Source organism: Eubalaena glacialis, chromosome 2, assembly GCF_028564815.1.
Source record: "Eubalaena glacialis isolate mEubGla1 chromosome 2, mEubGla1.1.hap2.+ XY, whole genome shotgun sequence".
NCBI classification, from domain to species: domain Eukaryota; kingdom Metazoa; phylum Chordata; class Mammalia; order Artiodactyla; family Balaenidae; genus Eubalaena; species Eubalaena glacialis.
Window position 1 is genome coordinate 59,237,591 of NC_083717.1, and position 258,876 is coordinate 59,496,466.

The following is a 258,876-nucleotide window of genomic DNA, read 5'->3' on the forward strand; positions in this document are numbered from 1 at the left end:
GGATGCTGGCAACAAGATAATACCAGCCTGGGTATCTAGAGGGCACTGGCCAGGGTGAGGCTCAAGGGAGCAGGCAGGACAGGGGACGTGGAAGCCCACCAGAGTCCAGCCTAGCCTTGGGCCAGGCCCAGAAATCAGTCCTGTTAAGCAAAGCATTGCACAACCATCTCATTAACTACATCAATTGAGAAGGTCAGCTAACTCATTCCAGCTCTGTGAGGCTCTGGTCAGAGGGGGTGGGAGAGGGCAGGCTCCTGAGTTCCAGGGCAGTGTGTCCACGTTGGTTTAATTAGCTCCATGATTTCTGCTTCCTTTGGGCAGAGCCTCGCATGCCAGGCCCCTGGCAGCTGCCTGGCATCCTTAAAGGAGCCAGGAAAAGAGGGGGATACCCTAGAGCAGTGGGCGGCGTGCAGACGGGAGTGGATTGCTTGCCCAGGGTAGCCAGGGCAGGAAGTCTGGGGTGGCAGAGCAGTAATACAAAGACCAAGGCTGGAGGTGCTGTTGGTAGAGCTCAGGTCAAAAGGACCAAGAGAGGGCTTCCCTGGTGGCACAGTGGTTAAGAATCCGCCTGCCAACGCAGGGGACACGGGTTTGAGCCCTGGTCTGGGAAGATCCCCCGTGCCACAGAGCAACCAAGCCCGTGCGCCACAACTACTGAGCCTGCGCTCTAGTGCCCACGTGCCACAGCTACTGAGCCCACGAGCCACAACTACTAAAGCCTCCATGTCTAGACCCCGTGCTCCGCAACGAGAAGCCACGGCAATGAGAAGCCCGCTCACCGCAGAGAAGAGTAGCCCCCGCTCACCCCAACCAGAGAAAAGCCCACGTGCAACAACGAAGACCCAACGCAGCCAAAAATAAAATAAATAAAATAAATAAATTTTTTTTAAAAAAAGAAAATGCTTAACTTTAAAAAAAAAAAAAGGGCCAGGAGAGGTTGTCAGTGGGAAAATGAGACCAGCAAGCTTGCCTTGTAAGGCAAGTCAAGGCAACCAGTTCAAGACAGAGTCATACGAATGCAAGGGTGTCATTGGCCAAGTTTGGGGCATTGCCAGCTATGCATATGACAGACTAAAGGCCCTCAGCAGCACTGAATTTTCACAAGCAATTAGGACTGCAGACCTCTAGGAAAAGTCACAGAACTCAGGATACTAATAAAGGTAATGAAAAAATTGGGAAACTAGAACAGTGGTTCTCAAAGTGCAGTCCTGAATCTGTAGCATTAGGGTCACCTGAGAACTTCTTAGAAATGCAAATTATCAGGTCCCACCCTAGGTCTACAGAATCAGAAAATCTGGGAGTGGGGCCCAGCAACATGTGTTTTACACCAACCTACAGGTGATTCAGATGCACGTTAAAGTTTGAGAACCACTTGGCTACTCAAAGTGCGGTCCACGGACCAACATCATCAGATCACCTGTAAGCTTGTTAGAAATGCAGACTCTCAGGCCTGGCCCCAGACCTACTGAATCAGACTCCACAGTTTAACAAGATCCCTAGGGGGTTCACATGTACCATACAGTTTGACACCTGAGCTCCAGCCCTGGGATTCTTTGGTCTGAGTATGGATGGGTCTGTAGGACAAATAGATGCAGTGGACAAGTGGGCCACATAGATCCTGTCATAAGCAAGGACTGCCCTCGTCTCTTCATGAATCCACGCTACTCCCAGAAAATGTCGCCGCGAAGAATAATGGCTTCACTAAGCCTGCAAACATGCCCCACCTAGACATTGTGCCGAAAGCAGATTGCAAAGGCGAAATTACAAACAGCCTGATGGGAATATTGATATTCCACAGGAGACAGCTGGGGCCCCCGAGATGCAGGCAGGCTCCCGGTCCTCTGTGATGTGGAGATGATTTAAGGAGAAGCAGCTGAGGGTGGCTGCAAGCAAGTGAAAGACCCGCAGAGACACTCCTGGGAAGACAAAGCTGCTGACACAGGAGGCTGGACCCATGACCTGTCATCCTGTCTGCCCACGGTGACCCGGGTTCTCATTCTTTCCAGGGAAACCAGCAGGGCAGCAGTGGTGATGAATTATAGGAGAGGAGCTTGCCTCTGATGGCTCTAAGCCAGAATATGAATGGCTTTATCCTCATGACACCAGAAATAATCCCTTTCTCTCCCATCTCCCTGCTGGCTTCCTGGTGCCTGATTCTATCAGACTAGCCTTTCCATACCTGTTAATAATAGCTGCTAATTATTATTTAGTGAGAGTTTACTCTGTGCCAGGCTCTGGGTTAAGTACTATGTACCTACTTTTTTCACTTAATCCTTTTAACAATTCCATTAAGTAGATAGCACTATTTTGGGTTTTCACTAATAATTAGGCATTTACTAAATACTATTAGGATTTACCACTCTACCGATGGGGAAATTGAGACTAGGAGAAGTTAAGTAGCTTTCCAAAAGTCAGCTGGATGGAAAGGTGGCCAGACATCCTGACTCCAGCTTCTCCACCAAACCACTGTCTCTGTTACTCAGAGTGTGGTCCTAGGGCCAGCAGCTTCAGCATCCATTTGGAAGCTCATTATGCAGGACCCAGACTGGTACAAACTCAGACTCTGCATTTTAACAAGATCCCCCAGGATTGATATGCACGTTACAGTTTGAGAAACATGCCTGGTTATAAATGCCTCCCTCCCTTGTAATGATGCAAATCCCACTCGCGTGAGGGACACAGCTGATATAAGTCAGAGACACTTCAACAGGGATGTTTCAGATTGTCTTTGGGGAGCAGGATGTTAGGAACCCAGAGGGAGCACCGGGTTCTAGAGGGACACAAGGGAGGGGGAGGGAGAGAGAGAGAGAGAGAGGGAGGGAGGGAGGAAGAGAGAGAGGGAGAGGAGAGAAGTGCATGCCTTCTTTAGAAACATATTGTCCTAGAAATCCGCCTTCCCAGGGTGAAGTTCTGCCTGCTTTTGTTTTCTGCATGTTGCAGTCTGGAGAATTGATGGCTCCTGCAGACACCAGTGAGAAAGAGATGCAAGAAAGCATTTCTGAGTTTCACTTTCCTTGGGCCTCAGCAACCTTATCTGGTGAGGATCATAATCCTGCCCACCTCCCTCGCAGGTGTGATTTAAGGCCTGCCAGTGTGGGAAACGGTTCACAGGGTTCAGAGTAGAACACAAGTCTAGGGCACAATCCTTATTATTAGGTTGACCAGGTGTCTGATCCCTCTGCCCTGCAAAGCCGCATCATAAAATTATTTGCTGAAAGGCCAGATCTGGATCCCTCTCAGTGCTACTCCCGCTCTTCTCTGCTCCTCGCGCTAACTCAGGGGCATTCCTGGACCAGCTTCGTTTCTTCTGATACTAGCACAAAAACAGCCTCTGCCTGTTTATGATTCTGCTCTTTCTCATGGAATGTGGTCCTTTCAAGACCTTTGATGACCGTGCCTTATGTCCTTCATGGTCACTGCATCACAGATCCGATTCCAAAGGTCAGTGTTACCTGTGTTTAAGAGTTCAGGATCAGGGGACTTCCCTGGCGGTCCAGTGGTTAAGACTTCACCATCTAATACAGGGGGTGCAGGTTCGATCCCTGGTCGGGGAGCTAAGATCCCACATGCCTTGTGGCCAAAAAAATCAAAACATAAGACAGAAGCAATATTGTAACAAATTCAATAAAGACTTTAAAAATGGTCCACTTCAAAAAAAAAAAATCTTAAAAAAAAAAAGAGTTCAGGATCATCAGAGCGTAAGTCCAAGCTCTGCTATTTATTAGGTATATGATCCTGAGTGAGTTTCTTAATCTCTCTGTGACTCGGTTTTCTCATTTGCAAAGTGGGAATAATAATAGTCCCTAATTTACAGGATTACTGGGAATATTAAATAAAATACTACATGTAAAATCTTAGTGAGTGCCAGCATTTAGCTGATACCCAGTAGCTATTATTTATTAAACTGTATTTCAAAATCTCTTAAGATACATCAATTGTGAGACATCCATAATTTCAGAGATGTTAAAATATTTTTATTCATTCAACAGGAAAAGTGTTCCACAGCCAAAGATGTTTGGGAAACATCAAGCTTCTTTCCTGCCAGATATCTCTGAACCTTTAAACACTGCTTTCCAATGTGATTTCCAGTGTAGTTATGGCATTCAGTATTTCTCAGACTTAGTAGACAGGAACCTCTTTTCCATGGAGCATGTAGAGCATTCTGTGGAATACAGTTTTGGAAGTGCTGACCTAGCCCAATGCTCTAATTTCATAGATGGGGAAACTGAGGCCAGAACTGAGAACAGAAGAGGTTTCCTGAAGTTAGCTGGTTAAGTGGTGGAGCCCAGGTCACTGAACAGCCCAGCTGGAGCCTCCTCTGCTAAACCACTTCTCCCCCACACTTAACCTGTCACGTGTGTCACTCCTCACGCTAACCCTGAGAGGTCCCAGGGAAAGGGATCCTCTCCATTGTACAGACACAGTCCCCTGGACACAGGGTGATGGGCAGAAGTGGAAACCAGATCCGATTCCTTGGCTTCCTGCTGTATTTTCTTAATACCCCAAAAACTGTGACTCTGGAGGGAATGAGGTACGGGACTGGGAGGGAGCAGGTGAGCAAGGAAGGTCTGAAAGGCCTGGGGCAGGAGGTGGTCTCAGTACAGACAGGCTCCAAACCAGGCTGACCTCACTTCCTGAAGCAGTATTTCTGGGCCAATCCTGTCCTCTCCCCTGGTGGGCTGAGATGCAGGCCATCATCCATCTGCGCCACCAATCTTGGTCAAACAGTGGGGGGTGGGATGAGGGAGGAGGTACCAGAGGTACTGCCCCTCATTTCACATCTGCCCATGTGCAGAGCCCTGTGGAATGGAGGGCGGACCTCCAGGTTCAATGTTATTCCATCGCCAAAGAACAGCCACAGGGACTCACTGGGTAGATCAAACCACATATATGAAGTCCACTGGGAAGTTCTTTCAGCACAGCAGTTAATTTGATGACTGCTTTGTTTTAAGAGCAGTTTGTGTTTCACTGGCTAAGGTGAATTACTCTGAGGAGTTGTTAAGCAATTCTTCAACTTTTAAACCTCAGTATGATGTTTGTGGTCAAACATGATTATTTTCACAGACTGAGTGACTCACAACCTTTTCCCCTTTGAGATGCACATGATGGATGATGTTTATCCACATGCTTGACCCACCCCCAATGGGAATAGACTCCCTCGGATCAGCAAAAATTGTATAGAATGGCCGCCCCAAGTGTTGGTGGGAAAGGTTAACTTTTATACATTGCTAGTGAGAGTATAAATTGATATAGACCCAATAGAGAACAACTTGGCTGCACCTGATGAAACAAAACATGTAATTTCGACTGTTTTCCCTATAAGCCTGCAATTCCATCTTTAAGGATGTTCCAGAGAGGAGTTCAGCATGTACACAGGAAACACCTCCAAGGATAGTCACTACAGGATGTTGGTATTCATGGAAAACTGAAAACAACTCAAATGTCCATCAATAGGAGAGAGACTAAGCAAAATATGGTATAGTCACATAATGGAATATTTCACAGCAGTTGAAAGGAATGAATTAAATCTATACGTATCATTTGGGATAGATCCCAAAAATATATTGTTACATGAAAACAGAAAATTACTGTTTGATACAAAATTTAAATTCTGTTTATATAAATTCTCAAATAGAAAAATCAGTACTACATATTTATCATAGATGTATACAAATTTATAAATGTAAAAGAGAAAAAAACAGCCTGAAAGGAACATACCACATACATGATAGTGGTTGTCCCTTAAAAGGGGGAAAGGAGTGGGATGGTCTGAAGGACAAAGGGAACTTCACTTTCTCTGTAAAGCTATCATGTCAGTTGCATCTGATGAATCTCAGATTCTCTTGACTTCCTCTGTCTCCTGAACCCTTGACCACTTGCTCTGCCTCTGGCACTCCACAGCAACTGACGCTCCGCAGGCCCACCTGGTTCCACCTGAGGCTGACTGGCCGCATGCCCAGAATCTTGGGTTCTCCCATCATTTCTGGGCTTGAATGAAACAGAACCTGGGATCTGCAGCAGGGCCTGGGGTCTGGCTTCCTCAATGGCCGCCCAAAGGGGCCAGGCATAATGCAGTGGTTCTCAGCTGGGGTGATTTCCCCCCGCAGGGGATATTTGGCAATGTCTAGAGACATTTTTGGTCATTAGGCCTGGGTGTGTGGGGGAGTACTACTGGTATCCAGAGGGAAGAGGCCAGGGATGCTGCTAAACAGCCTACAAGGCACAGGATAGCCCCCCTACAATAAAGATTCATCTGGTCCAATGCCCATGGTGTCGGAGTGAAGAAACCCTGGTGTAGCATTAAGAACAGCCGTTAAGAACAAAGTCTCTAGAAAGACTAGCTGTGTGACCTCAGACGAGTTACTTCACCTCTCTGTGCTTCAGTTTCCTCATCTGTAAAAAGAGCATAATACTTGTATCTACTTCATATGGTTGTTGTGAGAATTAAATGTATTAATAATTAAATACATTAATAATTTAAAAAATAAATTTATTTATTTATTTAAGTTTTGTCTGTGTTGGGTCTTCGTTGCTGCGTGTGGGCTTTCTCTAGTTGCGGCAAGCAGGGGCTACTCTTCATTGTGGTGTGCGGGCTTCTCATTGTGGTGGCTTCTCTTGTTGTAGAGCACAGGCTTCTAGCCACGCAGGCTTCACTAGTTGTGGCTTGTGGGCTCTAGAACGCAGGCTCAGTAGTTGTGGTGCATGGGCTTAGTTGCTCCGTGGCATGTGGGATCTCCCCAGACCAGGGCTCGAACCCGTGTCCCCTGCATTGGCAGGTGGATTCTTAACCACTGCCCCACCAGGGAAGTCCCTTAAATACATTAATAATTTATGTCAGTGAATGTCACTTCGAGAATGTAATAGTAATAATAGTAGTAGTAACTCTGCCATGCAGAATAGTAACATTGCACATGGTAATATTTTTCAAGGAAGCCACTCACAAACTTCAACCTTCAATAGTTACAAATATTTCACAATATACTTCACAAGTTATGAATTCTTAAATGCACACGTTCCCCACACTTTGACCTCTCTGTACTCAGGGTGTATCATACAATCATGGTTGGCAGGTGGCCATCACACAGAGCTGTCACTGTCTGCACACGTGCATAAAACTTGGAAGGAAATTCTGGAGACAGCAGAGAAGACCCCCTTTTAAGAAATGGTGCATCGGGCTTCCCTGGTGGCACAGTGGTTAGGAATCTGCCTGCTAGTGCAGGGGGACTCAGGTTCGAGCACTGGTCCGGGAAGATCCCACATGCTGTGGATCAACTAAGCCCGTGCGCCACAACTACTGAGCCTGCTGTCTAGAGCCCGCGAGCCACAACTACTGAGCCCACATGCCACAACTACTGAACCCCGCACGCCTAGAGCCCGTGCTCAGCAACATGAGAAGCCACCGCAATGAGAAGCCGGCGCACCACAAAGAAGAGCAGCCCCTGCTCGCCGCAACTAGAGAAAGCCCGCACATAGCAACGAAGACCCAACGCAGCCCAAAATAAATAAATAAATAAATTTTTTAAAAAAAGAAAGAAATGGTGCATCACTCACTGTTGATGGCTCAGAGGACAATATTATGTGAAAATATGGTCATTAGTGATGCTGAATCAAAAAGTGACCCAAGATTTGCACTCTTCTGAAGGGAATTCATTTTGCTTACATATTTCTTCCTATGTATGTACAAAAGTGATATATTATCAAACACCCATGTCTAAATAAATGAGAGATTTTTTAATAAGGACATGTTTAAAAATTCTACATGAGAAAACCTTGTGCCATAGTTTACTAGGGAATGTTCTTTTTCTAGTGGTACATAAAATAATGGTGCATCTTACAATTTATGACATCATAGATTTGATGAAATGTGTAATAATCATACTGTCATTTACTGAGTCCTTATAATGTGCTAATCAGACTGTATATATTACCTCATTTAATCCTCTTAACAGCCCTATAATGTATGCACTATTATTGTTCATATTTTGCTAGTGAATAAACTGAGACTCAGAAGTGAAATAACTTGCCCAAGGTCAACAGCTGATAAGCAGAGCTAGGACTCCAAAGCCTTGGGGCTCAACCTTTGAATCCTGGTTCAGAATTACAGTCAGAGCCTGTGTCTTATTTTCCAGGTATTAGCAACCTAACGCATGGATAGTAAAAACAGAAGGTGGCTGAGCCAATGCTCAGCAACATGTGGGCTGGTCTTCCCGCTGCTATTTGTCCTTCCCTACCCCCGTTTCTTAGCACCACCAGACCTTCCCCAGCATAGCTCCCCTGCCCAGTCCAATGGTAGAATACAACCAGAACTGTGGTCAACATGGAGCACCACATTTCAGAGACTGCTGGTCTCCAGGCTTCCCTAAGGAAGAAAAGTTCATGTGCTGCACAGCTGAGAGGGGCTTAAAAGGATGGAGATGTTTTACAAGCTTTGGATAAAAATCGTGTGGTCCTAGGCTGAACCACATCTTTGGAATTTTTCATTTATTTTCTCCCTTATAGTAAACTTCTGTCTCTGCAGATTCCAGCAAATTGTGGAGCAAAACACAGAGTCATTGTAACGAAACATCCAAAGGTAATTATACAACGGCATTACCAATGTGCAAATAATAAAAGCCCAATTGTGAAGCCTAGCAGATGTATCCTATTAGCATCACCAAGACTTAATTCCAAGCTGTGTCTCCTCTCCAGCAGTACAGGGCTTCCCAAGTCTCCCTGTGTGTTGGTGGAAGAGAAGATCGGCTGTTTGCAGGGGGTGTGGGGAGATGGTAAGCATTGCACCGGGAATCGAGAAACCCGTGTTCTTAAAGCTTGTGTGACCTTGAGCAAGACACTTGACTGTCTATGCCTCATTCTCCCCTCCTTTAAAATGTGTGCCTTCCCCCCGCTACCCCAGTTTCTAAAACTAAATGGCAGCTCTAGTTTACTCTCTCCCATAACCCTGTGGAATCTGGTTTTCATTCTCATCATCTTTCAGGGCCTCTGAGCAAGTTCCTGTGCCCTGTTTCTCTCAACAAGGATAACTACTTCCACCTGCCTTTGTAATTGGTTCCTGGGACAAGAAAAGCCTCTTGACAAGGCTGGGCTGCCTCGCGTGTGTTGGTTAAATGCTTGAAGTATGGACTTTCTCCCCCCTCACCCACCCATCCCCAGGGTTCAGAGCTGAATGCATCAAGAAGTGCTGCTGTTGGCATTGCAGGAGCAGAAGTTTTGCTTTTCCTCTGCTTTGTGACTCACTCACTCTGATAAGCAATGAAAAGATTGGGGTCTAGACAGTCTTGGATTATTTCCTGCCCCATTCTCCCACTCAGGTCATGGAAGTTGGCAACTTCAACCACTCTTTGCATAGAGGCCTAGAGAGGGGATGAGATTTTCTCAGTGTCTCACAGCAACTTATGGCTGAACTGGGATGTCAGTCCTGGTGGTCTGACTCCAAGTCCAATTATCAGAGTGAGAGAGTCAGAAGAGTCTGGGCTATGGATTCAAACTGACCTGAATTTAAACCCAGCATTGCCACTGGCTCACTGTGTCTCCTCCGCTTCCTCATCCCTGAAATGGAAATAATAACCACCTCACAGAACTGTGAGCATCAGACAGGATAATGTACATGGCACTCATGCCGTCTTGGGCTTAAAACTAGAGAAGACCCAAGTGACAACTGTTGGCACTTTAATGGGGATAGAGAGGAAGTGTTATTGCCCCACAAAAACGGGGAATTTGGGTTAAGGTAAGATACCTAGCAGGACAGGACTCTTTTTACTTGAGGGACCTTAAAACACTCCACATCACTTAAGCATATGAAGAGACAGGAGTCTCACGTGTTAAAGGGAGAAGTGTGAATCAAAACTACCCTGAGTATCATACGTAAATCATACCTCAATAAAGCTAATTAAAAAAAAACTACCCTGAAATTGGTAAAGATCAAAATTCCTGGTAACAGACGGGTATCAAAGGGTGTGGGGAAGTGGGGGCATCCAGTGCAAAGTCCGAGGAGGGCAACTTGGCAAGAGTCATCAAAAGCAGTAATGTCCACGCTGTTGGGTGCAGCAATTGCACTAGTGGTAGCTGGTTGCAGACGGCCCCTCCGCCAGTGCGGTAACGACCTCCGCTCCTTTGGTATAAAACAGGCCACCCGCACTCGAGGGCGGAGTGGGCAGAGGCAGCTTCACTTAGAACTGGTTGGGGTGTGGGTGAGGTGATGGGCGTTGTTAGTACCTTGGGGGGAAACAGTTTTGTGCCACTAGAGTCGCAGAGGGGGCTGAGGCTGGGGAGCAGCTCCTGGCCACGAGGGGACCACTCTGGGAGGGCTTGGAATCTGGCAGACCTGCCCATTCATCCCTGCTCTGCTACCTACTAGCTGTATGGTCTAACACAAGTCACTTTGAGTTGCTTTTCTCCATCTGCTCACTGAAGATGGTACCACCTTCCATGAAGAGTTGACGTGAGGATTAAATGAAATCCACAGGAGGACCTGGCTCAGTGTCTAGTGTCTGGCCAGCAAGCAGTGAAGGTTTTTCTCTTCTCCAGTTTATCCGTGTATTCCTCTTCCTATCTTTTTCTCTTCACCTCTCTGTTGCCTTTTTTGTAGTTGTGGCCAACACTCCCCTGCATCACACGCCAGCAGCTTGGAAGAGCATATTTCAGACAGTGATGGACCCAAGAGGCAACGGCTCACGTCTTAGCCTGAAGCTCCAACCTGTTCTGCCCTCCCTCCCTCCCCCTGGTCCTGAATGCCTGGTACACTGAGTTGGCTTGAGCCTTGCCTTAGGCGCCTGGATTTCCTCCACTCCCTGACAGGGCCCCCAGCCAGCTCCCCAGTGTGGTTTCGGTTTGGCTTACACCTCTGGTGCCGGCTTCTTCCTTTGTCTGACTGTGGAACCTCCCCCAACCACACACCTTAGCAGAGGAGGTGGGAATTCAGACCCTGTCTCCACTAGTCATATCGAAAACAATGTGCTTTAGAAACAAACAAACAGCCCTTTTATTTTAAAATAATTATAATCTTGCAGAAAGTTGCAAAAATAATACAGAGGTCCTATGTACCCTCCACCCAGCTTCCTCCTATGGTGACATTTTACATGTCAGCATTACACTTCTAAAATATGTGTTTGGGCTTCCCTGGTGGCACAGTGGTTGAGATTCCGCCTGCCAATGCAGGGAACACGGGTTTGAGCCCTGGTCCGGGAAGATGCCACATGCAGTGGAGCATCTAAGCCCGTGAGCCACAACTACTGAAGCCAGCGTGGTGCCACAAGTACTGAAACCTGCGCGCCTAGAGCCCGTGCTCCACAACAAGAGAAGCCACTGCAATGAGAAGCCCGCGCACCACAACGAATAGTAGCCCCTGCTCGCCACAACTAGAGAAAGCCCCTGCACAACAACGAACACCCAACGCAGCCAAAAATAAATTAATTAATTAATTAAATAAAATAAATAAATAAAATATGTGTTTGGTACTTGTACCATCTGGGCAAGGATCTAGTATAGAAAGAAGATTTAGTGGTTCAAACCTTGTCATTGCAAATCTTCTGTTCCATCCCTCGCTGAAAGGCCTGGTCTTTCCTTTCTCCAGGACATTGTTCACTCACTGCTTCTGCCCAGAAAGTATTCTTTATCAGCCAGAGACTCAGGTGAGCTTAAGTCAAAATGGAATTTACTGGAAAGCTATTGAACTGCACCAGAATCCGTGGGAAGACCGGGAGGCAGAGCAGCAGCCAGGAGAAGGACCAGGGCGTCCAGAACTCCTTGGTCACTTCCTCAGAATGCTCCCAGGGCAAGGAGTAAATGTCCACTGCTTTGTTTTGTGCTGTTTTTCCTGTCCTTTGCCATCTCTTTGTGAAGCGTTTCCACATCACCCCAGGCAGAAGTGGCTCACACATACAGCCCTTCCCAGCTGGACTGTGTTTCTTCGGGGTCAAGTTCTCGGTCTCTATATAATCCATAATATTTATTCAACATAGGCAACCAAGAAGTATTACGAATAAATACATTTGGCACCAGAGGCAGTTAATTTATTTTACCAAATTCTTTGGCCTTCATACATCACCAAAATCAGGGAAAAACTGGCTCTTTTCTCTTCATTTTTGACTCAGTGAGAGTGCCAAAGCAGTCAGTGAGTGAATTGGGCTTTTAAAATCATTAACAAAGCTTTTAAGGAGCCCATGAACTTGTAAATAACAGCTAATAAAGGTTTTAATTGGCATGATGTGAAAAAAAGTCACTTGACCTCTAGGTGCCCTTCTTTAAAAAGTGGGATAATGAGAGTGGCCACCTGCCTAGCTCACGGAGGCACTAGTTCATTAATGAGACCAGTGGTAGCAAGATGCTTGGAGCACTTTGGATGAAAGAAGGAGGAAAAAGCTCTCCGGATACTAACTGTTATAATGATGGTTTTAGCCAAAAGTGCTATTATATCTAGACTCCCTCTGGTGACCAATTCAGCATACTGTATATAATACATTCTGAATTAATTAGTTTCTACTACCTCTCGGTAGACTGGGAGTTGCCAAATGACGGTGGTTATGCCTTTGCTGAGCCACCATGGATATATTCTCTTGGTGGTTAGCCCTGCCATCTTTTTCATGCCGGGCCATCTCTCTGCCTTTGCTTTGGTGCTTTGCTCTCCTCGACAGTCTTCCATTTGAAAGCCAGGCTTTTCAGTGCTGCTATGCAGTATGGGGAACATCATCGTCACCATCCTTAGATCTCTGGACATGGACACAGGAGTTGATTCATTCTGTTTGGTGCCAGAAAGCAAAACTGGCACAGGTGAGACAGAGGAGCACAGGTTTCAGCCCAACATAGAAAATGTCTTCACAGCCACACTTGCATATTCAATGGGCATCTCGTAGTCAGTGCCCTGTCCCCAGAGACAGAGCCTGTTTGACAAGGGTTCTTGGTTTGTAGACATCCAAATGTGCTCCAGTGAGTTTTAACAGAAAAGAGTTTATACAGGTAGACTGTGCTTAACGTCGACTCCCTCCGCCTTCATGTGTGCCTTCCTCTAATGGCAAGGCTGGAAAGCTAGTCTGTGTTTCCCAGGCTGGCAGATGGGCTGGCACAGAAGGTAGAGGTGAGGAGGAAGCCACAATTCTGCTGGGTCTACTGATTTTTTCAGTGGCCCTTGCAGAAATTCCAGTGTCCAATCACTAGCTTTATGAGTACTGGGAAGCAGAGCACAAGGCATTCACTGGTGTAGACGAACAGGCACAGTGTGACTCTGTGGTGGAGCTGCAGCGCTGGTTGTGGTTTCTGATCATGGTGGTGTCCTGATTGTGACAGTTTGATAACCATAGAGGCTTCTGGACTGTGGCAGCATCCGTGTGGTGCTGGAACCAGTGGCGTCCTGATCACAGACGAGGTAGCAGCTCTCTTGGCCCCTCTGAGAGTCATTCACGCGACTTCAGCCTAGAGTCGTGTCTACAGCTCTGCCATCAACTCTAAGCCCTTTCATACCCCCTAGTGAATCATTTTCTGCTTAAATGAACTAGAATGGACTCTGTCCTCTGTTATAGAGCCCTAGCCGATACAAAAAGATACCTAGAGCCTAACAAATCACTGGGACTCTGTCTAGGGTGAGTTTACGGGAACAATTCACAAAACTACCCTGCAGATATGAGCTACCAAGGGAGCTGTTATTATGTGACAATCAGGACTCTGTCCTCACCTGCTCACCCCAGAATCATGCCAAATCTACCCCGTCCTGTGCCAGCAAAACAGATGTCCATGCTCCACCTCCTTCTCCACATAATTCAGTTCTGAAACAGAGTCTCACACGGATGCATTTGACCAGCAGAATATAAATCACAACCAGATGCTGACCTGCAGAGGAGCCTTGGAAATGTAGTCATTAGTGGTTTAGCCTCTACAGTTCAGAAAGGAATCATGTGAGCCAGTCCACAGTATGTACTACAGAATCACTGACTTCTAGGGCTGGGAGAGATTTTAGAGAGGAGGATAGTTCAGCCTTCAGAGACAGATGAACTTGGGTTGTCCAAGTTAGAGTCAAAATTACAGCTGGTTAGAGACAAAATCCATGAGTACGAACATCTGACCCTGTCTACCTGCTCCACTTTCTCCCTCTGAAACTCTGATGGGTTCCGGAAGGAATCCCTGCATTTGTTGGGAGTCTAGACCATATATACCCAGTGTCCAGGGATCCATATCATTTTTCCAAAAGGAAACACTATGGGATTTGGAAAACTTCTTTCCTGTGAGTTAGGCTAAACTGGTTTCAAATCCTGACCGCTACACGTCATCGGTGTGGCCTTAGACAAGTCACTTACCCTCTCCGAGCTTCAGTTTCCTCTTGAGCAAAGTGGGCGATTGTAATGTCTGTTTTAATGGGTTTTTGCAAAGAGTGAAATGTCAAAAGCACCTGACATATAGTAAGTGCTCAATAAATATTAGTCCTGTGATTCCCAACTCTTTGGTATTCAGTCAACATGTAGTTATATTTTTATGCAACATGAAGATATTTCCTAAAAGAGCAACAGAATTTAGAATTCTCAGAATTTGCCATGGAAACTTAACCCTTCAGTTACTGCATAAGCCTGCAAACATCTCCAGGCCCATTCTTATGTTGGCAATTTTTCAGGCGAATGCCCCAGTGTAAGCTAGATCTAAGATGCGAGTTACTGGGAAAGTTTAGTGCCTTCCATAAATTTGGTGTTTATTCATTATGAAGCAGAAGGGAGGCCCATTAGGACCTGTTGCAGGAGCACACACTGACTGAGAACTGTTCCTAAGATGTATGACTTGGGGCTGAACCAAAGGAAGCCTTCAACTTAGGGCAGTTTGATGTTTCCCACGGGAAACACAGGCTCTCCCAATTCTGACTTCTTTCTTATTCTTTCCAGCGACAACTGGTGAGGCCCAGAGGAAAGAGTTGTGCCCCAGGAATCACTGGAAAGCTAGATCTCACCTCCCCTTTTCTCACTCTCTGGGCCTCAGTTGCTTCATCTAACAAAAAGGGCTAGGGCTAGAGGGACTTCCTTGGTGGTCCGGTGGATAAGAGTCTGCGCTTCCACTGCAGGGGGCACGGGTTCGATCCCTGGTCAGGAACTAAGGTCCTGCATGCCACTCCCCCGCAAAAAAAAAAAAAAAAAGAGGGCTAGAAGACTGTTATATCCTCGTGCCAGCCCCCACCTCCCTCCCAGTGCTCAGATCTGTGATTCCAAGGCTTAATGGTGGGCTCACCCCCTAGAGGGGAAGCATCCTGGGACTCAGGAGGTAGTATACAAAGGCAAAGGTCTCTACCTATGCAGAGCAGCTATTTGTTCAAACAGAGTCTTAATTCCTAATGAGCTCACGAACTATACATATTGGACTCATAGCTCATACAGGGCTAGGTCTTAAAGGCAGGACTTAAAGTAAAAATCCTCTTTAGTCAAAATTACCCTTGAAAATCCCCAAGGTTGTATCTGCATTGCATGACAATATCATCTTTCAATAAGATCAATACAGCCAGTTTTTCCTCTAGTTTGGGATATTTGACCACCAAATATAGTAGTGGGCTTGTGTCTGGGGGCTGTGTTGTATGAAAATAGAAAATGTTCAATGCTATAGACACATCCAGTGCTGGGAGATAGATGCTCACATTATGAAAGGTTGAGTTCCACTGAGGGGAGAGATGCAGGGGCTGGGCAGGCAAAGGGAAGTCCAGAGGAAGGACAGGAATGGTCCTTGACACCAGGAGCAGGGGGAGTGTGTAGGGTGGGACTCCAAAAGGTCAAAGGCCAGCATGTTGGGGGACGGGCTCCAGAGATCAGGCCAAAGTGACGCAGTGTTGCTGAAGGGGTCCTCAGCAACCCTGCCAAGCGCCCTCCAACCCAACCACCCTTCTGCTCAGCACTGCTTGGTCTTAAAGGGCTCTTCCCCTAGGTCTGCAAAGAGATCTTCAGAAAAGGCTCAGATAATTATGTCATCTACGTTGAGAGAGAAGTGATCCTACTGAGATGTGGAAGTTTGGGAAGACTTCGGGGAGAACAAGGGTGCTGGGTGGGTCTGCATAGCCGGGAAGGATGGGGGCAGCATTCTGGCATGGGAGACAAGTGGGAGGCGGGGCAAAAAGAGCAAAAGCAGAAATGCTGAGGTGGGGAGGCTCAGGACCTGTTAGATGGCCAGGTGAGCCGGGAAGGTGAGACATTACCTTCCTGGAAACAGGTGTCCTGAGCCAGGTACCAGAGGGCTCAAATATCAGGCTAGAGACTTTGGACTTTGGCCTTTGTGTAGAGACTAGGGGTTATGAGCAGGAAAATTACTGTAATCAAAGTTGATTCTCCTGGAAACCCAGCTGGTCAGTGGGGTGCAGGTGGATGCCAGTTAGGAGGTCAGACAGGAACCCAGGCTAGAGATAATCCAGGTCCCAGATGGGGTAGTGGTGAGAGCATGGAAAGGGAGAAGGTAGGAGAAGGATGCAGCATGCTCCGAGCTCAGGTACCTGGGAGCCAAACTTCAATTCCTTCCATGTAACACTATGTTGATCCCCTACAGTTCTTTCTGAATGTCAGGACCAAGTCACCCCATTTCCAGAGAGAAAGCTTCTTGCTTTAGAAACACACAAAAGTATTCTGGGTCCTAAAACTAAGAGAGAGTGTGAGCTTTTGTGACCTCTGGCCCAGGACTGAGACGTCTTCCCTAGAGCTATGGGGCTCTCTGCTGCATGGATTTGAGGAGTCTCAGCTTGTCTGGCTTCTGCTTTTAAACAATTTCCCACCATCACTGCTGCTGACACCATAGACATACTCTCAACTGGGAAAAACCTTTCCAATTTGAAACTTTAAGCACTCAGCTAACTAAGGTCACAGAGACGGATCTGACCAGGGATCAGTAGAAGTCCCTGCCTCTGATGTTCTCCACTCTGTGTTCAGAAAAACGAATTAAGTACTCTCTGAGCTTGCACATGGGGTGAATTGATTCATGTATCCACTCAACAAATATGAAATGAACACCTACCATGTGCCAATTCTAGGCACTGGGGATACAAGAGTGAATGAAACAATCAAGTCCCTGTCCCCATGGAGTCCACATTCTAGTAGGGGATAGACAACAAACAGTGAGTTAAATGTACAGCACGTGAGATCATGATAAGTGCTACAGAGAGGAACAAAGCAGAATAATGAGCATAAGCAATGCTGGGATTTGCCATTTGTGTTGGGTGGTCAGGATGGGCCTCAATGAGCAGGTCAAATTGGAGCGGGGACCCAGAGAAAGTGAAGGGCAAGTCATATGGGTGTCTGGGAGGAGTGTTCCAGGCAGAGAGACCTGCAAGTGCAGAGGCCTGGAGAATGGATTGTGCTGGGTGCTCAAGGAATAGCAAAGAGGCCAGTGAGGCTAATGTGGAGTCAGGGGGGAAGAGGGGTAGGAGGTGAGGTCAAGAAGGAGGGGGCAGATCGCGGAGGGCCTTGGAGGCCACGGTAAGGACTTTGGCTTTTTCTCCAAGTGAGATGCGAGCCGGTGTGGACTTCTGAGCAGAGGATGACAAGAGCTGGTTCCCATCTGGACAGACTCCCTCTGGCTGTTTTGAGACCAGTCAGGAGGCCACTACCATAATCTGGTGGTAGTTCAGATCAGGGAGATCTTATCAGTGGGGGAAGAGCAGATGTTTGTAGGAGTAAGGCCCAGGGCACCTGAGATTTGGGGAGGAAAGGTCAGATTTTAACATTATGAGCTTTAGATGAACAGCCCCCGAACAGCTGCTCGCCCTCAAGCCTGACCCTTCTAGTCCAGCCCTGGGCTCTGAGGGCTGTTCTGAGAGAAGAGCTGCTGCAGTGTTCTGAGTGGGGACAAACTTTTTCTCTTTTTTAATTAATTTATTTATTTTTTGCTGCATTGGGTCTTCGTTGCAGTGCATGGGCTCTAGGCGCACGGGCTTCAGTAATTATGGCACATGGGCTTAGTAGTTGTGGCTTGCAGGCTGTAGAGCGCAGGCTCAGTAGTTGTGGCGCACGGGCTTAGTTGCTCTGCGGCATGTGGGATCTTCCCGGACCAGGGCTCGAACCCGTGTCCCCTGCATTGGCAGGCGGAATCTCAACCACTGCACCACCAGGGAAGCCCAGGGACAAACTCTTTTAGAATAGATATCAAGGCTAGCAGGATGGCTGCTTTGAAAGGGCCTTCTGGGTGTCCTAAGTGTAAAAAAGAAAATCAGTTTTCATTGCCACGTTAGAGGACACAACTGGGAACTTCATTCCCTGATTGCTCCCTCAGTGTTTCATTCACCACTGGGGCCAAGGTCATTCAGTCCTTAATGTTGCTGTCATTCGAAGGGACAATGCCTCATGCTGCTGCCCCCCAGAGGCTACTAGCCTAATTGCAGCCCAGGCTGTACCTCCCGAACTTCACCGTGTTTTCTGAGCACAAACCATGGGCTCCACGTGCAGAGCAGCATGGCAGAGCCCTCAGAGAACTGAGCCCAGAGGGGTGACTCTAAGATGCCCAACCCCGGGGCATCTGGCCTGCATTCCCGTAAGGGATGTGGGACTGGGGTCCCAGAATCTGGTTTCCCATTCCTGCTTGGCTCTCATCTCACTGGATAACTCACCGTGGAACTCAACCAAGACCCATGCTCAAATAGCAAGCCCTTAAACTGGACAGTTTCTCATTTTCCCTTCCTGCTCTGACATTTTACAAGTGCTTATGGACTCTATACATTAAATGGAGTATGGTCTCCATATCATCCCCAATTCCTTTGAGATTCTTGCACCCTTCATCTCTCTCTCCCCAAACAATCCTCCTGGCACCCAAGGAAACCTGGGAAACCACACTGCAAGGCTCCTTCTGGGCCTGCCTTTCCTGCCTGTACCCCAAGATTTTCGGAGCTTTTTTTCTTCTTTTGCTCATCGAAACTGACCACTCCTTAATTCCATCAACTAACTAATGAGTGCTAATGAGGGATATTTTTCCACATCTCTGGAACCTCGGTTTTTAAATCTGTACAACACAGCTAATAATATTTATCTTCAGGGTTATTATGAGGATTACAAATTCTTTATGCAAACTGTCTGGCAGAGTGTCTGAGGTTTTCGATAAATGGCAGACATTAGTCTAGAATGGACTCAGCTTAGACATCATCTTCTGTAAGAAGTCTTCTTTGATTCCCACCAAGTGCGGTTAAATGTTTGTCATCTGTGCTTTAAAGACTATGGAAGTAATTCATTGAGTACTGGATATATGTCCACAACAGGCTAGACACCTATGGTCAGCAGAATAATCCCCTCTACCCCCGACTCCCAAGATGTCCACATCCTAATCCCTGGAATCTGTGGGTATGTTACCTTACATGGCAAGAGGGAATTAAGGCTGCAGGTGGAATTAAGTTTGTTAATCAGCTGACTTTAAGATGGAGAGATTATCCTGGATTATCCAGTTGGCCCAATATAATCACAAATCTCCTTAAAAAGTAAAAGAGGGAGGCAGGATAGTCAGAGGAAGAGATGTGATGACAGAAGCAGAGGTCTGAGTGAGACCATTGCTGGCATTGAAGATGAAAGGGAGCCCGGAGCCAAGGAATGAGAGCAGCCTCTAGAAACCAGAAAAGGTAAGAAAATGGATTCTCCCCTAGAGCTTCCAGCAGGAATGCAGCCCTGCTGACTCCTTGATTTTAACCCAGTGAGACCCATTTCAGACTTCTGGTCTCCAGAACTATAAGATAATAAAACTGTGTTGTTTTAAGCCACGAAATTTGTGGTAATTTGTTACAGCCACTGTTAGGAACTAATACAACCCTTCACATACATCTAATTCATACAATTATCCCAGTCATCATTGTTATTGTTCCCACTTTACAATTGAAAAACCTGCAGCTCAGAGAAGTAATTTGTCGAAAACTGCACAGCTAATAAATAGCTATCAGATCTTTCAATGCAAGTTACAAAAAACAAACAAACAAAACACGAATTGGCTCAACCTATCGGGGGGGTGGGTATTGGCTCAACCTGTCGGGGGGTGGGTATTGGCTCATATAACTGAAAAAAAATTCCAGAGGAGGTACTTGTGGAGACCAGGCAAGGCTTGATCCACAACCTAAAAGGATGACACCAAAAGTCCAGTATTTCTCTATCTCTTGTGTCTGTTTTCCAGAATCTTGGCCTCATTCTCAGGTTCCACACAGTGGACCCCATGGCTCCAGGCTCACCACTGTGGTGGCAAAAATGGCTACAGCAATTCCAGATGTCACAACCTCACTCCCCACAACTTCTAGAGGAAAAAAGAAAGCTTCCCTTTTTCAGACGGCCCAGCAAAACTCTTGTAGTAATTTTTTGCTTCTAATTATGTTAAACCCCAATTCCTGGGCTAAATACTGAGCCCCATGGTGGACCTGTGAATGAGGGGTGGGGAAGGGTTGAATTGCCTGAAAGGAGATCAGAGTCCTTTGGGCAGAAGAAACGGGAAATTGATATCAAATGTCCACAGTGCTGGCTAGGAAAGGTCCACCACAAAGTTTCTGAGTTCAAACACTACTGCTTCCCAGAAAAGTCATTTTCTGACTCTTTGGACACATGGTCATTGTCTGTTTATCTTTCAGTGAGATTAAGGGACAAGCCTGGAGCCATCCTAATCTCCTCTGTGTTCCCAGCCCCTACCCCATGGCCTAGCTGAGATCGATCATCAGAGAAATGTTTGTTGGTCACTGCGGCTGCTTTCTCCAGGGAAGTGAGCCATTCAGGAAGTGCTACCTTTCTCTGATTCTGTGTGAAGCTGTGATGGTGCTTAAGCAAGCTAAATGTTTCTGAGAAAACGTAAGTACTCCAATGGATATAAGCAGTGGCCTGGATTTAAGCCAGTTTGAGTTGGATGTTTCTTTTACTTGCAGCTAAAAACATCCTAACAGTTACAAATGCCTTATGGGGTGGGTGTTGTGAGGATTTAAATGAGATAATGCATGTAAAGTACTTAAACACGTTTAACAGGTGTTAGCTATTATTATTTTTATTACCACTTATAATGACATTATTTATGAGTTCCTCAAGGGCAGGTTGAATCCTGCCCATTCTGGAATGTAGTAAATAATATTTAAGTAATGGTTGAAACAAATTGAAGTATCCAGGGCACCACTTTACAAGGGTTAAGTTTCCATCAATCGAATTTTTAAATGCGAGTTATATTTTCAAATTCACTAAGATAACTTGCTATTTACAGAATTTTCCTGTAGAAAATTATTTTTCAAAGATAAGTCATTTCATAATTCAAATCATTTATGTTTAATTTGCCTGTTGTACAAATTTGGAAATTCTTATATGCATGATCAGGTTTCTTTCATTCATTCAGTAGTTCACTCATCCATTCATTTACTCAGCAACTTTTTGGAGCAACTGTCATATGCCAAGCCCTGTGCTAGGACATAGGGAGATAGAGTTAAAACTTGGCCCTTGTGTTCAGGCAGTTCACAGTCTAATGAATGAACAGACAATAAACCAAGAATTACAGCAAGGTGGCTAGGAGGGCAAGAAAGAGGAAGCCCAGGGCAGAGGTGGTGGGAAGTGGGTGAAAGCAGTGAAGGCTTCATAAAGAGGAGCCTCTACTGTTCCTGAAGGACAACTAGAAGTTAGCTGGTGAATGTGCAAAGGCTTGAGGTAACATAAAGCTTATTTTCAGGGAAATCCAAGTATTGACAGCATTGGTTCTGTATGGGTACAGCTTATGTAAGAATGGCGCTTGTGTCAAGAGGTAAGACGGAGAACAGGCGAGGATGAGGTCCAAAGGGCCTCAAATGCTGTGCGGGAAAGTTCAGATTTTATCTTGAAGACAATGGGGAGAACTTTGAGGGATTTTAAGCAAACATGATCAGATTCGTGTTTCAGAAAGACTATCTTGGTGGTGATAAAAAGGGTGATTGGAGCTGTGGCAAGAGGGTAGAGGAGGCAAGCCTGAAGCAGTTAGGGGGAGACCAGTTAGGAAATGACTGTTAGGTGGAACCATGTAAAATCATGATTTTTTTTTTTAGAAAATGGTCAAATGTCATCAATTCCATACGGTTCAACCTAATACATGGTCCAGGTAAGAAATGATCAGAGCCCCAGTGAAGGCAGAGGCAGAGGAGATGAAACCAAGAGACATTTAGGAAGTCTAATTTGATAGGATACCATGATTTCTTTGGTGAGAGGGACAAAGGAAAGGGCATATGTCCTAAACTGGAAATATACAATCACAGACTATATAAAATAATTCTTGAACCTAGAAGAACACTTACTTCAATTAGTTTTACAGCTGAGGCCTGATAAATTCATTCATTTGGATACAGCAACACAGTGTGTTTGGGGCTGAGTTGGGATTGAAACCCAGGTCTCCTGACTATTCTACTATTCTAGCTTCACTGCACCTTGGATATTCCAAGAAGATATTTGTGTTAGTTTCCTGGGGCTACCATAACAAAATACAACTAACTGGATGGCTTAAACAACAGAAATTTATTGTCTCACAGTTTTGGAGGCTGGAAACCTGAAAACAAGGTGTTGATAGTGTTGGTTCCTTCAGAGGGCTGTGGGGGAGATTCTGTTCCAGGCCTTTCTCCTTAGTTTGTAGGCACATCACCCTGATCTCTGCCTTCATGTTCACATGGCATTCTCCCTGAGTGTGTGTGTGTGTGTGTGTGTGCCCGTCTCTTCACATGGCTGCCTCCACTTTGTATATCCATGTCCCTGTTTTCTCTTATAAGGACACCAGTCCTAAGTGTCCCCACAGGAGACACAGTCATAAGGACACAGTCATAAGACCCACCCCACTCCAGTATGACATCATCTTAACTAATTACATCTTCAACGACCCTATTTCCAAATAAGGTCACATTCTGAGGTACTGGGGGTTAGGGCTTCAACATATGAATTTGGAGGGGGGCACAGTTCAACTCATAACACTACTTCTGAAAGTCCTATGTCATGTTACTGGTGGTAATTCTGTCTTTTCCCTTGGAAAAGGAAATACGGATCTGAGGAATAAGAGTCTTTTCTCTTTCCTTTATATCTTATCACAATGCCAAGGATAGCGTTCTACCCTGCAAGTCTGCCTTGACATACCTGCTGGCAAGAGACAGGGATTTCAGTGAGCTTCTAAAAATTTTACTGTGTGGTCTACTCTTATTGGCGGAAAGAAAAAACTCTTAACTGCATTCCATTTGACTAGATGGGCAGAACATGTGGTTACCTGCTTTGGGTGTACAATGGTTCCCTTTGATTTCATATGCCAAGGGCAGGCAGCCAACTGCTCTTACTTTACCTGTGATCAGGCTCAGTAGTGGCTTCCAAGGGGAGCTGAGGAATGGCAGGTGTTCGTATTCATCATGATGTTGGTTTTTTAAGACATGGCCTTTATTTTGGAACTATCAATAATCAAATAGGCTTTCTCTGGGTAGAATTAAAATGTAGGTTAGAAGGACACTCAGGGCTTAGCTATTGAGAGGCCTTACTGAGAAGATTTAGAAAAGTGTTGGAGTCTCCACCCCACCACTCACAGTAACTGAGACCATGTTTAACCACAAAGCTGTGGATGGGTAAAAACATGGGCTCTAGAGTCCCACAGACTTGGGCTTGAAACTCTGCCCTGATTTTACATTAAGAGTTAGCTTAGTTACCAAAAAGGGAACTAAGTAAAATCAGGTGCCTCCTGATATGATGCACTGAAAAGGACACAACATTGCTTATATAGTGCCCCTGCCAAAAGCACATAATCTAAATTTAATCATAGAGAAACAATTGGGCAAGCCCAAATTAAAGGACATGCTGCAAAACAATAGGTATTCTTCAAAAATGTCAATGTCATAAAAGAAAATGAAAGGCAGGAACTTCCCTGGTGGTCCAGTGGGTAAGACTCCGCACTCCCAATGCAGGGGGCCCAGGTTTGATCCCTGTTCAGGGAACTAGATCCTGAATACTGCAACTAAGACCCAGTGCAGCCAAATAAATAAATAAATATTTAAAAAAGAAAAGAAAATGAAAGGTAGAGGAACTGTTCCAGATTATAGGAGACTAAAGAGACATAACATCTAATGCAATACTTGATCCCGAATTAGATTCTGGATTGGGGGGGAAAGTTTCTTGAAAGAGCAATATTGGGAAAATTGGCAAAATTTGAATATGGATTATAAATTAGATAATAGTATTGTAGCAATGTTAAGTTTCCTGAATTTGATCATCGTACTGTGGTTATGTAAGAGATTTTCCTTGTTTTGGGGAGATACATGATGTATTTAGGGTTGAAGGGTTGTAATTTCTGTAATTTACTCTTAAGTGGTTCAGGAAGAAAACTAGAATAAAAAATAATGAGGATTGGTAATTATACTTAAAAATACTGCACTGATATTTGAAAGTCACTAAGAGAGTAAATCTTAAAAGTTCTCACTACCAGAGAAAAAGGTAACTATGTGAGGTGATGGATGTGTTAACTAACTTTATCGTAGTAATCATTTTACAACATATATGTATTATCAAATCATCACGTTGTGCACCTTAAACTTACACAGTGTTGTATGTGAATTGTACATCAATTAAGCTGAAAAATAAATAAATAACCCCCCAAAAATAATGAGGATCTTATTTATGTAATATGTAAATAGAGAGAGAGAGAGAGAAAGCAAATGTGGCAAAGGGTTAACATTAAATAAATCTAGGTGAAGTATATTAGAAAATTTATTATAATTTTCTCACAATTTTTCTCTATCCTTGAATTTTTCCAAAATAAAAAGTTTAATTAAAAAAGAAGAGATGAACCAGACTGGATATTGTCCGAGACACTGAGCTAAAAAGGTGCAAAAGTATTACTGGAGTGTTAAAAATCTAACTAGAAATGTAACTTGAAAAAAACGTATTGTGGAAACTTCTCTTTGGAGAATACGAATGTGATTGGGAAAAAATGCTTATACAACTCACTTGTGGTCGAGAGATGAAGTTCCTAAGGGCAAAGCGAAGGATCCGTGGACAGTTACTGTCATTTTTGGCTTTTTAGGGAAGGTCCTCCTTCTCTACCATTCCCCTGTGAAGTTCTCAGTCTCTCTTCTAAATAAAAATGAATTACATATTTTTTTTAATGTTTAAAAGAGAACCAAATTACCAGCCTCTCTTTTTAATCTGGTTCTGCCAGTTGTACAACCTTGAACAAGTCACTTCATCCATTCAACAAGCATTTATTTAGTACCCACTCTGTGCCAGGTACTGTTTAGATGTTGGAGACTTGGCAAGGAATAACATAGATATGGCACCTGCCCTCATGGAGTTTACAGAGCAGTGATATGTGACAGATACTAGGGGTTGCCAACATTACAGGAATTTCCTTTTCTTCCTTGCTAATAAAACTCCAATTTTGCAGAAAGCAATGTGTGAGGGGGAAAGCCATGTGTGCTACAGATTGGGAGAAAATACTTGCAAACCACATATCTGATGAAGGACTAGTATCTAGAATATATAAGGAACTCTCAAAAGTAATGAAAGGAAGAAAGAAAAGAACGAAAGAAAGGAAGGAAGGAAGGAAGGAAGAAAGAAAGAAAGAAAGAAAGAAAGAAAGAAAGAAAGAAAGAAAGAAAGAAAGAAAGAAAGGAAGGAAGGAAGAAAGGAAGGGAGAAAGAAAGAAAGGAAGGGAGAAAGAAAGAAAGAAATCACTCCAATTAGAAAATGGGCAAAAACATAACACACATTTTACCAAAGTGGATATAGAGATGGCAAATAACCACACGAAAAGGTGTTCAATCGCATTAGTCATTAGCAAACTGGAAATTAAAACCACAATGAGATATCACTTCATCCTTATCAGAATGGCTAACATAAAAATAGTGACATCACCAAATGCTGGTAAGGATGTGGAAAAACTGGATCAATGGACCACTCATATCTTGCTAGTGGGAATGTAAAATGGCACAGTCACTTTGGAACAGTTTGGTAGGTTCTTTAAGCACTAAATAGGCAACTACCATACAACTCAACAACTGCACTCTTGGGCATTTATTACAGAGAAGTAAACATTTATGTTTACGCAAAAACTTGTACATGAATGTTCAAAGCAGCTTTATTCATAATAGCCCCAAACTTAAGTCAACCCAAATGTTTTTCAGTGATGGTTGAACAAACTGTGGTACAACCACATCATGGAATACATCCAGCAAGAAAAATGAACCACCTAGTGATACAACAACCTGGATAGATCCCCAGGGAATGATGCTGTGTGGAAAAAAGCCAATCCCAAAACGTTATATACAGTGTGATTCCATTTGTATAACATTCTTGAAATGACAAATTATAGAAATGGAGAACAGATTGGTGGTTACCATGGGTTAGGGGATGATGGAGTATAGCCTAGAAGAAATGTGGATGTGGTTATAAAAGGGCAACATGTGGGATCTTTGGAAATGTTCTGTATCTTCACTGTGGTGGTGGTCACACAAATCTACACATGTGATAAAATCACATAGAATTAAATACACACATGTTCCCAACAAAAGAGTGCTTGTAAAACTGCTGAAATCTGTTTAAGAACTGGGGAAGACTGGGTGAAGTGTTGTATGGAATCTCCATTACTCCTTTTTTTTTAATTTATTTTTATTTTATTTATTTTTGGCTGCATTGGGTTTTGGTTGCTGCGCGCGGGCTTTCTCTAGTTGTGGCGAGCGGGGGCTACTCTTGGTTGCTGTGCGCAGGCTTCTCATTGTGGTGGCTTCTCTTGTTGCAGAGCACAGGCTCTAGAGTGCAGGCTCAGTAGTTGTGGCACATGGGCTCAGTAGTTGTGGCGCACGGGCTTAGTTGCTCCGCGGCAGGTGGGATCTTCCAGGACCAGGGCTCGAACCCGAGTCCCCTGCACTGGCAGGCGGATTCTAAACCACTGCGCCACCAGGGAAGCCCTCCATTACTTCTTATAACTGTGTGTAAATCTACAATTATCACAAAATAAAAAGTGTTTTGAATGGGTGACTTAAATCTCAGTAAAGCTGTTAAAAAACACACACACACACAACAGAAAATGGGAGGGTGTTTTTGATTGTCACCATGGGAGGGAAGCACTTTTAGAATTTAATGGATGTGAGATTCCATATTCTATAGGACAGAATTTTACAACAAAGAATCAACCTCCCCCATGGAACATGCTGCCAGATATTCAGGTAGATAACACACACACAAACAGAAGAACAGTAACAACATACATGTTTATACTTATCTGAACCTAGAACTTAATCCCATTTACAAATAAATGTAAAAGTAATCTGTGTATTATTTTAATACACTCTGAATTTTCCAGGAATGCTAATATCGTGTAAAAAGAGGAAAAGTTGTTATTTTGTTTTGCTTGGAACTTTGCCAAGAATTGTTCCTCATTCCAGAAAATCAACAATGACAATGCTTCCAATAATATTTGAGTCACCAATACATTTCATTAGCCTCCATTTAAGCTGGTCATTCACGATATATATACACATATATAATTTATTATATAAATGCCTTTATTATATACATGCATTCATTATATATATGTATATAAATATATATAAATATATATATATATATATATTTTTTGCCACATGGCATGCAGGATCTTAGTTCCCTGACCAGAGATCAAACCCGTGCCCCCTGCAGTGGAAGTGCAGAGTCGTAACCACTGAACCACCAGGGTAGTCCCATGATATATATTTTTGAATGATATATGTATTTAGTCCTTATTTTGAAATGTCAAATATAAAGTGTTGACTATATTCGGTTAAACATTATCTTATGTTCTGTAAAATCATTATAAGTAGATGCAAGCATCTGATTGCAACATGTTGTGTAATGTAGATGTGCCTGTGTACCTCCATATTGTAATACATATTATTTTCTAATAAATTACTTTTAATACTTTTAAAATATTATTTAATACTTTCTAATAAATTTCTAAAAATTACTTTTATTTCTCCTTTATATTACAGTTAGGGCATTATATAGATTATTTGTAATATGTGTAATATTACACATTACATTACACATATTTGTAATATATGTAAGTTACATTATCTATGAGTTTCATGCCAGGATGAGTAAAGGAGACATTACAAAATACGTGTCTTGAAAAGAGGGTGTTGAGTTTGATAGAGTGGAGAACTACTAGTCTAATTTCTGGTCAATGAGAGGTCTGTGGAGGATCTTCAGGAAAATATTTTCTTCTCTGATTAAAAAAAAGAGAGGGGCTCTGCACCACTTTCCCTCCCTCTTTTGGAAGTTCTAGGACAACATAATGCTCCTGTATGATGCAGTCATCTTGCAACCAGGAGGCAACAAGTCTGAGAAACAAAAATTAAAATGCTGAGAAGTGCGGGGCCAAAATATGGAACGAGCCTGGGTATTTGATGGTGTCACTGATCTGTTGCACTAATCCTAGAACTGCCGACTGTGGATAATTATAGGTCTGCATTGTTTAACCCACTGTTAGTCGGGTATTCTCTTGCACGCAGCTAAAAGTATCTAACCAAGATATGGAGAACACAGTAAATGTGCAATTACAATCAAGTATAATAAAGTGCTCTAATTGAAATACAGGAAGATAGGGAAGCATTTCTTCACATTCCCAACCCAAACTGGGGGTTGGGGGGTTGTCAGTGAGTATTTCCTGTAGGAAATACCTGGTCTAAGGCCTGAAGAATGAGTAGGGGGTTAGCAGGACAGGGCACAGGAGAGTGTTCCATATAGAGAGAACAGCAAGTGAAATACTACAGAGTGACAGAGCAATGATTCTGCCAGAAAGGAGGTTTCCTGAAAAAGGTATAAACAATAGGTATGAGATACCAGATCAAATCCTGACTCAGTCACTTGGTAACTATAAGTTACTTAGCCTCTCTGACTTTCAGTTTCATCATCATGAAAATGACAGTTATGGTAGTTCTCATGTCCTAGGGTCTTTTTGAGGAGAAGATTGTCACAATCATCTAGACAGGAAATGTTCAAATCTAGACCTGGGTGGTTATAAAGGTGCATAAATAGAGGAAACATACTGGGGTTTGCTTCGACAAGGCTTGTTGAGTCAGTGCTTAAAGGGAGAGGGTACAGGATCAAGGATGATGTGTCGGTTTCTGGCATGGGTAACTGAGTGGTTGATGTGCCATTCACTGTTACAGGCAATACAAAAGGAGTAGTGGATTTTAAGGGGGAAATTACGGGGTTCCGTTTTGCAGATTTTGAGTCTGGGGTGCCTGTGGGATGTGGAGGCATCCAGTACGTACTAGAATATACACCTCTGAGCTTAGGAGATGTGTTTGGGTTGCGGGTAGACAGGGAAGCAACAGCATATAACTAATAACTGAAACCAAAGGAGAAGGTGGGATGTGCCAGGACAAATGGTGAGAGGTGGTGTAAGGCCAGAGCCCTGAGGTATATGTAATACCCAGGACATTTAATGGCTGGGCAGAGGAAGAGGGGCCTGCAGAGGAAACTGAGACGGAGCACCCTTAAGGATAGGAAGAAAAAACAAGAAATAGCGTCTGAGATCACGAAAGCTGATAGAAGAATATTTCTCAACAAGGGGAGAGATCAAGGAGAGTAAGGGTTGAGAAACGTGAGATTAACAAGTGGAGTTATGGCTGACCTTGACCAGAGGCGTTTCTAGGGGGTGGAAGGCAGATTGGAGAGTGATAAGGAGTGGGAGGGGAAGGACGAACACAAGCAGCTCTTTCTGCAAAGTTGGCTGCCAACGGGAGATAAGACGGTAGAGAAGAACGTAGGGACTTGAGGAGCGGAGGTGGAGGAGGGATGGAGGCTTAAGCATGATTAACTGCCACTGGGAAGGAGCCAGTAGAAAGGGAGAGACGGAAGCTACAGGAATGTAAGGAAAATTCATTCAACAATTAGTTGAGCGCCTTCCTACGTGCCAGATCAGTTCTCCCATCCTCTCCAGAGAACACGCGTGTAGGCTACACATATGACAGGTTTAACCTAAGGCTTTATCTTCAGGGGAAAGAGGTTCTCAAGCTGTTTTTCGTAGGAGTTCCAATTCTGCCCCTCTGCCCCTCCCCCCACCCCACCCCCCACATCACCGGATACCCCGAAGGAGCCCCAACACCGCTGGATCTCACAACCTCAACTGGACACTTGAAGCCACAACTAACGGATCTCTAAGAGGGCCAAACTAGTGACGCCAACACCACAGCTTCCCCAGCGTTTCGCCCCAGCTCGCGAGAACAGAGCGATTACGCAAGGAATCGCCTTCTGGCTGGCTCCGCCCCTTCCCTTTCTTTGTTTCCAAGCCCGAGGATCTCGCGAGAGTTGGGCGGCAAATCCCGCGAGCTGAGACCTGGGGCCGGTTCTGCGGCTCTCGCGGTGTTTGCACGAGACTGCTCCTTTCCTGCTTCCCTTGCCGGTCCGGCTGCTTTCCTCCCCCTCTTCCCCGCCCGACCTCCCCCTCCTTCCCCCGCGGGCCCCCTCCCCGCAGGGATAATATGGTCTCCGGCGATGGACGCCCCAAGTGCAGGTTAGTTTCAGTTCACCGACTGGATCTGGCAGCTGGAGACGCGCGCTGCCCCGGCTCCGAGTTCTTTGCTTCTCTCTCCTGGAGTTGCTCGGCCGGCGCCGGGGCCCTCCGGGCTCAGGTTGTGCTCCCTTGGGGCCTGCCTGCTGGGCCGCACTCTCTGCGCCCAGGCCTCGAGGGCCCGGCCTCGCCGCCCTCGCCCCTCAGCGTGACCCCACCAAGGGCCGTCCGCTCCGCCGCTGGCCTTGACCCGTGCCGGCCTCGGCCCGTTGGCCACTGCTGGCTGCCAGCGGCTTCTCGGTACTCCTCAGTAGCACTAGGGTCGAGGAAAGGCCCACCATCTTCTCCCTGCCCCCCATTTGTAAGAGATGAGGGTGGGGGCTAGTGTCTCCTTGGTGGCATCTCACGTAGCTAGTTGTTTATTCCGCTGTCCAGCCTCGAGCCCCTCCCTCTCTCTTTGCCTCGAGAAGCAGAGTGGGGGGTGGTCAAGGCCGAACACTGGTCAGCCAATTCTCGGACCATTTATTGCAGCGCTGGGTCTCCTCCCCCCATCCACCTCCCTCGCTTAACCCTCAATAAAAAAGGAAAAACATTATATATTCTCGAAAAGTGAACAGTGCTTATCGCTTCTCATTTCGGACCAAGGTCCTAGCAATGTTGGGGGTCCTGCCCACCTACTGCAGTGAATCTGCACAAAAGATCTGAAGGTTCTTTAACCTCCAGGCTGCCTCCCCGCCACTTCCCCCAAGAACCTTAGGAGCTGGGGCACATTCAAATAAGTCCCCTGGGTCTTTGACTTTGTAGTTAAGCTTCAATTCGTACAAAACCAGAAAGAGGTGCCTTTTAGGGAGAATCTGCTAATTTACCCAGATATTTTGTTGTTCACCTTTACCTTTAGTCTTAAGGCCTGTGAAGGTCTTACCTGATAAGTTGTTTGTTTTGGTTTGGTTTTGATTTTATTCCTGTTGTTGAATGCTGTGTAAAAGTCCATCTTTTGGTTATTTTTTTAAAAATCAGTTCTTCTAACATAATTGTGGCGTTGTCCTGTCTGTATTTATGCAATTTTCAGGACATGTCTTCACAAAACATGCCTATTCATCCTTTAAATCATTCTTATTGTCCCTTTCTAGGTATTCTTTATTATCACATTTTCAGGAGTTAATTATTTTACCAGTTTTTATTTGACAAGGGTCATGGCTTAGAGTTTTCGGACACCAGCCACATGTGACTATTTAAATTTAAATTAATTAAATAAAATTTAAAACTCTGTTCCTCAGTCGCTGTAACCACATTTCAAGTGCTCAATGGCCACGGCTACCTATAGAAAATATAGGTAATATAGCGCAAATATAGAAAATTTGCGGCATTACAGGAAATTCTTTTGGACAAAGCTGGTTTCTAGGTATTTTCACTTTGAATAAGGTAATTTGTAGCAGTGTTTAATGAAAGTATAATTTTTTTTTCAGTTTTTATTTGACAAGAGTTATGGCTTAGAGTTTTACTGTCCAATACAGTGGACACTAGCCACATGTGACTATTTAAATTTAAATTAATTAAATAAAATTAAAAACTCTGTTCCTCAGTCGCTGTAACCACATTTCAAGTGCTCAATGGCCACGGCTACCTATAGAAAATATAGGTAATATAGCGCAAATATAGAAAATTTGAGCCATTACAGAAAATTCTTTTGGACAAAGCTGGTTTCTAGGTCTTTTCACTTTGAATAAGGTAATTTGTAGCAGTGTTTAATGAAAGTATAATTTTTTTTTTTCAGGATATGCCTTTGAGTACCTTATTGAAACATTAAATGACAGTTCACATAAGAAGTTCTTCAATGTACCTAGACTTGGAGCCACCAAGTATGGTAATGTTGCTTAAATTTTCTTGGATTTGTTTAGTTTCTAATAATAAAAATGCATTTGTTGAGCTGAGTTGAAGGAATTTTAAATTTATTCCCAACATGTCGTAGCAGGTACACCTACACATATGTCTAACATTTTAAAAGCTTCTTGGGTTAGCCTTTGTTTGAGGAGGATGTAAGCCCATACCATAGCTTCTCATTTTAAAATCTAAGTTAGTTTAGTAATGATTTTTACCCCCAAGAAATTACTAGTATAATTTTAAAAACAATAGAAACCTGCTGGATGATATTCTAGAGCTATTAAATGTATATTTTAATTTTCCAAGTGAACAGTGCCACTATCCTTTGAATAGGAATCATCAGCAGGGCCCACTGATTTGAGTTGTTGACCAGGGCATGGTTTGCCCTGGCTTGTGCCCTGACACTCTTGGCAGACCTTTGCAGGCGCCTGACCAGGATCAAACCTTTCACTGAGGTTTCAGAAGAGTGAACTTGGCGGAACCTCAGAGTATTGGATGGAAGTCTTTACTTTATTGACCACTGAGTAATTTTCTCAACCAGGCCGGTGAAGGGAAGACCTGTTTGGAAGAGTGATTTAGATTATTCTTTTCTGACTTTTCAGTGAAAAGAAAAATTAAATGCCAAATCTGTTGCAGTTTTGGAGGGAGCTTTTCCTTAACCTTGGTTTTGTTTTTGTTTTTGTTTTTTCCTTCTTCTTGTGTTACTTAAGAAGATTGCTTTTGTGATTTTTCTGTAGATTTTAGTGGGTTTAAATGTTCTAGACTAGCAGTATTTTCTTGTACATTCTGAGAAGATTTGGATATTTTAGAGTATATTTTGGAGAAGATCCCTATCCTAGAATTAGGTTGCCATTTAAAAATAAATAGTTCACCAAAATCCTTTACCTTGCATGTTTAGTTGCTGTGATTTGTATTGAGAGGTTGGTCTTTTCTTAGTGCCATGTGTCTTTCATTCACATTTATTTTATTTCTTCACTGAAGATGAGTTTGTATTAATTTTGAAAAGGGAACAGCTAAGTTGATTATATACAAGAAGGATCTTTTATTTCCCTTCTCTCAAATATCTAGTGATTCTGGCCTGGAAGTTTCTTAACCTACATTTTATAGCTTAGTAAAGTAAAAGAACATATATGAGGATGTTTTTTAATTTGAGTATAAGTTCTTTCTATGGATAATTTGTGGAAATGTGCCTACTTGAAGATAGCCTGTATTTCCCAAATGCAGGAAATCAGTGGGAAACTATCAAAACAACTGTAAAATGCATTGAAAGAGTGATTAATAAAGTAAGAGCTATATTATCTCTGGAAAATAAGCTGTCACAGGCATCTGTACATAACTGAGTTCCAGAGTACCAGGGTTTTTATAACCATGATAAATATAATAAGAGAATGCCTGTAAATACAAATGCCTTTAAAACAGAAATTTGGTTTTTATTTCTGTGGGGTTAAAACATTGTTTTTAATAGAATGGTTTTGTGAGAGGTTTATTAAGTAATTACCTAAATAATTTCTTAGTAATTACTTAGTAGGGAATAAAATTTGAAAGAAGAATTGACTTTGAAAGAAAGGAGCAACTTGAGTAGAAAAACAAAAAATCCTTGCTGCATTTTTGGGGGACCAGATTGAATGGCCTCCCAGACATGTGCTTAGGAGACATTGCTTTGGTAATCACCAGGGTTCTGGACCACTGCCCTCTCTGCTTCCCACATTCGGATGCCTGCCAGGCTGAGAATCACAGTTGTAGTGAGTAACTTAATGAAGGGCAAGTGTTCTAGCTCTCTTATATGTTGGTGAGGAAAGATAGTTGAGAACACTCTTCTAAGCTCCCTGCTAACTGTATCAGGAATGCCTGCAGCTGCAAGGAACCGAAAACCTACTGTACAGTGACTCTAACAAATAGGGGTTTATTTTTCTCACTTAACAAGAAGTCTGGATGTGGACATACTGGAACTGTATAGCACCAACATCAGCAAGGACCTAGGCTTCTCACTTTTTTCTGTTTTGCTTTCATTTTTTGGGTTGCAAATAGTTGATGTACCTGCATTAGGTCCATGTTCTAGGCAGCTGGAAGAGCAAAACAGAAAGAAAAGCCCACCCCAGGAGCTTTTGCCTGTATCTCCTTGGCCAAAATGTCATCTCCACTCTCGGCTTTAAAGGCTGAAAGATGGTGTATTTAGCTTTCTGGATTTTGCAGTAGAGAAAGACAAGGGAGAAGTGGTTGAAGTGGTTGGGAGTGGGTAGTGAGTGAACTAGCCTAGACTATCTGCCTCACTAACAGTACCTTCCCTTATTAAGTCTGTCTTTAGATAGAATACAACACAAATTACTTGATTTCTCCTTTTTTATTGCCATTTTATCATTTTGCTTCCCAAGTTTATACTCAAGGTATCTTTTTTTTTTTTTAATTAGTTAATACCAGCTGTTTCCTTAGTCAGTAGTTCTCAAACTTCAGTGTGCATCAGGATCAGCTGGAGGCTTGCTGGGCCCCATCTCCGGAGTTCTGATCTGGGGTAGAGACTGAAAATTTGGATTTCTAACAAGTTGCCAGGTGATACTGATGCTGCTGGCCTGGGGCCATATTTTGAGAGCCACTTAGTCTTTTTTTTGGCTGCATTGGGTCTTCGTTGCTGCGCAGGGGCTACTCTTTGTTGTGGTGCGTGGGCTTCTCATTGCAGTGGCTTCTCTTAATGCAGAACACGGGCTCTAGGCGCTCGGGCTTCAGTAGTTGTGGTACGTGGGCTCAGTAGTTGTGGCTTGCGGGCTCAGTAGTTGTGGCTTGCGGGCTCTAGAACGCAGGCTCAGTAGTTGTGGCGCACGGGCTTAGTTGCTCCGTGACATGTGGGATCTTCCCAGACCAGGGCTCAAACCCATGTCCCCTGCATTGGCAGGTGGATTCTTAACCACTGCGCCACCAGGGAAGTCCTATACTCAAAGTATCTTTATGGAAGTGGGCATATTGTACACGTTGACCACATTTTAAACTTTCATAGTTTCACTAGTGGCAAAATGCCTTTTTAATGATCTGGAGCTGCCTGTCTGGCACTCTAGTGCATTGACTACAACCTTAGAGATTTTGAGTGACTCTCTTAAGTAGATCTCTGAATTTGAAAATATACCTGGTTCCAAGGAAGAGAGAAATCACTGTTGCCTGGAATGGTCAGAGACTGCTTTCTGAAGGAAGGAGGACTTGAATTGATGTTAAACAGAGGGATCACAGAGGCCAGTCAACACTTGGGGAATTAGAATGACCAGCAAGCATAATGGAAAATGAGTAAGGGGGAAGACAGTGAAGAGACGGGCCTGGCTCTAGTGAAACATTTTAGAGAGTAGCTGTTATTGGGCAAGAGGGCCTTCAGCCTGGTGTAAAGCCTCAGGCCCCCTTCTTTATCTCAGGTTATCTCATTCATCTTTCTTTTTTCCTTCCTAACTGCTTGCTTTTTAACCATGGTACTGCTTAGTCCTGTAGTAGAGCCAGGACTTGGTTTTCCAAATCCTACCTTGTAATCTCTGAAAGAAAATCTGTATTTAATTTTTTAGGAGAGTTTTTATTGATGATAAGAAATTAGGTTGGGATTGGTAATCAAAGACAAAAACATTATAGGCAGTGTAGAAACAGTTTCATTTTTACGTGCATATACAAATATATGTAAATGTGCTACTTAACAAAAAATACAGTATATATTGTTTTGTAACCTTTTATTATTTAGTATATCATGAACATCTTTCCATGTCGTTGAATACAAGTATCCCTTGCTGTTTGAATCTGTTCGGTTTCTGAGTCAGGGATTATGAGTTTGAGTAGAAGGGGATACCTGTACTTTTCTACAGCTTCTACTGTACTGGCTGCACGGTATTACCTATATGAATGCATCATGGTTTAGTTAGCAGATCTTTGAATATTGAGGTTACCAACTTTTCCCTATTTATAAATAAACCCGCTGTGTGTGTGTAGTAGTTAAATTTTCATGCAACCTTATTATATAGTTACCGGATTGAAAGTATTGTTTCCTCCACCCGCATCACTTTTCTTTTTCACTTTTACTGTATATGTATTGTCTTTTCCAGTCTTTGTCCTTGAATATAAGGAACAGAAACTCACTTAACTCAGCACTCAAGAAAGAAGATGCTGTTACAGTTTCCAAACATCCAAAGGCAAAGGAAGAAAGCACAGTCAGGCCTCATGGGAACTAGAATTTCTAAGCCAGAGGCTGTTCTTTCTGTCACCTGTTTCTTTTTGAAGATCTACTCTCCAGTCTTCTGTCTCCACAGCCCACTTTACTTATTGGTATTGTGTAATACCCAGTATAGCCACTACCAGCCATTCTTTGTGTGTTATGATTAGCTTACCAGCCAGTTAAGACTGTATCTCTAGATGACTTTTTCTCCTATTGTTTTAACCTATAGTTAACCTGTGGTTTGGCTGGGCAAGTCAGGCGTCTATTGCTGGTCAGTTATCTTGCTGGTAGGAACACAAGTCCATATTTTCTAATCTTGTCTCTTCCATGGACTCTGGAAAGGGCTGTAAGTTCGGTAAGCAATGAAATAGTTTGCTTGTAATGTTTACACACAATACATAACTTTCTAAGGATTACCCTTACCTAATGTGATTCTATTCCATCTACAATCATGCACTCACCAACCCTCCACATTTTGTCCAACGGTCTGTTGGTTTTAACTGTGCTTTTGTAGACAATTTCTATTCTAGATTAGGTCCTTTTGGTAGCAGAGAACAGACACCCACTAGCTCAAGTGAAGAAAGATTTATTGTAATGATACAGAGCTCCCGGGCAAATGAAAGGTGGCTGTATCTCAAGAAAATGGGCAATGAGCCAGAAGTGAGGGAACTCTTTATTTTTTCTTTCAGGCTTCAGATTCCTGGCCCTCCTCCACTCTTATGCTCCCTCTACTTCAGTGCAGACAAGCTGCCTCTGCCTACTAACTTTTTACATGGCCACAAATGGCAACCTCTGTCTCTAGCTTAGCTCTTAACAACTTTCTGGTTCAACCTGTGTCCTGATTGCAAATTCCTGTGAGAGGAATCTATATTTTTTCCACCAGGCTGTTGGTCATTCACCTGCCAAGGGGTTGACTCTTGCTTCAGCACTGTAGCCAGGGAGGTAATGGGGCACTGAGCACTGTCCATTCCATGGATGGCGGTTTGGACAGGCACCATGAAGTATGCCTGTTATGTCAGCAGGTAGTGCTAGATGACATGCTTACCAGGAGCAAATGAGAAGAGTGAGTGTGTCTGTACCTTTATCAATAATAGATATTATTTTTCTGGTTTTCTTTACCTTTGTCAGTGAGTGAAAAAAAAAATCTTAAAGAAGCAGGAATCTGTTTTCTCTTTCTGCCTTCTTGGACTCTGCATGGCGATATTAAAAAACAAAACAAAACAAAAAAACAAAGGTCAGAGTTCTTTATTGGAAATCAGCTCCATTCCAGCCTGGTATCGGTTAGAGATATAAACAGTACCTTGACTAGTGAGACATGGGTGTGAGTTAATCCTGTTGCAAAGTCTGGGGTTACAGGGCCTTCTAGAACAGTTTCTTAATCTTTTCTCCAGGCTCCTGGCCTTGAACAGGGTTTTTAGGTTTACCCTAAAGCTACTCTACCATTCCCCTTGCTCTCTTAGCCTAGACTCCAAAGATAGCCTCCTTGAGGCTTTAGGCAGGCCTAGAGTGTTTGAGTGTTTCCCCTTTCCATCAGTCTTCAGCGTATTTCTCTTTCATATTTAGTTTATCTAAAGCCTGTTGTTAATATTGATATTTCCTATGGGTAATTTCTCCATCTACTGTTTAAACCTGGAATTAATCACTTTTGAGAAATAACAAAACTCTTTTACATTATCTGTCTTCACTACATTGCTTTATGTTAGGCAGGGAGGATAGTTTTATGCACATGAAGAAAATGAGGCTAAAAATCTCAGTAATATGCCTAAGGTCACATATCTTCTAAGTGAGGAGATCTGGTCTTAGACTCATATCTTCTGACTTCAGACCAACACTTTTCCCCCCTTAATACCATTCTGTTTCCCAGCTTAATAAGGGCAGTAATAAAGTGCTAGTGTTTATTGATTATTTACTATACCCATTCTATAAGTTCTGTTATTACCCACTTGGCCAGGGTCCCGCTACTAAGTACCATTACCTAATAAATGATAGAGGAGAAACTTGATCAAAAATCTGAGATTCCAAAGTCTATGCTTGTAAAACTGCTACACTGGGGGTTGTATGCTCATGCTTATAAGGACCACAGAGGCACCATAAACAAGTGAAATGGCCCTGGCTGGAATTGTGGCAAGCAGGAGAGCAAATGCCCTATATAAAAGAGTAGGTGCTACTCAGTTCCAGCAGAAATGTGAGGTTGGTGTTGTAAAACTTTCTATTTATCTTAAGCCAGAAATTTGGATTTTCATGTAAAAAAATCTCTGGTTTTTCAGTGTTGGCAATTAAACTTTAAAATGTTAAAACTGTGTAGAACAAACGAAACACATCTGCAGGCCAACAGTTTGCGACCTCTGCACTGAGAGATAAATTATATTGCCTAATCATAGTAGCAGCCACTTAGCCTTGAGTAGTAAGATCTACAGTCCTGGAAACCTGGATATGCCTTTCATCAGCTGCCTCCCATGTAAAATAGCAGACCTAGGCATCTTTTTTTAAAGCCTGAACCACCTCTTGGATCTTACACTGAGTAATTGATCGAAAGGATATCTGTTGTTAGCAGTTCATTTCAGAAGTATGATAACACACATTTTCATACTTTTTCAGTTTAAGTCACAGGCTTGTTCTGGTTCCCCCGCATGTCTTTTTGATTACCTATCTTTAGAGGATTAGCTTTCCAGATTCATAGGATTCTGGAAATTCCTGGTTAGAAGAGGTGGTATTAATCCAGCCCAGTTTTCTATTGATACTTGGTGCATGCATCTCTCAACAATGCTGTTTAATTCATTCAGCTAAGATTGAGTACTCACATGTTTCTGGCGAGTGAAAGATGGCTAAGATAGCATCTTTGTGCTAAAGAAAGCACACAGTTTAGTAATGGAAAATGTAAGTACAGTGCCTTAGTATGTTGTAGCAGTCTCAGTCCAATCAGGACATAGAATAGGGGAACTTTAATGTAAATAATTATTAACTGTGATACAAGAGTAATTGTAAGATGTAAGGAAATTCTTTATGGTACCTGTAGGGCTGACAGAGAATACCCAAGGAAGGAAAAATTGGAAGGGGGTCAGATACCATTGGAAAAGGTGTGGTTCAGCTCATTAGATCGCGGAGAAGTTTGCTGGTTTGGTCAGACTGGAGCTGGTCTGGAGTTGCTGGGCAGGCAGTAGGCCATCATCTTGAGTACATGCAGGGGAGTAGGCAACCAGCAACTGGTACTGTGAACGTGTATTGAGAGAACAGATGCTGGCAGGGGCAAGAACCCTTCATGATGCATGGGACACATGGGGGCTTGCAGAAGCAGCAGCAGCTCGTTGTGTGACCCTCCAGGCAGTTTGCAAGGGAAGTCCAGGCAGTGGCAGGGTAAAGGGTCTTCTGCGTGGAGCGTCTTGGTCCAGGTTCTGGCACAGGCAGGAGGAGTCTTTCAGAGTGCACAGCTTCATGGGAGCTCTGGTTCCCGTGTTGAAAGGGCTGCGGTGATAATAACAAATGTGCATGTCTGTATTTTTTATATATTGTATAATAAAATGTGTCCGCATTTGGAAGATCTGCGTAACTCTGAACCTTTATTTCTCAAAGATCTTCAGTGAACACAGTGAGCAGAGAGTGGTGGGACTAGATAATGAGCAGACAGGCTTATTACTTCATTCATTTTTGAGAAAATGTCTGCCAGATATCCATATTTGAATAATCATAGTTGGTCATTTGTTCTTTCAAGTGAAAATGGTGTTCTTTGGAAAAAGTGGCTAATTTAGCTTGTAATTCAATCATACAAGTGTTTTTCCCTTGAGCAACGATTGTACTTTGGTTTTGAGCAGAAATGCTATATACACTTCATTGTTGTCACACAGAATATTGAGACTTGACCTCAGTGGTTGAGATTTAATAAAATTAGCACTTTTTCTGCTTTGTCAAGGACATTCTTTTTTTTTTTTTTTTTTAGTCGGTCATCAATTTTGTACACATCACTGTATACATGTCAATCCCAATCGCCCAATTCAGCACACCACCATCCCCACCCCACCTCAGTTTCCCCCCCTTGGTGTCCATACGTTTGTTCTCTACACCTGTGTCTCAATTTCTGCCCTGCAAACCGGTTCATCTGTACCATTTTTCTAGGTTCCACATACATGCGTTAATGTACGATATTTGTTTTTCTCTTTCTGACTTACTTCACTCTGTATGACAGTCTCTAGATCCATCCACGTCTCAACAAATGACTCAATTTCGTTCCTTTTTATGGCTGAGTAATATTCCATTGTATATATGTACCACATCTTCTTTATCCATTCATCTGTCGATGGGCATTTAGGTTGCTTCCATGACCTGGCTATTGTAAATAGTGCTGCAATGAACATTGGGGTGCATGTGTCTTTTTGAATTATGGTTTTCTCTGGGTATATGCCCAGTAGTGGGATTGCTGGGTCATATGGTAATTCTATTTTTAGTTTTTTAAGGAACCTCCATATTGTTCTCCATAGTGGCTATATCAATTTACATTCCCACCAACAGTGCAAGAGGGTTCCCTTTTCTCCACACCCTCTCCAGCATTTGTTGTTTGTAGATTTTCTGATGATGCCCATTCTAACTGGTGTGAGGTGATACCTCATTGTAGTTTTGATTTGCATTTCTCTAATAATTAGTGATGTTGAGCATCTTTTCATGTGCTTCTTGGCCATCTGTATGTCTTCTTTGGAGAAATGTCTATTTAGGTCTTCTGCCCATTTTTGGATTGGGGTGTTTGTTTCTTTAATATTGAGCTGAATGAGCTGTTTATATATTTTGGAGATTAATCCTTCGTCCGTTGATACGTTTGCAAATATTTTCTCCCATTCTGAGGGTTGTCTTTTCGTTTTGTTTATGGTTTCCTTTGCTGTGCAAAAGCTTTGAAGTTTCATTAGGTCCCGTTTGTTTATTTTTGTTTTTATTTCCATTACTCTAGGAGGTGAATCAAAAAAGATCTTGCTGTGATTTATGTCAAAGAGTGTTCTTCCTGTGTTTTCCTCTAAGAGTTTTATAGTGTCCGGTCTTACAGTTAGGTCTCGAATCCATTTTGAGTTTATTTTTGTGTATGGTGTTAGGGAGTGTTCTAATTTCATTCTTTTACATGTAGCTGTCCAGTTTTCCCAGCACCACTTATTGAAGAGATTGTCTTTTCTCCATTGTATATCTTTGCCTCCTTTGTCATAGATTAGTTGACCATAGGTGTGTGGGTTTATCTCTGGGCTTTCTATCTTGTTGCATTGATCTGTGTTTCTGTTTTTGTGCCAGTACCATATTGTCTTGATTACTGTAGCTTTGTAGTATAGTCTGAAGTCAGGGAGTCTGATTCCTCCAGCTCCGTTTTTTTCCCTCAAGACTGCTTTGGCTATTCGGGGTCTTTTGCGTCTCCATACAAATTTTAAGATGATTTGTTCTAGTTCCGTAAAAAATGCCATTGGTAATTTGATAGGGATTGCATTGAATCTGTAGATTGCTTTGGGTAGTATGGTGATTTTCACAATATTGATTCTTCCAATCCAAGAACATGGTATATCTCTCCATCTGTTGGTATCATCTTTAATTTCTTTCATCAGTGTCTTATAGTTTTCTGCATACAGGTCTTTCGTCTCCCTAGGTAGGTTTATTCCTAGGTATTTTATTCTTTTTGTTGCAATGGTAAATGGGAGTGTTTCCATAATTTCTCTTTCAGATTTTTCATTATTAGTGTATAGGAATGCAAGAGATTTCTGTGCATTAATTTTGTATCCTGCAACTTTACCAAATTCATTGATTAGCTCTAGTAGTTTTCTGGTGGCATTTTTAGGATTCTCTATGTATAGTATCATGTCATCTGCAAACAGTGACAGTTTTACTTCTTCTTTTCCAATTTGTATTCCTTTTATTTCTTTTTCTTCTCTGATTGCTAGGACTTCCAAAACTATGTTGAATAATAGTGGTGAGAGTGGACATCCTTGTCTCGTTCCTGATCTTAGAGGAAATGCTTTCAGTTTTTCACCACTGAGAATGGTGTTTGCTGTGGGTTTGTCGTATATGGCCTTTATTATGTTGAGGTAGGTTCCCTCTATGCGCACTTTCTGGAGAGTTTTTATCATAAATGGGTGTTGAATTTTGTCAAAAGCTTTTTCTGCATCTACTGAGATGATCATATGGTTTTTATTCTTCAATTTGTTTTTTTTAAATATTGGCTATATTCCCCATGTGGTACAATATATCCTTATAGCTTTTTTTTTTAAATTAATTTATTTATGGCTATGTTGGGTCTTCGTTTCTGTGCGAGGGCTTTCTCTAGTTGCGGCAGGTGGGGGTCACTCTTCATCGCGGTGCGCGGGCCTCTCACTATCGCGGCCTCTCTTGTTGCGGAGCACAGGCTCCAGACGCGCAGGCTCAGCAATTGTGGCTCACGGGCCTAGTCGCTCCACGGCATGTGGGATCCTCCCAGGCCAGGTCTCGAACCCGTGTCCCCTGCATTGGCAGGCGGACTCCCAACCACTGCGCCACCAGGGAAGCCCTTCACTTCATTAATATGGTGTATCACATTGATTGATTTCCGTATATTGAAGAATCCTTGCATCCCTGGGATAAATCCCACTTGATCGTGGTGTATGATCCTTTTAATGTGTTGTTGGATTCTGTTTGCTAGTATTTTGTTGAGGATTTTTGCATCTATATTCATCAGTGATATTGGTCTATAATTTTCTTTTTTTGTAGTATCTTTGTCTGGTTTTGGTATCAGGGTGATGGTGGCCTCATAGAATGAGTTTGGGAGTGTTCCTTCCTCTGCAATTTTTTGGAAGAGTTTGAGAAGGATGGGTGTTAGCTCTTCTCTAAATGTTTGATAGAATTCACCTGTGAAGCCATCTGGTCCTGGACTTTTGTTTGTTGGAAGATTTTTAATCCCAGTTTCAATTTCATTACTTGTGATTGGTCTGTTCATATTTTCTGTTTCTTCCTGGTTCAGTCTTGGAAGGTTATACCTTTCTAAGGATTTGTCCATTTCTTCCAGGTTGTCCATTTCATTGGCATAGAGTTGCTTGTAGTAGTCTCTTAGGATGCTTTGTATTTCTGCGGTGTCTGTTGTAACTTCTCCTTTTTCATTTCTAATTTTATTGATTTGAGTCCTCTCCCTCTTTTTCTTGATGAGTCTGGCTAATGGCTTATCAATTTTGTTTATCTTCTCAAAGAACCAGCTTTTAGTTTTATTGATCTTTGCTATTGTTTTCTTTGTTTCTATTTCATTTGTCTCCGCTCTGATCTTTATTATTTCTTTCCTTCTGCTAACTTTGGGTTTTGTTTATTCTTCTTTCTCTAGTTCCTTTAGGTGTAAGGTTAGATTGTTTACTTGACATGTTTCTTGTTTCTTTAGGTAGGCTTGTATAGCTATAAACTTCCCTCTTAGAACTGCTTTTGCTGCATCCCATAGGTTTTGGATCGTCGTGTTTTCATTGTCATTTGTCTCTAGGTATTTTTTGATTTCCTCTTTGATTTCTTCAGTGATCTCTTGGTTATTTAGTAACGTATTGTTTAGCCTCCATGTGTTTGTGTTTTTTATGTTTTTTTCCCTGTAATTTATTTCTAATCTCATAGTGTTGTGGTCAGAAAAGATGCTTGATATGATTTCAGTTTTCTTAAATTTACTGAGGCTTGATTTGTGACCCAAGATGTGATCTATCCTGGAGAATGTTCCGTGCGCACTTGAGAAGAAAGTGTAATCTGCTGTTTTTGGATGGAATGTCCTATAAATATCGATTAAATCTATCTGGTCTATTGTGTCATTTAAAGCTTCTGTTTCCTTATTTATTTTCATTTTGGATGATCTGTCCATTGGTGTAAGTGAGGTGTTAAAGTCCCCCACTATTATTGTGTTACTGTCGATTTCCTCTTTTAGAGCTGTTAGCAGTTGCCTTATGTATTGAGGTGCTCCTGTGTTGGGTGCATATATATTTATAATTGTTATATCTTCTTCTTGGCTTGATCCCTTGATCATTATGTAGTGTCCTTCCTTGTCTCTTGTAACATTCTTTATTTTAAAGTCTATTTTTTCTGATATGAGTATTGCTACTCCAGCTTTCTTTTGATTTCCATTTGCATGGAATATCTTTTTCCATCCCCTCACTTTCAGTCTGTATGTGTCCCTAGGTCTGAAGTGGGTCTCTTGTAGACAGCATATATATGGGTCTTGTTTTTGTATCCATTCAGCAAGCCTGTGTCTTTTGGTTGGAGTATTTAATCCATTCACGTTTAAGGTAATTATCGATATGTATGTTCCTATGACCATTTTCTTAATTGTTTTGGGTTTGTTTTTGTAGGTCCTTTTCTTGTCTTGTGTTTCCCACTTAGAGAAGTTCCTTTAGCATTTGTTGTAGAGCTGGTTTGGTGGTGCTGAATTCTCTTAGCTTTTGCTTGTCTGTAAAGCTTTTGATTTCTCCATCAAATCTAAATGAGATTCTTGCCAGGTAGAGTAATCTTGGTTGTAGGTTCTTCCCTTTCATCACTTTAAGTATATCATGCCACTCCTTTCTGGCCTGTAGAGTTTCTGCTGAGAAATCAGCTGTTAACCTTATGGGAGTTCCTTTGTATGTTATTTGTCATTTTTCCCTTGCTGCTTTCAATAATTTTTCTTTGTCTTTAGTTTTTGCCAGTTTGATTACTATGTGTCTTCGGCGTGTTTCTCCTTGGGTTTATCCTATGTGGGACTCTCTGTGCTTCCTGGACTTGGGTGGCTATTTCCTTTCCCATGTTAGGGACGTTTTCGACTATAATCTCTTCAAATATTTTCTCGGGTCCTTTCTCTCTCTCTTCTCCTTCTGGGACCCCTATAATGCGAATGTTGTTGCATTTAATGTTGTCCCAGAGGTCTCTTAGGCTGTCTTCATTTCTTTTCATTCTTTTTCTTTAGTCTGTTCCGCAGCAGTGAATTCCACCATTCTGTCTTCCAGGTCACTTATCCGTTCTTCTGCTTCAGTTATTCTGCTATTGATTTGTTCTAGTGTAGTTTTCATTTCAGTTATTGTATTGTTCATCTCTTTTTGTTTGTTCTTTAATTCTTTTAGGTCTTTGTTAAACATTTCTTGCATCTTCTCGATCTTTGCCTCTATTCTTATTCCAAGGTCCTGGATCATCTTCACTATCATTATTCTGAATTCTTTTTCTGCAAGGTTGCCTATCTCCACTTCATTTAGTTGTTTTTCTGGGGTTTTATCTTGTTCCTTCATCTGGTATATAGCCCTCTGCCTTTTCATCTTGTCTATCTTTGTGTGAATGTGGTTTTTGTTCCACAGGCTGCAGGACTGTAGTTTTTCCTTGCTTCTGCTGTCTGCCCTCTGGTGGTTGAGGCTATCTAAGAGGCTTGACGGGAGGCTCTGGTGGTGGGTAGAGCTGACTGTTGCTGTGGTGGTCAGAGCTCAGTAAAACTTTAATCCACTTGACTGTTGATGGGTGGGGCTGGGTTCCCTCCCTGTTGGTTGTTTTGCCTGAGGCAACCCAACACTGGAGCCTACCTGGGCTCTTTGGTGGGACTAATGACAGACTCTGGGAGGGCTCACCCCAAGGAGTACTTCCCAGAACTTCTGCTGCCAGTGTCGTTGTCCCCACGGTGAAACAGAGATACACCCCGCCTCTGCAGGAGACCTTCCAACACTAGCAGATAGGTCTGGTTCAGTCTCCCCTGGGGTCACTGCTCCTTCCCCTGGGTCCCGATTCACACACTATTTTGTGTGCGCCCTCCAAGAGTGGGGTCTCTGTTTCCCCCAGTCCTGTCGAAGTCCTGCAATCAATTCCCACTAGGCTTCAAAGTCTGATTCTCTATGAATTCCTCCTCCCGTTGCTGGACCCCCACGTTGGGAAGCCTGACGTGGGGCTCAGAACGTTCACTCCAGTGGGTGGACTTCTGTGGTATAAGTGTTCGCCAGTCTGTGAGTCACCCACCCACCAGTTATGGGATTTGATTTTACTCTGATTGCGCCCCTCCTACCGTCTCATTGTGGCTTCTCCTTTGTCTTTGGATGTGGGGTATCTTTTTTGGTGAGTTCCAGCGTCTTCCTGTCGATGATTGTCCAGCAGCTAGTTGTGATTCTGGTGTTCTCGCAAGGGGGGTGAGAGCACGTCCTTCTACTCCGCCATCTTGGTTCCTCCCCCAAGGACATTCTTAAGTGAAACTGGTATTTTGCCTGAAAATGAACGATACAGTGAGTACAAGTACAATTTGGTGCCACTGCTTTGAGTCCTGCTAAGGCATCAGCAGTTTTATCCACTATTGTTTTTGAACCTTCAGCACGTATGTCAAAATGGTGGAAGAAGCAAATAATGTCTTAGTTGACCTTGCAGATTCCCTGAAAGAGTTTCAGGGCCCCCCAGGAGTCCAGGGACCACACTTTGAAAACCACTGGTATGGGGCATGTATGGAGATAGAAAGATGAACTAAAGAATCTGGGTGAGAGATGACATAGTGGTGGCTTGTACTAGTTTTAGTGGTGGTGGTGATAGAAGTAGACAAATTCAAAAGATATATGAAAGAGGTGTCAAGGATGTTGCCTAGATGCTTTGGCATAAGCATCTGGGTGGAAGGTGGTGCTGTTTACTGAGCTAGGGAACACAGAGGTGGTAGTGATACGGGACAGGGGCAGAGGGGAAATCAGAGTTCAATTTAGGTACTAGTGAATTTGGGAACGTATCAGTATTCAAGTAGAGATGTTTGTGAGGCAATTAGCTGCATGGTTCTGGAGCTCAGAAGACAGATCTGGACTGCAGAAAAATCTTTTGGAGTTATTGGTGTAGAGATAGTCCGTTGAAGCCGTAGGATCAGTTAGAACTCCTGAGAGGAGACGATATGGAGTGAGAAAAGAAGTAAGCCTAGATATGAACTCTGAGGTACTCCTACATTTAAAGATCAGGTAAAGGAGTAGAGGTCAGCCAGGAAACCAAAACAGGACTGCCAGAAAGTGTTGAGAACTGTAAAAGTGCCAAAATTTCACTCTCCTTGTAAGTTAAACTGACAGTTTCATAGATGCTGGCAGAAGACACAAAACTCTTGGATCAGAGACAATGGACAGTTTATTACCCATAGCAAAGCAGTGTGCTTGGTACCAACATTTGTTGAAGAGGGCCAGGTAATACCTGCACACAGAGATTGTGTTACAGAAAAGGAAGTCTGACTTAGGGAACCCAAATCTTTTATAATGGACAGTAAGCATGCCTGCCCTTTGCTCCAGAAAGAGACACTATCTTTATCTTCCAAGGCTAGTCACTATATTAACATCTTTTTCAAGATAGTCTGGAACAAAGGCAGTCATTGCTTCTGCTTGCACGTAAGGCAGAAATGTGAGATTGGAGACATGGAGAATGGTATTGTGAAAGCCAGTAGAAAGAGTGTTTCAGGAAGGAGGAAATTGTTAGCTCCATTTAATACTGTTGAGAGAATATTGAAACTCTAGTTAGAGCTGTTTCATTGATATTTTAAGAAATCAGATTGGGCTGGGCTGAAGAGTGAATGGAAGTGTAGAAGTATAAAATGAAATGTGTAGAAAAGTGGACATTGGGAATATAGGTGACTCTTTCAAAAAACTTGGTTGAGAGTTTGAAGAAAATAGTACTTGGAAGCTGTGTGTGTGTGTGTGTGTGTGTGTGTGTGTGTGTGTGTGTGTGTGAAACTGGGGCTAGAGACTTCAAATGCTGATGGGAAGAATCCAGTTGAGGGATAGATTACAGAAAAAGGAGAGAGAATTGATGACTCATGGGTCCTAAAATGTATCACTGGGAATTGGATGCGGAGCTCCTATAAAAGTTGGCATTTAGTAGGAGGAGGTCCACAGGTGCCTTCTTAACTGGGAAAAGGATAAATCGAGAGGTATCTAGGCTTGTGTGTAAAGTAGGAGGAAGTGAAGATAGGAACTATTAGTTTTTATTTATCTAGGAGGTAGGAAGTGGGGCTAGATCCTGTAGGAGGCAGATAGAGATTTGATTTTAAGGAGAGTAGTTGAAGGTATGAATGAATTATTGTGGAGTGTGGGAAAACAAGCAGATCAGAGAAACAAAGTAGAATTTCTGAGTGAATGGTGAGGACCCAACTGAGGTTGTAATCGTGTATTTATATTGGTACCAGTTTCTCTGGTTGATGTTTTAAGGATTTGTTTTTTTCCTTCCTCCCCCTTTACACATCACCACCAATAAAACCACAGTGAACTACTTCGCAACCACTAGAATGGGTATTATATAAAAAACAGACAATAACATGTTGGGAAGGATATGGAGAAATGAAGTCACTTCATACACTGCTGGTGGGAATGTAAAGTGGTGTGGCCACTTTGGAAAATAGTTTGACAGTTTCTTAAAACTTTAAACATAAATTTAACATATGACCCGGCAATTCCATTCTTAGGAATCTACCCAAGAGAAATAGAAACGTTCTCCACGCCAAGATTGGCAAATGAATCATCTCAGCAGCATTATTCATAATAGCTGAAAATTGGAAACAACCTAGATGTCCTTCACTGGGTGAATGGATAGACAAAATTTGGTATAGCCATACAATGGAATACTCTTAAGCATTAAAAAGAAATTAACTATAGATACATGCTACAACATGGACAGACCTCAAAAGCATGCTCAGTGAAATAAGCCAGCCACAGGAGACCTTATTGGATGATTCCATTTGTATGAAATATCCAGAAAAGACAAAGCTATAGAGACAGAGTAGATCAGTAGTTTCCAGGTGTGGGCAAGGAGAGGACAGGGATTAACAGCAAATAGGCATGAGGAATCTAATTAAGTGATGAAATATTCTAAAACTGATTTATGGTGCTGATTGTACAACTTGGTATATTTGCTAAAAAAAATCATTGAATTGTATCCTTGGAAAGGGTGAATTATGTGTAAAATATGCCTCAATGAAGTTCTTTTTAAAAAGAAAGAACAGTTCTTCATAAGTGGGAAGGTGATGTGGGGTTCACCAACTGAAAGGACAAAACAGGTTGGTGTTTTGGTGTTTTGATGGACAGATAGGATAAAACAACAAAGGGGAAAAAGTGTACAGTTTGGGGAAACGAGGTTTGACCACATAGAACCTAAACTGCTTATGTGAGGGGAGGTACAGACAAGCAGGTGCTGATGGATAAGGGAGAAAGTAAGTCCTCATGGTGTTGAAGAACAGGTGTGAGAATGGGGATCAGAGAGGTTTGGAGAAGGAACTTTTACGATGGTATAATTGGAGCATGAGATAGTATGTGGTGGGGGGCCATAGGGAGAATAGGGAAGAAGAAAGAGATTAAGGGCCTTGGTGAACTGTGCCTGATCCAGAGTGGGGATATGGAATTAATATTGCTAAAAACAAACTAGAGCACCTGTGTCCATTTTTCCACACCTGCTAGCTTATTCTCTACTGTTAGGGCTCTGGAGTATCTACCTATAGATTTACTTTAAGGATTAAATGAGATAATTTAGGTAAGACACATTGATATTTTCTCCTTAGTAGATCCTAAGTAAATAACTGTAGATGTTACTGTTTAAAAAGTTGAGGAAGAGAATTGTATTAGTTTTCCCTCACTACGTAATACATTAAACCAAAAGCTTTGTGGTTAAAGCATTAGTAAACATTTATTATCTCACAGTTTCTGTGGGTCAGGAATTCGAAAATGGCTTAGTTGAATAGTTCTGGCTCAGGATCTCTCATGAGGTTACAACAGGGGTTAGTTGGGGCTGCAGTCATCCGAAGGCCTGACTGGAGCTAGAGGATCTGCTTCTAATGCGGCCCATTCACACATGGCTGGCAAGTCAGTGCTTGCTGTTGGCACAGAGGCCTCAGTTTTGCTCCACATGAGCCTCTCATCAGTGCTGCTTGATTGTCCTTGTAACGGGCTGCCAGCTTCTCCCAGAGTGAGCAGTCTGAGAGAGGAAGGCTAATGCTAGAATACTTTTATAACCTAGCCTTAGAAGTCACATACTGTCATGGACCTAGAGATTATCATACTAAGTGAAGTAAGACAGAGAAAGACAAATACAGTATGTTATCACTTATATGTGGAATCTAAAAGAATGAGACAAATGAACTTTTTTACAAAACAAATAGACTCACAAACATAGAAAACAAACTTATGGTTACCATTGGGGAAAGGGCAGGGGAGAGGGATAAATTAGGAGTTTGGGATTAGCAGATATGTACTACTATATATAAAATAGATAAACAACAAGCACCTACTGTGTAGCACAGGGAGCTAGATTCAATATCTTGTAATAAACCATAATGAGAAATACATCTATATATCTATATCTGAGGCACTTTGCTGTATACCGGAAACTCACACAACAGTGTAAATCAGCTATACTTCAATGAAAGAAAGAGAGAGAGAGAGGAAGAAAGTCCCCCACTGTCATCTCTGCCATACTCTTGGTCATACAAACAACTGATCTTCAGTGTAGGTTATGTGAGAGCATGAATGCCAGGAGGTGAAGATTACTGGTATCATCTTGGAGGCTGGCTACCGCAGAGAGAAATAAGAAATAAATTGTTTTTGTTTGGGGGAGAGGGTGTTTATTTGCATCTTCCCTTGCTGTAGGCCTCTAGTAGTTATTATGAAATTAGACAAATCTGCAAGTTAGTGCTCCTTAGTGACAAAATGTCCAGTTAACATTTGTGATTCTTTTTTTCTTAGCACACTCTTATCTGATATTGCTTTTTAATTTAATATTAATTTTCAAATGATAGAGTTAAAAAACAGTAAGACCACTGAAATTATAACCAAAAGAGTAACCCTGACCCAAATTTCTACTCTGCAGAGAATAGTTATTTTTAATTCTTTTGGCTATTTGTTTTGGTAATGTCCTCCATATTATTAAATAGCCTTGCTTATACAGCTGTTTCTTGATTTTTCAATTTTAGACTTTACTTTTTACTATGGAAAATGAGAATTTGGTGCTTTTCTTCTCCCCTACATATATCCCATGTACCTCTTCCTAGTATAGTTATAATTTTTGGTTAAATCAATGTTCAGTGCTTATATTATGACTGTAAATATTCTCAGCCAATCCATGTAGTAAATGATGATTGCATCTCGTTTCTCTTGCAAGTTTGTATTTTTTTTCTGGAATTAATGACTGTCTTTTTTTGTTTGCTTAGTTTTCTATGTCTTTATCAATACTTCATCTCCAAACTCTCCAAAAGAACTAAACTCTTTCTGGTATAATCAGGTAATCTATCAGTTAATTTTTTTCCCTTCTCTTAGCAGCATACCATCTCGACTCCATCTTCTATTGCACTGTGGCTTACACGGTGTTGCCCTAGAAGAGTCTCTGCGCTTTCCTGTGTCAGAGACTATTTCCTAGATTTCATGATTTTTTATTTTGCACTTACTTCCTTGTTTTATAGAACATATCCCAGTAGCTTCCTAAGAAAGGGTGCCTGAGAAGTAAATTTTTGAGACGTTGCCTGATTAATTGATAGTTTACCTGTTTACAGATTTCTAGGTTGGAAATTATTTTCTCTTGGAATTTTGAAGGCATTGTTACATTGCCTTCTAGTTTCTTACACTCCTCTTAAGAAATTGCAGGCTATCCTGATTCCTAGTCTTTGTTTCTGATTGCCTTTCCCCTATGTAGACATTTAGTTTCAGCTTTCTCTCTTCTGCTCAGTCCATTACCAGTCAACCAAGGACTATTTTCCAAAATTTTGTTAGTTTTGCTTCTCTCTGTTTCTTTTTGTTCTTGTGAGTTTATAATTTTTTTATTTCTTTACTGTTATCTTAGTGGGTTGCAGGAGAGAGTGGAGATAATTACTGGTGTTTATTTTACCATATTTTACTAGAAATCTGACAAAATGCTTTTTATGAAGATATTTAAAACAAAAAATATTCCTGAGATTGTTTTTCCAGAATAATTAACCAAAGTTAATTTTGTGTTTGCTTCTGGGATAATATTTTACTTCTCATCATTTCCAAATGTTCTGTTAAAAATGTCCCCCCTGTCATTCCTCTTGGTTTTAGGGGCTTCATTATGTTTCTCATTGAGGTAAGAATGGAAACTAATATTTGTTAAGTACCTACTGTTTGTCATAATATGTTTGTTTGAGGGTTTTACATGTACCAGATAGATGCTGAGGTAAGATATTCTTCACATATGTTAGGTAGCTGGCATTCCCATTTTAAATGAGAAAATGCATCAACTTGAGTTGCTTTCCAAAGGTCATACCTATTGTAAATTGCAAATACTGGCTTTGAATCTAGTAGTTCTGATTATGTAGTCCTTTATCCTCTTTACTTACAACTTCATTAACCTTTTTTTTTGTTTTTTTAAGTATTTATTTATTTATTTATGGCTGTGTCGGGTCTTCGTTTCTGTGCGAGGGCTTTCTCTAGTTGCGGCAAGCGGGGGCCACTCTTCATCGCGGTGCGCGGGCCTCTCACTGTCGCGGCCTCTCTTGTTGCGGAGCACAGGCTCCAGACGCGCAGGCTCAGTAATTGTGGCTCACGGGCTCAGCTGCTCCGCGGCACATGGGATCTTCCCAGACCAGGGCTCGAGCCCGTGTCCCCTGCATTGGCAGGCAGACTCTCAACCACTGCGCCACCAGGGAAGCCCACAACTTCATTAATCTTCAATGTGTGTGTGTGAAAATTTTCAAGCATAAAAGTAGGGAGAGAATAGTATAATAACCCACCATGTATTTGTCAGCTAGTTATCAACATTTTGTCAATCTTTTGTTTCAAATATTCCACCATTTTTAAAATCTGTAATGTACTCCAGTATACATCTCTGATGTACGAAAGGACTTCTTATAACTAACAAAATTAACAGTAATTCCTTATATGATCTAAAACCCAGTCCAAGTTCAGATTTCTCTGGTTGTCTCAAAAATACATTTATTCAGTTGGTTTGTTCACACGGTATCCAAATAGGATCCACATGTAGCATTTGGTCTTTTTGTCTCTTAAATCTCTTTTAATCTATAATATTCATCCTCTCTCCTTTTTCCATGCCATTTTTATGTTGAAGAAATCAGGTTCTTTGTTCTGTAGAATGTACTACATTCTGGATTTGATTGCTTCTTCATGGTTTTATTTTATTGTTGTACTATCCCCCATATTTCTTGTTAACTAGAAGTTAGAGCTGGATGTTTGATTAGATTCAGGTTTATTTATGTATGTATTTATTTTTGCGAAGAACATCTCCTAGCTTATATTTCCTATTTCATCAGGAGGCAAATAATATCTATAATGTCCTACTTTTGGTGATGCTGAGTTGGGTATAGTTGTTCTCAGCTTGATCCATCCATCCATTATAAGTTCCCCATTCATATTATCACCTCAGGGTTTTAGCATCCACTTATGATCATTGTACAGATTCATTATTTCATTAGGTGCTGCACATTGGTGATTTTTCTAATTATATCACTGCCCTTCTACATTTATTAGCTGTAATTCTGCTATTACGAGGAACTTTCTCCTTACTGTTTTGTCAGTTGAAATCAGGAAAGACAAGATTAATGATTGATTTTCCCCCCTTTATTTGTCAGTTTTCAGAGTAACGAGTTTCTGTAGCAAAAGAGTCATTATGAACTAAGGGCTATTTATATATATGATATATTTTAGTGTATTACAGTCATTATTCATTTTGTTGCTCAGATTGATCCATTAGTGTCCCCATTAGTCTTTGATAACTTCTTTGGTTTCTGACACAGGATGTTCCAGGCTCATTTTGTGCATATCCTTCCCCAAATACGGAACTAACCATTTCTCCAAGGAACTCTATTTTTTTTAAAAATGGGAAATAGTATTTAGAAACAGCAACCTGAGTTGCTAGTGGTTCAGTACTATTAGATTGTCATCATTTTAGGCATTTTCACTGATCAGAGATAGGAAATACGTACATATTTTTTAGAAAGAGAAAAATCATGAGTTTGTACTGATGATACCTATTGAAATGTAAGGTTTTTTTTAAACTTAGCTACTCTGATTTTATACTTGTACGTCATTACTCTTAAATCTTGGTTCCCAACCATAGTAACAAAAGTACTTTTTGCTTTCTTCTCATTGTATATATGACAATTTCAAAACTACAATATCAGTGCTAATGACTGAACATAATTTGTTTTCTTTGTGGATCTTTTTGCCCTTAGTATATATCCTGCTAGGGAGATACAACCAAAATACTGTATGGCATATATACTAAGTTTTTTATTTTATCCTTTCATTGTTCTTTCTTGGGGGGGAGTATATATTATTATATATTTAATATATAGTATTTTAAATTATATATTTAATGTATTTAAAATTATAGTTTTTAATTTTATATTTAATATATAATAATACGTATTTTTTTTTACTCCCTTTCTTACTGTAAAGGTATATACTATAAACATTGTTTTGCATTGCTTTTTCTCTTAATGGTACAGTCTGGCGATCACTTGTTTTTTATTTTATTTATTTATTTATTTTTTTGGCTGCATTGGGTCTTCGTTGCTGGGCGCGGGCTTTCTCTAGTTGCAGCGAGCAGGGGCTACTCTTGGTTGCAGTGCGCGGGCTTCTCTTGTTGCCGAGCACGGGCTCTAGATGCGCGGGCCTCAGCAGTTGTGGCACATGGGCTTAGTTGCTCCGCGGCATGTGGGATCTTCCCGGACCAGGGCTCGAACCCATGTTCCCTGTGTTGGCAGGCAGGTTCCTAACCACTGCGCCACCAGGGAAGCCCTGGAGATCACTTCTTATCAGCATGCAGAGATCATCATTCCTTTAAACAGCTGCATAATAATCTATTTTGTGGGTTACCATGACTTAGCTAATTTCATACTGATTTAGTCTTCCATTTAAGTCCTAAGGAAATACTTCTTCGTGGCAAAATCCAGTGTGAGAATTTAATAGGATCAAAAAATTTTTAAATATTGAAATCTGTTTCTCTCCTTAAACTGGTAATCAAGAGTTAATGACAATTTTCATGAAATGAATTTTATTCACCTAAGCACCCTGGTTTATTTTTAAACCTTAACTATTTTTGATGGAAATCCTTTAAATTTATTACAAACTTTTACACAATTTAAACATTTTTTGCCATAATTGGGATGTTTTCATTATTGTATTTAATTCTAATTATCTGTGCTTTTCAGTTTTCCTGTTTTCCCGTGTTCTCCCTGAATGTTAAGTACTTGTCAGTCTCATATGCCCAAGTCAGTACAGCTGTTGTGTGAGGTTTTTTTAAAATTAATTAGTTAATTAATTTTTCATTCTATTAAAGTTTAGGTGAAGGTTTTATCTCTGCTTTTTCAGGGCCTCAGCTTACATACAGGAAAGTCAAATTTATAGAAAGCCTGGTATTAACAAGAATGGTGTTTCACTCCCTGTTTACTAGACTAAAAATTTTTTTTATATTAAAATATAGTTAATTTACAATATTTTGTTTCAGGTGTATACAAAGTGATTCAGTTATATATATTTTTTTCAGATTATATTCCATTATAGGTTATTACAAGATATTGAATATAATTCCCTGTGCTATACAGCAAATCCTTGCTGCTTATTGACTAGACTAAAATTTTTTTAATTGAGAAAACAAAGCATCTGTGTCTTTATCATTTTGCTATTGTAATTTTTACAATATGTAGTTATGATTATTCCCTTATTAATAGTAATATTTTCTCTTGAATCAGATGTTCTGCCTTACTCAATACGGGTCCTGTTGGAAGCTGCTGTGCGAAATTGTGATGGCTTTTTAATGAAAAGGGAAGATGTTATGAACATTTTAGACTGGAAAACCAAACAAAGCAATGTTGAAGTGCCCTTTTTCCCTGCCCGTGTTCTTCTTCAAGATTTTACGTGAGTGATAGGTTTATTTTTCATGATGAATTTTCAGAGTGTTCGCTTTTTAAAATTCAGACTCCCTGATGGCTTTCTTGTTTTTTAATTGTGAATATTAGTTTATAAATTTAAGAAGTTGCTTTTTCTAAACTGAAGCCATTTGTTAAAAATGAGGCACTTTTTTTTTTATCTAACTGCCTACTTGTCATCTCCACGTAGCCAATAGGCTTCTCAGTCTTAACATATCCAAAACTTCATTGCTCAGCCCCCCTCATGTATTCCTTTCCAAGTTTTTTCTGTCATTTTGAATGGCGCTATAGTCTCCTGTTTGTTTAGAGCAAAAATCTAGGAGTTAACCCTGGTTCCTCTCCTTCGTACATAATCCAGTCTATCGGCAGGTTCTGTCACCTCTACCTTTGAAATATACATATCCTGAATCCAAAAACTTCTTACCATCTCCACCACAGTCATCTTGATTGTAGCCCCATTCTCACTTACCTGGAATGTAACTATAGTACTCTGTTAGCTGGTATCCCTGCTTCCATACGTGGAATGTACAGTCTTGTCTTTTCACAGTAGGTGAAGTGACTTGGTGAAAAGATGTTAATCAAGGTCATATCATTCCCCTGTTCTCCAATTGGCTTCCATTACACTTAGAATAAAGTCTTTACCATAGCTTGAAAGATTCTGCCTAATCTGTGTGTCCAGGGATTACTTATTGGAAGAATTAACCTTTAGCTGAGTTTTGAAGGAGGTGTAGGAGTTAGCTAGACAAATAAGAACATCCCCTTCACCCACCCACCTAAATCTGGTTTGTAAGCTACTGCTCTATGTACCCTGTATATGCTGCTACTGTAGTACTTATGATACTATTCTATAATTGCTACTTTATCTTCCCTACAAATTCCTTGAGAACAGTTACTCTCCCTTATTTGGCCTTATACCATTGGTATCTAGCACATTGAAGGCATTTGGTAAATGCTTCTTATATAGTTGGCTGGAGATATATATGTAGATATAGATATATAGAAATAGATCCATCTATATATATCCATATATTTAGTGGCTAACTTTGGAGACAAGAAGGCACTGGGAGTGAAGGGGCTGGAGCTGGGAAAAAGGGAGGGGTATCTTAAAATTTAAGGCAAGAGAAAGAATTCCATAGGCATTTCCCTTGAAGTTCTCTTATGCCTCTAAAAATCATCTGTTGTATTTTTGGCACATCTACCTTTGAGCCCTCAAATTCTCAGATAATATTTAATATTAATTCTCATTAAACCAGGATACATCTAACTTTGGATAACCTGTACATTATCAAACATGAATGCAAATTAAAAAGGGATACTTTTTAAATTTAAAAATGCATATTGATCATTTGAGCATATGTAAAAGAAGAATTAGAAGTTGATCATTCTTTATTTTTTAGTGGAATACCGGCAATGGTGGATTTTGCTGCTATGAGGGAGGCAGTGAAAACTCTTGGAGGTGACCCTAAGAAAGTCCATCCTGCCTGTCCGACAGATCTCACGGTTGATCATTCTTTACAAATTGACTTCAACAAATGGTACTTTAATACACATATTTATAAAGACAGCCACGTACTGTATAAAGGCAGCCAGTCCACTGGGAGTGTGTGGTATAGAAGAAAGGGAATAGAGATAATTTGTGCCAGAGTAAAGTTTGCTACAGTTAGTATTGACTAATATACAAAAAGAAAAACTGGTGAAAACTTTTATGTATTGGTGAATTTTCTTTTTAACTCAGTCTAAATTTAAAGTGATTTTCATGTTTGTATATTTCTGCTGCCATTTTTTATAGATATGTGTGAGCCTAGAACCTGCTTTTTGGAGTGAATATCTGAATTAAGGCTTCATTTCCTTTTTGTTTTTTAACTTCCAGAGAGAATTTAAAGATGTGAGCCTTTAATGTCTAAATTGGTGATTGAAAACACTGAGCTTATTACTACAGCTGTATTTTCCTTCCACTGAAATAAATTTCTTATATTTAAAAGGTCCTTTTGACCAAAGTCAAACTAGAGAAGACATGATTCTGTTTTCATGTACCAGCTTTCTTTTTACATTCCCTGGAGTAATGGAATAAGGCTACAATTTATTAAAACCTGTGAGAGCCTTTGCCCTCTAGATTAAACGATGGCTCTGAACTTCTTTTAAGTTGTTAGATGGGAAAAAAAATCGATTTTGCTACTTGCCAAAAGTTACTATATGAAAATGATTTTAGTGGCACTTACAATTTTTTTTTTAATCTCCATAAATTTAAATAAATCAACTTTTTTTTTTTTTTTGGTAATCTGAGATTTGCTTTTGAAACCTGAAATAAATGATATATTAACCTTTGAATAACATTCAGTTGTTACTTCCAGATAGCATTGCTGTTGTGTGCTTTTTGAAGAGCTAAATTTCTGTAACTTTTAAATGGTTTTATTTTGTTTCCTTTTTTGGAACGATAGTGCAATACAGAATGCTCCAAATCCTGGCGGTGGTGACCTACAGAAAGCAGGAAAGCTTTCTCCACTTAGAGTGCAGCCTAAGAAGCTTCCCTGCAGAGGCCAGACTACCTGCCGAGGATCGTGTGATTCTGGAGAACCAGGCCGAAACTCAGGAAGATTTTCTTCGCAGATCGAAAATACACCCATTCTATGTCCTTTTCATTTGCAACCAGTGCCTGAGTATGAGATGTTTTTAAAAATATTTATTAGTACCAGATTATTTTTCAGTTAAGGGAATCACGTTTATTCTCCTTCCCCTCCTGATTCCTATTACATTGCCTTCATATTTAACTGTGCTTCCTATTGTACTGAAAGAAGCAAAGTTAATTAAAATGGTAGTCTCTAAATACCATGATTTATTTCTGTTCCTTCGAAGAAAACTTTTCTTAAGAATTTTCTATAAATATATTTACTTTTTGTAACTAATGTAGACAGAAAATTATCTTGAACTGTAAATTTTTTATTTTAGTGAATTTATACCATTCACATGCTCATTATTCATTCAGATTTCTTTTATGAAATCTCTATTTATATTTTTAGCTTTATTTTCCTATTAGGAGATTTCTTATTCTTTCTTATTGCACTGAGACCTCTATGTTAAGAATATTATCATTATCATATGTTATAAACTTAATAAGCCCTTTTAGATAAGCAGTTTCCTATATGGTACCGTGGAAAGTAGTAAACCTGCCTGGAAAAGAATCCCGTTCTTAAGAGTTGGTTAAATTTCCTAATAGGTAATTTTTCAAAATAAAAAAAAGAGTTCTATAATTTGAATTTTTATATGCTATAAAGTTTCCAAAGTCGTAGTCTTATTTTAAGAGTTATGTTGTTTATCCCATTGTTTACTAGATTGTCAAGTTTTTTAAAGATGAGTTAAAAATGACTTACACTTTTTCAAATTGAAAAAAATTTAACACATTTAAGATTTAGGCTAGCTAAGAATAATATCAACACATGTTTCATCGTAAGTACCAAATAATATATTAGTTCATTTGTCCCTAAATTGGATCTTTCAGATTCTGGGTAGTTCTAAATTTTGTGCTCAATGTAGCTGTAAAGCCTCAGGTTATAAGTGAACTCAGGTGCTCTTGCTTTCTAAGAATTCAATATAATCTGTGGGTCCTTTGCCATCAAATCATGACAGTTTTACATTTATGTAAGTACTCCTTATTCCCTACCTGGCTGTCCTGATTGTTAGGGACATGTTGAATTTTGAGATTAATTTCTCTTCTTATTTAGAAATTAATTTCCTGAAAAGGAAGATTTATTGATTCAAAAAATCACTGATTTTCTTGGGTATCTTTTTATAACTGGTATGAAGTGCTAAGATGGTAAGTTTTTATTTCTAAAAATCCAATCTGGTGTAACATTTCCCCTCAATTTTGACTCTAAATTACAAAGTATTAAGATCAGATATGTTATAGTCCCTGGTTGTATGAAAATAGTAACTCTTTCATGTGCTTTAATGCATCAGTGAAGTATTAATTATAGACTCAAACAAGAAATTGAGGGATAGAGAGTTGAGAGCATACATTTGGCACTTGAAATCACTGCCTGATTTGAAGTCAGGTTATGAGCTAATAAATGTTTGTGTGGTACTTTGTAGCTATATATACTATGAAAAGGTAAGATAATTGGAGTGGCTCTAGAAAGCTATGTTCCCTGAGGTCCTAAGAAAAATCTCATTAAGATGTGCTATGGCTTCAGATGATCACTCAGCAATGAATTATTAATCTTTGTTTTTTTTTAAAAAGTTGACAACTGTAATTATCTGGACCCTGGAGGACATGTATAATTTAAGTTATATTGATATTCTAGTCAACACTTAAATCACCAGCTGGCAAGTGAAATAAACAACTTAAAGCTGTTAGAAATAATTTTTTTTAAAATATCCATTAGATAAAAATAGCTTCCTAAAAATGGCACTTTGTTTAGTGCTTGGCAGTGAATTGTTTTTATCTCTTAGTTTACATAATTCATGTAAAATATATTTATAATCCATATAAAGTAAAATACTACTTTATATAAAATAGAACCTTCCATTTTGGGTGAGATGAATATAAAATTTTTACCAAAAGCTCTTTTTAAACTATAAAGTGACGTTGAGTTGTTTGTCATTGCTACATTGTGATAATCAACAAGCATCTCCTAGTTTAACTGGTACAAGAGTTAAGTGGGTGGAGATGTACATGCTTATTTTTCATTAAGCTACAACCCTTCTTTTTCCTTGCAGTGGAAAATCCAACAAAGGTTACCATGCTACTTTTAATATTTTAGCCAAATCTCACAGTGATACATGTTAAGTACAGTTTGGGACACTGGTGTGGACCATGGCTTAAATAATAAGTCCTTGCAGTAGCTTTCTAGTGTTACTTAAAGCAGAGCTTCCTTGTTGAAAAGAAAATAACTGATTCTGAGAAGTCTAGTAAACTGCTATTCCCAGAATTTTTTAAATATGTAGACTTAGAAACAAGGCAAGTCTTTTCTGTAATACATATATTTAATGCCAGTTCTTCTTCTTTTTAGACCTGAAACAGTATTAAAAAATCAAGAAGTAGAATTTGGCAGAAATCGAGAGAGGCTTCAATTTTTCAAGGTATAAATGATTTGGGGGAAATTTTTTAATAGGACTTTATATGAAATATTGAAAGGTTTGATTTTTATATCTTTAGAAGTTTTTAAACACTAGCAGTAGAACCCTTTTTTACTTTTTTTCCTTCAAATAAAATCTTAATCAGAAACCCTAGTGTATAACAAAATATTAAAAACAGTGGCTCTAATTCAAGTGAGCTTGGAGAGTCTTCTACTTGGGCCTACCCCTTTTCCCATCCCTGAGAATCCTTGGAATGTAGTTGAAAGCTACTGTTTATCTGGACTATTAGAACATTTTTCTTTGACTTAATTTTGTTTTAATAATTTGCAAAATGAATATATTTAGGTTTAGTGTCTGTGTATTTGTTTTTATATACTGTAAACTTTGACCATGATGAACATTGGTAAAATATTTTTAGTGTCAGTATTTATTTACATGTTGATTATGAGGCAAATTCAGATATATGCTAACAGTTGGATTTCTTAAATTTAAATAAAATATAGTGGAGTTCAAGAGTTTTTAAGAATGTGGCTGTAATCCCTCCTGGAACTGGAATGGCTCATCAAGTAAACTTAGAGTATTTGTCGAGAGTGGTTTTTGAAGAAAAGGACCTCCTCTTTCCGGACAGTGTCGTTGGCACAGATTCTCATATAACCATGGTGAATGGTTTGGGGATTCTGGGGTGGGGTAAGTAAATGACTAAATATATTTAATTCTTTTGGGGAGAGGATGTCAGGAAATTTATAAAAGAACATAAATAGCAGGGTCTTTATAGCCTCTTTGAGGCTGTTTTTTCACCTATAACAGCAGCAACAAAAGTAAATCTTAATTCAAGTGTTTGTGGACAGTGTGGTATAAGAGAGAATTTATGAAAAGAAATGTGAACCGTGCCCAGCACAGCACTACCATTTGTGGAGTGGTTAGTGATGATGATGATGTCTATGAAGGTGATGTGCTTACTCCCTTATTTAAAGTCCTTCAGTGGCTTCTCCTAGCATTCTTTGTAAATGCAAATTTCTTCATGTTTTTTATAGGGCCCTTCACTACCTGTTGCCTCTTTAGCCATTTACCCAAATACATCTTTTATTTCCCTGAGTGGGCTGTGCTATTACACGTCATGGCTTTGCATCAGCTATTCCCTCTGGCAGAGTGCATGTACTCTTTTACAGAGTGCTATAATTGTTGGCTTTTTGTCTTTATCATTAGACTGAGCTTCTTGAGGTTGACAGGGGCTGGGTTCTATTCATACTGTATCTTGAGCATAGCATAGTACCTAGCATAATAGATACTAAATGTTTTCTGAATTTAAAATAAAGGTAAAAATCAGTTTTTTTCAACCATGTGAGTGGAGCCATTCTTTTGAGAAGACTTGAGTTCCATATCTACAGTAATAGCATTATAGCAATTCTGTGCAAGGTACTGTGTAAGACAAGCTCGTGAAACACCTAGAGATTTAGATGTTACAAAGATAAATTATCTTTAAATGCGCTATACTCATATACCTGTCTTTATTACATTAGGGGTTGGAGGTATTGAAACAGAAGCAGTTATGCTTGGTCTGCCAGCTTCTCTTACTTTACCAGAGGTGGTTGGATGTGAATTAACTGGCTCATCGAATCCTTTTGTTACATCCATAGATGTTGTTCTTGGCATTACAAAGGTAAGTTAAAATTTTGCTAGCTGTATAACTTACTGGACATGATTTTTTTTGTAAGTATGTAAGCCCCATAAGAGCAGGGATTTGGGTTCATCACCTCATCCTCAGCACGCTGATGTTATTAGCTATGTCATCACAGTTATCATCATAGTAATAATAGCAAAATTTAACCCTTTATACTAGTAAGTACAAAACAGTTTGTTGTGTCGTTGTTCGCTTGACATGTTAACTCATTTATTCCTCATTACAAGCCTATGAGATTGTTACTATTACCATCCTTATTTTAATTCTGTGAAAACTGAGACACAGTAAGGTTTAATGACTTAACCAGAGGGTCATAGGGCTGAATGGTCAGTGTAGAACAAGGTTTCCCACCCAGGCAGTCAGGTTCTTAAGTCCATGCTCTTAACCATTATGCCTTTTTGCCTCAGTGAATGTTTGTTGCCTTCGTGAATTGAAAAAAAAAAAAAATCGTATTTAGGAAATGTCTAATTGCATCTCCTTTAACACTTATTTGAATCATTTGTCCCCTGAAAACTATTACTGTATTAGATAGTACTTTAAAAATTATAGGCTGTAAAAATGTGGTAGTGTCAAATTTTTCTATTGGCTATTTTAACATTTAAAAAACAAATGTCACTCTGCTGTACACCTGAAACTAACACAACATTGTAAATCCACTATACTTCAATTAAAAATAAAAAGAAATGATAAAAGTATTATATAGAAATTTTTTCTCTGAATTTTTAAAATATTGGCTGCATATGTTTAATATATGTACTGTAGGTTTTCCTAAAGACAATAATTTGTAACTCTCCATCCTAAATTTCTAGTTTTCACTAACTTTATTGTAATGATTAAGTCCCATTTCGTTAAATGAATGAACCTGGGAAATGTCCCACAAATAATTCCAGTTTGGATCCCAGCGTCTCAGCATTTTTGGTTAGATTACTGGTCTGAAGGCTTTCAGAATACTCCGCAGGGAAAGTAAATGGTATTGCCTCCCTCTCACCATTTAGTATTGATCCCTCTTCCCTAATTAGAAAAAAAATTGACGTCTTGCAGAAGTGATTGATTCAGTGTGTGGTACCAAAAGATCAAAAAGTTAAATAGAGAATTGAAGGATTATTCCTAAAGGAAAAGGAATATCCCATTATAATTTTAGAAAAACCAATTCTTTTCCTTCACACATCCTGAAAATTAATGGTGCTTTTTAGATTCCTCCAGCTATATTTTTTCTTAACAATGTTCTACATATACTTTTGACATTTTGGCTTATTGATGCAAAAATTAAATCTATTATGTAGGTGTACCTTTTTGATTATTTTGTCCCATATTTGAGGTCCTGTTTTATTCATGATCTTTGTAGGATTAATCATATATTGTTTTTCAAAATGTATATTGTGGTACCTCATTAATTTGGGGAAAGCAGCATTTGGCTTGCTGTATCTAATCTATATTGCTCTTATCCTCAAAAATAAAACAGTGAAAATTAGGAAACATCTTTCTTTTAGGGTTGAGTTTCTGCATCTATAAAACGTTTGGATTAAGTGATCCTTAGCACTTATAAAATGTTAGAGCTTAACATTATTCATAGGTTGAATGTTGTTTCATACTTCATCACTGTGCTGAGCAGTCTCTCTATACCATTCTGACACCATTTTACAATTGAGAGAAGGTGGGTAGCTGTTTTGGTTACTTAAAAATGAGTAATAAGAAAAATGATTTTAGAAGGAATTAAGTTTGAGGCCACGTGTTAAATCCTATCAAAATGAAATTTACCTAGGGGGACTTCCCTGGTGGTCCAGTGGTTAAGACTTCGCCCTCCAGTGCAGGGGGTGCGGGTTCGATCCCTGGTCAGGGAGCTAAGATCCCACATGCATCGTGGCCAAAAAAACCAAAAACATAAAACAGAAGTAATATTGTAACAAATTCAATAAAGAATTTAAAAATGGTCCCCATCAAAAACAAAAAATCTTTAAAAAAAAATTTACCTATAATTAATGATGCTGTAAATATTTGGATCAGTAGTTGGAATTCAAAGAATTTTTATAGCAGTATATAATTTTTTGAATTTAAATACACAGTTTCATCAGTATACTAGTATTTCACTAAATCTAAGATGCCATCATTGGTTAGAAGCACCGCTGTTTTATGTGCTGCTAAGAAAGAAAGAAGACTGCCAGCTAATAGACACACCATAGAGTCTAAGGTATACGCTGATTTCAGAGACATTAAAATGGGAATCTTAGCCATTTTGAACTTTCAAGCCCTTTTCTACCCTAATAGTAACATTTGACCACTCTTCTAATGACTGTTTACCTTAAAATACCTGGAAAACCAGAATGAGTTGATGTTTCATAAAAATAACAGAGGACCTCTTTCACTGTCAGTAGTAATGGATTAAAAATTAGATTTTATAGTTTTCAGAAAATCCATGCTAATTTTATGTGTGTTTCTATGTATCTCTTTATATAGCACCTCAGGCAAGTAGGAGTGGCTGGAAAGTTTGTTGAGTTTTTTGGAAGTGGAGTTTCACAGTTATCTATAGTAGATCGAACTACAATAGCAAACATGTGTCCAGAATATGGTGCTATCCTCAGCTTTTTCCCTGTTGACAATGTGACATTAAAACATTTAGAACATACAGGTAAGAAGATATAAGATCACTAGGATAAATGTGTTACATTTCCAATGTGTCTATCTGAAATATTGTATAATAAATTACTACCTTGTACATGTTATTTAATGTTCATGAAATTATCTTATTTTAAAACAGCAGCTTTGAAATAAACTGCATCAGATGTGTTTAAAGAGTATTGTGTCCTCAAACCCTAGTCCACTGCGACCCATTTACAGCAGTTTAGAGGAGTTATTCAAACTGCTGATCTTTGCCTCACTTTTTCCCAATAATTAATAATGGATACCTCCACCCTGTTAGTGATCAGAGGTTGCAATTTAATGGAAGTCAGGCTTGCGCACATTCACAGCTGTTCTCTTCTACATCCAGGAAGAGAGGAGCCACGAGACAGAGTTTGGGAACCAGTGCTCTATCTAAAGAATAAGCACATAATTTTGTGAAAAGCAGCATAGGGTTACAGCTTCCAAATTCTTATTGTAGCCTGATTAACTAGGAACTTTGACCACTCTTCTGTTGACTAATATAGAAAATACTTGCAAAACCAGAATGTGTTGGTTTTATAAGGCCCCTATTCTTTAAAAAGCAGGGTCTCTTTATTTGATCCACTTCTTCTTTTAAGAGATCATTACTGAACTACTAATCTCATCGTAAGTATATTGGGGAGATATATTCTAGTATTCTTCAGTTTGGGGGCAGATTATAAGTCAGATGGCAAAATGGATGACTGGTCCTTTGGAACCTTGGAAGGAATGGTCCTCATAGAATACAGAGTTTTCTCTAAACTGGATTTTGGGTGGTAGAATGTTCAAGAGAGAAATGCCTTATTCCTTACATATTGGTATGAGTTAATGTCATAATGATCTGTCACTGTGTAATAAATTGTCCTTAAACTTAGTGGCTTAAAACAGCAATAATCATTTATTGCTGCATAGTTTCAGTGGGTCAGTAATTCAGACAGGTACAGATTGTCTCTGCTTCATGATGTCTGGAGCCTCAACTGCAAGACTTAAAAGCTAGGGCCAGGAATCCTGAACGTTTTTTCACTTGAATGTCTGGCAGTGAATGCTGGCCGTCAGCTGGGAACTCAGCTGGGACTGTCAGCCAGAACACCTATTTGTGGTTTCTGAATATATAATCTGGGCTTTCTCACATGGTGGCTTTTCAAGGGTTAGTAACGTGAGAGAGCAGGGGTGTGGGGGGTTGGGGAGAGAGAAGGTACATGCCAGTTAGCCAGCTAGCTGGCTAGAAATTACATTGCTCAGGTTTAAGGGGAATGAACGAATATTCTACCTCTTGATAGATGAATGTCAGTGTCACATTGTAAGAGAACATATAACTTGGGATAGATATTGTTGTGGCAATCATTGGCAAATATAATCTGCCACAGTTACTTACTTCTCATCAAGCTTACAGATAACTACCAAAATGTTTAATTGGAAACTTTATTGTTAACATCTAAGTTCTTTTAATTTCTGGAAGATCTTGTTAAATCTCTGTCCTTCTCTGTAAAACTATTCTTAACTTTCATTTACTTTATTCTTTCATTTTGACTATTATATTAATGTTGCTTATTGTTTAGGGAAAGTAATGAATTTCCTCTTTCATGGTGGCTAGTAATTTATTATGTTAAATTTTGTTACTGGTTTTTCTCTTGCAAACAATATTTTTGTGAGTTTTATATAACTGGCTCAGTATTTCTGATCTTGTCTGTGATTGAGTAACTTTTAAAAGGGGGGGTTCTGGTATGTATTTTATAAAGAGTTTTCATGAAGGGTAAAATTTTTACTATTGGGAATAATATCAATTTGTAAAGAAATCTTTTCTGAGTGCTTAGTAATAAGTAATATTTGTTTCTTGCTCATCACTGAAATTCGGCATCGTTACCCCCAAAGATTTAAAAATTTCTGAAAGGATTTTTATTGTTGTTAATCATCTTTTTAGGTTTTGACAAAGCCAAACTCAAGTCAATGGAAACATACCTTAAAGCTGTGAAATTGTTTCGAAATGACCAGGATAATTCAGGAGAACCTGAGTATTCCCAGGTATATACACAATAACCCTCCTAATAGTAGTTAAGACTGTAAATTCTGGAGCCTGACCACCTGGATTTGAATCCCAGCTCTAAGACTTACCAGCTATACAACCTGGGTACTTTTTTAACCTTTTTGCCTCAGTTTCCTCATCTCTGAAATATGAAGATAATATCTACCTCATAGGATTCTTAAGAGGTTAAGTACAAATTCATTATGACAGTTTCAAGCACATAGTAAGTCCTCAATAAATGATGCTGTTATTATTTAGCAAGTTAATGTTATTTGTGACCCAACTCTGATTTTATTCATTAATTTTACATAGATTTATATTACAGTAAATTTTGTGACATTTTATCAAGTCTCGATTTTTAGTACTTAAAATATAAAATTGACTCAATTTATCAGTCTAATTTTTTTCTGTTTTAGGATAAGAATACTATAATCTACTCCCCAAATATCAATTTTGATGATGTCTGCACCTGGTTAATGTCTATACTTTGTAAAAAATCCACCGTTACGAAGGGGATATACAGTTATTTGATCTTAAATGTTAAAGATATTTTTACAGTCTAAGCAAATATTTCTTATCTTTTGGAAATTTATATTGAAGTAGGTAGAATTCACTTCCAGGAAAGTTGTAATAAAATTCACTTTCTAGAAGTGTGTCAGGGATCTAAATCAACTTGATGTTATCATTGGTCTGGTTAACTGTTAAGCTCTTTTTTCTTGGGAAATCCATTTTCTCACCCAGCTTTATTTTTCTTCATAGCTTGTATCCCTGCCTGATACCTATCAATTTGTATAATTATTTGCCTGTCTTTCCCTCACTAGAATGAATACAAGTAGGCTCCATGAGGACAGGAACTTCACCTGCTTTGTTTGGCACTCTATCCCCAGCTCCTAGAAGAGTGCGTGGCACATAGTGGATGTTCAGTAACATGTTAGGTGAATAAGTGAATACATATAGTATATTGAGTGCCATATAGAACCCATAGGAATTGAATTTGTGTGACGTTCTGGGCAAATCTTTTAACTTCTCTGATTATTTTCTGGTCCCTTTCAGTTCCATTTATCAGATCTAGTGCTCTGTCCACATTTTTTTAAAAAGGGAAAGAATAAGAACAATTAAATGGAAACATTTTGGTGGTATAATGAAATGGAATAAATGTGCCTATTAAAAACCTGACCAGATAGATGATAAGAAATAAAACTAAAATTCATCAGGATGTTGATTTCAAGAGAAACTCATACATACTTAGACACAGACTAGGATCACCTGGATCCGTGAAATAAAAGTGTAAGAAAAGCAGGTGTTTCAGTTGTGCTCAACCAGAATAACAGGGCTGTTAAATAATGATGAAAGCCATAGTGAAGAAAAACTTGTTTGAATTGATTATACACAAACAAAATGTACATAGGGAAATGGTAGAAATACCAGAAGAAATTAATAGAAACCTAGCTGGGAGGTGGAATTTTTATAAAATATGTTTTTTTTTTTAAACCAAGGGATAAAAGCATGGTCTGCAGGGGCCTGGCTAGCTAAACTAGAACCAGGAGTAGAAAAACCCTTTTCTGCTGCGTCCCCCAAGCACCCTCTATTGACCAGACTTAACATCGTACAAGCTGAGAAAGGAGAAGTGTTTACTAAGCCCACCTCTGTTATCACAGAGCAGGCAAAGAAGGATGACTTTGGAGCTCAGAACCAATAAACTTAGCTGGCACAGGCATCTACTTTATCATCAGGCATGTGTGAAGACAGTGTTATCTCTGTGGGAAAAAACCATTTGGGGGGAAAAAAATTTTATACAGACTGTATGGTTGTTGTGCTAGTTTACATACTGGTCTGCTAGTCTTTTAGCAAATTTTTATATATTATGTTTCATAAATTAAATGGAGTTGTTTTAAAATATTTCTTGGGAGTGTATATCACCATTAAAACAAATTGCATTAAAACAAATGTGAGTATATTCATTCTGCATCAGAAAGTAGTACTCAAGTTGGAATCTGTACTTACGAATTCTAATTACTTTTCTCCCTCTTTTCTCTCATTTCCTAGGTGATCCAGATTAATCTGAATTCAATAGTTCCATCTGTCAGTGGTCCAAAAAGACCTCAGGATAGAGTTGCTTTGACAGATATGAAAAGTGATTTCCAGGCTTGCTTAAATGAAAAGGTAGATTACCTTATTTGTCAATACACTTTGTGCTAAGTAAGTAGTGAAGAACTAGCAGGATGACCCATGAACTCAGTCAACTGCTGTATTTTTATATGTTATTGGCACACACCAGCAGCCCCCTCCTTTGCCTCTGTCCAAAGTGCAAGTCAGACATTTTATGAGCTTGTTCCCAGATCCACTGTGAGGACCAGAGGTTGATTGGGTATATTTAAATAAAAATTTAAAGTTAAAAATTGAGTTTCTTAGTCATGATAGCCTCATTTCAAGTTGAATAGGTACATGTGGCTATGGCTCTTGTATTGGACAGCATAACTATTGAATATTTACATCATCACAGAAAATTCTGTTGGGCAGCACTTCTCTGGACTTCTGTGATTTCCCAGACTAGGACAAAACCACTACACTGTTGTGATTACTCTCTTAAAGTCTGGTAAATTAACTAAATACCAAGTGACCTCTTTGACTTTCAGGGTTTGTACTTCCCGTCTTGAGAATCATGGCTTCAATCTTGTCACTTTTTCTATTCTGAGAACTAGTAGCTGGCTTTCTTTTCAGAGCCTTTCTTTTTATAATTTCTTTTTTCTTTTTTTTTGAGGAAAATGTCAAACTTGTACAGGAATAAAATAGTGTAATGAATTCCTGTGTCCCTCACTTCAACAATTACCAACTCATAACCCATCTTGCTTCATCTGTTCTACATACATACAGACACACAGGATCATTTTTTTTTTTTTTTAAACATCTTTATTGAAGTATAATTGCTTTACAATGGTGTGTTAGCTTCTGCTTTATAACAAAGTGAATCAGTTATACATATACATATGTTCCCATATCTCTTCCCTCTTGCATCTCCCTCCCTCCCACCCTCCCTATCCCACCCCTCTAGGTGGTCACAAAGCACCGAGCTGATCTCCCTGTGCTATGCGGCTGCTTCCCACTAGCTATCTATTTTACATTTGGTAGTGTATATATGTCCATGACACTCTCTCACCCTGTCACATCTCACCCCTCCCCCTCCCCATATCCTCAAGTCCATTCTCTAGTAGGTCTGTGTCTTTATTCCCATCTTGCCACTAGGTTCTTCATGACCTTTTTTTTTCCCTTAGATTCCATATTATATGTGTTAGCATACTGTATTTGTTTTTCTCTTTCTGACTTACTTCACTCTGTATGACAGACTCTAACTCCACACAGGATCATTTTGAAGCAAATCTTCAAGGCCATTTTTAACAGAAAAAGTTTGTACCATCTCTTGAGAATTACTGTTAAGTAGGAATGAATAAAGAACAGCAAAGCCAAATAAGATCTGGATCCTGAGTAGTTGGCTGGACTCAGTAGGTAAAAGCTTAGGAACACCACCAGACTTCTGTCATGATTATTCAAATTCATGCTTCAGCTGAATTATAACTACTGAATGTCATGGACCTTCAGCATCACTCACAAATAGTCAGAACTTATCAAATGTCAAGGATCTGCCATATTTTCTACCATTCTTTTTTTCTATACATATCCAGAATATTTAGTTTATATTTATGTGCAAATTTGTATAGGTTGGATTTAAAGGCTTCCAAATTGCAGCTGAAAAGCAAAATGATATCGTCTCTATTCATTATGAAGGAAGTGAATATAAGCTGTCTCATGGATCTGTGGTCATTGCTGCCGTTATCAGTTGTACCAATAATTGCAATCCATCTGTCATGCTCGCTGCAGGTAGGTTGTGGTTTATAGCCATACATTTTCTGTTATGTTCACATTCTGTTTCTTAGATTATGCATGAGTATTGATGCCTGTGTTTGATATTGAGAACCTGAGTTTTTAATTAGGTTTTAAGGAGCCTAAGTTTGATTTATGTTATTAATTTTGTTTTATTACAAAGAAGGTGAATTTTTAAAATTATAACATGTATCTATGAGTTTTAGGTTGTATCTGTTATTTCTGTCTATTTAGAAGTATAGTTAATTAGCAGATCTCTTGATCTACTAGACGTTTACCATAGCAGTGTACTAGATTCAGTTGAGACACAAAGGAAGTAAAAGGTTATTGACAAGGAATATAAATGAAATCAATTGTATGTATGTGGAACAATTCATTAATTGTATAAAATCAAGTATAATAAATGTTAAATTGCTATTAGTTCATTACGATTATAGCATTTAAAATGGTTCATTTAATGATATGTATTATATGTGTACATGATGTTGTTATATATCCTTTTCCATTTGTGTGCATGATGCCATGATATCAGATTGTATCTTAATAATTTATAACGTAAAAGCTAGTATATCTACCACAATTTTTTATTTGTTTTAAATGAAACAAATCAGTAGAATAATGTGAACAAAATAATGACAGTAAATGTGTGAATTTTAGACTTTTACCCTAACCTGTTTTGGAGGTGACCTGTAAAATAAACCATAAACCCTTTCTTATTTCCTACTTTAATATGAGGGAAAGAGGGAGAGAAACATTGCCATAATAAATTATTGTTTATTTGCTATTGCAGGTCTTTTGGCTAAAAAAGCTGTTGAAGCTGGTCTGCATGTTAAACCTTATATAAGAACAAGTTTATCTCCAGGCAGTGGGATGGTTACACATTACCTCAGTTCAAGTGGAGTATTACCATATCTTAGTAAGCTCGGGTAAGTGATGGTTACCACTCTTTATATTGACATTGGTATTCAGCAGTGATTGAAACTACTTGTTAGGACCTTTCATATACAAAAAGAAGATAGAAAAAAACACTTTAGTTCTACTTGTTGCCTTGCCATTACCACAAAATCTTTGAGGCCGTATCACTCAGCAGACATTTACTAGGCATATTCAGTGAGCAGCAAGGCATTGTGTTGGCTACAAAGAAGTAGGAGATGTGATCTCTAATTTAAAGATGGAAACACAAGACAAACAAGTAAAACCAAGTAACAGTGATAGACAGGTAAGGGATGGTACCAAGTACTGCATAATTTGCATGAGTCATGTAGATCATCAGTTTTCAGAACAGAGTGAGATCTTATAGGTTGCATTATTAACTGAGTAAATTGTCTTAATTGAGGTTTTGTGAGATTATTGTATCCATTAAGCATAGGTTAAGTTGTCCCTGAACTTTGGAGAAAATAACTTATATTTCTTATGTACTCAAACAAATAATTGATGCTAGCTGTGTTTTCACTGTGTATTTTGGAACATAGTGTCTTATGTAAATTGATTCTTTTGCAAAACTGCCAAGTCTTAGGTTTTTTTCCTTTGTTTAGAAGAGCAGCTGAAAGTAATTTTGAGGATTATACCTGTAATTTTTAAGTTATATCATCTTGGAGTTTTTGTCAGGAGATTTTCTTGGGTTTAGTTGGTTGAGAATTAAAAGATTACTCCTATCAGAGTACCCAATTACAGTGCCTCTTTGGGGGCCTTTGGTCGGATTGTTGCAGCCAGGTCCTCTTGATATTTGACAGTTTAAACCCCTTTGGAGGAAAGTATAATATCGATTTTTTGAATGGTCATGTTATATATTCCTAGCGAGTAGTATCTGAAGAATTTTCTTGCGTAGTGTGATAAGTTTTGTGTCAGATTTAGTTAACCAAATTTAACTAGGGAGTGTCCTAAGTATCGGGACTCTTCAGAGGTTTGCATTCAGTACAGATAGTGTGCCTGAGGGTCAGACTTGATTGCTCAAAAGCTGTGAAATGAACATGTTGATGAAGGTTCGTGTGTTGTGAATATTCTCTTCAGCAATCTTACTACAGTGATGGAAATGAAAGATAAGACTTGTCCTTTCTTTACAAATGTTGTGATTTTCTGTCCAATCACATTTATTTTTTGAAATGCAGATTTGAAATAGTTGGCTATGGATGTTCAACATGTGTGGGAAATACAGCACCCTTATCAGAAGCAGTTTTAAATGCAGTAAAACAGGTAAACTGTGTGGATCAGTAAGACATCCAAATGGTTTTTCTTAACTGTATTTCACTATTATCAAAAATATATATTAATGTATTTATATTTCTATAGTCCTTGCATCTCTTGGGAAGAGTAACCTATCAATCATAAAATGATTCTTTGAAGTCATTTTTAGAACCTTGAACTAATTCCTTAATAGTGTAAGGAATTATTTTAGTTTATTTACAGTATTGATAGTTCTGTACCTAATAATTGGAAATAATGCTTTTGGTTATCATGCCCTCAGAAGTGTAATATTTGAGATTTCTTATATGTGATTATCCAGATTTGTATCATCTCTTGAATTGAATATATTCATTTGTGTTTTTTGTTTTTTTGTTTTTTTTTTTCAGGGTGATTTGGTTACTTGTGGAGTTTTATCTGGAAATAAAAATTTTGAAGGTCGTCTTTGTGATTGTGTTCGTGCCAATTATCTTGCCTCTCCACCCTTAGTGGTAGCTTATGCCATAGCAGGCACAGTGAATATAGATTTCCAGACAGAGCCTTTAGGTATCTTTTCCTTTATATGTATACATATACACCTGGCGCACACTTTTTTCCCCAAAAGTTGTACTTTTGAAATGTTTCCTAGACTGTTCATTTTTTGAATTATTTCAGAAAATCTTATCACGACGCATTATTAATTTTTGACTCATATGAAGAATATATAATGTGCAAGTAATTAGTTCTTTCAGCTGCTTACACCTGAAGTACTCTTGTTGAATAATATACTTGGTTTCTATGATGTGTCTTTGAAAAGATGTGAACATTTTGAGGGAGTTACTTTTTATACTAAATTTCATATGAAAAATTTTTAACCAGGTACTGACCCTACTGGCAGGAATATTTACCTACATGATATTTGGCCTAGTCGAGAAGAAGTTCATCAGATAGAGGAAGAACATGTTGTGTTATCCATGTTTAAAGCGTTAAAAGAGAAGACAGAGGTAAGACTCTCATTTGTTTCTTAAAAGGTTTAATAAAGTGGCAGTGTTTCTTTATTTCACGTATCTTTCTGAATAGAATCAAAATTAAAATTACACTATTTTGAATACACAGTTTTTAATGAGTGACATTTTGTATCTGGAATCTCTAGTATCTAAGAGTATCAGAATTTATTTATTTACTCATTAGAAATGTATAGCAAACATTTGTATTTGGCATCCTGAACATGGACACACTTCATAGAAACTGCCCTTGTTTGTTGTTCCCATTCAAATGGTTCAAAATTCAAAAGAAATAAGAGCAGACATTGAAATCTCCCTCCCACCCATTCCTTAGCCATCTACTTTATCTCCTCAAAGGCAACCAGTTATGTCAGTTTCTTAAGCATCGTTCCGGAGATGTTTTGTGTATCTAGAAGCTAATACATACATTCACACTTTTTAAAAAGAACTTAGAATATAAATATGAGAGCAAAAATGATAGTTATTCACTTAAATATTTATTGAGCCCCTAGTATGTGCCAGGCACTCTTCCAGCTGTTTGGAATGTATCAGTGAAGAAAACACAAAGTTCTCAAGGGGAGAGGCAGATAGTAAACTGTAGACAGAATAATTAGGTAAATTATACAATATGTTAAAAAGTAATGAGTGCTGTAGAAAATTACAGAACAGGGTAAAGAGAACCAATTGTGTAAAATTTGGGGAGTAGATTGCAGTTTTATATAGGATAGTTGAAAACATGGTATTTGAGCAAAGTTTTGAAGGAGGTGAACAAGTTAGTCATATATCTGAACAAAGAACAGGGCTTACCAGGTAGAGGGACCAGTGTAAAGGCCTTAAGGAGGGAACCATAATGAAGGCAGTGTGACTAGAACATAGGAAGTAAGAAGGATGGTGGTAGGAAATGATGTCCAGATTACATAGGGAATTTTAGGCCATTATTAAAATTTAATCTTGTACTCTGAAGTGAGATGGGGAGCCATTGGAAGGTGTGGAACAGGAGTGTCATAATCAAAAAGATTGCACTGTCTTTGAATGGAAACTATATTGGGGCAAGAGGGTTGGGTAATAAGAAGGATAGAGTCAGGAGGACCTATTGTATGTAGTAGTCCAAAGTAAAAAATGGTAATAGCATGGAACATGTGGGGTAGCAGTGGAGGTGGTGAGTAATGGTGAGATTTTGAATATAGTTTGAAGGCAGGACTAATAATACAGTGATGTAGGACAAATATGTTGGGAAAAAAAAAGGTTTTCTGCATGATAATATTCTTAAATATTAAAAGTATACCCCAAAACACACTTAATGTTTTGTTTAAGTTAAGCAACATGTTTAGATCTTTCTAACTTCTTTAGCTTTTTTGGGGCTCTGTAAAGTCTTTCACATTCAGTTTGTATTGAAACTTAACTCTTAGGGCATTCCTGAAAATCTGGTGTGCTGGAATTCGATGAGCAAATTTTATCAGTTCAGTCCAAAAATGTCATAATTTTATAGAATGCAGTATCTTAGCTTTCTTTCCAAATGGATGAGGCCTATTTTCTTTTTTTAATTCTAAGCTAAGTACTATGTTAATTTCCTCATTTTCATAAACCTCTTTTTCTGACTGCATTTTATCTTTCTTTTGGTTTATCAACCAAAACCATATTCACAGATGGGAAATAAACGGTGGAATTCTTTAGAAGTACCAGATTCAGTTTTGTTTCCATGGGATTTAAAGTCTACTTATATCAGATGTCCTTCATTTTTTGATAAGCTTGTAAGTACTTTTTTACTATTTGATATTTAAAAAATTGTTTGAAGTTTAAAAAAACCTCATGAAGAGTTAAATGCTTTCAACATTTTTTACCTTTTAGACCAAAGAGCCAGTTGCACTCCAGCCTATTGAAAATGCCCATGTCTTACTATATCTGGGAGACTCTGTCACGACAGATCACATATCACCTGCTGGAAGCATTGCTAGGAGTAGTCCTGCTGCTAAGTATTTGACAAACAGAGGGTATGTGTACATGGTTATAGGCTGTTTTTGTTTTATCTTTCTCATTAATTAAGAGGCTTTTACTGGTCATGTTCCTTTATCCAGTAAATTACATGCTATCATGGGTGTCTGATTGTCTATGTATTTGACCTAAGCAATAACTGGGATACCTGTTGTACCTGCTTTTGCTTGTAACTTTAGAAATTGAAATTGCTATTTTAAATTGAGCCCTTGTCCATTAAATAAACAACTAATTGGAAACAGGAGTCTTCTTTTTCAGTGCTACTTTGTTGAAAAGTCAGATTGGTTTGACCTACCAAATAAAGCCTGATGGTTCTAACCATCTTCCAGTGTTGGACTGCACAATTTAAATGTGTGTATTTTGGGCTATAAAATGTACATGCGTGAGGCTAGGCTTGATCTGTATCAAATCAAAAGACAATGAATTTCTGCTTCTTGAGTGTAAAATTTCACCAGAATAGTAAATGTGAATGTAAAGGAGATCATTTACATAAGATATATAAATCCAAAACTAGAAAGATTTTGTTTCATTTCTGTGTGATTAATAACGTAGAGTTGCTCTGTTATCAAAGAACTGTTTTGACACCAGAGACAAAATTTTGCTAAAGGTAGAATTTGTGGTGTTGCTGCCTGATTAGCGTTTTGATGCTTGAGCTATGCAAATGATAAGACTTTTCATTGAAATATCTTATAAAAATCAGTGCTACATAGCTTGGTTTGACATGTAATACTGCATAGCTCTTACTATAATCTCATTAGTGCTATTGTGAAATCTGTGTTTGAATTTATTTTCTAGTTAATTGTAGTTTGGTGGGAGTTAAAACACTTTTTGGTAGAAATTGCTAATAGCAACTCCATTTGGTGTAATTTGATGAAGATAAATCAGTTTGTTTTACACACGGCTTTTGTTCATAGTGGTGAGAAATAAAATAAGTTTTATTTCTCCCAAATATTTTTTAAAAGGTGATTTCCATCTTGGTCGTAATTGTGACAAAGATTCCAACCCCCCCCCAAAGAAAAAGCCACCACTTCTCTCAAATACACAATTTTTATATTTATTGTAATTGCTGATGTGGATTTCTTAGCACAGTTAATACCGTAGTTTTCGTCAGTTAAAAATTTTATTTTTAAAGACACTCAAACCCCTCACCATCTGCATCCTGAAGTACAATGTTTAAATGTACATCCTGAGATAGGATGTTTAAATTAGAAGAATATTTGTTGTCTTTACATAAAAGACCAAATTAGAGACTGATGGAAGTTGGTTGTTGATTGTTGAGATGCTTATGCTCAGTTTTCTCTTGTCCCTAAAAGGTCATTTATATAGTAACCAATCCTGTAGCAATGAATACCCATAGCACACAGATAATGGTGTCTAAATACCAATTCTTAGGACAAGCAACCAATTCGTCTTAGAGAAATGGTTGATTCCAGGTTTGGCCCTGGAAAATATAGAAGATGATTCTAGATGTCTTATACCAAAAGCAAAAGAGCTATAGAGACTACCAAAGAGTGTTTTAATTCCTACCAAACTACAATTAACTACCAGGCTTTCTGTCAAAAGGTCTCAGGAGCCAACTTGAATCTGTCGCTGCTCAAAGATGGGACATGTTGAGCATCAATAAAGAATAATAACTGGAATGGGTTGAAACATAATGAATATGTTTAAATCCATGAGTTCATAATAATGCTAAAAGAGAAAAACTAAAAACTCCAAGTTACCTTTGGAAGATGATGGGAAACCATCTCATTATTTAACAATAAAGTCTTTCCTGTATGGAATGTATTTCATTATAACCAAATCATTGATGAAGGAAAGTTTGTCTTCATAGAAGTTTTCCAGCTAAAAAATGAAGAAGGAATAAGAGAAATAGAGTATCATTTTGCAGTCCCTAATGCTGTCTAGACAATGATGATCAATCACTGGTAGCATTCCAGAAAGAGAAAACCGGGTATCATGTGCTCCTGATGGAAGTAGGACCTATGCAGGATTGTTGCAAAAATTAAAAACCCAAATCTTGTCAAGTCACTAGATTTGACATCTGGTTAACAAGAAATACAGGAGGGAGAACAACATATGAAATGATACTGTGGAGATGCAGTCAGCACGGTCTGCATATAGGAAACTACACTACAAATGACCTAATTTCTTTAGATAAAGTATAAGAGGAGACAAAAAAGGAGAGGGAACATATAGATTAAAAAAGACTTGAGAGGGGCTTCCCTGGTGGCGCAGTGGTTGAGAATCTGCCTGCCAATGCAGGGGACACGGGCTCGAGCCCTGGTCTGGGAAGATCCCACATGCCGCGGAGCAACTGGGCCCGTGAGCCACAGTTACTGAGCCTGCGTGTCTGGAGCCTGTGCTCCGCAACAAGAGAGGCCGCAATAGTGAGAGGCCCGCGCACCGCGATGAAGAGTGGCCCCCGCTTGCCACAACTAGAGAAAGCCCTCGCACAGAAATGAAGACCCAACACAGCCATATATTTATAAATAAATAAATAAATAAATAAAAACACACATTTAAAAAAAAAAGACTTGAGATCAACTGGATGAATTTATAAACCATATTTGGATCTGATTGGAGCAAACCAACAACTAAAAAAGTAGTAGGAAAACCAGGGACATTTGAATATTGACTGGCTATCTGGTATTAAGAAGTTCGGAGGGTTTTGTTTGTAACAAGGTAGTATTTTTAAGTCCGTATCTTTTAGAGAAACATACTGAAATGTATACAGTTAAAATATGATATCTGAGTTTTCTTCAAAACAGTCTAATGGAGGATGATTATAGAAGAAACAAAGATTCCATGAATTGATTATTGTAGAGTAGTGATAGGCTCCTGGGCATTCACTGTTCTGTTTTCTCTACTTTTGTGCATGCTTGAAATTTTCCATAATAAAAAAGTGTTTATGAGTAAGTTTTACAATTTAATAATGTGATTATTTTCCATCTAAAATAAAAACTAACTTTCATAACTTTGTTGCAGCCTTACCCCTCGTGAATTCAACTCTTATGGAGCCCGAAGAGGTAATGATGCTGTGATGACAAGAGGCACTTTTGCAAATATCAAACTTTTTAATAAGTTCATTGGAAAACCAGCTCCCAAAACAGTTCATTTTCCATCAGGACAGACGGTAAGGATGTATACAGAGTATTTAGGCAGTTGCTAACTAGATCAAAATTTGTATTAAAATTTCTTATGTTTGTTTTAATCTACAGCTAGATGTATTTGAGGCTGCAGAGCTGTACCAGAAGGAAGGTATCCCACTGATTATTTTAGCAGGGAAGAAATATGGTTCAGGAAATTCAAGAGATTGGGCTGCCAAAGGACCATACTTGCTGGTATTGATTCTTAAATTTTGTCTTAAACTTCAAAGATTTTTAAATATTCCCTTTTGTCAGTAACATCCTGTGAAAGTTCATTTTGTTCATTTAGACTTTTTATGCCTACTTGGATCTCATCTGTGGGTGTTTTTAAGTGACCTTATATTTACGTTGTACTAATCTAGTTGCATTTTAATACTCTGAATTTAATTAAACCTACATCAGTCTTATTTGTGAAAATAAATGTGGTAGAGGGAAAGGATATTCTGTCTTAAATTATTGCTTTATAATAATAATTATTTATACCCATTGGTAGTTTTACTTGCCCCCTTTTCATTTAATTTTCTCTGATTTGCTCCATCAAAGGTTAATGACTCAGAGATAGTGGGCCACGTTTTACTTTTATCTTTTTCCAAATAGGTGATATTGGTCCCTGGCTGTCTGCTAGGAAGACATTTCTGTTGAGACTGTTTCCTTGTTGAAGAGTGAATAGGGGATCTGTTGGAGAGAATAGTCCTGTGACGTGTGCTCTCTGCCATTTCATACTCATACTGTGCTTCTCTTTACAATTGTAGTTGTTGAAGAGGCTGGTCAAAATACAGCCCTCATAGCTATCATAATCATACAAACGTCATTTGTTTTGAATCTTTAATTCCCCTCCCCCTTAAAATGTAAATACTCTAAGAAGTTGTGGGAATAAGTCTAATTCTTCCGTCTTTGTAAGATAATAATTTTAAGTACCAACATACTTCAGAGATACTCCAGTCTCAGTTCTTCACCACTGCAAGAAAGTGATTATCACAATAAAGCGAGCTGCACAAGTTTTTTGGTTTCCCAGTGCATATAAAAAGTTACGTTTACACTGTACTGTAGTCTATTAAGTGTGCAACAGCATATCTAAAAAAAAATTGTACAGGGCTTCCCTGGTGGCGCAGTGGTTGAGAGTCTGCCTGCCAATGCAGGGGACACGGGTTCGAGCCCTGGTCTGGGAAGATCCCACGTGCCGCGGAGCAACTAGGCCCATGAGCCACAATTACTGAGCCCGCGCATCTGGAGCCTGTGCTCCGCAACAAGAGAGGCCACGATAGTGAGAAGCCCGCGCACCGCGATGAAGAGTGGCCCCCACTTGCTGCAACTAGAGAAAGCCCTCGCACAGCAACTAAGACCCAACACAGCCAAAAATAAATAAATTAATTAATTAATTATTTTTAAAAATTGTACATACTTTAATTAAAAAATACTTTATTGCTGAAAAATGCTAACCATCATTTGAGCCTTCAGCAAGTCGTATAGTAACATCAAAGATCACTTGTCACAAATCACCATAACAAATAAAATAATAATGAAAACATTTGAAATATTACAAGAATTACTAAAATGTGACACACACATGAAGTGAGCAAATGCTGTTGGAAAAATGGAGCCTGTAGACTTCCTTGACACAGAGTTGCCAAAAAACTTCAATTTGTTAAAAAACATAGTATCTGCAAAGCTCAATAAAAACAAGGTATGTCTATATCATGAATATTAATTATAGGTATAGGTTCCCTTTTTTTTCCTGAAGTTTTTTTAGCTTTTTTGTTGTTGCGGGCTTTCCTCATATAGCTGTTGATCCTTGGCTGTCCATTCAGTTGGACATTAAAAAACTGATTACAAGCTGTAGTTGTGAGCTGCGTTTTGTTAGTGGGCCTTACTAATGATAAACTACCTTTTTCATTGAGATAGCCCTATATGTTAGTATCTGTAAATATTTTCTTTGGGCCATTCAGTTTCTTCATGGAAGGAGACCCATTGAAGAAACAGACTTACTCCCCCCATTTCTGATAGTATTCTCACCCAGCCTTCCCGTGAGCCTAGTGTTCCTCCTCAGTCTAGAGCATCCATCCTCTGCAGGGTGCTGGCACTCCCAAGGGGTGGAACAAAATCTTACTCTTTTTATGTATGAAGTATAGATATACATATACATACATAAACAGATACACAGTATATTTGTGACATTAAATTTTGGTGGGGGGGCAATGAGGAGGAAGGTGTGATTAGAAGGGAAATGTCTAAACTCCTTAGGAAGATAATAATGAAAAAAAGTAGAGAAACATGGGTCTTTAGCTGATTTTGTCCGGAGAATAGCCTCCCCTCTTGAGTGGGAACTGAGCTGGAGATCTTACTGCTTTTTATAGACTTCTAACTAGTATCCCAGTGTTCTGAGAACCTCATGCCTCTGAGTCTCAAGCCTTTTCTAGGTTCTTTGTTGCAAATTGACTCAAATCTTACTGGTATCACCCTAGTTTCAGTTTATCAGTTTGTAGTTTCAACATTGTCTGCTAAGTCAGTTACCTGTCTCTGTTTTCTGAATATTTATAGAATTTGCACATCCTGTTCCCTTTGTTGCTATGGGTTTACACTTCTTTATTCTTTTATTTTAGTGGCAATTTAAAAGGGAGTGTTGATGAACACATACGTTAGATCTACCATAATTAAACAGAAATCCTCCTGAGCCCTTTTTGAGTTTAAAGCAGCCGCCCCCAGCTATAGAGAGCGCTTACTATATGGTAGGCACTGGCAGTACTTAACCCTGGAGTGGCCGAGGGGCAGTTAGAAGGAGTTAAGGAGCTACTTAGAGAAAAATAACCTTTAAAAGATTTCTTTAAATACTTTGATGTAACACTGACCTTTAGTATGGGGTATTGGGTTTAAAGTTTTTACAGAAAAGCCAAAAGTAGAATTTTTTTCCCTTTAAAATGCTCAGTAAAGCAACTTTCAGAGATGAATGGAGGAAATAAAATGCATGTTTGTTACAGGGTGTGAAAGCTGTTTTGGCTGAAAGTTATGAAAAAATTCACAAAGATCATTTGATTGGAATTGGCATAGCTCCACTTCAGTTCCTTCCAGGAGAAAATGCAGATTCTTTGGGCCTCTCTGGCAGAGAAACATTTTCTTTAACATTTCCTGAAGAACTGTCTCCTGGAGTTACATTAAATATAAAGGTATATCTAAAATTCTCAAATATATGATTGTGTACTATATATTTAAATAGATGGTTGTAAATTGAGTAAAAAACAATTACTGTAAATTGCATACTAATGTCAGTTAGTGAACAAATTGTAGTTTAAGAAGGCTCTGTTTTCTCTGTACTTAAACCGATGTTAATATAGTTGATGTTCTCCGAGGAAAAGTAGAAAACACTGTATACTTAGTCCAGAAAGAAGACATGGACTTCGTTACACGCGTTAACTTCCTTTTCCTCGTTATCAGCTCTCTCTGTCCTGATCTAATTTTATCCCAGGCACCTACACCACTTTAGGAGAAGCCAAAATTGAGTGTTCAGGGTTAGAGTAACACAGACTTTACAACCAAGAAAAAAGGAAAAAGAGTAGCAATATTACATGCAATGAATATTTAATTTAACATAAAATGAACATGAGTAACAACTTCCCTAATTAGTAAGTCAAAATCTAAATCATTTGATTTAATGTTTTAGGTGATATAATACTTGTTATTTAGAATTAGGGACAAAAATAACATGTTTTTCTACTTAGCTGTGAAGTCTGTGGTTTGGTATATTAGGTGTTTTCAAGCAGGAGAAATGTTTCTCAGACAGAATATGAGTATAGTCACTGAATATGAAGACAGACGGTCTTAACCACTAAGTAAAACTTTGTAGATTTACCACTCATGTGAGATGTTTTTGTTTGTTTAAAGACAAGCACTGGAAAAGTATTCAGCGTGATTGCTTCCTTTGAAAATGATGTGGAAATAACATTGTTCAAACATGGAGGATTATTAAACTTTGTGGCACGAAAATTCTCATAGTATCTACTCACCATGGATACCTTTCATAACTGGTAACTGCAAACAAAGCCTTTTGTGCTGGACCCAGGAATCCTTACCATGGAGCTGCAGATAGTCCCAGTATGCTCACTTATCTCATCCATGGATGTAAATGATTATGAATCAACGTAGTGACTGAAATGAAATCTTCTTGATTTTAAATAATATACGAATGGTGCTATTAACATTGCTAAAATCAGCGTGTGAAGTGTGTTGTGGAAGAGGCCTGTAAGTATGGGGGGATATTTTATCAGACCATTTTGTAAATAAAGGCAGAATTTGAACTTGTGTTAAAGATTCTTATATGAGTAACCTTCCTGAAGTCTTTCGTTTAGTTTTGCACCTATAAAACTGTATACTACTGTTTGTTGGTTTAAGAGTAGCAGATTGAAATATAACAAGCCAGATAACTTTAAAATTGTGGAAGGTGAAATCTGATTTATACGTGGATTTTCAGATATATTCGTTCCTTTTCAGAATTGAGTTGCACATAGTTGTCATTCTTAGTTTGTAATACAAGCCAGGGTTATCCTAAGTCTCAGTCTAACTGCAAGGGATAGAACCTGCCCCAGACACAATCATTCTGTCCAATCCAGCCAAGGTTTCCTCCACATCAGAAGGTGGACTGTTACAGAATACAGTTGATTGCGTAGCACCATGTATTGGCAGTGAAAATATGTATCACATATGCAGCCCTTAATTTTTCAGTAATTTGCTACTGTGACCCTGGCAAGCCTCAGATGGCATTATATCAATTGGATTATTTTGCTCACTCTGTGTGATACTGTAACTTCCTATAACCTAATATTTTAGGTATTATTAACTAAAATTCCACACTCATTTGTGGTTGCTAAAGAGAACTTTATTTAATCATTAAACGCTAACATGATTTCCTCTAGATTTTTAAATTATCCACCCTAAATTATATGGTTGCTCAACCCTAAACATTTTTTAAATGTTGGTTACTTCTTAATTATTTAAATCGATTTCCTGTCATTTTGAATCATTTTACCTGGGATGCATGATACTATTAATTATGTATGCTTTTGCTAACCGTCAGGATAAAACACTTAAGTTATTGCTGTCTGAATACTGTATTTTCCCTATTTGCATGTCTGTTTATCACATCAAATGTTATGTCAACAAGAAGTTTGTCAACTTTTAAGAAAAAGGTTGGATAATTAATTCCAAAAAGTCCTATACCTTTTTTTTTTTAAATTAAGAAATTAAACTTAGCAGGCAGAAGGTTAATTGTAGTGATTTTTTTTTCCCACATGGAGATCATCATATGACCTAGTTAAGTTACTGCAATTCAGAATTAGCTCACATTGCACAGAATAAAGAATTGTTTTAAGCTAAAATGCTGAAATTACCAAACCAGTGGGTAAAGACCACTGAGAACTTTGCACATAATCAAATCATACAATCTTTCGAAAATATTCTGCAAATATGTGTTTAGACAATTAGATGGACTAGAGTTTGGCAAAATGATTTCACTTTTATTTAAATTTTTTATAAATATTTTCTTTGATACTTTCAAATCACATTGTGTTCTTGATATTTTATAATGCTGTGTATTTGTCAGTGCATATGTTTTTAATTTACATGAAAACATGAATTAGGGATGGAGAATTTACAAGTTGAACATTAAAATATCTGTTACAGACTTTGAAGAAATGATAATCCAGATTGTTATGTGTGGGGAAAACATCTGTTTTATTTTTAAGCCATACTGTAATATAATATGTAACCTACGGGCAGAGGCCTGGGCATCATCATAAACAGCACATCTAGGAGATGAAGAGGTGATAAAGCTAGCCAGCTATGAATTAAGCATTTATATTTCCAGTCTACCTAGTCCAGTAATAAATAATACAAGCAGATCTTGTATTTCAGGAACAAAATCAAGGTTCTCTTAATCTCTTGCTTATATACAATGAACCAAAAAGCTTAGTAAGCAATGGCTATCAATTTTTGAGGAGAGTCATGGATGTATGTCCCAGAGCATACCTGTATTTCTGCCTCCAGCCAAATTCTGTGTTTGCAAAAATGTGGCCCCTGTTGGTTTTTATTGTTTTACTTATCTCCTTTGTTGAATATATCTGGATAATTTTGTGTTCTAAAAAAAATACACAAATATTGTGGCAGGAAGTATAATAGGCCCCTTAGAGAAGCAAATTAGTGTTGTGAATTTAAAAGTACAATTTCAAAGGTCATTATCAACAGCAGCATTTTTGTTATATTTTAAGAAACATTATGCTACATTACCATTGCCATATTTCATGCCTTTGGGTTGCTAATCGCTGAAAATGTCATCCAGTCACTGAATTGCCACTGAAGTTGTTACTTCCTGTTTTATCTCCAAGCTGACATTTGAATGAGAGGTATTAGACTTCCTTTAGCTAAATTGCTCAGTTTTTCACTGGGAATCAAACTTCAGTGGTACTAAAGGACAAAAAGTACAGCTAAGACCTAAATCAGAATTCTAGTTGTTTGCATATATGGTAACAGTGTTGTGTGCATTCGCCTTCTCAGTGTTGAGTGAAAGGATGAGGAGAAATTATTTGACTGACATTTTTCTGTGGTTGAATTAAAAGACACCTTTCTTTTGCCTTTAGGTTTAGGAGAAAATGCTAAGATACTGGATGTTGACCCTATCTTAGTTTGATTTGGAGTTATAAAAGAGGGGGAAGGAGGTGGACTTAGTCTTCTTTAGTGACTTTTCCCCTTAAGTGTGATAGTGCTGATGTTTCTATCAATTTTACACATAGTATGTAATTATGAAACCATATATCTCACTTAAATATAAATCATTGTCTATTATTTAAAGCCAACAAAACAGTATAACAGTTTTAAGTTCAGTAATTTTAAGTATTGTATAGAAATATATTGGAGGCAAAGTTCAGTTGATGACAATTGTGTATATGTTACTGATGCTGTAAATTATTTTTAATAAAGAAAATTGTATTATCACATATTTGACTCTTGTTATAAAATATTTTGTGGTAATTGAAAAATAAAATATGATAACTTAAAAAGAAATAGGATACCATCCAGAAATTTCTCTTCAAACATGTTACTTAAATGTTCAGACATTAGTTATTCCCAATATAACTGCCAAAATGAGAATGAAAACCAAGATAAAGTTTGCAGTAGGAATAGCCTCGAGGAAACAATAAGTAAAGTTGAACTTGATTCAAGGGTTGTTCCAACAGGTACTTAGATTCATGGAATAACATTTTTAGAGTTGAAAAGACTAATCTCTCACCCAAAGCAGGATCCCTTGTCTAAATAACATCTAACTGGGCAACCTTTTCTTGAACATTCAAGAGATGGGAGACTGTGCTAGGCAACCCATTCTGATGAATAAGTTGGACCCTCCACAAGTTGCCCTGAACATAACCTCCATACTCTAGATCTTTTTTTATGGAGGTAATTTATGTTAAAGTGAACATTTAGGACTGAATTCATCTCATGCTACAAAGTTGTGTATTACAGGAGGAAGGGGCCTTTTCTTGATGGATGCAAGATGGAGGTGCTATGTTTTCATGAGCCTCTATGCTTTAGGACCAGCTGGTGGTGTCACTTCCTCCTTCCACTGGCTATTCATCAGCACTCTCTTGAAGCAAGTCATCTGGAGCTGGGCGCCAGGGCCATGAGCCTCTAAAGTAATGTTTTGTAAGTATGGTCAGCTGCCCACTGATCTAAAAATATCTGCCCTTTCTCCCACTCTTAATAGCAACCTAAATGAGTAATTGAAATCTACTGAAATTTGGTATTCATAAACTAAAATTAGTACATTATTAGTTTTCTAAGGATTCCAATTCAGTATCCTAAGATTTATTTGCTTTACAATATCAACACAGACACATGGTGATAGTTTGAATATTTGAATATCCAGAGTTTTCGAGGAAGCCTAGTGCAACACCAGTGTTGTGTTTTCTTAGTTTATGGTTTTCACTTGATGCCACTTTTGCTTTTTAATTATAAATTAGTTTAGCTTCAGCTTGTTTTAATTTGATGTGAGTTGTTTGGCTGATAAGTTTTCCAAAATATCAGATTATAAAGCTTGTGTTTAGTATACAAAAACGGAACATTTATTGCAGAAGCAGATGTATATGTAATCCCCACAATTTGCTTGTGTAATGACAATTGTGTTGTCTCTGAATTTTGTGTTTACATGATGATGGCACTGAATTTTTAGCATTTTAAACAACCTGCAATATATAGTTGTATCATAAAACTAGTGGGCTATTATGTTTTATAGGATGTTTAAAATCATATCTATAATCTCACTCTGCAGATTGTTCATTTTGTTTCACTCCAATTTTTGATCACTAAACTCTTTGAGAGCCAATACCTAAGTGTCCTAGTGGCCAGGTGGAGAAGGAAAAAACTTAATACAACAGTGACATGACATTTCTTGTCTATCAGATTGGTGGAACTTTTTTCGTTATCATGGTATGCAATATTGGCATTATTGAGGAAAAACATGATTTGGTAGCATGTATTAAGAGCCTTAGAAATGTTCATTCTCTTAGACCCAGTAATATGACTGAGCAGTGTATCTTAAAGACATTAACCAGATCAATAGAGGTGGAATAGTGAGAGGGTGGAGAGAATTCAGGACCTGCCTGAGGGAAGAGAATGCAGAGGGGCCTAACAAGGCCATTGGGAGTCAGATTCTGGTTACAGATAATCCAAATCAAAGTTTGTCTTTGACACCCTAAAGGAATGAGACATCAAGAATGCCGCCCTGGGGCTGTAAAAAAGCCCTGCTACTTGGAAATTAGAAGTGAAGCAGATAAGAACCATATCTAAAGGGAGAAAAGAGGCGATCTCTCCATAGGTGGTTGATAGCGGTTTGGGAAACCACCAAGTCAATCAATCAAGGTCACTCTAACCAGAGTGTGCTGTATCCTGGGCGGGGGCACAGGGGGGGAAGGAGATGTGCATGGACAAAAACAGACCAAGTTGCAGACATGAGTTATGTCTAGAACTCTCCTCCAGTAGAGAGAGTGCTCTGTACTATCAGGTTCTGCTTGGTTGCAGACGTATATCAAACTGGCTATCAGAGCCAGGTGCCCTTGACAATTAAGGTCACCCAACCAGCCTGGCTGTTATGCCATGATTCCCAAGGCAGCCTCCTGATAATCATGTGGTTCTGCACTTCCCTGCAGAGGGAGAATCCACTGATTGAACTACCTAAATAAGGATTCTGATCCAATTACCAGTTCTACTTCTCAGTGTAAATGAATCACTTATCACACCAGACCTGAACTGTGGTCACCTCAGCCCCCGGGGTGACCTGTTAGGGCGGCCTTCACGCTTCCTTTACATCTTGAGAATAGAAAACTCGGCACTGTGCAAGAGCTTAAACTAGAAGTTGGGTGACCAGGTCTGGTTGAGGCTCTGTGCCCTCTAGACTTCAGTTTCCCCATCAATACAAGGAACGTGTGGACATAACTGATTAATTAGACAGTTTCACGTTCTAACATTCCAGTATCCCGGGAGAGCTAGGTCCTATGCAGAACGCTGCCAGGCCAAACTCCCGGGTCCTCTGAGCGGAACTCTTGCTGTTTTGGGGGACAGGATGGGTTTGAGGCCACCTCGGCCACGCTTGCGAAGCCTCTGGGATATGTGTTTCCAGCAGGAAGGAAGGGAGGGCGAGGAAAGAAAAACGAGGACGCGAATTCTACCCAGACAACTAGAATCCTGAGATAAGGCCAAGAAGCCTCCACAGCTACGTGGACTGGGAGGAACTGCAAGGTGCCACTCAAGAGCTGAAAGCCTGCTAAATGGCTACTCACCAAAGAGAGGGGCGGGGCGGAATCTGGAAGAGCCAATCATAAACAAGAAATCCAGTTTTGTAGTGAGGTAGCCGAGTTCTGACTGGGGTGACCACCGAGAGAAGGCGGGGCAGGATTGCAGAAAGACCATCCGAAGCCCGATCTCGGAATTTCTGTTCGCAGCCTCTTAGGCAGGCCGGGGACGGGGCTGGAATAGCCCAGGTCGGCCTGGACGGGCCTCGCCTTCCAAGAGTCTGCGCTGATTGGCGGCGGTGGGATCTCGAGGAGCCAATCAGAAGTCAGGACTCTCGGTCCCGGACGAGGGGCGGACCCAGGAGCTGTGAGTCAGGCGAGACCTCCGATGTAGAGCGCAGGACTGCGGCTAGAGTCCCTGGCTGCTGGAGAGCGGGAGTCACCTCAGGACCTCGGGTCGTTGCGGGTGAGCTGGGTGGGGAAAGCAGAGACGAACCCCAGAACCCTCTGGGAGGCTGGCCCAGAGAGCAGGGAGGGTTGCTGCAAGTCGGGCCAGGAGTCATGAGCCTCGGGCTTCTCCCGTCCTTGATCCACGTCAGACTCGCTGCGTAGGTGATGCGCAAGTCACCTTCCTCCCTGGATCGCACCTGTAACCCAGAAGGGCTGGGTTGAGATCCCAGAATTGGGGCGAGGGACCCGAGAAGCCATCTGGTCCAACCCTGCCAGACCTGTGTGGAGACCCTGACAGAGGGGAGGTACGGCGCCTGGCACTCACGGCCAGGTGTCTGGTGGGAACAATTTCTAGGGCTCGACTGGACCTCACTAACGTAATAACGCTCTGAACTTGTGTGTCCTCCTCCTCCCTTATTTTCCTGACTCTTCTGCAGCCCGCTCGCCCACCACTCTTTCCCTCTCACCCAGAAGGAAGACACTCACAGCACCCGTTGTCGTTGTCTGAAAAACTACAGATTCTAGTTTCCCTGCCTTTCTGTTTCCTGATCCCCTTTGAGGGTAAACGGCCCCATAAGCCTATTGAGTAAAGGCAACCCTCCTTTCGTTAGTTCCTCTGATATTTAATAAGACTCTGGGCTAGAGTCTGGGCTGGGGATACAGAGATTTACTGGGTATAATCCTTGCTCTCCAACCTTGGAAGGACATAGAAAGAATTGCAGGTCAAGAAGGGCAATTTGGAAGACATGCTAAGGTAGAATTTACTAGACTTGGTAACACTTTGAGAGTGAGGGAGGGGAATCAAGAATGACTCCTGTTTCTTTTCTGGTATACTTTACACAAAGTGCAGAGTTTAAGGTCCAGCTCCCCTGGTTGTAGGACAAAGGTTTTGAGATTCTGGCATAAGCACTGGAGTTGGAAAACATTTGCTTCCTGAGTGCTTTCTCAGAAGCCAAGTGAAACACTGTTGGCAGGAAATACAGATCAACTACCTACAGGATTTGAGTTCCCTTCTTTGCCCCCTCCACCCATACAAAAGACATTTGGTTAAGACAGACATCTCTTAACATATTTCTCTGTATTTACTTACTTACAGCAGCTGACTTGATCTGTGTCATTAGTTCCATAATTTGGAGTCTTTGTAGGCAAAGAAAAAAAGGCAAATTTAAGCTCAAAAAGAAAGAACTTTAGAAAGAGAATGTTAGCACTAGAAGGGATTTTTAGGGATGATCTAGTCCAACTCCCTTTTAGAGGAGATGTGAATAGTCCAAAATTTCAGAGGCTAGGTATAAAATATGTTTTATTTCTCCCAGCAGAGAAACTCTTTTCTTCATTTAAAAAAAAATTGTGGTAAAATACACTTAACCAGCACAACTTTTTGTTACACCAGGCTGTCTTTTGATGGCTAGAGCTGCCAACATTGCTTTACATTGCTTTAGAAAACAAGGGCGCTTCATGTAGAGGCTTAACAAACCCCATTCAAGAATGTTATAGAAACATTTTCTAGACTGGAAGGCAGATTGGCCTTCACTAACTGCCTCTAAGGGTCCTTCCAACTTTAAGTATTTATAATTCATATCAAATTCAGAATTATCCTGACATCTTTAATGCTTTAGGATTTGAAAAATTACTCCAGGATTTCATCTTGAATTTAAAGCTATAGTTCATATTACGTTCTGAATATGGGCCTTACACCTGTTTATAAATCTCCAGAAGGAATATTAAAATCCCATGTGAAGTCTTAAGCCCATATACAATGTGACGGGATATATTTGTTCCCAGAAGTTTCAGGTGCAAAGATGGTTTCAAACCCCATTTAGGCTTTGTCACATGTCTTTAGTAAACAAAATCTGAACGACTTAATTTGCTTCTGAAAGCAAATGCACTGGTCAGAAAGCAGACATGAGAAGCAATTGGCAAGAATGCAATAACTATAACAGGTGGTGGAAACCTACAGCGGCGCAAGGGGCTATGCAAGTTTAGAGGCAGGAGGAATCACTTAGGTTAGGAGGATCAGGCAAGGAGGGATGGGGAGGGGACTGGCATTTGGGGTTTATACTCTTATCACTTGAGTCATCAGGCTATAGTCTTGGGGCTGAGTCAGGGAGGGGGTCATATAGGAGAGCCCTAGTGTACCTCCCTGAATTTTATCTCTTTCCCTTCACTGGAATAAGTTGGACTTTGGCTGTCATAGATCTGAAGTGATTAGACGTTAACAGGCATATGCTCTGATTTGAGGAGTTCTGAGAAAGTCCTAAGACCCACCCCACCACCTGTCCTAGCCAGTCTCTCACAAAGCCTTTTTTTTTTTTTAAGGTAAAATTTATATACAGTGAGATTCACAGATCTTACTCTGACCTAAGTTTTAAGCTAAGTTTTGACAAATGTTTACACCCATGTAACCAAAGCCTAGTCAAGATACAGAACATTTCCCTCCCAGAAAGTTGTTCCCTCATGCCACCTTCTTGCCAGAAGCAACAGCTGTTCTGATTTCTATCAACAAGAGCTGTTTATGAGATTCTTTTTATATAACATTACATCCTTTGAACAGCAATCTAAATTGCACCCTAAAATGCAACCCATCCCCAAGATATTATTAATTATTTACAATTTACTATGAAGGAAGGATTGGAATAAAACTATTTTGGGAAAAGGGGGAAGCGAGATTGCAAGGATCTTAAATATTTGGGTCCTAAAGGATATTCAGAAGCCTTACATTGCCTTCTATATATATATATATATATGTACATATATATATATATATATACACATATATATATATATGCTCAGGAAATATGCCAAGTATGTGCAGCAGAGGGTGGCATTATCAAGGGGAAGAAAACAGTCTCCCCCATCCTATATATCCAACTCATATTTACTAACTCAATTCAAATCCATCTTCTCAAGAATATCCTTAGGCTGTAGTAATTTCTGTCTCCCCTGAATTTCTACCACAGTTTTTGTAGATATTAATTTCATAGGTCATAAACTCAGAAGCACCTTTACTTTTTGTAAGCGACCTTAATTTTTATTTTAAGCCCCTATTCTGCTTAACAGTAGAAATTTTATTCTTTACAATTTAAGGTAAACTCAGTCACTTCAGTGATAATTCAGTCATTTCAGGTTTATACTCAATTCAGTGTTTTCTTTGGCATTCTATCAGTTTATCACTTACTGCCTTATAACTTGTTTTGAACAGCTTTTATGTTTTTTTATTATTTGGGATATCTGTGACTATGAGTTAACTTTTCAGAGCCCTCTAAGTGCATTTCCTGTCTCCCACAGTGCTTCACGTGATGCTTTGCACATCAGTCCACCCTTCAAAGTATGTGCAATAAGCTAGATGATGACCTTTATAATTTAACACAGAAAAGTAAGATCACTGTATTTGAATTTATATTTTAAACCAAAACTGATGGTAATATAGTCCAAAGTACATAATTATGGATTAGGAGTCTAGAGTGCTGAGTTCTCACTGTAACTTTATATATAACTTTGGGCAAGACACTTAACCTCTCAGGACCTAACTTCCCCCTTTAAATAAAGTTCATGGTACTGGGAGGGGTGGAGGAATTGGTGATACCAAGGTGCTTTCCTGGTCTTCATTCTGTCCCTGGAAACATACCTTTTGCTTGCGAGGTGAGTTTAGAAATCATTTATAGTACAAGGATCTTTATTCACTGCTTTTTTATCTCATACACTCATTTGATTTTTTTAACTTTATGAGTGAAAATTCATAATCAAGAGAAGTACAGAATCAGTACTGGGAAACACTATTGGTCTGTCTTAAGAAAAATATTTTAAATAAGTATATTCATTATATGTCCCCTTTCTAGTTTATTTGTTTGGGTTTTTTTTTTTTTTCCTTAGAAATAATGTCAAGTGGAGATGGTCAGCAATCACAGGCTCTTACCAAACCCACTTTCAGTGAGGTACAAGCCTCTGCATTAGTGGAATCGGTATTTGGATTAAAAGTTTCCAAGATCCAGCCACTTCCTAGCTACGATGACCAAAACTTTCATGTATGCATTTCAAGAACCAAAGACACTACAGATGGCCCAAATGAGTATGTCCTCAAAATAAGCAACAGCGAGTCAAGCAAAACTCCAGACCTGATTGAAGTGCAGAGTCACATCATCATATTTCTGAGAGCGGCTGGATTTCCAACAGCCTCCGTGTGTCGTACTAAAGGAGACAACATAACCTCTCTCATGTCAGTAGGTACGAGACTACCACTGGTCGTCACCTGTCCATGTGCATTACTGCATTTTGGCTACAAGTAGAAATATCAAGAACAGGTACGTCATTCCAAGCGTAGACAGGGTTATTTTTTCAGCAGTTGGGAGAAGCCACAGCATCACCCAAGTAGAGACTGGGGCTATGCTTCAGAAGTGGTTAGAGCCTGGGTCTGGTGTAACTCTTCTGCCTGGGAAGGATCTGATGGATGAACAGCTAAGGGGACATGTGGAAACTAAGGGAACTTTTATTTTTAATTAGGAAAATAATTAAATATTTTTATTCATCAGTGCTGTGATCTTGTAGAAAGAACACAGAATCAGGAATTTTAGATCCCAGCTCTGTAATTACTGTACATGTGACCTTGGGTACACAACTTAAATTCTTAAGGAACCCTCATCTGTGAAACTGGGTTCCTCTCAATTCTAAATGCTAAGATGTATCTTTTTTTTTTTTTTAAGATGTATCTAATAGAGTTCTCCAAGCAGCAGTTTGTCCCTAAAGAAGCCTGTGATTCTGAAACACTCATTTCTTTATCATACCTTCCTCGATTTTAAATTTATAAAAAATGTTTTTTAGGCCTTCACTTACCAGAGCAGGTGATTTATGTTTAGAGCTAAGGCCAGCAGACTTGGGGCCACAGTTATGTTAGTATGTAAATGGCTGGTCCCAATGTTCTAATGTCTGTCTGTTGTACCTGCTTGCTTGATCCATTCGGCCCTGCTTCACAGAATCCTGCTGACTTGTCCTAGGTTAGCATGTTTTTTCTCTTGTTCTGTATTATTCTTTGCAATAGTAATTGGAAAGGCAGAATAGCTTCTACTCTTTTTTTTTTTTCCAAGAATAATTGACAGGATATATACTTCCATCCATCTAGATAGCGGCTCTGAAATCAAAAGCTACTTGGTGAGGCTGCTGACTTATCTCCCAGGAAGACCTATAGCTGAGATTCCCATCAGCCCCCAGCTATTATATGAAATTGGAAGGGTAGCTGCCAAATTGGATAAAACACTGGAGGTAAGATTTGAGGTTTTATTTTGCTTATAAGAATTTTTTATTTGTTGGTTTTGATTTATTTTATTTTAAATACACCTAGGGTCAGACTCTCTTTTTATATGGCACCTCTTAACATGTGTTAGGAAGGAAATAGGTTAGTAGATGCATACATTTTATGACAGTAAAAGATTTCTTTCTGCCCAGGTCTGTACTTTACTAGTGTATTAGCAAGATTACCTACATCTTTAGAAATCCATGGTATTCTTTATGCTGCTCACTGAAAACAGTCTGCATTCACAAATTAAATCCTGAAGTTTTCATCCAGATAAGACGTAGCCAGACCTCTATATGAAGCAATAGCTGTGTTACAAATGGATTGAAATGACTTGTGTTAAGGATGTTGTGGTCCTATAGAAATGGTACCTTGTTTGACAAATATTTTTCCAGACCTACCGAAACACCTTCATTTAATCAACAAATGTTCACTAAGTACCTTTTCTATGGCAGGCACTGGGGGAAAGGTAAAGACTCCCCTGTCCTAGAGGAGTGTGCTCCAGGGGGACAGATAGACACTTTCTTGAAAAAGCAAACCACAGTTTGTATGAGTAAAACACTTCCAATTACTCACTAAATCCTAGCCAGTCTACCTCTCAAATGTCTCTACAGTCCATCTTCTTCTTTCCATTCCTGCCTTGACTATCCCTCCCTGCATTCAGGTGTTTTTCTCCTTCAATGTATTCTTTATACCAGTTCAGAGTTACTTTTTAAAATTACAGATCTGACTATGTCAGTTCTATAGTTAAAACCTTTCGGTGGCCTCTCACTGACTTCAAAGTAAAGGCTAAGGTCCTCCGTGTTCCTTTCAGACGAGGCACTGTGTGGCCTCATCCCTGCCTCTCCCCTGCTCAGTCTCATTGTCCGTGTCTCCCCTTTCATGCTTCTCTTACCACCAGAATAGAACTTCCCGTCATTCCCTGAATGTGCCTTTCTGTTTCATGCATCTGCGCCTTTGCATATGCCATCTTCTCAACCAGTAATACCTTTTCCCCTGCTCTGCAAAATTCCTACTTATCCTTCAACACACAGCTCAGGCACCACCTCCTCTGTGAAATCTTCCCTGGACCCTTCTTTCTCTTCCCAGGCTGTACGAAGAGGATCACTTCCTTCTCTTTGCTTCATCGGAACTTGTACATCTTGTCAACCCATATGATTCTGTGGGTTGACTGGCCTCTCTGCTCTTCTTGGTGTTAATTGGGGTCACTCATGCAGCTGTATTCAGCTGGGAGTTCAGCTGCGGTGCTTCAGATCCTCTCCACGTGTCCTCTTCTCTTCACCTGGTGTCTCATCCTCCAGGATGGCCTTGAGCATCCTTACAACACAGCTGCTGGCTTCCAAGAGAGAGTGCCAAGAGGAGAAGCCCCAGTGTACAAATGCTTATCAAGACTCTGCTTGAATCATGCTAGCTCATATTCCATTGGCCAAAGCAAGTGACATGTCTAATCCCAAAGTCAACCGGGAGAAGCTGCACAAGGGCATGCACACCAGGAGGCATGGTTCATAGGGAGCCATGAGGGTAACAGTCTATCATGTATGGTGTTGTAATTTTGTTGCTTGTGCTTCCTGTTACATATGCTACATAAGAAGAAATGACCTTCTTAAGAAATTGGTCTACATCTTAATTACTCGTCTTTTATCCTTCATGTCTAGCAGTGTCAAACACATAGTAGGTATTCAAGGAGGGCTTCATAAAAAAAAATTTTTAACTAAAAAAAAAACTTTTGAACTAGTTCTTAAAAGTTTCAAATCCATCAGTCAGTCAGAGAAAAGGAGGAAGGGTGCTCAGTGAAAGGAGAGAGCGTGAAAAAATCATGGCAGTACAATGACTATGTTCTAGAAGCTCTGAATAATTCACTGTGGCTGGAGTATAGGGGTTAAACCTGAGAGAGACAGGGGATAAAGTTGGAAACATAAGGTGGAGTCAGATTATAAAATATGTTATCACATATGACACTAAGGAGTTTGGATTTTGTCTTATTTGCTTGCTCAGTAGGGAGACTTGGAAGGTTTTTAAACAGGAAAAAAAAATTCTAATTTATAGCCCTCTGAGGGCCAATATGATAGGTAGATTGGCAGAAAGCCAGAATGGAGGCAGGGAATGCATCTAGGAAGCTAATGCAGTAATCAGGAAAAAGCTGTTTGAGGGCTTGAAACAAGAAAAGGTTCAAGATATATTTAAGAGACAGAGCCAACCAAATTTGGTGACTGATTTAATGTTAAGGGTGTGAGAGAGGAGAGGACTGAACAGGACATGGACTGTAGCCTGGGTCTGCTGGGACACAACTCCATTCTAAAGTAGGCAGGGCTCTCCTCTGGTAGCAATCAAGTGGTTGCCTCCACAGCCTGGAACAAAGGACCAGAGGGAGGGGAAGGGGGAAAATATCAGAGATGGGGTCTAGAAAGTGTTGAGATCTGTGGAAGCTAAGGCTTCCTGCCGTACAGGAAAGCAAATCAGCCTCTGTGCATTTCACATGTGCTCCATTAGCACCCGGTGGGATCAGCCTGCCTGCTCCCACTCCCTGATTCTGTCCACAGTTTTTTTCCTATCTGGTTGGTGCTTTAGAGAAAAGAGTAAGGTAGAGCCTTAAGGAGAGTTAAGTGAGAGATGAGACAGGGCTGAGAACACTTTAACAATAAGCTTTAGGAGATTTTTAAAATTCTCTCTACCTTTAGAGACTTGATATTTATAGTCTTCTGGGAACGAGGGAAAAATTCTTTGCTACTTTATGGTAGAAATGTATTTCTTGTAGGCAGCATATACATGAGTCTTGCTTTTTTATCCAATCTGATAATCTGTGACCTCCAGTTGGGATGTTTAGACCATTTACATTTAATATGATTTTTCGTATGGTTAGGTTTAAGCCTATCATCTTGATATTTGTTTTCTATTTGTCACATCTATTCTTTATTCTTGAATTTGCTTTTTTTTCTGCCTTCTTTTGGTTCGTGTATTTTTTGTGATTTCATTTAATCTCCTTTGTTGGCTTATAGCTGTAACTCTGTTTATTTTAGTGGTTACTTTAGGGTTTATAGAATACATCTTTAACATCACAGTCTATCTTCAAGTTATATCACTTCATGTATGGTATATGCACCTGACATAGTATACTTCTGTTTCTTCCTTCCTGTCCTTATTCTATTGTTGTCATACCTTTTACTTATACATTGTTATTATTTTTGTTTAAACTTTCAATTATCTTCTAGAGATTTAATTAGGAAAAAATGATATATTTGCCTATATGGTGACCTTTTCCAGTGCTCTTCATACTTTTTGTAGATCCATATTATTTCCTTCTACCTAAAGGACTTCCTTTAACATTTCTTGCAGTGTGGGGCTGCTGGTAATGAATTTTTTCAGCTTTCTTATGTCTTTGTTTCACCTTCATGTTTGAAAGATATTTTCATTGGACATAAACTTCTAGGTTGACTGTCTTTTCCAACGTGCTTTAAACACATTGCACTACTTTCTTCTCTTGCATTGTTTCTGATAAGAAATCTGCTGTCAGATGGTTCCTCTAAACGTAATATGTCCTCTGTGTGTGTGTGTGTGTGTGTGTGTGTGTGCGTGTGTCCTTAAGATTTTCACTATCTCTACTTTTGAGCAATTTGATCATGATGTGTCTTGGTATAGTTTTGGTCATGTTTCTTGTGCTTGGTGTTCATTGAGCTTCCTTGAGTGGATGCAGTTGAAGCAGTTTGGTGCTTTTGTGTCTTGCTTTCAATACTTGCTGGGTGGGACCAGGGCTGGGTTTAGTCTAGGGACAATTATTTCCCGCTATTAATGCAAGACCCTTCTGAGTTCTCTACCCAATGTCCCATGAACTATGAGTATGATTGGTGGGAACAGGCGCTATTCCTGACCCTGTGTATCCAAGTACTATTCCCTCTAATCCTTTCAGGTGGTTCTTTCCCCAGCATTGAGTAGCTTCCTCATACTCATACACTGATCTGCCATATTCTCAAAGGGAACATTCTGCAGCTCTCTAGAGTGCTCTCTCTCTCTCTGTAGCAACCTGTTTTCTGGTCATCTATCCTGCAAACTCTAGCAGCTTTGGTCTTCCTAGATGCTCTGCCTCCTCAACTCAGAGAGTTCCCTGGGCTCTGCCTGGGTCTCCCCTCCCTGCACTTCCACCTCTATCAAGGCCAAAATCCGAAACAAACTCACCTTGTTTGTTCTCAATCTCTCAGGGATCCCTGTCCTTCATTGCCTGATGTCTAGTAACTTTAAAACTATTGTTTTATATATTTTGTCCAGTGTTGTAACTATTTCAACCAGGAGGGTAAACCCTGTTACTCCCTCTTGGCCAGAAACTGAAATCTATATTACACTCGAAATATTTAGTATTTATTTACCTTTTTGTCCCCAAATAGAAATAACACTTTTTTTCTGATTAAAAGCCCTTTCAGTGACTCATTAAAGAAAGTCAGATAAACATACAAAAAAATTTAAAGTTAATAGTAATCCCATCACCCCAAAATGAGTCACTAAACTATACATTCTGTGAGTCCGAGACCACACTATCCCATATTAGTGCTCAGTAAATGTTTGTCAATTGAAAGACTTTTCTCTATGTTGACAATAATTACCATTTCACCTTGCACTCTATTTGTTTATTCAATAGATATTTACTGAGGGTTTGGTTAGTAAATGTTTAAGCATTTCTGTCGTAATAGTTTTCAATTAATTTGGGGCAAATCCATTTGTGGACATCCATTAAAAACATCAATTTCTGAACATTAATATAATTTGGATTGAGGTAGGCTCTCCTAATTAAGTGTACATTTAGGAAATTTTCTTCATATATTTCTTTTATTTAGAAAGACCTTTGAATGGATTGGAAGGCTCAGGAAAGTCTCTCTACCGTCCTCAGAATCAAATCTCCAAAATGAGCTGTTGAGATGAGTGTCTGTTACAGAGGACTTCTTTATTACTGATCTTTCCTTCTACACTACCTGTGGCCTTTATTAATATGCCCGTTGCCATTGAGGTTTCAACTTTTGCTGCTAAATTCTGAAATGGAAAATACAGTTCTCAGGGGGAGATAGCACCACATTATTGCTGACAGTGAGTTCTGCTGTGTAGTTAACCACCTGCCGCTCTGCTGTGCAACTTATCTTAAGTTGTCTCACAGGGGACAGGGGAGTTCTAGAGGAAACCAAGAGAAACATTCCTCACTAGGTATTATAATGCATTTTATCATGCTTTATTCCCATTGTTCATCCCCTCACCTAACCTCCCCCCATGCCTTTGCAGGTGGTAAGTTTTTAATTTCTGTATAAGCACTAGGAACCACGGAGTCTGCACAAGATACCACACAGGTGCAGAATTTTAATCCCAGGGGTGTGGCAGAGGCTGTGACTGCTCTGCTGGGGATGTGGCTGGGCAGGCCTGGGGGGCCCAGAGTACAAGGAGTCCAGAGTACAACGCAGTTCTGGTTGTTGCCAGAATTGAGTGTTCACAAGTGAAGGGACCAACTGATCTGTACTGGAATTTGGTTGCTGCTTGGTTCACAAATGGGCTGGAGGTCAATCTTAGGAGATTCATTTAAGTATAAGAAAGAAGACAATATAGGGTGGGCTTATGAGTATGAGTGTGGTCAGAGCTTCATAGCAGAGAAAACAAGGTGCTTGAGAAATGGGAATTGGTGTGAGAGGTAGAGTGAGGAAGCTGAAAAGAGGTAGGCTTAGAGAGGCTAATAAAGGGTAATGACTAAAGTATCAGAAACTCAGGTTGGTGTGCTAAGGAGCCAAAGGATGGAAAGGCCAGAGAAGTCAGGCACATAAGCTGCAAGGTTCACCTTCAACAAACATTTACTGAGAACCTATTATGTATGAAATCTTTATTTCATGTCTTAGTTTATCAACAGATGACTATGAGGCTGGTATTTTTTAAATTTTATTTTATTGAAGTATAGTTGATTTACAATGTTGTATTAATTTCTGCTGTATAACAAAGTGATTCAGTTATACTTGTGTATATATATTATTTTTCATATTCTTTTCCATTATGGTTTATTACAGGATATTGAATATAGTTCCCTGTGCTATACAGTGGGACCTTGCTGTTTATCCGTCCTATATATAATAGTTTGCATCTGCTAATCCCAAACTCCCAGTCCTTCCCTCCCCCGCCTCCCCTTCGCCTTGGCAACCACAAGTCTGTCCTCTCTATCTGTGAGTCTGTTAATGTTTCGTAGATAAGATCACTTGTGTCATATTTTAGATTCCACATGTAAGTAATATCGTATGGTATTTGTCTTTCTCTTTCTGACTTACTTCACTTAGTATGATAATTTCCAGGTCCATTCATGTTGCTGCAAATGGCATTATTTCATTCTTTTTATGGCTGAGTAATATTCCATTGTATACATGTATCACATCTTCTTTATCCATTCATCTGTTGATGGACATTTAAGTTGCATCCTAGGTTGGCTTTAGGTTGCATTTAGGTTGGCTATTGTAAATAGTGCCGCTATGAACAAAGGGGTGCATGTATCTTTTCAAATTATAGTTTTGTCTGGGTATATGACCCAGAGTGGGATTGCTGGATCATATGGCAACTCTAGTTTTTTGAGGAACCTCCATGCTGTTTTCCATAGTGGCTACACCAATTTACATTCCCTGTGAGGTTGGTACTGATACCTGATCTTACTGTTAAGGAAACTAAGATCTGAGATATTAAGTGATAAAGCCAGTTGAAACCCAGATCTGTCTGATTCCAAGTCCAGATCCCAAGTATTCTTCCCACTACTCCATACCAGAGTGGGATGCATGGGGTAACAGTGCTACCATTTTAGAAACTGACTCGGAGCCTTCCCTGAATGGACAGTTGCTCCATTGCAAACCCAACAAGAGTGTTATATTTTTCCTTCTTTAAAAATAAAAGTAATATATGCACATGGTAAAAATATCAGTACTGAAGCAGTACTGAAAGGTGTAAAATGAACCTTTTTTCTCTCTACCATCATTTTCATTGTTAGTTCCTTTCCAGTCCTACTCCCCAGAAGTCACAACTCCTAACAGTGTTTTCAGTGCTTTCTATGTAGAGTATTTTTGTGATCCACAGTGACATTTAACACAGCAGATGGTCAGGAGATTCAAAACCATGTCATGTGAGGAACAACTGAAGGAACTAGAAAGGTTTACTCTACAGAAGAGACTGAGGGACAGAAGTGCTGTCTTCAGATATCAGGAGGACAGTCATGTGGGAGAGAACTAATCCTGTTCCCGTGGCCCCAGAGGTCACAGTTGGAACCCATTGCATAGACACTATGGGAGAGGCAGATTTTAGCTCTGCAAAAGAGAGAACACAGAGCCATCTCAATAAGGGTAAAAAGTACCTCCTGCAGGAAGTATTCAAACAGAGGCTACATGACCACTTAGCAAGGACATGATAATGGTAACAGGATCATCAGGGGGAGGTTTTCAAACTCCAGGTCATGAGAGTGGGTGTTAAAATCAATTTAGAGGGACATTTTTAAAGAAATAGAATAAAGTGAAAAATCTCAGAATACAGCACATGTAAGGTTGTAAGTATTGTTAACAGAAACATTCTTCCCCTAGGTGTGTGTTACCTGTATACCAGGTTGCAATGTAAAACATATTTCTTACTGCAAGTCATGGTCAAAAAAATTTGAAAGCTACTCCACTGGGTGGACACCAAGACCTCTTCAGGCACTCACTGTGTGAAAGAGGTCTGGACTGGAGTCTGCAGACCCGGGTCCTCCCTCAGCCCCAGAGTGGCAACTCATCATCCTTCTCTGAACTTTTCTTCATTTGTGCAATGATGGTCAAAGTCATTTAGAACTTTAGATAGAGTGGTCAACATCTAAAGGCCTTTCCAATTCTAGAATTTTCTATGCTAAAAACATTCATTTATTCAACAGATATTGCTTGAGCAGTGCGTTCTATGTGCCAGGCACTGTTCTAGATGTGGGGATACAGTAGTGAACAAAACAGGCCCAAAACAAGCTCCTGACCCTCATGGAGCTTACGTTCTAGCAAGGATAGCAAGGTAAGTAAGGGAATCATGGTGACTGTTAGACAGCATTTTGTGCCAAGTGCTTACAAAGAAAAACTAAGCAGAGAGGAGGGATATGAAATATTGGAGAGAGGGTTGAAATTTTAGATGGAGTGGTCAAGGAGTCCTCCCCCAGAAGTTGATGTTTGAGTAAAGACCTGGTAGAAACGAGGGCATTAGCCATATGGATTCCTGGGGTCCCCAGGAGGAGGAAACAGCAAACGTAAAAGGGTGGGAACGTGCCTGGCATGTTCCTTGAACAGCAGGGAGGCCAGTGTCAGTGTGGTTAGAGGAGAGTGAAAAAAAGTTGTTGAAGATGAAGTCAGAGAGGGAGCAGGGGGCCCAGCGCAGAGTTCTTTAGAGCTGCCTCCATTCCTTTGGTAGGCCGCAGATAGTGACACCTGTCTTTGCCCAGTTGTGAGGATCGGGGAAGATGGGAATGTGTTCTCAAAACTATGAGATCCTCTAGAAATATGATGTTATTACCACTTTGTGGATTAAGGTAAATGGAGCAAGTCAGTGACCATGAGAGAATGCCAGCTCTTTCCCTAAGGCACACCCAGCCCACCCTTTGGAGGGTGCGGACCTCTCCATAGTGGTTGTGCTGTTAAGAGTCTAAGAGTTTCTTTGCTTTTGATTTAGAAATTCCATCACCCAAAGTTAAGTAGTCTTCATCGGGAGAACTTCATCTGGAATCTGAAAAATGTTCCTCTTTTGGAGAAATACCTGTATGCCTTGGGCCAGAATCAGAATCGAGAGATGGTCGAACAGGTTGTTCAGCTGTTCAAGGATGAAGTAATGACCAAATTAAGTCATTTTCGAGAATGTGAGTATTCCCGCATTCAAATCAGTATTTTTCTTGATTTTTAAATTGTCAAATTTCAAACCATCAGCAAAGTATGGAGGTACAACTTAGCTTTATCAAATCTTAAAACTTTGTCAGATTTGCTCCTGTTGCTTTTAAAGAATAATACTTTCACTTCCCTTAAAATTGCTACATTTGAAGCCCCCTCTAATCCCTTAAAATTGCTACATTTGAAGCCCCCTCTAAACTTTACATGATTCTACCTCTCTCCTCCCTACTAAATTTGCATACATGTTTTAATATTACTACATATGTATGTATTCATAAATTACCTACAGTAGTATTTTGCATGCTTTCAAACTTTAGATAAATGGCATCACACTGTATATTATCATTCTACAACCTGCTATTTTATTCAACATTGTTTTTCAGATTGATCCATTTAATATGTGTAGTTCTAGTTCATTTAGTTGGTTAGCTTTAAACTGCTGAATAATATTCCATAGTGTGTGTGTGTGTGTGTGTGTGTGTTCCATAATTTATTTTAATGTAATATTTTTGGGTCTATCCTCTTGTTAATGGAATTTTAGTTGGTTCCTTTTTTTTTTCTGTATAAATGATGCTGCAATGAGCATGCTAGGGCATAACTCCTTATGCACATGCACAACAATTTCTTTTTTTTTTTTTTTTTTAACTTTTTGGGTTTATTTATTTATTTATTTATTTATTTATTTATGGCTTTGTTGGGTCTTCGTTTCTGTGCGAGGGCTTTCTCTAGTTGCGGCGAGTGGGGGCCACTCTTCATCGTGGTGCGCGGGCCTCTCACTGTCGCGGCCTCTCTTGTTGCGGAGCACAGGCTCCAGACGCGCAGGCTCAGTAATTGTGGCTCACGGGCCTAGTTGCTCCGTGGCATGTGGGATCCTCCCAGACCAGGGCTCGAACCCGTGTCCCCTGCATTGGCAGGCAGATTCTCAACCACTGCGCCACCAGGGAAGCCCAACAATTTCTTTAGTGTGTAACAAACCTTCTGACCCAGAATGAAGTACTGGTCAAAGGGCAAGGAACTGAGGGGGCATTTCTAGCAAAGCCGAGGATAGGCTTTGCACATCCTTTTTGTCCTCTGCTTTCTGTAATAGTCAGCTCAGGCTGCCATTAAAAAAACACAAACGACTGGGTGGCTTAAACAACAGAAATGTGTTTCTCATAGCTCTGGAGACTAGATGTCTGAGATCAGGGTGCCAGCACGGTCAGGTTCTAGTAAGGACTCTCTTCTCTCTGTGTCCTCCTCACATGGTGGAGAGAGAGCCAGCAAGCTGTCCAGTATCTCTTCTCATGAAGACACTAATCCCATCATGAAGGCCCCACCCTCAGGACCTCCCCTAAACCTAATTATTTCCCAAAGGCCTCATCTCCAAATACCATTGCACTGAGGGTTAGGGCTTCAACATATGATTTGCAGGAAACTCGGTGTGGGGGTGTGAGAGGGCACAGTTCAGTCCAATAGCACTTACTTTGTATAAACACAATGTGGTTAAAAAAAAAACAAAAACAAAGGAGTTGATTTTTTTCCCCCTCAAACCTGTTTCCCCCTTCCAGTCATCTTCATCCCGTTAAAATAGTACCCACCATTCGCTTAGTTAATCTGACCAAAAACTTACAAGTCATCAGCTTGACTTTGTTCTTTCTTCCACACTTCACATCCAGTCAAATTCTATCAGTTCTAACTTCAAAGAATACCCTACTTCTAACCGTGTTCCCCACATTTACTACCACCACTTGGTCCAAAATACCATCATTTCTCAAATGGATTATTGCTGTAGCCTCCTAACTGGTCTCCCTGTCCCATCTGTCTCCCTGCAGTATATATTCACTTGTGTCTTCCCTTTTTTTTTTTTTTCTTAATATTACTTCTGTAAGATTATCCATGTTGTTGCATGTGGCTATAGCTTATTTTAACTTTTATTACTGTAGAGTATGCGATTCATAAATATACCACACTTTAGCTATTCTACTCTTCAAAGATATTTGAGTTCTTTCCAGTTTTGGTCTGTTAAGAACAGTGCTCTGTGAATATTCTTGTGTCTCTTGGTATACATGTTCATGAGTTCTTTGGGTATATGACTTCATGAGCTCCGGGGTAGGATTGCTAAGTCATAGTTCATGTCCATTTTCAGCTTCAGAGATAATGCCAAACAAGGTGGCATTATTAATGCCAAGGTGGTTGTATGACTTTGTACCACTACTAGCAGAGAATAAAATTTATATTCCTCTACAACCTTGGTACTATCAGACTTTAATTTTTGCCAACCTGATGTGTGTGTAATGGTTGCTTATTGTGGTTTTAATATACATTTCCCAATTATTGGCCATTTGGATATATTCTTTTGTGAAGCGCCTTTTCAAGTCTTTTGCTTGTTTTTCTGTTGGGATTTTTTTCTCATTGATTTTAGAAGTTCAAAATATTTTCTGGATACAAGCCCCTGGTTGGTTATATGTGTTACAGATATTTTGTTCCATTCTGTGGCTTGTCTTTTCACTCTCTTCATGATATGTTTTGATGAATAATCCTTAATTTATTGGTTTCAAATATATCAATCTTTTACCTCAAGGTTAGTGTTTTCTGAAAAAAGTTTTTCCCTACCTGTGGTCATGAGATATTACCCTATATTATCTTCCTAAAGTTTTAGTTTTTTGCCTTTCATAATAGGCCTATAATCCATCTGGAATTTATTTTTATATATGGTGTGAATTTTTCTTTTTTTTTTGTTTTTTTTTTGTTTTTTTTTTTGTGAATTTTTCTTATGGTTGATAAATTTTCTCACCAACATTTATTGAAAAGCCATGTTTTTCCTTTTGTTTTCCAGTACTACCTCTGTTGTAAATCAAATATGTCTTTGGACTCTATTTTACTCTATTGGTCTATTTGTCAGTCTCTGCACCCATACCACACTGTGTATCAGCTAGGCTAGGTCATGCTGCAGTAACAAATAACCCCCAAATTCTTGTGGACTATAATAACAAAGGTTTAGTTCCAACTCAAGCTGCAGGTCTATCATGGATTGACTAGGGCTCTGTGTTTTCTCACTTTGGGATTTAGACTGATGGAACTTTCACCAACTGGAATGTTGCTATAAGGAAAGAAAATGTAGTAAATTGTACACTGGATCTTAAAGCTTCTGCCCTGAAGTGATATCATTTCTGTTCATATGTAAGTGACCAAAAAAAGCCGCACGGCTGCATACAGCTTTTGGGGAAGCAGGGAATTGCAACCCAGCATGTTCCTAGAAGGAAGATAACTGGAATATTTTTGAGCATCCCTAAAGATTACCGTAGTATCTTAATTTCTTTAACTTTTTAAGTCTTCATATCTGGTAAAACATGTCCTCCCACCTTCTTGTTCTTCTATAAGAGGGTCTTGAGTATTTTTGGTCCTTTACATTTCCATATCAGTTTTGGAATCAGCATGTCATGTTTAAAGACAAATTTTGTTGAGATTTTGGCTAGATTTTGGCTAGAATTGAATCTATATACACATTTGGAGAGAATGGGTATATATATTTATATTATAAGATTGAGTAAGATAATCCGTGAACATTGGTCTACCTCTCCATTGATATAGATCAATAAAAGATATATATGATGAAATTTTTGATTATCCTTTTACTGTTGACTTCTACTGTAATTGCATTATGGTCAGAGAACATATTTTGTATCAGTGCTGTCGAATAGAATTTTCTTCAATGATGGAAATGTTCTGTATTTGTGATGTCTAACACACTAGCTTTTGTGTGGCTACTGAGCACTTGAATGACTAGTGCAACTAAGGAATTGGATTTTTTATTTTATTTAATCTTAATGAATTTAAATGGTAACTTATGGCAAGTGGCTATTATGTGGGACAGAGCAGCTCTATATGATTTCATTACTCTGAAATTTGTTAAGATTTACTTTATAATGAAGCATTTGGTAATTTTTAAAAAATGTTCCCTGTGTGCTAAAAAGAATTTATTCAGTAGGTGCTGGGTACAGAGTTATGTATATGTCCAGTAGGTCAAATTTGTTAATCATGTTGTTTAAGTTTTCTATACTATTGAGTTATCTTTTTGTCTGCTTGTTCTAATAATTATTAAGAAAAGTATATTTAAAATCTCCCAGTCTGATTGTGGATTGTCTATTTTTATTTGTATTTCTGTCAAATTTTGCTTTATATATTTCAAGGCAACATGCATATAAAATTTGAATTGTTGTCTTACTAGGAAATTGTATCTTTTATCAATATAAAGTATCCTTCTTTATCTCTGCCATTGTTTTCTGCCTTAATGTCTACTCCATCTGACATTATATAGCTATTCCATTGTATTTTGTTCTCTTGATTTTTTCTCTTTTCCATTTTTTCTTTTCCTTTTCCCCCTTCTTTTGAGTGAATTGTTTTTGTGCTAATTATTTTTGTCTTTTTTTTTTCTCTCTCTCCAGCAGTTTGAAAATTATATACTCTCTATTCTTTGAATGATTACCTTAGGAATTCTAACATGCGACTTTAACTTATCAAAGTCTGATATTATTCAAGACCATACAAGGACCTTAAAATACTTTCATTCCATTTATCTCTTTCCTGACTCATATGCTGCTGTTTTAGTAAACTTTAATTCTATATTTTTACCACAAAAGACATTATTATTTTTGTTTTAGAGTCTAGTTTATTTAGATTTACTTATATATTCCCTTTTTATCTTCCAGCACCCCAAACCTTCTGTCTAGAGTTATTTTATTCCTGCCTGAAATACAACCTTCTGAATTTCCTTTAATGCAGTTCTCTAATGGTGAACTCTCTCTGATTTTGTCTGAAAATGTTTTTTATTTTGTCTTCGTTCCTGAAGGAGATTTTCACAGCCTATAGAATTTTAGATTTCATGGGTTTAGAATTTTAGAATTCCACTGTCTTCTAGCTTCCGTTGCTGCTGAGAGGCCAGCTGTCAGTCTGTTGCTTTTGTCTTTTTCTCCTTTGGGATGCTTTTCAGATGTTTTCTTAAAATAATTTTCTTTCTTGACCTACTCAGGTTTCTCAAATCTGTGTGTGGACATGGTCTTTCATCATTTATGGAAAATTCTTGCCTCTGCACATTTCTCTCTTTCTTCTCCTTTTGAGACTCCAATTAAGCTCATGTTAGACCTTCTCACTGAATCCTCTGTGTATATTACCTTCTCGTGTGTGTGTGTGTGTGTGTGTGTGTGTGTGTGTGTGTGTGTTAATCTTTTTCTCTGCCCGTGCTGCATTTTCGACAATTTTCTAGTTTATCGATTCTCTCTTTAGCTATGTCTAAACTCTTAAACCCAACCATTGTGTTTTTAATTTTTTCATTGTGTTTTTGTTTTAGAAGTTCTTCTTGATTATTTTTCTAGAGTAACTGCCTTGTGGCCAGAGAACATACTCTATATCAGCACACAGGGAAATAAGGTACCATGAGCAAGAACAAGAAACTGACTATAGACACTGAACCAAAGACTTCAGTAACTACAATGATCAGGCACAGAATATAGTCACACAGCAGCCTGGTTTGGCATTTGGTTTCAAGGCTATATTTTTGTCCTTCTGCCTCCTTGGACCTGCAGTAGTCTAAACAGTGGGTTGTAGCAGATTTTGTCATCCTTTTACGAGTTGGGAAGCCCTCATCACTGCCTCCAGCTTCATGTGGTGAGTCTGTTTCCCAACCAGCAGGTAGCATTTTAAGTTCCTTCTCCCAAAGGGGGAAAGCACACTGCTGATCTGGAACACAATAGACAAGCCTGTGGCTTTATTCCTGCTTACTGCCCTGCTTGTGCTTGGCATTTGTATTCTGTTTTTAGTGTATAAATCTATCTTTGTTTTGAGGCTGGCTGTATATTTATTGTTTTCTCTTTTTACTTTTATCATTGCTATGTATATTGGGGTTATCAAAGAATGAATTCACTCTGCCATCTGGATCAGAACTCTTTCTTTTCTTTTGTTAATTCTCAAATTCAACAAATTTTGTCACTTTATTCCAAGCATTAAGTAGCTGTATCATTTCTTAATAGGCCATTGGACATGTGAAGAGAAGCAACAAAATGAGAGAGGTTCTTGCATATATAGATTGCATTAATGAGGTAACATTTCATTGATTCTAAAACTCCATTTGACTGTACAAGATACCCAATTACTTTATGAACCTCTAGGAAGAAAAAATATTGCCAGTGAAACTATGACATGGCATCAATCGTATGATGAACCCCAATATCAGAAGCATGTAGTTTACAGTAATATTCATTGCTTTTACAGGCCACCAACTGTGCCATATCATTTAACATGAATTACACAATACTAACTCATATAGAAGAAATCAGCATTATATTTAGAAGCTAATATTGTGGACTTTATATCATGTACTATTATAAAGTACATGACTCACTGCTTCAGTAGGCATGGACATCCCCATCTCCTCCTAATCCTCACTCAGAGGTTTATTTATTTACTTATTAAATAAATTTATTTTTGGCTGCATTGGGTATTCGTTGCTGCATGCAGGCTTTCTCTAGTTGCAGCGAGCAGGGGCTACTCTTCGTGGCAGTGCGTGGGCTTCTCATTGCGGTGGCTTCTCTTGTTGTGGAGCACGAGCTCTAGGCGTGCAGGCTTCAGTAGTTGTGGCACAGGCTCAGTAGTTGTGGCGCACGGACTTAGTTGCTCCATGGCATGTGGGATCTTCCTGGACCAGGGCTCGAAGCTGTGTCCCCTGCATTGGCAGGCGGATTCTTAACCACTGCACCACCAGGGAAGTCCCTTCACTCAGTAGTTTAAATCAGTGCTTCTTAAACTATCCATGGTAAAAGTTTGGGTTTTTCTCCCAACCCACTACAGCCTGATACATGGCCCTACTGTTCAAGAGTAGTTCACGGCTCACACCACATATGACTTACCATGCACATTTGACAACACCCAAACTGGCCTATACTGTTAATGAGATAAGGCCCCTGTCATACTCTTTGATGAAAAATCACTATGAAATTATCTAAACAGTCTCAATTTCTGTTTTTATTTCATGCAGACTAATAACAGTTTGTGGGCCAGCACTAGCCACAGGCCCCCCACTTTGAGTGGTACTGACTTAAAATAACATCACCTATTCCAGTAATCAAAAGACTGGGGACATTCGGAATTACCTTGTCATCAGAAATTTCTTTTAGAAATCCTAGGTTAAAATAAAGGCACATCTGGTTCATTCCAGGACTCTTTGCTTCTTATAATAATATGAATACACACACACACACACGTAGGTGTGTGTGTATGTGTGTGTATACAGTTATTTTCCCTTTACTTGGCTCATAGCCAAAATCAGGTGTTCACAATGACTACAGTCTCCATCTTCTGGCCTTGTATTGATGAGAAGCAAAAGCAAAAAACAACCACCAAAATTAACTGCTTTTATCCTTTTCAGAGGAAATTATTTTATTTCAAGAAAAAGAGGGATTAGCTCTTTATCTCTGACTGCTTATCAAATTATCTTAATGTCCATACCTGAGGAAGAGAAATGGAAAGAGAATGAACTAGGGTATTGAACAACTGTTTTTACTTGGCTTGATTTTTCTTCTTTCAGGTATCAATCATGGAGATCTTAACGACCATAACATTTTAATAGAGTCCAGCAAGTCAGCCTTTGGAGATGCTGTATATCAAGTGTCTGGGATTTTAGATTTTGATGACATGAGCTATGGCTACTATGTGTTTGAAGTGGCAATCACCATCATGTACATGATGATTGAAAGCAAGACTCCTATACAAGTAGGAGGTCATGTCCTTGCAGGGTTTGAAAGTGTAGTCCCACTGACACCTGTGGAGAGGGGTGCTTTGTTTCTACTTGTATGCAGTCGTTTTTGTCAGTCACTTGTCTTAGCTGCATACTCTTGCCAGCTATACCCAGAGAACGAAGAGTATCTCATGATTACTGCAAAAACTGGGTGGAAGCACTTGCAGCAAATGTTTGACATGGGCCAGAAAGCTGTAGAAGAAATCTGGTTTGAAACTGCCAAGTCCTATGAATCTGGGATCTCCATGTGACCAGATAAAAATTCACACTAACTTGGGTAATTAAAAACCAATAGGACCAAATCTAATTCCATAAAGGGTTTCCCTGCATAGTTAAAGATGAATTGATGAAACATTGCAATGCACATGAAATCACTAAGGTCTTCTAGCAATTTCATGACCATTTTTTAAACCTAAGAAAGTACTACATGAACAAGCATGTCTTTCTATGGGTCTCACTTGCCTTGTGTATCAAATGTGTAGAGTGATATTCTGAATCAGGTAATCTCTCAAGGTCTGTTGCAACCCTGAGATCAATGATTTCTTTAAACTTTGAAAGGAATATATATATATAGACATATTCACATATTTTAAATAAGTGGATGTAACACGCAGACCTAGTTAACATATCACCAATGCTATGAAGCCTTCTCCCATCTCTTTGTTGTCCAGAATCCCATTGTACCCTGTCTTCTGTATGGCACATCACTTGGTATCATGGATGGTGGCTGTGTAGTCATCTAGCCTAAGAGCTATTTGAGGGCAAAAACTATGTAAAACTTTTTTTGTCTTTCATCCCTTCTTACACCCGGTATAGTGCCTTTCCCATGGTCTTTAAAAATATTTACAAAATTAATGTATCCTAGAAGAAAGGCTGGACAAAATAAGGCACACATAATGCCTTAGGAGGAAACACAGATGGTATTCATAAGAGAAAGCTTTAACTTGTTTGAGAGAGCAGTTGAAACTGTAACTCCAGAGATAGATGCCAGAACTCACTGGAACTGCAAGGAAGCAAATAACACACCCAGGCAAGGCCACTAACTCCTGAAGTACTGAAATAGTTTTCACATCGATACTAAGAAAGAGCCTAAGCGGATATTTTAAAATTCTCTACAATTTATGTTTCTTTTCGTATGAATATGTAATATTGAAGAACATAGCTCACATGTACTTGACTTTAATCATACCACTGTATTTCCTTCACTGATTTCTCTTCATGTCCCCCTTAGTATGATATAGTAAATAGCTGTTTACTTCTTGTCATTTTAACCCTCCATTCTCTACAGATGACCCAAGTCTAGAACCCTGGCCATTCAAACACCTTCTCAGTGGTTATCTCTTTCAATATAAATGAGAACACATTGATTCTATATCTCTCCATCTAATGACCTACCTACAGAGCTATCTATACTCCCCAAACTAGGTCTCTCTCTGAATTTTCTTGTATCATTCTTATATTCACCTTTAACGTCTCTGCACCTCAATTTCCTTACCTGTAAAGGTGAAGTAGTACCTATCTTATAGTGCCTGTAGTACCTCATAGAGTTAGTTGTGAGGATTTCTTAGAAATTAATGCAAAGTTCTTAGCACAGGGCTTGGCACATAGAAAAGACTTAATAAATACTTACTAAATGAATGAACCAGGTTACCCAAACTCAAAATATTGGAGAAGTTTTCTTTTTGCCTCTCTCATATTCAATCAGTGATCTGATTCTTAGGAATCAGAAGTTTAGATCAGTAAACGATGATCAAATCCCTGTCCTTCCTGCCTTACTGTTTAACAATATATAATAAAAACAAATATTTATGGAGCACTAAGTATTTAAAAGAAAACTCTCTCTACTCTCACAACACTTCTGACGCTAAACATGTAGAGTTTTCCTTCGCATTAAACAATCCTGACACTAACTGTCTGGAGACCCCCAGGTTAAGGGCTCAGTCCCACAAAACTGCCTCCACTTCAGATGCCAGCCTCAAGTCCTAGGTTTTACTTCTCACCAACTGGCTGTAAGTTGTGGGTTCCCATGACCCCCTCCTCAGGTTCTATAATTTTCAAGTACAGCCCAAAGAACTAGGGGAAATGCTTACTTATGTTTATTAGTTTATTTTAAGGGTATAATAGTAAATGAACAGACAGAGGAAGAAATACATAAGGTGAGATCCAGAAGGGTCCTGAGCACAGAAGCTTCTGTCTCTGTGGAGTTGGGGGTGCACCATGCTCCTGGCATGTAGATCTGCTCACCAAGCCAGAAGCTCTTGAACCTCTTTGGTTAGGGCTTTTATGCTGGCTTCGGTTAATCAGATCATTGACCCCTGGTTGATCAAATCATCTCCCCTCCCCAGAAGGTGGGGGGTGAGGCTGAAGTTCCAGCCCTCTAGTCACTTGGTTGGTTCCTCTAATAATCAGCCCCCATCCTCCAAGACTCACTTCATTAGCATAAATTCATGTGTAGCTGAAAGGGTCTTATTATGAATAAAAAAGACGCTCCTCTCTCCCCTACTGCTCAGGAAATTACAAGAGTTTTAGAAGCTTTGTGCCAGAACCGGGGACAAAGACCAAACATATATTTCATATTATATCACAGGACTTTACATGCATTATCTCATTTAATCTCCACAAAAAAACCCGTGAGAAAAGTACTGTTATGATTTTTTAATAGATCTTTATTGGAGTATAATTGCTTCACAATACTGTGTTAGTTTCTGTTGTACACCAAAGTGAATCATATGTCCCCATATCCCCTCCCTATTGAGCCTCCCTCCCATCCTCCCTATCCCACCCTTCTAGGTCATCGCAAAGCACCGAGCTGACCTCCCTGTGCTATGCTGCTGCTTCCCACTAGCTAACTATTTTACATTCGGTAGTGTATATATGGGACTTAAGTAAACTTAAAAGCTTTTGCACAGCAAAGGAAACCATAAACAAGCCAAAAAGACAACCCTCAGAATGGGAGAAAATATTTGTGAATGAAACAACAGACAAAGGATTAATCTCCAAAATATACAAACAGCTCACGGAGCTCAATATCAAAAAAACAAAAAATCCAATTAAAAAACGGGCGGAAGGCCTAAATAGACATTTCACCAAGGAAGACATACAGATGGCCAAGAGGCACGTGAAAAGATGCTCAACGTCACTAATTATCAGAGAAATGCAAATCAAAACTACAATGAGGTTATTACCTCACACCTGTGAGAATGACCATTATCAAAAAATCTAGAAACAATAAATGCTGGAAAGGGTGTGGTGAAAAGGGATCCCTCCTGCACTGTTGGTGGGAATGTAAATAGTACTGTTGTGATTAATCCCCATTTTCAGATGAGGAAATAGATGCTTAAAAAGTTGAAGCAATTTGCTCCAAGAGAGCCAGGGACCCATACCACTTCCTCCTCTCCTCCTTTCTCCCCTCCCCTCCTCTCCTCCCTATGGGCTCACATACACACCTGTGTTAGGAGGATCAAATGAGATCATTCACAGGAAATCACTTATGCTTCTCAAATTTAAGGGGTTGTGATTTTTATCTGGCTTGACCATTCAGGAAACTGGGGACTAGAAAAATGAACTAAAACTTGCATTTCACTCCCAGACCAGTGTTCATTTTCTTATACCATGAAACTCTACACATTCCCTGCTTGCTTGCTCCTTCTGCTAACATGGATTCTCTTCCACTGAATTATCTTAATGCAAATATTGCTGACCAACTCTTTAGATATTTAAATACGGGCTGCCTTGCATTGATATTTTACTATTTGGTGTTTGCCCTAGCTTATCTCCAATCAATCAGGCCAATGTAGTTTATAAACTCTTTGGTGGCATAAATTGAATAATATTTATTTCATTATCTTCAGAACCTAGCTTGGTGCCAGGCCCCTAGCACAGCCTTAATAGAGAACCGTCTGATGAACTGTTAGAATGAACGCATGTCTACAAGTGCTGGTCTTTGGTTCTTTCCACCAATGAGGAGGAAAACCAGTTCTAGATTTGGGAATCAATACCATACCTCCAGCAAAGACTCTACTCTTGCAAGTATCTTTTTCTGTCCGGGTTTTTATCCCCTCTAGACTGCAACAGAACTTTACTTTCTGGCGTTATTATCCTTAATCTCTCCACCTTACAGCCTTCATATTAGGGCCAGATAAAAACTCTCATTACAATACATTGCTGTGTGACAATTTAACCAAAAACATAGTAGATTAAAAGCTCAATTTTTTATATCTTATGGATTCTTCAGGTCACGAATTCAGACAGGCCCTGGGACAGCTTGTCTCCGCTCCACAATGCCTGGGGCCTCAGCTGGGAAGACCTCAGTGCTGGGGGAGATTCAATGATGGGGGACTAAAATCATCTAGAGGAATCCTCACTCACAAATCTGGCCAGTCATGCTGGAACCTCATCCGGGCTGTTGGTGGAATATCTCTCCATTTGGTCTCTGCTCGCTCATGGCATGGTGCCAGGGTTCCAAGAAACACCTTCCCAAGAGAACAAGACAAATTTATTTTTTATGGCCTGCGTTTGGAAGTCATATGATGTTACTTCCGTTGCAGTCACAGGCCCACCCAGATTCAGGGGAAGGGGACACAAAACCTCTCAATGGGAAGCATCCATGCCACATTGTAGGAGGAACATGTGGGATGGGAGATCATGAGGCTTCATCATCCTAAAACATCACTTTAATCCTCTTTTCCCACTACCTACAGAGAAAAAATTCTGGCATTGAAGGCATTCTACAGTTTGGCCTAAAATGCCTTTCCTCCTTTCCTCCCTTTATTGACGTCTTCACTCTAGCCAGACTGAGCTACTCTGTCACCCAAACTTGTTAACTCATTTTTACTTCTGCTCTTTTATCTCAACTGATCCCTCTTCTTTTGACCTAATAAATTCTACCTCTCATTTAAAACTCTTAATGCTTAATTCGTCAGAATGAACTAAGGTGGCAGGGATCCTCAGAGAGATTCCATAAGTTACACTGCCACCTAAGGATGCTTTCAGAACACCACCTGTCTGGGTGTGGCCCTTGCCATTTTGCCTTGGCTCACCTCCCTGTGTGCCTGGGAAGCAGAAATGAAAGGAGAGACCTCAAACCACAACTCATTCCTAGGTTACCTCCTTTTCAAAGCTCAGATCCCTCAATAATAATTTTTTGCCCAACATGAAGAGGACGAAGTCCCTACCCTGTGGACCTCTTCTTGGAGGAGACTATGATCAAATGACCACACATCAATTCAGACCTAGTCAAGCGTCTAGCTCGAAGAAACTTAAAACATGAATAGTAGATAGTTTGCATAGAGACTGAAGCCAGATGAAAAAAAGAGTGGAAAGGAGAGATGGATAATGAACACATAAATAAACATGACAATTTCTGTACAGAAGATAACGGTGTGTGTACGGTGATGGTAGGGTATTGCTTTAACTAGGTTGGTCAGGGGACTCCTTTCTAACGAGGTGAAAGAGGAGGAGACTAAGGTGAAAGTTCTCCCAAAGGTGTAAACCCCATCATAATATGCTTTATATGCCCCAAAAGGCATGTATCAGCAATAAAAGTGGAAGACAGATTCAAGAAGGGAGATGATAAGAGGCAGAGTGAAGGGTAACGTCTGACGTGCTTGGGTCCGTTTTGAGAACAGGGCAGGAAAGGCAAGCAATTAACAGGCGGTCCCACACCAGTGCTCTCCTGGGCCTATGGCTTAGTGCTGAATAGAAAGCGAAAGTGAAAATAAAGCGCAAACAGTGGAAAAGGGACATTAGCTATAATTCCACTTCCTCCTTGGCCAGGGTCTTCCTGCCCCGCTCCCCGTGTTCTAGTGCCCTCTCATCGGGCTGAGGATCCCTGCCACTGCCTCCGAACCTCAATTCCCCAGCTCCCACGAGGCCAACGGAGCGCTCGCTCCGCCCCCCAGAAGGAGTTCCGCGTCCTCGACTGCCCCGCCCCCCCCCGGTGGCTCTGCGCACGCGCGGGGGCCATATTAGCAGCGGATACTCAGGCAGTCGTGGTGGATTTTCTCTGGCGGAGAAAGAGCTCCGTGTAGGCTCTTCAGCGTCTCCCCTCGGTGAGCCTTTGCCCCTTGCGCACTCGCGGAAGCTTGGCCGCTCTCTCCGCGGGCGGGGATCCTGAGCGTCGCGGCAGAGCTGGTCCCGGCCTGCAGCGGCCGCCGAGGAACCGTGGACATGATGACTCTGCACCGGCTCCTTGGTGATGGACCGGCCGCGGGACTGACTCCGGACGGCCGCCGTCGGGCTTCTCTGCACTGAGCAGGCACCACGGGGCTGGGGACGCTCGAGCGGCGGGGCGGGCATGGGGCCGGTGGGCAGGACAGAGTTGTAGGGCTGCCTCCGTCACTGTAAGAGTCCGTAGTGAAAGTAAACCTGCGAGAAAGGAGGTGCAGGTGAACTCGTCTCGGGCCGTTGTCCTGCGTCTGGCGTGGAGATGAGAAAGTTGTGTTCTCTCGCGAATCAGAAGCCCCGGCCGTCTCCTCTCTGTGCTCTCCTGGCTCTCTGCTCAGGGCTAGCCTTACCTTTCACCTGCGTGTTGCAGCAGCCTCATAACTGGTTACCCTGCCCCAGTCTTCACCAGCCAGAGCGATCTTTCTAAAATGCCGGTCAGCTCCTGTGGCTCTTTGGCCCAGCATCATTCTTTGAAGCCCCATTGCTTAAGAGATAGAATTCATAGTTTTTACCTGGGCACGCGGGCCTTCGGGACCTGATCCCTACTTATCTTTCCATTTTTAATTACCGATATTCTAGAATTTGGGAAAATTGGCTCTGGAGGCCGAAGTTTCGCTTTTCCACCAAATCACGCTGAGCCCCAGTGTTGTCTTTTGCAGTAATAGTAATGATGCCAAAGATTACCATCCCGCTCCTCCGCTTCATAGTTCAGGACCCCGTATCAGTCTCTGGAGAAAGCCTAAGCCTCTTAGCTTGGCATTCAAAGCTCTACATGGTCTGGATACTTGCTTAGTTCTTTCGTTTTTTCATATTTTTTTTAACTTCAGCAATTTCTCTCGCCCATTAAGCTATCCTGCCTCAGTGCCTTTTGCTCAAGCTTTCTCCTCTGCCTGATGCCTTTCCCTTCTTTCTTCCCCTGTTCTTCCTCTTAGACCTAAATGTTATCAGCCTTATTTCTGCCTCTCCCATCTCTAATTTGGGCTCATTTTCTGTATGTGTTTCGCAAAAAATACTTTATTGATTTTCTCCAAACCTCTTCCCACTCTATTCTTAGTGCCTCTGTTTCCACATTGCTTTATAATTGTCCTTCTGTGTCTTCCTCCCTCACCTGGCCACCAGACTGTACGCTCTTTAGGAAAGGGATTGCTCTTACCCATGCTGGCATTCCAGCATTTAGCATAGTGCCTGGTGCACCGTAAATGTTGGCTGAATGAAGAGAGTGAAGAAAACATTTTTTTTTCAAGTCAAGAAATGCTTTTTAAATTGTAAGTTTTGTTTTAATAATCATCCTATTTTCTTTTTACAGGAATTATCATAAAGTTCAGAAAACATGGTGAGTTAATACACATGCCAGTAAGCTGTTGCCTGATAAATTGTATTGCTTGTACTCAGCTTACAGACTTGCATGAGAAAATTGAAATGGAATGATGTCTTACCAGTTTCCTCCCACTCTCTGAATTTTGTATACCAGGATGTGTTCTGTAAAATGATTTGTGGGTTTACAGGAATTGGCTTACTAAAAGTGGGTAGGAATTACTTGTATGTTTTTCCTTTGCAGTCTCGAAGATATGACTCCAGGACCACTATATTTTCTCCAGAAGGTAAAATATAAATTGTTTGATCTGTCTCAAATAAAAAAAAATTTTTTTAAGTGTTTGAATTTTAGGGGTGGGTGGGGAATCTACAAACTTTTTTTAATACTAAGTTGTTCATCCTTTCTGTAGTTTGAAGTGATGATCACCAGGTTGATTATGTACATTATAGGACTATGAGTAAAAGTGGAACTCTTGTTTGTAGCCCTCCAGTGTTGTTGCTGATTTCTCTTGAACCAGTGGTGCAAGAACAAGGAAGAGAGTCTTGGTTTCTCACTGCTTTTGTCTTGTAGGTCGCTTGTACCAAGTTGAATATGCCATGGAAGCTATAGGACACGCAGGCACCTGTTTGGGAATTTTAGCAAATGATGGTGTTCTGCTTGCAGCAGAGAGACGTAACATCCACAAGCTTCTTGATGAAGTCTTTTTTTCTGAAAAAATTTATAAACTGAATGAGTAAGTGAAATCTTAGGGAAAACATCTCATCATATTTTGGGAGGGCTATTCCATGTGACATGATAGAATTGAACAGTTTGTTCTGTTTTTACTTCTGAAATTTTTTCCTTTTAACTTATTTGCTTGAAACTTCCTTGAGGCCCAGGACCATATGTTATTCTTTTTAAGTGCAGGGTCAAGTACTTAGTGGAGAAACAGCATTGTATAGTGATAAGAATACAGGCTTGGTAGTCACACAGCTTTGGGTTAAATCTGGACTCCACCAATGCAAGCTGTGACTTCACACCCATTGTTCAACTTCTCTGGGCTTCAGAGCCTACTAGAGTGGTTGTGGCAGTTTAATGAAATAAAATAAAATGAATGAGATAAATTAGCACAGTGTTTGGCATATGGGAGGCCCTCAAGGTATTGTTTATAATAATGGTTACTCAGGAATTATTTTGAATTATACTGAATCTTACCAAAGAACAGGCCTCCTGAAGGTCTGGGAAAAGTTTAGACAAGCCCTGTACACTTAGTGAAGTTTCTGTTACAGTTGGGTGTTCAGGGCTTTGCAGCTAGCAGAGAGCTGGATTTGCTCATTGGAGACTTTCCCTTCAGTAGTGAGCCAGGTGAATTCTGATTATAGGGCCTTTTTGATACACTCACGCAAGAAAGTGTCATCCCTCCACAGAGTCACTGTTGGGCCCCTCAGAAGCTTGCAGGCTTGATTAGGCACAGTGCCAGAGGGTGTCGAGGCTGTAGGAGAGCCGGGGCAGCTTTCAGGGAACGGGGGGTAGAGAAAGGAAATGCATACTCCCTGTAAGCCTAGCCCTGAGCTTCCTAGGCAGGCTTATAAAATATCCTGCCCTTCGGGTCCCCTCACCCTCACCCCCATCAAGTTAGGCCTTAGGAGGTGAGAGTACTTACTACCCAAGAGCGTGGGGTAGTCTGTCTTCCTGTCTGGCAAAACCTTTTTCTTCCTTGTGGTTGAATCTTCTTGGGATTTACCCTAGCTTCCTAGTGTTTATTCTCTTGCCCTGTTCACAGGGTGGTGATGGTAAATACATCTGTTGTGAAGAACTTAAGTGTGCATTTGTTTATCTTATGTGTTGAATGACATTAAGTTGAAAGTTTCCTACAAAGATAAAACACACATAGGTTTTGTCTGAAGGGTGTAGCAGCTGAGAGGAAGCATGGTGAATTTCTAATAGAGCTTAGTACTTTCTAAAACTTGTAAAATACCCCTGGTAAACATCTTCCCTGCTTACAGATAAATGTCTTTCTTTTCCTCAAGGGATATGGCCTGCAGTGTGGCAGGCATAACTTCTGATGCTAATGTTCTGACTAATGAACTGAGGCTCATTGCTCAAAGGTATGGTCATAAATAGTATAATTGATGATATGTAAAATTAGTTTCGATGTTTCTAAGAACTCATTTTTGTAAAGATTAAAGTCATTAAAAACCTATTAATTGCAAATTACATTGTTTTTTTCTTTAGCCAAACTTGTAAAATATTAGTTACTGTATGATTATTAAGATGTTGCCATGCCCTCTACTCTCCCCCTTTAGATTATTTATAAGTGACTATTATGTTGACCCCATGGCAGAGATTTCTTTTCAGAGGGTATTTTGCTTAGAGTGTGTATATAGAGTGTTTTAGAGAAAACTATTCATATGCCAGTTTCTTTATCCTAGGTATTTATTGCAGTATCAGGAGCCAATTCCTTGTGAGCAGTTGGTCACAGCACTGTGTGATATCAAACAAGCTTATACACAGTTTGGAGGTACTGAAACTTTTGGAAATTTTATTCCCAAAAGATAAAACGTTTTATGAGTAATAACCTTTTTGAGATGGTAAAATGAAATTGAAAATGAAATAAGTAGACACTTTTCATACATTCTCACTTCGTGAACTAACTGGCTTCCACTATGTGGACTATCAAACATTTTATTAATAGACTATTGAAAGGCCAAAATAACCTTTTCAAATGAGGAAACAAATTGCTTTTTACATAATGATGAAATTTAGCACTGGTCCTCTTTGTCTTTATTCCCTCTCCTGGCTGCATCCAAATCCTAGAAACAAAAGTGGAATTTTTGATGGAGCTTATCTGTGGTGGCCAGAACACAGAACAGTTTATGAATGCTTAACTTCACAGAAAAGGGGTTAGCCACTGAGCTCAAGTAACCATAGTGATACTAAATTTAGATTGTTGGTATGTTTGGCTTTTTTTTTTCTCTGTTAAAGGAAAACGTCCCTTTGGTGTTTCATTGCTTTACATTGGCTGGGATAAGCACTATGGCTTTCAGCTCTATCAGAGTGACCCTAGCGGAAATTATGGAGGATGGAAAGCTACATGCATTGGAAATAATAGCGCTGTGAGTATTTTTGTGTTGCTATAGAATGTAGCGAAGGGTCTAGTAACTGCCATAGTTTTAAAGTAGTGATGAGTGTAAACAACATTTTAAGGTAGCTGCAACAGCCTTAATGTGATATGAAAATATCTGTGATTTCTATTGGTGATGAAGTCACAGGTACTACTAATACTACTAGGGTTTATTGCCTACAGTAATAATGAAAGGAAGTGCTAATTTTCAGTTAGAAGTTGTGAAAATAAGATCTAGTTCTCCAGTCTCCCACATACTAGTTCACAGACCCCCTGAATTCAATCATGGATACCTGGGATTCATTCATAGATCATCAACATCCCTCCTTCACACCCCTATCCCATGTCAACCCTCCCTGCCATCAAAATTGTTTATGTTGGTTATAATGCCGATAATAATTCAGACATTATTCATGTTCCTAAAAAACTCAAAAATTTAAAGGAAATTCTCTATGTTGATTCTTCCTTATGTTTTATAGGCAGCTGTGTCGATGTTAAAACAAGATTACAAAGAAGGAGAAATGACTTTGAAGTCAGCTCTTGCTTTAGCTATCAAAGTCCTAAATAAGACCATGGATGTTAGTAAGCTCTCTGCTGAAAAAGGTAATTTATGTCCACTCCTCTAATTTGTTTGCTTAGTGAGGGAATTGATTGAGTAGGCCTTTAACATGTTATCATAGTGCACTGAAACAGCAGCCCTATAAGTTAGGTGACCTTACAGCTATTCCCTAAGACTTGACCAAGGTCAACACTGACAAGTTCTGGAGCCACCATCCCACACTACATAACAAGCTTAAGGACTTGAGCCTGAATGTTCTCAATATTCATAGTTAAATCTGATCCATGCTATTTTATCTTATCGACTTCTTGACAATGATACCTATGCTCATGTGTACATATAATAAAGAATATGAAAGTAATTATATGGTTATATATGTTTGGTGTACTTTATCAGAGGTATAACATTTGCATGAGTTGTACCCTCTGTTCTTCTGAATCTACTGATCTCTTATGTTAAGCCCATGTTTGCAATTGTAAATGCTTTATTTAGCGAAAGTTATATGACCATATAAAACAATATTTGTAAATAATGTTTTTCAAAAATTGTAGTAAATTAACGTATTGATTTAGTTTAGGATAACTTAGCTCCTGGTGTTGCTTTAAAAAATGCCATTTACTTGCAGATTGTCCTCTTGTCTACTTCTACCTAATTTCAAGGAGGCACTACTCAATTTTCCCTTCTCAAAATTTCTCCTCCTTTTGGCATTAGTCTGCTTTTCTCATCCATAGTCATGGGAGCTGCTTTTCATGCCTTTGTTTTGAAAAGTTCATGAAAAATAAGTGTAAGTACTGGTTAAAGATTTTGGCTGAGCCTTCAGAAGTTCTAACAAGGAAACTGGTTCCTTCTGGTCAGGCCAGCTAGAGCAATTGGCTGATTGTACTTTTTCCAAAAAAGTAACAGAACAGCAGCTCAGAAAGTTAGTATGGGTGAAGATAAAGATGATATTAAAGTAAAAATATTCATAAAAACATTACAGTATTGAAGGTATTTTGTTTCCATGAAAGTATCCATGAATTATATTAAGCAGAAAACTTGGAAAAGTGGTGTACTAAGGCTCAAATGGTATGAAGAGATTAAACTGTGGTTGCTTATTAAGTGTGTTGGCTAAGTATGGCTGCCTGTATTACAAGTGTGTGTGTTTGCTTCTAGTGGAAATTGCCACACTAACAAGAGAGAATGGAAAGACAGTCATCAGAGTTCTCAAACAAAAGGAAGTGGAACAGTTGATCAAAAAACATGAGGAAGAAGAAGCGAAAGCTGAGCGTGAGAAGAAAGAAAAAGAACAGAAAGAAAAGGATAAATAGAAGACAAAATCAGGGATTTTATAACTCATTTGGGGCACCATTTCAGTGTAAAAGCTGTCCTATTCTTCCACATTGAGAAAGCTTTGACTTTTTTTTTTAACTTGTCTAGTGGGAAAATAGGATGGTACCAACTGAATTGGGTCCTTGTTATTGCTGTCCAGGTGAATATTGTAATGATGATTACTCTTTATGGACATCTTAATCACCCTCCCCCTCTTTTTTTTTTTTTTTGAATAAAACTTGGAAAGAATGGAAATGGTGAAGGAAAAAATTCTCTAGCAATAACTGTTAAAGATACCAGGATTAATAGGGCTGTGGTCTTTTCACGCTTTATGTATACTGTCGCTACTCTTGCAGTTACTTTTTTTTTGGCTGCTTTGCGTCTGCATTGCTGCGCGCGGGCTTTCTCTCGTTGCCGCCGAGCCGGGGCTACTTTTCATTGCGGTGCATGGGCTTCTCATTGCGGTGGTTTCTCATGTTGCAGAGCACGGGCTCTAGGCACAGGCTTCAGTAGTTGTGACCCATGGGCTCAGTAGTTGTGGCTCGCGGCTCTAGAGCACAGGCTCAGTAGTTGTGGCACACGGACTTAGTTGCTCTGCGGCATGTGGGATCTTCCCGGACCAGGGATCGAACCCGTGTCCCCTGCGTTGGCAGGCGGATTCTTAACCACTGCGCCACCAGGGAAGTCCAGTTACTTTTAAATAAGATGTTAAAATGGACAGAAATGTAAACATCATAAAAAGAGAAAGATGGGAACTGTGCAGTGAAGATTTTCTATTCGTCGTTCCCCTACCATCTTGGAGAACCTGTAGCCCAATCTGAGCAAAATGGAGAGCTGTCCTTCTCCTAGGTCTCATCTGATACTACCCTATCAGAAGTCTATCTAGTGAAATAAGAGTCGTTTGCCAGCCTTTGATATTGATGGATGTTCATACTGGACTTAAAAATTGTGTGTGTGTGTATGCACATACATACGTGCAAACATAGTAAAACGTGAAATGTAGAATTAAAATGAAAGCCCTGTGTATCCACTACCCAGCTTCAGAAACAAATTAATCAGTACTTTTGAAGCCCCCTGTGTGTCCCTTTCAGGTCTCATTCTTCTCTGTTTCCCTCTACCCCCGAGAGGTGACCACTGCCTTGAGCTCATCATTCCTGTAAGCTACGGGTTTTCCACTCTGGTTTTCTGCCCCTCTACTCCAGGTGGTCCTGGTAGGTCTGTCAATCAGATAATCCCACTCCTTTCACAAAGGTGAGCACATCACTCAGTCTGGCCAGATTACCATGTCTCCAGGGATGGGTTTGAGAATGAACATGTGGGCTGAGCCAAGGCAGACTTGATGTGTGGATGTGAGGAAAGAATACTGAGGATCTTGCATTAGGACCAGCTCCTCCCAGTCGGCAGCCCAAGCCACGTGGAAGGTTATGCAAGAGAAACTAAGGCCACAGGGGAAAAGGAACCAAAAGATGAGAATAGTTCAGTTTGGCCAAAGAGAGCTCCATCGCTGAGCTTTGCTTAGGATGCTGTCACTTAGAATAGAACCCTCTGATGGAAGTGCTGTAGCGCAGTGCTACTTAAAAGTGTGGTCTGTGGAGCATCACCTGGGTGTTTGCTAGAAATGCAAATTCTAGCGTCCCATCCCAGGCCTCCTGAATAAAAATCTTGGCATAGAGCCCAGCAATCTGTTTTACCAAGCTCTGCATGTGTTTCTAATTCATGCTGAGGTTTGAGAAGTGCTTTGCTGCATATTGGAATCATCTGAAAAGCTTTTAAATTTCTTTGTACCCAGGCTATACCCCATACCAATTAAAGCAACCTCTGCAGTGGACCCTGGCATTATCATTGCTCGAAATCTCCCTGGGTGATCTAATGGACAGCCAGGGATGAGAACCAGTGCATTGAGCCATAGCAGTGTTGTCAATCAGATATGGGGTCCCAGCCTAATCCCTCATTAAGTGCTCTTAAGGAATAGCAGTGTCTTGGAGTTTTCTGCACGTGGTGGTGTTCAAGATATTTCCAAGCCCCTTTGACATAGTGCTTTTTGAATCTTCTAAATTCCTCTTTATACAGTTGATTCTTGTTCGTGGTAGCCATGTTCTGTAAAGTCAGCATGAACGCTGAATTAGCAAATCCTGAGCCATTGCTCCTAGTGAAATAACAGGTTAGGTTCCTTTGAGCCTCTGGTTACAACACTTTCATCAACAGATCAATACATAACCTTGTTTTATGTGTGTTTCTGTTTAGAGACATTTAATGTACGTTGGTACTTCATTAATATTGAACTCATGGACAACAGCACTTTAACTCATATCTAAATGAAGCTTATCTAATGCATATATTTTCTATGTAAGGCACATCACAGCCGCCTTGTGTTTAGGAACACTAGCGAGCACTATACTGAAGGGACATTTTAAAAAGTGAAATCACCAACAAAAAGCACAAAAATTCAAAAAGCATAGCACAAAAATGACCAAAAGAACACTTGTTTACAGTATGAGCTGAAGCAAGAAGGCAGAGTGGACCCTTGTTTGACTTCAGCTGGGAAAATGGACATCAGGCAACAAATATTTCCATGGCTCTGTGCGTGTCCACGGTGACCAGGAGAGCACTGTGAGTGTTGGTTTTGGGGTTAAAGGCAAACTTTCAAATGCAGAATCTGTACATAATGAGGGTTGACTGTATGTCGTAAAATGACCTTTCAGTCTCGCTATGCACAGAAGTAGAGGTAGATAGAGAAGTGAACTGGTAAATCCTGTTGGCTTTATCTCCAGAATGTGTCTGGAATCCAACCATTTACCACCGCAGGTACACTGATCCATGCCACCATTCTCTCTCACTTGGACTATTGCTACAGCCTCCATCTGCTTCCTTCCCTTCAGCCAATTCTCAACACAGCAGCCTTTCAAAATGTAAGATTGTGCTACTGGTTTGCTCGAAACTCTCCAGTGGCTTCCCTTCTTGCTCAGTAAAAGCCAGATTCTTTACACTGGTTTACAAGGTGCCCCATACTCTGGCCCCTCTGCTACCTTCTCTTCCACCTTGTGCTCCCTTCCTCACTCTGTGTTCATCAGATGAGCCCCCTTGTTCCTTGAAATACCAAGCCCTCTTCCATCCCAGGGTCTTTGCACTTGCCATTCCCTCTGACTTGGGAATACTCTTCCCCTGGGAACATGAGTATGGTCCACTCATCTCATGCAGGTCTCTCATTCAATGTCACCTTATTTGGCTACTTCCTACAGAAGAGCAGTCTATTCCCCACACACTCACATTCTCCTTCTCCCTGCTGAGTTTCCTCCATAGCACTCAACACCATCTGGCCTGTTTACTGTCCGTCTACCCCACTGGAATATAAGCTTCCAGAGCAAGGACTTTGTTTCATTCAACAGCTATGTTCCAGTTCCTAGAACAGAAACTGGTACCTATTAGGCAACAAATAAATATTGATGAAGGAATGAATAGTGGCTCTTGATATGGTGGAGTGAAATCCTAAAATACACCTCTTTTCCATCCAGGTCAGTAAAACTGGTGGGTTTTCCATATTCTGATCACTCCTTCAACAGGTGCTTAAAGTTGTGACAACTTCAAAGACTGTAGTGGGTAAGACAGCTTAGCATATTTTACCACCACATTAGAAGCAAGTCTTCAGAACTTCACCCAAAAGATGGGCAAATTTTGACATATTCACCCTTTTGTTGAAATAATTTCATACTGTGGGGGAAAAGTAGAAGGTGGGGTTGCAGCAGGGGCTATTCTATAACTGGGTTTTTTCCTGCTCTTGGGCTGACTGCTAGCCTAGATTCTCACCCAACTTCTTTTTCCTCTGTTCTGTGGTGTATTTTTAGCCCTAGATTGCAGACCCTTCTGGTTCCTGATGACGCATCCCAAATGTAAGCTTAGCAATCCTCATCTGAACAGGGGCACTCCTCCACCTACAGCAGGCATTTCATCCTCTCACCTGGGCAAAACTTGTGGGTTCTCACAGGGGCACTAAGGGTACAAGAGCACCTTAGCAGAAACAAATAGGAAACCAAAAGACTAAAAGTTTCAAATCTTGAGTCAAACTTTAAAATCAAAATCTTGAGTTGATTTCATTTTGGTGAGTTACAAATCACATTTTTAAAAATAAATCGTGGAAAAAAATCATGTTCCTGCATATAATTTTATTGCTGGTGTTTTTCTTAATCAGAAAATAAGACTCTGGAATTTCTACAGTCCAGCACTTTGAAAGTTCCATGAAAGTATTTGTTCTAGCAGTGCAAAAATATTCTACATTCTGGAAAAAAATCAGAAAGTGGATTCATTTCTTTATTTCTTTATATTTACCATGTTCCTGGTAATTTTAGGTGATGTGGATTCATGGATGAGTAAGACATGTCCTCAGTTCTTTTCTTTTTTTTAATTGAAGTACAGTTGATTTGTAATGATTCAGGTGTACAGCAAAGTGATTCAGTTACATATATACATATATTCTATTTCAGATTCTTTTCCATTATAGGTTATTATAAGGCATCGAATATAATTCCCTGTGCTATACACTAGGTCCTTGATGTTTATCAATTTTATATATAGTAGTGTGTATATGTTAATCTCAAATACCCAATTTACCCCTCCCCTCATCCTCAGTTCTTAATGTGCCGTCTTGCAGGAAAGGCAGGGCTGTCATCAACTACTTAACAATGTGGAGGATGTGCTAGACTCCAGGTGGCTGTACACTGAGGTTAGGGAGTAAAGGCAGAAGGAACTGCTTGTGTAAAGGCCTGGCAGTGGGAAAGCTTCACATTTTTATGGAAAATCAGTCGCTGAGCAGAGCTAGAGCATAGCTCGTTAGGGGAAGAAGAGGAACAAGAGGTGAGGTTGGACACGTATGCTAAGGAGAGAAGACAGCTTCACAGATCTTGGAGTTTGTGCTCAATACAATGCAGAGGCTGCTGAGATTCTTAAGTAAATGAGAGAAACAATTAACACTCTAACTCTTGGAGTCCAGAAGATGGATTAAGTAGGAAGAGACATAAGGCAGGGAAACCAGATAGGAGGCTACCGAAATAGTCAGGCAAGGAAGGATGAGGGTCTAAGAACAGAGAGGAGGGAGGCTCCCACACAGTGAGGGATGAGAGAGAGGGAGTAGAGGATGACTAGGGTCTCTAACTCAGATAAGTAGTTACAATCTAATTTAAAAAGACATTAAGTGAATATGATGAACTACTCTTAAAATTTCCTAACGTCTTTTTTCTTATTGCTGTTTTGGCTTAAAACCAATATCCCTGGGAGGGAAGAATTCTGCAAACAATATTGCACATTATGCAGTGAGTAAAACCGTGTCAAATGCTTTATTTTTCTTTTTCTTCCAGATATTGTTCATTTGTATTCTTTTGTGCACTGTCCATCTCCTTTGCTCAGTTTTCTATCAGAGCATTTAACTTCTAAAAACTTCATTTTTGATGCAGGTATACTGAAGGCTTTTTGTGTTTATGCAGGCAAAACTATCAATCATTTATAGTTCTTGTTGTTAGTATCATGCATATAAAGATATTCCCCATGCCAAAGTCTATAACATACTTCTAGTAAATTTGTGGTTTTATCACTTTTATCATGCGCAATTTTATTTATTTATTGTTTGAATTTAATTTATTTTATTTTATTTTTGGCCACATTGGGTCTTCATTGCTGCACGCGGGCTTTCTCTAGTTGTGGTGAGCGGGGGCTACTCTTTGTTGCGGTGTGCAGTCTTCTCATTGTGGTGACTTTTCTTGTTGTGGAGCATGGGCTCTAGGCACTTGGGCTTCAGTAGTTGTGGCGTGTGGGCTCAGTAGTTGTGGCTCGCAGGCTCTAGAGCGCAGGCTTGGTAGTTGTGGTGCATGGGCATAGTTGCTCCATGGCATGTGGGAACTTCCCGGACCAGCGCTCGAACCCGTGTCCCCTGCATTGGCCGGCAGATTCTTAACCACTGCGCCACCAGGGAAGCCCCTATCATGCGCAATTTAAAATATATAATTGGTATCTATTTTTAAAAGGCACTATTTAAGTTAATCATGCAACTTTAATTCCATTGTTCAGGCTAATTGGGAATTGTCCATTCTTTTTTTGGGGGGTTAGATATTGTTTTAATGAGAATTATAAAAGACCAAAACCATTATTTTGCAAACTGCCCTTTTTTTAAACAAATGATTTGCTTTTAATTACAAATACTGTGTAAGACGATGCCTTCTTTTGCAAAACCAATACGTACAAGAATAAATTTTAAACAGATGTGATTTGTCCAAGATATTTGGGGGGAGGAAGAGAGCCTGATTTTTTTTCCAGTATTAAAAAAAAGTGAGTCTTCCCTAAACTTTCAAAGAAAAAGTTTGAAGGTATGACTCAACTGGAGGAAAAAAAAGAGAGAAAGACCATCTTATAGCTGCTTTAAATAGCTTCTGATAATTCTTCCGATGTTACCTTTCCTTTCCAGAACCCATATCTTCACAAAATAGTTGAATTTAAAATATTTCTAATGAACTGATTAATGGGGGAAAAAGAACATGAATGAATTCAGAATGACATGAAATAAGATAGCTATTTGCCTTTCTTGGTTTATATACTTATTTATTTTTTGGTAACAGCTTTATTGAGATATAATTCATAGACCATACAATTCACTCATTTAAAGGGTACACGTCAATGACTTTTAGTATAGTCACAGAGTCGTACAACTATCACCACAATCTTAGAACATTTTCATCATCTGGGAAAGAAATCTTGTACCAATTTGCCATCACCCCCAGGTCCCTCCTCAGCCCTACACAACCACTAATCTACTTTCTGTCTATACAGAGTTGCCTATTCTGGGAATTTCATATAAATGGAATCATATACTATGTGGTCCTCTGTGACTGGCCTCTTTCACTTAGTGTAATGTTTTCAAGGTTCGTCCACGTTGTAGTGTGTATTGGTATTTCATTTCTTTGTTTACTAGATGAGAGAAATAATAGCATGAATTCATCTCCTTTTATTACTGAATAATATTCCATTGTGTGATTATACCACATTTTATCTATTCATCAGTTTGGGGACATTAGGGTTGTTTCTGTTTTTTGGTTATTATGAGTATTGGTGCTTTGAATACTCATGTATATGTTTTTGTGTGGACATGTGTTTTAATTTCTCTTTCTCTATATACCTAGTAGTGGAATTGATGGGTCATATCTTGGTTAATTTTTAATCCATATTTACACTATACATTCATATTAACTATTCAGATTTTAAAAGGAGTCTACTTTCCCCTATTTTCTCCTGTAAGAGCCCAATAAAAATGGGAACTGGATTGACCCCGTGAGTAAATGTACATATATGAATTCATTAGTTATCCTTGAAGTAGGTCTCACAGTTGGCAGGAAGAATGTCTTCTCTAAGTTCCTTTATGCCTAACACTAGGAAAGGCCACGTCTTTGAATCTGTACCCAAGAGCCTTATATAATAACATTCTCTGAAAAAGTCAGTCCGAATGACTTTGTGAGAATACAAAACGAGAGAATCCGGGGTAAATTGTCTTCTGAGTCCTAAACAATCTAACAACTTGCTTTTCCCGATCACAAAAGCAGTACATGCTCACTTTGGAAAATACACAACAAATTAAATAATAATTGCCCTTACTATCTTGCCCAGAGTTAGCCACTGTTAACTTATTTCACTGGCCCAGTTTAACTGCAGAATAACTGTACTGGTAGACTCCGGCAAATTACAGAAAAGCTATTTTATTTATTTATTTATTTTAGGTTTAATGTGAGGTTTATTTATTTATTTTTAAATTAATTTTTATTGGAGTATAATTGCTTTACAATGTTGTGTTAGTTTATACTGTAAAGCAAAGTGAATCAGCTATATGTATACATATGTCCCCTCTTTTTTGGATTTCCTTCCCAGTTTGGTCACCACAGAGCACTGAGTAGAGTTCCCTGAGGTATACAGTAGGTAGAAAAGCTATTTTAAAATAGTCTTAAAGGAGAATTTAAAATACGTTTTTTCCTTTTCATTGCTCTTCTAAAGCATTTTGCAGCCTTAGAACACCCTGTTTCTCAATGCAACAGAGTAGAAGCTATCATTTGTTGAGTACACAAATGTGTCAGTTACTGTATATTTATCAGTGCTAATTCTCACCATAACCTTGTAAAACATTTAGTATAATTGTAGCACTGAGGGCCTACAATGTGCCCAGTGATTTAGAGGCAAACTTTCTATTTATGTAGCTGAGAAAACCAAAGCTCAGAAGAGGTGAGTCACTTGTGCCAAGTCACACAGCTCCAGTGCCACCACTGCAGTGCAAGCCATTGCTGTCATCCCTGGCCTGGGCTTCTATGGGAGCCTCCCACACTTGTCCCTCTCCAGCCCTTTTCCCCTTAACTTCTAGAGTGTTTTCAGTTTGTTGAAAACTAAAGAATACTTGACGTCACCTGTAAGGAAAAGGATATATTTGATCCTTGGTTACATCAGATCTTCTCAGTCACTGGTGAAGCAGAGTTGAAATTGCTTGTTGTGCTTTTGATGCCCATTTGATCTCTCCAACACTCTGCGAGATAGTAGATTGGGAAATACAGAAAGTTCTTGACATGTTGGGGAGTGCAGTCTTTGGTCTTTGATGTCAGATAAACACCAGTGTGAATCCTTGCTCTGTCACCTCCTAGCTATTCATTCAACAATTATTTGAGAATCAGCTATTTGTCAAGTTCTCAGGATGATACAGTGAACAAGATAGGTAATGTCTCTGCTTTCACGGAACTTACTGTCTAGGGGAGGAAAGCAGAAAATAAATAAGATTATTAATCAGGCGTGTTATAGAAGAGCAAGGAGAGATTGTGTCTCGTGTGAGAGAGCTGTGGAACTGGAAATTACCAAATGATTTCCAATTTGAGAGACTTGGATCAGGTGGCTTAGAATTAGGTTAAAGAAAATCGATTCTCTGGAACAATCAGTGCCATACATTAACTTTCAGAGGGAGTTTTTTGTATTGCTAAAAGGTTGCTCATCTGGTCTTGCTTCTTATGCATATAGAAAACTTGACATCAATTAGTAATCACTAGCTAGATGAGAAAGTGAACCTTGCTAAATAAATTAGAGGAGCAAATAATTAGAGCAAAGTCCCAAACATAGTAGAGAAACAGCTCCATTTTGGTTTTAATTTATCCTCACATCCCTAAACGCATTACATGGCAGTTTACAAATTACAAATGGAAGAGAAATATATTTAATTTTGAATTTTTTGAGTGCTTTTGAGGATCATAATTTCTTAATATCCCTTGATTGAGGTGGGAATAGTCTAGGGACAATTAAATTGGCAATCAATGAATTAAATTCTAAGAGGACAATTCTCCTGGTGCATAGCTACAAATTTCTGGAGCATTTGTGGTCTATACCTGCAGTATAATTTGTCCTTTGGATTTATTTTTGGTATATGTGGCAGTGTCTATAAATACCTCTCATTTCTAGAATAGAAAGAGAGTGAGATGTAGGCTGTATATTTGATAAGAATATTTAAATTCTACCTTTTGCACAGAGTCAAGCATTTGCAATTGTGTTTTGTGGTCATTAAGTAAGGGCATAAGTTTCTTTTTAAAACTTATAATGGTATGTCACCTATGAAGAACATTTCATTTAATGCAATCAATATTTACATATTTCTAATAAATTGTGTTGATCTAATACACAAATATTGAGCTTTTGCATAGTAATTGCAAATCTGCTGAAGGAATTTATCTACAGAAATCCATATTTGTGGGTTTTTTACTGTAGAAATTATATTTTAGCAGCTTTATGGAGCTGTCATTGATGTATACAAATTTGATGTTTAATATACATATACATTGTGAAATGATCACCACAATCAAGCTAATTAACATATCCATTACCTCTACATAGTTACCATTTTGTGTGTGTGTGTGGAGAAGATTTAAGATCTATCCTTTTGCAAGTTACAAGTACACAATAGAGTATTGTTCATATTTGTCTTTAAAAAATTTTTTTCATGATATGATTCATCACTTCCAGATATAAAAGTTTTCAGCATTTAGAGGGCATGGGATATTACAGTGTACTTTCTTAAGGTGGAAAACAATATCTTCATTTATAACAAGAGCTGGTATTTGTTCAGGACACATTATAATTTATTTTGTTTTGTAATGAACTGTCATTTCTTTGTTCTCTTGTGTTTTTCTATTGGTAATTGGGTCTGTGACATTGTGGTGTATATATATACGCATATATGCTATTATTAAATTCTATTGAGACAGCTCAGTTTTATACATGGTTTATAGTTTTTGTGATATTTGATTTTATGTGCTATTTAGCTATTACAATCTAATAAAAATGTGGCCAATTAATTTTCTTTTAAAGCTCTCTGCATTAAAATATGTCTGCTCTTTTACATTTTGATCACAGCCATTGAAATAGCCCCTGAAAGGGACCTTTTATTTTTATATCATTTCTTTTGAAGAATTGGATTTTAATATCCTATCAATACTTGCTTTTTTTCCTTTAATCTGTGAAAATGCATTTAACTTCAACAGTAAAATTGACAGCATCCATTTTTATCTTTAATTACCTTTTCAGTTTGGCTCTCCAAGGCTCACAGCAGAATTTATCACCAAGCCATAATGGAAATGCTGAATGGAAGATTCAGAGAATCTGCCTAGCTCTGAATTTAGCTCAGTTGACCCCGTTATAAAAAAGAAAAGTCAACAACAACATTGATATAAAAGACAACTCATTAGGTCATACCACTTGCAAACGACAATGTTTATTTTTGATTCCTCTTATTTATTTGGCCCCCTAATTCCCTTCTCATGTGCTCTTTTTTAACTCCAAAGCACCAACTCCCCTTTGCTTAAGGGTTTCGTAAGTGCAAAAGCACATCAGAGAATAACTGCCACACAAATAATAATAGCTGCCGGCTATTGAACACTTGGGCCCTGCAGCTGAGTGCTTGCTTTACCAGCTTTATGTCCTGCAAGGCAGCTTTTAAGGCTCTGGTTTAAAGATTAGGGATGGGGTCTACAGAGAGAGATTCAGTTTAGTTTGAAGTCAGGCCACCTGGGTTTGAATCCCTGCTCACCATTTTCTACCTCACTAGCTCAGAGATCTTGGGCAAACTACTTAACATTCATTTATTCATCCAACAAACATTTTGAGCATCAACTGTGTGCTCCATATACTGGGCACCCACCGGTGGATAACAGACACAGCTGTTGCCCATCTGGAGCTAATTTTCTATAGGGAAAATCAGGCACACTAAAATTATGTCATTAAAAATTGTGACAAATGTGGTGAGGGGAGGGGACAGGGCACAGTGATACAGAGTAATAGGCAGAGGGAGTGGAAGACCCAGCTTAGGTTGGTTTGTCCCTCAAGAGGTGACAAATAAGCTCAGTCCTGAAGGAGGAGTAGGAATTAGGCAAAGCAGGGGAGGAGGAGGGCTGGGGAGAGAATAGGGCAGGCAGAGGGAGCAGTTCATGTCAAGGCAGGACCATGCTGGCTGGTTCCAGAGACTGAAAGGGGCCAGTGACCCAGGAACATGGGGGGGAGGGGTGTGTGTGTGTGTGTGGGTGGGTGTGTGGGGAGGCATGTCAATGCAGGCAGCAGGGGCCACTCTAACGGGTGGCAAGGACTTGGGATTTTGTTTCTGTTTTAAGACGATCACTCAGGCTTCCCTCAGAATGTGCTGGAGAGTGCACGTGGAGTCTAAGCTAGAGATAAGCATGGACTTGACTATAGTAGTAGGAGAGGAGGATTAAGATATGGATTCCAGATAGATTCAAGGTAAACAGCACTTAAGGTTGAATTAGACTTGGTGGGTGAAGCAGAGGGTAGAACCAATGATGACCTCCAGGTTTTTCACTTGAATAATTAGTTGGATGGTGGTACCATGGATTGAGATGGGGAGACTAAGAGGACAAAATGTTTTGGGACATAATTAACTGACATGTCCAAGTGACAATGATGTCACATACACAGAGACACAGAGTTGAGATTAGCACCTGAGTGTGAATCTGGTCATTGCCAGTATGTGGAAGGTATTTAAAGCCAGGGAAATGGATAAGATCACAGAAGTGGGGGGAGTAGGGTGGAGGCAGGGGCAGAGTGTACAGAGAAAGAGATAGGTCCCAGATTTCAGCCTGTGGAATTCCCAACATGCGGAGTCTGGGTGAAAGAAGAGGAACCTGCCAAGAGCAGTGAGAAGGAGAGGTCAAAACAAAACAAGGGTAATAAAAGTACCACACTTCTAATACTGCTGGAGTTTAAATGTGCTAGTATATTAAAAAGTGCTTAGATTATTATATTCTCCCACTACCTAGCAAGGTTAATATGATAATTGTTATATTCCACTTTCTATGGCAAGGCACTGACTGGCTAGTGGGTATTATAAAGATGAATAAGACATAGACTCTAAGCCTAGGACCTCATTATCTAGTAGAGGACATAATATGTATAGAGAAATGGACCAAAAGATGGAACGTGGTAAGTGCTGTGAGAGAAATAAAAGTGTTCTGGAAGTTCAGAGAAGGGAGAGGCTGTGTCTGGTGGGGGAACCAGGCTAGGCTTCAAGGGACAAGCGGCATTTGAAATGGGTCTTGAAGAAAGGGTGGGTTTGGATATTCAGGGAAAGGGAGGAGTAGGATGGGTGAAGGCAGGAAAGTTTAACAAAAATTCCATAATCTTCAGAGGAAATGTGGTGTCTGGGATATGGGTGCACTGTAGACTGTATGACAGTCCCTTTGGTCAAACCTCAGAAAGTTGGTAGACAGATGCTACTTTAGGGAACCTTTGTAGGTGGTGGCCACAGCAACAGCACCAGTTTCCATTGTCATTTGATCAGCCAGCGTTTCCTAGCAGTGTGAAAACGCCTGTTATCAGAGTCAGGTGCTGCCACCATATCCAGCAACCGAGAGTAATTGGTGTATTATTCTAGAAAAAACCATCCAAGATGCATACATTATATTCTATAATTATTTGCTTGGATTTTAAAGTGCCCAACAAATTACACACTTTGCCTTTCACTTAAGAACAGTAACAAAAAGTATTATTTTTTTCACAGATTATGTAAATAACTGTTGTTCTCGTGGTTATTTTTTTAAATAATTTTACCCCTTTAATCATTTTTTAAAAATTATTTATTTATTTTTGGCTGCGTTGGGTCTTCGTTGCTGTGCGCGGGCTTTCTCTAGTTGCGGTGCGTGGGCTTTCTCTAGTTGCGGTGCGCGGGCTTTCTCTAGTTGCGGTGAGCAGGGGCTACTACTCTTCGTTGCAGTGGGCGGGCTTCTTATTGCAGTGGCTTCTCCTGTTGCGGAGCACGGGCTCTAGGCATGCGGGCTCAGTAGTTGTGGCACACGGGCTTAGTTGCTCCATGGCATGTGGGATCTTCCTGGACCACGGCTCGAACCCATGTCCCCTGCATTGGCAGGCAGATTCCTAACCACTGCACCACCAGGGAAGTCCGTTCTTATGGTTATTGATATAACACTCTGGGGAGACCTAGGAGTTCCAATTATGCTTGCCATGGCTCAGCTAACAGCCATTTAATTCTATTTTTTCCACTGACAGGTGCTGTGACCTTCAACAGTTATTCAACCACTCAGTTTCAAATCCCCTAGCTGTAGAAGCAGAATAACACTTTACTTTCTCCAAATACTGTTAGGGTGAATTGCATAAGTGTCTACATGCCCCATAAATTCTTCAGAGCAAAATAGAAATAAGGGACAATAAGTACTGTCTTTCCTTCCTATGTAGAAGTGTAATTAGTGACAACCTGGTTATCATTTTCTGTGGCCCCTTTCTTTCCCTAAGTCCAGCTTAAGCAGACTAGTTTCAATGGATATTGTTTCCATTTTCCTGGTGGTACTTAGTTGGGGAAAAAAAGTCTTAACTAATTTTCACCCTTTGGAGTCTTTGCAACCAGGTTTAGTTTTTAAACAGATTCAGAGTCTGGAGCTTGGAGTGATATTTTTGCTTACAAGGAGTCTTAGAGGTGTCAAATCCGTAAAGCTTTCTGTGAAGAATCAGAGAAACGCACTGCCATTGAAGTTCAAAGATGATTTGCCTGAATCTCTTCAGACAAATGAAGCTTTCTAATCAATTATGAATAGAAGGGATGAAATGTATGATCTAGTACGATTTGAGATGGAATTCATTATCAATCACCATCGGAGTTGCTAGTGTCTGTGGCAGATGGAGTCACTAATATTTACTAACGTTAACTGATGGCAGCATGGAGGGCATTGTCCACATTTGAGACACCTGCAAATCATTTCTGTGGATGGCTTGAATGAGTGTCAGAGCTGGACCTTCAAAGTCCTCTAGCTTAGCCTCCTCCTTTTAAGGATGAAGAAACAGGCCCAGAGTGGGAGGGTGACTTGCCCAGTGTCGCCTCGCTGGTCTCCTGTTGGGGATCACTTGGCTCTCATAACAGCCTTTTGAGGCAGGCAAGCTGCGACTGGTATTTACCTCACAAGGAAGAATTTAGTGGGCAGCAGGGTTGAGTGGAGAGAGCTTCAGCGGGGAGCCTAGGAGTAAGTCCCCTTCCACTATGTTTCAGCCTCCTGCCTGTTTCCTTTGCATCTCTCATCACAACTCAATAACTTTATTTATGTTTACTGGTTTTCTGTCTGCTGAGAGCGGTCTGTCTGTCTGGTTCCCCTCTTGGTGCTGGGCACGGAGCAGACATTAATTAATGGTAGTTATCATAGGTATGCAGCGGCTTGCCCAAGGTCACTCTGTGGTTAGACTAAGGACCCGCCTGTGATGCCATCCTCTGGCCTTGCCCTTCCTGGGACTCTGAGCTCCAACATCTCACCCGCCAGGTGTCGGGCCTGGAGGCGGGGCCAGAGTGGTGAGGAGGGGCCAGGTGTGAAAAAGGCGGAGCTAGAATGGATAGTGTGGGGCCCAAACCCGGGCCTGGGGAATGACGGGGCGGAACGGAGGCGGGGCTATGAGTAGGCGGGGCGGGGCCAGAGAGGACGAGACGGGGCTGGGCGGAACAAGAGGTGAGCGGGGGCGGGGTTTGGGCGGGGTTAGGCTTCCCGAGCCTTTTCTCGCGCCCAGAGCCAGCCCAAATCCGGCGGGCAGTGGAGGCTACCCCGGCCCCAGCTGAGGAGCCGGTCAGCCCTCCGCAGCCGCTGCTAGCCCTTGGCTCCAACCCACACTCCCCGCTCGGTCCCTCGAGTCCGCGTTCCTCACGCGGCCGTCGCGAGGCGGCTCCCTGCGTTCCCGCGCGGGTCCCGGGCGATGGCTGCGCGGGGGTCGGAGTGCACGGTCCTCTGCCTCGGGCCCCGCCCGCTCCACTTCCTCCTCGTTTTTCAGCTGGTCGCCGGGCGCTGGGGTCCGGAGGGCGCGGGAGGCGGCGTGCCCGGAGGTGAGCCTGGGCGGCGGAGGGCGGTCCGTGGGTTCGCCCTCGGTGCAGGCGGCGGGGCTCAAGGCCGCCGGGGTGCGCCGGGCGGGGACCGCGGGGATGCCGGGGCAGCTCCACGCCGGTGCCCGGAGAGCCGCGAGGCTGCGGCCCGCACCGAAAATCTTGTTACGGAGGGCGGTCATATTTTTCTCCTGGGGGCTTGGCGTGAGGTTTCAGTTTAAATGCTCAGATGTGTTCATTTAAATGCAGAGAAAAGGCCTCTTTGAAATTTGTTCCATGACCCGCATCACTGGAGACTGCTGGGTGACTTAGTGTGTACTTCGATACAACTTTTTCAATAAAAGATGCCGTCTTTATCCAGAAGGGCTTTCCTTTCTTGGTTTCAGCTGGGCTTCCCACGTAGTTACTTTATTCACAGGCAACTATGAAGGCTCCTTGGACTTAATACTAGGGATTAGGATTTGATCTTCTACCCCTAGGCCCCGCCCTCCTCCCCAACTCGCCCCTTAGCATTTGAAATCTTCCCTTTTGCCCGAAGATGAAACATGTTAGCTGTAGAAGGCTGGGCAGCGGGCTACCCATATGCATCCTAAATTCCTCCTTAGCATCTTGGAATAGAGCTTTTTCCCAGCCTTCTCTATTTCAAAATGTTTTGGACAGGAATAGAAACAACAAAAGAAAATGCTTAGTACTTTTTTAAGCTTCAGAAAGTTTGAGTCTGCCCTCTCAACACCTTGAAGAAAAATACTACTACTTACGGAGCACCTATGGTGATCTAAACATAGAAAAAGTAAGACTCCTTTAAGCAAGAGGTAAAAGCTGAAGTTCACTACACCAGTATTTCAATTTTTATGAGTGAGGAAACTTTATTTGGGTATAAGCAGAACCTTTTCTTGTCTTTCCTTCCTTAAGGTTTTTAAACTCTGATTCCTGATTCTAGGAAGTGATAATCTTGAAGGCTAGAATTATTTATTGCAGGATGTATTGCTTAACGAAGACTGTAGAGAAAGAACGTGGAGGATGATTTAAACAAATAAATCCTGTGCAGAGAGATTCATAGTTTAACAGAAAGAAAGGAATGTGATTTTGGAGCCACGCAAACCTGGGTTCAAATTATGACTCTGGTGTATCTTGACTTGGACAAGCTTGTCTCAGCGGTCCTCCTTCTTTGAAAAATGGGGATAATACTGCTTACCTCTGAGTCATTTTCAGGATTAAATAATACGTGTGAAATGCCAGGCACTCTGCCTGACACTCTAGAAAACAGTAGTCTCTACTCCTTTTGGTGGAAGTGGAACTTTTTTCATCTGTTTTAATATAAAAACATTGTAGCCAAGATTAAATGGTGTAAATAGCTATCTGTTCATGCCTGGTGTACAGTGTTATAGCCAAACAATCAGAGCTGATTAATTCCTTCCTGCCCCCACTCTTCTTAGTGAATACCTCTCTTATAATAACCATCTTGTTGGATTACATTTATATATTTTTTTCTCTTGGTCCCACATGAGCTCCTTAAGAACTGTGATCTTATCCTGTGTATCTTTGTATCTCTAAAACCTAGCTTATTGCAGCAGTCCAGTAAATGTTTGTGGATGAATGAATGGAACAGTAAGATCTCTCTGGATATCAGTTTCCTCATCTGTAAGAGGAGGGATCATGAAAGGCTTCCCTCTCAGACTCTAAAATTCCAAGATTCTGATGCTCTTAGTAAGTGATCATTTGAAGAACAAAGTGATGTTGAAAGAATGATGGAATTGCACACTTGCTCCTAATTGTTAATATGCTTTTGTGTAAAACTGCTGAAGTACTGTCTGGAATTGGGAGACCTGCCATTAATTTGCTGTGTTTCCTTGGGCATATTGCTTGACCTTGCTGAACCTTTATTTCTCCATTTTTAAAATTAGAAGGTGGTAGTAGATGGATTTCAGGTCCTTACAACTATAATTAATTTTATATTTACATTTTATTGTTTTCATATTCATCTCAGGATCTTAATAACTCTTCCTTATGGTTTTCTGTGAGCCAATCTCTAGGAAAAGAAAATGTCTAGTCTGCCAGCAGCCATACTTATTTGGCTGGTGGAAGGTTACAGAGCTGTGAAAGATAGGAGGCAATTTTGTCTGTATTAAAGTATAGATAATTAACCTAGTATATTAAGATAATACGAGCCTTTTAAACTGACCTGACCATGATTAGGAGAGTGATTTATGGAAATTAGATAGTCATTAGTCAGTTATATTTCTTAGCTGTGTAGTTGTGTGACATTTCCAATGGTTGAAACTTTATTATTAGTATATGTAGTGGCTGAGTTCTGTTTCATTCAAAGGAAAATAAAATAATTATTTCATAGAAAATGAGAGCTATGAAAGATTCTTTTTCTTCTCACCTTTAGTCATTTTCATTAATGTCTTAAGAAGCTAATAGAAATACACATATAGCGACTGTCCTCTCTACTTTTGTTATGATTATATCCAAAAGAGTATCTGGATGCCTTATGTAAGGATATAAACTTTTCATGCAGTTTAATTTGAAATTAAAAATTATTTTTGTTTCCTTGCAAATACTAAGTATGCTCTATGAGCTAGACGAAGCATCTGGAAGATAGGGTTTTATTTGTGTATCTCCTGATACGTTTCAGACAAGTTTGTAAATGTAGCCTATGGATGGAACTTCAAAAAGGTTTTCAGTCATTTCTCAGAATAGGGTTTTTTTTAACCTATAATCTACAAATTAGATCTAGTAAGTAATTTTTATAATTAGGATATGAGTTTTTAGTACAGTAATTTAAGTACAAAACATTTTTCTTCTAATAGCATTATTTTTCTCCCCTAAGAATTGCAATTAAATTCTTTCAGATGTAATTTTAAGTTTAATATTAAATAAGCATGTCTTGACAATGAGAGTTGGTAAATACTGGAATAGTTTTGGAAAAAAGTTTACAATTTGTTTCTTTAGAAAACTGCTCTCCAGAACAGCATAGGTATCGTTTTATAATGACAATATAAAACTAGTCAGCTCTGTGACTAAAATTTTAATTTAAATGTTCCGTTTCCATTTTGGGGAAGGATGATATTATTTCTCCTGTGTTTAATTCAGTGACCTCATGTTCTTTTCTTCTAAAGAAGAATTATAAAATATAGCCTTTTACCAATAAAAATAGGAATTAAATATGAATATTTGAATTCTGACAAAAAAGGACAATATGAACTTTTGATATTATATTTCTTTTTATTTTACGATCAACAGTGTATATATGGAGTTGGGCAAAACTGCTTTTCCTCTCAGTCAGTGCTTCTCAACCTCTGACATTTGGGGCTGGATATTTCTTTGTTATGGGAGATTGTCCTTTGCTTTGTAGGTTGTTTGGCAGGAAGCTTGGCATCTATCCACGAGATGCCAGTAGCAGCCACCAAAAAATACCTCCAGATATTGTCAAATGGGCCTTTGGGGACAAAATTGTCTCCCTCTTCCCCCACCCTTGAGAATCACTGCTCTAAGTCTTGTAGACCAGGGTTCCTCAAACTTTAATGTGCACAGGAATCCTCTGGGGATGTTGTTATAATGCAGGCACTGGTTCAGAGGTGGGACCTGAGGTTCTGCATTTCTCACAAGGCCCCGAGTGATATGGATGCTGCTGGTCAGAGTACCACACTTTGAGTAGCAAGGTTGTAGACAGTTTCCCATTCATATGAATTGGATGGATTTTTAAGAAGATCCAGTGATAGTAACTATGGAAACAGAGAATTCACAATGAACTATAGCCCAAACAGGATAAGGCCAGTAGAAACTAAGCACTATCCCACCACCCTAACAAATAGAGCTGTCTTCCCATTTCCATGTTTCCTTCCAGTCCCCACTATTCATTCATATTTGGACAATCCTAAGGAGGAAATTTGCAAGAGTCTTTTTTTTTTTTTTTTTAAGTTTATTTATTTCATCGTATTTATTTTTGGCTGCGTTAGGTCTTCGTTGCTGTGCGTGGGCTTTCTCTAGTTGCTGCCAGCGGGGGCTACTCTTCGTTGCGGTGCGCGGGCTTCTCAGTGTGGTGGCTTCTCTTGTTGTGGAGCACGGGTTCTAGGCACACGGGCTTCAGTAGTTGTGGCGCACGGGCTTTGTTGCTCCGCGGCATGTGGGATCTTCCTGGACCAGGGCTCGAACCCGTGTCCCCTGCATTGGCAGGCGGATTCTTAACCACTGTGCCACCAGGGAAGCCCTGCAAGAGTCTTAATCAAGGTCACACAGGCTATAGTGAACTGAGGCAACTTCATGTTCCATCGGGTGTTTTAGTTCATGACACTGTAAATATACTAGCTCATAATACATATTTATTGCCTGTTGAGAGGTGTCAAATTACGATAGTGAACTCTGCATTTATTCAATCTGATGATGCTTAAACTTTTAAAGTGTGCAAGTTGTCTCTTCTTGAAAACTATTGACTGGACCTAAATTTAACACTGCCTAAGGTCATTTTCTTACTGCAAGTGTTCTGAGAGGGCAAGATGTTAAATTAGGTTTACTAAAGCATATCAGTTACAGAGACACTTTATCTGATAATTCTGTGATAAAAATCAATAGAAAATATAATGAAAATCCTAGAGTGAAAAAAAAAAACCCTCTGCATTTCATCTGTAACACTTACAATAATGACTTGTAAGCATACCTATTTGCAACATTGAAAATGTTGGATATAGTATGCATTTCTTCTCATTTACAAAATGGTTGGTTATATTCACTTTTTTTATCTTGCTATTGCTTAAAATAGCCCTCCTAGCACTGCTGCAGAGAGGATCTTTAAAAAAGGTATACAAGACACTTTTTGTTAACTTAAAAAACATACAAGCAGACTTGTAGGGAAAGATTACTCCAGGACTGCCTTAATTATGAATTGAGTATGTATAATATATATCACTGTTACAAACCTTTTAGGTACATTATCTTATTTCTTCCTATGGTGACCTGTAAAGGAGAAAGGGAAGGCTATTGGCAGTAACCAGCAAAATTTAAAACATGTATACCTTGACTCAGCAGTTCTACTCCTGAGAGTCGGTGTCATAGAAGTCCTTGTACAAGGATGTTAACTACAGCATTTTTCCATTGTAGCATGGTTAGAAATAACCCAAAACTAAAGACTGTATAAATGCCTACCAGTGATGAAAGCTTACATAAATTATGATACACCCATAACCCAGACCGCTTTGCGGCTTATGAAGAAAGAGTGAGATGGATGGATGTACATTGACCTAGAGAATTGAATGACAAAAGCAAGTCGCAGAAGTTAAAAAGAAAACATTTGTTCTTCCTCTGTGTGTGTGTGTGTATTTTAAGATGTGTACACAACAGACTTAACAGTGGTTAGCCTTGGAGGAAGGGAGATAAGGAGGAGGAGAGGGAGATTTCCTACTCTTAATGTGCTTTTGGTTGGAATCTTGATAATGATCATACATTACTTTTGTAATTAAAGTATTATTTTTTTAAAGATTTTTTTAAATGTGGACCATTTTAAAAGTCTTTACTGAATTTGTTACAATACTGCTTCTGTTTTTTATGTTTTGGCTTTTTGGCCACGAGGCAAGTGGGATCTTAGCTCCCCGACCAGGGATTGAACCCACACCCCCTGCATTGGAAGGCGAAGTCTTAACCACTGGACGGCCAGGGAAGCCCCTAAAGTATTATTCTGAGAACAGAAACAAATCTGGGTCCTAGTTCTACATCTGCTGCTTACTAGCTACTGTTAGACTAGTGACTCTCAACCAGGGGCAGTTTTGTGCATCCCTCCCTCCCCCCCACCAGGTGGTATTTGGCAATGTTTGGCCATGTTTTGGGTTGTCACATTGAAGAGGTGGTATATGCAGTGGATGGAAGCCAGGGATGCTGCCAAACATCCTGTAGTGCATGGGACAGCCCCCTGTAACAAAGAACTATCTAGCCCAAACTGTCAATAGTGTTGAGTTGAGAAATTCTTTGTTAGACTTCAGAGCTGCAGCCATGTTCACATATGCAGGGGGTGCCCTTCACATTGTGGGGTGTTCTCTGCATAGCCATACAGTTTATAATTATGATATGATGAAAGTAAATAAATATGCAAACTTGTCCCCAGGAAGGCAGGCACCAGAGTTTTCTGCTTTACCTCTAGCACCTAACAGAGGCTGACATGGGAAGCAGGCACTCAACAATTGTTGAATGAATGAATGAGCTAAACTAGGTATTACATGTTAGGCTCTAATATACTCAGGTTGTAGCAGATGCTAAAGATTTAAGAAGAATTTATGGAAGAAACTTAAAATTATAGCAGGTGTTGTCTGTTAATTTATCTTTATCTAAAGATTGGCAAAGGACTACTATTATTCATATTTAGCTGCAGAACATCTTGGCTGACTTTTTTCAATACTTTTTGATAAGAAAATCATGATTCTTCATGGAAGAATGCCAACAGAGGACACTATTGTGTCTTATCTTCCTAGAATTGGTTTTTAAAATCCTTATCTATTTAGCTACCTACCGAATTTAGTGAAACAAACTTTAAAAAGAGTTTTAAACTACCTTAGACACTACCTGACATAGTGAGATAATGTACTTTTTTATTTTTTCCGCATAACAGTGAGGCAGCAAAGCAGAAGTTATCCTTTTTATTAATGTTTTATAGTGGAAAAACTCAAACATACACAAAAATCCTCAAGTATAACCAACTCAAGAGTTCTTGCCTTACATGTTTAACAGTTTTCAACATTTTGCCAACAGATACCCTTATTTCTGTAAATTAGAAAATGGGGGGACTTCCCTGGTGGCGCAGTGGTTAAGACTTTGTGCTCCCAATACAAGGGGCCCAGGTTCGATCCCTGGTCAGGGAACTAGATCCCACATGCATGCCACAACTAAGAGTTTGCATGCCACAACTAAGGAGCCCACTGGCCGCAACTAACACCCAGTGCAACCAAATAAATAAATAAGTAAATATTAAAGAAAAAGAAAAGAAAATGGGGACATATGGAATTTAACACCTATTTAGTGGTGCCGAGTGTTCAAATCATGGTTTTCAGCTTTGCGGTTCTGTGCCCTTTCTTTTTCTTTTTTTTTTTTTTTTTTTAATTTTATTTATTTATTTATTTATGGCTGTGTTGGGTCTTCGTTTCTGTGCGAGGGCTTTCTCCAGCTGCGGCAAGCGGGGGCCACTCTCCATCGCGGTGCGCGGGCCTCTCACCACCGCGGCCTCTCTCGTCGCGGAGCACAGGCCCCAGACGCGCAGGCTCAGTAGTTGTGGCTCACGGGCCTAGTAGCTCCGAGGCATGTGGGATCTTCCCAGACCAGGGCTCGAACCCGTGTCCCCTGCATTGGCAGGCAGATTCTCAACCACTGCGCCACCAGGGAAGCCCTGTGCCCTTTCTTAATCACCATACTAAAATTAAGGATCGAGGTTACATTTCTTTGAAAATATATGTGGTTTCAGTAAGTGACTTAAAAGTGAAATTTCTTCAATAAGTCATTCTTTTAATTCCTCAAACTTGAGACAATACCAGAGTAATGATACTTGGAGTTACAAATGGATTTGTAAAACCCAAATTTAAATTTCTCAGAGAGTTAATGACAGTATATATATTTGCACCTTTTACGTATTCAATTTAGTTTTTCTCTTGTATTTTTAACTACTTCGGAAGAATTGCCCATTAATTATTTTTGTTGTTGTTCTTGTCCTATTTTCAATGTGCTTCACAGCTTGGTTCTCTTTGTTTTTCTGAGATATGTGATTTATGTGCTATTAGTAGGTTGGTATTCTAATTATTATTATTAGCTATAAAGGATATAGACTTGAGGAGAGCTTTTCACTGAACTGTCATTGCACTGTGTTGAGAGTGCCCGATGCCACAGACATGTTCTTCCTTCTTTTTTTTTTTGCAAGGTCCTGTCTGTAGGGAGATGATCTTTCTTGGGCTATCGTGGAAGTTTTAGGTAGAAATCAGTAGCTCTGCAGGCCGTGATTGCTTTTGTGGTAGTATTTTTGTGTGTTTGCCTTTTGAGGTCTATCAGTTATCATTACTTTAGCAATCATTTATGGACTAATAAGAATGACCCTGTGGTGGCATTTATAGGAACAATTTTATTTAATCCTCACAATAACCTTACTAGGTAGGTATTGTTTTAGACCAGTTTTACCGATGAAAAAACCAATATGCCGAGAAGTTAGGTAACTTGCCTTCAGGTCAGACAGTAAGTATTAGAGGCTAGATAGAACCCAACCTGTGGACTTAAAATCCTGAGTTCTTAGCCAGTATGTTATATTACCTCTCTTCATATTCAAATCTGAGTAAGACAAGGTCTCTCTAACTTCAAGAAGCTGTCTAGTGACTCGTAATCCTTAACAGCAAAATGTGACTCGTAATCCTTAACAACAAAATTGTGTATCTCTTGTAACAGTTGCTTTCACAACCAATGATGAAATTCTGAATTATTAGAGATAAATGGGAATCATCAGATGGTACTGACTCCTTTACCCATTCATATGTTCATTCAACAAATGGAGCATCTCCTATGTGCCAGTATGTTGTTAGGTGATAGGGTTATGATGGTGAATAAAACACAGTACCTGTTGCCATTAGTTTCCACCACAGTGGGGAAGACAGACTTTAATCAAATACATCCAAGATTGTATAATTACACCCCAGATAAGGAACATGGTTCTCTGCAGAGGAACCTAATGGAGACTTTGGGGGCAAGACAGAGTCCTGAAGAAGTTGAGATCTGAAGGATGAGTAGGAGTTAGCTAGGTGAAGGGGAGGGAGGACATCTCAGAAGGGAAGAAGAGCACTCCTTACAGGAGGGAATAGTGTGGTGTGTTTGAGAAGCTGAACTGGCCGTGTAGCAAAGGGGAGAGGCTACAGGGGACAGATCGGGCAACGTTTGGCCTTAAGGATTTTGGTCTATCTTAATGGAATGCTACAGAAGGATTTTAAGCCAGAGCGTAATATCAGATTTGTGTTTTGAAAAGATCACTTGTGTATCAGTGCAGAGAACCAATTGGAGGGGGCTAAGAAACTGTGTGGACACCCCTTAGGGTAGTAGGCTTGTCCTCGTCCTGATGAGAGATGCAGATAGCATGTGCTAGGACGGTGGCCATGAGGCTGTTAAGAAATGGATGGATTTGAGAAATATTTAGGAGGTAAAATCAATAGTTTCCTTGTGGATTGGCAATGCAGGTGGTATGAAAGATGACTCCTAGGTTTTTAAGTTGTGGAACTAGGCAGATGCTGGGACCACTCGCTGTGATGGGGAATACCATCAGGGGACCATTTTGGGGAAGGTCATGAATTTGGTTTTGCGCATGTTGATTTCATATAGATTAGAGAACTGTGACATGGAGGTTAACAGGTAACTAGTGGTGCTGAGTATTCAAATTAAAGCTTTCAACTTTGTGGTTGTATGTCCCTTCCTCTTCACCATACTAAAATTAATGAGCGAGATTACATTTTTTTGAAACTATGTGTGGTTTCACTAAATGACCTGAAATTTTTTTGGGAAATGGGTATTCAGGTGTGGACCGAGAGAAGAGGTCTGTATAGGAGATACAGATTCCATGAAAGCAATCTCTCTTTTTCCTTAAGCTTATTTTAGTTGTTGTACCCTTCGAAATGACCTTTTGGGATTCTTTGTTGTAAATAAATGGAGAACTAGAGTAGAATTTCTAGAATCTACATTGTTGAGTGCAATTTTATAAGCCTCCTGAAAAATTACTAAAAGTAATTGTTGGGTACCCTAAAAAAATTCCCTGCCAAAGTAAGGATTAGGTGTGCTTAAGCCAGTAGTTTCTGAAAGACTATGTTTGACTGGTGTTTCTGAAAGTGTGTCCTGAAAACGCAAAGCATCCCTGAGGTCTATCAGGTGGTCAGCACTGGAATAATATTTTTTGCATACATTTTACATACTTGAAATGTAAGATTAATTGTGTTTTTTTAAAGATGTGTGTGCCATTGTGTTCTTAATGTTTGCATTTTTAAAGAATGTATATGTAACGAATTGTTCTTGCTAACATGTTAACGTTGTGGAGTTTTGCCAGGCTTCATGTAATTTAAGGGTAGTTATTGACATTAGCTATTGCATTATATTCCATTTTTTTAAATGGATCAGTGGCTCGAAAATAGTGATAATGAATAGTAATGTACGATTCAGAATTCTGCTATAATGTAGTGTGTGTACAGAGTATAAATCTATACGTGTTGGGACAAATGTATCTGCAGATATGGTGATTTCACATGTACTCCCCCCAAAGGAAAGCAAAACAATGATTAGCTGGCAATCAGATTTCACCCTATCAGTAATCCACTCCCCAGTACCCAGGGGTTATTTTATTGTGAAACTTTGTCAAATAATGGCAGCCCGGAAAGCATTTGTGACATTTTCAAAGGATAGCAGCCCCTCTGGTGAACCAGTTATTTTCTTGAATAAATATAAAATAACTTTGCAGTACAAAATTGATGAATTTTGTTGCTGAAGAGAAGAGACCAAGATCCCAGAGACGACATTCGGAGTAGAATGAGTTCCATGCGCCCAAAAGGGCTTTAAGGCCTGCTAGTGGTAAGCAGCTTGTGAATCCAGGCACAAGTTATTCTGCTAGAAGAGAAAGCAGAGTGACTATTCCTAAAGTCCCTTTATTAAATGACAGTGCTAGGGACTTCCCTGGTGGCACAGTGGTTGGAAATCCACCTGCCAGTGCAGGGGACACGGGTTCGAGCCCTGGTCTGGGAAGATCCCACATGCTGCAAAGCAGCTTGGCCCGTGTGCCACAAGTACTGGGCCTGCGCTCTAGAGCCCGCAAGCCACAACCACTGAAGCCCGGCACCTAGAGCCCGTGCTCTGCAACAAGAGAAGCCACTGCAATGAGAAGTCTGCGCACCGCGACAAATAGTAACCCCCGCTCACCGCAACTAGAGAAAGCCCGCGCACAGTAACAAAGACCCAGTGCAGCAAAAAATAAATAAATAAATTTATTATAAATAAATTAATTAATAAATGACAGTGCTAGATGTCGCATGGTATTAATAGCATGCCAAGTGGAAGAGCTATTACTATCACTTGTGTGCTTTCTGGTATTTTGCTTTTTGGTTAGACAAAACCACTAAATGCAGAGCACGAATCACCCTCTGGTTTATGCCTGGTACGTATGAGGGAGGTGTGCCGGGTGGCATATTATTTTTATCCCTGGGGACTCAGGTTACAGAAGAAGAGATTTTAAATTTCTTTTGGATCCTTTTGTGATCTCTGATGTAGACTGGAAAAGTGTGTTGAGAACAGCTCTGACAGCACCAGCTCTGGGGGCAGCAGGGAAGGGTGTAGCTCTGCAAGTAAGCGGTGTTGCACGGCGTGGCCGGGTCCTGCACTTTCATTCACAGAGAGCAGCTGGTGGGGATAGCATGCTTCCTGATCTCGGTTCAGTGTTGAAGGAGATATTAAACAGTTGTGAATAAGAGCAGATCACAGGCACCAGGCGTGTCTTTCAGCCTGGTGCATGAAGAAATGGGCACTCTGTGTAAGCCTCTGCTTTTCTGTATTGCACTGTCCTGGTTCTCAAGGGGGAAAGTGCACACATGAGTTCTTAAACTTGTGGGATTTGAGAGAAACATTTTTTTCATGACATTAGTAATGCCATTTTTTCTGATTTCAGATGTTCTCAAGTAGCATAGCTCCTTGGTACAGTCATACCTTGAATAGTTAGAACTGATCCATCAAATTTAGTTTTGAGGATGTCAATGTGACAAGATAATATTTTTGAAATATTAATGCCCTCTTTATGTTGTTCCTGGTTTTTCCTTTTACCTCTTGACTCTTCCCCCTACCTGCTCAAGCTAGCTAATTCTGTGCTCATACTTCAGAGAAGGAACGTGATGTGCCAGCAGACAGTGGGTCTAGGAGTTCATTTTTGCCTTTTTCAGTTTCAAAAACGTGGACCATAGAGGGCAACTTAGCATAGGCTACATAATGTTAGAGCACAGCTTTTCCTTGATAGGAGGAAATAATTCCCTGGGCTTGTGGAGGAGGAAAAGACAGAAGAGATGGACAAGAGAAAGAGTCAGTAGGACTCAGGGTGGAGGGACTGGGCTTGAAGGATACGTGGATAGAAGCCCGTATAAAGCCCATATGATGCAGCACTCAAGGTCTTTTTTCAGTTCCCTGTTTTTTGTTTTTTTAATATTTATTTATTTATTTGGCTGCGCCTTGTCTTAGTTGCGGCACGCAGGATCTTCGTTGCCGTGTGCAAGACCTTCATTGCAGCATGCAGGATCTTTTAGTTGTGGCATGTGGGGTCTAGTTCCCTGACCAGGGGTCGAACCTGGGCCCCCTGCATTGGGAGCATAGTCTTAACCACTGGACCACCAGGCAAGTCCCCAGGTCCCTGTTTAAGTTGAATTTCCAGATCTACCAATGCTTGCTGCCATTCCTGAGAGAGAGGATTTTCTTAACTAGTAGAAATGAAAAATAAGAAATCAGTTAACCAAGGGGCCTGACCTATGGCTCAAGAACCAATCATAAAGCTAGATGGTGAAAGTTGATAGCACCATCCACCTTACTACTAAGGTCCAGTTCTTATGTAAAAATATTTTTTCACTTTTATTCCAATAACTAAGTAATTTCAAAACTTTACCTAATGTCAGCAGTCTTCCTGTGTGCTGAACACACACTGAGATGTGGGAAAGTTTAAGAAACTTGTAGCCTATCTGAGGAGTGTGGGTACTTGAGAATTATTTTTTTCATTGAGTTTGGTATTTTCCCCCTTTCCTTTTTTGTACTCTCCCTTTCCCATCTCCCTCCTTCCCTAACCCACATCAATATCCCCCCATATAACCCTTGTTAATTACCCTTGTTGATTTAATATGCAAAATGCCATAATTTTCCTCAAGCATATATAATTATATAGGTAGATAGATATAGATAGATTTTAATAATTGATTATTTTACAAAAGTAGGATTACATTATAGTCTCTTTTCTATCCCTTTTTTCCCTTTAACAATACCTCATGAAAATCCTGAAACCTTTTGCTGTGTTTTGTTCAGTTCAAGTTTTTATTTGATGCAACTTATTACAAACTCCTTGTTTTGTTGTTGAAATTTCAGATGCCATCTCTGTGGGTGATAGTTTCAATTGTAGTTTTTTTTTAATAATTAAAAACTTTAATGGTGGTTTTAAAAAATACATAGCATAAAATTTACCATCTTAACCATTTTTAAGTTCAGTAGTATTAAGTATATTCACATTGTTGTGCAACAGATCGCCAGAACTTTTTCATCTTGCAGAGCTGAAGCTCTATGCCCATTGAACAACTTTCCATTTCCTTCTTCCCCCAGGCCTGGGGAACCACATTCTACTTTCTGTTTCTGTGAGTTTGACTACTTTAGATACCTAATGTAAGTGGAATCATGCAGTATTTGTCTTTTTGTGACTAGCCTATTTCACTCAGCATAATGTCCTCAAGGTTCACCCATGTTGTAACCTGTATCAGAATTTCCTTCCTTTTTAAGGCTGAATAATATTCCATTCTGTGTATATATCACATTTTGTTTATCCATTCATCTATAGATGGACATTTGTGTTGCTTATACCTCTTGTAAATAAAGCTGCTATGTACATGGGTGTGCTAATATATCTCTTTAAAATCCTGATTTCAGTTCTTTGGGAAATATACTCGGAATTTGTGGATCATATGTAATTCTATTTTTAATTTTTTGAGGAACTGCCATATTGTTTTCCACAGCAGCTGTACCACTTTACATTCCTACCGATGCTGTACAAGGGTTCTAACTTCTCTACATCCTTGCCAGCACTTGCTATTTTCTGTTTCTTTAATAGTAGCCATCTTACTGGGTTTGAGGTGATATCTTGTGATTTTTCTTTTAAAGATGGTGTAGCTATCGATTTTTTTTTTTTTTTTTGTGGCTGTGTTGGGTCTTCATTGCTGCACATGGGCTTTCTCTAGTTGCGGCGAGCAGGGACCACTCTTCGTTGCAGTGCGCAGGCTTCTCATTGCGGTGGCTTCTCTTATTGCAGAGCACGGGCTTTAGGCACATGGGCTTCAGTAGTTGCAGCATGCGGGCTCAGTAGTTACGGCACATGGGCCCTAGAGCCCGCAGGCTTCAGTAGTTGTGGCACATGGGCTTAGTTGCTCCGCAGCATGTTGGATCTTCCCGGACCAGGGATCAAACCCGTGTCCCCTGCATTGGCAGGCAGATTCTTAACCACTGCGCCACCAGAGAAGTCCCCATTTTGTGATTTTTGATTTACGTTTCTCTAATGATTAGTGATGTTGAACATCTTTTCATATGCTTGTTAGTCATTTTAATGTAATCTTTGGAGAAATGTGTATTCAAGTCCTTGGCCGATTTTTTAATTGGGTTATTTGGTGGTTTTGTTCTTGTTGAGTTGTAGGAGTTCTTTACACATTCTGGATATTATCTCCTTATCAGATATATGATTTGCAAATATTTTGTCCCTTTCCAACGGTTGATTGCAAAGAGACCGTTTCGTATTATTATTATTTTTAACATATTTATTGGAGTATAATTGCTTTACAATGGTGTGTTAGTTTCTGCTTTATAACAAAGTGAATCAGCTATACATATACATATATCCCCATATCTCCTCCCTCTTGTGTCTCCCTCCCACCTTCCTCCCTATCCCACCCCTCTAGGTGGTCACAAAGCACCGAGCTGATCTCCCTGTGCTATGTGGCTGCTTCCCACTAGCTATCTATTTTACATTTGGTAGTGTATATATGCACATGCCACTCTCTCACTTTGTCCCAGCTTACCCTTCCCCTTCCCTGTGTCCTCAAGTCCATTCTCTACATCTGCATCTTTATTCCTGTCCTGCCCCTAGGTTCTTCAGAACCATTTTCTTTTTTTTTTTAGATTCCATATATATGTGTTAGCATACATTATTTGTTTTTCTCTTTCTGACTTACTTCACTCTGTATGACAGACTCTATAACTCCATCCACCTCACTACAAATAACCCAGTTTCGTTTCTTTTTATGGCTGAGTAATATTCCATTGTATATATGTGCCACATCTTCTTTATCCATTCATCTGTCAATGGACAGTTAGGTTGCTTCCATGTCCTGGCTATTGTAAACAGTGTTGCAATGAACATTGTGTTACAGGTCTCTTTTTGAATTATGGTTTTCTCAGGGTATATGCCCAGTAGTGGGATTGCTGGGTCATATGGTAGTTCTATTTTTAGTTTTTTAAGGAACCTCCATACTGTTCTCCATAGTGGCTGTATCAATTTACTTCCCACCAACAGTGCAAGAGGGTTCCCTTTTCTCCACACCCTCTCCAGCATTTATTGTTTGTAGATTTTTTTTTTTTTTTGACCAGGATTCTTTATTTATTTATGGCTGCGTTGGGTCTTAGTTTCTGTGCGAGGGCTTTCTCTAGTTGTGGCAAGTGGGGGCCACTCTTCATTGCGGTGCGCGGGCCTCTCATTATCACGGCCTCTCTTGTTGCAGAGCACAGGCTCCAGACGCGCAAGCTCAGCAATTGTGGCTCACGGGCCTAGCTGCTCCGCGGCATGTGGGATCTTCCCAGACCAGGGCTCAAACCCGTGTCCCCTGCACTGGCAGGCAGATTCTCAACCACTGCGCCACCAGGGAAGCCCGTTTGTAGATTTTTTGATGACGGCCATTCTGACTGGTGTGAGGTGATACCTCATTGTAGTTTTGATTTGCATTTCTCTCATGATTAGTGATGTTGAGCATCCTTTCATGTGTTTGTTGGCAATCTGTATATCTTCTTTGGAGAAATGTCTATTTAGGTCTTCTGTCCATTTTTGGATTGGGTTGTTTGTTTTATTGATATTGAGCTGCATGAGCTGCTTGTAAATTTTGGAGACAAGTCCTTTGTCAGTTGCTTCGTTTACAAATATTTTCTCCCATTCTGAGGGTTGTCTTTCTGTCTTGTTTATGGTTTCCTTTGCAAAAGCTTTGAATTTTCATTAGGTCGCATTTGTTTATTTTTGTTTTATTTCTGTCTCTCTAGGAGGTAGGTCAAAAAGGATCTTGCTGTGATTTATGTCATAGAGTTTTATATAGTGCCTATTTTTTCCTCTAAGAGTTTTATACTGTCTGGCCTTACATTTAGGTCTTTAATCCATTTTAAGTTTATTTTTGTGTATGGTGTTAGGGAGTGTTCTAATTTCATTCTTTTACATGTAGCTGTCCAGTTTTCCTAGCACCACTTATTGAAGAGGATGTCTTTTCTCCACTGTATATTCTAGCCTCCTTTATCAAAAATAAGGTTACCATATGTGCGTGGGTTTGTCTCTGGGCTTTCTATCCTGTTCCATTGATCTATATTTCTGTTTTTATGCCAGTATCATACTGTCTTGATTACTGTAGCTTTGTAGTATAGTCTGAAGTCCAGGAGCCTGATTCCTCCAGCTCCATTTTTCTTTCTCAAGATTGCTTTGGCTATTCAGGGTCTTTTGTGTTTCCATACAAATTGTGAAATTTTTTGTTCTAGTTCTGTGAAAAATGCCACTGGTAGTTTGATAGGGATTGCATTGACTCTGTAGATTGCTTTGGGTAGTATAGTCATTTTCACATTATTGATTCTTCCAATCCAAGAACATGGTATATCTCTCCATCTCTTTGTGTCATTTTTAATTTCTTTCATCAGTGTCTTATAGTTTTCTGCATACAGGTCTTTTGTCTCCTTAGGTAGGTTTATTCCTAGGTATTTTATTCTTTTTGTTGCAGTGGTAAATGGGAGTGTTTCCTTAATTTCACTTTCAGATTTTTCATTATTAGTGTATAGGAATGCAAGAGATTTCTGTGCATTAATTTTGTATCTTGCTACTTTACCAAATTCATTGATTAGCTCTAGTAGTTTTCTGGTAGCATCTTTAGGATTCTCTATGTATAGTATCACGTCATCTGCAAACAGTGACAGCTTTACTTCTTCTTTTCCAGTTTGGATTCATTTTATTTCTCTTTCTTCTCTGATTGCTGTGGCTAAAACTTCCAAAATTATGTTGAATAATAGTGGTGAGAGTGGGCAACCTTGTCTTGTTCCTGATCTTATTGGAAATGGTTTCAGTTTTTCACCCTTGAGAATGATGTTGGCTGTGGGTTTGTCATATATGGCCTTTATTATGTTGAGGTAAGTTCCCTCTATGCCTACTTTCTGGAAGGTTTTTATCATAAACCGGTGTTGAATTTTGCCGAAAGATGTTTCTGCATCTATTGAGATGATATCGTTTTTCTCCTTCAATTTGTTAATATGGTGTATCACATTGATTGATTTGCGTATATTGAAGAATGCTTGCATTCCTTGGATAAACCCCACTTGATCATGGTGTATGATCCTTTTACTGTGCTGTTGGATTCTGTTTGCTAGTATTTTGTTGAGGATTTTTGCATCCATGTTCATCAGTGATATTGGCCTGTAGTTTTCTTTCTTTGTGACATCTTTGTCTGGTTTTGGTATATGGTTTTGGTGGCCTCGTAGTACGAGATTGGGAGTGTTCCTCCCTCTGCTATATTTTGGAAGAGTTTGAGAAGGAGAGGTGTTAGCTATTCTCTAAATGTTTGATAGAATTCACCTGTGAAGCCATCTGGTCCTGGGCTTTTGTTTGTTGGAAGATTTTTAATCACAGTCTCAATTTCAGTGCTTGTGATTGGTCTGTTTATATTTTGTATGTTTTCCTGGTTCAGTCTTGGAAGGTTGTGCTTTTCTAAGAATTTGTCCATTTCTTCCAGGTTGTCCATTTTATTGGCATATAGTTGCTTGTAGTAATCTCTCATGATCCTTTGTATTTCTGCAGTGTCAGTTGTTACTTCTCCTTTTTCATTTCTAAATCTATTGATTTGAGTCTTCTCCTCTTTTTTCTTGATGAGGCTGGCTAATGGTTTATCAATTTTGTTTGTCTTCTCAAAGAACCAGCTTTTAGTTTTATTGATCTTTGCTATTGTTTCCTTCATTTCTTTTTCATTTATTTCTGATCTGATCTTTATGATTTCTTTCCTTCTGCTAACTTTGAGGTTTTTTTGCTCTTCTTTCTCTAAGTGCTTTAGGTGTAAGGTTAGGTTGTTTATTTGAGATGTTTCTTGTTTCTTGAGGTAGGATTGTATTGCTATAAACTTCCCTCTTAGAACTGCTTTTGCTGCATTCCCTAGGTTTTGGGTCGTTGTGTTTTTGTTTGTTTGTTTTTTTAACATCTTTATTGGAGTATAATTGCTTTACAATGGTGTGTTAGTTTCTGCTTTATAACAAAGTGAATCAGTTATACATATACATATGTTCCCATATCTCTTTCCTCTTGCGTCTCCCTCCCTCCCACCCTCCCTATCCCACCCCAAGGTCATTGTGTTTTAATTGTCATTTGTTTCTAGTATTTATTGATTTCCTCTTTGATTTCCCCAGTGATCTCTTGGTTATTTAGTAGTGTATTGTTTAGCCTCCATGTGTTTGTATTTTTTACAGATTTTTTCCTGTAATTGATATCTAGTCTCATAGCGTTGTGGTCAGAAAAGATACTTGATACAATTTCAATTTTCTTAAATTTACCAAGTTTTGATTTGTGACCCAAGATATGATCTATCCTGGAGAATGTTCCATGAGCACTTAAGAAGCAAGTGTATTCTGTTGTTCTTGGACAGAATGTCCTATAAATATCAATTAAGTCCATCTTGTTTAATGTATCATTTAAAAAGCTTGTGTTTCTTTATTTATTTTCATTTTGGATGATCTGTCCATTGGTGAAAGTGGGGTGTTAAAGTCCGCTACTATGATTGTGCTACTGTTGATTTCCCCTTTTATGGCTGTTAGCATCTGCCTTATGTATTGAGGTGCTCTTATGTTGGGTGCATAAATATTTACAATTGTTATATCTTCTTCTTGGATTGATCCTGTGATCACTATGTAGTGTCCTTCTTTGTCTCTTATAATAGTCTTTATTTTAAAGTCTATTTTGTCTGATATGAGAATTGCTACTCCAGCTTTCTTTTGATTTCCATCTGCATGGAATACCTTTTCCCATCCCCTCACTTTCAGTCTGTATGTGTCCCTAGGTCTGAAGTGGGTCTCTTGTAGATAGCATTTATATGGGTCTTGTTTTTGTATCCATTCAGCCAGTCTATGTCTTTTGGTTGGAGCATTTAATCCATTTACATTTAAGGTAGTTATCGATATGTATGTTCCTACTACCATTTTCTTAACTGTTTTGGGTTTGTCATTGTAGGTCTTCTCCTTCTCTTGTGTTTCCTGCCTAGAGAAGTTCCTTTGGCATTTGTTGTAAAGCTGGTTTGGTGGTGCTGAATTCTCTTAGCTTTTGCTTGTCTGTAAAGGTTTTAATTTCTCCATCGAATCTGAATGAGATCCTTGCTGGGTAGAGTAATCTTGGTTGTAGGTTTTTCCCTTTCATCACTTTAAATATGTCCTGCCACTCCCTTCTGGCTTGCAGAGTTTCTGCTGAAAGATCAGCTGTTAACCTTATCGGGATTCCCTTGTATGTTATTTGTTGTTTTTCTCTTGCTGCTTTTAATATTTTTTCTTTGTATTTAATTTTAATAGTTTGATTAATATGTGTCTTGGCATGTTTCTCCTTGGATTTATCCTGTATGGGACTCTCTGGGCTTCCTGGACTTGATTGACTATTTCCCTTCCCATATTAGGGAAGTTTTCAACTATATGCTCTTCAAATATTTTCTCAGTCCCTTTCTTTTTCTCTTCTTCTTCTGGGACCCCTATAATTTAAATGTTGGTGCGTTTAATGTTGTCCCAGAGGTCTCTGAGACTGTCCTCAGTTCTTTTCATTCTTTTTTCTTTATTCTGCCCTGTGGTAGTTATTTCCACTATTTTATCTTCCAGGTCACTTATCCATTCCTCTGCCTCAGTTATTCTGCTATTGATTCCTTCTAGAGAATTTTAAATTTCATTTATTGTGTTGTTCATCGTTGTTTGTTTGCTCTTTAGTTCTTCTAGGTCCTTGTTAAACGTTTCTTGTATTTTGTCCATTCTGTTTCCAAGATTTTGGATCATCTTTACTATCATTACTCTGAATTCTTTTTCAGGTAGACTGTCTATTTCCTCTTCATTTGTTTGGTCTGGTGGGTTGTTACCTTGATCCTCCATCTGCTGTGTGTTTCTCTGTTTTCTCATTTTGCTTAAATTACTGTGTTTGGAGTCTCCTTTCTGCAGGCTGCAGGTTCATAGTTCCCGTTGCTTTTGGTGTCTGCCCGCAGTGGCTAAGGTTGGTTCAGTGTGTTGTGTAGGCTTCCTGGTGGAGGCGACTGGTGCCTGTGTTCTGGTGGATGAGGCTGGATCTTGTCTTTCTCGTGGGCAGGACCACGTCCCTTGGTGTGTTTTGGGGTGTCTGTGACCTTATTATGATTTTAGGCAGCCTCTCTGCTAATGGGTGGGGTTGTGTTCCTGTCTTGCTAGTTGTTTGGCTTGGGGTGTCCAGCACTGTAGCTTGCTGGTCGTTTAGTGGAGCTGGGTCTTAGCCTTGAGATGGAGATCTCTGGGAGAGCTTTTGCTGTTTGATATTACGTGGAGCCAGGAGGTCTCTGGTCGACAACTGTCCTGAACTCAGCTCTCTCACCTCAGAGGCACAGGCCTGACATCCCGCCGGAGCACCAAGATTCTGTCAGCCAGATGGCTCAGAAGAAAAGGGAGAGGGCTTCCCTGGTGACGCAGTGGTTGGGAGTCGGCCTGCCAATGCAGGGGACACGGGTTCGGGCCCTGGTCTGGGAAGATCCCACATGCTGCGGAGCAGCTGGGCCCGTGGGCCACAACTGCTGAGCCTGCGTATCTGGAGCCTGTGCTCCGCAGCAGGAGGGTCCGCAATGGTGAGAGACCCATGCACCGTGATGAAGAGTGGCCCCCGCTTGCCGCAACTGGAGAAAGCCCTCGCACAGAAACGAAGACCCAACACAGCCAAAAAAATAAATAAATCAAATAAAGAATTATAAAAAAAATATATTTTTTTAAAAAAAAGAAGAAAAGGGAGAAAAAAGAAAGAAAAAATAAAGTTATTAAAATAAAAAATTTAAAAAAATATTTAAAAAAATTAAAAAGTAATAAAAAAAGTGAAGAGAGCAACCAAACCAAAAAACAAATCCACCAACGATAACAAGTGGTAAAAAGTATACTAAAAAAAGACAAAAAACCCCCAAAAAACAGACAGACAGAACCCTAGGACAAATGGTAAAAGCAAAGCTATACAGACAAAATCACACAAAGAAGCATACATATACACACTCACAAAAAGAGAAAAAGGAAAATATATATATATTAAAAAAAGGAAGAGAGCAACCAAATCAATAAACAAATCTACCAATGATAATAAACTCTTAAATATTAAACTACGATAAACATAAAACCAGAAACAAATTAGATGCAGAAAGCAAACCCCAAGTCTACAGTTGCTCCCAACGTCCACCACCTCAATTTTGGGATGATTCATTGTCTATTCAGGTATTCCACAGATGCAGGGTACATCAAGTTGACTGTGGAGATTTAATCCTCTGCTCCTGAGGCTGCTGGGAGAAATTTCCCTTTCTCTTCTTTGTTCTCACAGGTCCTGGGGTTCAGCTTTGGATTTCGCCCTGCCTCTGCGTTTAGGTCACCTGAGGTCATCTATTCTTCACTCAGACAGGACGGGGTTAAAGTAGCAGCTGATTAGGGGGCTCTGGCTCGCTCAGGCCAGGGGAAGAGAGGGGTACAGAATGCGGGGCGAGCCTGCGGCGGCAGAGGCCAGCGTGACATTGCAACAGCCTGAGGCGTACTTTGTGTTCTCCTGGGGAAGTTGTCCCTGGATCACGGGACCCTGGCAGTGGCGGGATGCACAGGCTCCCGGGATGGGAGGTGTGGATAGTGCTCTGTGCTTGCACACAGGCTTCTTGGTGGCTGCAGCAGCAGCCTTAGCATTTCATGCCCGTCTCTGGTGTCTGCGCTGATAGACGCGGCTCGCGCCTGTCTCTGGAGCTCGTTTAGGCGGTGCTCTGAATCCCTTCTCCTCGCACACCCCGAAACAATAGTCTCTTGCCTCTTAGGCAGTTCCAGACGTTTTCCTGGACTCCCGCCTGGCTAGCTGTGGCGCACTAGCCCCCTTCAGGCTGTGTTCACGCAGCCAACCCCAGTCCTCTCCCTGGGATCTGAACTCCGAAGCTGGAGCCTCAGCTCCCAGCCCCCACCTGCTCCGGCGGGTGAGCAGACAAGGCTCTCAGGCTGGTGAGTGCTGGTTGGCACCGATCCTCTGTGTGGGAATCTCTCCACTTTGCCCTCTGCACCCCTGTTGCTGCGCTCTCCTCCGTGGCTCCGAAGCTTCCTCCCCCGCCTACCCGCCGTCTCCGCCCGCGAAGGGGCTTCCTAGTGTGTGGAAACCTTTCCTCTTTCACAGCTCCCTCCCAGATGTGCAGGTCCTTTCCCTATTCTTTTGCCTCTGTTTTTTCTTTTTTCTTTTGCCCTACCCAGGTACGTGGGGAGTTTCTTGCTTTTGGGGAAGTCTGAGGTCTTCTGCCAGCATTCAGTAGGTGTTCTGTAGGAGTTGTTCCACATGTAGATGTATTTCTGATGTATTTGTGGGGAGGAACGTGATCTCCACGTCTTACCCCTCTGCCGTCTTGAAGGTCTCCTCGTATTATTTTTGCTAACACCCTTTTGAAACTAAAAAGCAACTATATGAATCCTGTGAATTAATTTATAAGTAGAGATGTTGAACAGTTTTGGAAATATATGCATCTTATAAATCAAAGCCTATTTAGCAAGTAGGTTATTTTTTTTTAACATCTTTATTGGAGTATGATTGCTTTACATTGCTGTGTTTGTTTCTGTTGTATAACAATGTGAATCAGCTATACGTATACATACATCCCCATATCCCCTCCCTCTTGCCTCTCCCTCCCACCCTCCCTATCCCACCCCTCTAGGTGGTCACAAAGCACCGAGCTGATCTCCCTGTGCTATGCGGCTGCTTCCCACTAGCTGTCTATTTTACATTTGGTAGTGTATATATGTCCATGCCACTCTCTCACTTCGTCCCAGCTTACCCTTCCCCCTCTCCCTGTCCTCAGGTCCATTCTCTGTGTCTGTGTCTTTATTCCTGTCCTGCCCCTGGGTTCTTCAGAACCATTTTCTTAGATTCCATATATATGTGTTAGCATACGATATTTGTTTTTCTCTTTCTGACTTACTTCACTGTGTATGACAGACTCTAGGTCCATCCCCATCACTACAAATAACTCAGTTTCGTTTCTTTTTATGGCTGAGTAATATTCCATTGTATATATGTGCCACATCTTTATCCATTCATCTGTCGATGGACACTTAGGTTGCTTCCATGTCCTGGCTGTTGTAAATAGTGCTGCAAAGAACATTGTGTTACATGACAAGCAGGTTAATATTGTATTAGATAAATTGTTGTTTTATGGCAGGTATTAACGCATTCACAGTGTTTCAGTTCAACTGTGAATTGTTGTTTTTATTATTTTTATTATTTTTATTTTTTGGACCTCAGTTTCGATGAGGAGACGGTAGAGTGTTCTCACTCATTTTGTTCAGATTTTCCAAGGAATGCATACAAGGGAGTCATCATCAATCCGAGCACGTGCTGGGACGCTGCAGAACCCGACGGGGCAGGCTGCGTGGCTCCGCGGAGGAGCCAGTGACTCCAGAGTACTCCAACAGCCTGGGGAATCCACAGCCCCCAGGCCACTCAGCAAGAGGAACAGTCAATCTGTGCTTGCAGCCACTGGGCCCATCCGAGGAAACCCTAATATCCAATGGCACATCTTGGGGTGGTTGAAGGCCTACCGTCCTGTGGTATCCACAGCCACGCTCGGCACCCTGGGCCCACCTCACTTCTTCCAGGTCTCCCTACCACCTCCAGTCCTCAGACCACGTGAAGGTCTTCTTGTCTTTGCCGACGGCCAGCCTTGCCCAGGAAGCGCACCTGAGAAGTGGACAGAAATCACGTAGGCTTCAGAATTGGACCTGGGTCCTCAGAGAACACGATTCATGCAAACATTTACCTGGGCGTGAGCCCTGCACCTGCTTCCCAAGTACCTCTATCACTTAGGAGAACTGAATGCATGTCTGACAGCACAACTGCAGGAAGGTAGGCACGTAGGTGGGCCCGCGTGTGAGGGGGTGTATGTGTGTGCGCGTGTGTGCGTGTGTCTGTGATTGCGCGTGAGGACGCGCTTGCGGGTTTCTGTGTGTGCCTCTGTATCTGCGTCTGGGTCTCTGTGTGTCCCTTTGCAGTAAAAGCCACACCTTATACGCAGAGCCCTGGCTTTGGACCCTCCCACTGAATGGAGAAAGACCCCTGCCGCCTTCAAGAGGCCGCATGCGAACTTTGACCCCGATGGGCTGTTAGGCCACAGGCTCCCACTCTCCAGCAGCCCCGCCTTCTGACCAAAGCACATAGACTTGAGGAACCGGCCTCCCGGCCATGGGTGTAACATCTATGTGGACCTGGAGACCCTGCCAGCTACTAGCACATCTGATGTGCACTTGGGGCCACTCCCAGCGCTTCCGGGAACAAGGGAACCTCCCATGGGCAGGCTGACTCCACCCTGCAGCTGGCTACAGGCAAGATTCAGCCCGTCTTCCTCTCAAGGGGCCAAAGGAATTCAGCCCAGGTGCCGCTTCAGGCCAACTAGGCCAGATCACCTTCCGGGGACCCGCAGGGACGCCGACCACGGGAAGCAGTGGTCTTCAGCAACCATGACCCAGGGTCAAACCCCACGGGGGAAACTAGGCCACCTTCCCGGCCACGTTCCGGCCAGCTCCCCAGCCGGCAGGATTTGCGGCCCTGACCCCCGAGGAAACACTCAAACGCTCGACAGCCTTGTCCCACGTGCCCTTCTGCTGCCCGCAGGGCGACTCGACCCGACTGAAAGCCACAGACGCCATGCGAACACACGGACACTGAGCACCAGGGAAGACAGACAGCAAGCATGTCCGCTTTGATGACGGCAACCCCACCCCATGCATCCTGGCACCTCTCCTCCGACACAGCGACACTACTGAGGACCTCACAGAGATCCAAGGCGCTGTCCACGAGGACCACAGAAAGACTTCAACTGGAAGACCTCTGCCACACGAGGGGACCTGGAACCCTGAAAGGGAGCAAGTGGCTGTCCACGGCAGCCGTGAATTGTTGTTTTTACATGGCACAGTATTGTTTTTCAAGCCTAGCTCAGTTTCTATCCATAGCTTCCCTGAACTGTACAAAGACTTCATTCAGTGACCTGTGGAGAACAAAAATATTTATTTTTGTCCCAATGAATTGAGACTGCTTGTACACTTTTGGAGAAATACGTGAATTTATAAAGATTTTGTATATACTTATTTAGAAAACTGATTACATCCTTTGATGCACAGAAGTTTTTAAGTTAGATATAGTCTCATTTGTCTATTTTTGTTTGTATTGCTTGTGCTTTTGGTGTCATTTCCAAGAAATCATTGCCAAATCCAGTATCATGAAGCTTTTCCCCTATGTTTTCTTCTTGGAGTTTTATGGTTTTGGGTCTTAAATTTAGGTCTTTAATCCATTTTTAGCTGATTTTTGTATATGGTGTTAGGTAAGCATCCAACTTAATTCTTTTGCATGTGGCTAACCAGTTTTCCCAACACTGTTTGTTGAAGAAACTGTCCTTTCCCACATGGAGTGGTCCTGGCACCTTTGTCCTGTAAGCCTTTTAATGACTTCATAATATTTCATGTAATGGATATGTTATACTCTCGTTGTTTGTTTTGTTTCCAGATTTTTGCTACAGTGTTTACTGTGGTAAACATTCTTGTGCATATGTCCTTATGTACTGGTACTTTTATTGCTATGGGAGTTAGGTGTGGGGTTGCTGAATCAAGGGAATATATACTTTTATTTTTTGATAAATTTTGCAAGATTAAAATATTACAAGATTACTTTTCCAAAAGGCAGTAACACTTTACATTTCTATCACCAGTGTTTGAGAGCAGCAGGATTCCTCTTTTATCCCAGGACCATTGGTATCAGGAAGGCCTCTCCCAGGGGAGGGATCACATATATGACTAAGAAAAATAGAGATGTTTCTCTATATCGTTATATATGTTAGTGCTTAACATTTAAATGCATAAAGAATCCCCTATTCTCATGTTCCATAACCTCAAGAAGCCTACTGAGTAAGAGGAAAGAGGATTGATCTGGGTTGCAATTAGAGTTCTGTGATTAACTGGCACTTAACCTATAAAGGTGGAATCACTTGATGTGGAAAAACCATGGACTTGGGTGACAAACCTGGCTTCAAAGCCTTGTGACAAGTCAGCTTCCCAGCATTTTGCTGTATGATCCTGGGCAAATGACAACCTCTCAGAACTTTAGTCTCTTCACTTATAAAGGATATTTGCACATTTGCTGTTGACACTTTAAAAATGTGCTGTTGACACTTTAAAAATGTGCTGTTGAGGTTTACAAAGAAAAAAAATGTGCAGTTGACATTTGTATTACTCAAATGCTGGCTTAGTCCATTTGGGCTGCTATAGCAAAATGCCACACACTGAGTAGCTTATACGCAACAGGAATTTATTTCTCACACTTCTGGGGGCTGGAAGTCTGAGATCAGTGTGGTTGGATGAGGGCCCTCTTCCAGGTCTCAGACTTCTTGTTGTGTCCTCTTATGGCAGAATGTGCTAGGGAGCTCTCTGGAGCCTTTTTATAAGGCCCTAGCCCTGTTCATGAGGATTCCACCCTCATGACTTAAGCATCTCCCAAAGGCCCTACCTACCAATACCATAACCTTTGGAGGTTAGGATTTCAACATGAATTTTGGGAAGAAACAAACATTCAGACCATTCAAGTACCATAATCTATTATTAAAATAGTTATCAAAATAGACTATTAAAGGCAAAACCGTGGAGACAGTAAAAAATTCAGTGATTGCCGGGGGTTGAAGGGGGAGAGATGAATAGGCAGAGCACAGAGGATTTTTAGGGTGGTGAAAATACTGTAGGATGCCGTAGTGATGGGTTCATGCCATCATACATTTGTCCAAACCCACAGAATATATAACATCAAGAGGCAATTGTAATGTAAACTATAGATTTTGGTGATAATGACGTATCAGCGTAGGTTCATCAGTTGCAAGGAATGTTCTGCTCTGGTGGGGGTGTTGATAATGGGGGAGGCTATGCATGTGGAGGGGGCAGGGCATATAAAAATCTCTGTACCTTCCCCTCAGATTTGCTATGAACCTCAAACTGCTCTAAAAGATATTATTTTTTTTAATTGTTTATGATCACCATAGTAAGTCTGGTTAACATCCGTCACCATACACAGTTACAGATTTTTTTCTTGTGATGAGAACTTTCAAGATTCACTCTCTTAGCAACTTTCAAATATGTAACATGGTTCTATTAACTACAGTCACTATGCTGTACATTACATCCCCATGACTTATTTTATAACGGGAATTTTTTACCTTTTGAGCCCCTTCACCCATTTCTCCCACCCCCCACTCCCTGTTCCTCTGTATCTATGAACTGGGGTATTTTTTGTTTTTCCTATTTTTTTTTTTAAAAGATTCCACATATAAGTGAGATCATATAGTATTTGTCTTTCTCTGTCTGACTTATTTCACTTAGCATAATGTCCTCAAGGTCCATCCATGTTGTCGCAAATGGCAGGATTTCCTTCTTTTTGATGGTTGAATAGCATTCCATTGTGTGTGTGTGTGTGTACACGCGTGCACGCACATATTGTGTGTGTGTGTGTATATATATATATATCACATTTTCTTTATTCATCCATTGGTGGACACTGAGGTTGTTTCCGTATCTTGGCTATTGTAAGTAATGCTGCAATGAACATGGGTTACATATATCTTTTCGAGTTAGTGTTTTTGTTTTCCTTGGGTAAAGCTCCTGAAGTGGAATTGCTGGATCATATGATAGTTATATTTTTAATTTTTTGAGGAACCTCCATACTGTTTTCCATAGTGGCTGCACTGATTTACATTCCCACCAATAGTGCACAAGGGTTCCCTTTTCTCTACATCCTCACCAGTGCTTCTCAGTACCTTTTCATGTACTTGTTGGCCAGCTGTATGTCTTCTTTGTAAAAGTGTCTATTCAGATCCTCTGCCCATTTTTTAATTGGATTGTTTAGGGTTTTTTTTTTTGCCATTGAATTGTATGTGTTCTTTATATATTTTGGATATTAACCCCTTATGAGATATATGATTTGCAAATAATTTCTCCCATTCTGTAGGTTGCCTTTTCATTTTGTTGGTAGTTTTCTTTGCTTTGTAGAAGCTTTTTAGTTTGATGTAGTTCCACTTGTTTATTTTCGCTTTTGTTGGCTTTGCTCTTGGTGTCAAATCCGAAGAATCATCACCAAGACCAATGTCAAGGAGCTTACTATGTTTTCCTCTAGTTTTATGGTTTCAGGTCTTATGTTCAAGTCTTCAATCCATTTTGCGTTAATTTTTGTGTATGGTGTAAGATAGTGTTCCAGTTTCTTTCTTTTGCATGTGTCTGTCCAGTTTCCCCAGGACCATTTATTGAAGAGGCTCTCCTTTCCCCATTGTGTATATCTATCTATATACATTTTTAAAATTGAAGTATAGTTGACTTACAATATTATATTAGTTTCTGGTGTACAATGTACTGATTCAATATTTTTATAGATTACACACCATATAAAGGTATTGACTATGTTCCCTGTGCAGCATACTACATCCCTGTGACTTATTCATTTTATAACCCATTGTATATTCTTGGCTCCTTTATCATAAATCAGTTGACCATATATGTGTAGGTTTATTTGTGGGATCTCTATTCTGTTCCATTGATCTGTGTGTCTGTTTGTATGACAATACCGTACTGTTTTGATTGTTATAGCTTTGTAATGTAGTTTGAAACCAGGGAACGTGGTCCCATCAGCTTTGTTCTTTCTCAAGATTGTTTTGGCTATTTGGAGTCTTTGGTGTTTCCATACAAATTTTAGGATTGTGCATTCTATTTCTGTGAAAAATGCCATTGGAATTTTGATAGAGATTGTATTGAATCTGTACATTGCTTTGGGCAGTGTGGACATTTTAACAATACTAATTCTTCTAATCCATGAGCATAGTATATCTCTCCCTTTATTTGTGTCTTCTTCAATTTCTTTCATCAATGTCTTACAGCTTTCATTCTACAGGTTTGTCACCTCCTTGGTTAAATTTATTCCTAGGTATCTTTTTCTTTTTGATACAACTGCAAATGGGATTGTTTTCTTAACTTCTCTTTCTGATAGTTTATTATTAGTGTATACAAAAGCAACAGATTTTTGTATATTCATTTTGTATCCTGCAACTTTAAACTGAATTCCTTTATTCTAAAAGTTATTTGATGGAGTCTTTAGGGTTTTCTCTCTGTATAATATCATGTCATCTGCAAATAGTGACAGTTTTACTTCTTCCTCTCCTATTTGGATGCCTTTTATCTCTTTTTCTTGCTTAATTGCTCTTGCTAGGATTTCCAACACTATGTTGAGTAAAAGTGGTGAGAATGGGCATCCTTGTCTTGTTCTGATCTTAGAAGAAAAGCTTTCAGCTTTTCACCATTGAGTATGATGTTAGCTATGGACTTGTTATATATGGCCTTTATTATGTTGAGGTATGTACCCTCTATGTCCACTTTGTTGAGAGTTTTTAATCACAAATGGATGCCAAATTTTGTCAAATGCTTTTCTGCATCTATTGAGATGACCATATGATTTTTTTAAATATAAATCTGATTCTTTTCTTTAAATTAATTAATTAATTAATTAATTATTTTTTTGGCTGTGTTGGGTCTTCATTTCTGTGCGCGGGCTTTCTCTAGTTGCGGCGAGCAGGGGCCACTCTTCATTGCGGTGCGCAGGCCTCTTACTGTCGTGGCCTCTCTTGTTGCGGAGCACAGACTCCAGATGCGCAGGCTCAGTAGTTGTGGCTCACGGGCTTTGTTGCTCTGTGGCATGTGGGATCTTCCCAGACCAGGGCTCGAACCCGTGTCCCCTGCATTGGCAGGCAGACTCTCAACCACTGTGCCACCAGGGAAGCCTGACCATATGATTTTTGTGAATTTAATTTGATTTTTTTATTCAGCAGGTTCTTATTAGTTATCTATTTTATACATGTTAGTGTATATATGTCAATCCCAATCTCCCAGTTCATCCCACCAGCACCCCACAACACCCCGCTTTCCCCTCTTGGTGTCCATACGTTTGTTCTCTACATCTGTGTCAACCATATGATTTTTATCTTTCATTTTGTTAATGTGTATCACACTGATTGACTTCTGGATATTGAATCATCCTTGCATCCCTTGAATAAATCCCGCTTGACCATAGTGTATGATTGTTTAAATGTATTGTTAAATTTGGTTTGCTAATATCTTGTTGAGGATTTTTGCATCTATGTTCATCAGGGATGACTGTTATTTCATCAGGAATGTCTGTTATTTCCTTTTCTTGTGGCATCCTTGTCTGATTTTGGTATCAGGGTAGTGTTTGCCTTGTAAAATGAGTTTGGAAGTGTTCCTTCCTATTTTTTGGAAGCGTTTGAGAAGGACTGGTATTGATTCTTCTTTAAATGTTTGGTAGAATTCACCAGTGAAGTGCTTGTTTTGTCCTGGACTTCTGTTTGTTGGGAGGAACAAAGTCTTAATTTTTAAAAAATAGACTATTCCTGGGAAAGTTATAAAACATCAAAAAGAAATAAGGAAAATAAATGCAGTGGCATTGCACATTAAGTTTTATGTTTATTAAGAAAACTTATGGGGTAATTGTTCAAATAGCTTTTCTGAAGGTTATACCTATACTGTTTGTTATATTTTCTCAATTCTGATTTACTACTATATTTATACATCTATTTCTCAGTCATTAGTCATAAAGAGGTTCTCTTTTAATAACAGCTTTATTGAGATACAATTCACATACCATACAATTCATCTATTTAAAGTGTATAATTCAGTGGATTTTACTATATTCAGATGCAGCCATCACCACAGTTGATTTTAGAACATTTTCATATCCCCCCCAAAGCACCCCCTCTCTAGGCAATCAAAAATCTGCTTTCTGTTTCTATAGATTTGCCTATTCTGGATATTTCATGTAAATGGAATCATATAATATGTGGTGTTTTGTGACTGGCTTCTTTTATTAGCATAATGTTTTCAAGGTTCATCTAGGTTCTAGCATGCATCAGTAATTCATTCATTTTTATGTCCAAATAATATTCCATTAGATATAATATGTTTTATCCATATATCATTTGCTGGGCATTTGCATTGTTTCTACTTTTTGGCTATAATGAATAATGCTGCTATGAACATTCATATACAAGTTTTTGTATGGACGTCTGTTTTCATTTCTCGTGAGTATATACCTAGGAGTGGAATTGGTAGGTCTATGGTCACCCTTTAACTTTTTAGGAACTGCCAGACTGTTTTCCAAAGCAACAGTACCATTTTACATCCCCACTAGCAGTGTATGAGGGTCCCAATTTCTCCATATTTTTACCAACACTCGTTATTATCTGTGTTATTTATTATAGCCATCTTAGTGCGTATGATGTGGTGTCTCATGGTTTTGATTTGCATCTTCCTGATGGCTAAAGGTTTTGAACATCTTTTCATGTACTTGTTGGCCTTTCTTCTTTTAGTTAACTTACCTATTTTTAAATTGGGTTGATTAGGTTGTTGGGTCTTTTATTATACAGGTCCCTTGTCAGATGTATGATTATGATTTGCAAAAACTTTCTCCTGGTTCCCTCTTTTTTTTTTTTTTTTTTTAAATTTTATTTTATTTATTTATTTATACAGCAGGTTCTTATTAGTTATCCATTTTATACATATTAGTGTATATATGTCAATCCCAATCTCCCAATTCATCACACCACCACCCACCCCCCACCACTTTCCCCCCTTGGTGTCCATACGTTTGTTCACTACATCTGTGTCTCAATTTCTGCCCTGGTTCATCTGTACCATTTTTCTAGGTTCCACATACATGTGTTAATATATAATATTTGTTTTTCTCTTTCTGACTTACTTCACTCTGCATGACAGTCTCTAGATCCATCCACGGCTCTACAAATGACTCAATTTCGTTCCTTTTTATGGCTGAGTAATATTCCATTGTATATATGTACCACATCTTCTTTAACCATTCGTCTGTCGATGGGCATTTAGGTTGCTTCCATGTCCTGGCTATTGTAAATAGTGCAGCAATGAACATTGGGGTGCATGTGTCTTTTTGAATTATGGGTTTCTCTGCATATATGCCCAGTAGTGGGATTGCTGAGTCACATGGTAATTCTATTTTTAGTTTTTTAAGGAACCTCCATACTGTTCTCCATAGTGGCTGTATGAATTTACATTCCCACCAACAGTGCAAGAGGGTTCCCTTTTCTCCACACCCTCTCCAGCATTTGTTGTTTGTAGATTTTCTGATGATGCCCATTCTAACTGGTGTGGGATGATACCTCATTGTAGTTTTGATTTGCATTTCTCTAATACTTAGTGATGTTGAGCAGCTTTTCATGTGCTTCTTGGCCATCTGTATGTCTTCTTTGGAGAAATGTCTATTTAGGTCTTCTGCCCATTTTTGGATTGGGTTGTTTTTTTTTTAATATGGAGCTGCATGAGCTGTTTATATATTTTGGAGATTAATCGTTTGTCCGTTGATTCGTTTGCAAATATTTTCTCCCATTCTGAGGGTTGTCTTTTCGTCTTGTTTGTAGTTCCCTTTGCTGTGCAAAAGCTTTGAAGTTTCATTAGGTCCCAAGTTTCATTAGGTGTTTATTTTTGTTTTTATTTCCATTACTCTAGGAGGTGGATCAAAAAAGATCTTGCTGTCATTTATGTCAAAGAGTGTTCTTCCTATGTTTTCCTCTAAGAGTTTTATAGTGTCCAGTCTTACATTTAGGTCTCGAATCCATTTTGAGTTTATTTTTGTGTATGGTGTTAGGGAGTGTTCTAATTTCATTCTTTTACAAGTAGCTGTCCAGTTTTCCCAGCACCACTTATTGAAGAGACTGTCTTTTCTCCATTGTATATCTTTGCCTCCTTTGTCATAGATTAGTTGACCATAGGTGCGTGGGTTTATCTCTGGGCTTTCTATCCTGTTCTGTTGATCTATATTTCTGTTTTTGTGCCAGTACCATATTGTCTTGATTATTGTAGCTTTGTAGTATAGTCTGAAGTCAGGGAGTCTGATTCCTCCAGCTTCGTTTTTTTCCCTCAAGATCACTTTGGCTATTCGGGGTCTTTTGTGTCTCCATACAAATTTTAAGATTTTTTGTTCTAGTTCTGTAAAAAATGCCATTGGTAATTTGATAGGGATTGCATTGAATCTGTAGATTGCTTAGGGTAGTATAGTCATTTTCACAATATTGATTCTTCCAATCCAAGAACATGGTATATCTGTCCATCTGTTTGTATCATCTTTAATTTCTTTCATCAGTGTCTTATAGTTTTCTGCATACAGATCTTTTGTCTCCCTAGGTAGGTTTATTCCTAGGTATTTTATTCTTTTTGTTGCAGTGGTAAATGGGAGTGTTTCCTTAATTTCTCTTTCACATTTTTCATCATTAGTGTATAGGAATGCAAGAGGATTTCTGTGCATTAATTTTGTATCCTGCAACTTTACCAAATTCATTGATTAGCTCTAGTAGTTTTCTGGTGGCATCTTTAGGATTCTCTATGTATAGTATCATGTCATCTGCAAACAGTGACAGTTTTACTTCTTCTTTTCCAATTTGTATTCCTTTTATTTCTTATTCTTCTCTGATTACCATGGCTAGGACTTCCAAAACTATGTTGAATAATACTGCTGAGAGTGGACATCCTTGTCTCGTTCCTGATCTTAGAGGAAATGCTTTTAGTTTTTCACCATTGAGAATGATGTTTGCTGTGGGTTTGTTGTATATGGCCTTTATTATGTTGAGGTAGGTTCCCTCTGTGCCCACTTTCTGGAGAGTTTTTATCATAAATGGGTGTTGAATTTTGTCAGAAGCTTTTTCTGCATCTCTTGAGATGATCATATGGTTTTTATTCTTCAATTCGTTAATATGGTGTATCACATTGATTGATTTCCATATATTGAAGAATCCTTGCATCCCTGGGATAAATCCCACTTGATCGTGGTGTATGATCCTTTTAATGTGTTGTTGGATTCTGTTTGCTAGTATTTTGTTGAGGATTTTTGCATCTGTATTCATCAGTGATATTGGTCTGTAATTTTCTTTTTTTGTAGTATCTTTGTCTGGTTTTGGTATCAGGGTGATGGTGGCCTCATAGAATGAGTTTGGGAGTGTTCCTTCCTCTGCAATTTTTTGGAAGAGTTTGAGAAGAATGGGTGTTAGCTCTTCTCTAAATGTTTGATAGAATTCACCTGTGAAGCCATCTGGTCCTGGACTTTTGTTTGTTGGAAGATTTTTTTTTTTTTTTTAAACATCTTTATTGAAGTATAATTGCTTTACAATGGTGTGCTAGCTTCTGCTTTACAACAAAGTGAATCAGTTACACATATACATATGTTGCCATATCTCTTCCCTCTTGCATTTCCCTCCCTCCCACCCTCCCTATCCCACCCCTCTAGGTGGTCACAAAGCACCGAGCTGATCTCCCTGTGCTATGCGGCTGCTTCCCACTAGTTATCTATTTTACATTTGGTAGTGTATATATGTCCATGACACTCTCTCACCCTGTCACATCTCACCCCTCCCCCTCCCCATATCCTCAAGTCCATTCTCTAGTAGGTCTGTGTCTTTATTCCCATCTTGCCACTAGGTTCTTCATGACCTCTTTTTTTTTTTTTTTTTTTCCCTTAGATTCCATATATATGTGTTAGCATACTGTATTTGTTTTTCTCTTTCTGACTTACTTCACTCTGTATGACAGACTCTAACTCCATCCACCTCATTACAAACACCTCCATTTCATTTCTTTTTATGGCTGAGTAATATTCCATTGTATATATGTGCCACATCTTCTTTATCCATTCATCCGATGATGGACACCTAGGTTGCTTCCATGTCCTGGCTATTGTAAACAGAGCTGCAATGAATATTTTGGTACATGACTCTTTCTGAATTATGGTTTTCTCAGGGTATATGCCCAGTAGTGGGATTGCTGGGTCATATGGTAGTTCTATTTTTAGTTTTTTAAGGAACCTCCATACTGTTCTCCATAGTGGCTGTATCAATTTACATTCCCACCAACAGTGCAAGAGTGTTCCCTTTTCTCCACACCCTCTCCAGCATTTATTGTTTCTAGATTTTTTGATGATGGCCATTCTGACCGGTGTGAGATGATACCTCATTGTAGTTTTGATTTGCATTTCTCTAATGATTAATGATGTTGAGCATTCTTTCATGTGTCTGTTGGCAATCTGTATCTCTTCTTTGGAGAAATGTCTATTTAGGTCTTCTGCCCATTTTTGGATTGGGTTGTTTGTTTTTTTGTTATTGAGCTGCATGAGCTGCTTGTAAATCTTGGAGATTAATCCTTTGTCCGTTGCTTCATTTGCAAATATTTTCTCCCATTCTGAGGGTTGTCTTTTGGTCTTGTTTATGGTTTCCTTTGCTGTGCAAAAGCTTTTAAGTTTCATTAGGTCCCATTTGTTTATTTGTGTTTTTATTTCCATTTCTCTAGGACCTGGGTCAAAAAGGATCTTGCTGTGACTTATGTCATACAGTGTTCTGCCTATGTTTTCCTCTAAGAGTTTGATAGTGTCTGGCCTTACACTTAGGTCTTTAATCCATTTTGAGTTTATTTTTGTGTATGGTGTTAGGGAGTGTTCTAATTTCATACTTTTACATGTACCTGTCCAATTTTCCCAGCACCACTTATTGAAGAGGCTGTCTTTTCTCCACTGTATATGCTTGCCTCCTTTATCAAAGATAAGGTGACCATATGTGCGTGGGCTTATCTCTGGGCTTTCTATCCTGTTCCATTGATCTATATTTCTGTTTTTGTGCCAGTACCAAACTGTCTTGATTACTGTAGCTTTGTAATATAGTCTGAAGTCAGGGAGCCTGATTCCTCCAGCTCCATTTTTCGTTCTCAAGATTGCTTTGGCTATTCGGGGTCTTTTGTGTTTCCATACAAATTGTGAAATTTTTTGTTCTAGTTCTGTGAAAAATGCCAGTGGTAGTTTGATAGGGATTGCATTGAATCTGTAGATTGCTTTGGGTAGCAGAGTCATTTTCACAATGTTGATTCTTCCAATCCAAGAACATGGTATATCTCTCCATCTATTTGTATCATCTTTAATTTCTTTCATCAGTGTCCTATAATTTTCTGCATACAGGTCTTTTGTCTCCTTAGGTAGGTTCATTCCTAGGTATTTTATTCTTTTTGTTGCAATGGTAAACGGGAGTGTTTTCTTAATTTCACTTTCAGATTTTTCATCATTAGTATACAGGAATGCAAGAGATTTCTGTGCATTAATTTTGTATCCTGCTACTTTACCAAATTCATTGATTAGCTCTAGTAGTTTTCTGGTAGCATCTTTTGGATTCTCTATGTATAGTATCATGTCATCTGCAAACAGTGACAGCTTTACTTCTTCTTTTCCGATTTGGATTCCTTTTATTTCTTTTTCTTCTCTGATTGCTGTGGCTAACACTTCCAAAACTATGTTGAATAATAGTGGTGAGAGTGGGCAACCTTGTCTTGTTCCTGATCTTAGTGGAAATGGTTTCAGTTTTTCACCATTGAGGACAATGTTGGCTGTGGGTTTGTCATATACGGCCTTTATTATGTTGAGGAAAGTTCCCTCTATGCCTACTTTCTGCAGGACTTTTATCATAAATGGGTGTTGAATTTTGTCGAAAGCTTTCTCTGCATCTATTGAGATGATCATATGGTTTTTCTCCTTCAATTTGTTAATATGATGTATCACGTTGATTGATTTGCGTATATTGAAGAATCCTTGCATTCCTGGAATAAACCCCACTTGATCATGGTGTATGATCCTTTTAATGTGCTGTTGGATTCTGTTTGCTAGTATTTTGTTGAGGATTTTTGCATCTATGTTCATCAGTGATATTGGCCTGTAGTTTTCTTTCTTTGTGACATCTTTGCCTGGTTTTGGTATCAGGGTGATGGTGGCCTCGTAGAATGAGTTGGGGAGTGTTCCTCCCTCTGCAATATTTTGGAAGAGTTTGAGAAGGATAGGTGTTAGCTCTTCTCTAAATGTTTGATAGAATTCGCCTGTGAAGCCATCTGGTCCTGGGCTTTTGTGTGTTGGAAGATTTTTAATCACAGTTTCAATTTCAGTGCTTGTGATTGGTCTGTTCATATTTTCTATTTCTTCCTGGTTCAGTCTCGGCAGGTTGTGCATTTCTAAGAATCTGTCCATTTCTTCCAGGTTGTCCATTTTATTAGCATAGAGTTGCTTGTAGTAATCTCTTATGATCGTTTGTATTTCTGCAGTGTCAGTGGTTACTTCTCCTTTTTCATTTCTAATTCTATTAATTTGAGTCCTCTCCTTTTTTCTCTTGATGAGTCTGGCTAATGGTTTATCAATTTTGTTTATCTTCTCAAAGAACCAGCTTTTAGTTTCATTGATTTTTGCTATTGTTTCCTTCATTTCTTTTTCATTTATTTCTGATCTGATCTTTATGATTTCTTTCCTTCTGCTAGCTTTGGGGTTTTTTTGTTCTTCTTTCTCTAATTGCTTTAGGTGCAAGGTTAGGTTGTTTATTCGAGATGTTTCCTGTTTCTTGATGTAGGCTTGTATTGCTATAAACTTCCCTCTTAGAACTGCTTTTGCTGCATCCCATAGGTTTTGGATCGTCGTGTCTCCATTGTCATTTGTTTCTAGGTATTTTTTGATTTCCCCTTTGATTTCTTCAGTGATCACTTCGTTATTAAGTAGTGTATTGTGTAGCCTCCATGTGTTTGTATTTTTTACAGATCTTTTCCTGTAATTGATATCTAGTCTCATAGCGTTGTGGTCGGAAAAGATACTTGATACGATTTCAATTTTTTTAAATTTACCAAGGCTTGATTTGTGACCCAAGATATGATCTATCCTGGAGAATGTTCCATGAGCACTTGAGAAAAATGTGTATTCTGTTGTTTTTGGGTGGAATGTCCTATAAATATCAATTAAGTCCATCTTGTTTAATGTATCATTTAAAGCTTGTGTTTCCTTATTTATTTTCATTTTGGATGATCTGTCCATTGGTGAAAGTGGGGTGTTAAAGTCCCCTACTATGATTGTGTTACTGTCGATTTCCCCTTTTATGGCTGTTAGTATTTGCCTTATGTATTGAGGTGCTCCTATGTTGGGTGCATAAATATTTACAATTGTTATACCTTCCTCTTGGATCGATCCCTTGATCATTATATAGTGTCCGTCTTTGTCTCTTGTAATTGTCTTTATTTTAAAGTCTATTTTGTCTGATATGAGAATTGCTACTCCAGCTTTCTTTTGATTTCCATTTGCATGGAATATCTTTTTCCATCCCCTCACTTTCAGTCTGTATGTGTCTCTAGGTCTGAAGTGGGTCTCTTGTAGACAGCATATATATGGGTCTTGTTTTTGTATCCATTCAGCCAGTCTGTGTCTTTTGGTGGGAGCATTTAATCCATTTACATTTAAGGTAATTATCGATATGTATGTTCCTATTCCCATTTTCTTAAATGTTTTGGGTTTGTTATTGTAGGTGTTTTCCTTCTCTTGTGTTTCTTGCCTAGAGAAGTTCCTTTAGCATTTGTTGTAAAGCTGGTTTGGTGGTGCTGAACTCTCTCAGCTTTTGCTTGTCTGTAAAGGTTTTAATTTCTCCATCAAATCTGAATGAGATCCTTGCTGGGTAGAGTAATCTTGGTTGTAGGTTTTTCTCCTTCATCACTTTAAGTATATCCTGCCACTCCCTTCTGGCTTGCAGCGTTTCTGCTGAAAGATCAGCTGTTAACCTTATGGGGATGCCCTTGTGTGTTATCTGTTGTTTTTCCCTTGCTGCTTTTAATATGTTTTCTTTATATTTAATTTTTGATAGTTTGATTAATATGTGTCTTGGTGTGTTTCTCCTTGGATTTATCCTGTATGGGACTCTCTGTGCTTCCAGGACTTGATTAACTATTTCCTTTCCCATATTAGGGAAGTTTTCAACTATAATCTCTTCAAATATTTTCTCAGTCCCTTTCTTTTTCTCTTCTTCTTCTGGGACCCCTATAATTCGAATGTTGGTGCGTTTAATGTTGTCCCAGAGGTCTCTGAGACTGTCCTCAGTTCTTTTCATTCTTTTTTCTTTATTCTGCTCTGCAGTAGTTATTTCCACCATTTTATCTTCCAGGTCACTTATCCGTTCTTCTGCCTCAGTTATTCTGCTATTGATCCCATCTAGAGTATTTTTAATTTCATTTATTGTGCTTGTCATCGTTTCTTGGTTCCTCTTTAGTTCTTCTACATCCTTGTTAAATGTTTCTTGCATTTTGTCTATTCTATTTCCAAGACTTTGGATCATCCTTACTATCATTATTCTGAATTCTTTTTCAGGTAGACTACCTATTTCCTCTTCATTTGTTAGGTCTGGTGTGTTTTGACCCTGCTCCTTCATCTCCTGTGTGTTTTTCTGTCTTCTCATTTTGCTTATCTTACTGTGTTTGGGGTCTCCTTTTCACAGGCTGCAGGTTCGTAGTTCCCGTTGTTTTTGGTATCTGTCCCCAGTGGCTAAGGTTGGTTCAGTGGGTTGTGTAGGTTTCCTGGTGGAGGGAACTAGTGCCTGTGTTCTGGTGGATGAGGCTGGATGTTGTCTTTCTGGTGGGTTCGTCCACGTCTGGTGGTGTGTTTTGGGGTGTCTGTGGCCTTATTATGATTTTAGGCAGCCTCTCTGTTAATGGATGGGGCTGTGTTCCTCTCTTGCTAGTTGTTTGGCATAGGGTGTCCAGCACTGTAGCTTGCTGGTCGTTGAGTGAAGCTGGGTCTTGATGTTGAGATGGAGATCTGTGAGAGATTTTCGCCGTTTGGTATTATGTGGAGCTGGGAGGTCTCTTGTGGACCAGTGTCCTGAAGTTGGCTCTCCCACCTCAGAGGCACAGCCCTGATGCCTGGCTGGAGCACCAAGAGCCTTTCATCCACACGGCTCAGAATAAAAGGGAGAAAAAATGGAAAGAAAGAAAAAAAGAGGATAAAATAAAATAAAATAAAGCAATTATAATAAAAAATAAGAAAAAAAATTATTAAGAGTAAATTTATTAAGAAAAAAAATTTTTTTTAATTTTTAAAAATAGATTTATTAATTTTTTATACTAAAAATAAGAAAAAATTTATTTAGAAAAAATTTATTAAGAAAAAAAATTTTTTAATTTTTTAAAATAAAAAACATGAAAAAACTTATTAAAATTTTTTTTTAAAAATAGAAAATAAGGAAAAAATTATTAAGAAAACATTTATTAGGGAAAAAAAAATTTTTAAGCCAAAAAAAAAAAAAAAAAAAAAACGGACGGACCTAACCCTAGGACTAACGGTGAGAGCAAAGCTATACAGACAAAATCTCACCCAGAAGCATACACATCTACACTCACAAAAAAAAGGAAAAGGGGAAAAGTTAATATATCCTGCTCCCAAAGTCCACCTCCTGAATTTGGGATGATTCGTTGTCTATTCAGGTATTCAACAGATGCAGGCACATCAAGTTGTTTGTGGAGCTTTAATCCGCTGCTTCTGAGGCTGCTGGGAGAGATTTCCCTTTCTCTTCTTTGTTCGTACAGCTCCCGGGGTTCAGCTTTGGATTTGGACCCACCTCTGCATGTAGGTCGCCTGAGGGCGTCTGTTCCCCGCCCAGACAGAACGGGGTTAAAGGAGCAGCTGATTCGGGGGCTCTGGCTCAGTCAGGCCGGGGGGAGGGAGCGGTACGGAGGAGGCGGGGCGAGCCTGCGGCGGCAGAAGCCGGCGTGACGTTGCAGCAGCCTGAGGCGTGCCGTGCGTTCTCCCGGGGAAGTTGTCCCCGGATTACGGGAGCCTGGCCGTGGCGGGCTGCACAGGCTCCCGGGAGGGGCGGTGTGGAGAGTGACCTGTGCTCGCCCACAGGCTGTTTGGTGGCGGCAGCAGCAGCCTCAGCGTCTCATGCCCGTCTCTGGGGTCCGCGCTGATAGTCGCGGCTCGCGCCCGTCTCTGGAGTTCGTTTAAGTGGCGCTCTGAATCCCCTCTCCTTGCACGCCGCGAAACAAAGAGGCAAGAAAAAGTCTCCTGCCCCTTCGGCAGCTGCAGACTTTTTCTCGTGCACCCTCCCGGCTAGTTGTGATGCGCTAGACCCTTCAGGCTGTGTTCACGCAGCTAACCCCAGTCCTCTCCCTGGGATCCGACCGAAGCCCGCGCCTCAGCTCCCAGCCCCCGCCCGCCCCGGCGGGTGAGCAGACAAGCCTCTCGGGCTGGTGAGTGCTGCTCGGCGCCGAGCCTCTGTGCGGGAATCTCTCCGTTTTTCCCTCTGCGTCCCTGTTGCTGTGGGATCCGCGCTGATAGCCGCGGCTCGCGCCCGTCTGTGGAGCTCGTTTAGGCGGCGCTCTGAATCCCCTCTCCTTGCGCGCCGCGAAACAAAGAGGCAAGAAAAATTCTCTTGCCTCTTTGGCAGCTGCAGTCTTTTTCCCGGGCTCCCTCCCGGCTAGCACCGAAGCCCGAGCCCCAGCTCCCAGGCCCCGCCCGCCCCGGCGGCTGAGCAGACAAGCCTCTCGGGCTGGTGAGTGCTGGTCGGCACCGCTCCTCTGTGCGGGAATCTCCGCTTTGCCCTCCGCACCACTGTGGCTGCGCTCTCCTCCGTGGCTCCGAAGCTTCCCCCCTCTGCTACCCGCAGTCTCTGCCCACGAAGGGGCTTCCTAGTGTGTGGAAACCTTTCCTCCTTCGCAGCTCCCTCCCACTGGTGCAGGTCCCGTCCCTATTCTTTTGTCTCTGTTATTTCTTTTTTCTTTTGCCCTACCCAAGTACGTGGGGATTTTCTTGCCTTTTGGGAGGTCTGACGTCTTCTGCCAGCGTTCAGTGGGTGTTCTGTAGGAGCAGTTCCACGTGTAGATGTATTTCTCATGTATCTGTGGGGAGGAAGGTGATCTCCGCGTCTTACTCTTCCGCCATCTTGCCCCTCCTCCTGTTGGAAGATTTTTAATCACAGTTCCAATTTCATTACTTGTGATTGGTCTGTTCATATTTTCTGTTTCTTCCTGGTTCAGTCTTGGAAGGTTATACCTTTCTAAGAATTTGTCCATTTCTTCTAGGTTGTCCATTTTATTGGCATAGAGTTGCTTGTAGTAGTCTCTTAGGATGCTTTGTATTTCTGCGGTGTCTGTTGTAACTTCTCCTTTTTCATTTCTAATTTTATTGATTTGAGTCCTCTCCCTCTTTTTCTTGATGAGTCTGGCTAATTGTTTATCAATTTTGTATATCTTCTCAAAGAACCAGTTTTTAGTTTTATTGATCTTTGCTATTGTTTTCTTTGTTTCTATTTCATTTGTCTCCGCTCTGATCTTTATTATTTCTTTCCTTCTACTAACTTTGGGTTTTGTTTGTTCTTCTTTCTCTAGTTCCTTTAGGTGTAAGGTTAGATGGTTTATTTGAGATGTTTGTTGTTTCTTGACATAGGATTGTACTGCTATAAACTTCCCTCTTAGAACTGCTTTTGCTGTATCCCATAGGTTTTGGATCGTCGTGTTTTCATTGTCATTTGTCTCTAGGCATTTTTTTATTTCCTCTTTGATATCTTCAGTGATCTCTTGGTTATTTAGTAACGTATTGTTTAGCCTCCATGTGTTTGTGTTTTTTACGTTTTTTTCCCTGTAATTGATTTCTAATCTCATAACATTGTGGTCAGAAAAGTTGCTTGATATGATTTCAATTTTCTTAAATTCACTAAGGCTTGATTTGTGACCCAAGATGTGATCTATCCTGGAGAATGTTCCATGTGCACTTGAGAAGAAAGTTTAATCTGCTGTTTTTGGATGGAATGTCCTATAAATATCAATTAAATCTATCTGGTCTATTGTGTCATTTAAAGCTTGTGTTTCCTTATTAATTTTCTGTTTGGATGATCTGTCCATTGGTGTAAGTGAGGTGTTAAAGTCCCCCACTATTAGTGTGTTACTGTCAATTTCCTCTTTTATAGCTGTTAGCAGTTGACTTATGTACTGAGGTGCTCCTATGTTGGGCGCATATATATTTATAATTGTTATATCTTTTTCTTGGAGTGATCCCTTGATCATTATGTAGTGTCCTTCCTTGTCTCTTGTAACATTTTATTTTAAAGTCTTTTTTATCTGATATGAGTATTGCTACTCCAGCTTTCTTTTGATTTCCATTTGCATGGAATATCTTTTTCCATCCCTTCATTTTCAGTCTGTATGTGTCCCTAGGTCTGAAGTGGGTCTCTTATAGAGAACACATATATGGGTGTTGTTTTTGTATCCATTCAGCAAGCCTGTGTCTTTTGGTTGGAGCATTTAATCCATTCACTTTTAAGGTAATTATCAATATGTTTGTTCCTATTACCATTTTCTTAATTGTTCTGGGTTTGTTTTTGTAGGTCCTTTTCTTCTTTTTTGTTTCCCACCTAGAGAAATTCCTTTAGCATTTGTTGTAGAGCTTTGGTGGTGCTGAATTCTCTTAGCTTTTGGTGGTGCTGAATTCTCTTAGCTTTTGCTTGTCTGTAAAGCTTTTGATTTGTGCATCGAATCTGAGTGAGATCCTTGCCTGGTAGGGTAATCTTGGTTGTAGGTTCTTCCCTTTCATCACTTTAAGTATATCATGCCACTCCCTTCTGGCTTGTAGATATTCTGCTGAGAAATCAGCTGTTAACCTTATGGGAGTTCCCTTGCATGTTATTTGTCATTTTTCCCTTGCTGCTTTCAGTAGTTTTTCTTTGTCTTTAATTTTTGTCAGTTTGATTACTATGTGTTTCGGCATGTTTCTCCTTGAGTTTATTCTGTATGGGACTCTCTGCACTTCCTGGACTTGGGTGGCTATTTCCTTCCCCATGTTAGGGAAATTTTCGACTATAATCTCTTCAAATATTTTCTCGGGTTCTTTCTCTCTCTCTTCTCCTTCTGGGACCCCTATAATGTGAATGTTGTTGCGTTTAATGTTGTCCCAGGGGTCTCTTAGGCTGTCCTAATTTCTTTTCATTCTTTTTTCTTTATTCTGTTCTGCAGCAGTGAATTCCACCATTCTGTCTTCCAGTTCACTTATTTGTTCTTTTGCCTCAGTTATTCTGCTATTGATTCCTTCTAGAGTATTTTTCATTTCAGTTATTGTATTGGTCATCTCTGTTTGTTTGTTCTTTAATTCTTCTAGGTCTTTGTTAAACATTTCTTGCATCTTCTCGAGCTTTGCCTCCCTTCTATTTCCAAGGTCCTGGATCATCTTCACTATCATTATTCTGAATTCTTTTTCTGGAAGGTTGCCTATCTCCACTTCATTTAGTTGTTTTTCTGGGGTTTTATCTTGTTCCTTAATCTGGTACTTCTGCTGCCAGTGTCATTGTCCCCACGGTGAAACAGAGACATCCCCCGCCTCTGCAGGAGACCTTCCAACACTAGCAGATAGGTCTGGTTCAGTCTCCCCTGGGGTCACTGCTCCTTCCCCTGGGTCCCGATTCACACACTATTTTGTGTGCGCCCTCCAAGAGTGGGGTCTCTGTTTCCCCCAGTCCTGTTGAAGTCCTGCAATCAAATCCTGCTAGCCTTCAAAGTCTGATTCTCTAGGAATTCCTCCTCCCATTGCTGGACCTGCAGGTTGGGAAGCCTGACATGGGGCTCAGAACCTTCACTCCAGTGGGTGGACTTCTGTGGTGTAAGTGTTCTCTATTTTGTGAGTCACCCACCCAGCAGTTTTGGGATTTGATTTCATTGTGATTGCGCCCCTCCTACCGTCTCATTGTGGCTTCTCCTTTGTCTTTGGACGTGGGGTATCTTTTTTGGTAGTTCCAGTGTCTTCCTGTTGATGATTGTTCAGCAGTTAGTTGTGATTCCGTTGCTCTCGCAGGAGGGAGTGAGAGCACGTCCTTCTACTCTGCCATCTTGAACCAATCTCCCCTGGTTTCCTCTTTAAGTAGTGAGGGAAGAAAAACTACTCTTAAGTAACTACTGTGATCAATACTAAGTATTATACTTTAGGAATGCGAAACTAAAGAAATGATTCCTACGTTCCAGGACATTGGTTTCTTTGGCGACCCAAGACTTATGTGACATAATTGAAAAATAATGCAGAACAGTATGATATAAATGAGAACAGTATAGTATAAATGCCCCTGGATTCCAAGGAACCTAGGTTGAAAGTGATTGATTTAAAGTATTTATTTTGAGTAGGATGAGCACACGTTAACTATTCACAACAACTTTTTTTTTATATATATAAATTTATTTATTTTTGGCTGCATTGGGTCTTCACTGCTGTGCGTGGGCTTTCTCTAGTTGCGGCGAGCAGGGGCTACTCTTCGTTGTGGTGCGCGGGCTTCTTATTGTGGTGGCTTCTCTTGTCGTGGAGCACGGTCTCTAGGCGTGTGTGCTTCAGTAGTTGTGGCACGCGAGCTCAGTAGTTGTGGGCTCTAGAGTGGACTGTAGAGTGCAGACTCAGTAGTTGTGGCACTCAGGCTTAGCTGCTCCATGGCATGTGGGATCTTCTTGGACCAGGGCCTGAACCTGTGTCTGCTGAATTGTCAGGCGGATTCTTAACCACTGCACCACCAGAGAAGTCCTCACAACAACTTTTAAAAAATAATCTTTTAGTTTGATTCAGTTTCTATAGAATTTAGCTTATATACAGTATCACATTTTTGGAGCCAGTCCTTACTACTGGGCTGTAAATGTGGATGCTGTCTTTGATTACCAGTGTATTTCCAGCATTTGGCATGGTGCCTGATACAAGGCACATTCTGTTAAATGTTTGTTGAATGAATGAATGAACAAACACTGGTGTGGGCTTGAGGTCTCGGCATGTGATATTAAGCTCTTTTAGAAAGTTGTCACAAGGTGGAAGATGTTAGGGTGGAAAGAGCAAAAGGTAGAGGGGAGGCCTTCAGAGCTCTGCCACTGATGATCTCTGTAGCACTGGCCTTTCTGGTCATATATCCTCATTTGTAAAGTGAGGGAATGTGTTGGATCATCTCCCTCTTAATATTTTGAGGTTTATGAGCAGTATAAACTTAAAACATTTAGAACCAGCTAAAGAAACATGACCTCTAAGTAGAATTTGAGTGCACCATTAAGGTTTTGTGCTAAAATACCACTGACCTTTGCACCTGGCATTTCTGTAAAGTTGTGCTAAGAAAATGGTATTTCTAGTATTGGATGTACTAAGAAGGTATTCACAAGGCAGTATCTTAAGCGTTCTCATTAAGTAGAATGTTAGGATAAATTTATCATTTTATTTATTTATACCCTATCTACTTTCTTTCAAACAAAATTTGAGGTGGCAATTCAAGTTAGTATTTTTTTCCATAAGGCAAAGTTTCCTTAGATTCTGTTAAAAAACATTTTATCTCTGTCTTTTAAACAACCTTAAGCTTTTGTCGTTTCCATTTTAAAATAGGATCAGAATAGGAGAAATGGTTCAATAATGCTATTTTAACTTGAACCTCTGAAATTAACAGCTTTTGAACATTAAAAAGAATGCTTCTCTAGTGTATAATATTCTAATTGAATTGAAATATCTCCAGTGCTGCACATTTCAGCATAAGGAGGCTTTTACAGAGGCATGGCACAAACTCTATGATATTTATAGATTAAATCAAATATCTTAAATTGCCCAGGGAAGCAAGACATAAACTCTGAGGAATAAGCTGCTCTATTAATGAAGAAATAAGCAGTGAAAGAAAATCAGGGAATGGGTTTCCTCTAGCTAGAGTAACCAGATACTTTTTAATAGCTCCAAATAGAAGACATGGTCTATCACAACAAAAAGAGAAGATTTTGTGGAAGTGCTAATTTTCTGTTAAATCATTTCTTTTAGGTTAGAGAAAGGCCAACACTAGCTACTCTAAATCCCAATGTATATACTTTATGATAAATAAGCCAGTGACATTTTGTTTTAAATAAATGTTTTTTCTTTGTAAAATCATGAGTCTTGAATAAATGTCATCCTTGAATTTCACACATTCCACATTTCCTTAATAGAGACTCCAATGTCCATAAAACACTGAAAACTCATTTCATTAAAGAGGCTTACTTAAGCTTATTAGAAGTGTAAACATAACTGTGATCCATAAATCTAACCAGTCTTTGGCTTATGGCATTTAAAACTTTTAAAATTTTATCTTTTTTTTTTTAAGTCTTAGGCCCTAAGGTAATTGTATACAAATGTATAGCAAACAAAGGTATGACAAATCTGAATAATTTGTTCAATATTTATATATTTGTATATTAAAAGCATGTAAATTAAAGCATGTTTATTTTATATTTATAGTTGATCAATAAACTTTAATATATCTGTTTTCTAGGTTTGGAATTTTATGACAAGCAACCCCCCTAGCCCTGGTAATTTAAAAGCTTTTGTTACTTAGATTTTAAATTACTATGTATTAAGTACTGAGTGCTTCTTACGGAATTCAGCATATTTCCATGTGAATAATCTGATTTAACTAAGAAATATATGTGAACCAGAGTGTCCCTTATTGATCACAAACATTTTTAAATCTCCTTCATTTTAAAATCGCCTTTGACAATAGCCTAAATAATACTTTGGTTCATTAGTAATGCCAAACTTTTTTAAAGTAGAGGTATTTGGTGGGAGAGAAGCCAATCCACTAACTTTTAAAAATTTGTTATACAGGATTAGCTGAACCATCCTTTGTTGCCAAACATGAAGATAGTTTGTTTAAGGATTTATTTCAAGACTACGAGAGATGGGTTCGTCCAGTGGAACACCTGAATGACAAAATAAAAATAAAGTTTGGCCTTGCAATATCTCAATTAGTGGATGTGGTAGGTGTGCATATCATTCCATATTCAATTTCACACGGGTCTATGGAGAGCGTATTGTGTGCCCAGGCACCGTGCTCGGCTGCAAAGATTACAAAGGTGAATGAACATAGTGCTTTTCCTCCAGGAACTCACCAGGGAAAAACAATTATTACACCACAGACATAGGAATACTGTATGTTTATATAATCTTGTGTAGTTTAGAAATCATTTTATCTCATTTGGTAATTAAAATAGGTCTATTTTTTAATAAATTCAAAGATATTAAACCTTTTATATGGAAGTTTCTCCTTAAATGTGTTAAAAAATATGACCAAAAAGTCAAAAATTTTAAAAGAAAAAACCCAAGAGTCAGACTTGTAGATTTTTAGGACCGAAAAGGGATCTCAACAGATCATTGCCTCAGTATCACACTTAAAACATTTCTTAGGTTTTTCCATGTGACATTTACCAGGTAGTAAATTTCCCATCGTAACTTGTTCTTATTGTCAAGAGATTATTTCTATTTTAAACTAAAAGGTTCACGCTAATTTTTAAACTAGTTTCTTCTTTTTCTGATCATGTCAATCAATAATTGTTTCCCTGTTGTGTTCCCAGAATAGTCAAGTATGTGTGTGTGTATGTATGTATGGATGGATATAGATAACATTTATAGGTGTGCCTTTATTTTCTGATTAAAGAAGCAATGCATGATTTTTGGAAAGAGTTTAGAAAGTTCAAAAAAATACAAATAAGAAAATAAAATAAAACTTGACTGTAATTCTACCACCCAGAAATGACCATTGGTAACATTTTGTTGTGTTTCTTGCCAGTTTTTTCTTTGTGAATATGTTACAAAATTGAAATATTATTTTAGATATAATTTTGATTACTGCTTTTTCCCCTATTGTTACTGATGAACATTTTCTTATGTTATTACATAATCTTCAAATTTAATTTTTAATGGCTATATTTCATTTATAATTTATTTAAACATTCTCCTATTGTTGGCAGAAGCTTGTTCCCAATTTTTCCTATTATAAAGGACAATGATGAATATTTGTACATAAATGTTTGAATTTCTCCTTTCCTTGAGAAAGGTGATGAATCAAAGGATATACATTTTTGAAGTCTGTTGACTGATATATGTAACCTAATTGCTTCCAGAAGGATCAATGAATATGGACTCTGTGCTTGATCCTTTGCTAGGCAATACAGGAAGATTTTAAATATAAATTAAACATAGGGAAGTAGGAAGTAAGTTAGTAGGGCTTGCTTTCAACTTTTCTTTCTAGCTGGGACTGTCAGCATGTAAATGGAATAAGTGTAGAATGCTGCAGTACTAAATCGTGATGTCACAGAGATCTGGGATTTCAGATCTTGATGATTGAGATTATCAAAGAAGCCTGGGTAGAAGAAGTGGCACTTGAGCTGGGCTTGTGCTAAGTGTAGGATCTGGCATGCAGAGAGGAAAGAACTTTAATAACAAGGAACAGTGTAATCACAGGTACATAAGCGATAACTGAGCCTTTTTGTTTGGCTGTTTAGATCGATGGTCTGACTGGATGGTAGAGGAGGTGAGGAGTGATGCCTGTGTGCCACTGTGCCTTTGCTCCTGCCATTGCTTCTGTTTGGAGAACTTTCCTTCTCAGCACAAGCCATTTATCCTTCAAGGCCAAATTCATCTGTCAGACTCTGAAATCCAAACTTCCTAAGACAGTCTCTCTTCTATTCCAGTTACACTGACTGGCACTCATGTGCTGGCAGGGCCGCCTCAAAGCAGAGTGAGCTTTAGTCCTTGTGTCTGTCCCAGAGCCTAGCATGGTGTCTGGCACATAGTAAATGCTGAGTGAATGAGAGATCTGATGGGTAACAGACATGGTAAAAGCAGTACTTTAAGAGGATCAATAAGATAGTTAAATACGTGGCTTCAAAGAGTGAAAGATTAGAAGCTTGAGAGGCAAGTTAGACCAAATATAAGAAGGAACAGGACTTGACCACTGAATATGGAGGGAGGCATCTTATTTCGAAGCCTAGGAGGTTAGAAGGGTAACCAATTTGAAAGAGAAAATTGGTTGTTATGGGGGCAGGGCAGAGAAGACGATGGGTTTGCTTTTGGTATGAGGTCATTATGGTGCATTCAAAAGAAAATGTTCACTGAGGCCCTTGGAATGTCAAGACTGGCTCCGAGGTGAGAGGTGAGGCTGAGGATGTCAGTTTGGAATTGCTGGCCTGGGGGTGATTGTTGAAAACTTTGAACTGATGCAGTTTTAAAGCAGAGAGAGCAGGAGTCTGATTCGTGAAGAACATTCATAGAAAGTGGTAGAAGCAAGGGTTAGCCAAGCAGAGACGTTGAGGAAGGGTTGCTTCTTGAGAGAAGAGCCCAGAAAATATACGGTCAGTGACAATGAGAGGGGAGGAGGACTGGAGTCAAGGAAGATGAGGGTCAAGTGCCCTGGACATTGATAGAAGCTTCACTGAATTGCTTCTCAGTGGGTTTATGTTCTTTTTAATCGCTAAGGTCTTTGCCCCGCAACCTTGTGATCATGTTTGGTGGCTCTTCCTTGAAGTTTCCTCAGATTCCTATCTTATCTCCTACGTGTTCTCGCTCTGTTTTTTTAAAATATCAGTTTTGGCTTGTTTGTTTTGATTTTATTTTTATGGTCAGGTTAAAAAAAACCCTATTACCCCTAAAACTTTTCTGCTATGCTTATGAGTAGTTAACATTTCTTTATCTGTGGTTTCCTTCTGAGTGTCATCCTACATTTGTCTTCACTCAGTTTGGGTTTTTTTTTTTTTAATTAATCAATTAATTAATTTATTTATTTTTGGCTGCGTTGGGTCTTTGTTGCTGCACGCAGGCTTTTTCTAGTTGCGGCGAGCAGGGGCTACTCTTCATTGTGGTGCGCGGGCTTCTCATTGTAGTGGCTTCTCTTGTTGCGGAACGCAGGCTTCAGTAGTTGTGGCTCATGGGCTCTAGAGTGCAGGCTCAGTAGTTGTGGCGCACGAGCTTAGTTGCTCTGCGGCATGTGGGATCTTCCCAGACCAGGGCTCAAACCTGCGTCCCCTGCATTGGTAGGTGGATTCTTAACCACTGCGCCACCAGGGAAGTCCCTCAGTTTGGTTTCTGTTGCATCCTCCGCTGTGTTGAACACGTGATAGATGCTGAAGAGATACTTGAGGTTAAAAGAGGCTGTATCCCCTAAGGCAATGGCTAACCCACATCTTTGGGGCCAGTTGTGAACTTATGGGTTTTTCTTTTATCTATGTTACTATTAAAGATACTAAGTATGGACTAGGTTCTAGCTCACAGAGCAAAATCTATGTGTGTTCACATTTTTCTGGTGAAAAAGTCTATAATTTTCATTGGATTCTCAAAGACGACCTACTGCCGTGCAGCATCACAGGTAATATGTTTACCAGAACTTTCCTAATTTTTAATGCCTCTGGTTAGAACATTTGTCTGAAAGGCATATTCTAATACAGGGCTCAGCAGTTATTCTGGATGGTGTGTGACTTTGGGGTGGACAGTAGAGCTGGTGGCGTAGCGTTTAAATTTAGGAGTTTTGAGTTCTAGAATCGATTTTACCACTAATTGGTGGTGTGATTTTAAGCAAGTTGCCTCACTGGGCCAGTTTTCATATTTGCAAAATGAAGGGATTACAGTAGATAAAATCTCTAGGTCCTTTCCAGCTCTAGTGTTTTAATCAAGGAAAATTGCTCTTTGGAAGACACAGTGTAAGAGGGATGGCCATGCTGTATTTCCTAGGACCCATTCTTTCCAGGTAGGGACCTAACAGCTGTCTTTGTACCTAGAGATGTGCTTCCTTCTGGCCTCCTCCTTTCTCCTAGGTCATTCATCTGTTGTTCGGATGGGATAGGGAATGGAAACACTCCAGTCACCTAAGCTATTTATATCCCATCCTCTCTACCCAAGTGTAGGGATTGCCTCGTGCTTCTGTGTGTCTGTGTGCTCTGAGCATTGTATCCTACACAAGGTCCATTTGTGGTTGATGATCATGATGATCTTTTACTGGTTCAGTTGGCTCCATGATATTTCAGTAAAACTTAATGAAAGAGTTATCACTTTAATTAGGCCTTGAAAATTCAGTGAAGGACTGGCGTAAGTGAAGGTAAGACAGCAGGAAGGTGTAAGTAGCAAGGACCCCTGGTTCTCTAGAAAAGTAGGATGTAAAAGCTTTATGAAGTTGCCATTCAAGGCTCTGACCTCCATATTTTTTTCTACGTAACAGCTCCATGGAGAGATTCAAATATGTGCCTCAGCAGAAGCAAATGACAAATTATAGTCCCTCAAGAATGCACACATTGTATCTCACCGATTGTAAGATGCACATTTTAGCACTTCTGAAGTCAAGACGTCTTATAATTAATGACAGCTTACAATTCATTATCAGCCTTTTTCTTTCTTAGTGCTAAGTACATAAAATAATGTTGTGATTCTTAGATTGCATCTTAGATTTGAGGAAATGTAGTAGCCGAGACTATTAATATTAAATCTAAAAATGCCAGTGGTGTCCTTTCGGGCAGCTTATCTGAAATACAGAGTATGTTGGAAGGAATAATGTGAAATTAGGCTGGAAAAAAGATCCTGCTTTTCTAGAGAACCGGATTGATGAACAGAACGTAGGTACTATATAGAGAGGAGTGTTTATATAAAACTGAGAAAATTCTTATTTAAAGAATTATTGTTTCTGTAATTGAAATAATCAGCCTTATTTAAATTTTTATTTCATAGGATGAGAAAAATCAGTTAATGACAACCAATGTCTGGTTGAAGCAGGTATGTATAAAATTCAAAGGGCCACCCAACTGTTGACTGGTGCCACTGTTATTACAGGGTTTGTAGCATGAGTATCTGGTCTTGGTGGATTGGCAGGAGGCAGAAGGATGAGGTAGATGGAGTCTTGTATTCATTCAGTTAATATTATTTGAGTGCCCGCTATATGCCAGACACTGTTCTGGGCACTGGGGAAACAGCAGTGAACAAAACAGACAAAAGTCTAGGCCCTCAAGGAACTTCATTCCAATGGGGGGAATAAATAGGAAGTTGTATAGTACCTTTCAAGCTGATAAGCTTGGAGAAAAATACACTGGGAAAGCGGATAGGGAGTGTTGGGGACTGTACTTTTAAATAGGATGGGCAGGGGAAGTGCCACTGAGAAGGTAATATTTGAACAAAGACTTGAAGGAGGGGGAGAAGCAAGCTATGTGAGTATCTGGGGGAGGACTGTTCCAGGCAGAGGGACACAAACGTGCAAAGTCCTGAGGCTGGAGGGTGCCTGGCGTGTTCAGAGAGCAGCAAAGAAGCCAGCTGACTGGAGGTGAGTGGCCATGGGACGGGTGTAGGAGATGAGGTCAGTGAAGCAACAGGAGGCCGATGGGTGTTCCTAGCATAGGTTATGAGTAGTGGCTTCTAGGCCACTGTAGGATTTTGGCTTCTATTCTAAGTGAGATGGGAACAGGTAAGAATGTAATGATTTATTTTTATGTTCATAGTCCCTCTTATATAAAGGACTTCTTTTCTTTCTGGGCCAGATGTCCCCAACTGCTGTTGAGTGCTTCCCTTTGTTTGTTCTTTATTATTCCTGATTTTTAATACCTACTGCCAGTTTCCTAACCCCAAATTCCTGAAAGACATGTGTGCTTTCCTTGGGGTGCAAGTCTTGACGTGATCACAGAATTGTTACTGTGTGGAGGTGGGACAAGGTGTTTAACTATGTGGAATGTGTAATAAATCCAACTGCTCTTTGCATGGACCAGTCCAGCCAGTCATTGACAAGACAGCTAGAAAAGAGAATGTTTCCCTTGAACCTGGACCTTAGGTGCCCATGGCTGCCGCTCCTGGGCATGGTCAGCTGGTGGGAGAAGAGGTGTTGAGCAGATCCATGAACGTACCCAGCTCTGGTCCTCGCCTGTGTCTCCTGAGGACCATGGCTAGAGCCACCACATGAGGGGACAGGGCTATATCCTCCAGTGCCCATAAGAAGGATGTGGAGGTGCGTTTTCTTTATTGGGAGTAGAGGTGACTTCGTGTCTAAAATGTCTGGATTTGGCAAAGAGTATAGTTTTCACTGTTTTTGACTGTTAATTTTATTGAAATTGAGTCAGGTTTCTTTGTTTTAAAGGAATGGATAGATGTAAAATTGAGATGGAACCCTGATGACTACAGTGGAATAAAAGTTATACGAGTCCCTTCAGACTCTCTCTGGACTCCAGACATTGTTTTGTTTGATAAGTAAGTTATATCCAGGATACCATTTTCTGTTTTCAAAAGAAAACAATTGTATTACTATTTGGCACTAGTAATTTTTTCTTCCTTTTGAAAATTGTTTAGCTATAAAGTCACAGGACTTAGTCTTGTGTTCTCTCATTTCATGAACCTACAAATAGGTTCTGTGGATCCTCTCCCTTTTTTGGTATATTGTTTTCTGATCATAAAAGTGTTCTTGGATTTCAAAAATTTGTAAAACATTTGGGAAGTCCAAAAAGGTATAAGGAAGTTGGGGGGAATATAATCAATCCCGTTATCCCATCACTTGGTGGCAACCACTGTTATAAACTTACACGTATGGTGGACTTACTCTGTGCCTGGCATTGTGCTCGGTGCCTTATCTTTATTCATTCAGTTCTCAAGATAACCTTATGAACTAGGTACGATCACATCTATTTGACAGATGAGAAAATGGAGGCCAAAGATAGTTATACTTGTCCAGGATCACACAGCTCACACGTGGTGTGTGGGGTGTAGCCTGACATCCCCATTTACACTCTTATTTTCTAGACTACATATTTGGCAGACTGCCTTCCAGATTTTTGGTAATGGTTAAAAATAGTTAAGGTCATACTTTATGTTTAAATGTGCATCCTTCTAATTTTGCTTTAAATACTGTATAATAGTTTTCCCACAATGAGGAATGTTGTATTAATTATTAACTCATATTTATAGGTATTCTACCTAAGTGTGTTTTGAGGATGGTTTTTAACTTAGGGGAGAGGATACTTCTGGATGCCAGTTTCATTTTTTTCTAGGACCAACCACTCCAGGACGTTTCTGGGAATTTGTGCTTATCCTAATGCACTTTGTCTTGTTTGCAAGAAGGCATTGACTTGAGGACAGAGCAAATGCTAAGCAAAAAATATCTTTCACTTTTCAAACCTTTACCTCCATGCTTCTCAACATGGAAGGAGTGAACAAAGCTGCATGCAAGGAGTGAACAAAGCATGATGCAGCTTCCTGGAGCATCATTTTACTCTAAGTCATTGCAAACATTTTTATATTTAACATGGATATATTACATAGGAGTGTGCAAAAGTCACATGAATTTTAAGATAGAGAACAATATTTCGAAGATAGCTTATGTTGGTGGTGATGTTTCCTGCTAGACTTCTCCAGTGCGTGAGTTCACATGATGGCAGAGTTAGAGAGGGACAGCTGTTTTCCAGGGCTGTGCCCAGCTTGGGGCTATTGTTCTTTCCCTGTCAGAGTAGGAAGCGTCCAGTATCTGTCATGGAGGGAGAAGAGCACTGAGGGGAGAGGGGGGCGTCTAGGAATGTGGATTCAGGTTCTGGCTCTGTGCACATCCATTGTTATAAATAGCCTAATTACATTTTGTGTGTAATCAAAGTGAAATCATTTCAACCACTTGAATCTCAGGATTCTGTGAATATAGATCTGTCAGTCCTGGAGTAGATATGGAAATAGGGGTTTAGTTTCAATAGAGTTAGATATTTAAGGGCAGTGTCCTTAAACTAGAGTCCCCTACGTGGAGCAGGTATATCTCAAGTGTAATAATTTTAAAAGTATTTCATGCTATGGTATAGGTTTTCTTTCATATTAGGCTTGTAAAACACACGCCCGGGTTGTTTAATCTCTGCATTGTTACTGTGCATGTGTGTATTTCAGTGCAGATGGACGTTTTGAAGGGGCCAGTACGAAAACTGTCGTCAGGTACGACGGCACTGTTACCTGGACTCCACCGGCAAACTACAAAAGTTCCTGTACCATTGATGTCACATTTTTCCCATTTGATCTCCAAAACTGTTCCATGAAATTTGGTTCTTGGACTTACGATGGATCACAGGTTGATATAATTTTGGAGGACCAAGATGTTGACAAGAGAGATTTTTTTGATAATGGAGAATGGGAAATTGTGAGCGCAACAGGAAGCAAAGGAAACAGAACCGACAGCTGTTGCTGGTATCCTTACATCACTTACTCATTTGTAATTAAGCGTCTGCCTCTCTTTTATACCTTGTTCCTTATTATACCCTGTATTGGGCTCTCGTTTTTAACCATACTTGTCTTCTATCTTCCTTCAAATGAAGGTGAAAAGATTTGTCTCTGCACTTCAGTACTTGTGTCTCTGACTGTCTTCCTTCTTGTTATTGAAGAGATCATACCCTCATCTTCCAAAGTCATACCTCTGATTGGAGAGTACCTGGTGTTTACCATGATTTTTGTGACACTATCCATCATGGTCACTGTCTTTGCTATCAACATCCATCACCGTTCTTCCTCAACACATAACGCTATGGCTCCGTGGGTCCGCAAGATATTTCTTCAGAAGCTTCCGACACTGCTTTGCATGCGAAGTCATGTAGATAGGTGCTTCAGTCAGAAGGAGGAAACTGAGAGCAGCCGTGGACCAAAATCTTCTAGAAACACACTGGAAGCTGCACTTGATTCCATTCGCTACATCACAAGACACGTCATGAAGGAGAATGATGTCCGTGAGGTCTGTGACCGTGTATATTTACAAATGCAGATCTGTTTTGATTCTAAGTTGGGCAAACAGCATGACCCTTAAGACTAAGCATAGACTGAGGGCCAGAGATGTTGACACACTGTACTGTAAAAGATCTTTACTAACGTTTCAGTTAAAACATCTGCAAAATGTGGCATGTACACAAATCTCACGTCTCCTTTTCCCCCATCAGCATCTTGGATGACTTTTGAAAACACTTTGTGTTATGCTGACTGTTCTGTTATTCCAAGGCATAGTAATCCTGCCGTTTGGTTTTTGGCTCTGACATGATTAACTGTTTTAATTTGATCTTCAGTAACTTTGTTTCTGGATTCTATAGTAATCTGCAGGCACAACTGCATTATAGTTTATCAAAAGTGATTTCATTTTTTAAAGAATGAGTCTAATGGAGCCTTCATAAATACAGCCAAGATATTTTTCTAGAATAAATCTTCTTCTTGTTCACTTATAAGAATGTTAGCGAAATCAAAAGCATTAAGGTATTCTCAGGTGTTATATATTATACATCAACGTGTACAAGTGAAGCTTAGTGTAGTACTTAATAATATGCTTAATTTGCTTAAAAACAAAAATTTGCTCAAAACTTTATTATAGAAAAATAACTCACTGGCTCCTTATTTAAGGTTAATATTTAAAATGCAAGAATTGAACTATGAATACATCTTATTAATGTGAGCATATTGAACTGGAGTTTTCTTTCAAAACATGTAATATTTCAGTCTTGTCACTATTCTTTATTTCTATTGTATAATATTTTTAAAGCTATGACTATAGTACTATTTTCATAATTGAATTTACTTTGAATAGTCGCATTAAAATTATATGAATTCTCTCACAGATATAGAGAACAAACTAGTGGTTACCAGTGGTGAAAGGAAAGAGGGGGGAAAGGTAGGGGCAGGGGGCTATCAAGATATATTGTACAGCACAGAGAATATAGCCAATATTTTATAATAACTTAAATGGAGTATAATCTATAAAAATTTAGAATCACTATGTTGTACACCTGAAACTAATATAATAAAAAAATAATAAAATAGTACCTAGAATAAAAAATGTATATGAATTCTAATCTCTAAAGCTTTTTTAAATGGAAAAATTTCTAGCAGGCGTGGTAAGCAGGTGGAATGAATCCGGTAAAATAACAGCCCTCCCCCCAAAGGGACATTTGACATATGTTTCTAATAAACTTTTTTAAAATTTTTATTGAAGTATAGTTGATTTACAATGTTGTTTTAATCTAAGAAACTTTTAATGCTTGTGGATCATAAAGTTTCTATTTGGTGTAAGTATAATTAGTTTATAAGGTGAAGCTATCAATGGAGTCTTAAAAAATACAGATATTAGGGGCTTCCCTGGTGGCGCAGTGGTTAAGAATCCGCCTGCCAATGCAGGGGACACAGCTTCGAGCCCTGGTCCGGGAAGATCCCACATGCCGCAGAGCAGTTAAGCCCGTGCGCCACAACTACTGAGCCTGTGCTCTAGAGCCCACGAGCCACAACTACTGAGACCACGTGCTGCAACTACTGAAGCCCGCATGCCTACAGCCCATGCTCCACAACAAGAGAAGCCACCACAATGAGAAGCCCGTGCACCACAACAAAGAGTAGCCCCTGCTCGCCGCAATTAGAGAAAGCCCGTGCACAGCAACGAAGACACAACACAGCCAAAAATAAATAAATTTTTAAAAATACAGATATTAGATAATGATATGGATTGAGATGGGATTTAATGAATGTCTGCAAAGTGTTGTGCAAAAGGATCCGGGGTCCTTCCAAGAGGGCCAGTAAATGGGGTTTATTTTCAGGGGAAAAACTTATAAGTAGAGAAGCAGTAGAGTGTTTATAATCCTCTAAATTCTGCATTATCCTGAAACGGGGGGCACAGTTCCTGTAGAAGACCCGGTGCTTCATAGAGAACAGGGGCTAGGGAAACTCGTGGTCAAGGAAGTGGCCTGGTGGGAGGGAGCCTATGGTGCTCGGGGCCTGGTCTCAGCCTGCCCTTTCCTTGAGGTCACTCACACCTGCTGAGCCAGCTCCCTGCTTGGGCTGCGAAAACAGGGAGGGAATGAGCTCACCAGAAGCTATGAACTCATGAGCTTAGGTTAAAATGGTCCCCAGGAAATCCTAGGAAAATAAAGCAGGTGAGGTGAGGAAGATTAACAGCTGTTGAATATATATTATTCTGAACCAACTTTTTTTTTTTTTTTTTTGAACCAACTTTTAATTTGTCATGAAATTAACTTCAGGCTGGATTATCTTTAAAAATTAAAATAAGTAAACACTACTGGGCTGAACAAGTAATAAAGATAACTGTATATAGTAAGAATTAAAAAGATGTTTTAAAGTTTATTATAAAATATCTAAGTACTATATAGTTTATTAAAATTCTATCAAAAGAACCCACTTATATTACAAGTCGACGTGTAAATTTACGGATTTTGTGTCTTAATTATTTAACATGGTTTTTTTGTTTTGTTTTGTTTTGTTTTTGATACAGGTTGTTGAAGATTGGAAATTCATAGCCCAGGTTCTTGATCGGATGTTTCTGTGGACTTTTCTTCTGGTTTCAATTGTTGGATCTCTTGGGCTTTTTGTTCCAGTTATCTATAAATGGGCAAATATAATAGTACCAATTCATATTGGAAACACAAATAAGTGACACTTCCCTAGGGGCTGTAGTAGGAATTTAGTTAAAAGGCACATATCTCTTATGGCACCTATAAAATTATGAAAATGTAAATTGTGTTTAAAATTTGATGCAAGCTTCAACAGATTAACAGACACTAACATCAGTTTATCATAATAGATTGCCCATTAGAACATCCACCTGCATGACTGAAGTAATAACTGGCTGAATAACATTTGATCTTTTAAAAATAGCAGCACAAAATATTATCTAAACTGTACTAGTAAAAATCTAATGTTTATATCCTGTCAAATAATTCTGCTTTATAATCAACAGTTAAGTTCATCTTTTGACTGTGCTGGAAAATTCCTGTTGTATTTGAAGACTGATTTCATTTGGTAAAGGTACACATTTAAAAATTCTCTCCTGTATTCATTGGGTAAGAGTTAATCTTAAGTATAATATATTGCTGTATTAAATAAGCTGACTACTTGGTATGATAATGATTGAATGTGATGCTGCTTTTCTATAACCAACATTTTTAAAAAATGAAAAATGGGAATTGGGAACTCCTTTAAGGCTTACTTTATTTTGTAGATGCGTAAACTGAATGATTATTAACTATTTTTACAGCCTACCTTCCATCGTGAAATCATACAATAGATAACTCGTGTCGACATGCAGTAGCATATCCTTAACGTTCATTTCAATCCTTTTGTCCACTTTTTCCCACAATTAATAGAACCACCTTCTATATAAATTCTGGTAGCATCTTTTTATCTTTGATCTTAGAAGTGTCCATGACAACTAAGTGAATCCCATTTTAAGAACACGTCTGTGGATACTACTAAATTGTTCTGTGAGAAAACCATCTTCTAAGATTAAAGGTGGTATTGTAATTATGTATAAGTACATTGTTACATACCTGTGATGTTTCAATTTTATCTCTTTCATTCCAACAATTACAGTACTAGAATATTAGTGTTGCAAGGGCCTTTAGACGTAATCTGGTCTTAGCCTATTACTACTTACTTATTCAATACAGTATCATGTATCACAGGTAGACAAGTTAAAATTTCATCTCTACTGTCATACAGAGTGAAGTAAGTCAGAAAGAGAAAAACAAATATCGCATGTTAACGCATATATGTGGAACCTAGAAAAATGGTACAGATGAACCGGTTTGCAGGGCAGAAATTGAGACACAGATGTAGAGAACAAACGTATGGACACCAAGTGGGGAAAGCAGTGGCGGGTGGGGGTGGTGGTGTGATGATTTGGGCGATTGGGATTGACATGTATACACTGATGTGTATAAAATTGATGACTAATAAGAACCTGCTGTATAAAAAAATAAATAAAATAAAATTCAAAAAAATAAAAAAATAAAAAAACAAAAACAGAAAAAAGTTTCATCTCTAATGTCCCTGACTCAGCTATGACCAGGAAGAAAATACTGACAGAAATCTTGTATTCGATTTCGAACTCTTAGCTCTTGAGAGAACAGATGCCTTATTTATTTATAGTAAGTAACAGGTCTAAGTTCAATTCAACACTCTTTGGAAGGCAGAAGGGATCCTGTCTAATTTGCCTTTTATTTTAGGCAGGTGTTTAATGCTATTTAGTGAGTGAAAGTCTCCTCGTTCGATGAGTTTAAATTGCCAGTTGGCTGTCATAGCATGTATATATACCCGATCCCTCTTATTATATCTCCACTACTATTACTTTAAAATTTTACATGTAAATACATTTTATAGAAATCTTCTTTTGGCTTATTGAAACATGAGTCACAGTGGGCTGCAATTTTGTCAGTTTTATTTTTGCATAGGAAAAACATCATAATGACTAATGAGAAGATTAAAATGGTCTCTGTGAATCATCATCTCTTGCCAGTGGTTATTCAGATTCAAAAGTGGAGTATGGGATACTCTCTCCTTAATAATTTGTCTAAAGCAATGGTTCTCAACCAGGGGCAGTTTTGCCCCTGAGGGGATATTTTTGGTCATCACACCTGGCAAGGGATGGGGGTATGTTACTGGCATCTAGTGGGTAGGGGCCAGGGTGCTGCTAAAGATCCTACAACGTACAGGACAGACCCCACCCCCCCCCCAACACGGAATTATCTGGCCCACAATGTTACTAGTGCTAGGGTTGAGAAACCCCATTCTAAAGGTTCATTAACAATGACTGTGTGACTAGGCATAATTTCTCATAGTATAATAATTTAGAATTATGCAAGATAAATAACTGAGGCCATCTACAATGAGGGCATGGTCCTTAGACTCTTGAAAAACAGTAAAAAAAAAAAAAAGGTGCATGGTAAGAAATGATAGTAGTGAGATCTTACTGAAATAGTATAAACTGCAAGGAGATTGTGAGCTAAATAAGAAAACCATTGGGAAATCTGTTGTGATACTGAACAAAACGATTTTTCACATTTCTGAACAGTAAGGTTTTTTTTTTAATCCAGTTACATCTCAACCACTAAAAAAAAAAAACAGTTTTCATATTTAGTCCATTTTTACATGGTCCATAGCACAGCATGCTACTTATCACTGTAGAAGAATTATATTCTGACATTACCTTACCCAAAAGGCTGGTTAAATATTCATTTAGCCATAATTCTCTTGACATTTTTCTTGCATGAATCTTTTTTTTTTTTAAACAAAAATCAAGACAACTGGATAATAAGTAAACCTTGAAATGTCAAAAGCAAAGCCAGTAGCTTGATGATAGGAAGTGATGATTGGTATGAAGCTCTATTAAGAAAAAGCTTAAATGTAAGACCTAAAACAATAAAACTCTTAGAAGAAAACAGGACAAATGCTTTATGACATTGGATTTGGCAATGATTTCTTGGATATGACACAAAAAGCACAGGTAATGAAAGAAAAAGCAGACAGATTGGACTTCATGAAAATTTTAAAATTTTGTGCATCAAAAGACACTATCAACAGTAAAAAGGCAACCCACAGAATGGAAGAAAATATTTGCAAATCATATATCTGATAAAGGATTAATATCTAGAATACATAGCGACCTCCTAAAACTTAACAATAAAAAAAAAAGCACAATTCAAAAATGGACAAAGATCTTGAATAGACATTTCTCCAAAGAAGATATACAAATGGCCAATAAGCACGTGAAAAAATGCTCAAAATCACTAATCATTAGAGAAATGAAATCAAAACTACAATGAGATACTGACTCACAACCAATAGGTTTGCTATTATCAAAAAAACAAAACAACAAGTATGATGAGGATGTGGAGAAACTGGAACCCTTGTGCATTGTTGGTGGGAATATAAAATGGTATAGCTGTGGTGGAAAACAGTATGGCAGTTCCTCAAAAAATTAAAAATAGAATTGCCATATGATCGAGCAATTCCACTTCTGGGTATATCCCCAAAGGAACTGAAAGCAAGATATCGGAGAGAGTACACCCATGTTCATAGCAGCATTATCCACAACAGCTAAAACATGGGAGCAACCCAAGTGTCCATCAACAGATAAATGGATAAGCAAAATGTATATACTTAAAATTGACTATTATTCAGCCTTAAAAAGTAAGGAAGTTCTGCAATATGCTACAACATGGATGAACCTTAGGGACATTCTGTGAAGTGAAATAGGCCAGTCACAAAAAGACAAATACTGTATGATTCCACTTATATGAGGTACTTAGAGTAGTTGAAGTCATAAAGACAAAGTGTAATGATGGTTGCTGGTGGGAGGGGAGAATGGGGAGTTATTGTTTAACTGGTCTATAGTTTTACAAGATGAAGAGTTATAGGGATGGATGGTGGTGATGGTTACACAACAATGTGAATATATTTAATACCACTGAACTGTGCACTTAAACATGGTTAAGATGATAAATTTTATGCTAAGTGTATTTTACCACAACAAAAAATAAAATTAAAAAAACAGTGAGCCCCCTCTCCCCCAACACACATAAGTAACCTCATAAGTAACACACTGTTTAGTGCTTATGCATCATCCCTGGCCATCAAAGGTTGCAGAAACAATCCTGCTGTCCCTAAAATGCACACCAGAATGAAAACCCACAGAAATATACGATCAATCACCATGGCAACATACTTCCAATCGTCTTGAATCTGAAAGACAAAAACAAAAATCATGAAAGAGGAAAAAATAAAGCAGGAAGGAAAAGGCAAAGTGAACACATTTTCAATATTGAATATTTAATAAATGTGTTTCAGTAGAAGAAGCCATTCTGCTTGCCAAAATGCAAGAAACCTTTTTTTTCTAATTGATGTAGTCTGAGGAAATCTACCATGCTCAAGTTTCTCTTTATGCACTACAGAAACAGGAATAAAATATCTGTCATATTAAATCTGTTTTAAATCAGAAATTTCTTAACATCTACGTAACCCTTTTTTCCCCCCAAATTGAATTCCAATTTATAAAGTTAGTTAAAAACAGTTACTTGATTTACGCCTCTGCAGGAGGATTCTGGGCCTTTGTTAGAATAGCTAATACAATCCAACATAATTCAAAGTACTAGCTCTTATCCAGTTTTAGATACTAATTTCCTTTTAACGTCTGTTTCAAAAATGAAATAAGCACATCAGGGCAAGCCCATCATCACTCTTCCTCTCCCACCACCCCCTCTCCACAATGCCCAACTAGCCAAATATCATCTTCAATTAGAAGGCCAAAGTATCATAGAATTCTGTACAGTTACAGAACAGGTTCAAAATCAGAAATAAATGCTGACCATAAAGTAAAAGATGGAGGAAAGAGCAAGACTAATTGTATATTAAGACAGCTTCAATTTAGGCTTGAAACAGGAAGGAGAACCGCACATTAATTATACTCCTAGACAACTCAGAAAGGAAACCATAATTGGATTGAGAAAAAGAGAACCCATGAATCAACTGATTTTGAAGAAATAATCACGTAATAAAGAGGCAGCATGTGATTTAGTAATTTAATTAAGTGCACTGAAATGGGGCTGGGAGACAAGGATTTTATTTCACCATTATGAGCTTGAGTGAATGTGTCCCCCGCATGACACTGAGAAGTCAGTGGATTAGAGCTATAATGCCCTATTTGCCACCGGTTACTTTATTTGAATTCCTAAGACTTTGGGTGTAAAAGATTCCAATATACAATAGACCCTGTGATTCCTGCCGACCCCCTACTGGCTAAACCTCCTAGGGCCTAGGAGGCAGTGGGGTGGGAAAACCAAGACTTGTTATAATTCCAGCTCTGCTCCTTTCTAGGGGTGAGAATCTGGGTAAATTATGTGACCTCTCTCAGCCTCAATTTCCTCATTGGTAAATCGGGGATAAGAACAGTACCTACTTCAGAGAGTTGTTATGAGGATTAAATGAAATATGTGCCTGGCACAGGGTCCTTAATGAATAATACCTACTGATATTAATGCTGATTTTAAAAATGACCAGTAACCAAGTATAAATCTCCCTCTGAGAGCACTTCACATGGTTTAGCCTGAAGAAAGAGGGGACTTGGGTTTTACACATGAATACAAACAGTGCTGCAAATAGAGCTGGGTGAAACTTAATTTTATATCTAACTAACTCTGAGTCTTTAAGGCACAATGATACTGGTCATTCTCTGGGAACTTTGGCACTAATGATGCATGAACAGGTAGATGAGTGTTTGTTAGGCAGAATGGTGAACTAGCCCAAGCCCCTGGCTCTGTCTCCCAGCCCAACCCTGGAGATGTCCCAGAAACAAGAGGAGACTGTGCCTTAAAGACTGTCAGAAACCTGGGCAGGTGTGGCCTGCTGAGTGTGAGCGTGGGGTTGGAAGAGGAGGGTCTCGGTGGAGGGAAGGACTGGGAAAGGCTTGGTTGTGCTCTTCTCTCCCCCAACCCTGTGCCTCTTTCCAGCCTGCCACTCCCAGCCCAGAGATGCAGGCATGGCCACTTGTCAGCAAAGTAGGGCCTGGCTGAGGGGAAGAGCAGGGCAGAGAAGGTGCCCACTGACTGGTGGGGCCTGAGGCTTCCCTCCTCGCTCCCCACATCAAAGATGAACAACTGCAGTTGAGTGAAAGGGATGTGGAGGAGATCCTCAGGGACAAGGTCACCTGGAGGGGAGGAAATGCCCCTGAAGGGGGGTCTAGCCCAGTTTGTGGCCATGTGGGTCCTCTGCCTTGGGAAGCCTGGGTTTGGGCCCCTCAAACACAGTTGGGTAAGGATGGCTGACACCCCCAGAAAAGGTGAGTTTACAGGCCCCCAGTACACAAACTTAGGTATTTGAAAGAAAATTCATGGAACAGATAGATAGGTTAAGGATTTAAACTAAACAAGATAGTCTTTTGAGACTATCCAGATAGTCACTGGATAGGAGAGAACATTGGAAACACGAAGTTAGGAACAAGCAGTGTTATAGAAGAATCAAGTGGAAATACAAGTGTGAACAACAGGCAAGTCGCAATAAAGAACTCAAGAGCTGGGATGAATGGCAAGGGTAAATACAGCCCCGGAAAGAAACAGGGAGGAGAGTAAGGACCTCACCTGGGGCAGCGATGTAAAAGAAAAGCTAGGAGATGGAGAAGCTGGGAGCAGAGGTATCCCATCTGTACAACAACAGTTCAGGGAAAGAGAAAAGAAGGGTGAACAGGAGATCTTTACAGAAATAACGTTGACTTCCCCAGAGTTAAAGCAAGATGAAAAACCTTGGAATTAAATGGTTCACAGGAATGCCAAACAGACTAGGGGAGACCCACACCAACACATTGTGTTTGGTGTCATTCGATTTCTCTACAAACAGAAAATTCTAATAGCTTCTAGATAGACTAGATTACTTGCAAAGGAACAACACTCAGATTAACTTAAAACTTTTTCAGAAACGACACTGAGGCAAAAAGGCCATGGAGTGTTATTTAAGTATTTAAGGAAAAGAACTTCAACCCTAGAATTTCGTATCCAGCTAAACTCGCACTTAAAAGTGAGGGCACAATACAGTTTTTTAAAAAATTTTATTTATTTTTGGCTGTGTTGGATCTTCCTTGCTGCATGCGGGCTTTCTCTAGTTGCGGTGAGCGGGGTCTACTCTTCGTTGCGGTGCGCGGGCTTCTCATTGCGGTGGCTTCTCTTGTTGCAGAGCACGGGCTCTAGGCGCGTGGGCTCAGTAGTTGTGGCGCACGGGCTTAGTTGCTCCGCAGCGTGTGGGATCTTCCCGGACGAGGGCTCGAACCCATGTCCCCTGCATTGGCAGGCAGATTCTTAACCACTGCACCACCAGGGAAGCCCCACAATACATTTTTAAGCCTACAGGCCCCAAAAGGTTTATCCATAAACACTCTTGAGAAGGCATGCCAACACAAAGAAATAAATCCAGGAGGACACCATAAGATAGATGTGAGGGGTGACTACAGACTAAAAAAAAAAAAGGAAGGTCAAAAACCAAAACATATATTCATGAAAAACCAGAACTAAAGCTCTAGTAACACCCAGGTAACCAAAGCAGTGAGGAAGATCAGAGGGGAAGGACAGTGGGGTGGGGGCAAAATACAGATACTTAAAAATGTAAGAGACCGATTGATATGGAAAACAGAACTTGAGCATGGGTTTAAATCAGTTAGGAAGACCTAGTAGAAGAATAAAAATAAAACACATGACTTTCAACCAGCAAAAAATATTCAAACTTTCTAGTAAACAGCAAGAACTGAGGCAAAAAAAAAGTAAATGGAAAACATGAAATAAGATGGCCAAAATGCAACCCTAGAAAACAGTAATTACAACACATGTAAATAAATCATTGATCAGAAGTCCGACTCTAGTTGGAATGAATGAACTAACAGATATACATACATATAGATATATAGATATATCTCTGTATCTATATCTGAACCAAACAAAACAAGTTGTATCAGGGTTATTAGCTCAGAAGATCATGGCTCTGATCTATGCACACCTCCAAGACCTCAATAACAACTCACACAGTGGAACCAAATGATCAGCCGTCAAAACCGTAAAACGGAGAGTATTAACATGAGACCACAAGCTCCCTAACTAGTTTTCTAATTTGTAACCCACTCCTAGCCCTAACTCTGAATTTAGAGTATTAAACACCTCACAAGTGTGAGCAAGTAGGGGTGACCAACACAAACAACTTGAAAAGAGAACAGCTAAGGCAGGTGACACGATGACACTCCTGTCCCTTTGGGACCTGGCGTGTCCAGGGACAGTCATTCACAGGCTCTCAGCACCCTCAGGAGATGGCTCTGGGAGAACTAAGCCTGTTCATTCCAAGTTCCTAGGAGCCCGGGACAGTTAAAACCAACCAAGTTGGAGCCAGGGAATTAGGAAATTAAAATACCTCTAGAAAACTCTATGTAAACAGCAGCCTGTCAGTCACACAGTAAAAGAGAAAGAAGGCATCCTTCAGACAGCCCGACTCTCCTCAGAGCACTGAGTAGGCATCTTTATTCTAACGCTTGCCACCCTTTCATAAACAGGTTGCAATCCACTGGACAGTGGTCCAGATTTCTGCTTTCTCTGGAAAAACAACGGGACCACATTCACCTGTGGTAACAGATGACCAGAGGTGAGCAGTGGCTGCCCCTTGAGATGAACCATGTGCCTCTAGCTGGCCACATTCAGGCTATTTCACTAATTTACCTTTCTGGCATTTCAGCTGTGACTTCCCTTTCAGTAATATTTTTTTTTACTGTCTGCCTCCATCACATGTCTTGTGGAAACTCTAACACTAACTAAAACCCTCGTGAAACTCTAACACCTTGTATGGTTCCTAGTAAATAATTTTTGGAATAAAGATAGTTTCTAATAGCCTGACAAAGACGATGGGTACTTAGATCTCAATCTTTAGTAAATTATCACTCAAAAGAAGTGATTATTTTAAAAGTGGATAAAGAAAGGGTAGAGAATATCTGCAAAAGTGATTAGCGTTAGACAAATGAGATTCTCTAATCATGTACTTAATGTCCAACAACTGCTTCAGGGACTTCCTGGTGGTCCAGTGGTTAAGACTTCGCCTTCCAATGCAGGGGGTGCGGGTTCGATCCCTGGTCCCGGAGCTAAGATCCTACGTGCCATAGGGCCAAAAAACCAAAACATAAAACAGAAGCAATGTTGTAACAAATTCAATAAAGACTTGAAAAAAAAACAACCAACTGCTTCAACTGAATTTAAAGGAGTGCCTGACTTTTTGGCTAAATTTCTGGCATCAGTGGGAGGTTTTGCATTGTTACAGTCACAAGACGGGCTCAGAGTTGCTCAGATGGGTGGGGTGAGGACACAGGGCCACTGTTGCTATCTCCCTCCTGTCTCATCTACTTTAATATGCCATTCACAGCTGAATAAAAGAGGCTCCAGACATTCCCTACCAACATTAATTACCTACATACAGTGCATCAGGAGCTGAAATTATCTGGTAATTAGCTCTTTGCTAATAATCAACTTAAAGCAGAACCAGTTAATTTTAAAGCAGAGCTTCTTAAAAAATTATTGAACATGATTCTGGTAACCTTGGGGGTAAACAGAGTGGGAGCAGCCAAACACGTAAGTGTAAAGCTTCCCCATTACTAATACCTATCACTAGTTCTAGCATAAGATTTTTGAAGGAAATAGAAGTTCACCCAATTAAAAAAAGATGGGCAAGAGTGTGAATAGATATTTCACAAAAGAAGGTATCCAAATGGCCAATAAGCATATGAAAAAGAGCCCTAATCATTACTCCACAGGGACAAGAAAGGCCACTTCACCCCCATTTGGCGGCGAGCATGGGCAGCAGCTGGGACTCTCAAACATTGCCAGGGGGCGTGTCAATCGGCTCAACCCTTTGGAAACCTGACAGTGTCCACTAAAGTGAAAAACACCTCTCCAATGATCCAGCAATTCCACCCCTAGGAATGTAGCCAGGAGAAACGAGTGTATATATTCACCAAAAGATATGTATAAATTTGTAGCAGCTTTATTCATATCGCCCCCAAACTGGAAATAACCAAATGTCCAACAACTGTAGAATGAATAAACAGAAGGCGGTGTTGTCATACTGTAGAATCTTACGAACCAATAATAAACCAAAAGGATAAAGCTCAGACATCCTTGTACACTTTGCTGAATGAAAGAAGTCAGATATGAAAGCTTATACTATGCGATTCCACTTATATGAAGTTCAAGAATAGGTAAAATTAATTAACATAAAAGAGGTCGGGATCAGTGGTTACTGAGGAGGGAGGGAGGAGGTTACTGACTGGGGAGGGGCACAAGGGAACTGTCTGGGGCACTGGAAATGTTCTGTATCTTTACCTAGATCATGGTTACATGGGTGTACACATAATGTAAAAATTCACTGAGATGTAGACTTAAGAGGTGTGTGCTTTATGTAAATTACTCTTAAAGGGGAGTAGGGAGACACAATTAGTAATGTTTAAAATGTCAGCTCAGCACATCAATACTAATTGGAGATCATCTGGCCTCATGCCCTCTTCCAGCCTACCTCCTAATCCACTCACTCAGCATCAGGTGTTCCAATGGCCCAAACTGCTGGCAGCCCAGCAGCTAAATGCAGGGCACCACATACTCACAACCTTTATCATCCCATTTTACAGATGAAAAGACAGGCTCACAGAGGTGAGGCGGTGTATCCAAGGATAAATAACTGGTAAATGAGGAGCTGGTCTGAACACAAGCCACTGATGCCAGTCTAATTCCTTAACCCCACCCTAAGCCTTGCCCACAAGGAACCAATAAAATGTTTGTTGAATGAATGAATGACCAATGTAATAACAGACATATCCTTACCTCTTTGGCTTCATTTTGTGCTTTCATATTTTCAGCAATATACTTGACACTTTGGATAGCTTCTTTGATTTCCGGTGACAGAGCAGAGAGGGAGAGCACAGCATTGACAGATTCAGAACTGGAACTTCTTGTGAGATTGGCACTGAAATTTGGGATTTTTACCATGCGGTGGTGGCAGTAGTCACATAGCCCGTCCTGGCAGGGGTAGCCTTCTTTGCAGCTCTTGGACTCTATGTGGCTGAAGCAATTCAGGTTTGAGAGCTCAGCGCTATTGAAGGGTCTTGGCCTCTGAGTGTTACCCTCGTTGCTTGCCGGCCTGGTCATGAACATGACCCTGGGAAGAAAGTTCAAGAATATGGTCTTCACCCACATGGGCATCGTGTGCGTGGTGGGGGTCCTGTAGTGCACGTTGAGCACGAAGACGGTGATGACGATGGACAAGGTTACAAAAATCATGGTGAACAGGAGGTACTCGCCGATCAGGGGAATCACCAGAGAGGTGGACGGGATGGTCTCAGTGATCACCAGGAGAAACACAGTCAAGGAGAGGAGGACCGAGATGCAGAGGGTCACCTTCTCGCCACAGTCGGAGGGCAGGTAGAAGACAAGCACTGTCAGGAAGGAGATGAGCAGGCAGGGGATGATGAGGTTGATGGTGTAGAACAGGGGCAGGCGCCGGATGTACAGCGAGTACGTGATGTCCGGGTAGATCTCCTCGCAGCAGTTGTACTTGATGTCATGTTTGTAGCCGGGGGCTTTGATGATGGCCCACTCGCCACTCTCCCAGTAGTCCTTGAGGTTCATGGAGGAGCCGATCAGGACCAGGTCGATTTTTGCCTTGTCGTAGGACCAGGAACCAAACTTCATAGTGCAGTTCTGGTAATCGAATGGGAAGTAGGTCACATCGATTTTGCACGAGCTCTTAAAGATGGCCGGGGGGATCCAAGTCACTTCCCCCGTGTACTTGAGTAAAGCTTTGGTCTTGTCGTCCACCTGGAAATCCCCGACAGCACTGCGGAGACAAAGAGGAGGTGTGCGGCTCACAGGTCATCACCACGTGGTCACCTAGTCCAGCTTCTCACGCCGCCAGCAGGTGAACGGCAAGTCACGATTTGTAAAACTGCAGAATATGATCTCAAAGTGCTGTAAAAGGTCTCGCAGTTCACCATCCCACTTACCAATGGGGATACTGAGGCCCAGGACCCCCCAGCCCCCAACAATCTGACAAGCTCATCACCCCCTGCCCTGGGGCGTGTCATGGGTTCATTCCACACCATACAACTCCCAACTTGATATTTATGGAGACACTCCCAAATGCCAGAGATTTTTTTCCTCCTTTAATTGAAGAAAGAAATTAATGAAAGTGGTCATCAGGAGGCAGGTGTTTAGGTGACCTTTGGGGATATTTGCCACTTGCTGTCCCTATGGTTTGGCCCTGGTAATGCCTCCGCATTCTGTCTGCATTGGGAGCCCAACGTGTGTACACACACGGATGTCAAACCAGACCGTGGACCTGGAAGGGGCTGCAGAGACCACCGTAGGAGCCCACTGCCATTAAACTGAGCCTGCTAGATGGGTCTATTACCAGGCCCTATCTCTGGACCCTGGTTCTACCGTTCACCAAACTCCCCATTCCTCCCTGCACTGTTTTAGAATGAATAATCATGTTTTCTGATTCCTCGTCTTTCAAACCCAGCATGACAGGTTCCTTTGCCTTCTGTGTCCCTATCCTTCCCCATTTTCTCCCCATGTTCCTTCTCCCTTCTGTTTAGCTATGTGCACCCTTTCTATGCAGAGATATACATTATTCCTAGAATTGGCTTGTTGGCATTTATCAGCTGGTCTGTGCAGTGGAAGGTTTGCTGACGACCAGCTCAACACCCTGTCCAGTCTCGCATGTGAGCATGAAGCCAGCCGGTCCTCATGGCAATGGCCTTGCCCAGTGAAAGCTCTTGACATTTCCGTGGGTCAGCCCTGTTGATTTCTTAAGAGTTCTGCATTTGAAGGCATGTATGTCCTTCTAAAGGGAGCAACCACTATACCCATTTGCCTGAAGAGCTGGGGGGAAAAAAAAAAAAAAGACAAACCTGAACATTTAGGGATATCCTGTCTGGTTGTTACTGGATAGCACTGTGTGAAGACAGGAGGGGGTGTGTCCGGGGCCTGTCTCCTTGCTGGTCTCTGGCCCTCCCACCCTCATGTGTGTCTGTCGAGCAGGACAGTCGTTACACGTGAAGACTTGATGTCAAATCCACTACCCGCCTTTACTCCAGCCGGCTGGGTTGTCCCAAAGGTGCCCTGCTGTGTTTATATGTTCTTAGCCCCACTTTATCCTACTGTGCCCTCAATTCCCCACAAGAAGATGATTCCCAGCTCCAGGAGGAAAGGAAGGGTATGAGAAGTGGGGAGGGGGTGGAGACCCGCACAGCCCCAAGTGGACTTGACCATGTTGGGCACCAAGGAGTCCTGGGAGGCTGGCCTACACTACGCAGAGGGCTGAGAGGACCCCTGGGAAGGCAGAGGCCTCCAGAACAACTTTCCTTAGGGCATCCTGGAGCAACAAAATGGACCTTCAGAGCCCAGGGACTAGTCCAGGGCAAAGTATGGCCCACTGGCCTGCCCCCTATTTCTGTACATAAATTTTTATTGGAGCACACAGCCATACCCATTCGTGGTCTATTGTCTGCAGCTACTTTTAAGCTATAAGGGCAGGACTGAGTAGCTGCGACAGAGACTCTAAGGCCCACAAAGCCTAAAATACTTAACTACCTGGCCCTTCACAGAAAAGCTTAATGATCCCTGCTTTAGTCTGATCCCCTCATTTTACCGACGAGGAAACTGAAGGTCAGAGAGCAGGACTTGCTTGCTCAGGGTCCCACAGAGAGTTTGTGGCAGAGCCTTGACCAGTCGGAACTTGAGTCCTCAAGTCTGTGTGTCCAAAAGGCCAAACACTGGAGATCAGCTTACCTTGGTTGCTGGTGCACATGTCTGCTATTTTCCAGGGATCCTGGTCACTGTGGCGGCTGCCTACAGACCCCCGAAGCTGTGTCTGCCCAGACCAGGAGGCCTGCTTGCTGACAGTGTCAGCGGCCTAGCTCTGCCACCAGGAGACCGAAGATGAAGACCTCGCTGGGTACCAGGGTCTGGCAGAGCCCCAGCCACAGAGAGGGCGCTCGGTAAGTACTAGCTGACCGAACGGATGACCAAAAAAATAAATGAAGCTCTCACCCCACTGGCTGCCCAAGAGATGGCTGGCAGCAAGGGTCAGCAGAGGGGGGAAAGGTCTCACTCAGCCAGTGTGTTGCTGAACCATGTGAGTTGATTAAAAAAAGAAAAGGCAGGCTGGGTGCAAATGATTAGTTGAGGTATCACGTTAATAGAAGGAAAGTGTAAGAGCTGAAGTGGGGCGAGGGTGGTGAGTGGTATGAGAAAGATCACGATGGCATCCGTTTCTTTAACCTTTCCAAATTTCCTCAGAAAAACAGGGCAACAAGATAGCAAAAGAAAAATCCCACTGCCCACGTGGTCAACAAAGTTAGGTTACGTGGAACTCCAAGAACCTCAGGTGTGAGAGAGTGGGGTCGAACCACCACCAGCAGCGGGACCTGCGTGGGATTCAGGTGGGGTTAGCTGCTGTGGAGGTGGCTGAGGGAAGAGGAAGGGGAGTTCTCCTGTCCCGAGAGCCCCAGACAGAAATCACCAAGAGGTATCTGCCCCTCAAAAAAGAGGACCCCGCTCTGCACTGCATCCTCAGCAAGGGGAACGGTGAAACAGAGAGGGTGCCACAGGTTCCAGTTTGCGGGAGAGGACAAAAAGATGGGGAGCCACCAAGGTCTGCACAGGAGGCTGGGCTGGGCTCGATCTCAGAGATACCTCCCACCCCAACTGCCTTCCAGAAGGACAGAGACCCACCCAGAAAAAAGCTGCATAGGGTAGGCTCCAAATTGAACAGCGTGGGAAACTGAGGGTAAGAAAAAGAAGATGGTTGAGAAACTAGAGAAGCAGGTGTCCAGAAGTGGCAGCTCTCAGACTGTGGAGGTGGCTACACCAAGTATTTAAATGCTTCAAGGGAACCACTTGAGGAGGGAACTCCCAAGCAGGTGACACAAGAGACCCACCCTTACCAACTCCCATCCCCTCTGGGAACCTGTCCTAAAAGTACAGCAAAGGCCATCTATTTAAACAAGAGCAACAGAAAAGGATTAGACTGAACCCCATATTAACATATTATAAGAAAACTATGAAAAGTAATTGAATAACAATAACATACAGGGCTTCCCTGGTGGCGCAGTGGTTGAGAATCTGCCTGCCAATGCAGGGGACACAGGTTCGAGCCCTGGTCTGGGAGGATCCCACATGCTGCGGAACAACTGGGCCTGTGAGCCACAACTATTGAGCCTGCACGTCTGGAGCCTGTGCTCTGCAACAAGAGAGGCCACGATAGTGAGAGGCCTGCGCACCGCGATGAAGAGTGGCCCCCGCTTGCCGCAACTAGAGAAAGCCCTCGCACAGAAACGAAGACCCAACACAGCCAAAAATAAATATAAAAATAAAACAAACAAACAAAAAAACAATAACATACAAGCAGACAAGTGCACACCGCAAAAATATAACCTCAGAGCAGATGAAACTGATAATCTGACATTACAAATTAAGCTAATAGAAAGAACGATCTTTAGAAACTTTGAAAGAGCAGCATAAATTAGAAATAGAAAAGTTAAGAATTTGGGTAAGCAACAGGAGGATGAATAAAGAACTGACAGAACTTAGGAAAGAATGGGAAAAAAAATTTTTTTAATCATTTTAGAAATAAAGACTAAACTAAAACGTAACAACAAGCAGACACCATGGAAAGTATCGTGATGAAAATTAAAAATCAGAAAGGAGAAAAAAATTCTTTTAAATCAGAGACAAAGAAAAAGAATTTGAGAGAAAATAATATGGAGACAATATAGGTAAAGCAGTTCAAATATATGTGAAAATGGAGTTCCTGGAGAGAGAAAGCAATAGCACAGATCTTAAAAACTCTAATTCACAAAAAATTTACTGGAATAAAAGAAGGCTTATTATGTATATGGTACAGAGTAAAACAACTAGATTTTAAAGATAAAGGATAAAATATCTTTGGGTTACCCAAGAAAAAGAACAACCCCCTTGTAAACAAGCTGACTATGCATGCCAATTCGTCCAGGACAGTCCTGGTTTACATCTGTGGTCCTGGCGCACTTATTAAAAGAGTCCCTTTTCTCTCCCCAAAGTCACCAGATTTTACAAGAAAAAAAGAAATTAGATTGGCGATCGTTTTTGACAGCAACACTTCATACCAGAACATGAGTCAGCATTTTTAAGATTTTCATGGAAGGAAAATATGAGCCAAGGATTTTATATCAGCAAGATGACCTAAAAGTATTACCTAAAAAGGCTACAATGAGTTATGAACTTGTAAGAACTTAGGGTATATTGTGTCCACGAACACTTTCTGAGGATTCTACTAGAGAACGAACTTCAAAGAACAAAAACATGGCAGGAGAAACTGGCATAAGAAGGTAAAAAGTGTTTCTAGTGTGTTGAAATGAAAAGAAACTCTCACCAGAGGTTTAGAGAAACTGAAGTTTTAGTTAGGAGAGAGGAATTGAAGGATATTCTCTAAATCTTATTTTCAGCTTCAGATTCCAAGGAAATTCCTTATAATATTTGCTCCTCTCCGTATCCGATTTGAAGCTTTTCACTATGTCTCTCAGTATTGTTAAAAGCACACATCCCTAAAGTACCCCAGCTGTTCACCCAAGATTGCCAGCAAGAAAACAGCTATGAAATTCAAATCATAAGATTAGGATCTGTGCCCACTTTCTTAATTCTAGCTTAGCAAAAATTCTCACCACCCTGCTCAGCTCCTTAAGAACCTTTGGACCAGGAGATTTCTAGGATGGCTCACATTCTGCAAACCAGTTAATTTATCTCCTGTCCCAGTTCCTTAAGGACCAATTTACAAGTTGCATGAAAGAAACATATTTATGAATGCTGTCTTTTCTTGGGAAAGCAGTAAACAAAACACGGACCTCTAAGAGTTTGATAGTGCCTGGCCTTCCATTTAGGTCTTTAATCCATTTTGAGTTTATTTTTGTGAATGGTGTTAGGGAGTGTTCTAATTTCATTCTTTTACATGTAGCTGTCCAGTTTTCCCAGCACCACTTGTTGAAGAGGCTGTCTTTTCTCCATTGTATATTCTTGCCTCCTTTATCAAAGATAAGGTGACCATATGTGTGTGGGTTTAATCTCTGGGCTTTCTATCCTGTTCCACTGATCTATATTTCTGTTTTTGTGCCAGTACCATACTGTCTTGATTACTGTAGCTTAAACCATAATTCAAAAAGAGTCATGTACCACAATGTTCATTGCAGCTCTATTTACAATAGCCAGAACAAGGAAGCAACCTAAGTGTCCATCAACAGATGAATGGTTAAAGAAGATGTGGCACATATATGCAATGGAATATTACTCAGCCATAAAAAGAAATGAAATTGAGTTATTTGTAGTGAGGTGGATGGACCTAGAATCTGTCATACAGAGTGAAGTAAGTCAGAAAGAGAAAAACAAATACCGTATGCTAACACATATATATGGAATCTAAAAAAAAAAAAAAGGTTATGAAGAACCTAGGGGCAGGACGGGAATAAAGACGCAGACCTACTAGAGAATGGACTTGAGGACATGGGGAGGGGGTAGGGTAAGCTGGGACAAAGTGAGAGAGTGGCATGGACATATATACACTACCAAATGTAAAATCGATAGCTAGTGGGAAGCAGCCGCATAGCACAGGGAGATCAGCTCAGTGCTTTGTGACCACCTAGAGGGGTGGCATAGGGAGGGTGGGAAGGAGGGAGACGCAGAGGGAAGATATATGGTGATATATGTGTATGTATATGTATAGCTGATTCACTTTGTTATAAAGCAGAAACTAACACACCATTGTAAAGCAATTATACTCCAATAAAGATGTTAAAAAAATTAAAAAAATAAAAACACGGACCATCTTCGGAGTGGTTAAAGAACCCTTTTCTTTTAACCCATGACTAGAAAGTGGGAATCAGCCAAAAACGTAGTTTCTCTAGTCCCAATACGAACAGTAAAACATATTGATTTGTACTAAAACGGCATACAAACCTAAACACAGAATGCTTTAAAATCAGATTAGACTAATTCTATACGAAGTGTTTTGCTGAAAAACGCTCAGTGATTTTTTAAGACATTAGAGCTCCAGAGATAAAGCACAGTTGCAAAATCGAAGTCTGTCAATACCTGGAGAACAAACTAGTACATACTGTAAAATATCAATTAAAATTATGTTTGTCTAATAACAGAGGTTAAATGTGGAAGGTGTCAGGTTTATATGGGCTTAGGAAAGAGAGGCAGGTTTTGGAGGTGCCACAATGGGCAGATTCAGATAGGCAGAGGAAGAACCTTTGAAAGAGAGAAAAAGGGGCAGCTTCCTGCAGCTGGTGGGCAGATGCGCGTGTGCAGCGTGAGGCAGGGGCAGGGAGCATTCGTCAGGTGAGTAAAAGAATGAAGCTTTCCTGTGGTCTAGCCATGGGGCGTGGCTACAGCCTGACTTACAGGGAAGATCAGGTCCAGCCTTGGTGACAGAAGCCCACCCCCATGTATTTCCTTCCTTGCCCTTCCTCCAGTCTGTAATTGCATATTTGGATACTGTAACTCATTCCTGTCTTCCCTGGTGTGTCTGATAAACTCCTAGAGGCAAGGGAGAGGGTATCTATCTTGTGCCACAGTATCTCTAGGACCTGGCATATAGTAGATCAATAAATACCTGTGGAATGAACCAAATGAATGGAGCTCTCTTGGAAAAGGTCCCAGGAAGACCAGGCTGTAAAGCACAGCAGGCCAAGGACCCAGGTCCAGGCTGACAGCCCTGAGAGGTGGGGGCCACCCAGCACCTTACTTGTTATACAGCACAATGTCTGGCCTCCAGATCTTCTGTGCAGGGACACGCATGAACTCCGCTCCATTGTAGTCGGAGGGGTTCCACTTCAGCTTGTAGTCATTCCAGATCTGGGGGGAGAAGGCAGGGAGGGAGAGGGAGGCAGTGGAAGGACAAGCATGGTTTTACTTCTTTTGACACCACTCATCTTGGTGACCTCCCCACCTCGGCTGCACGTCAGAGCCGCCTCTGCAATGCAGACCACACTGGCCCATTCCTCATGTGGGTGCTAGGGGGGAGACAGCACTGGGCTGGGTGTGCAGGCTGCCTCCTAGCTGCCCCCATCAATCAATCAGGACCACTAGGGCTTTCTCCAGTCATTTCCAGTGCCAGGTCCAGGTCCCTGCCTTAAGCTCCTGCTGTTTACATTCCTGAAATGGCTTGGACATGCCATTAAGCCCCAACAACGGTGCTAATGACACACAGAACCCTCTTCCACCACCGGGTTGGGCAGGGTTGGCCTCTGAAGGGTCTGGGGAAGGAGCCATGATCCCACCAGGGCCCAGGAAGTGTTTGGGTGCAGAGGCTGGGAGATGTGAGTCCTGAGCACCTGAGGGGAGAGAGGTGAGGCTGTGGCTGGAGGGAACGTGTGCCATAGGGCGCTGAGTGGGCACTGTGCCCATCTGGCTTGCCAGCCTCCTAGGAAGGAAGGCTGCATGAGCTGAGTGGCCAGTTGGCTGAGCTGGTGGAAGGATCACCCTTAGGCCAGTGAGTTATCTGTCCATGTCTGCACAAAGCCTCCCTGGGGAGAACATGTGGAAGCCCATTTCTTTGGTCCCAATCTGAACAGGAAAATCCAGAACCCCGGCTCCCACCCTCCCAACAACAACAACGGCGTACGATTCTGACTTAAGGATGAGTTTTTAGCAAGAGGAAGGGAAAGAGGTGCCTCAGGCACCTCCCTAGAGTCGGGGCCAGGGCTGCAGGCCCGGGTCAGCCCCATTTTGTCTGAGCATGGAGGTCTCTCTTTCCAGGACGCAGTCTATCGTCTGTGACTTGAGGGGCTGGGCCCTGCAGTCCTTCCACAGGGGTGTAGAGCAGTGCATATGACCCCAAGCCCAGGTAGAGACAGACCAGCCAGTCAGTGGACCTCAATCTGGGTCGACAGGAGTGAAGTGGGGGTTTTGGCCCTTGGTGCACAGACAGCAAATAAAGCAGTCACCACCAGGGGGCAGCCGTGCCCAGGGTCTGGTCACTTACCTGCTTGAGCCACAGGTTGGTCTCCATGATCTGGTTTACTTCATCCTAGAAAGAGAGATTAAAGTAGATGGTGAATTACAAAAACAAGGCTGGTTCTGGGAAAGGCTATTCCAGAAGCTCCATACCCCATGGTCACGGCTTGTGGCTCTGGCACTCACCACCTTCACCAGCTGAGACATGGACACTTCAAACTGGATGATGACTGGGTCAGACACATTGGCCACTGGCCGGATGATCTCATTGTAATCTTCGAAGAGCCGCTCAAACAGACGATGCTCGGCGTCGGAGGCTCTGGCCGCTGAGGGAAGTAGCCCTGTCAGATCCTGGGGAAGTCACTTTTCCCCTCACCAGGGACACCATCCACCTACAGCTTCCTCTCCATCTGCTGAGGGTACTCTCTGGAACTCCAGACTTTCAGACTAGTCCTGCTCCTTGAAGTTAAAGACTAGGAAACTGAGGCCCAAGAGAGAAGGGATTCCATCAGGTCACACACATTCGTTGAGAAGCATAATGGTTACAAGCCTGGGCTCTGAATTTGGATAGATCTGGTGCAAATCCTGACAGACTACTGTGAGCTGTGTGAGCTTAGGCAAGTGGCTTAACCTCTCTAAACCTCATTTCCTCCATCTGTGAAAGATTATAAATGTATCCACCTCTTAGGGTTGTTATGAGTGAAGTGCTTAGCTCCATGCAGGCATATGGTAAGAGCTCAAGAACCGTCCTCACCATCTTTGTTACTACACGGCAGCAGTGTGATACAAATGCAATCTGCCTGCGTACAGCCACAATGGAGCGATGACCAGCCCACTCCCAGGGCAGGAGTACCCCAAGGCCCGAGGGAGACTACAACCTAGGACTAGGGCTTTCCTTTTTCCCACCCAGGACCCTGTAGGGGTCTGGCCACCAAACATCTTAGAAGCGGGTGCCTACGTGGCTCCCATGATCTCAGAGTGCGACCCACGGTTCCTGCTGATGTTGTCGTCACATCCTGATCAAAGACCCTTCCCTCTCTGAAACCCTTGGGGACCCTCTTTGTTTATAAGCCACACTCCAGGCATCTTGAGTCAGCTGTCTGTTGCTTCTCACAGATCTGGGAAAAATCTGGGGAGGGGATGAGGGGAATCCTTTAAGTCCAACCCAACTTCTCCAGGGATTTTGACTGTCCCCTCCCCCCCCCAAATAAAGAAGGGGCCACATTCAGGAGCTCCGTGGGGAGTGTTCAGCGCTATGACTAGTGGGGGCCTCAGCACCGGAGAGGCAGGAACAGCGCTCTGAGTGCAGGGTCACAACGTGGTCTCCCAACAGACTTACCCGCCCAGCTGCAGGGACCGCCTGCAGCCCTGCCAAATCCCTCGTCCCTTGGTATCTACCACCCCTTCCAGGACACTCAGAAGCCTTTCTGTCAGGGCCGGCTTCTCCCTAACAGGCTCCTCTTAGAGACCGGGCAGAAGGCGAAGGCGGGGAGGTGCCAGAGTGCGGAGAGGCGAGGCGAGGACAAGGAGGAGAGGCTGGCGCCCCTTAACGACTCCCCTCTGCCCCAGGTGGCCTTGATCAAATCTTGAGCCCTCTCTGGCCTCAGCTTCCCCATCTATTCGTAAAACGAGGAGGTGGGCGGGATGCAGACAGTGGAACCCGCGGCCTGGGCGCGTCAGTTCAGCACCCAGTGCGCCAAGCAGGACGATGGGCAGGGCCGAGACTCGAATCTGTAACCCTGGGCTGTGGAAGGAAGGGCCCCAGTGCGGGCCCTCCCCGCGCCTCCCGGGGGCGCACAAATGACTCTCAAGGATGGGGCAGCCGAGGGGGAAACACGCACCCCCCCACCTAACTCGCCGCCGGGCCGGAGCCAGTCCACGCGGGTTTCGGGTCCCCAGCCACGGCGCCCTTCTCCCCACCTCGCGCTGCGCTCCGGGCCGCCTCCCCTTCGGACCCCGCTCGGGCGGGGCGCCCGTCCCTCCAGTCCCCCTCGCCCCGCGCCCGTACCTGGCAGCAGCAGCAGCAGCAGCAGCAGCGGCGGCGGCGCCCAGGGCGGCAAGAGCTTCGCGAAGCGGACTCCGCGCGGCTGGGCGCCCATGGCTTGTCTGCCCTCTGGCCAGAGGCTTCGCGCGGACCGGGCGGGCGGCGTGGGGCGGAGGGCAAGCCGATCAGAGCCGGACGGTCGGGAGCCGGCGGGACAGTGGCGGAGACAGACTCGCCTGGCCGGGCTCCAGACGCTGCCCGCCCACTCGGAGCGGGACCGGGGCGCGGCGCGCGGAGCGCCGGCTGCTCCAGCCCCACCCACAATCCCAGGCGCAGCCCCGCCCGCCGCCGTGGGGTTTCCGAGCCTCTGCTGGGGAGAGAGGTGCGCTCGCGGCCGAGAGCAGGGATGCGCTGGCCCTCTAGTGCGTTGTGCTGGGCGGTCTCATCCCTCCCTCTGTGGTCGGTGCAGCCCACGGACGGCTCCGCGCCGGGCCAATCCGAGCAGGTACTGGCAAACCACGGGGAAGAATAGGGGTCGAATCTCTGTTCCTGGCTTCCCGGGTAAGTGCGAGTCTCCCCTTTCCCCGGGCTTGGGGACCACCGGGCTAGACGGACGGTCGCCGGCCTGCCTGAAAGGTTCTAACACATCCTTAAGATGAGGACTCAAGATTTTGACACTATTAAATAATTGTTAAATATTTTAGGAGTGATAATGGTATTTGTGTTTTTAAGAGTCCTTAGGGTTACCATGAGGGGGAGGGTTGGAGTCAGTTGAAACAATATCGGCCATTGAGTTGGTAATTGATGAGGCTAGATGAGAAACACCTGGAGGTTTGTTATCCTAGTCTACTGTCGAACATGTTGCAATGTCTCGATAAAAAGTAAAACAAAAGAAAGAAATAACAAAATTAAAAATAAGTCTTGGAGATGGAGCCATCAGAGGAAGCACTGCCCTTCCTGGCCCCTGGACCTTGCAGAGCCTCCTCTGCCCACCGGCCCATCTGCACCCTGGGTGCACCAGGATGGTTCTGTGATGGAGCAGACCACCCTGGGGCCCCTTGGTCTCTCGGACCACCCACCAGGAGTGGGGTGGGGTACCTGCAGGCTTCCTTGGAGTTCCTCTATCACAGGACAGGTCAGTCACCTTTATTATTTCCAGAATGGGTCACCTACCCACATTAAAACCAAACAAAAGGAGACATTTTGCAGGATTCAGAAAATGTTTGTAAGAATTGGGGCTTACTGTCAGGCCCCTATTTAGAGAATTTTCATTCTCCTGACAAGAAGCCCTTTATCTGGAAAAATATTGCAAATCACATATCCAACCAAGGACTTGTATCCAGAACATATAAAGAACCCTCAAAACTCAAGGAAGAATAAGGATCTTACTGGGGTGATGTCAAGTGTTCTAAAACTGGGTTATAGTGATAAACTTACTAAACTCATTGAACTGTACACTTAAAATGCGTGAATTTTATGATATGTAAATTATATCTAGTTATTTTTAAGATCTCAGCAGTAAGAAAACTAAAACCCAGTTTTAAAAATGAGCAAAAGAGTTAAACAGACACTTGACCAAAAAAGGCCAAAAGCTCACGAAAAGATGTCCAACATTTGCTGCTAGTGTTGCAGTAAAAATAGAAATGAGACTTCTGTTTTCTGATAAACAAGGAAAATAAGGAAACAATGAACAGGCTGGGGAAACAACATAAACAGGCCTGAAAGAGTTAAGCAATCGTGGTTATTCTTTAGCTGTTACTTTTAACAAACACTTGTAGCTAGACTTGTCCTTCACAAAGCTGATTACTCTCTGACTCCATATGAATTACCCTTTGCACCTGGCATTTCTTCTCCCCCTACACTCCCTTGTAGCACTCTTCATTTGGGACAGAAGGTCACGGGTGGATAACTTCAGGGGCACCAGACCCAGTTGTTGAGCGACCTGATGACAGCTTTGGCCATGAATTTGCAGAACGAAAGAAATGCAAGACCTTCATTACTTTGAGCTTTATCACCTACCCCAGACCATGAGTCCCAGGCTATATAACCTTTCCCTATTCCCCAGGGAAGGGGGCACAGCTCTTGAGGCACTAGCCTGCTGTGTTACCCCCTTTGCCAGGCAAAGATTAAAGCCATTTTTCTTGTTTCTCCAAAACTCTGTCTCCATATTTCTTTTTGGCATCAGTGCACAGAGAGCCAAGATTTTGGTATCACTAGCCATTAGGGAAAGCAAATTAAAACCAGGGTGATATACCACTTAACAGCCACTGGGATGGCTAAAATAAAAAAATACCGTCAATACCAAGTGCAGATGAGGAAACAGAGCAACTGGATCTCTCATACTTTGCTGGTGGGAATGCAAAACAGTATGGCTGCTCCAGAAAACAGTTCTACAGTTTCATACTGTATGTTAAAAGTTAAAAGTTTAAACTAAGTTTAAAAGTTTAAACATACTCTCCCCATATAACCCAGCAATCACATTCCTGAGTATTTAACTAGAAAAATGAAAAGTTTTGTTCACACAAAATCCTATATGTGAAATGTTTATAGTAACGCTATTGATAATTGCCCCAAACTGGTAACAGCCTAAATGTGCTTCAACAGCCATATGATGGATGCAAAAGAACAAACTATTGTTACACTCTTCAACTTGGATGAATCTCAAAGGCATTATGCTGAGTGAAAGAAGCCACTCTCCAGTGGTTCCATACTAACGTTGGTGCGTGCGGGATCTTTAATTGTGGCCCGTGGGATCTAGTTCCCTGACCAGGGATCGAACCTGGGCCCCCTGCATTGGGAACATGGAGTCCTAACCGCTGGACCACCAGGGAAGTCCCCATTAGAGGTTATTCTTTTTTTTTTTTTAATAAATTTATTTATTTATTTATTTATTTTTGGCTGTGTTGGGTCTTCATTGCTGCACGCAGGCTTTCTCTAGTTGCGGTGAGCAGGGTCTACTCTTCATTGTGGTGCACGGGCGTCTCATTGCAGTGGCTTCTCTTGTTGTGGAGCACGGGCTCTAGGCGGGTGGGCTTCAGTAGTTGCAGCATGCGGGCTCAGTAGTTGTGGCTCACGGGCTTAGTTGCTCCGTGGCATGTGGGATCTTCCCAGACCAGGGCTTGAACCCATGTCCCCTGCATTGGCAGGCGGATTCTTAACCACTGCGCCACCGGGGAAGTCCCTAGAGGTTATTCTTGAAGAGACTAAACTATAGTGATGGAGAAAAGCTCAGTGGTTGCGGGGGGTTAGGGGTGGAGGGACATGTGACCATAAAGGAGTAGCAGGTGGGAGCTGTTCTGGGTGATGAGTGACTCCTACATCCTGATTACATGAATCTATACATGTGTTAAAATTAATAGAACAGTACCTAAAAAGTCAGTTTTATTGTATAATAATTTTTAAAATAGAGTTTTGAAAAGTCCTCCTCCATCGCACAAATATTTTGAGTGCTTACGACGTGCCAGGCACCGTGCAAAAGACAGTATGTAGGGGAAACCGATCAGAGCATCTGTGAGGGAGACACACCTGACCCACCCGGGATAAAAAGCAGAACATGACCAGGGCCGTGGAGCATGGAGGAGAGAGCCATTCCTTTCAGGTGGGAAACCAGGGAAAGCTGCTGAGGGGAGGGGGCATCTGAGATTGAAGGAGGAATAGGAGCCTTGTCTTCATTCAACAAACATTTATTGAGCACCTACTATGGGCTGAGATCTGTCCTAGGTCCTGAGGATACTGCAGCGAACACGAAGGGCCAGGTCCCTGCTCTCATGGAGCTCACACTCTAGCGGGTGAGAGCCTCGGGTACCGAGGGCTGCTGGAGGAAGGTGTCGGGGTAACGTGGCTGTGGGGAGAATGCTTTGGAATGAGTGACTGGGGAAGGCCCCTGGGGGAGGTGACATTGGACAAATGATAGATTGGAGCAGAGCCCTGAATGATGCAGCCGTGGGAAGAGCTAACGAGACATCTGGGGAAGAAGGTTTGGGTAGAATGTACAGCAAATGCAGAGGCTCTAAGCTGGGAAGATCTTGAAGCATGTGAGGGACTAAAAGAAGGCCAGTGAACCTAGTGGATAAGGACGAGTGGAGGGAGATGGAGTGAGAGGGAAGCCGGCATGCAGACCAGATGCCTGGCATACTGTGGGTGCCACCGTTACACGCATCTTTATCCCCAGTGCCTGCTGCAGGGAAGGAAGCCAGGCCGGAATTAAGGTGTCCAAAGACCCTCCTGCAGCGGGTTTCCTGGGGTTCCTCCAAGGCCTTCAGAGAGGACGGTCCAGGCCCCCCCATCCTTGCCCCTCCCATGGCCATGGCTGTTTGATGGGGCTGATGGCTGACAGACTCATTTATTTAGGGCCTTATCAGCCGTGACCCAGAAGGAAGCAGCAGACTGTCCGTGTGGCCACTCACATCATCTCACCCCACATCCTGGGGGCCTCAGACACGCGGGGCAGCCTAGGGCCCTTCAGAAGGTGTGTGGGTCTGGAAGAGGGGAGGTAGGAAGAGCCCCACAGTGCCGAGCACACACACAACCACGAACACCCACAGGAACAGCCGGTCCACCACCATGGCCACATACTTCCAGTCCTCAATGACCTGTGGGCAGACAGAGGGGCTGGTTATAGGCGCCGAGCGCGGAGGTCCTCCCTGCTTTCCTTCCTCCCCCGAGCTGGGGCCTCACTATCTGGCCAGGGACCCCGTAGGCCACTTAGAACATGGAGTGGTAAGTTCTGAGTCTGAGGCTGGTCTTTCAGCGGGGTACCTGTGTGCCTCTCGGGTCCTCAATCCACCCCTACCCGCCCTGCATGGCATCAGGGAGCCACTGGGAACCGGGCTGTTTGGGAAGGTTAGGAATGGAAGGGGTTATTAATGCCACATGTGTGATTCGAAACCAAACTGGATTATAAATAAGGGGAATGAGACCTGAGGATCACAAGGCCCCTGCTCTCATTTTCACCCCAAGCCCCCTGCCTGAGCTGGCTTCACCCAAAGGAAGACTAGAGGTGCACCTAGCTGAGACGGGGTTGGGCAATGCGACCTGCAGGACACCTGGAAATCCTGTTTAATTTGCTCAGTTCCATTAACGGCGGTGTCTGCTAGTTCCTGTAATTAAGACCCAGCCTCCTTCCACATCATCTGGGTTTCTCTCCACCTCCTTCCCCGCCCCCCCATCTTCTCAGGCCCAGGTGTGGGGTATAGGATTGGCAGAAACATGGCTAGCCTCCTGAGGTGCCACCACAGATGTGCCTGCCTCCTTGGCCTGGGGGAGATGCCCCCAGAGAGACCCAGCATTCTGGTCTCCCTTCCCCTCACCCGCTTTCACAGCCCAGCCTGTCTGGATCCTTCTGCATGCGTACTTGCCCTGGTGGAGAGTGGCTGGATCAGCAGAGCTCAGCAGAGGCTCTGGAGCTGGAAATTCGGGCAGCAATGGGCAAGCTGATGTCAGTGACCCAATTTGTCAGAGCCCTGGTCAGTGGTGTGCATCTCCCCTCCAGGGTAATCCCTGCTCAACCAGCCCCACACCCCCAGCCAAACACAGCTGCTGTCTGTTTCCTAGATGCAGCAGGCACCGCCCACTTTCCACACGGCACTCTTGGGTTTCTTTGTGACAGCCCTAATTGCAAACAACTGTGTGTGTGTGTGTGTGTGTGTGTGTGTGTGTGTGTGTGTGTGTGTGCGCCTTGTCCCCTCTTTTTATATTTTTGTGCTATTTATAGTGACCAGTTAATCACCAGGGAGGGTGAAAGTGCTGAAGATGAGAAACAGCCCAGGTTGGCATAGGGGCGGGCATGCTCTGGAAGGGAAGAAAGCCTCTTCTCTCCAGCTAGACATGAGAAAGTCGATCAACCAATAAGGCCCCCATGTGTCAGTTCAGGGCAAGGCACTGCGAAGGGCAAGGAATGTTAATGACATCAGAAAGATCTGAGTATGGAGCTTGGCTCTGCTCTGTGCCAGCTGTGTGACCTTGGGCAAGTTAATGAGCCTCTCTGGGCCTAGCTTTTTCTATTGTAGAATCGGGATTCGAGTAAATGACACTTCACAGGTTCCTGGCAGAATTAGCAGTAACGTATGTCACGTCCTGGTAGAGTGCCTGATGTGTGGTTGGAGCTCAATGAACACGGGCAAATATAATAACTGTGGGCCCTGCCTGGCTCCTTCCCACAAAATGCTTTTAATTAATTGAGTTAGAAAGAGGCGGAGGCCTGTGAGTGTCTAGGGGGTGGTGAGACCTTTAGAAGAGAGAGCTCAGGATGCGGGTGGCTCAGCCAGGGCTGCAGGAGACCAGTTTCTCAACCTGCATATGCACAGGAACCAGCGGGGATCTGGTGAAAAATGCAGCTCCTGGACCACCTCCCACAGAGATCCCAGTTCAGTCAGAACAGGTGGCCCCAAAGCTGTATTTTGAAAAGTTGCCCAAGTGGTTCCTAATTAGCCAGGAGGGCCCCAGTCTGTATATTAATATTTGGGAGTCAATGAATTAGGTGATGCTGAACTACTGAATGGTTCTGAACTAAAGCAAGCATAATTAAATTAATTTTTTAGAAAGTGAAATCTGATAATCCTATAGAGCTGTGCTTCTCAAACTGGACTGAGCCTAGGAATCCCCTGGGGATCTGGTGAAAATGTAGCTGTTGAGCCAGCAGGTCTGGGATGGGGCCTGAGATGCAGCATTTCTAAATAGCTCCCAGGTGAGACCGGTGCTGCTGGTCCAAGGACTACACTCTGAGGACAAGGGTGTAGAAGAACTTGTGTCCTATATTCCGCTTGTTAGCAATTCTTTCTTGTTTTCACAGTGTAATTTTGGAGCTTTTCCACCCTGCTCTTTTCTCTTGGCACTAAATAATGGAATCCCTGTGCCTTCCCTTGAGAATGTGGCTAGTGAAAAGGAATCACAGAAAGGTAAGAACAAGGCGATGCCCTCTTTTTCGCATGCAGCTGCGTGTTGTGGCATAAAAACCTGTTCAAAGAATCTGATCTGATAAGGTGTTAAAATGCAAACATTCCCAAGACTCTGAAACTTGTTCTCCAACCCAGTCTGGAAATGTGTGTGAAAATTTCTAACCGTACCATCACGTTCTGTGTTTAGTTATAAAATTGTCCTTTGAAGCATTAACTTGTTCAGAGGAGTCGGTCAAGACACCTAAACTCTAGAACTCACGGCTTTGTCCTGTGAAAGTAAACTTAACCTCTTTTTAGAAATCTGTAATTGTACTTGATAATTTATTATCCTGGTAGCAATAATATTTAAATGGATGGTTCTATACTCCTAAGAGTTATAAATGTTTGTATGGCTTCTTGGCAAGCCTGACAAGGATGGGAGCATATGCCCTTGGTGCCCTGGCCCACCTGTGTCCCTAAAGGCTGCAGAATCATTTTCCAGCCCACGACAGCCTTCCACTTTCTGCCTGCTTCTCCTCTCTTCTCTGCCCCAGGGCTTTCTCCAGCACCAAAACTGCTTGCTCCACAACCAGCTGGCAAAACCAGGAGGTGCAGGGGAGTTAATGCCCCCAAGGTTACTAGAGCCTTGGGGATGGGAGCTAATGGGCAAATACCCTCCTCCCTCCTGGGGGATGATTCTGAGGCTTGCTTCCATGCTTCCAGCTTCCACAGAGGCTCTCTGACTGGACTAGCCCCCAGAGCCCGTGGCAGTATCCTGCTCACTGATACCGACATTGGCTTTCCTCCTTTCCCTGTCTCACTTTCTCCACTTCCTCACTGTGCTTCCTGGGATCACTTCTCAAAAAAACTCCCTCTGCCCAGGTCCTTATATCAGGCTCTGCTTTTGGGGAACCCACAACAAACAAAAAAGGATCCCTGGTACTTCCTTCCTATCCCTCGATGCACGAAACTAGAATAAAACTCATTTCAGTCTTGGATTCCTTATTCAAACAAAGAGTTTGAGAACGCTTGTCTCATGAATTAACTTCAGGAAATGGGAAGCTGACAATATTATTATCCCAGCCTCTTCTATTGGGCAGGTGTTGGGGGCTGGGCTAGCAACTTACACTCTGGTCCTGATCGTCACTCTTCATGTGCTGGGCAATGAAGCTGACACCCTCTAAAGCCTCCTGCACATCCTGCTTGAACCTCCCAGAAGACCTTAGCCGGAAATCCCTGGGGATACCCGCTGAGTCAGAGCCGGCTGGAGACTTGGGAGCTGCAGAGGCAGGGTTCACAAAGTACATGGAGTTCCCGTAGAGGTTGGAGGAGCTGGTGGGACCCATGGCCAAGGCGGTGGTGGTGGCCTTGGACTTGGTCAGGTGAGCCTGGCTGGGCTGGGGGGCCCTGGAGGGGCTGCTGTCAGGGCGCTTCATGAAAAGGAAAGTGGGCAGCTTGTGTAGGAAGCAGCGCTTGACCCAGGGCGCCATGGTGTGCGTGCTGGGTGAGCGGTGGTGCACGTTGAGCACACAGACGCTGGTGACGATGGAGAAGGTAACCAGCACCATGGTGAACATGAGGTATTTGCCGATGAGCGGCACGTCGAGGGAGGTGGGCGGCACGATCTTGGAGATGAGCAGCAGGAAGACGGTGAGCGCCAGAAGCACAGAGATGCACAGCGTCATCTTCTCGCCACAGTCGGAGGGCAGGTAGAAGACGAGGATGGCCAGGGAGGTGATGAGCACGCAGGGGATGATGAGGTTGATGGTGTAGAAGAGCGGCTTGCGCTTGATGATGAAGTCGTAAGTCACGTCCACGTAGCTGGGGTCCTGTGGGTTCACCGTCCTTCGCCCAGGGAGGGCAACTATGTCCCATTCACCACTGGGGGTGAAGTCATCCATGCTGGCCGTGGGCGACTTGAGGACCATGTCGATCTCCGTGTGGTCGTAGGTCCAAGAGCGGAACTTGAGGGTGCAGTTCTGCTGGTCAAAGGGGAAGTGCTTCACCTCGATCTTGCAGGCACTCCTGTAGATGGCAGGGGGCAGCCACATGATGCTGCCATTGGAGCGGACCACCACATTGGTATAGAGAGACACCTCGTAGGTACCGTCGGCACTGGGGGTGGGGGCAGGGCATGGAGGAGAATATCATGAAATCCATAGATGATGCCTGGCTGTTCTTAGAACTTGCCAAAGAGCCCTGCAGGATTATTTCTCACTAATCACTCTTCCAAACCCCCATGCCCTCACTGGAAAGGCCTGCTTTACTTGGCAACTGCCTGGCGGCGAGAGCCCTGCCATGAAACAGCTTGAAGGCTTTACATAGATTAGCTCATTTAAGCCTCACAACAGTCCAATGAAGTAGATATTATCATCCCCATTTTACAGATGGGAAAAACAAGGCTCAGAGAAGTTGTCTTCTTCAAGGTCAGAAAACTAGTAAGCAGTACAGCTAAGATTTAAAGTCAGGTCTTTCTGTCCTTAGACCACCTACTCCTAATCATTTCTTGCTTCTGCTGGTACAACTACGACCTGGGAAGTCTCTTTATCCCCCTCCACCTACCTGAGATATTTATGCATATCAAGTCAGTGCTACCAACACCCAACACTGACAAAGCAAGCGAAGGTCAGAAAGAGGACAGTATGGAGGACAGAAAGAGCACTGGACTTGGGGTCAGGATGGTGGCCCTGGTCCCAGCTGTGCCTGAGTGAGTCACAAGGCCCTCCCCATCTCTGGCCTCCAATTCCCCATCTGTAACTGAGGGTGCTGGCTCTGCTCATCTCTAATTCCTCTTGCAGCCTGACAGCTTGGAAGTCTGGGTGAAGCACAGGACTGGAGGCCTGGCCCTCACCACCTTGGCCAACCCTGCCACTTAACTTGTTGTAAAGCACGATGTCAGGCAGCCAGATGCGCTTTGCGGGAATCCTCAGGATGTTCACACCCTCATAGCGGGAGCTGTTCCAGGCCAGGCGGTAGTCTATCCATTCCTGAGCAGACAGGCAAGGCCCCGTCACTTGTAGGTCCCTCGCCGCCAAGGGGCAGCCCTGGAGAAAATGCCTCCTTGGGCTGGGGACCCTGCAGGGCACTTACCTGTTTCAGCCAGACGTTGGTGGTCATGATCTGTTCTCGCTCATTCTGGGGAGGGAAATGAGGTTATCAGTTCACCTGTCAGGAGGTGATAGACCCCACTTTATCAAGCAAAAGTCTCTGAGCTCCAGGGCCACGTGACCAACCACCAACTTAACATCCTCGGAGGGCTCAGACGTATTTCACACCCAACATGCCTGAGACAAACCTCATGACCTTCACCCAGACCTGGGCCTCCACTGGCATTGCCCTCTCAGTGACTGGCACCCCCCAGCCATACAGTTCCACAAGCCAGAAACCTGGCAGTTGTCCCTGATCCCTTGCTCTCTGATCCATCAGTAAGTCCTGTAGATTGTACCTCCTACACGAGTCTCAAATTTGTCTGCTTCTCCCCATCTCCTCTGCCACCATCATCTGTTGCCTGGACTATTGCAGTAGCCTCCCAACTGGCCTTCCTGCTCTGCCTTGGCCTGCCTTTAGTCTGTTCTCTATAGAGCAACATGGGTAATCCTTTTAAAATCTCAGCTCCTCAGACTACGTCTCTCTGCTGAAACCCTCCACTCCCCTCCCATCTCATCTAAAGTGAAAGCCAAAGTTCTGCCCAGGGCCTACAAGGCCATCCATGATCTGCCCCCCTCCCCCACCTCCATCCCTATTAGCTCTAGTACCTCTTATCTCAACACTTTCCTGTTTGCTCATCCCACTTCAGCTATACGTGTCTCTTTGCTTCCGCCTTTGCACATGTTATTCCCTCTTCCTAGAATTCCACACAGCTAACTTCCTCACTTTCTTCAGGTCTTCCCTGACCTTTCTACATAAAATAGCACCCTGTTCCCCTCTCTCCCTGCTTCATTTTTCTTCTTTTTTAAAAATAATTAATTAATTAATTAATTGTTTTTTTGGCTGCGTTGGGTCTTTGTTGCTGTGCACAGGCTTTCTCTAGTTGTGGTGAGCGGGGGCTACTATTTGTTGCAGTGTGTGGGCTTCTCATTGCGGTGGCTTCTCTTTGTTGCAGAGCACAGGCTCTAGGCATGCGGGCTGCAGTAGTTGTGGCTCGCAGGCTCTAGAGCACAGGCTCAGTAATTGTGGCACACGGACTTAGTCGCTCTGTGGCATGTGGGATCTTCCCGGACCAGGGCTCGAACCCGTGTCCTCTGCATTGGCAGGCGGATTCTTAACCACTGCGTCACCCCTGCTTCATTTTTCTTTATAGCTCTTATCACCACTGGCCACCTCTATTTGTGTATTATATGCCACCTCCTACTAGCATCTAAGTTCCTTGAGGGCAAACAGCACCTAGAAGGGTATCTGGGATGTATCAGATATGCAGTAAATATTTTCTGAAGACTATAAGAATCCTACCACAATAATCCAGGCCACCATAATCCATCTCTCACCTGAACCACTGCAAGACCCTCCCAACTGGTCTATGACCACTCTGCACACATACCCCATACAGACAGACATACATCTATTCTTCCTCTGCAGCCAGAAGAAACTTCCAAATTTCCTGCCATTTCCCCCTTAATCCTATTTTTACTTAGGTCACTTCTGTGGCTTCCTTCACATATAAAATAAAAATCCAAATCCTTCACAGGGTCTGCAAAGTCTTGCCAACTTTCCCAGCTTCATTTCACCTTTATTCTGTGCCCTTCCCCCAACATCTGCCCCGACCCTGGCCTTCTTTAGTTCTCCGAATGTGTCTTGTGCTCTCAGTCTGTACCAATTTCCCTGCCTCCTCTTCACCAAGATAACTTCCAGCATCTTGATATCAGCTTGGGAGTCACTTCCTCTAGGAACCTTTCCTGAACCCTCAACTAGGTAAGCATATCAGTAGAAAAAGGTTCAGTTGCCAGTAACAGAGAGCCAGAGTAACACTGCCTTAAATAAGTTTATTTCTCTCTTGTAACAGTTTGGACGTACAGGCATACCTCGTTTTACTGTGCTTCACAGATACTGCATTTTTTCCAAAGCAAAGTTTTGTGGCAACTCTGTGTGGAGCGTCTATTGGCACCATTTTTCCAACAGCACTTGCTTACTTTGTGTCTCTGTATCACATTTTGGTAATTTTTGCAATATTTTAAACTTTTTCGTTATTACTGTATTTGTTACAGTGATCTATGATCAATATCTTTGATGTTACTACTGCAATTACTGTATTTGTTACAGTGATCTATGATCAATATCTTTGATGATGAGTTGCAAAATATTACAACTCACTGAAGGCTCAGATGATGGTTAGCATTTTTTAGCAATAAAGTATTTTAAAATTAAGTTATGTACATTGTTTTTTAAACATAATGCTATTGCACACTTAATAGACTAGAGCATAGTGTAAACATAACTTTTATATGCACTGGGAAACCAAAAAAATCATGTGACTTGCTTTATGGTGATATTCACTGTGTTGCGGTGGTCTGAAACCAAACCTGCAGTATCTCTGAGGTATACCTGTAATATGGTAGCTTTGCTCTACAAAGTCTTTAGGGACCCAGGTTCCTTCCAGATTTCTTCTCTACCACACCTAGAGTGTGGCTCTCATCTGCATGGTCCACAATGACTGCTGCAGTTCCAGTCATTACACCCACATTCCAGACTGTTGAGGGGTAGATGGGAAGAGGAGAGAGAGGATGCATGCCAATTGTCTTCCCCCCCCACCCCAAATGTCTTGTTTTAATTAGAGTATTTAGGCCATTTACATTCAGTGTAGTTACTGATAAATTTGGGCTTAAACCTACCATCTATCTGTTTTCTGTTTATTCCCTTTCTCTCTTTTCTTGCCTTATTTTGGATTAACGATTTTATTATCCATTTCTCCCGATATTAATGTGACTCTTCTTTAGGTAGTTACTCTGGAGTCTGCAATACGCATATACTTGACTTTTTAGCATCTAATATAAATTAGTTCTTTTATCACTTCCAAAACAAGGCAAGAACTTTAGAACATTTCAATTTCATCTACCCCCTCCTTACTTTTGGGTTATTGTCATATATCTAATTCTACATATAATTAAAACCTTGCAAGATATTTTTTTTCTGTTTTTTTTATACTGTCAATATCAATTCAAATTCACCCATATATTTACCCTTTCTGTTGTGCTTCATTCTTTCCTACGTTTCTATATTTCCATCTGGGATCATTTTCCGTATTGGGTCTTCTTGTATTAAATTCTCTCTCTCTCTCTCCTGAAAACATCTTTATTTTACCTTCTTTTTTTTTTTTTTTAATAAATTTATTTATTTATTTATTTGTGGCTGTGTTGGGTCTTTGTCGCTGTGCACAGGCTTTCTCTAGTTGCAGTGAGTGGGGGCTACTCTTCATTGTGGTGTGAGGGCTTCTCGTTGTCGTGGCTTCTCTTGTTGCAGAGCACAGGCTCTAGGTGCGCAGGCTTCAGTAGTTGTGGCATGTGGGCTCAGTAGTTGTGGCTTGCGGGCTCTAGAGCTCAGGCTCAGTAGTTGTGGCCCACAGGCTTAGTTGCTCCACGGCATGTGGGATCTTCCTGGGCCAGGGCTCAAACCCGTGTCCCTTGCATTGGCAGGCAGATTCTTAACCACTGTGCCACCAGGGAAGCCCTCACCTTCATTTTTAATTATATTTTTACTGGTGGTATATTTCTAGGTTTGCAGTTTTTTCTTGCAGCATTTAAAAAATGTCATTCAATTTTCTGGCTTCCATTTTCAGCTGTGAGTTTTATTGTTGCTTCTGACTTTTGTTTCCCCCGACTGCTCTTAAGATTTTCTTTGTCTTTGGTTGTCAGGAGTTTGAGTATGATGTACCTGGGTATGATTTTCTTTGTATTTACCCCTCATAGGGTTCATAGAGCCTCTTGCATGTGTAGCTTAATGTCTTTAGTCAGTTTTGGAAAATTCTCAGTCAGTATCACTTCAACCTTTGCTTCTTATTTTTATTCCCATTCTTTCTGGAACTCCAAATACACGTTAGTCCTGACATTTTTATCCTGTATCATATTATCTTCTTTTCTGTATTTTCCTTTCTTTTTACTATAATTTGTCTAGATATTTTCGATTGACCTCTCTTCCTGTTCATTAACTTTCTCTTCTGCTATGACCAATCTGCTATTAAACCCATCTAATAAATTTAAAATTCTCCATCATTATAAGTTTCTTGAACATATTAATGCATCGCATTTTCTTTTTAAGAATGTTTATTTATTTTGTTTATTTTTAATAGTGGTAAAATACACATAACATATATTTTACCATCTTAACGGCAGTTATTTAAAAGTCTATGTCTGATGACGCCAATATTTGAATCATCTGTGTGTCTGTTTCTCTTATTTTCTCTCTTGGTTTTTTCTTATTTAGTCTTGTCTTATTGCCTGCCTAGTAAGTTTTTATCTGACTTTATCTGCCTCCAGGGACGACTGACTTTGGCTTTATGGCAGGCAGTTAGAGGAGGGACAGATCACCTTCATCTAGTCTGTGACTGAGCTGGTTCAAAGCAGGTTTTAGTTTTTGTGAGGGCTGGTCTGTTCTTGATTCATTTTGACTCTCAGCGATGCTCCTTGCAAGGTCCTCACCAAGGCCCCATCTCCTTAGTGGGGCTCCAATTCCAATTTGTGTCATCCTAGCCCTGTAAGAGTGCCAAGCGTTCAGCTAGGCTTCCCAGCCTCTTAGCCACCACTTTGTACTCAGCTCCCTAGCCCCTTGGCTCTATACTGTTTACCAATCATCAAATGACAGGAAAAGCACCAGAAGCTATCAGGGTCACCTCCTGGATCCTGGTCCTTCAAGTCCTGGCTCAGCTCTCCTTCAAACAGATTTGTGGGAGGACAGGCATTTTTGTCCCCCTTTTCTAATTGTTCTTGTGGAAAAGTTAATCTGCAACAAGATACTCTGTCATTACAGAAAGTTGAAAACCTTCATCTGTCTTAAAAAATAATTTTTTTAAAGTTGAGGTACAATTTACATACAGTGAAGTTGAGGTACAATTTACATACAGTGAAATGCATAGATCTTAAGGGTACAGTTTGATCAGTTTTAACAATGCATTATCCAGGTAACCTACCTCCTTTCAAGGTATAGAACATTTCTACCACCCAGAAAGTTCTCTCCTTCTTTAGTCCGGTGCCTCAGTCCCCTTTACTCCCCCAGCAGCTGCCTTCCCAAAGGCAGTCCTGGCCTTCCCAAAGAGCTGCTTCTGAAGGCTTGCTGGCCTTACACAGCACAAACTCCCTGCCTGCTCCCTAGAAACTTCCATCTTTAAACTGGTTATGCCCATAACCCTCCCTCCTTGAAAACCAAACCCTGAAATACAAAAGGAAAAATAACCCCCCCAAACCTCATATTTGTTCTGTACACAGCTTTCAGGATTATGACAGCTCACAGTGCTACACTCATAGGCTTGGGGCTGGAGGCTGTGTGCCCTCCTCCTTCTGGTAACTTCTATTATCCCACAGGGACCACAGAGCAGATCTGGCAGGGGCAGCCTTAGCCTGGAAGTGTGGCTAGAGCTGCCTTCCTGTTCCCCCTCACCAGGGCAGCAGCTGCAAGGCCGCAGCTGCAAGGCCGCAGCTGGGCTCACTCCATTAAGCAAAAAGCCTTTGGCTGGACAGTAACACTCAGACACCAGCCTGGGAGCGGCCTGGCCGGAAGCACTTATTCCTTCCAGTTGGCCTGCGGAGGGGAGAGGGACAGAGAGCACAGGCTTTTCACCCCTCCCCCATTCTTGGGCTGTGCTTCGTCCCAGGGGAGGAAGCCAGCCATTAATCTGGCCAAAGCCTTCGTGAGGGCTATAGGTTGGAGGGGCTGGGTTTGTGAGGGCTGATTGTGCTAGAGAGAGAGGGTGGCAGTAAGAAGGCAGCCACCAGACCAGAGGAGGTTCAGCCACATTGGTTGGCTCCCCAAGGCTCAGGAGGAGAGGCACGGTGGATTTCCAGTGCCCTGGCAAGGTCTTGGGAAAAGGAGTGGCCAGTCAGTGTGCAGAGCTGGGAGTCAGGCAATTTGGGATCTACTTCTGGCATCGCCAGAACTCCTGGACAAGGTCCTAGGTTGTTCATCTGATCTTTTTCCATATGCATAAATTAAGGAATTTGCCTAAACTTTGAGACCCCTGACTCGGCCTCTAAGTCATGATTCTTTCATTCCAAAAATGCTGTCTGTGCCTTTGCACGTGCTCTTCTCTTTGCTAGGGATGTCCTGCCCACTTTGTGCACTCTAGTTTCCCAGTTTGGAGTCACCTGCCAATCCATATCCCAGGACCAGTTAAAATGCTTTGGCTTCAAGCATAGCTGGATGTTCAACAAAACATCCAACTACGAGTGGCTAAAACAATAAGGACATCTGTTATATCATATAACAAGAGAGCAGGCCAATCATTTCAGTGTTGGTTAATGCGGTAATTCAATGATGTCAGGATTCTAGGTTGTTGACAGTGATGTTAGGACTCTGTGATTCTCTTGTTTTTCCCCCACAATCGTAAGATGGAGGCCATGGTTCCAAATATAAAACCTTCACATGACAATGTCTGTGGCAGGAAATGGCAAATCTTTCCTTGGGTCCCTTTTTGAGTATGAGGAAAACTTTCCCAGAGACCCCCGCCCCTTTGGGCAGCCCCTACATCCCAATGCCAGGGCTACAGCTCTTGCCTAAGCCTTAACTGATTATTGGCTGGAGGAATAGAATTACCATGGTTAGCTACGACTTAACAATACGTGGCAAGGAGGCCGGAGAAGGGCCCATGAAGTTCATGAGTATCCAATATCAAGTCATAGTTTTATTAACAAAGTTGTGAGGCAGGAATGTCCACTGGGTAGGCAGCCAATGGGCCTGCCATAGACAAGGTGGGCCTCCAACATGGCCATAAGCTTCTCCTCCTTCTACCCTATCATCTCCCCCAGTCTGCTCAACAGATGACCTCACATACCCCCTACCTACTCGGGGGAGATAGGAACTAGGGTACAGAAACCGATGGGTACAGAGGCCCAGGTATAGGGACAGGACCAGAGGCAGCTGCTGCATCGGTCTAGCCAACTGAGGGTCTGGATAAATGAGGGCGGTCACTGCAGGTATGGAAATGAAGAATGGATTACAGAGTGCAAAAGTAGGGTTGTCAGGTCTTGATGTGTGGATGTGAGGCCTGGTAGGGAGTGCTGAGGAAGGCTGAGGCACTAGGGAGCTCCCCTTCTCCCCTCTGCTATCTCTGAGTTGGGGGTGCCTGAGGGAACCATGGCTCATTGTTAATCTTCCCTGTGGCCCTTTCCACATCCCCACGCACAGGTTTGGAACCCCGCCCCTGGAAGCAGCTCTGAGGGGAGCATTCATATGAGGAGGATGTAGCATACTGTGTCCAGCCGCGGAGAAGGCACAGCTGCCCCCTGTACCTACCACACTGATGAGCTGGGCCAGGGAGAGCTGCAGCTGGATGGAGATGAGCTCTGAGGAGCTGGTGGCTGGGCGGATCAGGTTGTTGTAGCGGGTTTTGTTCAGGAGGTCATCCATGAGCTTCTCCTCCGCGTTGGCCACGCGGCAGTCCCCTGGGAAAACACATAGTCAGATCTGCTGGGTCCTCATCCAGCTGATGGCAGTGAAAGGGAGAGCTGCGAGGGCCAGAGAGCACAGGTGCCCTCGGGGCCAGCTGGAGCAGCTAAGGTGCTGGCAGGCCTGCCTCTCCTTGGAGACTTCAAATTAAATCTATCCAAGACAGAGCTCAGCTCTCTCCTCCCACGCCCTACATCTTCCTCCTCCTGTTCCCTCTAGCAACGAATGGCACCCCACGCTCTAGACATCTAGTCCAAAACCTGGGCATCTATTTTGACCCCTCCCTTGGTTCATCCAAGTGGCCACCCAGTTCTGTCTATTCTACTTTCCAAATCTCTCAGTCTGTCCTCCCCTCTCCATCCCTCCTGGTCCTGGCTCACCACCCTGCCCCAGGCTCTTCCAGTAGCCTCCTTGCTCCTCTCCCCACCCCCACTCTGCCCCAGCCATCATGTCCCATACAGTGCCAGAGTGGTCTTCCTACAGCTACTGAACCAGAGCCCATCCCTGCCCGTAACCTCTCAGAGCTGTAGGCAGAGTTCAAATCCAAACGTTTCGGCTTGGCATCCAAAGCCCCTGGCACCAGCATTTCTTCCTCAACCTGATCTCTTCTTACCTCTCCATCTCTACGCCCAGGTACTGTATATTTTGGCCATATATACTACTTTCCTTTCCCCATGTGGCCTTCATTGTCTCACTTCTAAATCTTCAAGCACACTCTTTCTTCTGCCAGGACGGCCCCCAGGCGACCAGCCATCAAATATGTGAGAGTCTTTCTTGTGCCAGGCACTATGTTATGCGCTGGGGGTAACAGCCAGCAAAAACCCTGGCTCCTGCCCTCAGAGAGCCTCCCGTGTAGTGGAGGAGAGATATTATTCAAACATGGGTTTGTGTGCAGAGCTGGGGAGATGGTGGTGCTTTCACTAAAAGAGAAAAGGCCTGGGCTGGGGGAGTTTCCTGGGTTCAGACTTGCCCCTACAGGGTGCAGGGTGCACCTTGAGACACCAAATGGAGGGGTCCAGCTGGCAGTTGGCTCTGGAGCTTAAAGGAGAGGTCTGGGCTCAGAACCATACCTGCGAGCCCGCAAACGCAGCCTCCTGCAGGGAGCCTGACCTGGCCGGGAGCCCCACTGAGCTCCCACAGCCCCAGATCTGCCCCTTTTCACAGCCCAGATCTCTTGCCATGTGGTGTTTGGGTCTTTGTTCCATCTCCCTCACACCTCTGGGAGTGAAGGGGAGGTTCAGGAACTCGATCTCTGTTCACTCTGGTGACTTCAGGTAAGGGCAGTTTGGGGAGGGGCCTGGGAAAGAGGGAGCCTCAGAGGAAGGTCAAGGACACCTGAGCAGGAGACCCCAAGAACAGGGGAAGAGATGCAGGTGTGCAGAGGAAACAGTGTCAGGGCAGGCAAGAAAGTGGGAAAAGGATAAGGGAATACCGGAGGCTGAGGAGGCGGGGTTGGGTCTGCCGGCTCACCAGGCCCAGGACTGGGATTACATCCTCCGCTGAGGGGCCAGTTCACTCTGTCTTACCAAATCCCACCCTCTGGATGCGGCCACAGGGCCCAGAGTGCGAACTGCCTGACAGAGCAAGTCTGAGGTGGACTCCTGGGTGGGTGCTGGGCTGGACACGAGGCCACGGGGGGCAGCCACCACCCTGCCTGCTCCCTGCACTTTCCAACTCATTGCCTATCTGGAGCAAATGCAGTATTTAGTGCCTGTGAAAGATGCTCCCAGGGCACCTGCTGCCCACTGTCCCTCCCCCAACCTGCCCCAGGCTGTCCAGAGGGGGTTCTGTGGATGCTTGGCCTACATTCTGAGCCCTGCCTCTCATACCCTGGACCCCCTCCCGGAGGCCAGCTGCTTGAATACCCTGGAAGCCAGTCTGTAGCCCCAGGTTATAGCTGGGTCTCTCCCATAGCCCCTCTTTATTATATATATTTGAGTTGACCCATCATGTCAGCAGGGTATGACTTGCCCAAGTCCATCAGGCATGTCTGGGACAGCTCGGGTCAGAATCTGAGGCTCCTGGCCCCCAGCCCTGCAGTGCTGGGGGAGGCTGGATCCCACATCTCTGCAGCCCCAGGAGGCTGGTGTACCTAGGTACCTGAGAGGCATGGGCTGCTCTGCAGGCTGTGGGGGCTTGTGTTCCAGCTCCAAGCCCACCTGGGATGCTCAGGTTGCTCACCTTTGGGCCTGTCCTGCCTCTCAGTCGTTCAGCTGGCCCCCAGGGACCCTCACCCATCTTGAGGACCAGCTGTGGGATCCAGAGAAAGAGGTTCCAAAAACCTTAGACCATTTAGCCCACTCTCTATTTCTTATCTGGGGAAACTGAGACCAAAGAGGGCAAGGAACTTACTCAAGGAGTCCCAGCAAGTCAGAGGCAGAGCCAGTTAGAGGCCCTCCCCTAACCCCTGTGCCTTCTTTCGTGCCCTTGCTAACTTCCCCGTAAGGAGCCTGTCCCTGCAGAAGCCATGTTGGTGTCCAGAGCCAAGTGTGTACTCATGCCTGTGCCTGTGTTTGTACTTGTATATGTGCATGGCGGGCAGAGGGGTTTCCAAACTATATTTGTTTAGGCTTTTCAATCTGCTGCTTTATGCCTATGAGGCCTGCCGGGTTCAAAAGACAAGGAACAGGCCTCTCACCCCCAGATGACAGGGGTGGCCCAGAAGAGGTGGAAGCTTCTGGGGCACAGTTGAGGGTCACCTCCCAGCCCTGGGGCCGGCACAGTTACACAAAGAGGCCACCACTAGAGGTCAGTCATGACCCAGTGATTCTGAGAAGGAGTGGGCCCGCCCTCCCTCTGTCCAGGGCCTTGCCTTCCTTGGCCTTCTCTGGAAAAACTGCTCCCCACCAGTAAGGGGTTAACAGTCTGAGAGGAAGCCATGGCTGGAATTCGAAAACGTGTGAGTGTGTGTACAGTCTGAAAAAGCAGAGCTAATGGTAAAAATCTATATTGGTAAAATGGAAAGGCAATACCTATTGGTTTGGAATACAAACCACAGAAAGTAAAGGGTCAGTGGAATCTTGGCAAGTGGGCATCTGAAAGGCAGAGTGATTTTCAGTTGGGGATGTTTGTCCTTAACTGAGGAAGGGAACAAGAGATTTGTATTTATTAAAAGGCAGCTATGGATTTTTTTCAAAAAGTTGAGGGTTTTATGTTTTACAAAAAGCTCACAATATATTATCAGTAGCTTCTCCAATCATGTGCAAGAATCATCTGGATGCTTGTATAAATGCAGATTCCCAGGCTCCATTTCCTGAGATTCTGATCCTGTGAGCCTAGGATGGGGCCCCGGGGATGTGTAGTGGGTGTTTCTGATGCAGGTGGCCCCAGGACCATACTCAAGAAACACTGCAACTGACTCACATCTGAGTCCCTAAGTATGTAGTCAAGGCATATCATCCCCATAGAACAGATAGGAAAACTGAGGCCCAGAGAGGGTCACTGAGCAAGTGGTGACAGATCCAGGATGCACACATGGAGTGCAGACACCATCTTTGGTGAGATCTCCGCTTCCCTATAGAAACTTCATATGTCCCCCTACCCCTTACCTCCAACACCCCTGGTGGTGTATCTCTGTCCAAGGAAGATATAGCCCTGGTCCTCTAGGCTGACTAGGGCTTGAAGGACAAGCTTGGGCTGGAGGGTAGGAGCTGAAAGAGTCCTTGGAACTCAGCTGGGGAGACTGAGGCCGGGAGCAGACAATCCTCACCATATCTGGACTCTGCCTGGGAAGGGCTGACTGGATTTCCCTTCCGGGTGTCTGCAGGTTCCTGAGGGGCAGGCTCCACTTCACCAGCCCCGCACTCAGCCAAGCTGGCTGTCCCGGCCGGCCAACCCCTAGGAGTGGGTGACCAGAGGCAGAGGTGCCATAAAAGTGTGTTTTCTAAGAGATCCACCCCCAAACACACTTGGTCTGGCGAGTTGGGTAGCCCCCCCCCTCCCCAGGCTAAGTTTCCCTATCTACAGTAGCGCTGGGATTGAGCAGAGCTGCCTGTCGAGCGGGTACCACTCAGCCCCGCTACCCAGCCCAAAGGCGCTCCATATGGAGGGTGGCCCTGGCGGCCGCGCAGAGGACAGGCGGTCCCCACCCCAAACGTCGCAGACCCACTCATCCTGACCCGTCCCTGCTGCCGTGAGTGGGCTTAGCCCCGCCCACGCCCCCATTCGTCCCGGACAATCTCGGGCCACTCCCCTGGGTGCTGGACACCCTCCCTTCCCTCCCACCTGTGGCAAGTCCAGCCGGGCTCTGGCCGACCCAGGCGTCCCTCCCTCCTTCCCCGAAGAGAACTCACCTCGCCCGCAAAGGGCAACCAGGGAGAAAAGGAGCAAGGGGAGCGCGCTTCTCATGACGGGCGGGGGCTGGAGAGGCAACCTAGGCGAGTTCAGCGGTCGGACCGCCCGGGCACCGGCGGCCGCGGGCAGGCGAGTGAGAGCCGGTGCCCACGGCCTTGGAGGTTTGAAGTCGTGGTGACGGCGAGCACTAGGACCCCGCGGAGAGCCCAGCCAAGCCCCGCTGGGGGGCAGCAGCTGTGAGCTACGCCCACAAGGGGATGGGGCGGGGCCGGCACCATCCGGGCTGGACCGGCTCTTTTCGGCCAACCGCCTAGGGTCGTCTCCCGGGGGCTGTCCTCTGCGCTTCCCGACCTCGTCCGGCCTCCAACTTTCCTTGAAGGGAGTCCGGCGGGACAGTGCATGCACCCTTTGTACAGTTGGGGAGACTGAGGCAGACGCTGGCTCTGGATCCCTCTACTGTTGGGGAAAGTGGTTGTACTCCAGCCGGGAGGTCCCTGGGCTTTGCCTGCCGTCAGGACTCAGGAGGTCTTTCAGAAAAAGATCTCAAGTCTATGCTCATGGGCTTTGCAGAAAAAAAGGAGCACTGCAGGGAGTGGGGAGTAAGCCAGCTGGAGTGGGGGGCAGCTATCTGCAGACATTGGGGAAAGGGCGCTTAGGAAAAGTGTGTGGAATTTGGGAGGGTGAAATAGCTCAGGGTCCCCTTACCTAGACTGGGTGACTGGGGAAGGGACAGGATGGAGCCAGAGTGGGCTGGCTGTGTCCTCCCCCTTGAGCCTTACAACCTGTGCTGACCACAGGCAGCTCTGGTGACTCAAGGGAGCAAGCACCCCCTCCTCCAGCCAGGTGGTCCTGGGTAAGTGTTGGAATCAGTATCATTCCCTTGGGAGCTGGGGGACCTCACAGGATAGGCATCAGCGCCAGGGCAGCCCTACTTTTGGACCTGGCCAGTAGCGGTGCCTCAATCCAGGATCCAAAAGAGCCTTTGGCATATTCCTGTAGCCCATGGCACTTCTCCCTCTCACTCCAGCTCCCCACCCACCCCCTCCCCTGTCTGGGTCCCAACAGGCAAACCTAACAACTGGGACTTCCCTGGTGGCGCAGTGGTTAAGAATCCGCCTGCCAATGCAGGGGACATGGGTTCGAGCCCTCGTCTGGGAAGATCCCACATGCTGTGGAGTAACAAACCCGTGTGCCACAACTGCTGAGCCTGTGCTGTAGAGTCCATGAGCCACAATTACTGAAGGCTGCGTACCCTAGAGCCCACACGCTGCAACTACTGAACCCGTGTGCTGCAACTACTGATGCCCGCGGGCCTAGAGCCCGTGCTCCGCAACAAGAGAAGCCACCACAATAAGAAGCCCGCGCACCGCAATGAAGAGTAGCCCCTACTTGCGGCAACTAGAGAAAAGCCAGGCAGAGCAATGAGGACCCCCCCCAAAAAAAAGAAACTAACAACTGGAGGGAGGGTGGGAAGGGCAGCGTCTGGGAGAGTGATCGCCTACAAACGGCAGCTTTGCCACCTTCTCTCCAGGACTCTCAGTCTTGCTATCATATTGTTTCCCCCAATGTCTTTTTTGCTATAGTCTGACATGTTGACATATTCTTTTAAAAAGAACACTGTTGAAATGGAGCTGACTTTCCCTTTAAGATGGCTTGGAGAATTAAGGTTTGAGTGCATCCTCTCTTCTCCAAACTGCAGCAATAAATAGGTGAAATATACAAAGCAAACCAAAAAGACATAGCCAGGCTGAAAAAATAAGATCTCCATGAACTAAAATCAAAAAAGAAATGCAAAGTGATGGGGGGCTGAAGCCTGGAGCCTGCTGGGCTCTGGAAGCCAAAGGCAGTGGCAGGTCCTTAGGGATAAAAAGGGACTAAAAGACTCCTGGCTAGAAGCTGGGGGCTTGGATGTACACCAGTCCCTGAAAGGATGCTAGGGTAGGGATGCTGCTGCTGATCTGTTGTCTGAGGCCCTAACTTCATAGGATGTGTATTATCCCTCATATACCACAGTATGGGAGCTTGAAAATGCCATAAAACTTGGAGGCATCTGCAAAACCTTAAGTTAGGTAAGCAGAGGTGGGAGGGTAGGAAGGGAGAGAGAGAGGGAGAGGGTATGATGTCCATTCAAAACAGCCTAACGTGTGCTGGAACATAAGTGAAGTGCTCAGAGAATGATTGGGAAAGGATTCCACTGACCAGATCTGGGACAATTTTAGCATTAAAATAAATAATGATGATGATGAATACTCATTGAATAAAATTAGAAACTTTAAGACTATATTGAAGTAAATAAATGATGAAAGTTTGATGAGAAATGAGGAACTTACATAGTTTCAAAGTACCTCCCCACAAAATACTTATTAATTATAAGGGGGAAAAGAGTTGACAGAGGAGAAGCTTTTGCAGATACCACCTGTGGTAGGCTGAATAATGATCCCCAAAGATGTCCACATCCTAATCTTGGAACCTGTGGATGTCACTTTATATGGTGAAAGGAACTTTGCAGATGAGATTAAATTAAAGGTCTTGGGATGGGGAGATTTTCCTGGTGGGACCGATGTAGTCACAGAGGTCCTTCTAAAGGGAGACAGGGGATCTGAGTGAGAGAATGTATGTGAAGATGGAAGCAGAGATTGAAGTGATCTATATATGAGCTAAGGAATGCCAAGGCAGCCTCCAGAACTGGAAGAGGCAAGGAAGAGATTCACCTTTGGAACCTTCAGAAGGAACCAGTCATGCCAGTACGTTGATTTTAGCCCCATAAGACTGATTTTGGACTTCTCACCTTCAGACCTGTAAGAGAAAAAAATTTATGTTGTTTCAAGCCACTACATTTGTGGTAATTTCTTACAGCATCATTAGGAAACCAATATACTACCTTAACCAAGTGATCAAAATTAGTATCATGAATAATGGGGCAAATCAAAATTGTACATTACCTGATAGGATGCAGTACACAGAATTCCTTCTGTGATATTCCTGCCAAAGATGTATGACTTGAATCTAATCATGAGGATACATCAGACAAACCCAGATTATGGGACATTCTATAAAATAACTGATCTGTTATCATCAAAAGTGTCAAGGTTGTGAAAGTCAAGGAGAGACTGAAGAACTGTTTCAGATAGAAGGAGACTCAAGTGACACCACAACTAAATATGCTTGATTCTGAAACAGATCCCTTTGGTATATAGGACTTTAAGGGGACAACTGGCAAAATTTGAATGGGGTCTGGGGATCAGATGGTAGTACTATGTCAATGTTAACTTCTTGATATTGATGGCTACATTTTGGCTACATAGGAGATATCTTTGTAGATAATGCACATGAAAGTGTTCAGAAGCTTGTGTGGTAAATGTATTCAAAATGATGCAAGGGGGGAAAGTTCTGTGTATGGTACTTGCAACTTTTCTGTAAATTTGAGAATTTTTTAAAAAAAAGCAAAGTGAGCCTACAAACCAAGATTTGAAAACGTAAGCAATCAAAGGCGAAGAAAGGTAGCAAACGAAATAAAGAAATCGGCGAATTCACTCCAGATGAAATACATTTTTATAAAAGTATGACAAATAATTTTTAGAAAGAAAAGAAAAAGAGGAAAAGCTACCCAAACTTATTTGTTGAGGATAGTATAATTGTGGTACTAAACCAGACAAGGACATACAAGAGAATTATAGACCAATATGATTTATGGGTATTTGTCACAGGGAGATGGCATGGATTAGTGGTTAGTACGTGGCCCCTGGAGCAAGGCAGTCTGGATTTGTATTCTGGTGTCACTGCTAATATTCTCTGTGACCTTGGGGAGGTGACTTGACTTCTCTGTGCCTCAGTTCTCTCATATTTCAGAGGAGGAAATAACCTTCAAAACCATAGGCCTTCTAGGATGAAATGAAATAATTCATGGAAAATGCCTTAATGGTGCCTGAAACATAGCACCTAATAAATGTTAGCTATTATTAGTTTTCATGAATGTAGATTCAAAAATTCTAAATAAAATAATACCAAAGTTGAAAACAGCAGTGTACACACAAAAATAATGCATCATGGTAAAGTAGGGTTTATTCCAAGAATACAAGAGTGAGTCAACATTAGATAAATCACTAATGTACCTTAACAGATTACTCATGCAATGCAAACTGTTAGCAAACTAGCTTCCTTAACCTAATAAACATGTAGCAATGATCAGACTTAATGGTAAAATTTTAAAAGCAATTTCCATCAAAGTCAGGAATTAGATAAGGATGCCTTCTATCATGGTTTCTATTCAGCACTACACTGGAGGTCCTAGGCCTTCATATGCTAGCTTAAGTTATATGAAATTGCCATTATTTTAGGTCACAGGTTGCCCAACAGCAGCAATTTATATGATTCAACCTATAAAAGAAAGAAAGAAATTTAAGAATTGGAAAGGAAGACTACCTGTATGTGAAGACAATATGATTGTCTATGTAGAAAATCCAAGAGAATATACAGATAAATAATTAAGACTAGTAAGAGAGTAGGTTGCTGAATTCAAGATCAACTTTTAAAAAATTATTAGCATTTTATACATGAGTAATACCAAATTATAACATGTAATAGAAAAAGAGATTCTATTTACAACAGCAACAAAAATCTGAGAATGCATCAAGCAAAAGATACACAAGACCTTTCATGTAGAGTATTATAAAAATTACTCCAGGACTTAAAGGAAGAACTGACTAAATGGAAATATATAACAAATTTATGAATGTAAGGACTCAAATTATAAAATGGAAATACTTATATTTATGAACAGGAGGACCTATATTGCAATTATATCACTTATTACCAAATTAATCTATAAATTTGATGTGATTCCCACACAAATCCCAATAGAATTTTTCATGGAACTTAATGCGTGGGTTGCAAAGTCCATGTAGAAATCAAGGGGCCAAGAATAGTGTAGCAGAAACCAATGGTGCCCTGCCCCTATCCCTCAGCATCACCAACCCCATACATGCCAGGGAGTTGATGCCTCCAAGAGCAGCCTTAGTGTATTAATCATGCCCTTTTTTTTTTTTTTTAAAGATTGATTGATTGATTGATTGATTGCTATGTTGGGTCTTCGTTTCTGTGCTAGGGCTTTCTCTAGTTGCGGCAAGCGGGGGCCACTCTTCATCGCGGTGCGCGGGCCTCTCACTATCGCGGCCTCTCCTGTTGCGGAGCACAGGCTCCAGACGCGCAGGCTCAGTAGTTGTGGCTCACGGGCCCAGTTGCTCCGTGGCATGTGGGATCTTCCCAGACCAGGGCTCGAACTGGCGTCCCCTGCATTAGCAGGCAGACTCTCAACCACTGCGCCACCAGGGAAGCCCCAATCATGCCTTTTTATTTTCTGATGTTTTGACATCGGAGGCTTTGCTGATCCTGGAGAGACTCCCCCTCCCAGGGGTTAGCCAATTTCTAGAGATAATAAAGGACTCACCTGGAAGTGCAACTTTCATATGCAAACCAACTGTCCAAAGCCCATAGCCCTCAACCACCTCCTTATCAGGCTCTTATACTCCAGGCCACTACCCATCTGCCCTAATCATCCTAGGGCCAAGTACTAGACAACTACAGATAGCTGATATGCCCCAGAGGCCACTGAAATTATTCAAACTAATCAATACTAAACCTGTTTACCTTGCCTTGCCTCTCCAGCAGAAATCACAATAAAGACTCATGGTGCGTTTCCTCTCACTCCCTCTGCCTCCTGACTGAACTTGGTGCTTCCCCCTGTGGCCCTACATGACATGCCATGCCTCCTGTTTCTAAAGATCTGTGGGTATGGAAAACTTCTTCCTTTATGACAGTCATTTCTATGTCTGTATGTCTTACCTTACCAGATTAAAACAAAGCCTGGGTACATTTTAAAAATAGCCAATGAGGAATGAGAGTTAGTAGATAAATACTCCAGTTTCTTTGCCCCTCAGTTGGAGTAACTCTGAAGTGCCCAGTGAGACTGCGCTCAGGGGACCTTCCATCTTGCTCATTAATGCACCTCCATTGACTTTCTTCCTTTCCCTATCTCACTTCCCCACTGTCTTACCTGTTTTTCCTGGGACTGCTTTCTAAAGAAAATTCTTACACCCGAATCCTTGTCTCAGGCTCTGCTTCTAGGGCAACCCAAATGAATACATTTTTAAAGAATAAGAATGGTATATGGGGTGGTGGTAATGGAACTTATTAAGATATTTAGACATATGATAGTGCCACAGAAATTAAGACAGTGAAATGTTGTCAAGTGGGTGAACAAATAGACCACTGGAAGAGAACAAGAACCCATCAAGAGACCCGTGACACATGGAGATGCGAAATGAGACAGATGTTGCCGTGTAGATCAATGAGGAAAGGATGGAATGTTCTATAAATGGTGTTGGGACAATGGATTATCCACATGGAAAGTAAATACCGTTAGATCCCTAGCTCCCATCATACGAAAAATAAATACCAGGTTGATTAATGATCTAGTTGTGAAATGAAAAACTTTAAAAACTTTTAGAAGGAAATATAGGAAGATATCATGACTAGGGTAAGTGTCTTAGTCAGTTTGGACTGCTATAACAGAAAACTATAGACTGGGTGGCTTAAATAATAAACATTTATTTCTCACAGCTCTGGAGGCTGGAAATCTGAGATCAGATCTGCCACATGGTTGAGTTCTTGGTGAGGGTCCTTTTCCTGGTTCACAGACAGCCACCTTCTCCTTGTATCCTCACATGGCAGGGAGCAGAAAAAGAGAGGAAGCAAGCTCTCTCATGTATCTTCTTATAAAGGCACTAATCCCATTCATGAGGGCTCAACCCTCATGACCTAATCACCTCCCAAAGGCCCCACCTCCTAACCATCACATTAAGGGTTAGGATCTCAACACAAGAATTTGGGGGTTGGCACAAACATTCAGTCCATAACACGTAAAAAGTAACTTCTTAAACAAAATATTAAAAACATAATTCCCAAAGAAAAATGTTGTTAGGTTTCACTTGACTAAACTATTTGAACTTCTCTCCAACCAAACATACCTCAAATTAGGTTTCAAGAGAAACCACAGAGTGAGAGAAGATCCTTGCAATTCATATAATCAACAAAGGATACATTCCAGAATATTTAAGGAATTCCTATAAACATTAATATTTTAAAAAGTTAACCAACCAAAGAGAAAAATAGGCAAATGCCACAAACACATAATTCACAGGAGAGGAAACTTAAATGGCCCACAGACATAGGAAAAGATGTGGGGATTTTTGTTGTTGTTTTCTAATTGAAGTATAGTTGATGTACAATGTTGTGTTACTTTCTGGTGTACAGAAAAGTGATTCAGCTCTACATATATAAATATATATTTTTTTTTAGATTCTTTCCCATTATAGTTTATTACAAGATATTGAGTATAGTTCTCTGTGTCCTTGTTGTTTATCTATTTTATACATAGTAGTGTATATCTGTTAATTCCAAACTCTTAAATTATCCCTCCCCACCCTTTCCCCTTTGGTAACCATAAGTTTGAATTCTATGTCTGTGAGTCTGCTTCTGTTTTTTGGGTTTTTTTAAACATCTTTATTGGAGTATAATTGCTCTACAATGGTGTGTTAGTTTCTGCTTTATAACAAAGTGAATCAGCTATACATATACATATATCCCCATATCTCTCCCCTCTTGCATCTCCCTCCCACCCTCCCTATCCCACCCCTCTAGGTGGTCACAAAGCACCGAGCTGATTTCCCTGTGCTATGCAGTTGCTTCCCACTAGCTATCTATTTTACATTTGGTAGTATATATAAGTCCATGCCACTCTCTCACTTTGTCCCAGCTTACCCTTCCCCCTCCCTGTGTCCTCAAGTCCATTCTCTACGTCTGCGTCTTTATTCCTGTCCTGCCTCTAGGTTTTTCAGAACCTTTTTTTTTTTTTTTTTAGATTCCATATATATGTGTTAGCATACGGTATTTGTTTTTCTCTTTCTGACTTACTTCACTCTGTATGACAGACTCTAGGTCCATCCACCTCACTACAAATAACTCAATTTCGTTTCTTTTTATGGCTGAGTAATATTTCATTGTATATATGTACCACATCTTCTTTATCCATTCATCTGTCAATGGACACTTAGGTTGCTTACATGTCCTGGCTATTGTAAATAGTGCTGCAATGAACATTGTGGTACATGACTCTTTTTGAATTATGGTTTTCTCAGGGTATATGCCCAGGAGTGGGATTGCTGGGTCATATGGTAATTCTATTTTTAGTTTTTTAAGGAACCTCCATACTGTTCTCCATAGTGGCTGCACCAATTTACATTTCCATCAACAGTACAAGAGGGTTCCCTTTTCTCCACACCCTCTCCAGCATTTATTGTTTGTAGACTTTTTGATGATGGCCATTCTGACTGGTGTGAGGTGATACCTCATTGTAGTTTTGATTTGCATTTCTCTAACAATTAGAGATGTTGAGCATCTTTTCATGTGCCTATTGGCCATCTGTATGTCTTCTTTGGAGAAATGTCTATTTAGGTCTTCTGCCCATTTATGGTTTGGGTTGTGTGTTTTTTTGATATTGAGCTGCATGAGCTGCTTGTAAATTTTGGGGATTAATCCTTTGTCCGTTGCTTCATTTTCAAATATTTTATCCCATTCTGAGGGTTGTCTTTTCATCGTGTTTATGGTTTCCTTTGCTGTGCAAAAGCTTTTAAGTTTCATTAGGTCCATTTGTTTATTTTTGTTTTTATTTCCATTTCTCTAGGAGGTGGGTCAAAAAGGATCTTGCTGTGATTTATGTCTTAGAGTGTTCTGCTTATGTTTTCCTCTAAGAGTTTTATAGTGTCTGGCATTACATTTAGAACTGTAATCCATTTTGAGTTTATTTTTGTGTATGGTGTTAGGGAGTGTTCTAATTTCATTCTTTTACATATAGCTGTCCAGTTTTCCCAGCACCACTTATTGAAGAGGCTGTCTTTTCTCCACTGTACATTCTTGCCTCCTTTGTCAAAAATAAGGTGACCATATGTGAGTGGGTTTATCTCTGGGCTTTCTATCCTGTTCCATTGATCTATATTTCTGTTTTTGTGCCAGTACCATACTGTCTTGATTACTGTAGCTTTGTAGTATAGTCTGAAGTCAGGGAGCCTGATTCCTCCAGCTCCATTTTTCTTTCTCAAGATTGCTTTGGCTATCTGGGGGCCTTTTGTGTTTCCATACAAATTATGAAATTTTTTGTTCTTGTTCTATGAAAAATGCCATTGGTAGATTGATAGGGATTGCAATGAATCTGTAGATTGCTTTGGGTAGTATAGACATTTTCACAATATTGATTCCTCCAATCCAAGAACATGGTATATCTCTGCATCTGTTGGTATCATCTTTAATTTCTTTCATCAGTGTCTTATAGTTTTCTGCATACAGGTCTTTTGTTTCCCTAGGTAGGTTTATTCCTAGGTATTTTATTCTTTTTGTTGCAGTGGTAAATGGGAGTGTGTCCTTAATTTCTCTTTCAGATTTTTCATCATTAGTTTATAGGAATGCAAGAGATTTCTGTGCATTAATTTTGTATCCTGCTACTTTACCAAATTCATTGATTAGCTCTAGTAGATTTCTGGTAGCATCTTTAGGATTCTCTATGTATAGTATCATGTCATCTGCAAACAGTGACAGCTTTACTTCTTCTTTTCTGATTTAGATTCCTTTTATTTCTTTTTCTTCTCTGATTGCTGTGGCTAAAACTTCCAAAACTATGTTGAATAATAGTGGTGAGAGTGGGCAACCTTGTATTGTTCCTGATCTTAGTGGAAATGGTTTCAGTTTTTCACCCTTGAGAACGATGTTGGCTGTGGGTTTGTCATATATGGCCTTTATTATGTTGAGATAAGTTCCCTCTATGCCTACTTTCTGGAGGGTTTTTAATCACAAATGGGTGTTGATGTTGTCGAAAGCTTTTTCTGCATCTATTGAGATGATCATATGGTTTTTTTTCTTCAATTTGTTAATAATGGTGTATCACATTGATTGATTTGCGTATATTGAAGAATCCTTGCATTCCTGGGATAAACCCCACTTGATCATGGTGTATGATCCTTTTACTGTGCTGTTGGATTCTGTTTGCTAGTATTTTTTTGAGGATTTTTGCATCCATGTTCATCAGTGATATTGGCCTGTAGTTTTCTTTCTTTGTGACATCTTTGTCTGGTTTTGGTATCAGGGTGATGGTGGCCTCCTAGAATGAGATTGGGAGTGTTCCTCCCTCTGCTATATTCTGGAAGAGTTTGAGAAGGATAGGTGTTAGCTATTCTCTAAATGTTTGACAGAATTTGCCTGTGAAGCCATCTGGTCCTAGGCTTTTGTTTGTTGGAAGATTTTTAATCACAGTCTCAATTTCAGTGCTTGTGATTGGTCTGTTTATATTTTGTATTTCTTCCTGGTTCAGTCTCGGAAGGCTGTGATTTTCTAAGAATTTGTCCATTTCTTCCAGGTTGTCCATTTTATTGGCATATAGTTGCTTGTAGTAATCTCTCATGATCCTGTGTATTTCTGCAGTGTCAGTTGTTACTTCTCCTTTTTCATTTCTAATTCTATTGATTTGAGTCTTCTCCCGTTTTTTTCTTGATGAGTCTGGATAATGGTTTATCAATTTTGTTTATCTTCTCAAAGAACCAGCTTTTAGTTTTATTGATCTTTGGTATTGTTTCCTTCATTTCTTTTTCATTTATTTCTGATCTGACCTTTATGATTTCTTTCCTTCTGCTAACGTTGGGGGTTTTTTTTTTGTTCTTCTTTCTCTAGTTGCTTTAGGTGTAAGGTTAGGTTGTTTATTTGAGATGTTTCTTGTTTCTTGAGGTAGGATTATATTGCTATAAACTTCCCTCTTAGAACTGCTTTTGCTGCATCCCCTAGGTTTTGGGTCATCGTGTCTTCATTGTCATTTGTTTCTAGGTAGTTTTTGATTTCCTCTTTGATTTCTACAGTGATCTCTTGTTATTTAGTAGTGTATTGTTTAGCCTCCATGTGTTTGTATTTTTTACAGATTTTTTTCCTGTAATTGATATCTAGTCTCATAGTGTTGTGGTCGGAAAAGATACTTGATACGATTTCAATTTTCTTTAATTTATCAAGGCTTGATTTGTGACCCAAGATATGATCTATCCTGGAGAATGTTCCATGAGCACTTGAGAAGAAAGTGTATTCTGTTGTTTTTGGATGGAATGTCCTATAAATATCAATTAAGTCCATCTTGTTTAATGTATCAGTTAAAGCTTGTGTTTCCTTATTTATTTTCATTTTGGATAATCTGTCCATTGATGAAAGTGGGGTGTTAAAGTCCCCTACTATGATTGTGTTACTGTCGATTTCCCCTTTTATGGCTGTTAGTATTTGCCATATGTATTGCGGTGCTCCTATGTTGGGTGCATAAATATTTACAATTGTTATATCTTATTCTTGGATTGATCCCTTGATCATTATGTAGTGTCCTTCTTTGTCTCTTGTAATAGTCTTTATTTTAAAGTCTATTTTGTCTGATATGAGAATTGCTACTCCAGCTTTCCTTTGATTTCCATTTGCATGGAATATCTTTGTCCATCCCCTCACTTTCAGTCTGTATGTGTCCTTAGGTCTGAAGTGGGTCTCTTGTAGACAGCATATATATGGGGTTTGTTTTTGTATCCATTCAGCCAGTCTATGTCTTTTGGTGGGAGCATTTAATCCATTTACATTTAAGGTAATTATCTATATGTATGTTCCTATTACCATTTTCTTAATTTTGCGTTTGTTATTGTAGGTCTTTTCCTTCTCTTGTGTTTCCTGCCTAGAGAAGTTCCTTTAGCATTTGTTGTAAAGCTGGTTTGGTGGCGCTGAATTCTCTTAGCTTTTTCTTGCCTGTAAAGGTTTTAGTTCCTCCATCAAATCTGAATGAGATCCTTGCTGGGTAGAGTAATCTTGGTTGTAGTTTTTTCCCTTTCATCACTTTAAATGTGTCCTGCCACTCCCTTCTGGCTTGCAGAGTTTCTGCTGAAAGATCAGCTGTTAACCTTATGGGGATTCCCTTATATGTTATTTGTTGCTTTTCCCTTGCTGCTTTTAATATTTTTTCTTTGTATTTAATTTTTGATAGTTTGATTAATATGTGTCTTGGCATGTTTCTCCTTGGATTTATCCTGTATGGGACTCTCTCTGCTTCCTGGACTTGATTAACTATTTCCTTTCCCATATTAGGGAAGTTTTCAACTATAATCTCTTTAAATATTTTCTCAGTCCCTTTCTTTTTCTCTTCTTCTTCTGGGACCCCTATAATTCGAATGTTGGTCCGTTTAATGTTGTCCCAGTGGTCTCTGAGACTGTCCTCAATTATTTTCATTCTTTTTTCTTTATTCTGCTCTGTGGTACTTATTTACACTATTTTATCTTCCAGGTCACTTTTCCATTCTTCTGCCTCAGTTATTCTGCTATTGATTCCTTCTAGAGAATTTTTAGTTTCATTTATTGCATTGTTCATCATTGTTTGTTTGTTCTTTAGTTCTTTTAGGTCCTTGTTAAACGTTTCTTGTATTTTGTCCATTCTGTTTCCAAGATTTTGGATCATCTTTACTATCATTACTCTCAATTCTTTTTCAGGTAGACCGCTTATTTCCTCTTCATTTGTTAAGTCTGGTGGGCTTTTACCTTGCTCCTTCATCTGCTGTGTGTTTCTCTGTCTTATCATTTTGCTTAATTTACTGTGTTTGGGGTCTCCTTTTTGCAGGCTGCAGGTTCATAATTCCTGTTGTTTTTGGTGTCTGCCCCCAGAGGCTAAGTTTGGTTCAGTGGGTTGTGTAGGATTCCTGGTGGAGGGGACTACTGCCTGTGTTCTGGTGGATGAGGCTGGATCTTGTCTTTCTGGTGGGCAGGTCTGTGTCCGGTGGTGTGTTTTGGGGTGTCTGTGCCCTTATTATGATTTTAGGCAGCCTCTCTGCTAATGGGTGGGGTTGTGTTCCTGTCTTGCTAGTTGTTTGGCATAGGGTGGCCAGCACTGTAACTTGCTGGTCGTTGAGTGGAGCTGGGTCTTAGCGTTGAGATGGAGATCTCTGGGAGAGGTTTTGCCATTTGATATTACATGGAACTGGGAGGTCTCTGGTGGACCAATGTCCTGAACTCGGCTCTCCCACCTCAGAGGCACAGGCCTGACACCTGGCCCCAGCCCCACGACCCTGTCAGCCACATGGCTCAGAAGAAAAGGGAGAAAAAAAGAAAGAAAGAAAGAGGAAAAAAAAAGAAATAAAATAAAATAAAGTTATTGAAATAAAAAATAAAAACAATTATTAACAATTAAAAAATTAAAAAGTAATAAAAAAAGAAAAAAAAAAGAAAAGAAGGAAGAGAGCAACAAACCAAAAAACAATTCCACCAATGATAACAAGCGCTAAAAACTATACTAAAAAAAAAAAAACCAGACATACAGAACCCTAGGACAAATGGTAAAAGCAAAGCTATACAGAAAAAATCACACACAGAAGCATATACATACACACTCATAAAAAGAGAAAAAGGAAAAAAATAAATATATATCATTGCTCCGAAAGTCCACCGCCTCAATTTTGGGATGATTCGTTGTCTATTCAGGTATTCCACAGATGCAGGGTACATCAAGTTGATTGTAGAGATTTAATCCTCTTCTCCTGAGACTGCAGGGAGAGTTTTCCTTTCTCTTCTTGTTCGCACAGCTCCTGGGGTTCAGCTTTGGATTTGGCCCCGCCTCTGTGTGTAGGTCACCTGAGAACGTCTGTTCTTTGCTCAGACAGGACGGAGTTAAAGCAGCTGCTGATTAGGGGGCTGTGGCTCACTCAGGCGAGGGGGAGGGAGGGGTACGGAATGCGAGGTGTGCCTGTGGCGGCAGAGGCCGGTGTGACGTTGCAACAGCCTGAGGCACGCTGTGTGTTCTCCCAGGGAAGTTGTCCCTGGATCCCGGGACCCTGGCAGTGGCGGGCTGCACAGGCTCCTGGGAGGGGAGGTGTGGACAGTGACCTGTGCTTGCACAGAGGTTTCTTGGTGGCTGCAGCAGCAGCAGCCTTCGCGTTTTATGCCCATTTATGGTGTCCGCGCTGATAGCCGTGGCTTGCGCCCGTCTCTGGAGCTCGTTTAGGCGGTGCTCTGAATCCCCTCTCCTCGCGCACCTGCGCACCCCGAAACAATGGTCTCTTGCCTCTTAGGCAATTCCAGACTTTTTCCCGGACTCCCTCCCGGCTAGCTGTGGCGCACTAGCCCCCTTCAGGCTGTGTTCACCCTGCCAACCCCAGTCCTCTCCCTGCGATCCGACCGAAGCCCGAGCCTCAGCTCCCAGCCCCCGCCCACCCTGGCGGGTGAGCAGACAAGCCTCTCGGGCTGGTGAGTGCTGGTCGGCACCAATCCTCTGTGTGGGAATCTCTCCGCTTTGCCCTCTGCACCCCGGTTGCTGCGCTCTCCTCCGTGACTCCGAAGCTTCCCCCCTGCCCACCCCCCGTCTCCCCCAGTGAAGGGGCTTCGTAGTGTGTGGAGACTTTTCCTCCTTCACAGCTCCCTCCCAGAGGTGCCGGTCCCATCCCTATTCTTTTGTCTCTGTTTTTTCTTTTTTCTTTTGCCCTACCCAGGTACGTGGGAGTTTCTTGCCTTTTGGGAGGTCTGAGGTCTTCTGCCAGCATTCAGTAGGTGTTCTGTAGGAATTGTTCGACATGCAGATGTATTTCTGATGTATTTGTGGGGAGGAAGGTGATCTCCATGTCTTACTCTTCCGCCATCTTGAAGGTCTCCTGTTTCTGTTTTGTAAGTTCATTTGTTTCATTTTTTAGATTTCACATATAAGTGATATCATATGATATTTGTCCTTCTCTGTCTGACATACTTCACTTAGTATGTTAATCTCTAGGTCCATCCGTGTTACTGCAAGTGTCATTATTTCATTCTTTTCTATGGCTGAATAACATTCCACTGTATATATATATATACCACATCTTCTTTATCTATTCATCTCATGATCTATTCTATGTCTTGACTACTGTAAATAATGCAGCTATGAACATTGGAGTACATGTATCTTTTTGAATTAGTTTTCTCTGGATATATGCCCAGGAGTGGGATTGCAGGATCATATAGTAACTCTAATTTTAGTTTTTGAAGGAACTTCCATACTGTTCTCCATAGTGGCTGCACCAATTTACATTTCCACCAACAGTGTAGGAGGGTTCCCTTTTTTCCAAACCCTCTCCAGCATTTATTATTTGAAGACTTTTTGATGATTGCCATTCTGACTGGTGTGAGGTGATACTGCATTGTAGTTTTGATTTGCATTTCTCTACTAATTAGAGATGTTGAGCATCTTTTCATGTGCCTATTGGCCATCTGTATGTCTTCTTTGGAGAAATGTCTATTTAAGTCTTTGCTCATTTTTGGATTGGGTTGTTCATTTTTTGTATTGAGTTATATGAGCTGTTTGTATATTTTGGAAATTAAGCCCTTGTCAGTTGCATCGCTTACAAATATTTTCTGCCAATCTGTTGGCTGTGCTTTCGTTTTGTGTACGGTTTCCTTTGCTGTGCAAAAGCTTAAACATTTGATTTGTTTATTTTTGCTTTTATTTCTACTGCCTTGGGAGACTGAACTCAAAAAACATTGATGTCACAGAATGTTTTGCCTATGGTCTCTTCTAGGAGTTTTATGGTGTCTTGTCTTGTATTTAAGTCTTTAAGCCATTTTGAGTTTATTTTGTGTATGGTGTGAGGGAGTGTTCTAACTTCATTGATTTACATGCAGCTGTCCAGCTTTCCCAACACCACTTGCTGAAGAGACTGTCTTTTCTCCATTGTATATTCTTGCCTCCTTTGTTGAAGATTAATTGACTGTAGGTGTGTGGGTTTATTCCTGGGCTCTCTATTCTGTTCCATTCATCCATATGTCTGTTTTTTTGCCAATACCATGCTGTTTTGATTACTGTAGCTTTGTAGTATTGTCTGAAGTCTGGGATGGTTATGCCTTCAGCTTTGTTCTTTTTCCTCAGAATTGCTTTAGCAATTCTGGGTCTTTTCTGGTTCCATATAAATTTTAGGATTATTTGTTCTAGTTCTGTGGGAAAAAAAAAATAGGAAAAAATGTTTATCCTCAATAGGAGTG

At 41.1% G+C, this 258,876-nt stretch overlaps 6 protein-coding genes and 2 non-coding genes across 13 annotated transcripts; 4 read left to right on the forward strand and 4 right to left on the reverse strand.

Moving 5' to 3' along the window:
- The first annotated feature begins 30,299 nt into the window (after positions 1 to 30,299).
- Positions 30,300 to 86,775, forward strand: IREB2 (iron responsive element binding protein 2). 2 transcript variants are annotated; one of them, XM_061180020.1, is made up of 22 exons: positions 30,300 to 30,408; positions 32,180 to 32,269; positions 56,073 to 56,238; positions 57,647 to 57,784; positions 58,688 to 58,906; positions 61,256 to 61,325; positions 61,826 to 62,009; positions 62,843 to 62,982; positions 65,458 to 65,629; positions 67,562 to 67,662; positions 69,710 to 69,826; positions 71,380 to 71,539; positions 72,333 to 72,468; positions 73,651 to 73,735; positions 74,113 to 74,269; positions 74,582 to 74,706; positions 76,353 to 76,457; positions 76,555 to 76,697; positions 79,684 to 79,831; positions 79,917 to 80,039; positions 82,820 to 83,005; positions 83,721 to 86,775. In XM_061180020.1, exons 1-22 carry the CDS (start codon positions 30,390 to 30,392, stop codon positions 83,829 to 83,831), a joined length of 2,895 nt encoding a protein of 964 aa, XP_061036003.1. In that variant the 5' UTR covers positions 30,300 to 30,389; the 3' UTR covers positions 83,832 to 86,775. The 2 variants fall into 2 exon arrangements, with proteins under 2 accessions (XP_061036003.1, XP_061036004.1); XM_061180021.1 differs by lacking the exons at positions 30,300 to 30,408; positions 32,180 to 32,269; positions 56,073 to 56,238; positions 57,647 to 57,784; positions 61,256 to 61,325 and having other exon boundaries at positions 58,818 to 58,906.
- A 3,066-nt stretch (positions 86,776 to 89,841) lies between these two features.
- On the forward strand, positions 89,842 to 112,382 carry HYKK (hydroxylysine kinase). Its single transcript, XM_061181851.1, has 5 exons — positions 89,842 to 90,077; positions 93,932 to 94,282; positions 95,175 to 95,314; positions 104,013 to 104,196; positions 111,783 to 112,382. The coding sequence occupies exons 2-5, from the start codon at positions 93,937 to 93,939 to the stop codon at positions 112,241 to 112,243; spliced, it is 1,131 nt and encodes a 376-aa protein (XP_061037834.1). The 5' UTR covers positions 89,842 to 90,077; positions 93,932 to 93,936; the 3' UTR covers positions 112,244 to 112,382.
- A 5,552-nt stretch (positions 112,383 to 117,934) lies between these two features.
- Positions 117,935 to 124,697, forward strand: PSMA4 (proteasome 20S subunit alpha 4). 2 transcript variants are annotated; one of them, XM_061181852.1, is made up of 9 exons: positions 117,935 to 118,042; positions 119,464 to 119,490; positions 119,716 to 119,758; positions 120,043 to 120,205; positions 121,482 to 121,559; positions 121,884 to 121,972; positions 122,437 to 122,567; positions 123,055 to 123,178; positions 124,287 to 124,697. In XM_061181852.1, exons 2-9 carry the CDS (start codon positions 119,488 to 119,490, stop codon positions 124,439 to 124,441), a joined length of 786 nt encoding a protein of 261 aa, XP_061037835.1. In that variant the 5' UTR covers positions 117,935 to 118,042; positions 119,464 to 119,487; the 3' UTR covers positions 124,442 to 124,697. The 2 variants fall into 2 exon arrangements, with proteins under 2 accessions (XP_061037835.1, XP_061037836.1); XM_061181853.1 differs by lacking the exon at positions 117,935 to 118,042 and adding an exon at positions 118,062 to 118,248.
- Positions 124,698 to 139,511: 14,814 nt separating this feature from the next.
- Positions 139,512 to 199,585, forward strand: CHRNA5 (cholinergic receptor nicotinic alpha 5 subunit). Of its 4 annotated transcripts, XM_061181856.1 has the most exons (7): positions 139,512 to 139,815; positions 187,562 to 187,713; positions 192,446 to 192,490; positions 193,836 to 193,945; positions 195,614 to 195,907; positions 196,244 to 196,445; positions 198,975 to 199,585. In XM_061181856.1, the coding sequence occupies exons 1-7, from the start codon at positions 139,689 to 139,691 to the stop codon at positions 199,134 to 199,136; spliced, it is 1,092 nt and encodes a 363-aa protein (XP_061037839.1). In that variant the 5' UTR covers positions 139,512 to 139,688; the 3' UTR covers positions 199,137 to 199,585. The 4 variants fall into 4 exon arrangements, with proteins under 4 accessions (XP_061037839.1, XP_061037837.1, XP_061037838.1 ...); XM_061181854.1 differs by having other exon boundaries at positions 195,614 to 196,445; XM_061181855.1 differs by lacking the exon at positions 192,446 to 192,490 and having other exon boundaries at positions 195,614 to 196,445.
- LOC133086193 (small nucleolar RNA SNORD116) lies at positions 163,301 to 163,393 on the reverse strand. Its single transcript, XR_009699956.1, has one exon. It is a non-coding gene; the product is annotated as a small nucleolar RNA SNORD116 (small nucleolar RNA).
- Positions 199,586 to 203,042: 3,457 nt separating the features above from the next.
- Positions 203,043 to 221,250, reverse strand: CHRNA3 (cholinergic receptor nicotinic alpha 3 subunit). Its single transcript, XM_061181859.1, has 6 exons — positions 221,042 to 221,250; positions 219,220 to 219,359; positions 219,062 to 219,106; positions 217,823 to 217,932; positions 209,866 to 210,877; positions 203,043 to 203,221 (listed from the first exon to the last, which is right to left on the reverse strand). Exons 1-6 carry the CDS (start codon positions 221,130 to 221,132, stop codon positions 203,093 to 203,095), a joined length of 1,527 nt encoding a protein of 508 aa, XP_061037842.1. The 5' UTR covers positions 221,133 to 221,250; the 3' UTR covers positions 203,043 to 203,092.
- A 2,525-nt stretch (positions 221,251 to 223,775) lies between these two features.
- On the reverse strand, positions 223,776 to 223,848 carry TRNAW-CCA (transfer RNA tryptophan (anticodon CCA)). The gene has a single exon. It is a non-coding gene; the product is annotated as a tRNA-Trp (tRNA).
- Positions 223,849 to 224,627: 779 nt separating this feature from the next.
- On the reverse strand, positions 224,628 to 242,941 carry CHRNB4 (cholinergic receptor nicotinic beta 4 subunit). The gene is made up of 6 exons (XM_061181860.1): positions 242,772 to 242,941; positions 238,327 to 238,475; positions 230,983 to 231,027; positions 230,770 to 230,879; positions 229,020 to 230,007; positions 224,628 to 225,609 (listed from the first exon to the last, which is right to left on the reverse strand). Exons 1-6 carry the CDS (start codon positions 242,824 to 242,826, stop codon positions 225,469 to 225,471), a joined length of 1,488 nt encoding a protein of 495 aa, XP_061037843.1. The 5' UTR covers positions 242,827 to 242,941; the 3' UTR covers positions 224,628 to 225,468.
- Between the last annotated feature and the right edge of the window lie 15,935 nt (positions 242,942 to 258,876).

Excerpts from the sequence above, each read along its gene's own strand:
- PSMA4 (XM_061181852.1), top strand. Across the intron at positions 121,560-121,883 it reads CTGAGGCTCATTGCTCAAAG|GTATTTATTGCAGTATCAGG; the intron begins GTATGGTCATAA and ends TCTTTATCCTAG. Across the intron at positions 121,973-122,436 it reads AGCTTATACACAGTTTGGAG|GAAAACGTCCCTTTGGTGTT; the intron begins GTACTGAAACTT and ends TCTCTGTTAAAG.
- CHRNA3 (XM_061181859.1), bottom strand. The coding sequence starts at position 221,132 with ATGGGCGCCCAGCCGCGCGGAGTCCGCTTCGCGAAGCTCTTGCCGCCC. Across the intron at positions 217,933-219,061 it reads CCAACCTGTGGCTCAAGCAG|ATCTGGAATGACTACAAGCT; the intron begins GTAAGTGACCAG and ends TTCTCCCCCCAG. Across the intron at positions 203,222-209,865 it reads CACAAAATGAAGCCAAAGAG|ATTCAAGACGATTGGAAGTA; the intron begins GTAAGGATATGT and ends TTTGTCTTTCAG.
- CHRNA5 (XM_061181854.1), top strand. The coding sequence starts at position 139,689 with ATGGCTGCGCGGGGGTCGGAGTGCACGGTCCTCTGCCTCGGGCCCCGC. Across the intron at positions 187,714-192,445 it reads TATCTCAATTAGTGGATGTG|GATGAGAAAAATCAGTTAAT; the intron begins GTAGGTGTGCAT and ends TTTATTTCATAG. Across the intron at positions 192,491-193,835 it reads CCAATGTCTGGTTGAAGCAG|GAATGGATAGATGTAAAATT; the intron begins GTATGTATAAAA and ends TTTGTTTTAAAG.
- HYKK (XM_061181851.1), top strand. The coding sequence starts at position 93,937 with ATGTCAAGTGGAGATGGTCAGCAATCACAGGCTCTTACCAAACCCACT. Across the intron at positions 95,315-104,012 it reads AATTGGATAAAACACTGGAG|AAATTCCATCACCCAAAGTT; the intron begins GTAAGATTTGAG and ends CTTTTGATTTAG. Across the intron at positions 104,197-111,782 it reads ATTAAGTCATTTTCGAGAAT|GTATCAATCATGGAGATCTT; the intron begins GTGAGTATTCCC and ends TTCTTCTTTCAG.
- CHRNB4 (XM_061181860.1), bottom strand. The coding sequence starts at position 242,826 with ATGAGAAGCGCGCTCCCCTTGCTCCTTTTCTCCCTGGTTGCCCTTTGC. Across the intron at positions 231,028-238,326 it reads TGGCCCAGCTCATCAGTGTG|AATGAGCGAGAACAGATCAT; the intron begins GTAGGTACAGGG and ends TTCCCTCCCCAG. Across the intron at positions 225,610-229,019 it reads GTGACGATCAGGACCAGAGT|GTCATTGAGGACTGGAAGTA; the intron begins GTAAGTTGCTAG and ends GTCTGCCCACAG.
- IREB2 (XM_061180020.1), top strand. Across the intron at positions 69,827-71,379 it reads AGGCTTGCTTAAATGAAAAG|GTTGGATTTAAAGGCTTCCA; the intron begins GTAGATTACCTT and ends AAATTTGTATAG. Across the intron at positions 79,832-79,916 it reads ATTTTCCATCAGGACAGACG|CTAGATGTATTTGAGGCTGC; the intron begins GTAAGGATGTAT and ends TTTAATCTACAG.